Source organism: Spinacia oleracea, chromosome 3, assembly GCF_020520425.1.
Source record: "Spinacia oleracea cultivar Varoflay chromosome 3, BTI_SOV_V1, whole genome shotgun sequence".
Taxonomy (NCBI): Eukaryota; Viridiplantae; Streptophyta; class Magnoliopsida; order Caryophyllales; family Amaranthaceae; genus Spinacia; species Spinacia oleracea.
Genome location: NC_079489.1, coordinates 52,530,284 through 52,818,641, shown reverse-complemented (window position 1 = coordinate 52,818,641; position 288,358 = coordinate 52,530,284). Strand labels below are relative to the sequence as shown.

At 36.9% G+C, this 288,358-nt stretch overlaps 6 protein-coding genes, 1 long non-coding RNA gene, 1 other non-coding gene and 1 pseudogene across 18 annotated transcripts; 5 read left to right on the top strand and 4 right to left on the bottom strand.

Moving 5' to 3' along the window:
• Positions 1 to 90,611: 90,611 nt before the first annotated feature.
• Positions 90,612 to 118,266, bottom strand: LOC130459081 (uncharacterized). 10 transcript variants are annotated; one of them, XR_008930502.1, is made up of 12 exons: positions 117,941 to 118,233; positions 111,831 to 111,899; positions 111,625 to 111,749; positions 111,346 to 111,506; positions 110,944 to 111,013; positions 107,810 to 107,864; positions 107,076 to 107,159; positions 92,915 to 92,953; positions 92,317 to 92,418; positions 91,883 to 92,008; positions 91,318 to 91,364; positions 90,958 to 91,050 (listed from the first exon to the last, which is right to left on the bottom strand). XR_008930502.1 is itself a non-coding variant. In XM_056840308.1 (11 exons), the coding sequence occupies exons 1-11, from the start codon at positions 118,028 to 118,030 to the stop codon at positions 90,948 to 90,950; spliced, it is 945 nt and encodes a 314-aa protein (XP_056696286.1). In that variant the 5' UTR covers positions 118,031 to 118,229; the 3' UTR covers positions 90,612 to 90,947. The 10 variants fall into 10 exon arrangements, 7 of the variants coding, with proteins under 7 accessions (XP_056696286.1, XP_056696287.1, XP_056696288.1 ...); XR_008930503.1 differs by having other exon boundaries at positions 92,317 to 92,409; positions 117,941 to 118,232; XM_056840308.1 differs by lacking the exon at positions 91,883 to 92,008 and having other exon boundaries at positions 90,612 to 91,050; positions 117,941 to 118,229.
• Positions 108,195 to 112,510, top strand: LOC130470334 (uncharacterized). Its single transcript, XR_008930505.1, has 2 exons — positions 108,195 to 109,332; positions 111,314 to 112,510. It is a non-coding gene; the product is annotated as an uncharacterized lncRNA (long non-coding RNA).
• Positions 118,267 to 125,378: 7,112 nt separating the features above from the next.
• Positions 125,379 to 126,549, top strand: LOC130470333 (uncharacterized). Its single transcript, XM_056840307.1, has 2 exons — positions 125,379 to 126,056; positions 126,143 to 126,549. Exons 1-2 carry the CDS (start codon positions 125,929 to 125,931, stop codon positions 126,354 to 126,356), a joined length of 342 nt encoding a protein of 113 aa, XP_056696285.1. The 5' UTR covers positions 125,379 to 125,928; the 3' UTR covers positions 126,357 to 126,549.
• Positions 126,517 to 160,866, bottom strand: LOC130470332 (DNA-directed RNA polymerase III subunit 2-like). 2 transcript variants are annotated; one of them, XM_056840306.1, is made up of 7 exons: positions 160,329 to 160,866; positions 159,773 to 159,837; positions 157,539 to 157,602; positions 127,657 to 127,779; positions 127,456 to 127,531; positions 126,994 to 127,115; positions 126,517 to 126,815 (listed from the first exon to the last, which is right to left on the bottom strand). In XM_056840306.1, the coding sequence occupies exons 4-7, from the start codon at positions 127,689 to 127,691 to the stop codon at positions 126,686 to 126,688; spliced, it is 363 nt and encodes a 120-aa protein (XP_056696284.1). In that variant the 5' UTR covers positions 127,692 to 127,779; positions 157,539 to 157,602; positions 159,773 to 159,837; positions 160,329 to 160,866; the 3' UTR covers positions 126,517 to 126,685. The 2 variants fall into 2 exon arrangements, with proteins under 2 accessions (XP_056696284.1, XP_056696283.1); XM_056840305.1 differs by lacking the exon at positions 157,539 to 157,602 and having other exon boundaries at positions 160,329 to 160,864.
• A 1,752-nt stretch (positions 160,867 to 162,618) lies between these two features.
• LOC110780373 (DNA-directed RNA polymerase III subunit 2) lies at positions 162,619 to 204,640 on the bottom strand. The gene is made up of 40 exons (XM_056840304.1): positions 204,220 to 204,640; positions 203,726 to 203,790; positions 194,216 to 194,338; positions 194,015 to 194,090; positions 193,557 to 193,678; positions 192,308 to 192,400; positions 191,195 to 191,267; positions 191,015 to 191,105; positions 190,881 to 190,933; positions 189,174 to 189,238; positions 187,802 to 187,907; positions 187,595 to 187,705; positions 185,278 to 185,337; positions 184,402 to 184,440; positions 184,263 to 184,313; positions 184,025 to 184,123; positions 183,836 to 183,895; positions 183,648 to 183,740; positions 181,376 to 181,477; positions 181,154 to 181,264; positions 180,950 to 181,066; positions 177,663 to 177,779; positions 177,414 to 177,494; positions 176,681 to 176,785; positions 176,526 to 176,606; positions 176,307 to 176,438; positions 176,144 to 176,188; positions 174,605 to 174,682; positions 174,216 to 174,355; positions 174,036 to 174,126; positions 171,855 to 171,964; positions 171,390 to 171,525; positions 171,174 to 171,304; positions 168,719 to 168,844; positions 168,585 to 168,640; positions 167,359 to 167,429; positions 165,229 to 165,313; positions 165,057 to 165,160; positions 163,301 to 163,429; positions 162,619 to 163,163 (listed from the first exon to the last, which is right to left on the bottom strand). Exons 3-40 carry the CDS (start codon positions 194,248 to 194,250, stop codon positions 163,113 to 163,115), a joined length of 3,426 nt encoding a protein of 1,141 aa, XP_056696282.1. The 5' UTR covers positions 194,251 to 194,338; positions 203,726 to 203,790; positions 204,220 to 204,640; the 3' UTR covers positions 162,619 to 163,112.
• On the top strand, positions 197,854 to 200,040 carry LOC110776979 (uncharacterized). The gene is made up of 6 exons (XM_056839121.1): positions 197,854 to 197,858; positions 198,039 to 198,117; positions 198,165 to 198,303; positions 198,408 to 198,961; positions 199,047 to 199,303; positions 199,371 to 200,040. Exons 1-6 carry the CDS (start codon positions 197,854 to 197,856, stop codon positions 200,038 to 200,040), a joined length of 1,704 nt encoding a protein of 567 aa, XP_056695099.1.
• On the top strand, positions 200,456 to 236,144 carry LOC130469693 (low-temperature-induced cysteine proteinase-like; annotated as a pseudogene).
• Positions 236,145 to 240,128: 3,984 nt separating this feature from the next.
• Positions 240,129 to 240,235, bottom strand: LOC130470983 (small nucleolar RNA R71). The gene has a single exon (XR_008931691.1). It is a non-coding gene; the product is annotated as a small nucleolar RNA R71 (small nucleolar RNA).
• A 21,858-nt stretch (positions 240,236 to 262,093) lies between these two features.
• LOC130469692 (uncharacterized) lies at positions 262,094 to 276,030 on the top strand. The gene is made up of 6 exons (XM_056839120.1): positions 262,094 to 262,306; positions 263,758 to 263,850; positions 264,432 to 264,818; positions 274,249 to 274,341; positions 274,923 to 275,256; positions 275,834 to 276,030. Exons 1-6 carry the CDS (start codon positions 262,094 to 262,096, stop codon positions 276,028 to 276,030), a joined length of 1,317 nt encoding a protein of 438 aa, XP_056695098.1.
• The last annotated feature ends 12,328 nt before the right edge of the window (positions 276,031 to 288,358 follow it).

Sequence of the window (288,358 nt, the reverse complement as noted above, 5' to 3'; positions counted from 1 at the left end):
TCTTGTTCCTCCTTATCTTATTCTTAAAGCTGCTCCTTTGAAGGGCAAAAATGAAAATTATCCAGTTTGTAAGATCAGAAAGATGTATAGCTATATACTGTATACAGACACATCACCAAGTGGAAGTATAAAGTATCTTATTCTATATTCCCTTAAAAATAGGTAATAAAGGACAACTGATTAAATTGTTGAATAAAGTACCAATACCAAAAAGGGCGGTTGTGTTTTTATATGAGACTTTCACGTAACACACTAGACTGTTTTGCCTACTTGCTACTTGCATGTGGCTAAAAAATATCTTCCACATCTATTTATCCATAGGATCGTATTCTGTAATATGATTACTTGATACATACGAATATGGTGTAACATAAGATTACGAGTAAAAATAAAAAATGGTAGATACTAGATACCGAGAACATTGCTCTTTGTAAGTGAGGGAAGGATAATGAAATATTCGACTAATATCTTATTACTCCCTCCGTATTTTTTAAGAGATACACTTGCATTTTCCGGTCGTATTTATTTAAGAGATACATTTGCCATTTTTAGTAACTTATCAACCCCACCATCTAATTAAATAATACATCTAATATACCCTATCACCCACCATCCTATTAAACAAATATTTTCATAAACCCACCACACCCTCCACCCACCAAAATGACATGGTCCCCACATATTTAATTATTAAAATATCTATCCAACCCCATTTGCTTTATTATTTTATTTCATTCAATTATTCTTCTTAATACTCGTGCCCGGCCAAGTGTATCTCTTAAAAAAAATACGGAGGGAGTACTAGATTTTAGCCCGTGCGATGCATGGATTCTATTAAATTATTAAGTTAAAATAAAACTCCTAATATTAGATTAGATTATTTTTATTTTGGATTTAATTTCATTTTAGATTGATTTTTTAATTAGTAGAGTTTTTGATTTTGGATGAAATTGTACATGCATATTGCGTAATATTAAAAATTAATTAATAAAAAAATCTACGTGGCGCCTATTATTTATCTACGTGGCACTCGACATGTTTTTAATTCAAAAGTAATTTCCAAATCTTAATTTTCATTGGCCGAAACATTAGATTTCCTACGTGACGCTCTAATATTGGATTAGTGTTTGATTTTGGATTGAATTATATTTAGATTAATGTTTGATTTTGGATGAATTTTATTTAAGATTAATTTTTTAAATATTAGAGTGTTTGATTTTGAATGGAGTTGTTGAAGGAAATAATGCCCTTGGTCCAAGTATGCATTCTATGTTAAGTCTAATAAATGCGGTTCAGTATTAATTAACAAGTTAATAATTCAGTGAGATCAAGTGAGCTGAATGCCTAGCTAGAGGCCGCTTCAGTTCAAGTGGAATTAATGATATTAATCCACAGCTTACTCTTGACTGAACCCGTAGGGTCACACAAATAGTACGTAAACGGATCAAGTATTTAATGGCATTAAATACTCCATCTATGAATATTCGGAACCGACGGATCTTGGTTTCAGTGGGAGCTAAGATCGTCACAGGCAAGAAATGAATACTCCGGAAACGATGATATTGCCGGAAACGGAAATATGGATCGTATCGGAAATATGAATATTATCCAAGTCGTAGATGTTGCCGGAAACGGAAACATGGTACGTATCGGAAAATATTATTGGAAATGGAAATATTACCAGAATCGGAAATATTGCCGGAAACGGAAATATTGTCAGAATCGGAAATATTACCGGAATCGGAAAATAATTCCGGAAACGGAAATATTAAATATTTGTTCGAAACGGAAATTAATTCCGGAATCGGAAATATTAAATATTGTTCGTATCGGAAATAAATTCCGGAACTGGAAATTTAATCGGAAGCGTATCGTACGAATTAGCATCGGACGAGGCCTGCCGGACGAAGGCCCAGCACGAAGCCGGGCCATCGCCCAGCAAGCACGCACGCCACAAGCCCAGCCAAGGCAGCGCCCAGGCCTACCGCAAGGCAGGCCCAGCGCGCGCCAAGGCCACGGATGCGTGGGCCGCGCTGCGTGGGCTGCTGCTCGCACGCGCATGGGCAGCCCTTGTGGCTGCCGTGTGTGTGTGAGTTTGTGCTCATGCGTGATTCCTAAATCTACAAGAGTCAGTGTATGATTAAATTTCTATTCCTAATTGGATAAATTAATTAAATAGAATTCATGTAGGATTCTAATTTCAATTAATTCGTATCCTACTAGGATTACGATTCCTTTTCCATAACTCTATAAATAAAGGCCTAGGGGTCATTATTTATGCAACAAGTTTTAAGTATTCAAAACTAAGATTTTTAAGCAGAAAAATCAGCCAATATTCTTGCCTACCTAACCGAAAATATTAGAACCTTAAGGGCGATTCTAGTTGGTCAATCTTAAGGCGGATCCGGACGTGCTGTGGACTATCTACGGAGGGACGACACTTGGAGTCCTAAAGACTTGTTCTTGTTCGGTTCGGGCGCAGCTAGGGAAGGCACGCAACAAAGAGTATGCATCTAAACTATGCTAAATGATTATGTGTAAATAATATGTTTCCTGGCTTTATGGTTTTTCCGCATGATTTATGAACTGTCATATGAATCATAACCTAACAGTGGTATCACGAGCCCCTTATTATTTTCATAATCTAAATTGCATGAACATGGTTAAATATTACAAATTTGCAAGAATTAAAAGGGGTGATTAATTTTCGTAATTGTTAATTAATTGCAAATTGCGTTTATTTAATTATACGTACGCAGTTTTTCGGCAGTTTCTTCGTTACTCATCCGAATTGAGTGATTTTTGTGTCAATTCCGCATGTAAAAGGCATTCTAAAATTTTGACAAAAATAGTATTTTTCTGCCGAACCCAGAATTCTCAAATTCGAAGCCTAACTATGACTTTTCGAAGGTTTTAGTTTTTCGAATGCAAAATTTCGTAAATTTAAGATGTTAAATTAAATATTTGCGATTCTTGTTGATAAATCTTGAATTTTTGATTGACCTACTGCATATGTTTAACAAGTTTGAATGCCTAGTCTTGTTAATTATGCAATCTAATTTGTAATTATGATTAATTTGTTGAAAATTAGAATAATTTAGAATTAATTTGATTTTCATAATTAATTGTAATTTAATTAGAAACCTATGATTAAAAACCACCATAAAAATTGTAAATTTATGATAAATTTTAAATTTTTATGACCTAGACTTGAATCCATAACAATCGGAAATCAATTGGATAATAAATTTTCGATTTTTCGCCCTAAAATTATGAAATTAATATTATTTATTAATTTGTCATTAATTTTAAATATAAATTTTAAATTTTTATGCGATTCGTTCATAAAACTTGCACGCACGAAGCAATGGACGCTTCGTGTTACCCTTAAGGGGTGTTGTATAATGCGGGCATGCGACGACGAGCAAGGGAGCTCGTTGCCCGTGCGGCACGAATGCAATGAGCAAGGGCGTAGTGCACGAGCACAAGGCAGCAGCCCTGCCTTGTGTCGTGTGCCACGAGCAATGAACGAATGGGCATGGGCGAAGGGCGAGCCAAGGCATTCGCGTGTGGGCAGCAAGCGAGCTGCGCCACAGCGCGCGCTGCCTCGCACAAGAGCGCGCACCCTCGCGCGCAGCGAGCGCAAGCTCGCGTGCCACGAGCGCTGCGCCCAGCATTACTCGCGCGCACAGCGCGCGATGTCGCGCCCCAGCGAGCGATGGCTCGCGCCAGCGAGCGATGGCTCGCGCGCGCAGCGAGCGATGTCGCGCGCCCAGCGAGCGATGTCGCGCGCCCAGCGAGCGATGGCTCGCGCGCACAGCGCGCGATGTTGCGCGCGCGCACTGCGAGCGATAGCTCGCGTGCGATGAGCGCTGGCGCGCGCAGCGAGCACAATGTGTGCGGAGGCTTGCGATAGGGAAGCAGCAGCTATGCGACGAGCGCATGGGCTGCGCGCACATGGCCAGCAATGGCTGTGTGCGTACGGTCCATGGGCGTGCAACGCGTAGGGTGTTTGCGTTACGATTAGATCGTTTTGAATGTTTAATTTGAAAAATTTCAGTTCACGTAATTTTAATTAATTTTAAAATTAATAATTTGAATTATTTTCTTGGATTTTAATTTTGAATATTATAATTATAATAAATGTTATTTATTCTAATTATTTTACTAAAATTAAAATCATGAATTAATTTAAATACGACTGAAATTAAATTAAATTTTTGGATTCAATTATAAATTGATATGAGCTTTAAATTTTAATTAAATTTGTATGTTTCCGGTTGGACTAGAAATACATTTTTATGTTTAAAATTGGTAAAGCATATGAATTTATTGGTTTAAGTGGGAGCGCTTTTTAGTCATAAACTCTTGATTAGGTCTACAAATCCTTAAGGTTAAAACAACTTGATTAGAATTAATAAGGACTGAATAATTGGTAGATTATTGGTGCCCTTGATTAATTGCTGCAAATGTTTACGTGATGCATAATGTGTTTTACTAACCAGCTATGTGGGCCATTCATGATAATGAATGGGTGAATGGTATATATTGTATATGTACTGTTTTGCAGGTTATGAAGTGACTAGTATGGCCCAAATAGGATAGAAAATATGGTCTGCGTACCATTAATTTGAATGTAATTGGTCTAAAGTACCAAAGTTATTTTTCAATTCAAATATGGTCTGCGAACCATCAAATAGTTGTAATTAGTTATAGCTTATCCTATTTGAAGAAAATGGTGCCTCCCACGGAGATTTTCAAGACGGACTTTGAAGTCAAAGCTTCAAGATGAAGTCGGGCTATACTAGATCACAAATATCTTATGCATGTTTTAAGTTATTTATTGTTTTAAATATGTCTTAAAATGCATGAGATCAAAAGCTTGATTATGTTGCATGATTAAGGATTTTAGTTCACTTAAAATCTAACCAACATAGTAAGAGCCTTAAGTTCCAAACCTAAAAATTGAGTTAAAAGGTGCCATGCCAAAATATACACTTGCTTGGATATCCTTTACATCAATCTAGTAATAGTTTTCGCTCAGCGAGGTGTTACTTATTGGTCCTAAAGGGGCAAGGTACACAAATAATTGTGAGTACATGTTAGTTTTGGTGAAACTCAACGATATAAGTAAGGAGTCCTTTTATGTCGTGGCAAATTCGATAGGTTTACCTAATAAGTTCTTAGACGTACCTATCAACCAAGAATAGTTTCTAGACTATTAGCAAAAGGCTTTTGCTTACCTAAGATGTTCTAGGATTAAGTCGACAAACTGTGCTTAGTTCTTCAATGATTTTAGGATCTTGGAATCATTTTATTCACACCTGCCGGAACACATAATTCGAATAAAATGATAATGACTTGTTTAAATTGCATGATTGCTTTTATTTTCAAGTTATTATTCATGATAAATGTTTAGACTTTGCATGCTTCAATGTATGTTTTAATTATTGTTTATAATTAAATATCTTGCACTGCAATAAATCCTTTTAGAAAGGTAACAGTAAATTTCCTCGATTGGTAGTTAATCCAAGAACGATTCACGGAAAAGAGAGAAAGTGAGCAATTTAAAATGTACGTTTCTTATAGCGACTTTTATGGTTGTTTTCGAATATCAAAATCGAATGGCAAACCAATTGGTGCTTGTGAATTCAAAATACACTGTAGTTTTGAGATCATGAAGCATTGAGTTTAACACGCTCAGCTTTACCAATGGTTAACAACCTAATATCTTTTTCCATTTAATTCTCGAATGAGTCTAGTCCCTAGACATTCGAATAGATCGATGCTTAGAGAACTTTAGAAGCTTCTGGTAAGATCATCTAGTTGAAACAAAATATTCAACATAAATGGTAAAGAACCTTGTTGGGGTGACATTGGACATGTCTAACAAAATATAAAAGTCAACACTAAAGAATTCAATTCTTAAGACTATAAGAAAGGGTACAAGAAATAGGAAAACAAAGGAACAAATGAAAGGAATTTACGATTCCGGTTCTACCTATAAGTTTAAAGAGAAGTGACCTAGCAATCAAACTTCCTTGGTATCATATACCGCTTGAGGTTCTTACTTCGGTAATAACTCAAACAAATGAAGCTAGGATACACTAATGACCTACAAGTGGGAAATGAAGCATGGAAATGCTACATTAGTTGTAGGGTCATCTAGTTTGTTTTAAGTCCTTTCAAAGGCTGGAACTAAATGGCTATTTTATTCCATAATCAGCATACCTAAATTTCTGCTTCAAACACAGAAAGACTCACATTCAGAAGAACAAAAACAATGTTTGTTTGTTTATTTGAATAAAATGGTCAATTACAGGTTGAGTCAATATGCTTGATTAAAACAAACAACTCTTTAAAGAACTTTACTAAGGTTCAAATCAACCCCTTGATTTGAGTTCCACTAATCTTTGGCATTATTGCTTAGACCATATCAACAAGTTAACATTCAAAAACTCTATTTTAATGGACTTTTGAAAGTTGGTTGATTTCTAGATCAACTTAAGACAAGCTAGTCTTACTTGTTGAAAGTAACAAAAGATGTGAACTATTGTTAGAACGCCTAGACAATAGAGTTCAAAGCTAAAGAAAGATTTTATGACTTTATTATTTCGCATGGATTTGAGTGAATGTAGGTTTATTTACTCAAATGTGATATAAGTTGAATCTGTTTGGCTAGTTCAAAGATTCAGAAGTATAAAATCCACTTGGCAAGAAATCATAAAGATCTAGGTTAGATCATGTTGATGATTACTTGAGACCAAATATGATCATCAATGATTGTGTGTTGTAATTTCACAATCTAGGTCCATAAGATATGGCATATCTTAGTTGGAATAATCGAAGTCAATTAGTACTTGATTCGATCAATGATGGATCATAAAAACTTTTCCTATAATTTCTAAAACAAAATGCTCAACTACCACCAAACTAAACCAAATTCGTCAAAGCTATTGAAAAGTAATTTCAGGATATCTTTTCAATTATATATCTAAAGAGTTGCTAAACTCAGTGGGAGCTTAGTGTTTGTTATTCAACAAACTAAGGCCCAAGTCTAGATATATGTTTCATTGTGATTTATTCAAATGAGACACAAGGGTATTGTTTCTACCACGAATTTTTGAGAACATAATGTTTGTTTGCTCGAAATAATGTCCTTTTGGAGATTCGTTTCCAAAATGACAAGTGGGAGAAAATAGACCTCGAAAGTTTTCGAGGCGAACAACAAACATAAACGGACATTCCGGAGGCTTTTCGAAGTACTTCAGAAAATCCGAACTTATTCTTTAAGGACTTTAGAAGTGGCTTTAAAGAATAGATATCTCTTAGAAGACTTTACAAGTGCTTCAAAGAGAACAGAATATTCAAAGGACTTTCAAGTGGCTATTGATATTCTAATGTTTGATGTTCTATACCCAAGTAGGCATAGAATTCAAGTCACTGAAACTATGAGATTCTTCTATTAGATAGTAAAGAAACATAGAGATCAGGTCAATGAAACTATGAGATTCTTCTATTAAATAGTGAAGAAACCTACAACTTGCAGTCAAACTATTATCATGTAGATTAATGAGTTTGTGACTTGTAAGAAAGCTATGACGAAACCTAGATTCCCTAAAATGGTTAGAGGCCATATATAGACTCAAATGTTTTAAATGGTTAGAGGCCATAAAACATACTCAATGTTTTGATGACAAAATTGAAATTTTGTTGATTTGCAAGAATGGGTTCACACCTATTGGTTGCAAGTTTGTTTTAAGGATAAAAACCATCAAACATGGAATTGTGTTCACACACAAAGCTAGATTAGTTGCTAAAGGTTACAAGCAAATTCATGGTGTAAATTGTGTTGAAACCTCATGCATAATCGTAATGCTCAAGTCTATAATTCAAGCAATGATTGCATATTGGTACATATAGCAATTGGATGACAAAACGTATTCCTCAATCAAATGTTGGAATAAACTATGTACATGGTATGTCATAGGATTTGTGGATCCAAATAAATGCTTGAAAGAGAAAGCTAGCTTATAAAATCTAAGTACAGATTTAAGCAAGCAATTGGGAGTTGGAACTGTATTTTAGTGAAGCTAATAAGTATTTTAGTTTCATAAAATGTACATGATTCTTATAGATGTATAAGAAGTTTAGTGGGAGTACATAAAAACTTATTAGGTCCTATGTGTATCACACACATATCTCTCTATTGTGAAATAACATTCAAATGCTAATGACTTAGATTTGAAATTATTCATCAATGATGGACCATGGCGAAACTTAGTACATATTGGGTATTAAGATCTATTTACAAAGATCTTATAATATTGTTTTAGATTAAGTAATGGCATTTACTAAATCAAACACGAAAGTCTCCATTGGAGATATTCGACCCATGTGAATAAATCTAAGTAAAGAATGTTTGAACTATGTATAAGCATTTACTAAGTTAAACATCAAAGAGTCTAAATGAGATTCTTAACCTATATTATATGTCAAAGAATTTAGCTGGATTCAGTATCTACTAAAATTGAATGAGCTAAAGTTACATGAATAGAATTCAATTGGGAATTATTCTGCAAAAGAATTTATCATGTATGATATAATATGAGGATCGCCAAAAACGTATCGTATGACTTTAAGGCATGACGAACATATACCAATCTCTATTGATCTAAGTGAAGATCAACTAGATTGAGACCAATAATACTTATGGTACTTGAAAAGGTACATAGGAATAGTTCTTGATTCAAGGAAATAAAGATACGCTAAATATTGATGCTACACGCATAAACACTGGCAAAGGATCAAGCAAGACCCTTTGGAGTTAACCATTGATAAGGACGAGCTATAGAGCATCGTGTTTTGAAATGGCAACATGGATTGGAGACCATGAGTTGTTGCGTGGGAAATTAAAATATTAATTTCTATGTTCTAAGATATAGTTGGAGAGTCTTCCACATATCTATGAACTGCTTGGATAGGTAAATCCAAACAAAGCATCACTAGCAACCTATGCAGTTGAAGTAAAAGTAATTATTGCCTAAGAAGCAATAAAACAGGGTTGTTTAAAGTTCTTCACTGAACTTGGGTAGATCACCTATCTGCTGGCTTGATGGTTCTTCATTGAAAAATGCGCGGAACCACTCTTGAAGCAAGAAAAACGTCTGCTAACTTAATGGTTCTTCATTGCAAAATGCGTAGAACCACTAATGTAGTAAGAAAGACTAGATCACATAATAAACAAACTCGAAAAGATCTTATCATCATATCTCAAAGAACATTCGATGAAAAGGATGTTAAGATTGGCAAAGCATGATAACTAAACCTATGCAACAAGTGAGAAGCAACACTCACATTGTCGCACTGGAAATCAAGCATAGCTTTGAATTCCATGAATTGTTTTAGAAAATGGGTTTGAGGCCCATGGTTGTAAAACATTGGGGTTGAACATTTACCATATATGAAATGTATTTTCATATTCCATTTAATCTTGGTTTAGTATTAAATGATGAGTCCCTTCAAATTTGACGAAATATTCAAGATAGACTGTCAGGACCAGTCCTGTGACTAAGAAATGTCTATCAAGTGAACTTGAATGTCAAAGGTTGAAAATGGTCCCTAGTCGGAGTTTTCTATAAAATTGGACGCATAGAAAACGTTAGACGACTAGAATGCAAGATGACTAGTAGTTCTGTTTCTTGAACTATGTGGACATGGCAATGTCATAATCATTTGCATAGATACTTACTTTGGGAAGACTAGTATCGGACAAGACCTATGAAACTTTACTGTAAGAGATGAAAGTCTGTCATAAGTAAATTTCATTAAATTATTAGACACTAAATCCTCAATACCTGAGTGATTTGAGATTACTTGTTTGAGAACTGGTTGCTTTGACGTTGACCAACCGTCGCACCGTAAAAGGAGGCTATAAAGGCAACGCTCAGGTAATCACCTATCAAACGAAGTCTAATCTCAAGATCGCAAGATTGGGATTGTCCTCCCATAAATCGGGAAGAGATGCTTAAAAGTTGTACAAGGCCACTCGGAGAGCTAGAAACTGTGAAATGCATGGCCGTGCTCGGATGAATCATAGGCTATGATTATCTGTTTATTTGATCAGTTGAACTCTGAAACCGAGGAACACCTCTGGACATAATAAGGATGACAACTCTTACCTTATGTTCAAGAGCAAGCATCGAGCGACAAAGGAATTAGGAAATGCACACTTGTCCCTAAGGACAAGTGGGAGACTGAAGGAAATAATGCCCTTGGTCCAAGTATGCATTCTATGTTAAGTCTAATAAATGCGGTTCAGTATTAATTAACAAGTTAATAATTCAGTGAGATCAAGTGAGCTGAATGCCTAGCTAGAGGCCGCTTCAGTTCAAGTAAAATTAATGATATTAATCCACAGCTTACTCTTGACTGAACCCGTAGGGTCACACAAATAGTACGTAAACGGATCAAGTATTTAATGGCATTAAATACTCCATCTATGAATATTCGGAACCGACGGATCTTGGTTTCAGTGGGAGCTAAGATCGTCACAGGCAAGAAATGAATACTCCGGAAACGATGATATTGCCGGAAACGGAAATATGGATCGTATCGGAAATATGAATATTATCCAAGTCGTAGATGTTGCCGGAAACGGAAACATGGTACGTATCGGAAAATATTATTGGAAATGGAAATATTACCAGAATCGGAAATATTGCCGGAAACGGAAATATTGTCAGAATCGGAAATATTACCGGAATCGGAAAATAATTCCGGAAACGGAAATATTAAATATTTGTTCGAAACGGAAATTAATTCCGGAATCGGAAATATTAAATATTGTTCGTATCGGAAATAAATTCCGGAACTGGAAATTTAATCGGAAGCGTATCGTACGAATTAGCATCGGACGAGGCCTGCCGGACGAAGGCCCAGCACGAAGCCGGGCCATCGCCCAGCAAGCACGCACGCCACAAGCCCAGCCAAGGCAGCGCCCAGGCCTACCGCAAGGCAGGCCCAGCGCGCGCCAAGGCCACGGATGCGTGGGCCGCGCTGCGTGGGCTGCTGCTCGCACGCGCATGGGCAGCCCTTGTGGCTGCCGTGTGTGTGTGAGTTTGTGCTCATGCGTGATTCCTAAATCTACAAGAGTCAGTGTATGATTAAATTTCTATTCCTAATTGGATAAATTAATTAAATAGAATTCATGTAGGATTCTAATTTCAATTAATTCGTATCCTACTAGGATTACGATTCCTTTTCCATAACTCTATAAATAAAGGCCTAGGGGTCATTATTTATGCAACAAGTTTTAAGTATTCAAAACTAAGATTTTTAAGCAGAAAAATCAGCCAATATTCTTGCCTACCTAACCGAAAATATTAGAACCTTAAGGGCGATTCTAGTTGGTCAATCTTAAGGCGGATCCGGACGTGCTGTGGACTATCTACGGAGGGACGACACTTGGAGTCCTAAAGACTTGTTCTTGTTCGGTTCGGGCGCAGCTAGGGAAGGCACGCAACAAAGAGTATGCATCTAAACTATGCTAAATGATTATGTGTAAATTGAAGGAAATAATGCCCTTGGTCCAAGTATGCATTCTATGTTAAGTCTAATAAATGCGGTTCAGTATTAATTAACAAGTTAATAATTCAGTGAGATCAAGTGAGCTGGATGCCTAGCTAGAGGCCGCTTCAGTTCAAGTGGAATTAATGATATTAATCCACAGCTTACTCTTGACTGAACCCGTAGGGTCACACAAATAGTACGTAAACGGATCAAGTATTTAATGGCATTTAATACTCCATCTATGAATATTCGGAACCGACGGATCTTGGTTTCAGTGGGAGCTAAGATCGTCACAGGCAAGAAATGAATACTCCGGAAACGATGATATTGCCGGAAACGGAAATATGGATCGTATCGGAAATATGAATATTATCCAAGTCGTAGATGTTGCCGGAAACGGAAACATGGTACGTATCGGAAAATATTATTGGAAATGGAAATATTACCAGAATCGGAAATATTGCCGGAAACGGAAATATTGTCAGAATCGGAAATATTGCCGGAATCGGAAAATAATTCCGGAAACGGAAATATTAAATATTTGTTCGAAACGGAAATTAATTCCGGAATCGGAAATATTAAATATTGTTCGTATCGGAAATAGATTCCAGAAATGGAAATTTAATCGGAAGCGTATCGTACGAATTAGCATCGGACGAGGCTTGCCGGACGAAGGCCCAGCACGAAGCCGGGGCCATCGCCCAGCAAGCATGCGCGCCACAAGCCCAGCCAAGGCAGCGCCCAGGCCTACCGCAAGGCAGGCCCAGCGCGCGCCAAGGGCCACGGATGCGTGGGCCGTGCTGCGCGGGCTGCTGCTCGCACGCGCATGGGCAGCCCTTGTGGCTGCCGTGTGTGTGTGAGTTTGTGCTCATGCGTGATTCCTGAATCTACAAGAGTCAGTGTATGATTAAGTTTCTATTCCTAATTGGATAAATTAATTAAATAGAATTCATGTAGGATTCTAATTTCAATTAATTCGTATCCTACTAGGATTACGATTCCTTTTCCATAACTCTATAAATAAAGGCCTAGGGGTCATAATTTATACACAAGTTTCAAAGTATTCAAAAGTGAGTTTTTTGAGAGAAAATTAAAACACATCTTGCTCATAAAGTGCCGAAATTTTCTAGTACCTTAAGGGCGATTCTAGTTGGTCAATCTTAAGGCGGATCCGGACGTGCTGTGGACTATCTACGGAGGGACGACACTTGGAGTCCTAAAAGACTTGTTCTTGTTCGGTTCGGGCGCAGCTAGGGAGGGCACGCAACAAAGAGTATGCATCTAAATTATGCTATATGATTATGTGTAAATAATATGTTGTCCTGGGTTAATGGTTGTTTCCGCATGATCTATGTAATGTCATATGTATCATAACCTAACAGTGGTATCACGAGCCCCTTATTATTTTCATAATCTAAATTGCATGAACATGGTTAAATATTACAAATTTGCAAGAATTAAAAGGGGTGATTAATTTTCGTAATTGTTAATTAATTGCAAATTGCGTTTATTTAATTATACGTACGCAGTTTTTCGGCAGTTTCTTCATTACTCATCCGAATTGAGTGATTTTTGTGTCAATTCCGCATGTAAAAGGCATTCTAAAATTTTGACAAAAATAATATTTTTCTGCCGAACCCAGAATTCTCAAATTCGAAGCCTAACTATTACTTTTCGAAGGTTTTAGTTTTTCGAATGCAAAATTTCGTAAATTTAAGATGTTAAATTAAATATTTGCGATTCTTGTTGATAAATCTTGAATTTTTGATTGACCTACTGCATATGTTTAACAAGTTTGAATGCCTAGTCTTGTTAATTATGCAATCTAATTTGTAATTATGATTAATTTGTTGAAAATTAGAATAATTTAGAATTAATTTGATTTTCATAATTAATTGTAATTTAATTAGAAACCTATGATTAAAAACCACCATAAAAATTGTAAATTTACGATAAATTTTAAATTTTTATGACCTAGACTTGAATCCATATCAATCGGAAATCAATTGGATAATAAATTTTCGATTTTTCGCCCTAAAATTATGAAATTAATAATATTTATTAATTTGTCATTAATTTTAAATATAAATTTTAAATTTTTATGCGATTCGTTCATATAACTTGCACGCACGAAGCAATGGACGCTTCGTGTTACCCTTAAGGGGTGTTGTATAATGCGGGCATGCGACGACGAGCAAGGGAGCTCGTCGCCCGTGCGGCACGAATGCAATGAGCAAGGGCGTAGTGCACGAGCACAAGGCAGAAGCCCTGCCTTGTGTCGTGTGCCACGAGCAATGAACGAATGGGCATGGGCGAAGGGCGAGCCAAGGCAGTCGCGTGTGGGCAGCAAGCGAGCTGCGCCACAACGCGCGCTGCCTCGCACAAGTGCGCGCAGCCTCGCGCGCAGCGAGCGCAAGCTCGCGTGCCACGAGCGCTGCGCCCAGCACTACTCGCGCGCACAGCGCGCGATGTCGCTCGCCCAGCGAGCGATGTCGCGCCCCAGCGAGCGATGGCTCGCGCGCACAGCGCGCGATGTCGCTCGCCCAGCGAGCGATGTCGCGCCCCAGCGAGCGATGGCTCGCGCGCACAGCGCGCGATGTCGCCCGCCCAGCGAGCGATGTCGCGCCCCAGCGAGCGATGGCTCGCGCGCACAGCGAGCGAGCCAGCGCGCCCAGCGAGCGATGTCGCGCGCCCAGCGAGCGATCTCGCGCGCGCGCACTGCGAGCGATAGCTCGCGTGCGATGGGGCGCTGTGCGGAGGCTTGCGATAGGACAGCAGCAGCTATGCAACGAGCGCATGGGCTGCGCGCACATGGCCAGCAATGGCTGTGTGCGTACGGCCCATGGGCGTGCAACGCGTAGGGTGTTTGCGTTACGATTAGATCGTTTTGAATGTTTAATTTGAAAATTTCAGTTCACGTAATTTTAATTAATTTTAAAATTAATAATTTGAATTAATTTCTTGGATTTTAATTTTGAATATTATAATTATAATAAATGGAATTTATTCTAATTATTTTACTAAAATTAAAATCATGAATTAATTTAAATGCGACTGAAATTAAATTAAATATTTGGATTCAATTATAAATTTATATGAGCTTTAAATTTTAATTAAATTTGTATGTTTCCGGTTAAACTAGAAATACAATTTTATGTTTAAAATTGGTAAAGCATATGAATTTATTGGTTTAAGTGGGAGCGCTTTTTAGTCATAAACTCTTGATTAGGTCTACAAATCCTTAAGGTTAAAACAACTCGATTAGAATTAATAAGGACAGAATAATTGGTAGATTATTGGTGCCCTTGATTAATTGCTGCAAATGTTTACGTGATGCATAATGTGTTTTACTAACCAGCTATGTGGGCCATTCATGATAATGAATGGGTGAATGGTATATATTGTATATGTACTGTTTTGCAGGTTATGAAGTGACTAGTATGGCCCAAATAGGATAGAAAATATGGTCTGCGTACCATTAATTTGAATGTAATTGGTCTAAAGCACCAAAGTTATTTTTCAATTCAAATATGGTCTGCGTACCATCAAATAGTTGTAATTAGTTATAGCTTATCCTATTTGAAGAAAATGGTGCCTCCCACGGAGATTTTCAAGACGGACTTTGAAGTCAAAGCTTCAAGATGAAGTCGGGCCATACTAGATCACAAATATCTTATGCATGTTTTAAGTTATTTATTGTTTTAAATATGTCTTAAAATGCATGAGATCAAAAGCTTGATTATGTTGCATGATTAAGGATTTTAGTTCACTTAAAATCTAACCAACATAGTAAGAGCCTTAAGTTCCAAACTTAAAAATTGAGTTAAAAGGTGCCATGCCAAAATATACACTTGCTTGGATATCCTTTACATCAATCTAGTAATAGTTTTCGCTCAGCGAGGTGTTACTTATTGGTCCTAAAGGGGCAAGGTACACAAATAATTGTGAGTACATGTTAGTTTTGGTGAAACTCAACGATATAAGTAAGGAGTCCTTTTATGTCGTGGCAAATTCGATAGGTTTACCTAATAAGTTCTTAGACGTACCTATCAACCAAGAATAGTTTCTAGACTATTAGCAAAAGGCTTTTGCTTACCTAAGATGTTCTAGGATTAAGTCGACAAACTGTGCTTAGTTCTTCAATGATTTTAGGATCTTGGAATCATTTTATTCACACCTGCCGGAACACATAACTTGAATAAAATGCTTAATAAACATTGAATTATGCATGTATGCTAGAATTTAAGTTTATTAAGAGAAACTGTGAATGGTTATTTATTTGTTTATTCTTTTCAATTGTAGTTTTAATATGGCAAACAACAATTAAAACATCATCATGGGTTCTGAGCTTATGGTCAAGCTGAACCTGACAAATTTTCTTGAATGGGAAGCTAAGCTAGTTGAAATAGTCAAACTCAATGGACTTGAGTATGTACTGTCACATCCCATGCCAAGCTACTATGCCAGAGACATGACCCCTGAGAGATTTTACGCCTGGGATGCGGATCTCAAAAAGGTTATGAGTCTCATGCTGAACAATATCCCTGATGATTGGGCTAGAAGGTTTGTAGCCTATGAACCTTTTACGCTCATCAAGAATCTGAGGGATATCTGTCGTGGAAGTACGGAGGACAGGGACCTGAACGTCCATGAGTTGATTGAATCAATGTCTGGTCTAAAGGTTAGTTCTCCCAACAGGTGTTATAGGATGGAGGTCCAAGAAACACATGTTCAGCTCCTTCGCACTAAACAGAGGGTAGGCGTCCCACTGAGGTTCCATGTGGATCTTATGTGTTCATATTTTGATCGCCTAAGTCTACTAGGAACACCAATAAGCGAAAGGATGGCAGTCTCTGTCTTGCTCAATTCACTACACAGTGGGTTTGGTCGCTTCAAGCAACTATACCTAAGTGAACCAAGAGAAGAAACAGTTGCAGAATTTATTCACCTTGTCAGAAAGGCTGAAATAGTACTGGACTGTGAAGCCAAAGATTTACTCAAGGCTAGAAAGAGACCATTCAAGAAAGGTGGAAAGTCCAAGGGCAATGCTGAATCAAAGCAGGACAAGTCCACATCAAGCTGTCTTTATTGTGATGGAATAGGCCATTACAAAAGAGAATGTCCAAAGCTAAAGGAAGATCAGAAGAACGGAACAGTCGTTCCATCTTCAGGTATTTTCGTTATAGACTGTATACTTGCTAATTCAACTTCTTGGGTATTAGATACAGGTTGTGGCTCACACTTATGTTCCAATCCACAGGGACTAAGAAGAAGTAGAAAGTTAAGCAAGGGTGAAGTCGACCTACGAGTGGGAAATGGAGCACGGATTGCTGCATTAGCTGTAGGAACTTACTATTTGTCGTTGCCCTCCGGGCTAGTTTTGGAACTGGAAGAATGTTTCCATGTTCCAAGTCTTACTAAAAACATCATTTCAGTTTCTTGCTTAGATGCTAAGGGATTTTCCTTTATAATAAAAGACAATAGTTGTTCGTTTTATTTTAAAGAGATGTTTTATGGATCTGCTAGATTAGTCAATGGACTTTATTTATTAGATCACGACAAACAAGTATATAACATAAATACCAAAAAGGCCAAAAAGGATGATTCAGATCTCACCTATCTGTGGCATTGTCGATTAGGCCATATAAACTTGAAACGCTTAGAAAGACTTCAAAGGGAAGGAATTCTAGAACCATTTGACTTAGAGGATTATGGTAAATGCGAATCATGTTTACTTGGCAAAATGACAAAGCAACCTTTCTCTAAAGTTGGAGAAAGAGCAAATGAACTATTGGGTTTAATCCATACAGATGTATGTGGACCAATGAGTACAAATGCTAGAGGTGGTTTCAGCTACTTTATCACTTTCACTGATGACTTCAGTAGGTATGGTTATGTCTACCTAATGAAGCATAAGTCTGAATCCTTTGACAAATTCAAGGAATTTCAGAGTGAAGTAGAGAATCAATTAGGCAAGAAGATTAAGGCACTGCGGTCTGATAGAGGCGGTGAATATCTGAGCTATGAATTTGATGACCATCTGAAAGAATGTGGAATTCTATCAGAATTGACTCCTCCTGGAACACCACAATGGAACGGTGTGTCAGAACGGAGGAACAGAACCTTGCTAGACATGGTCAGGTCAATGATGGGTCAGGCCGAACTTCCATTAGAATTTTGGGGACATGCACTAAATACAGCTGCACTCACTATAAATAGAGCTCCGTCTAAAGCTGTCGAAAAGACTCCATACGAATTATGGTTTGGAAAACCTCCAAATGTGTCTTTTCTTAAGATTTGGGGATGTGAAGTTTACGTCAAACGATTAATTTCAGACAAACTTCATCCAAAATCTGACAAATGTATCCTTGTGGGCTATCCAAAGGAAACAAAGGGGTATTACTTCTACAATACATCTGAGAACAAAGTGTTTGTTGCTCGAGATGGTGTCTTTTTGGAGAAGGATCACATTTCCAAAATGACAAGTGGGAGAAAAGTAGACCTCGAAGAAATTCGAGTCGAACAACAAACTCTAGAGAATGCTCAAGATGACATTCAGGATGAAACTCAGAGATCTTTAGAAGAATCTGGTGAGAATCATGGTCAATCTAGAAATGTTACCCCGCGTAGATCGCAAAGATATAGATCTCAACCGGAAAGGTACTTAGGTATTTTGACGAACGAGAGCTATGACGTTCTATTACTTGAAAGTGATGAACCTGCGACTTACAAGCAAGCTATGACGAGCCCTAGCTCCAAGCAATGGCAAGAAGCCATGCAATCTGAATTAGACTCCATGTCTGAAAACCAAGTATGGGATTTGGTCGATTTGCCAGATGGCTACCAAGCCATTGGAAGCAAATGGGTTTTCAAACTGAAAAAGGACAAGGATGGGAAACTTGAAGTTTTCAAAGCTAGATTGGTTGCAAAAGATTACAGGCAAGTCCACGGTGTGGATTACGATGAAACCTTTTCACCAGTTGCAATGCTAAAGTCTATTCGAATAATGTTAGCAATCGCTGCATATTACGATTACGAAATATGGCAGATGGATGTCAAAACTGCTTTCTTAAACGGCGTTTTAACAGAAACTGTGTTTATGACACAGCCTGAAGGTTTTGAGGATCCAAAGAATGCTAAAAAGGTATGCAAGCTAAAGAAGTCAATCTACGGATTGAAGCAGGCATCCAGGAGCTGGAATATACGTTTTGATGAAGCAGTCAGTGACTTTGGTTTCATCAAGAACGCGGACGAATCTTGTGTATACAAGAAGGTCAGTGGGAGAAAAATTGCTTTCCTAGTATTATATGTCGACGACATATTGCTTATCGGAAATGACATTCCTATGTTGAACTCTGTCAAGATTTGGCTTGGGAAATGTTTTTCGATGAAGGATCTAGGAGAAGCACAGTACATATTGGGCATCAAGATTTACAGAGATAGATCTAAAAAGATGATTGGACTTAGTCAAAGCACTTATATCAATAAGGTGCTTGATAGGTTCAAGATGGCGGACTCCAAGCGAGGCTACCTACCCATGTCTCATGGAATGACTCTAAGCAAGACTCAGTGCCCAAAAACACTTGATGAGCGTAGACGAATGAATGGGATTCCATATGCATCATTGATTGGTTCAATAATGTATGCTATGATATGTACACGCCCGGATGTTGCGTACGCACTCAGTGCTACGAGCAGATACCAGTCAGACCCAGGAGAGGCGCATTGGACTGCTGCCAAGAACATTCTGAAGTACCTGAAAAGGCACAAAGATGACTTCCTGGTCTATGGTGGAGATGATGAATTAATTGTTAAAGGCTATACGGACGCAAGTTTCCAAACCGACAAAGATGATTTCAGATCACAGTCTGGGTTTGTCTTCTGCCTCAACGGAGGAGCAGTAAGCTGGAAAAGTGCTAAGCAAAGCACCATTGCGGATTCTACAACTGAAGCGGAGTACATTGCTGCACATGAAGCAGCAAAGGAAGCTATATGGCTAAGGAAGTTCATAGGAGAACTTGGTGTAGTCCCCTCCATTAAAGGACCAATAGCCCTGTATTGTGATAATAACGGAGCTATTGCACAGGCAAAAGAGCCTAGACACCACCAGAGAGTCAAGCATGTACTTCGTAGATTTCACCTTCTACGAGAGTTCGTTGAAAGAAAAGAAGTCGAGATAAGCAAAATTGGAACTGATGACAACATATCAGATCCATTAACTAAACCTCTGCCGCAAGCGAAGCACAACTCGCACACTGCAGCTATGGGAATCAAGCATATTGGAGAATGGCTTTGATGTCTCTGTTTAATGTTTTAAAGTTTTAGAGTTTAAATCTTTGTAAAACATTATTGGTTAATCATTCACAATAAATGAAAGGAATTCATTTTTCCATTTAATTTGTGGTTTATTAAATGATGAGTCCCTTCAATTTGACGATATATTCAAGATAGACTGTCAGGACCAGTCCTGTGACTAAGAAATGTCTATCAAGTGAACTTGAATGTCAAAGGTTGAAAATGGTCCCTAATCGGAGTTTTCTATAAAATTGGACGCATAGAAAACGTTAGACGATTAGAGTGCAAGATGACTAGTAGTTCTGTTTCTTGAACTATGTGGACATGGCAATGTCATAATCATTTGCATAGATACTTACTTTGGGAAGACTAGTATCGGACAAGACCTATGAAACTTTACTGTAAGAGATGAAAGTCTGTCATAAGTAAATTTCATTAAATTATTAGACACTAAATCCTCAATACCTGAGTGATTTGAGATTACTTGTTTGAGAACTGGTTGCTTTGACGTTGACCAACCGTCGCACCGTAAAAGGAGGCTATAAAGGCAACGCTCAGGTAATCACCTATCAAACGAAGTCTAATCTCAAGATCGCAAGATTGGGATTGTCCTCCCATAAATCGGGATGAGATGCTTAAAAGTTGTACAAGGCCACTCGGAGAGCTAGAAACTGTGAAATGCATGGCCGTGCTCGGATGAATCATAGGCTATGATTATCTGTTTATTTGATCAGTTGAACTCTGAAACCGAGGAACACCTCTGGACATAATAAGGATGACAACTCTTACCTTATGTTCAAGAGCAAGCATCGAGCGACAAAGGAATTAGGAAATGCACACTTGTCCCTAAGGACAAGTGGGAGACTGAAGGAAATAATGCCCTTGGTCCAAGTATGCATTCTATGTTAAGTCTAATAAATGCGGTTCAGTATTAATTAACAAGTTAATAATTCAGTGAGATCAAGTGAGCTGGATGCCTAGCTAGAGGCCGCTTCAGTTCAAGTGGAATTAATGATATTAATCCACAGCTTACTCTTGACTGAACCCGTAGGGTCACACAAATAGTACGTAAACGGATCAAGTATTTAATGGCATTTAATACTCCATCTATGAATATTCGGAACCGACGGATCTTGGTTTCAGTGGGAGCTAAGATCGTCACAGGCAAGAAATGAATACTCCGGAAACGATGATATTGCCGGAAACGGAAATATAGATCGTATCGGAAATATGAATATTATCCAAGTCGTAGATGTTGCCGGAAACGGAAACATGGTACGTATCGGAAAATATTATTGGAAATGGAAATATTACCAGAATCGGAAATATTGCCGGAAACGGAAATATTGTCAGAATCGGAAATATTGCCGGAATCGGAAAATAATTCCGGAAACGGAAATATTAAATATTTGTTCGAAACGGAAATTAATTCCGGAATCGGAAATATTAAATATTGTTCGTATCGGAAATAGATTCCGGAAATGGAAATTTAATCGGAAGCGTATCGTACGAATTAGCATCGGACGAGGCTTGCCGGACGAAGGCCCAGCACGAAGCCGGGGCCATCGCCCAGCAAGCATGCGCGCCACAAGCCCAGCCAAGGCAGCGCCCAGGCCTACCGCAAGGCAGGCCCAGCGCGTGCCAAGGGCCACGGATGCGTGGGCCGTGCTGCGCGGGCTGCTGCTCGCACGCGCATGGGCAGCCCTTGTGGCTGCCGTGTGTGTGTGAGTTTGTGCTCATGCGTGATTCCTGAATCTACAAGAGTCAGTGTATGATTAAGTTTCTATTCCTAATTGGATAAATTAATTAAATAGAATTCATGTAGGATTCTAATTTCAATTAATTCGTATCCTACTAGGATTACGATTCCTTTTCCATAACTCTATAAATAAAGGCCTAGGGGTCATAATTTATACACAAGTTTCAAAGTATTCAAAAGTGAGTTTTTTGAGAGAAAATTAAAACACATCTTGCTCATAAAGTGCCGAAATTTTCTAGTACCTTAAGGGCGATTCTAGTTGGTCAATCTTAAGGCGGATCCGGACGTGCTGTGGACTATCTACGGAGGGACGACACTTGGAGTCCTAAAAGACTTGTTCTTGTTCGGTTCGGGCGCAGCTAGGGAGGGCACGCAACAAAGAGTATGCATCTAAATTATGCTATATGATTATGTGTAAATAATATGTTGTCCTGGGTTAATGGTTGTTTCCGCATGATCTATGTAATGTCATATGTATCATAACCTAACATAAATAATATGTTTCCTGGCTTTATGGTTTTTCCGCATGATTTATGAACTGTCATATGAATCATAACCTAACAGTTGTATATATTAGTAATTAATTAATTAAAATATCTATGTGGCACCTAATATTATCTACGTGGAACTTGATTTTTTTAATTCAAAAATAAATTAAAAATCTTATTTTTCATTGGCCGAAACCATTAATAATCCTAGGTGGCGCTCTAATATTCGGGCAAATATGCCTCCTTTATATATATATATATATATATATATATATATATATATATATATATATATATATATATATATATATATATATATATATATATATATATATATATTAGATTTTAGCCCGTGCGATGCACAGTTTCTATTAAATTGTTAAGTTAAAATAAAACTCATATATATACCAACTGCTATATTTTATATATTAGGTAGTACTCCGTAGCTTAGATTAGTTTTTGAATTTAAATTGAATTTCATTTTAGATTTATTTTTTAATTATTATAGTGTTTGATTTTTGATGAAATTGTATATGCGTAATAGTAATAATTAATTAATAAAAATATCTACGTGGCACCTAATTATTTATCTACTTGTCACTCGTCTTTTTTAATTCAAAAATAATTTTGAAATCTTGTTTTTCTTTGGCTGAAACCAATTTTGGATTGAATTTTATTTTAGATTAGTGTTTAATTTTGGATGATTTTTATTTTAGATTTATTTTTTAACATTAGAGTGTTTGATTTTGAATGGATTTGTATATATTAGTAATTAAATAATTAAAATATCTATGTGGAAAATAATTAATTATCTACGTGGATCTTGAATTTTTTAATTCAAAATTAAATTAGAATATTATTTTTCATTGGCAGAAATCATTAGATTTCCTACGTGGCACTCTAATATTGGATTAATGTTTGATTTTGGATTGAATTTTATTTTAGATTAGTGTTTGATTTTGGATGATTTTTTTTTTTGATTTTTTTTTTTAAAATATTAGAGTTTTTGATTTTGGAAGGAGTTGTATATATTAGTAATAAGTAATTAATAATTAAAATATCTATGTGGCACATAATTAATTATCTACGTGGAACTCGAATTTTTAATTCAAAATTAAATTAAAAATCTTATTTTTCATTGGCCGAAACCAATTGTAATCATACGTGGCGCTCTGATAATTCAGCAAATATGTCTCCTTTATATATACGAAGTATATGTTAGATTGTGGGTGAATTTTATTTTTTGGATTAGTGTTTTATTTTGGATGAATTTTATTTTAGATTTATTTTTTAATTATTAAAGTGTTTGATTTTGGATGAATTTTATTTTATATGTATTTTTTAATTATTAGAGTGTTTGATTTTGGATGGAGTTGTAGTAATTAATTAATTAATATATCCACATGTCATCTAATTAATTATCTACGTGGAACTTGATTTTTTTAATTCAAAAATAAAATAGAAATCTTATTTTTCATTGGCCGGAAGCATTAGTAATCCTATGTGGCATTCTAATTTTTCAGCAAAAATGTCTCCTATATACTTCCTCCGTTCCTAAATAGTTGCACCGCTTTGACTTTCACGTTTATATTTATATATATATATTTATATATATATATATATATATATATATATATATATATATATATATATATATATATATACTTCCTCCGTTCCTAAATAGTTGCACCGTTTTGACTTTCACGTTTGCCAACGCATAACTTTGACCATCAATACTTATAATTATGTATTAGTAAAAATTATAAAAAGTTGATATATTTAAAATATATATTAAGACAAACCTAATAATACTTTGTATAATAATTTATAATTTTATTTATTAGTAGAAAAGTGAGGTCAAAGCAAGACAAGTGAATAGTGTCAAAAGTCAAAGCGGTGCAACTATTTAGGAACGGAGGAAGTATATAGGAGACATTTTTGCTGAAAAATTAGAATATATATATATATATACTTCCTCCGTTCCTAAATAGTTGCACCATTTTGACTTTTCACACTATTCACTTGTCTTGCTTTGACCTCAATTTTCTACTAATAAATAAATTTAAAAATTAGGCAAATTTGTCAAAAAGGACCTTTTATAAGTCAAATTTTGCGAGAAAGAACCTTATATGATTTTTTTAGTGAAAACACACCTTAAAGTAATTTTTTTTGCGAGAAAAGACCTAAGGGAGGTTTCCGGCATTGATTGATCTTTTCCGGCCATTGACTTGCACGTGAGCAGCACGTGTGGCTTACGTTGGCTAAATATATTGATTTTCCCGAGTCTTGAATTTTCAAACTTGATTTTATTTCGATTTTTTTTTTTGAACTTTAGGTTTTAAAGCTTGAATTTTGGAGGAAAATTGGGTGTGATTAGCAAAATAATTTCATACGTGCTTCTCACGTGCAAGTCAATGGCCGAAAAAGCTCAGTCAATGCCGGAAATTTATTTTTGGTTGTCTTTCGCAAAAAAAAATTACATTAAGGTGTGATTTCACAAAAAAAAAAATTATATAAGGTCCTTTCTCGCAAAAAAACTTACATTAAGGTGTGATTTCGCAAAAAAAAAATATAAGGTCCCTTCTCGCAAAATTTGGGTTGTAAAAGGTCATTTTTAACAAATTTCCCTAAAAATTATTATACAGAGTATTATTAGGTTTGTCTTAATATATATTTTGAATATATCAACTTTTTATAATTTTTACTAATACATAATTATAAGTATTGATAGTCAAAACGGTGCAACTATTTAGGAACGGATGAAGTATATATATATATATATATATATATATATATATATATATATATATATATATATATATATATATATATATATATATATATATATATATATTAGATTAGATCAATCCTTGCTTTGTCTTATTATAATATGTCTGTTAATCTATTATTGTGCACCAAAACCCAATATCTAATACTACCTCCGTTTCAAAAAAATCTTTACAGTTACTATTTGCACGAACTCTAATGCAATATTTGATTACTAATATATCCAATTTCGTATGTGAAAAAATTATAAAAAATTGAAATTCTGAAAATATATCCCGAGACCAATCTAACAAGATCTTACATGTAACATTTTGATGTATATAATGGTGAGAATTTACGGTCAAAGTTTTTGTACTTTGGACACATTTTCCAAAGCGTAAAGAACTTTATGAAACGGAGGTAGTATCATTTATGTTACACTTTAAAATACGTTACTTAATTAATTACATTTCAAGTTTTAGATATTATGTAGTAAAATTTATAGCATTAATATACTACCCCGTTTAAAAATAATATTTATAGTTACTATCTACATAAATATTAAGATAAAAAAGGAAAATTATGTAAAAATGTGGATGAATATAATAAAATATGGATAAATAAAAGAAAAAGTAGGAGAAATTGAGTGAAAAGTTGTAATGTTGTAGATCAATAAGAGTAAGATAGTAAATTTTCATGCTAAAAAATAGTAAAACACAATGTAAAAATCATTATGAAATCGATAGTGGAAAAATCATTTTAACATGAAGGTAGTAATTAATTACAAAAACTCCCATGATTTGGACCATTTTGGCGGTTTGACAACCCTTTTTCTTTCTTAAATCGTGTTTGTTGGTTCTCTTTCAAGGTGTATCAAGAATTATGAGTTGCAAAACCAACTCTCAAATTATTTAAGCTGCTCTAGAAATCCGTGTGTAGTATTTACTCTCAAACTATATATGTATTGGGAACACAAATAAATTGTTACCACGGATGCAAAAAATATTAAATAACGTAATAAAGAATGCAGAGATCTAACGTGGTTCACTAATAATGTGGTAGTCACGTCCACAGGCAAAGAAGGGGAAAGTTTTATTGATCTTGAGGAGTACAGATTACAGAAAACAACTAGGTTATGACCAATAGAATTTATACCCTAGTCCAGAATAACAGATACTGTTAGCGAGATCTCCGTATTGGGGTGTTGCAGTAAGGAGCTTGAACGATTCAAGGCATTATTCTAACACAAATTAAACGAGGCCAACAAAAATCCAATTGGGTATGATACAAGATATGCACATACGAATTCATGTGAGAGTTATTGTTTTTATTATGGAGTTGTAATTTTTGGTTTAACCTCGTAATTTGTGGAGTTAACTTTGTAAAATGTGTTTAATTCACATGTATATAAACATGAAAACCCTAAATTTATTTTATTTAAACAAAAATGAACTTATTTAACCACATGAAATAAGTGAAACCAATACAAACATGACAAATCTTAAAAAAAAATAAAAAATTAAGAAGTTCAAAACAACGACCTTATAAGTTATACTCCCTCCGTCTCTTTTTGTTTTTTACGTTTTTCTTTTTGAGTATCACATAAATGACTTAGTATTCTATCAAAATTTATATCCAATTATTATTTTAACCAATTAAATTCATTGGGTCATTTAATCTCTCACACTTTTTCATTGGGACATTCAATTTTTCTCATTTTTCAATATCAGAATTTTGATAAAAGTGAAAAAATTATAAATAAACGTAATTTATCTTGTTTAAATAAAAAAATTGAGGAATCTCGATCCATGGTTTGGTAGACAAATTTTGTGTTCGAAAATGAAAAAGGTTAATTGGAAAGAAATAGAGAAGAAGAAATCGGGACCTTAAAAAGTGAGAGAATTGAAATCCAAAAGAGAATTGGTGGACGGACATGGGATGGAAAAAAGATAAAATCGCCGACCAAAATGGATTTGTAAGGTTATGAAGTTGTGGAGCCAAAAATGTGGCACTTCTTATGTGTATTTGTCATTCATTTGTCACCAATCAATAATCATGCTTGCTTTTGTAAGACTATTTGTTTCCAACCAAACAAACCCTTACTTTCTACATTTATTGCTCCTACTTCTTCCTATTTATTATTGATGTTTCACTTTGTTATAGTTGTTCCTTTTTATAAATATCGCATTATCTTATTTTTTACATTGTTCATACTAGATTTCATGTTTCTTTTATGATTTATAACTAAGAAAAATTATAGTTATGTGGAATCTTGTTAGATTCGTATTGATACATATTTTCTAAATATCAATGTTTTATAATTTTTACTTATACTTCGTATATAAATTGAGATATTTAAGGGTCAAATTATGTGTTGGAAAACATAAAATCAAGTATGCTGCAATATTTAAGGGACGGACAAAGTATATACAACTAGTTTGTGGGCTCGGACAATACCCCGAGTCATTACTTGGACAACTTTAACTATGCATTTTTACAAAAACAATCATAATTAACTTTTACTCTTATTAAGTAATTGATTTTATCATCACGTTATTATATTTAATTTGCAACAATAACATGTAACATGCATGACATAGCATGCATTCTGGATAAATCATTAGCATTTGAATCAAGACGTCATTGGTTCAATCTTGTATAAAATAAACACGGGTTCCTAAATTTGTGATTATGGAATATATGTGGATGTTGAAATGACCTGTGTCAAATTGAAGTAACATGTGTCGACGATTTGGAGGCGTGATACATTGATGGGGAATGCGGCTTTTTTGCCCATACTCAGGGGCAAAATAGTATTTTTATGTGTTGGAAAGTCAAACAAAGTACTAAGTATCGGCAACAATGACAACAATTAATACAACAATGACAGTATTTTAATACAATAGTGACAGTATTTATACAAACAATGACAATATACAATCAATACTTTTATCCACTATTTAAGTGGTACCTTTACTTTTTTCTATTTCATTTCATTTCCTTCTTTTTGGGTGATTATGACAGATTTAATACAACAATGATAGTATATATACAACAATGACAATACTTATATAACCGATGACAGTATATAGCAAGTTAGCAACACTTTTACCCATTCATTTAAAGGGTGGACCATCCTTTCCCATTTCTTTTCTTTTACTTTTTTTTTTTGGGGTGGGTAGGGGGACAAAAATCCGATGTCCCCCAGTGGTGTATCACGCCTTGTCAATTTGAAGGAGAAGAGTGTCACATGACACGATAGACTTTTTTACAAACACTGACATACATCAAATTAAAGTAGCAACGTGTCACAAAACAGAAAAACAATCTCAGGGTGATTTTCCAATTGGATTAAGACTAGGACTACCTCCACCAAAGAAGAAATCTAAAGGGGTTTTGGTGAAGCATCATTCCAATGAGCAAGATTTAGTTGATAAGAAGGATCATATTGTTGCTGAAAGAGAAGTAGAGCGTGGTGTCGAAAAAAGCTTGAATAATATGGGGGTTGAACAAGACTTAGATATTATGGTAAACAAGAGATTGTCGGAATGTTGTAGTGCTAATGGGGAAGAGAGCATGCCTGCAATAGTGGAAGGGGAAAAAGATGAGATAATGGATGAAGTGAAAAGTGAAGTTGCAAGTGTTTCGAATTTTGAAATGTTGGAGCCTAATTATCGGTTTGTTAACCGAAGAAGGTCGGGTCCTTTTTTGTCCATTTCAAAGAAAGACTATCAATTATTGTTGAGAGGGAAATCTATTCAATATTTCAACTCGAGGTTAGGATCTCCTATGACTGTTAGAATAGTTGGTGGTGCACCAGAGAACATCATGAAGAAGAAATGTGGGAGTCAAGAAGAAAATCTAAATGACTCTTTTATGGTTGATATGTGCAAAAAGAGTCATATTATTGGTGGGAAAAATGAAGAGCTAGAAAAGCAAATGGATGAGATTTTGTTTACGGATGATAGGTATAATCTAGCTGAGTTAGAAGCAGGAGACTCAGAAAAGTGAAGCCTTGAGCATTGTTACAGACAACCACCATCAGATCGGAGCCAAGAGTAATCCTAGGGACGATATCAGTTTCAAGTCCTCAAATAGTCTCCAACAAGATAGGAAGGCCAGATCAGGAGCAATATCAAAAAATAAGATTTATCGTTGTTTGGTGAAGAAGACCAAGAGAAAGAAGGCGAACAAGAGGACTACCACCCCTATAATTCATACTCATCCTGATGTATACAGGTACTCAAACGTAAGGAAGAGGAAGGTTGCTGCCCCACTATCTGAAAGTATCCAGCGTCCAAGGAAGAAGTATTTAAGTGTGTCTTGTCGCAATAATGTTGAGTTCTCTTTGTCTCAATTTAGTTGTGTTGAGTCTAGCTCTAATATTGTCGAGTCTTGTATTAGTAGTGTCGAATCTGGATATTTGAGTTGTTCTGGTAGCGTTGGTTGTATTGCCCATGAATCGGCGATAGGCTGATAATAATGGGTTTTTTTCTTTCCTTTTTGTTGTATGTTTGTAATTACTGCCAAAAAAAAAAAACGTGTCACAAAACAGGGTAGACTTTCTTTCATACGGCTTTTAACATCATTTTAAAAGGATTTGATTTGGAGAACGTGTTTATGGGTAACTCAATTTCTGCAAATGTCAAAAAAAAAATGTTTTGCATGTTCTATAAACGTGTAACAACTTAGACTCCGTTTGGTAGGGCGTGAAATATTTTCCGGAAAAACAGTTTTCCTCTATTTTCAATTTTACACTGTTTGGTTTGCAAAGGAGTGTAAAACCATTTTTCCTATGAGTAAAATTGTTCTTCCAATGATGGAAAACCATTTTCCATTCAAAACAGTTTACCTTTCTTTTGCCTTACCTCTCTTGTACACTCTTCTCACTACTTGCTTAGTTTCCAGGGCCAGTTTTAAAGGTGTGCGTGGTGAGGGACGGAACAAACCCCCAAAATGTTCATAATATAATATAATTAATTTTCTTAATATAAACAAAAACAAAGTTGGAGTAGTGGTTAAGACTTTATAGTATTATACCCAAGGCCTTAGGTTCAATTCTTGTAGCCCGGACATTGTTACTTTCCTTTTTTTGTTTCTTCATTTTTCTTACATGGAACCAAACAACGGAAAACTAATTTTGAAATTGTATTTTCCATTGTAAATTATTTTTCATAAAAATCATTTTACACTGAAAATGTAAATGTTTTACACCCAACCAAACGGAGCCTTAATGTTTGCTAGTTTACTTGAAAGTTGGACCGAGACTCTCATTTAATTATGATAAACTTGGTATTACACGTACTGAGTACTCCCCCCGTCTCTTTTTGTTCTTTATGTTTGGTATTTTTCACGCGTTTTAACGATTAATTAATTTACATCGAGATTCCACAATTTTTTTATTTAAACAAGATAAATTACGTTTATTTATAATGTTTTCACTTTTATCAAAATTCTAATATTGGGAAATAAGAAAAATTAATTGTCCCAATGGAAAAGCGTGAGAGATTAAATGACCCAATAAATTTAATTGGTTAAAATAATAATTGGACACAAATTTTGATAGAATACTAAGTTATTTATGTGATAATATAAAAGGAAATGTAAAGAAGATTTTGAAATAACCAAAAACAAAAACGTAAAGAATAAAAAGAGACGGAGGGAGTAGTTTTTACGACAATCAAAAGTGGGTTTTATGGGCCACAAGCAAATTAATTTCTTTGGGGGATTTGTATGAAATTTTATTTCAGCGGAGTAACAAAAATACTTTAAAGTTTTAACTAGGATATACAAGTTCATACTAGAAACAAATCTAAACTGTAACATTAAATATTCGTCTGATGCGTGTTTTCTATATATATTTTTTCAAATTATACAAAGTAAAACTACTAGGGACATTCCTCTATATCTATCCACACAAGACGATACAAAATGTAATACTAGCACGTTAAATGCATTTTATGGCATACGGAGTAGTAATCAACTTTGTGGACACTAACTTTTTTTTTCATGGTTCATACGTAAAGAGTGTATATTAGACATTTTAAAATAGTATATTTTCCGTATTACTTTCAAATCAACTTTGTGGACACTAACTTTTTTCCTGGCTCATACGTAAAGAGTGTATATTAGACATTTTAAAATAGTATATACTCCGTATTACTTTAAACTCGAGACGAAATGAAAAGAACATGTAATCTCAATAAATATCGCAAAATGTGTGTATCAAATGTATTAGGGGATAACATTTTAACATTAATAGTTACTAAAAGGATAACATTTACATTCCTATCAAAAATTAGAACCATTGAGAGGTGATTGGTTTATGAAATGATTTGGACATGATAGAATGTAGGGTAAGATAATGTTATAATCACCGACGCATTGAATTATAGTTGGAGTAGTTATATATATATATATATTTAATAAAATTATAGGTATGTTTTTTTAAAACTAAGTTATAGTTATATCTATACTATATATAAAAAGGCGTTTTAAAGAAAGTATACGTGACACGTGGCGCTATGTTTATGGGTCGTTCACTCCATGTAATCTTCATATACATTAAAAAAAAATCAAACACTGTTTGTGTAAAGGTTTGAACCCTTGACTTTGAGTTTAAAGGATGAATCTTTTAGCACTAAGCTATTATATGTTTCATGTTATCATTGCAAAAAGAAAAAATATAAGTAATTGTGAATGTTATTAATGTAGTACCCGGGCATCGCCCGGGCCTAAAACTAGTTTAAAGTAGTATTTTCTGCGTCCTAAAATGTTCTTTACGTATTTCATTTCAGGTGTCCCAAAATATTCTTTATATTTCCTTTTATATTATCATATAATAAATGCTTTAATATTCTATCAAAATTTGTGTCAAATATTATTTTACCCAATTAAATTTATTGGGGTATTTAATTTCTCACTTTTCCATTGGGACATTAAATGTTTTCCATTTTCCCAATGTCATATTTTTATATAAGTGAAAACATTATAAATAAACGTAATTTTCTTGTTTAAACAAAAAAAATAGAGGAATCTCAATGCACATTAAATTAGTTGTTAAATCACGTAAAAAACCAAACGTAAACAACATTTTGGGACGGAGTAGTACCATTTAACAATTAAAAAAACAAAGAAAATGATGAACAATTACAAGTTTTGTTGTAAAAGTTTTCTCTCCTGACTTTCTCTCCAAGTTTTCTCTCGGCTCATGTTAAGCTAACGTGAGCCGTAGCCATGGCACTAAAACTGGTTCGAAATCTCATGGGAGCAAGCATGGAAATGGTAGAGGGAAGCTCGCAGGACCATCTTCGGATTCTCAAGCACTTCGTACACGATCAATTGATGAAATTTTGGGGGTCGAGGCACTTGATTTTGGATTGGAAAATGAGGTATTCACGTCGAAATCGGGGTTGCAGCAGCTTCAACTACGATCCGAAGTTAGGCAAGCATTCAATGAATTTATGCAGGTTATTCATGGTTCAGCTGCTCAGATGAAAGATCGATCGAACTTCGATATAGGTACGATTATTGTACCCATTTTACAGCAGTTTGAGGAGGTTGTTATGAGTGATAATGATGATGATGTGATTATTGCTGAACCTATTCCTGAATCTGTTGTGAATACTACCCCTGTTAGAATAGAACTAGATGATATACAGGAGGAAGTGGATTTTTGGAACTCATGTGTGGTATGTTCTGTTTTTGGTGCAAATCCCCCAATCCATGTGATGGAGGGTTTCATTCGAAGAATTTGGGGAAACCTGAAACTGGACAAAGTTGTGATGGTGAAGAAGGGTGTCTATTTGGTTAGATTTACTACAATGGAATCAAGGGATAAAGTGCTTGCTGGGCGTTTTTTCTTTGCTAGTAAACCATTAGTTCTGAAGCCATGGAGGGTAGACATGGATATGGAGAAGGAAGAGGTGAAAATGGTGCCTATTTGGGTTAAGTTGCAACTGCATTTTAAATACCGGGGGAGAAGTCCTTATTCCAATTGTGAATCAGTTGGTAAGCCTCTTAAGAGAGACTATGCTACCACATGTAGCGACAAAATTAAGTATGCTAGGGTAATGGTGGAGGTTCATATGGATCAGGCTCTACCTGATCAAATCCCTTTCATGGATGAACATGGGGAGATGGTTGGTGTGCTAGTACACTATGAATGGAGACCTACACTGTGTACCAGGTGCAAGTTGGTTGGTCATGTGGAAGCAGAGTGTAGACAGACTAAGACTAAGAGAGTGTAGGTTCAGAAGCAACGAGTGAGCACTCTACCTGTGCCAGCTACTGAAGTGGAACCAGTGGTAGATCAAGAAGGGTTTCAGAGGGCTCTCAGAGCTATCAGGGTTAGAACTTCTAGTGATCAACCAACTCAGGTTGATAACCCCTTCCAGTTATTGTTGTCTCAGCAAGATGGTGAGGGTGTAGTTGAGCATGTTGCAGTTGTAGGACATATTGGTGAATCAGTTGGAAGGGGGGACCCTTCTATCCCTAATGGATAGAATTTTGTGTTGGTATGTCAGGGGCATCAATTCCACTCAGAAGGAGAATGAAGTGAGGAAGTTCATTCAAAGGCATGATGTGGGATTGGTTGGACTCCTGGAGCATAAAGTACAGCTTGCTAACTTAGGTAAGCTTTACCAGAACATTTTTTTGAATTGGTGTTTTACTAGTAATGCTAGTTTTCACAATGGTGGAAGAATTGTTGTTGCCTGGAAGCCTGGTTGTTTTACAGTGAACATTGTTGCTGTAACAAGCCAGCTTATTCATTGTCATGTTACCCCAGTTAGTGGCATGACTAGTTTTTTCTGTACTTTTGTTTATGCCTTTAATGATAGTTCCCAGAGGAAAGATTTATGGAAAACTTTGATGGAATTGAATTCTCAGGATCCTTGGATATTATGTGGGGATTTTAACTATGTGACAGGGGTTGAAGAAAGAATAGGAGCCCCTGTGAGGCATGCTGAAATTACTAATATTAATGCTTGTATGCATGGATGTAGTATAGAGGATATCAAGTGTGTTGGTAATCTGTTTACTTGGAACAACAAGCAATATGGGGCAACTAGAGTTTTTTCTAAGTTGGATAGAGTTCTGTCTAATCCAGCTTGGCAAAGTGCTTATTGTTCTGCAGAAGCTTGTTTCTTGACTGAGGGTGAGTTTGATCATTCACCTGGTTTGATCATTGTGTATCCAAGACACATAGGAGGCAGAAAACCATTTAGATACTTCACTATGTGGAAGTCCTCTCCAGATTTTGCTGGAATTGTGCAACATCAATGGAATCAACATGTTCATGGAAGTAAGATGTATAGTGTTGTTACCAGATTGAAGAAAGTTAAGCTGGCTCTTAGAGAGCTCAATAAAAAGGGGTTCTCAGACATTCAGGCAAGTGATTTAAAAGCTTATCATGCTATGGTAGCTGCACAGGAAGCCATGCACTTAGATCCTGCTAATCAGGAGCTTGCTGATTTGGAGTTAGTGGCTATTCAGAATTACAAAATACAGCATCAAGCTTATGTGGATTTTTGGAAACAAAAAGCCAAGATAGACTGGATTAAAGCTGGTGATGAGAATACTGCTTTGTTTCATCAAAGTATAAGGAGTAGAAATGTTCAAAACCAGGTGTATAGTATTCATGGTATGGATGGTGTTTGGAGGGACACACCTGATTCTGTTTTTGCAGCTTTCTTAGACTATTATGTTGATTTGCTGGGGAAGAATCAGGAGCACAGGACACCAGTGATTAGGCAAGTTGTTCAAGAGGGTCCTCTGGTTTCTGAACAGCATAGAACTATTCTAAATGCCAACTACACTAAAGAAGAGGTGAAGCAAGCTCTTTTTTCTATTCTTGGTGTGAAAGCACCTGGACCTGATGGGTTTGGGTCTTTGTTTTACAAAGACACTTGGCACATTATGGAGAATGATGTGGTGAATGCAGTTTTGGATGTGCTCAATAATGGAAAACTGCTAAAGGAGCTTAATCATACTGTCATAACTCTTATTCCTAAGACTAAATTCCCTCATAATGTGAGTGATTTCAGACCAATTTCTTGCTGTAATACATTATATAAGTGTATTACAAAGGTGATTTGTGGGAGGTTGAGGCATATCTTATCTGATTTGATCTTAGAGAACCAAGGGGGGTTTGTACATGGTAGATATATTGTCCACAACATTATGGTTGTGCAGGATTTAGTTAAGCACTATGGAAGGAAGATTGTCAAACCAAGCTGTTTACTGAAGGTGGGTATGTAACTGGAGCTTTCTTCAGGAAATGTTGGAGCAGTTGGGGTTTCCTCAAAAGTTTGTTCATCTGGTAATGGAGTGTGTTACTACCCCTAAGTTTTCCTTAATGATCAATGGCTTTATGCATGGTTTTTTCAAATCCAGTAGGGGGTTGAGACAGGGTGATCCTATGTCACCTTTGCTATTTGTCATTTGCATGGAGTATTTGTCCAGAATTCTCCATAGAATGAGCAGAATGGAGCAATTCCATTTTCACCCAAGATGCAAGGAAATCAGGCTTACCCATCTGTGTTTTGCAGATGGCTTGATCTTATGTTGCAAAGGAGATTACCCCTCTATTTATCTGCTGCTGCAAGCTTTTAAATTGTTTTCTGATTCCTCTGGTTTGGTTGCCAATAAGCAGAATTCCTCAATTTTTTGTCATGGCATGCAGGATAGGGATGTAACTAGAGTGGTGGAAGCTTCTGGTTTTGCCAGGAGTTCCTTGCCATTCAAATACCTTGGTGTTTCCATTTGCTCCTAAAGGATCATAGTTGCTCAATGTGGTGTTTTAGTAGACAAGATGACAACAAGAATTAAAGTGTGGAGTACTAGGAACTTGTCCTACACAACTAGAGTTTAGTTGATCAATTCTGTTCTTCTCAGCCTGCACATGTATTGGGCTCAGATTTATATTCTTCCTAAGAATGTATTGCAGGACATTATTAGAATATGTAGAGCCTTCTTGTGGAGTGGCCAAGCTTATAGCAGTAAACCAAGTAATATAGCTTGGGAAAGAGTGTGTTGTGACAAGCAAGCTGGTGGTTTGGGCTTCAGAAATGTTATTCTGTGGAATATTGCTAACATGGGAAAGTATGTGTGGGCAGTTGCTACTAAACAAGATAATGTTTGGATCAAGTGGATCAATTCTGTCTATCTTCAGAATAGAGATTGGTGGGAGTATCAACCTAAAACTTCTGCAAGTTGGTACTGGAGGAGAATATGTGCTACTAAAGAAATTTTGAAGCAAGTTTATACTCAGGCAGAGTTGTGTAATATGAGTGTTTACTCAGTTAAGCATGTGTATCAGAAGCTTGCAGGAAGCAAGCATGCAGTGCACTGGGATAAACTTGTCTGGAATATGCTTCGTTTACCTAAACACAGGTTCATTTGTTGGTTAGCTGTGCAGAAAAGGCTCCATACTACTGCAGTTCTGGCAAGGATTGGTATTAGTTCTTCTGCTGCTTGCTTGCTGTGTGTGCAGGCTGATGAGGATCATGACCATTTGTTCTTCAAATGTCAGTATAGCAAAGCTTGTCTAGTAGAGCTTACAAGATGGTTTGGGATTCAGATTCAGGGCAATACTCTGCTGAATGTTGTTAATTAGCAGTCTCAGTCACAGAAGATGCACTAAATTCAAGAGAATGGTGTATTATGCTGGTGTTTCTGCATTGGTCTACCTGATTTGGAGAAGTAGAAATAATAGTTATTGGAACCATTCAGTGTTTACTACTCATAATGTAATAGCTAGCTTAAAGCAGATTGTAAGAAGTAGAATCTTAGTGGTTATGCCTAAGAGAGTAAGTAGGAATGACCATATGTGGTTTGTAGAGTTATGAGGGGTGTGTGCCTCTGGTGTAGCTTGTGCTAGCTCTTGTTGAGGGGGGCCAACCTAGTTGGTTCGTCTCTCTTGAGTTAGTTTGGTGTATGTTTGGTTGATGGCTTAATAATATTATTCTCGCTTGCGTACCCAAAAAAAAAACAATTAAAAAAACATTATTATTATCATCATTATTAAAATAAAAATAAAAATAAAATATTATTATTTACTCGTATTACAAGTTCTTATAAATAAAAGATTTTACTCTTTACAAATCTGTTAACATTTAGATGACATGACATGTCACCACCTTCTATTTAAGTAACCTTTTTTTTTTGGTATTACCATCCGGTTCACCCTTAGAGCTAATTCGGATTCGAGGCGAATTTAGATGGATAGGTTTCAGTCCCTTCCCAAATATTGTTACGAGAGATCGAACACGCGGGCATTTCTTCCAAGTTCAGTCTCAATCACCACATAACCAATTAACAGACAATTGATAACTATTTAAATCCACATATGACTATATGTGGTGTCCGATTTATTTCCTCTGTTCTTTTTTCAATGACACAATTATTTAGGTACGTTTGCCAATGCGTGATTTCAAACGTTAATATCTCCAATTATGGATAAGAAAAAATTATAAAAAGTTTATATTTAAAAATTATTTACTGAGACGAATCTAATAAGACCCCACACGACTATATTTGTTCTTAGGTATAAATCACAAAACGAAGTCAAATGAACTTGTGTGAATAGTGTCATAAACCTAATTGTGTCATATAAATAAGAACGGAGAAAGTATTATGGGTCATTCGCTCCATGTAATCTGCAATACATTAAAAAAAAATATCAAACATGGTTAGCATAAGGTTTGAACCTCTGACCTTGAGTTTAACCAATAGAGCTTTTACCACTAAGCTATTACATGTTTCATGTTTTCATTGCAAAAAAAAATATATTCACAAATTCTTATTTACAAGGGTTGTACAATAAATATTGTACACCAAAGTAAAAGTTAACTCAAAATGCTTAAAAGTTAAGCTTATATATGTAAAAGTTATCTAATTTTTAGTGATAAATTTTTTAATTTTAATAAAACTTATTTCTTCAAAATCACTAATAATGTATAAAATTAATAATTGAACTCTTTAAAATGTTTATCTATCAACTTTTTTACTAATATAAAAGTTAATCAAAACTAAGTTAAAGTTACAAAAAAATGGGTAAAAGTTATCTTGGTGTACAATAAATTTATTGTACACCTTGTGCACACAAGACCTTTTGATCACAAATTCTTATTTACAAAGGTTGTACAATAAATATTGTACACTAGAGTAAAAGTTAACTCAAAATGCTTAAAAGTCAAACTTATATATGTAAAAGTTATCTAATTTTTAGTGAATTTTTTTTCATTTTAATAAAACTTATTTCTTCAAAATCACTAATAATGTATAAAATTAACGGATATTTCATGAAATACCCCCGAGTTTTGCCTTAATTCACCAAATGCCCATCAAGTTCCAATAATTCACCAAATACCCCTCACAAATGACTTAATACCCCAAATACCCCTCCATGACGTCATCATCCTCATAATCAACCAATTACGATCTAATTACTCACCTAATCCCTAATTATCCTAATTAAACCACCCATTAACCCATTAACCCACCCATTAACATATTAACCCACCCATTAACCCATTAACCCACCCATTTATTTTTCTTTTCCAACTCCCCTTCCTTCTTCCATTAACCCACCACCCAACTCAAGGATTTCCATGGCATCCCCCCTTCTTCACTCTCTCTCCTCACCACCTTCTTTCTTCCCTGACCTTCCCAGATCTTTCTCTCTCCCTCCTTCCTTCTTCCATTTACAGCTAATTCACACACATCAATTGCAATCCCAACATACAACAAATCGGATGAAGAAAAATAATACCCAAAATCGAGCATTGAAGAATTGGGTGAAGAACATGGCTAATTTTGATGAAAATGAAAGGGGGTTTGTGCAAAAACAGGTGTTTTTTGTTGAGAAAATTGAGTTTGGGATTGATGGAGGAAAGAGAACCCAACTTCGTTCATGTGGGTTGTTCTCTTCAATTCTTCCGGCGTCGATTTCGGTTGTTTTTTGTGGTTCTGGGTTTGACGACGGCGGCGATTGTTCTCTTTGATTCTTCCGGCGTCGATTTTGGTGTGGTGTTGTCGGAGGAGGCTGCAGGTGGTGTTGGTGTTGTCGGAGGAGGAGATCCGGCGTCGATTTTGGTGTGGTGTTGTCGGAGGAGGCTGGTGGTGTTGGTGTTGTCGAAGGAGGAGATCCGGCGTCGATTTTGGTGTACGTGGTGTTGTCGGAGGAGGCTGTTGGTGTTGTCGGAGGAGGAGATCAGATGATGATGATGATGAGTGGCGGCGGTGGTGGTAATGTAGGGAGGGAGGACCAGAGGGAGGAGGATAAGGCGAGGGGCGATAAATGGTAAATGGGGGCGAGGTGGTGGCGGCGGTGATGGGGTCGAGGAGGGAGAAAACGGGGGCGATGTGGTGGCGGAAGAAGGGAGATGAAGAAGGGGTGGTGGCGGAAGAAGTGAGAGGAAGAAGATGGGTTAATTAGGAAAAAATGGGTTAATTAGGAATAATGGGTAAATGAGTGGGTTAATTAGATGGTAATTGAGGATGATGACGTCATGGAGGGGTATTTGGGGTATTAAGTCATTTGTGAGGGGTATTTGGTGAATTATTGGAACTTGATGGGCATTTGGTGAATTAAGGCAAAACTCGGGGGTATTTCATGAAATATCCGTAAAATTAATCATATAACCCTTTAAAATGTTTATCTATCAACTTTTTTTTTACTAATATAAAAGTTAATCAAAACTAGGTTAAAGTTACAAGAAAATGAGTAAAAGTTATATTGGTGTACAATAAATTTATTGTGCATCTTGTGCAGTTGTGCGCGCAAGACCTTTTAAAGTGTACAAAAAAAGTTGATAGATAAACATTTTAAAGGATTATATGATTAATTTTATACATTATTAGTGATTTTGAAGAAATAAATTTTATTAAAATAAAAAAAAAATCACTAAAAAATAAATAACTTTTACATATATAAGCTTGACTTTAAAACATTTTGAGTTAACTTTTACTCTAGTGTACAATATTTATCGTACAACTCTTATAAATAAGAATTTGTGATAAATAAATGTGAATGTTGTTAATATAGTAACCAGGGGCATCGCCCGGGCCCAAAAACTAATTTATTTAATTAATATGCGTAAGAAAACACAAACACGAGGACAACAATAATAGTAACAGTACATGACAAAAGACCCAAAGAGAAGAACAAAAGTGAGGAATGTGACTTTGACTTTAGAAACTCCATTATATTAAGGGTCCACTTTAACCGTTGCTATTTTATTTTGTTTCCCCACTATATTAAATCCTAATAATAAATTAAAGGTCAATTACCATGACTCTCTGACTTGACCAATTGACCGTTTTTGCCCTTGACCATATTAATGCGTCGCAAAAATTAGTACCCGTAGGCTCGTAGCTTTTGTACAAGGACATTTTTTGGTCGAAAAAAATGGTGTACGTAGAAATATTATGCATCACAAAAATTCTTTTAAAAAATTATATGAAGATTAACAATTTTTTTTTTTTGGTGTTAACGTTCCAAAATTTTAACACACTCACAATTGGAGTACTATGCTTAGAATAGTGTTATGAGTCACAAAATGATGAAATTCACTGTTACGATTTTTTTTTTTTGTCATTCCTTCCCTTTAGACAGGGCCGGTCCTGACCTTTTTGTGGCCTATGGGCGAAAATAAAATCGGGGCCCTATATATTTAAAGGTTTAGAATAAAAAAATTGTTTGTAAATAGGGTATGTTTTTTAATTTAAAAAGTGATATGATCTTACTCTCAAACAACTTCTTTTTTTCTCTTTTTCCCAATTTTAAACTCTATTAAAAACATACGTAGTATAAGGTTTGAAAATATTTGAACTTGTATTATTGAACATGAATTACAATATCTCAAGCATTAATTATCACACTAACATCGGAAAAATAACAAGTTAACAACGAAACATCAACAGATCGCAAAGTACGCTGAATAAAAGAAAATTATAAAAAAAAGAATTATGTTCGTATACTTGAGCTATACGTTAAATGAATTTGATTACATATACTATAACTGAAAATTATCACACTAACATCGGAAAAATAACAAGTTTATAACAAGTTAACAACGAAACATCAACGGATCGCAATGTACGCTGAATATAAGAAAATTATAGAAAAAAGAATTATGTTCGTATTGTACAAAATTTTTAGCAAGTATTGCAAATTTTTGAGCTATACGTTAAATGAATTTGATTACATATCCTATAACTGAAAATTCAATTCTTTTGTATAAATCTTAAAATTAGAATAGGAAGTGTAATTAATTAATAAACAAAAGGACAAAAAATTGGCATGAAAAATGAAAGAGGATGTAACTAGTAGTAGAACACGTAACCCTGCGGTGAGTAAGATTTAAGCACTTTAACCATTGAGCCACACATTGGAATTTGTTATATCATCATAAGAAAATTATATAAATAGATAACTTGTAGATTGCATGATTTCGGCCCTCTTCCCTTGGGCCCAGGGCGGTTGCCCCTTATGCCCTGCCCAAGGGCCGGCCCTGCCTTTAGATGCTCTATGTTGCTTGTGCAAACAACCTAGGTTCAAGCCTTGTTAATTACATATTTTTTCAATTTCTTTTCTTTGTTTCACTTTTTCTTTTTCTGATTTAATTTTACGGACTAACTTCAATATCTTGGGGGACCGCGCGCGTTAGTGCGCGGTCCAACAACTAGTATATTTAAAAGTACATATAATCAGATATGGAATGCCATATTAGTATATCACAAGTTCTTTTAAATCTCGTTAGCAACTACAGAGTACTATGCTAATATGGTATGTAGTATTCCATAGCCGATTAATGTTTTTTTTATGCAAATGAGCCACAAGATCAATACAAATATAAATGGTGATAAGAGGATAACAAAATATAATGTTAAATGTCTTTCTTATTAATTTAGGTATCAAACATAGCCGATTAACAAAATATAACTAGCTAGTTGTTGGCCCGAAAATAACCCAGAAATATGAATAGAGTATATTTTTTTGACATGGGAAAAATTAGGGATGGCAATTGGGCGGAGAGCTCAGGGTGCGGGTACCCCCTCCTCCTCACCCGTACCCGCCCGAAAATTTTATACCCGCCACCTACCCACCACCCAGCACCCGTGACATGTATATTTTCAAAATCCATCCCCCCCTACGCAGGTACATTCTAATATCCACATCTGCTGCACCACCTAAGTGGATATCCACTAACCGCCAATATCTTTTATGTGATATAAACGTATTGATGGAAATATGTCCTTCACCCAAGGTGCATTAAGTCTAATGCCAAGGTTCAGATTAATTGCGAACAATTAATTCAGTAAGATCAAGTGATCGGAAAAGCTAGCTGGAGCAATGCTTCCGATTAGTGAGTTCTAATCTATATTAGGCTCACAGCTTGCTCTTGACTGAACCTATAAGGTCACACCAATGACATGTAACAGATCACCGGATTAAATGAATTCGAAATTCAATTAATATCTTTTCGGGAATTAGTTTGGAAAAACGAATTATACGATATGATACGACCTTGCGTCGGAATCGTACATCGTATCGCGAATATTTGTAAGCTAGGCGAAACGAATAATCGTATCGTACGACGGTGATTCGTCGTGTACGATACGATAAATAATAGTCGTAAGGCGTTAGTCGCGAATACGAGCCGCACATCGGAGTTGCCTGCCCGTCGAGCCAAGGCGCATGCGCGCAAGGCCCAACGAGCCAGCGAGCTCGCAACGCAGCAAGCAAGCCAGCCCGCGTGGGCGTGGCAGCACACACAAAGGCGCAGCAACACAACAGCGATCAAAGCAAGCCCCACGACCCATGCTGCTCGGCTGTGATGTGGGCTTCGGCCTGCAGTGTGTGTGCTGTGCGCGGGCTGTGCACGAGTGTGTGATGTGTGGCCGGTCAAAGCCCTTGGTCTTGGCCGGTTACACCTAATATAACAATTAGGTTATATTTTTCACACACACACAAAACAATCGTTTTTCCAGTAACCCTAAACCTAATTCCTAAATTACGTAGTTCATTTTGTCTCTCTACCCAAAAACTGCTCATCCCGAAAAGCAAACTATCTTGTGCGTTGTCTAAGACGGATCTTAACGTGTCGGTGAACCAAATAAAGGAACGACAAGTGGAGTTCTTTGTTCGTGTTCGTTGATACTATACGCGGGAAAACACGCTTCAAATGTAAGTATGCTTAAACTGTGCTTTATACATGTTTCCTGCTTTGGGGATGTTCCGCACATGTTATCTATATTTAACTGTATTCCCCTACAGTGGTATCATGAGCCTTTTGTATTCAAAGAATTTTTTAGCATGAATTATTGTTTTTGCCGTTGTCAAATTTTCTTATATTTTTCGGAATTTTTTCGAATGTTTCTAGATTATTGGATTTATCGCAGGAATGAAGCAGTTCTGAATTCGAAAATTGTTGAAATTTCGATTTTTCTACCCTAATCTGATTGAAAACGATTTTCTAAGATCAACAAAGTGAACGGAATTGCAAAAACAGGCCTCGAAGTATGTGTTTTAGGGCGTTTTTGTTAATTTTTGTGTTAAAATTAATAAATTCGGAAAGTTTTTCAATTAATTGGTCGACCTAAACTACTCGGAATTGATTGAAATTTTGACACAATGCTGTTGGGTATATTATATAATTATGGTAAATATTTCGGCCATTTTTGTTAAGTATAAACCCTAATTCTGCTTTCCCCAAATTCGTAAATTTTAGATCGCTAATTGATTTTTTAAATAATTTGGATCTTGTAATTTGGTTAATTAGGAAAGGGAATATAATTTCATGTAAAGTGAAAGCTTTTAAAAATTATTGGATTAAAATTTTGATTAGATTCGTTAATTTTAATCAACACTTAAACCAAATTCGTAAAAATCTGAAATTTAAATGTTTAGAACGATTTAAAGTTTTAGATTCAATGATTTAAAAGTTCAAATTTTTGGTTGAAATTTTTCGTTCTTAAAATTTGAATAATGTTAGCCTAGATTTAATAAATTTAACGAAATTGGATTGTTGTTAAAATTAATTAAATCGTAAAGTCGTTATTTTTCGAAAATAAAAATCGTTAATTTTGTTCGTGAAATTAATTTTTTTTTAACTAGTTGGTCCGTAGGCACGAAGCAAAGGCACGAACATGAGGGGTGTGGGTGGACGTGTGGCTCGTCGAGCCATGTGGGCTACCTCACCACTGCCGAGCCACAGCGACGCGGGCAGCAGCAAGCGTGCTGCGTGCTGCGCGCGCTGGGCGAGGAGAGCGAGCAAGGCAGGCATGCCTTGGCTTGAGAGCTGCGAGCAAGCAAGGGGCAAGGATGCCTTGTCTTGCGCGCAGCGTCGAGCACAACAACAGTAGCAGCAGTGCCACGGGCAGCGACGAGCTGCGGTACGTGTGCGCACTGGCTGCGGGGGCATGGGCGCATGCTCGTGTGCCTCGTAGGCCACCCAACACGAGCATTGTTGGGCTGGGTGCAAGCCTAGCCCGCATACACTTGGGCAATTTTTTTTTTTTTTCGTTGGGCTTGAAAAAAATTATGTTTGCATTAAAAATGGCTAATGGGATAATTAATAATTATTTTATTTAACTTGGGTCGGGCCGTGAGTTTAATTTAATATTTAAATAATTAATTATCCGGAATAAATATTGGTTTGAGTGGGAGCTGCTTAATGAAATTAAAAATGCAATAATTATTTTAATTATTTTCGTAGGTCGCTTTATTTTAATAATTAAATTAAATTTTAATTAGAATAAATTTTAAGGATTAATAATTTGGAAATTGATTAATCTTTTAGGACGCGTTTATGTGAACGTGAATTTTAATTCATTCACGTTAATACTTGCATAATTAAATGGGTCATTCGTTTTAGCATACGAATGGGTGAATGCATAGAATATATATTTTATGTAATGCAAGGACTCCAAGTGACTAGTATGACCATTCTAAGATAGTTAAATATGGTATGCGAACCGTTTTATCTTTGAATGTAAAGTTTTAAATATGGTCTGCGTACCATTGAAATTTTGATGTAATTTTATTATTTCAAGTATTTCTAGTTTAGAACTTTAAGTTAGCATTGAGTGAAGATTCAAGACGATGCCAAGCTAACAAGATGGTGAAGAAGATTGGATGCTTCAAGACAAGAGTTTTGGGTCATACTAGTTCACCAATTTTATTTATGCTTTTATATATTGAATTAATGTATATTATGCATGAATGTGTTGTGTGTATGCTCGATTAGATTTAGTTCACTAAATTATCGAACCAACATAGAAACAACTAGGTCCAAAGTAATATTGAGTTCAAAATTTGCCTTCCAAATCAAGCACTTACAAAAATCTAAGGATCTAACGTAGTAGGTTTACGCCAAAGCGAGGTGCTATATTAGTTGACTTAGATGGTAAGGCGTCCCAAAGGAGCACGTTGATTGTAGTTTCAACTCAAACAACAATGGCATTATGTTGTGGCAATGGGATAAATTATGGTATTAATTTATTAACCAAGAGTAATTTGGAGATTACTAGCAATAGGTTTTGCTTACCTAGAATCTTAAAATACTTAAGACATGCCAAAGCTGCTTAAGGATTTAGGACTTTTAGGGTCTTGGAATCGTTTCATTCATTTTTGGACCATGTTTTTGCATGAATGAAATGTTTAATAGCTTTAATGATTGCATGCTAGCATTTATTTTAAAGTTATTAAGTTATGAATGGTTATTTATTGCAAATTCTTTTCAAATGCAGTAATCAAATGGCCGCAATCAAAACAACACTCAAACTAACCGAAATTCTGGATGTAGAATTGAACCTATCAAACTTTCTTGATTGGGAGAGGAAGCTTCGGCAAGTCCTCAGGTGGAACATGTAGTTGACCATCCCATTTCCAACTATTACTCAAAGGATATGACTCCAGAAAAGCACTGTGCGTGGGCGAACCACATGTCGCTAGTGATAGATATTACTCTTGGCTAAATCCCCAAGGATTGGAGTGCAAGGTTCATTGCATATGATCCATTGGCACTCCTAAGGCATCTTAGGGATATATGTCGTGGCAGATTCCAACATGGTAGTCAACATGTCGACCAACATGTCTTTGAATTGGTAAATTCATTTGGGGATCTAAAGCTTAATGCTCCACTGGGTTGTTGCTTTGATGTTGAAAGACAAAAAGCAAGGGAAAGGGTCATTAATCTTAAAGTGAAAGAAGGAACGCCAATTAGAACTCATACAAAGAAAATGGTTGGGCTTCTCAACCTCCTTGAGTTACTTGGTGAACCATTCCCAGATTCTGCAGCTGCGGGAATACTTTTGAATTCTCTTCACCTTCGTTATCAGAAATTCAAATTACTCTATTTCTCCAAGAAAAGGGAAAACACTATTAGTGAGCTAATTTATTTGCTTCATCAATATGAATTGGACTTTGTAAGTGATAAGCAAGCGTCGCTAAAAGTTAAGAGTAAGAAAATCAAGAAAAGATTTCGGGGAAGATCCAAAGCAAGGGTGCATCTCCATCTACTCCAGGAGGGCAAGTGGCGCCCTCCAAGAGGAAAATGAAGAGGGGTCGTTCTCCATCTACATCGCAATGCTTCAATTGTAATGAAATTGGTCATTACAAGCGAAATTGCCCTAAACTAAAGGAAGAGAAGAAGGACGAAAACATTGCTTCTCTTTCAGGTATGTATAATATACATTGTAATCTTGCTAATTCTACTTCTTGGGTATTAGATACTGGTTGTGGCTCACACTTATGTTCCAATTCGCAGGGACTAAGGAGAAGTAGGAGGCTTGATAAAGGCGAGATGGATCTACGCGTGGGAAATGGAGCACGGATTGCTGCATTAGCCGTAGGATCTTATTTTATTTCTTTGCCTAGTGGTTTTTTTTTGGAACTAGAAAAATGTTACTATGTTCCTAGTATCACCAGAAACATTATTTCCGTTTCAAGTTTGGATTCTAAAGGTTTTAGTTTTCAATTTAAAGACAATAGTTGTTCTTTTGCTTTGAATGGAATATTTTATGGTTCAGCATAACAAAAAATGGTCTATATGTGCTAGATACGAGCAAACATATTTATAAGATAAATACTAAAAAGGCTAAAACTAGTAATTCCAATCTCACATTTCTGTGGCATTGTCGATTAGGCGATATAAACACAAAGCGCATGGAATTACTTCAACGGAAGGGAATTCTAGAATCATTCGACTTAGAGAAGATTGATCAATGCGAATCTTGTTTACTTGGCAAAATGACAAAGCAACCTTTCTCAAAGGTAGGAGAAAGAGCAAGCGGACTACTAAGGCTAATACATACGGACGTATGTGGGCCTATGAGTATGAAAGCTAGAGGTGATTTCAGCTATTTCATAACGTTTACGGACGATTTCAGTAGATATGGCTATATTTACTCAATGAAACACAAGTCTGAATCGTTTCAGAAATTCGGAGAATTTCAAAATGAAGTAGAGAATCAACATGGCAAGAAAATCAAAGCTCTAAGATCAGATCGAGGAGGTGAATATCTTAGCCACGAGTTTGATGACCATCTAAAAGAATGCGGTATTATTTTTGAATTGATTTCTCCGAGGACACCTCAATGGAATGGAGTGTCGGAACGGAGAAACAGGACCTTACTCGATATGGTCCGGTCAATGATGGGTCAAGCCGAACTTCCTTTACAATTTTGGGGACATGCGTTGCAAACAGCAGCACTCACACTGAATCGTGCTCCGTCCAAAGCTGTTGAAAAGACTCCACACGAATTATGGATTGGGAAACTTCCAAAGTTGTCTTTTCTAAAGATTTGGGGTTGCGAAGCATATGTCAAGCGATTAATTTCGGACAAGCTCGAACCAAAATCTGACAAATTTTTCTTCATTGGGTATCCAAAAGAAACAAAGGGGTATTACTTCTACAACAAGTCAGACAAGAAAGTATTCGTTGCTCGTGACAGTGTCTTTTTGGAAAGAAATCATATTTCCAAATTGACAAGTGGGAGAATAATAGACCTCGAAGAGATTCGAGACGAACAACGAACCAAGAACTCTTTAGAAGAAGTTCAAGGTGATGACCCTCCAAGGCCTTTAGAAGAGCCAGTGGGAGTAGTTCCTCAAAACGTTGTTGCCCCTCGTAAGTCAAATAGAACTAAGGTTCAGCCGGACAGATGGACAGGCGTCCTCTTGACTGAAAACTTAGACGTTCTCATATTAGATAGTGATGAACCTATGACTTACAAGCAAGCTATGACGAGCCCAAGCTCCACTAAATGGTTAGAGGCCATGAAATTCGAGATAGACTCCATGTCTGAAAATCAAGTCTAGGATTTGGTAGATTTGCCGGATGGGTTAACACCTATCGGATGCAAATGGGTCTTCAAATTGAAGAAAGACAAAGATGGAATTGTATAAATATACAAGTCTAGATTGGTAGCAAAAGGTTACAGGCAAGTTCACGGCGTTGACTACGATGAAACCTTTTCTTTAGTCGCGATGCTTAAGTCTATTCGGATAATCCTTGCGATTGCCGCGTTTCATGACTATGAAATATGGCAAATGGATGTCAAAACTGCCTTCTTGAATGGTGTTCTTGAAGAGACTGTGTTTATGAGCAGCCGGAGGGTTTTTTCGATCAAAAGAACCAAGGAAAGGTATGCAATCTTAAGAAATCCATTTATGGATTAAAGCAGGCATCAAGGAGTTGGAATAAACGATTTGATGAAGCAGTCAATAAGTTTGGCTTCATCAAGAATCAGGACAAATCTTGTTATACAAGAAGGTCAGTGGGAGTAAAATTGTATTTCTAGTCTTGTATGTAGATGACATACTACTTATTGGAAACGACATTCCTATGTTGGAGTCTGTAAAGACTTGGCTTGAAAAGTGTTTCTCAATGAAGGACTTAGGAGAGGCACAATACATATTGGGAATCAAGATCTATAGGGATAGATCTAAGATCATTATTGGACTAAGTCAGAGCACTTACATTGACAAAGTGCTAGCTAGGTTCAATATGATGGAAGCCAAGAGAGGCCATCTACCCATGTCACATGGCACATATCTAAGCAAGACTTAGTGTCCCAAAACATCTGATGAGCGTAGAAAGATGAGTGGAATCCCATACGCTTCGGCTATTGGATCCATCATGTATGATATGATTTGTAGAAGGCCGAATATTTCGTTCGCACTCAGTGCAACGAGCAGGTACTAGTCAGAACCAGGTGAGGCGCATTGGACTATTGCGAAGAATATCCTAAAGTAGCTGAAAAGGACTAAGGATTAGTTTCTGGTCTATGGTGGTACGTATAGATGAGTTGATTGTTGAGGGCTATACGGACGCAAGATTTCAAACCGACAGAGATGATTTCAGATCACAGTCAGGGTTTGTGTTCTGCCTTAATGGCGGAGCAGTAAGCTGGAATAGTGCTAAGCAAAGCACTATTGCGGATTCTCTACAACTAAAGCCGAGTACATTGCTGACTCATAAGCAGCAAAGGAAGTTGTTTGGATTCGGAAGTTCATCGAAGAACTTGGGGTTGTCCCCTCCATTAATGGACCAATGGCCTTGTATTGCGACAGTAGCGGAGCCATTGCCCAGGCAAAGGAGCCTATGAGCCATCAGAAGTCCAAGCACGTACTGCGGCGATTTCATATACTTCGAGAAATCGTTGAAAGGAAAGAAATCGAGATTTACAAGGGTTGGAGTGACGACAATGTCGCGGATCCATTGATTAAACCGTTGCCACAAGCGAAGCACAACGCACATGTAGCAACCATGGAATCAAGCATATTGGAGAATGGCTTTGATTTTCTAAGTTTTGTTTTAGAACATCTGTTAGATCTGTGTTAAAAACAATTGGTTTAACCATTTCATAATTATGAAATTTATTATTTCATATTCATTTAATTTTGGTTTAGTATTAAATGATAAGTCCATGTGATTCAAAACATTCAAATGGGATGTCAAGATGGATTCTTCGACAAAGAAACACCCATAAGTGAACTTGATTATTGAATTCACAAAGGATCCCTAATCCAGGTCATTGAAAGGTGGACGACCAATGACTAATGAAGATTAGATTGCAAGTAGATTTGTAGTTCAGTTTCTTGAACTAGATTGACTGGATGTCAAAATCTTTTGCATAGATACTTATTGGATCTTGTATCGGATTGACCATGAGAACACTTTAAGAGATTAAAGTCATGTCATAAGTAGTTCTCATTAATGGTGATTAGAACCATTCCTTAGAACATGAGTGATTATGTCTGCTCGTTTGAGAAGTAGTTCGCTCTAATGCTAGCTAAACGTCGCACCGTAAAAGGAGGCTATAAAAGCAGTTATTGGGCGTACTATGAATCAAAGTGAGTGTTCATAGATTACAAGAATGGATTGTCCTCCTATCTCTGATAGGATATGGTGTTGTTGTGTAACAAGGCCTCTCGGAGAGTTAGAGACTGTGAAAATGCATGGCCGTGCTCAGAATGGTTAAGGCTTAACCTTTTGTAAAAGTTTAACAGTTGAGCTCGGTAATACGAGAAAAACGTCTGGACCTAATAAGGATGGCTTGGATCTTAACTTATGTTCAGCAAGTAACACTAAGCGACAAAGGAATGTGAACGCACACTTGTCTGAATGACAGGAGACTGAAGGAAATATGTCCTTCACCCAAGGTGCATTAAGTCTAATACCAAGGTTCAGATTAATTGCGAACAATTAATTCCATAAGATCAAGTGATCGGAACAGCTAGTTGGAGCAATGCTTCCGATCAGTGTGTTCTAATATATATTAGGCTCACAGCTTGCTCTTGACTGAACCTATAAGGTCACACCGATTACATGTAACATATCACTGGATTAAATGAATCGGAAATTAGTTTGGAAAAACGTATTATACGATACGACCTTGCGTCGGAATCTTATATCGTATCGCGAATATTCGTAAGCTAGGCGAAATGAATAATCGTATAGTACGACGGTGATTCGTCGTGTACGATACGATAAATAATAGCCGTAAGGCGTTAGTCGCGAATACGAGCCGCATCGAAGCTGCCGGCCTGTCGAGCCAAGCGCGCATGCGCGTAAGGCCCAACGAGCGAGCGAGCTCGCAACGTAGCAAGCAAGCCAGCCCGTGTGGGCGTGGCAGCGCACACAAAGGCACAGCAACACATCAGCGAGCAAAGCAAGGCCCAAGGCCCATGCTGCTCGGCCTGCGCTGTGGGCTTCGACCTGCAGTGTGTGTGCTGTGCACGGATGTATGATGTGTGGCCGGTCAAGGCCCTTGGTCTTGGCCGGTTACACCTAATATAACAATTAAGTTATATTTTTCACACACACACAAAACAATCGTTTTCCAGTAACCCTAAAGCTAATTCCTAAATTACGTAGTTCAGTTTTTCTCTCTACCCAAAAACTGTTCATCCCGAAAAGCAAACTATCTTGTGCGTTATCTAAGCTACAATAATCAAGACGGATCTGAACTTTTCGGTGAACCAAATAGAGGAACAACAAGTGGAGTTCTTTGTTCGTGTTCGTTGATACTATACTCGGGAAAACACGCTTCAAATGTAAGTATGCTTAAACTGTGCTTTATACATGTTTCCTGACTTTGGGGATGTTCCGCACATGTTATGTATGCTTAACTGTATTCCCCTACACGTATATCAACCTGCTAATACATAAGAATATAACAAAAAAAATAATTAAACAAAGCAATACAACATGAACTATTACGACCATGAGCATTCAATTTATAGTAGACTTAGTATTTTTACATCAGTACAAAAAGTACAAAAAAAAAAATTAAAACAAGAGATTCAAATGCCTAAAAACCTACCTTCCTAATTTACTAGGAAATAGTGAATCATATTACAAATATGTAATGACGCAGATTCATTTAAATCCCATGATTCTCCTTTGAAAATCATACACAATTACAACTGCGTTCACTTAATTTAATGGACGTTATTGAAGATAATGCGAGAGAGAGTAAGGAGATTTTGAGGGTGGTGGTTGAACTTGGGGATCGTGGTTGAACCTCGCAATTAGGTTTACAGGTGCTTTGGGAATTGGGAGAGAAAGGGAGGCGTGAGAGTAAGCAGGTGGTGAGTGAAATTACAGTTAGGGTATTGACAACTAATGATGGGTTTGGGTTTCCTGAAGTGAGATTGAGATGCCAAAATCAAGCTTAGTAAATTATAAAATAGCTTGTAACATAATGCGAGCGGGTGGGAATGAGACAAGCGGGTAGATGCGGGACGGAGCAGGCGGGTATGAAGCATATATGACTTCAAATCCACCACCTACCCGCTAGGTACCTATGGCGGGTACGACTTTTACCCATACCCGCCTACTACCCATCAAAGTCGTACCCATACCCATCTTAACTGGCGAGGGTGCAGTACAGAATCTGCAAATCTTTACCCACCCGCCATCCCTAGGAAAAACCAAGACAACAAAAACATAAAGCTAAATGAATACAATATAATATGCGATTAAATATATTTTTTTACTTAACATAATTGTTTTATGTATGTACTTTGTATTTTTTTTTGACAGCCAAAAAACAACAAAAACTAACCAATCGCCCATTTTCTCACCTTTGTGGCAAGATCGTGGGCAGCTGAAACATTAGTCTACTAACCTTAATACGCACAACATATCGTAAAACCAAAGTAGATGCTAAAAGAGATATATCATGCACTGTGTACTGGATACGAATGTTAGCTGAACGAGGATTCCTATGCGCATCGATCACCTACTGACAGTCCGTCTTCATAATGATATTGGAATCATGGTCAAAAGTAGGGGTGTTAACCAGAAATAACCGGGTATTTTTTAGAAAAAATATGAAATTTGCAGGCCGGGTACCCGACCCGTTAAAAGTTGCGGGTATAGGGGTCGAGTGCGGGTCATAATTTTTGTATAATAGGGTACCCGGAATACCCGATTAATTTGTTTTGTTAGTTAAAAAATTTGGATAGTGAGGATACTGGAAAGTGGATAGTGAGTTAGGTTTTTTTTTTCCAATTGCAACATCTTCTTTGTCTCTCCGTATCCTAGGATCTCCGTCGTTTCGGCCTCCCCTCTCCGTCTCTCTTATTCGTGAAGGAAATAATGCCCTTGGTCCAAGTATGCATTTAATTCTAAGTCTAATAAATGCGGTTCAGTATTAATTAATTATACAAGTTAATAATTCAGTAAGATCAAGTGAACTGTATGCCTAGCTAGAGGCCGCTGCAGTTCAAGTGCAATTAATAATATTAATCCACAGCTTACTCTTGACTGAACCCGTAGGGTCACACAAATAGTACATGAACGGATCAAGTATTTAAGTGAATTAAATACTCCATTTATGGATATTCGGAATCGACGGATCTCGGTTCCAGTGGGAGCTGAAATCGTCAAAAGGCAAATTATGAATACTCCGGAAAAGATGATATTGCCGGAAACGGAAATATGGATCGTATCGGAAATATAAATATTATCCAAGTCGTAGATGTTGCCGGAAACGGAAACATGGTACGCATCGGAAAATATTATCGGAAATGGAAATATTGCCGGAATCGGAAATATTGCCAGAAACGGAAATATTGTCAGAATCGGAAATATTATTGGAATCGGAAAATATTTCCGGAATCGGAAATATTAAATATTTTTTCGAAACGGAAATTAATTCCGGAATCTGAAATATTAAATATTGTTCGGAACGGAAATGAATTCCGGAATCGGAAAATTAATCGGAAGCGCGTCATACGAAATAAAGATCGGACGAGCTTGCTAGACGCAAGGCCCAGCACGAAGCCAGGCCTACGCCTAGCAAGCCGATGCGCGCAAGGCACACAACATCCCGCCAAGGCACGCAGGCCCAGCCAAGCAGCACGCAAGGCCAGGCCCAGCGAGCAAGGCAACTGGCGCGCCCAAGCAATGGGCTGCGTGCAGCGCTGTGGGCCGAGCCTGCTCCGCGCGCGTGCGCGCCCAACGCCCCTTGTGGGTTGTGCGTGCGTGTGTGCATTGAGTTCGTGCATGCATCGAATCCTTAAGCGATTAGGATTAGATTAAAGATTAATTTACCTGAAGTTACTAGAGTTAGTTGTTGAATTAAACATTAACTTATTGGTTTTAATTAATGTCTAATTCTAATAGGATTAGATTAATTGAAACCTAGTAGAATTCTAATTTAATTATTCCAACCCTATAAATAGGTGATGGCATTCACAATTTATAATCACTCCAATAAAAGTATTCATATGGTTTTAAGGTTAAAACTAAGATAATAATTTGCCACAATTATATTCGAATAAACTTAAAACCTTAGGTTGGATTCTAGTTAATTAAATCTAAGGCGGATTCGAACGTGCTGTGGACTATCTACGGAGGGACGACGCTTGGAGTCCTAAACTTGATCTTGTTCGGTTCGGGAGCAGCTAGGGAAGGCACGCTTCATAAGTATGTATCCTAAATTATGCTAATTGTTATGTGGCAATTAATTTGGATTCCTGGCTTTATGGTTTTTCCGCATGAAATATAAATGCTTTATAATTGTCATAACCTAACACTTCGTCTCTCCTCTTCGTCTCCTTAATCTTAAATGGTCGTCGAAGTCTAGCACTGTCGCCTCTCTTATATCATAAGCCCGTAACATCCTTCAAGGTGACTATTTTTCTTTGAATAATGTTAATTCTATTATGCCCGATTCCATTCCAATTGATTTGAATTGTAACACATAATTTCTCTTTCGGTGTTTGCTGTAGAACTGTATAATTGTATATACCCTTTCAACAATTACTGAAATATCATACCTAAAGTATTTTCAATGAAGCATCTTGCTAATTAAGGCATTATTGCATCTTCATCTACTTCGTATATTAACTTGATTCAAGACAACAATGGGGCAGTGGTGCTAATAACCTTTTTTTAGGGGTGTTAATATTGTCCTTATGTTCTCCATGAAACGAATTTTAACTCACTAGAAACAGGGGAGGCTATAGAGCCTTGAAGTGTTGTTGACTGTTGAGTGTTTACTTAGTGGTTTGTGTTTAAGGGTATATAAACTTGATTATTCAGGTACTTATAAACATGATTATTCGAGTTTTTGTAATATTGGCCTTGTGGTTGCTTGCTTGTTAAAATGATGTTGTTGCTGCCTCTACTTAAAATGTTGCTCCCTTGCCTTTACTTAAAATGTTGCACCTTATTGATTTGTTGATGTACTTAATGGATGTTGTCATTGCGCTTGTTAAATTTTATGGATAATTAATTAGTTATGTTACATGGGGGTCAAGATTTAAATTTAAAAATAACAAGCAAAACAAAAAGGGTACCCTGTTACGTACCTGACCCATTATAATCGGGTACCCGTTAAGCTGGGTATCCGGTTTTCGCAGGTTGAGTCACGGGGCGACATTTTGACTAAGTCGGGTACCCGCTAATGAACACCCCTAGTAAAAAGCCCCTTTCAAGGCTTCAAAAATAGCCAAACACTCAGCCTGAAGGGGGCAAGTAGCACAAACCCGCTTCCACCCTTGAATATGAGAATCTAGTTGACGTTCACCCTTCCAAGCTATCGTTGCTCCCCATTTGTTTCCCCTCGTTTTCCTAATCTTCTTATATGATGCATCAACAACCAGCAAAACAAACGAACCATGAGACGGTACTTCTGATGTCCACACAAAAGGCTTCGAGACACCATTATTCCTGCATGAATGAGAAGCCACCAATTGTAGACGCGCAACGCTCATTACCTCCAACCAACGAGTATTACCTTCCTCGACCAAGTCTAACACCCTTGCTTGGGAGCAAAGGGCGTTATTGAACGCAACTTCATTTCTATGAAGCTAGAGAGCCCACAACGTAGAGATACACTCTAATACTCTCACATCATCCTTGCCATCCTCTTTGAAAAGAAATAAGAAGTTACTTAATATCCATTTACCCGGTGCCATATAACCCCCAACCGCCATGGATCACTGTTAGGGGGGGGGGGATACCCTCCTAGTGACGTGGTGCAAGTATGCCACATGGAGCATGCGTGGAAGTCAATTAGGCGTGTGCAACGTTCCATTTACTTGCCTACACAACGACTGCAAGAGAGCCGTCAGTTACAACAACATTAAGTGGCGAGGCATGAGTTTAGGAGCCGTGTAATTAATTAGTCACTTAATCATTTTTTGTACGTTACTTATCTTTGTATTACAGTATAAAATTCATCCGTGATTGTTTGCAAAGACACACTGAAATATTGCTAATAGTATACTACTTTTCTCTAAGTTCTTGCTCTCATTTTCTCGTTATTATCTTGCTCAAAGTGGATTGTTAGCACCTCCCTAAGACGAGTTCAACTCTAAGTAGAATTTTTCCAAAATAATTTGGCGCCCACTGTGGGGATAACAATAAAAAGAAGCTCGATAATTCCATACCATCACCATGTCCAGAAATCCAAGCTCATCTAATGATGTCACCCGCCACATTGAGGCCATGGAGCAGCGCATCAGTCTCCTCCAAAAGGAAAACGAATCCCTGCAGTCGCAGATCGGGTCTGCCACCTCCATCGTCACCGGTTCTAGGTTCCAGTATCGTCGAGATACCTCCGGCCTGAACCGTCGTCTCGACCTCGACGTCACTCCTGACAACCCCCTGTACGTACCATTTGGCGCTCACGGATGCCCGATCCTCGAACAGATCCGCGAGTTCGAGCCCTTGACAAGCCAACCTTGTCAAGATTCAAGATGGCTGCCCCCTTGCCTTCAAACCCAAGCACTCTAGGTCGGCGTCGCGACGTCATCTGCAACCACAACAGCTACCCAGGCCATCCTGTCGCAGATAAGCGCCCCCCATGCAGCGGTATATGCCCATGTGTCGGCCCCCATCTCCAGCATGACATCGCGTCCGTCACCGGCTCCAATGGTGACCGTGCCGGTGCAAGCCCCTATATCGACAATGCTACTATAACATCTACTCTATTTGTGCAGCACCCATGTTCGATTCTTGACAAAAGCCAAAAAAAACACTTTTTTTAACCGTTAACACCCATTATATGGGATCATTTTATTAATAAAGGAATCAATATTGTGAATCCATTTTTTTAATTTCTTTAAGTGTAATTTTTTGGTAAGTCGTTGCTTTTATGGGGAACATCAGATAATATATTGTCATCATTATCAAAATAGATTTAAAAATAAAAATTATAAAATTGGTTTAATTTAATGCATATATATTACATATTTTTACGATTACACAAGAGTCTTAGAATAAAACATAACGATACGAAATTAGTCTTGAATATACACGTTATCATTTCACTTTTTGAAGAAATTATACTTATAGCAATCAAACTCAACTGGCATGTATGCCTAACAATTTTATACTCCGTAGTAATCTAAGTTTATATCTCTTTTAATACAAAACTACGACCCACCACCAAGTTTGGAAAAGTGAATTGAAACATAGTTTTTAAATAGATTATATAGGATCATTTCATCTTTATAGAAATCACATTTTTAAAACAATTTTTTTAACTGTTAACAACCATTATATGGGAATATTGTATTAATAAAGGAATAAAAATTGTGAATCTATTTATTTTATTGCTTTAAGTATGATTCTTTGGTAAGTCATTGCTTTTATTGGAAAAATCAGATAATTTATTGTCCTCATTATCAAAACGGATTTAAAGAAACTATAAACTTGGTTTTATTTTATGCATATATATTACATATTTTTACGATTACACAAGGATCTTAGAATAAAACATAACGATGCGAAATTAGCCTTGAATACAAATAAACAATATGATTTCACTTTTTGAAGAAATTAGACTTATAGAAAACAAACTCAACTGGCATGTATGCCTAACAATTTCATTGTAATCTAAAAATGTTTATATTTCTTTTAATACAAAACTACAACCCACCACCAAGTTTGGAAAAGTGAATTGGAACATAGTCTTTAAATATATTACAAATGATAATTTCTTCCTTAAAGAAATCACATTTTTAAAACAACTTTTTTAACTGTTAACAACCATTATGTAGGATGATTTTATTAATAAAGTAATCAAAATGGTTGATCTTTTTATTTAATTTCTTTAAGTATGACTTTTTGGTAAGTCGTTCTTTTTATGGGGAACATTAGATAATTTATTGTCCTCATTATCAAAACGGAATTAAAAAAACTGTAAGCTTGGTATTATTTTATGCATATATATTAGATATTTATACGATTACACAAAGGTCTTAGAATAAAACATAACGATACAAAATTATACTTGAATACAAATACACGGTATCATTTCACTTTTGAAGAAATTAGACTTATAACAAACAAACTCAACTGGCATGTATGCCTAATAATTTTATAGTAATCTAAAAATGTTTATATCTCTTTTAATACAAAACTATGACCTACCACCAAGTTTGAAAAAGTGAATTGGAACATAGTATTTAAATATATTATATAGGATCATTTCATCTTTAAGAAATCACATTAAAAATGTCAAATTATGTAAAAGTGCAGTTTAAAAATAATTCTTTTCCCAAATAGACGTGTTGATAGCCCCATGCTACATTGTAACTCCTATGCTACTTTAGCATCTACTCTCTTTGAGCAAAACCCATGTTCGATTCTTGACATGAGGCAACAATGTTTTTTTTTTAAATGTTAACAATCATTAATGGGATCATTTTATTAATAAAGGAATCAAAATTGTGAATCTATTTTTTTGGTTGCTTTAAGTATGATTTTTTTTTGTATGCTTTGGTGATAGTCTTTGCAATGGGTATCTGCACATAAATGTATACAACATAAAGTATACAATTGGGATTGGAATTATAGATTTTATGATAAGATTTCAATTAAACCCTACTGTTCAGATTGCAATAAAATAATCCTCTAAAAACATTATAGACTTTATTGAGCATGAACAAAGGAAATATAATTCTGCATTTCTATTGAGCATCTTTTCCATGTTTAATCTGAACTTCAACTGAAATTATAGAGTTTATGTTGCAGAATACATTGTTACTTTATTAATCTGAATTTATTAAATTTGGGATTTGTTGCAAATTCATAAATTTGTGATTTACCAATTGCAAATTAACCACCATGAATCCGCCCAAAGAACAACACCACCACAATTTTCGATTGTCTGTTAGGAGGAGGAGGAAGATGACGGTGGCGAGCATCAAAGAGAGAAATACATTTCAGATTGAAATCTATTTTTGGGTGTATTCCATCATCAGAAAATAATCGGATGAAATTAAGGGTTGAAATTCCAATACAAGACTTAAGGGAGAACCTAAAGCCGCCACCGCTAAAAGGCACCGTTCAACCGGCCGCTAAAAGGCACCGTTCATCAGCCCAAATTAATGGAGAACCCTAAAGCACAAATTAATTTATTTAAATGAAAAAAATGAAAAATCAGAAGAACCCTAAAATCCAAATTAATTTTTAACAATGAAGAACAAGAACAAGAACAAGAGAAACCAGAAGAGAGAGAGAAAGGTGAAAGGGGAGACCAAAATAATTTTTTTCTCTCTCCTAATATTTTTTTTGGAATTAATTATACATGTTGGAAAGGTAAAAGAAATTTGAAATTTAAAATAAAAAATTTAAAACAGATTTCAAATTTTAAATTCAAATTTTCATGTGAAGGGAATCTTTCACAAATGATGTGGCATTGTGTAATTGGTGGTGTGCAAGATGCTCTTGCATACCATGTGTACTCCTCTCAACTTCCATGGAGCTCGACTAGTGAAGTGATTTTAATTTGCGATGTTGGCAGTAGTTAATGAAGGAGAATATGAGTTAATAATTTCATGAAAAAGGGATTTTATTACTAAAGCAAAGGAAGAGGGGATAAGTTAGGGGAGATAGGAGGGTTTAGTGACGAGTAAATGTTATCATTGTAGAAGCTAATGAAGAGGAGAAGATAGCTTACGATCTTTACATAAGGAAAGTAATTGAAATGGAAGGAAAGCAGGCGAAAATGAGAAAGAAAAGGGAGGGAAGTGGGTCACGTGAGTCCCACTTAGGGTTGTCAAAGTTGGAATATCGAGTCAACCATCGAAATCCGGGTAAAGGTGGTCTCTCGCAAACTATTTTGTAAATCGGGTTTCTTCTTGCAAGATTATTTTAAAAGGTGGTGTCTCGCAAAATCTCTCTTTTAAAAGGTGGCTTTTGACAAAATTTCCTTAATTATATTAATAATAACTAATTTTTTTTTTTTTTTGACATAGGCTTAATCATACATTAATAAAGAGTTCAAACTACAACATAACTACTGGGTCATGTAAGACCTTCACATTAATTACACTACCAAGAGGAGCACTACTTGCTCTTACATACCAAACTTTGAAATACAAAATAAACGTAATTTCTATCCTTTTTGCATCTTGAATGTAGGAAATGCTTTGTAGGAAATGCGGCAAACCAAACGTGCCAAAGCCTACAACACATAACCTTTCCTCTTCCCCTTTTCCACGTAGGGTGAAGCTTCACACTGAGATGATCCCGATACAACCTGTGGAGCTTGAAAGATATGGCAGGAAAATAACATCACGGACAAGGACAAACACAACTTGAAGTCTCCCGGTAAAACGGAAGACTCTCAATCTCGGTAGCATGCTATAATTCCCCATAAAATGGGGAGCAACACTCATGTATGGGTTTTTGAATGCAATGAGAAAACAACTCATCACAAACCTAAAGAGGGACTGAAACACATTTAATCCCAACGACCTCCGATTTCCAAAATCGAAACTAACGTCACAAGTCCATGAAAAACTAACCTTCCCCCTGCATATTCCTACCTTTAGAGTTGCTAATGAAAGACCTATTGGAAAAAGGCCCCCAAAAACCTATAATTTCAAAGCAAAACCACTAACAAGGTTACCAACGACAATAACAACTTCAATCAGGACAACTACTTCTCCATGTTCTAAACACCAAACATTGGAGAAGGGCAGGGCATCTCTTCCCTTAGCCACCCTATTTCTAAAGTCTGGACCCATAAACACTTCCCCTTCATACTCGAAACTTGGACACATACATCCAAACATCATCCAAAAATCAACCAAGGCACCACAAGAACCAACCAAAGCGAGAGGAAAAAATCCAATCACAACGCAAATTACCAAACTAAATTCAAAAAAACCTCTAAACAGATCACCCATATTACTAAGCAACCAGAATATGAAAACTAACAACCTAAACTAATTAGCAGGAGGATTAAACAGAGAAGGAAACACCACTTACAGTCAAGAAAGTTTTAAACCAACAACCGTAAAAATGGTCGAACGGATCCCTCAAACCCGGCTATTCTAATACGGAAGCTAAACCCTAACCCAGTCTTTACCTTTATCACCAAGATTGTCGTTTTCCGAAACCACAAGACGACGGCGACGAGGCTAGGTCGTAAGCAATTTTGCATTTTGGTACTGACATATTATGTGTTGGTACTCAAGATGGTTGTATTTGGATCACTTGTGTCCATATGGACACAAGCCACTTGAGGTTTAGAAACCTTCACTGCTCCCGTTATAATCATCAACCTCCCATCATCAATCATCCTCCACCAACTCCGTCGATCAATTAATCATCACCGTTCATCTTCGTTGCTCCTCCTTAACGGCTCCTCATCAACGGCCGATCAACGCCGTCATCACCATCGGCAATATAATCGTCACCAACCATTGCTCATCATTCACAATCATCGTCGTTCATCATCATCATCATCGTATTAAAATTGTACGGAATAGATCGACGGGCTAGCAACAACCACCAAGGCAGCAACCACGTGACAGTCACGGGCTTTCATTAATTTCGTACAACCACCCGGTGAGGGCACACCATTCTTTCGCGCGGGCGCACTGCTGCGGAAACATCAATTTGTACGAGATCATAAGGTTTTTACAAAGGGGTTTACGAGAAGGTGCGGGGGCGCTCAATTAGTGCGGGCGCACTACTCTGTTTTGGGCTGTGATTTTGGTGTTGTTATTGTTGTTGAGTTGTTGTTAAATGTTGATGTTAATGTTGTGAGGATGGTGAGAGGATGTTGGTGTGGTGTAGTTTAAGAAGAAGGGTAGTGTAGGATAGGGTGTTTTGCTCTTGCAGAGTTGTAGATGCTTGATTGCAGCGAGGATAGGAAGGAGGGATTGCTGCCCCCACAAAGTGAAGTTTGACATTCTAATTGACTTCCCTTTGACCATGTTGCACAATTCATTTGGCCCTTGAAATTACTCCGAAACCTAGATCATATCAAAAGGCGGGCAGGGCCGGATTCGGGTCGGGCCAAGCGCATAAAAATCTGCCCACTATGTCGGGCCGACCGGGCCAAACTTCGGGCAATTTTTTATGCCCAAAACCCGCTATTTCGGGCCAAAAATAGCGGGCTTTTCGGGCCATTTTCGGGCAGACCCAAATTTATAACTAAAATTGTTATTTTACGTTGCACAAATCCCGCAAATTTTTTAAAAAGTTCGGGCCGGGCCGAAGTAGGCTTCCCAAAACCCGGTAATTTTCGGGTCGGGCCAGCGTTGATTTGCTCTACCGAAACCCGAGCACGTGCTTCTACATAAAAATAAAAAAGACGAGGGAGAAACAAATAAAAGTAAAACAAATATAAATATAAAATATAATAATAATACAATACTAAATAGAAAATAATAATAATAATAATAATAATAATAATAATAATAATAAATAATAATAATAAAAAGGAATAGAAAAATCATAACGAAACTATAATAATTAAGCTAAAAAAAATTATAAAACAAACAAAATAAATAAATTACGAAATTAAGGTCTAAAAACTAACAAAAATAGTTAAAATTACTAAACTAAACTATAAATAGTTAAAATGATAAATTAAGAAAAAATAAAGACAAAAAATGCTAAAAATAGAATAAAAAAATCAAGTAATGCCTAAATTACTACCCTATGAGTGACATAAATAAAATGCCCCCAAACTTGAGTTTTTGCTCGTCCACGTGCAAAACAATAAAATGCAAAGGGAAATAGGATAGAAAATTTGAGCAAAATGAATTATTAAAAAGTTAATCAACATAGAAAATAGAAATCGAAGAAGAATTCACACTAACTAACTGCCGTAGGATTCACGGTTGCATTTAAGCACATGCAACAAGCCCTTTAAACCCTAAGATTTCTCAAGAGGCCGAGTGAGATCTCGCAAGGGTTTCCCACAAGATTAGCCCATAACTCTTATTAAGCACAATTTATACAATTCGCAAAAAGTCATCTCCAAGCATGGTTCACAAAACATGATCGATTCGAACAAGCTTTCAAAGCGTAACCATCATCAAGATGCATCCACAAGTTAGTAATATGGGGGGTAGACTAATCTAATGTGCAAGAGAAACACAATCAAAGCATCGAATCATCAATTAGGTTCACTAAGGCATCCAAAAGTCATAAATAGTTATCAAATGGATAAATTTGATCACAACCACCTAAAGTGCACATTGACTCCCCCAAACTTGACTTTTGTTAAGAGAATTTTGGATTTTAAGATTAAAGAATTTGAGTAATGGGTCTAGAGTCTCGATTCTTGAGCCGCAATGACATTCATCATCACTAGGAAAAACTTTACTTAATAAATCTTCAAGCTCCCACTCAATTATCTAAACTAACCCACTTTCTCAAGGACTTGTGGTATTTACCACTTATTGACTCTTTTTTTTTTTGTAAATTTAATAGGCTTATTATGCCTTGTGGGCTCATTGGCGCCACTTATTGACTCGGACATGACTCTTAGGCTTTCGCCTTGTGGGCTCAAATGCTCCACTTATTGGACTCGAAGCATTAATCACAATCTTTTTGTTTATAATCCGATTAACTCTTCGCATTGGTCTTACCTAAGGGAAGGGAGTGTGCACCAAAGGGAATTAAGGTAGCAAAGAACTTCCAAAAGAGAATAAAATAAGCTCTTTTCAAACCAAAGTTCACTATTTAGAATTATCGATAACTTTTTCAAGTAGAGACTCAAGCAACAAGGATTAAGCTATTCCTAATAGCCCTAACTCACACATGCAAAAATCCGACGGAAATACATCTACTCATTATTCAAATGACAAGCAAGGGAATCCACATTAAAAATCATCAAGATTCTTCCTTTGGACGAGCAAATCATTTTTAGTGCTTTTATTCAATCACTTGAGACTTTTTTTGGATTTTATAAGTTTGTTGGATTTATTTTTTGATTTTTTGTGTAATTATTTAACCAAAATTTGAAAGAAAATTTTAAAAAAGAAATGGATAAAGAAAGTATTTTTGGGTTTTGAATTTTATTGAAAAAGTGAAAATAAAGAAACGAAAATAAACTCCCCCAAGCTAGCGAAAGCTATCCACCCAAGCTAGAATTAAGCATTTCCCTCAATGTTTGAAGCAAAGACTCAAGGGAAGGGAGGGGGGGGGGGAGAAAACACAAATTCAACCAATACGCATAGTTCTGCAAATCACAATACATTAGAGAAAGAGAAATGGTGACAACCAAATCAACAATTTCAACCATCCAACCCCATGCCCCATCAATTCATATGACTAATCAACCAATGGAGTAATAAAAAGAGGTAGAGGAAGCACACTACCGGATAGTAGGTGGGTGTAAATACCCGCAAATGATCCAATTTCCCCATTTAAAATCAACTTTCTCCACAACCGTGCTTTGTTTCCATATGCTATCAAGAATGAGCGTTTATTCCACTTAAGTAACTAAAACAAGATCAAGAATTGAAAAGAAAAATAAGTCAAATTTAGATGAAATATGAAAATGAAAGCAATAAAACACAGGTAACTTCCCGAGAAGGGCTTGTTTAAGGTCCCAAGCATGACCATTATATTCTAGTAAATAACAATCCAAAGATAGCAATAACTTGTCAAATGCACTAGAACATATTTCACAAGATATTAAGTATGGAATGACAAGATGTAAAATAAGAAGAAGGATGCCTAAAAGAAGAGGGATCAAAAGAAAAAACAGCAAAATAAGAAAAAGGAGAATCAAAATAAGGAAGTGAAAAAGAAATAGGCAAACTCTTCTCAAGAAACTCTTTTTGGTTGGCAAAATTACTCCCTCAATTAGAATCGATTTGAGCAATTGAAAACAAAATGGAGCAAATAGCTCTTCATCCCCATCATCGAGGCACTCATTCAAGGAGGAATATGTAGGAATATAATCCTCAATGCTCAATTCCTCAAGGTCATGCATCATAGGTGGCAATTTAGTCTCAAAATCATCTCTTTCCCATGAAGCATCTCGAATGGATTCATTTAAAAGGCCAGAGACGAGTAAATGTTATCATTGTAGAAGCTAATGAAGAGGACAAGATGGGTTACGATCTTTACATAGGGAAAGTAATTGAAATGGAAAGAAAGCAGGCGGAAATGAGAAAGAAAAGGGAGGGAATTGAAGTGGGTCACGTGAGTCCCACGTAGGGTTGTCAAAGCCGGAATATCGAGTCAACCATCGAAATCCGATTAAAGTTGATCTCTCGCAAACTATTTTGTAAATCGGGTTTCTTCTCGCAAGATTATTTTAAAAGGTGGTGTCTCACAAAATCTCTCTTTTAAAAGGTGGTTTTTGAAAAAATTTAGTTAATTATATTAATGATAAATTAATTAATAATAATTACATTAATAAATAAATAAATTAATTAAATTTTAAATAGTAAATAATGAATAATAAAAATAAATCATAAATAATAAATAATAAATATTATAATCATAAATAAATTATTATATAATAACGATAAATTGATAATGATAATAATAATAATAATAATAATAATAACAATAATAATAATAATAATTGAATTGAATTGAATTGAACTTAACTAAAATGAATTAAACTGAACTTTTCTGAAAATTTACCAAAAGGAACAGAGCCTAAGTGAATTGGGTACCTTATGTATTTTTCAAATTAAGGGGTACTATGTGCATTCTTTTAAACCATGAGGTAATTCAGGAAAAGTCCTAAGCTCAAATAAATAATTGAGGAGCCAGTTACGGTTAAGAATGGCAATATTCGGGTCGGATGTAGTAAACACCGAATCCGATCCATTTAAATTTCGGACTCCAAAATTGCATGCATATCCAAATCCGTTTAAAATACGGACTCCAAAATTGCATCCAGATCAGAATCCATATCCACATCCATATCCAAATCCATTTAAAATTCGGACTCCAAATCCGAATCCATATCCAAATCCGAATCCGAATCATGCGTTAACTTTACTTACATAGAACTTGTACTTTTTTTAAAAAAAAAAATTAATAAAAATCCTATTTCTCATTTACCAAAATCTAATGCGCTTTAATTAAATATATTAGATTAAATTGGGAACTTCCTTTTAAAAAAAAGTTATTTATGAAAAATAATACAATTTGAAATAATTTCGGGGCGTATTTGGACTCGGACTCGGATTTGGACTCAGGTCAGATTCGGATTCGGTCGGAGTCTCTGCAGACTACATATCCGATCTATATCCATTCGGATTCAGATGTTTTTAATCGGATTCGGATTCAGACTTTTTCTTTCTCGGATTGGGATCGGATTTTTTTCCTTCGAATCGGGTGGGACTCGATTCGGATTCGGATGTGATTTACATCCCTAGATAGTTACGGTGATTGAGAGTTTAAGACACTTAACATATGACAAAGGGCGAAGACTGTTTGCACAAACTTAATTTAGGATGTACAAATTTTTAAAAACGACCGTCTGACCGGTCAGACTACCTTACTCGCGGGTCAGTTCGCGGGTCGAAAGAGTTCATGGGTTTTACTTCGCGGGTCATATAAGTCTCCATTTTTCACCCTATTTCAAATCCCTAATTCATTTCTCTCTCCTCAAACTCTCTGCCTCCCCCTCTCTCTCCTAAACTCTCTTCTTCTTTCTCTCTCCTCAAACCTAGGAGAAGTAGCAACGATCTCTCGTCGATTACTCATCCACACCGCCGATCTGTACAAAACCTCCGCCTCCTTGGCATGGAAGCGCTCAAGAATCGGTTCAAAGATCAAACCCTAATCTGATCAGTTTTTGGTGATTCGTGATGGGCTACTTGTTTCGCTCCTGCGCCGACGACGAGGTTGAGAATGAAGCGGCGACGAGGTAATTCTTCTATCTCTCTCCTCCATTATCTTTGATCTCCTCCATCTTCTTCATGTTTTCAAGTTTGAATTGCAATATCTAGGGTTAGGTTTTGGTGTAATTAAGAGTACTGTACAATTTTACAGTTGATGTAAATCGTGCTCTTAAAGTGTTGTTTGACTAATTTGCTGGTGAATCGTTGATGTTGAGATTTTTTTTATGCGATTTCTTTTATGCAATTTCGTGTGATCGATGCTGGTGTTTGTGGTGTGCGACGCTGAAGAGGAGTGAGGAAGGTGATGGTTTCGGTACCTCCTAAAAGAACTCGACATTGGATGTTTTTTTTGTTAGGAAAACAATGTGAACCTCCTGCAGTCGTGCTTTTAATTTCCCTGTTGTTTCCTTATTGTTGGATGAACCTCTTGATTTCATTTCTGTTGATTTTTTTTTTGAAATGTGTGTGTTACATTTTTAATTGATTGAACGTGTTGTTATTGCGGTGTTTTTCACGTTCTAGTGCTCCAAATTCAGAGGAACTTTGGACCATCTGCACCTCCTTTTGGATCTCATGGCTATGCTACTGCTGCTGCAGAAGACTCGCAAGGTTTGTGCGGGCTTGTGTTGCTAGGCGTGCAAGGATGGCAGCTCAGTTGCGCATCTCCAGGATGCTTAATGCGCTCTAATTCCATGTTTTGCAAGCTCTAATACGATTTTCAATTTGTATTGTAAATTAAAATAATTTTTTTTATTATTTATTTTAGTAATTATTTAACTGGTTTTAGTTGAGAATTATTTGGTTTCAGTTATAATTTTGGCATATTAAGTTATGAAATAAAATAGTTTAGTTACTTTTAGTTGAGAATTATTCCGTTTTAGTTATAATTTTAGCATATTTAGTTATGAAATAAAATGGTTAGGCAATGAAACTAATTAGTTAAGCTCTGAAATTAATTAGTTAAGTACTGGAACTAATTAGTCAAGCAATAGAAACAATAAATAGTTATGAAATAAAATAGTTATTTTATTTAGTTATGAAATAAAATAGTTAGGTTTTGGAACCAATTAGTTAAGCACTGTAACTAATTAGTGAAACGTTGAAATTCAATTAGTTAAGCATTTGAACTAATTAGTTAAGCACTGGAATTAATTAACTAATCAATCGAACTAATTAGTTAAGCATTTGAACCAATTAGTTAAGCAGTGAAACCAATTAGTTAAGCACTGAAATTAATTAGTTAATCAATCAAACTAATTAGTTAAGCATTTGAACCCATTAGTTAAGCAATGAAAGCAATTAGTTAAGCACTTGAATTAATTAGTTAAGCAATCAAACTAATTAGTTAAGCAATGAAACAAATTAGTTAAGCAATCGAACTAATTAGTTAAGCAACGTAACTAATTAGTTAAGCAAATTCAATTAGTTAAACCCGAAATTAGTTAAGCAAATTCAATTAGTTAAGCCCCAAATTCAATTAGTTAAGTTTTGGAACCAATTAGTTAAGTATAAAATAAATTAGTTAAGCACTGTAACTAATTAGTGAAACGTCGGAATTCAATTAGTTAAGCATTTGAACCAATTAGTTAAGCAATCGAACTAATTAGTTAAGCATTTGAACCAATTAGTTAAGCATTGGAATTAATTAGTTATTCAATCGAACTAATTAGTTAAGCATTTGAACCAATTAGTTAATCAAGCGAACTAATTAGTTAAGCATTTGAACCAATTAGTTAACCATTTGGACCAATTAGTTAAGCAATGAAACCAATTAGTTAATCATTGGAATTAATTAGTTATTCAATCGAACTAATTAGTTAAGCAATCGAACTAATTAGTTAAGCATTGGAATTAATTAGTTAAGTTTTGGAACCAATTAGTTAAGTAATAAAATAAACTAGTTAAGCACTGTAACTAATTAGTGAATCGTCGAAATTCAATTAGTTAAGCATTTGAACCAATTAGTTAAGCAATCGAACCAATTAGTTAAGCATTTGAACCAATTAGTTAAGCAATGAAACCAATTAATTAAGCATTGGAATTAATTAGTTATTCAATCGAACTAATTAGTTAAGCATTTGAACCAATTAGTTAATCAAGCGAACTAATTAGTTAAGCATTTGAACCAATTAGTTAACCATTTGAACCAACTAGTTAAGCAATGAAACCAATTAGTTAAGCATTGGAATTAATTAGTTATTCAATCGAACTAATTAGTTAAGCAATCGAACTAATTAGTTAAGCAAAGTAACTAATTAGTTAAGAAAATTCAATTAGTTAAACCCGAAATTAGTTAAGCAAATTCAATTAGTTAAGCCCCAAAATTCAATTAGTTAAGTTTTGGAACCAATTAGTTAAGTAATAAAATAAATTAGTTAAGCACTGTAACTAATTAGTGAAACGTCGAAATTCAATTAGTTAAGCATTTGAACCAATTAGTTAAGCAATCGAACTAATTAGTTAAGCATTTGAACCAATTAGTTAAGTAATCGAACTAATTAGTTAAGCAACATAACCAATTAGTTAAGCACTGAAACCAATTAGTGAAACACTGAAATTAATTAGTTAAGCACTAGAAACAATTAGTTAAGTCTAAAATTCGATTAGTTAATCCTGAAATTAAATTAGTTAAGCAACTAAACCAATTAGTTATGCAACAGAACCAATTAATTAAGCAACGAAACCAATCCACGTCTTTCCATTGGCAGTATTAAGCGCGGTTGAAGAGTTAGAAACTTCGAGGATAAAGATGGATAAATAATTGATTTTTGTGGTTTTTTCTTTTCCGTTTTATGAAAATTGAATGAATATGGTTTTTTTTTAATGAAATTTAATCTTAACTAAACGAAAGTCACTCTTAACTAAATACAGCTAAAGTTTAACTAAAATAAAAAGCGACAAATGCCAAAAATGAGTAACTAAACCATTTCATTTAATCACTAATAATAACTAAACTATAACTAAAACAATAGATCTTATTTTTAAAACACCAACAAGCCAAATGAAAAACAATTTTCTCAGACATTAAAGCTGATGAAGCTACTGCTGTCGTGGACGCTCCCTCTCCCTCCGGATTAGCTCACGAATAGGTCGATATGCAACAATAATGCAAAGGTTCTGTTGGACACATAAAAACCAATATTATGACAAAGCTTAACTAAACAAATCAAAATCATAACTTGCTATTCAAAATTAAAATCATGTAGAGTAACTATTCAGCTCATAAGGGCAACTATTTGTATGATACTTTAACTAATATGTATAAAAACTTACCTATTCTGCTCATAAGAATAACTATTTATACTATACTTCGTAACTAATTTATATAATAGCTTAACTATTTAACTAATAAGTACTGAAACTGCCAATTGAACATACTCCTTTGCATCTTCAACTGGAACTGCCCGAAGAGAAGCTAAGTCACACTTGTTCCCAATTAGCATGATCACAATATTTTTATCAGCATGCCCCTCAATTCATCCAGCCATCTCGCAATGTGATCAAATGATTGACGCTTGGTCATGTCATATACTAGCATTGCTCCAACTGCTCCTCTGTAATATGCACTTGTAACAGCTCTATACCTGAATAGGGGAAATGATTATACACAACAGAAGAGAAATCTAACAGAAATAATTAGACAACAGAACTGAAGCCTAAGATACATTTGGTTATTCCACAAGCTTGTATTGCAACTTTGCTTTCAATTTCAACGGAATAATATATTACTTAGAATCTGCACATCAGGTTTGAATCACGGTTGATACAAAACAGAACCGTTAATGGGCCCATACAGCTGGTACGACTGACTTGAAATTCATGCCACAACAACATGATCTTTCCGCAATGAGTGATATCAACTGTGATCACTACCATAGCTGCAATTTAGAACCTTGCTATTGATTTGTTATGTACAATTAGGTTGCCTAAGTAAAACACGTTGTTAACAAACAACACAGGCACAGATGACAAAAGGTGGCTTACTGCCGAGTTCCTCCTGAAACAATTGGAACAAGTTGACTTAGTTAAGGGAAAACAACCAGTAAGATTCACCAAGCCAATAATGGCGGAACTTCAGTATGAATATGAGTGCTTTGGTCTTAGTTTTGCCGACTGGATGAACTCCCACAAATCTTAACTAAACGAAGCAAATTCTTAACTAAATATGACCATGGATTAACTAATTTAATTCATAACAGAAAACTAAACACAACAAAAAGATAACTAAATATGAGAAATCATATTAACTAATTTAATTCATAACTAAGCATGTCACATACTAAAGTACCACAAATCAAAACTAAAATTAACAAGAGATAACTAAATACAACAAAAGTTTAACTAAAGATCCCCAAATCACAACTTCAATTACAAAACTAAATAAAGAAAAATCTCAACCAAATCATTCAAATTCATTGTTTGTTACACAATTCTCCAGCAACAACACAATTAACAGATGAAAAGTTCAGAAAACGAATGAATTAACATTAAATTCAGAAAACCCTAACCTCCGATGGCGACGGCGGCAAGGAAACGTCAACCCTAACCTCCGATCATTCTCGACCTACCGAAACCCATCGCCTCCATAGCGGCGTCCATCCGCACCTCCATCACGCCTCATGTTGTCAGAAAATCGACAATCGAAGATTCAATTAGGGTTTAGATGAAACTTGAAATTGAAACTAAAAGGAGATCAAAAGAGGTGTAGAACGTTGACATCGGAACCTGGTGGACATGATTGTGGCGGTGGTTGTTGTCTCCGGCGATGATAGATGAAGGCAAGATGAACGAGAGAGAGGAGAGAGGAGAGAGGAGAGACTGAAGGATGATCAGAGGAAACAAGGAGGAGAAAGGGGAAAAAATGATTTTATATGCGCGTGACATCACGCGCGAGTGGGCGAGTGGGATAGTCGTACCACCACGCGCCTGTCAGTCCGCCTGACACAAAAGCCAATTCCACTTGCATGGACCCGGTCCACCATAAGATTACCATGGACCAGGGTAATTAGGTAATTTTAACAGTGAGTAATTATAGAAACTGTAGGTTCTGTAAAGTAACTATATCTCCAGAATAATAACTATGAACATAATAATGATAAGAATAACTATTCTATCCAAAGAGTAACTATATCATATAGAAAAGTAATTTTAACTGTAAAATAATTACTACTATATATTCATTCTTGCAGACAAAAAGAGTAAATTATAGAAACTATAGGTTCTGTAAAGTAACTATATTTTCAGAATAGTAACTATGAAATAAATAATAATAATAATAATAATAATAATAATAATAATAATAATAATAATAATAATAATAATAATAATAATAATAATATAGTAATTTCGATGAGAACAATTATTCTATCCAAATATTAACTATATTATATAGAAAAATAACTTTAGCTGTAAAACAATTACTATATTATAAAAATAAACAATATGACATAGATGGTTTAGATGTCATATAGTAATTTTTTCTATTATATATCACATAATTACTGAAATATAAAAGAGTAACTATATCAAAAGTAACAGTAATTATAACTCTTGAACAATAATAAAGAAAATATTAACTACTTGGTTAGTTGTTTTAGCTACGACATTCTAATTCTTTGCATCTATTAAATAAACCATGTTAAACTCAAATGTTTTTTGAACTAAAAAATACTAATCGACACGTCCACGTGGACCACGTCTCTTTTTTCCACCAACACATCATGTGCTTCCTCTACCACGTTCTTGGTTTCCATTGTTGTCAGGATTTTCTTCTTCTCCTCCTGCTTTTGTTTTCCTTGCAGAATTTATTCTTTGCACGATTTCAATTTTGGGTGCATCATCTTTGTATTTCTGAATCAATAATATTTAAACTAAGTTAATAATTTAACATTTAAATATGAAACAATAACATAGTAACTATGTAAAACGTGTAGTTTCTATTATGCAGCATATAGTAACTCTTACAATTAACGATGGTAAAATACTTGCAGAATTGCATATATAGTTATTGGTATTGTTATAGTCATATAGTTACTGTCAAAATAATATAGTCACTTTTATTAATAATAACATGGAGTACAAAGAAAGATCATTAAAAGAACATAATGATAAGATAATAACTATTAAAAATATATAGTTATTATTATACATGATATAGTAACTCTTAATATTAATGATAGTCATATACGAGCAAGGTTGTAGATATAGTTATTGTTATGATCATATAGTTGTTGTGATCATAACATAGTAACTCTTATTACTAATAACATAGAAGACAACAAAGAACATAAAAAGAACATTATAATATACACAAAAAACTATACCAAACATATAGTTACTATAATACAAGATATAATACCTATAAATATTATTGATGGTCATTTAGTCACAGAGTTGCAGACATAGTTGATGTGATAATAATATAGTAACTCTATCCATAATACAGTAACTATATCATTAAAAATATAGAATAACATAAAAACATGCACATAACATTATAAACTAACATAGTACTTATTTCAAAAATATAGTAACTATATAAAACGTACAATAACTATTAAAGAAAATAAACATATGGTAACAAGTCATGATAAAATAAACATGATATCTATTTCAAACATATAGTAACAATATAAATAATATAGTAACTATTGAAGAAAATAAACATATGGTAACAGATCATGATAAAATAAACATAGTACCTATTTCAAACATATAGTAACTAATATAATAATATAGTAACTATTGTACACATATAGTAACCATTATAATCACACAACAACTAGCTTAACATATAGTGACTATTATTATAATATAGTAACTCTTGTACAAATATAGTAACCATTATAATCATATAGTCACTATCTAAGTAGCAGACAAAAATATACTCGAAATAACATAGTACATAATGTAATCGTATAGTAACTATTATTTATCAAAAAGTCACTATAAACTGTTCTTAACATAGTAATTATCTTAAACACATAATTATTGTTTTAAATTTATAATAACTTTCTAAAAAATATAGTAACTATTTTAAACACATAGTTACTGTTTTAAAGTTATAGTAACTTTTAAAAAATATAGTTACTCTAAAAACTACTACTAGCATAAACACAACGAATATTCCAATGACTATTAAAAACATTATTTCGCAACATAAATTAAAGGTAACTATATCATTTATATACTAACTATATGAAACACTAACCCTAATTTCACCCAAACAACAAACACTATCTCTACCCCTTGTGCTTTGCTGCATCAATTCTTAAAGTTCACAGCCTTTGTCTCTTTTTTCTAAATTTAAGGCATTATTTCTTCTTATAAAAATGATATTGTAAAGTATTTTTGGAGATTCGTCACTAGATAGTGCAACTTTAGGACCTGGAATAACATGTGATTGATACTTCGTATTATTTTCTTATACAAATATCAAATATATAGTAACTATATAAACCATATAGTAACCATTATAATCATATAGTCACTATCTAAGAAGCGGACAAATACATACTCTAAATAACATAGTACATAATGTAATCGTATAGTAACTATTATTTATCAAAAAGTCACTATAAACTGTTCATAACATAATAACTATCTTAAACACATAGTTACTGTTTTAAACTTATAATAACTTTCTAAAAAATATAGTGACTATTTTAAACACATAGTTACTGTTTTAAAGTTATAATAACTTTTTAAAAAAATATAGTTACTATAAAAACTACTACTAACATAAACACAACGAGCATTCCAGTGACTATTAAAAACACTATTTCGCAACATAAATTAAAGGTGACTATATCATTTATATACTAACTATGTGAAACACTAACCCTAATTTCAACAAAAGAACAAACATTTCGAATCACTCAACAAAATAATAACTATTGTACACATATAATAACTGTTGTGCACATATAGTAACCATTAAAATAATATAGTAACTATTGTACACATATAGTAACCAGTAAAATTACATAGTACCTCTTTAAACCATATAGTTACTGTATTACTCATATAGTTACTATTTAAAATCGTGAAGTCACTGATCGAATTCGCGAAGTGAAAACGATACTTCGGTAAAACACAAACATTAATTTCTTCAAAACAACAAATATTTTCAATTTTAAGTAAAAATAGACTTAAAATTCTTTAAAAACAACAAACCGAGATGTGATCTCTAAAAATTCTTGCGAAGATTTGTAGGCGAGCGCAAATTCTTCGATTCGATTTCGGCAACGACGAACCTCCTCCTTGATCTACTACTTCCTCCAATTTTTCCTCATCTAATAGATCCAATCATAAGAATTATAAGATAATTACGAAGAAAGTCGAACAAAACCTAGAAATTTGGGCTAAATTTTGAAAAGCATAGAGAGAAAATGAAGAGAGAGAAAATGAAAGAGAATGAACAGATTGTAGATCTGAAATTTTGAAAAATAAAAAAGTTTAAAACGTATATAAAGTGGGCTAGACACAAATCGCATTAAAACTCTTCAAAGCACATAGTTACTCTTTAAAACACATAGTTACTGTAATACGCATATAGTTACTATTTAAAATTACAAAATAACTGTCACGTGACAGTTATATATGTTACCCATACAAATTACTCCGTTGCCCTGGTCCACGCTAAGTTAGCATGGACCAGGTTTATATTAGTGTAAATACACAAAAGCTGCTGTTTAGGATGAGATGTTTCAGATTTGAACATCTGACAGCTCATAATTTGTCAGTGGTTTGTAAATTTCAGCCATTTTACTGAACATTAAAGAAACCAACAAGTATCTCGTGAACCTATTTGTTTTACTAACGTCCTAGAAGTTGACTCTATTTAACTACTACTGTCTCACGGACATTTTTCCTTTTTTTTAATTGATTAATTAATTTGTTGTTAACCAAGCTAGGATCCAAACTAAGCTAATATCCATGGATAATAATGAGTGAAGCTAAGTCAATTTCATATAATACAAACCCACATATTTATGGACTTTTGGACAACCTTGATTATAGTTTTTGTCAATTAACAATTATTAAGGAAATTAAAGTCAAACAAAGATTGAGCTATATGTAAATTTCAGATTTTCTAAGGGCCGGTCCAGATACATGGAATAAGTCAAATTCTTGTCCCCGTTTTACATTCATCGTTACCTTTACGGTTTTTACTTCTGCGATCGAGTTACCTGTTAATTAATTTTGTAATATATCTATACAAATAGTATTAGTTATAGTTTCTAAGAGAATAAACATCTAGAATTATCACCTGGCCTCTAAAATATGTAAATTAATATAATCTATTTATTACATTATATTAAAACGGATATCAGGTATGACACATGTCATTTTCTGGTGTAAAATTATCCCTTAACCTTTTTCCTAAAACAGCATATAATATACTTTATTTATTATTATTATTTTCTCTCATTTTGTATAAATTTTTTATGTGGAAAAAAAAAGGTTAAAGAATATGACAATATTAGATGAACATTTTAGTTAAATCGACATATCAATTATAGAAAATATATTTACTCAGTATTTTGATCAAATTAACATGTTAGCATATCGAATATTTTAGTCAAATTATCATAGTTTACTTATAAAGTATATAACACGTAGTACGAAATAGGGCGAAAATTTCTACGTTTAATATTTTTGTAATTAAGTACGCATTAGATAGATAAATCTTAAGTTTAATATTTTATTAAAAAGATGGCCAAATAATAATTTTTGAAAATCCGTGTGTGAACGAGTCATAATCTAGTAAACAAATATCGTAATCACGAGTGCAATAAATAAAGAAAATTCTTGAAGGACATTTCTTTGTCTACACAATTTCATATTTAAATGTAGTATACAATAAATATTATACATCGAAATAAAAGTTAACTCAAAATACTTAAATGCCCCAGTATAATGCGAAAATTATCTATTTTTTAGTGATAAAAATTTTCATACCTTACCTCCTGGACCGACATCAAAGGGTTTTCCTAAATTCATTTTTTAGAACGAGAAAGAAGAGATTGCCCTTATGAGGTAGTGATGAGTTTCACGTGCTTTAAGTCCGGCCTGGCCCGCGCATAAAAAATATTTCTTCAAAATCACTAGTTAAGGTAGCCATTTTAACCCTTTTAAATGTTTATCCCTTAGCTATTTTTCATAATAAAAAAAGGTAATCGAAACATGTTAATAGTTACAAAAAACTAGTTATAAGTTATTTTGATGTACAACAAATTTATTGTACACTTTATGTGTGCAAAAACTTTGGTTTTAGTTATGTCTACTAATGCGTATATGTCGTCATCGAAGGGAATCAAACTATAAGTGAATTACTCATTCCGTCCCTTTTTATTTTTTACGTATTCCTTTTTGTTGTCCCCTTTTATTTTTTACGTTTACAATATTTTCTTTTATAATGGAATATAAATGCCCCTAATTTTCTTTCAAAAATCGTGTCAGATGATTATTTTAATCAATCAAATTTATTGGAGCATTAAATCTTTCACGTTTTCCATTGGAACATTAAATCTCTTTCACTTTTATAATTTCAATTTTGGATAAAAGTAAAAACATTATTATTAAACATAATTTGCATTGTTTAAGTAAAATAAAAGGAATGTTTATCCATATTAATAATTTGTTAAATTGTGTACATGGTGCCAAACATAAAAAATAAAGAATAAAAAGGGACAGGGACAGTAGCATTTTCTTGGTTCTTCGTCTCTGGGGCTGTTATAATTTTGATCAAATTCAAAAACGACCCAACTACACATGAAGTGATCCAAACTCAAATGTAATCCATATGTTGGCCCATTATAACCCAAATCTAGCAAGACTTGACCTTAAAGACCTTAACCCAATCACAGGGTCTCTCAATTACTCTAGCCCTAAACTCATATTCCGTCTTCCATCCTGGACAAAACATGTTACCTTCTCGCATCATATCTTTCGAGTATACTGCATCCGTTTCATAATGTTATTTTACGATTATTATTTGCACTAGTTTATTAAAATAAAAGGAGAAGAGTGTGTAAAAAATTGGGTGAATATAATAAAATATGGATAAAGTAAGTGAGGTAGTGTAAAAATATGGGTGGATGTAAAGGAAAATGAATAAAATAAGAGAAGTGAGTTGGAAAATGTTATGGGGTAAAAGGGGTAAGATATTAAAGTTTCATGTCCAAAAATATAATAAAACACAATGTAAACAATATTGTGAAACGGATTAAAACAAAAAACGTAAAGATCATCTTGAAACGGAGGTAGTATCATTTATTGTGAGCTTAAAACTATTTATAAGAGGCCGATGAGGTCTTCCGAGCTAATCTCGTTGATTGGGAAAATCTTCCCAATCAAATGACATTTTCCTAAATAAATTAAAGCTTTATTACAAAAACGCCATTAAAAATGGGTCTCAAGTACAATCACATTCTATTTGATGTGGGGCCCATGTGGAGTCAACATTTTGTTTCTGGAATACCAACAACCATGTAATATACAGTTAACGACTAGCATTATACAATAAACATCCTTTAATACAATATCAGCAACTATATGTAATACCCCAAAATTTTAAATTCGATTTATTAAAATTAAAAATATTTATTAACTTAATTTCGTTTTAAATAATTACGAATAATCGAAATTCGTTATTTTAATCGTTTTTACGATTTATTTTCAACGATCAATTTATAAACTGAAATTATTTATTTATTTTCGTTAACGATAATTTTTAAGAAATTATTTTAAATAAACATTTCTATTTTTAGCAATTTCTGAAAATTACAAAAAATTTCTGAATTTTTGCCAAAATTGTGAATTTATTTAAAAAAAAAAAAAGAAAAAATCATTTTCTACTTTATTTCCTTGCTCCCCACGCTCAAACCAGGAAGTCAAAAACTTCCTTCCTTCCCATAATTCAGTCCAAGTGCAGATACTTGGACCCCAAGCACAATTCCTAGCTTGTTCATCACACTTCTCATGTACATAATCAGAATTTTTGGATGGAATTTCAACAACAAACCAAGCACAATTTCAATTTCAATCTCAATTTTCTGTGATTCAAACCCACCACCGTCAATTACCGTCTGCCACCACCGCAGCCACCACCGTGCACCACCATTTTCACCACCATCCAACACCAACTAACCACCAAACACCACCACCTCACCGTATCCCCTCCCCTGCTCTCTCCTCCTCTCGCGTCCCCTGCCCCAATCCCCTGTCCCCCTCCCCTGTTTTCTTCTTTCCCTGCCACCCCGCACCACCCCTACCACACTCCGCCGACGACCAACATCACCAACCCGCACACTAACCCCGCCGCCAACTTTCACCAGCGAGCCACCCCCTCTACTCCTCCCAGAACCACCGCAAAACACCACACAAATCTCCCTTTTTTCGCACAACGAACCACCTCCTCTCACCGTTCCACAGCCGGCCAACCACCGTAACCATCAACGTCGAAATCCCCGGAGAAGCCAGCCCAGCCACCACCCTTCCTTCCTCTCCTCCCATGTGTCGTGCTTCCTCTCCTCTCTTCCTTCTCTGTTTTTCTCGTTCCTCAACCAAAACCAAAACAAATAAAAATCAGATTCTTTTTGGCCTTGTTTTTATTCTCCTCAAACCCTCATACAATTGGGCCAAATTCCATTTGGGCCTTTGGTAAGGCTAAATCTGAACTTTTAGATTTTTAATTTGTCAATACTTATGGTTTAATAATTTTTACAAAATACATAATTATTAATAAAAATTGTTTATTATTTTCAGAATTTCTATAATATTTACGTTTTAATAAATAGTTTCTATAATCTAAGTAATTACTAATAAATTATTTATTATTTTCAGATTTTATTATCAATTTTATGAGAATAAAGATTCTAGTTTTTATTTATCAAAATGGAATTTAAATATTATTTACATGAAAAATCGTTTAATAAAATATATATGTATTTCGATTGAAAATTCGATTAATAATAACATTTTCGTTAAATTTCGAAATTATAATTTTATTAAAATTCTTTATTTATAAATTTATTACTTATAAAATTTATGATTTATAAAATATTAATTTTAAATTATTTATCGATCTAGTACTAATTCAGTAATTTATTATTATGAAAGAAATTGGACTCGTAGCTCAGGACGAACGAACCAAAGAAAATCCTTAGCAAAGTCGTGGAAGTGAGGTAACGGCTATTGCTAGTACCCGCAATCCCCTTATAAATGTATTATGAAAATATGACGTTATGATTGAATTTATGAATTAAATGTTTGACGTGCTTTATGGATTGTGGGAATGAATTATGATCTGTTTGAATTATTCTTTATAATATGATTTGATTGAGTTTTCTCATAAAATGATGTTTATATGATGCGTTGAATGAAATGATGTTTTATGGATCCCAGGATCTAAATGATGATTTATGATATAAAATGAGTTATGTTATTTCAACTGAAATACAAGCCAAGGCTTGGTAAAAATACATAAAACATGATAAATGAAAGTGAAAGACCTGGTTTGGCTTGCGGTATATAAACTACCATCTTCCTATCTATCGGTCATGCATGCACCACGGACACCTGTCCACCCATGGATCACGAGCCCAGGCTCCCATGGTTTATGAGCCCAGGCTCAGGGCCCAGGCCCCATGTTACGATGATGAGCCCAGGCTCTTACGGGCCCAGGCCCAGTGGAGAATTCCTTCACGGTTCGTACTTGCCCACAACTAGCATGTTAAATTTCAAAGTTTATGATTGAATTAAATATGATGTTTTATTAAATGTTTTAACCATTCTATTCTCCCTGTGTTATTAAATAAAATGAATTGAAATGAATTTACGCTGCTAGAATAGTTCGTTACTGAGTCTTCGGCTCACCGTTTTTGTTTTCTGTTTTAGGTACCGATGGGGACGATGGACACGAGTAGTGGCGAGGAATTTCACGTTAATAATATTCACCTAGTTATGCACTTTTATTTTGATAATATAAAGGATTATTATATATATTTTGGAGTATTTAAAGGCTTATGATCGATGTTTGCCTTGTAATTTCCGAAAAGGAAGTTACGGCAGGTAATGTCCCGACCAATTAGGTTCATTCCGCTGCTAATTATGCTTTAATAATTGAATTAGAGGTCGGGGCGTTACAGTTTGGTATCAAGAGCAAAGGTTCTGGACCATAAGTGCTAAACCTTACGGGTTTTCGCACGAATAGAATTCATTAGGCTTTAAGTAAAGAATTTTAAGGAATGAGTTAAAAAATAATTTTCTAAAATCCTGCTAAGTTAAAATGAATATGAGTGTGAGTGTAGGAATGGGATCAAAGGGTTTATTTTATATTATTATTTCGCTTCAATCTGATAAGATATGTTATGCAGAATGTCGACCATTGATGCTATCAACGATGTTACCAACGGAGCTCGCAACGAGCATCATGTTCACGATGATAACGCCATTACTCACGAGGAGTATGTCCATGTTAATGGCCATGAGGAAAGGATGGAACGATTGGAAAATGTGAGTGCAATGTTGGCCGAATTAGTCCATGATTCTCGGAAAAAGAAAGATGTTAGTGGGAACGAGAGCGCAACGATGTTCAAGAACTTTTCGTCACTCAACCCACCATCCTATGATGGCAAGCCCGATCCAGTTGAGTTCGAGGATTGGATAAGTCGCATTGATCAGTTGTTTGAAACCCTGCAATGCCCTGAGAAATGGAGAGTTGATTTCGCAGTGTTTTACTTGACGGGTCAAGCAGGATTATGGTGGAAAGTTAACAAGGAATTAAAGAATGGGCCTGGATTTGGTTGGAACAAACTACAGAAGTTAATGAGAGACAAGTTTTATCCACCATCCTTGAGGAAACAAAAAGAAGATGAATTTCTACACTTGCAACAAGGAACAATGAGCGTGTTGAAATACGCAAATAAGTTCATGGAGTTGTCAAGGTTTGCACCAGACCTGGTGTCGACAGAGCAGTCCAGGATGAACCGTTTCGAGCGAGGTCTGCACCTTAAGTACCAGGATAGGTTGTCCACTCAGAGGTTTACTTCATACCAGGATATGGTTGATATTGCAGCTAATGTAGAGAGAGTGGTACTGCTTCGAGAAGCTAAGAATGTTGGGTATAAAAGGAGAAATGAAAACCAGAGTCAAGGAGGAGCAAAGAAGCATAACCAAGGCTATCAGGGAAATCAAAGCAGGAACGATGTTGGAAACAAAGGACAAGGTTATCGTGGAAACCAGAATAATAGGACACAAGAATGTGCCAAGTGTGGGAGAAGAGGCCACATCGAGAGTGAATGCCGTGTAGGATCGAACACTTGTTTTCGATGTGGGAGCCATGATCATTACATCAGAGATTGTCCGAAGCAGGTAACCCCAACCACGAGAGGACCAGTTTCAACTAACAACGATCGTGGTCGGAACAACAACAACACAGGAGGTTCAAGCCGCAACCCACCCCGACCACCGCCAGCTGGAAGAGTTTTTGTGATGAGACAGGATGAGGCAGATGAGAATGATAATGTTATCACCGGTACCTTCTCTATCCATTCTTTACTAGCCCATGTTCTTTTTGATTCTGGAGCTTCACATTCCTTTATTTCTCCATTGTTTGCAAAATATTTAAATTTGAAACCATGTTGTGACTTTCATGCTATGAGTGTTTCCCTTCCTAGTGGAGAAATTGTGAAATGTAGAACCATGTATAAGGATTGCCCTATTGTAATAGAGAAAGTTGAGTTTCGAGCAGACTTAATAGCTTTTGACCTATCTGAATTTGATGTAATCTTGGGAATGAATTGGTTGACTAAGTATGAAGCTAACCTAAATTGTTCGAGGCAAAGTGTGAACCTTATAACGCCAGATGGAGATAGAGTTTCATTCCATAAGTTAGTAAGAAAACCAACGATTCAAATTGTCCATGCTTTGAGAGCACGTAAAATGATTGAGAGTGGTTTATCTGGTTATCTGTGTAGTGTTATTGACTTAAATACCTCTGGACCTTCCATTACCGACATACCTGTTGTTTGTGAGTACCCACATGTTTTTCCAGAAGAAATACCTAGTATGCCCCCACCAAGAGAACTAGATTTCAGCATTGAATTAACTCCAGGATCCACCCCATTTCTAAGGCACCATATAGAATGGCACCAGCTGAGTTACAAGAATTAAAGAAACAATTAGATGAGTTACTTGAAAAAGGATATATTCGACCTAGTGTTTCACCTTGGGGAGCCCCTGTCTTGTTTGTGAAGAAAAAGGACGGAACTATGAGGTTATGCATAGATTATAGAGAGTTAAACAAGATTACCATTAAGAATAAGTATCCTTTACCCCGTATTGATGATTTGTTTGACCAACTTCGAGGTGCAAAAGTGTTTTCTAAGATTGATTTGAGGTCAGGTTACCATCAACTTCGAATTAAACCTGAGGATATTCCAAAGACAGCCTTTAGAACCAGATATGGTCACTATGAGTTTGTTGTGATGCCTTTTGGATTAACCAATGCGCCAGCTGTATTTATGGATTTGATGAACCGTATTTTTAAACCATACCTTGATAAGTTTGTAGTTGTTTTCATTGATGATATTTTGGTATATTCTAAGAGTAATGAGGAACATGAGGAGCATCTGAGAAAAGTGTTAGATATGTTGATTAAAAACCAGTTATATGCTAAGTTGTCGAAATGTGAATTCTGGCTTAAGGAAATATCATTTTTAGGTCATATTATCTCTGAGGAAGGTGTATCTGTTGATCCTGAGAAAATAAAAGCAATTGTGGAATGGTCTAGACCAACTAATGTACCCGAAGTACGGAGTTTTATGGGTTTAGCTGGATACTATCGAAGATTCGTTCAAGATTTTTCTAAGGTTGCCTTACCCATAACCCGATTAGTTAGAAAGAATACCAAATTTGTGTGGAATGATGATTGTGAATGTACATTTCAAGAACTTAAGAAACGTCTCACCACTGCCCCTAGTCTTACCCTTCCCTCTGGAACTGACGGATTTGTAATCTATAGTGATGCTTCCAAGAATGGGTTAGGATGTGTCTTGATGCAAAACGGAAAAGTTATAGCTTATGCTTCACGCCAACCCAAAATTCATGAACAAAATTACCCTACCCATGACCTCGAACTTGCAGCTGTTGTTTTTGCCCTCAAAATTTGGAGACATTATTTGTATGGAGTTTCGTGTCAAATTTTCACCGACCATAAGAGTCTTAAGTATATTTTCACCCAAAAAGAACTCAACATGAGGCAACGTAGGTGGTTAGAACTTCTTAAAGATTATGACCTTGATATTCAATACCATCCCGGAAAGGCTAACGTTGTTGCAGATGCATTAAGTCGGAAGTCTCACTTAAATTCTATCCTAACTTTTTCCCGGGTCAACCGAGATGATCTACAAAAGATGGAAATTGAGTTTATCAAAGGAGATGCTTGCTTGAATGTGTTGGTAATGAAGCCAACTTTGATTGATGAGATTAAGGAAGCGCAATGTAAGGACTCACAATTAGAAAGAATAAGGAGTGAAGTGGAAAATGGGAAGTCACCTGGTTTTGTCATTCAAGAGGATGGCACGTTAAGGTTTCAGGGAAGATTATGTGTGCCTAATGATGAGAAGTTGAAAAAGAGAATCGTAGAAGAAGCTCATAGTTCACCATACTCGATTCACCCTGGAAGAAATAAGATGTATAAGGATTTAAGGCAAGTGTATTGGTGGAGCAACATGAAGCAAGAAGTGGCAGAATATGTGGCTAAATGTTTGACATGTCAGAGAATCAAGATCGAGCATCAAAGACCAGCAGGTTTGTTACAACCTCTGGATGTGCCAGAGTGGAAATGGGATTCAGTTTCAATGGATTTTATCATAGGTTTACCAAGATCAACCAAGGGAATGAATGCTATTTGGGTCATTGTTGATCGATTAAAAAAGTCAGCGCATTTCTTAGCAATGAAGAGCAATTCGAGTTTAGATCAACTTGCTGAACTATATGTGAACACTATTGTGCGATTGCATGGAGTGCCTAGTTCGATTGTTTCTGATCGTGATACGAGGTATCAATCAACATATTGGAAAGAATTGCAGAGAGCTCTTGGGACGAAACTTAACTTCAGTACTGCATTTCATCCAACGACTGATGGACAAACAGAACGCACTAATCAAATTGTTGAGGATATGTTGAGAGCATGTGTTTTAGATTTCCAAGGAACCTGGGAAAAGTTTCTACCTATGGTTGAATTTTCGTACAACAACAGTTATCAGGCCACCATTGGTATGGCACCTTACGAAGCACTTTATGGAAGGAAATGTCGAACACCATTATGTTGGAGTGATATCGATGAGGCACGTGTTATAGGACCAGAATTGATTCAAGAAACTACTGACAAGATTCGTTTAATCCAATCAAGAATGATGGCAGCACAAAGTAGGTAAAAGAGTTATGCGGACCAACGAAGAAGACCACTAGAGTTTGAGGTTGGAGATCACGTGTTCTTGAAAATTTCGCCAACGAAAGGAATAATGAGATTTGGTCAAACAGGGAAGTTGAGCCCAAGATACATCGGGCCATATGAGATACTAGAAAGAGTAGGTGCAGTAGCATATCGACTAGCTTTACCAACCGACTTGGAAAAGGTGCATAATGTGTTCCACGTGTCGATGTTAAGAAAATATGTTCCTGATCCTAGCCATGTGATTACGCACGAACCCTTGTTATTGCGAAATGATTTGACTTACAAGGAGAAACCAATTGAAATTCTAGAACGAAGAGAGAAACGACTTAGAAGCAAAGTAATTCCAATGGTTAAAGTGTTGTGGGCCAATCACTTGACATCTGAAGCTACATGGGAAGTCGAAGCGCAAATGAGATCGAAATATCCCCCGTTATTCGTTTAGAAACGATAAGATGTATGAATTTTAATATGTTATTTGAATGATTACGTTATAATGTTATTCTGCCATGTTTGTATAGCTAATAGAACGAATAAGTATGAATTGTATGATTTCTACGAATGGCTAGTTCTACTGAGCTCCAGTTTCGAGGATGAAACTTTTTCTAAAGGGGTAAGGATGTAATACCCCGAAATTTTAAATTCGATTTATTAAAATTAAAAATATTTATTAACATAATTTTGTTTTAAATAATTACGAATAATCGAAATTCGTTATTTTAATCGTTTTTACGATTTATTTTCAACGATAAATTTATAAACTGAAATTATTTATTTTTTTTCGTTAACGATAATTTTTAAGAAATTATTTTAAATAAACATTTCTATTTTTAGCAATTTCTGAAAATTACAAACAATTTCTGAATTTTTGCCAAAATTGTGAATTTATTTAAAAAAAAAAAGGAAAAATCATTTTCTACTTTATTTCCTTGCTCCCCACGCTCAAACTAGGAAGTCAAAAACTTCCTTCCTTCCCATAATTCAGTCCAAGTGCAGATACTTGGACCCCAAGCACAATTCCTAGCTTGTTCATCACACTTCTCATGTACATAATCAGAATTTTTGGATGGAATTTCAACAACAAACCAAGCACAATTTCAATTTCAATCTCAATTTTCTGTGATTCAAACCCACCATCATCAATTACTGTCTGCCACCACCGCAGCCACCACCGTGCACCACCATTTTCACCACCATCCAACACCACCTAACCACCAAACACCACCACCTCACCGTATCCCCTCCCCTGCTCTCTCCTCCTCTCGCGTCCCCTGCCCCAATCCCCTGTCCCCCTCCCCTGTTTTCTTCTTTCCCTGCCGCCCCGCACCACCCCTACCACACTCCACCGACGACCAACATCACCAACCCGCACACTAACCCCGCCGCCAACTTTCACCAACGAGCCACCCCCTCTACTCCTCCCAGAACCACCGCAAAACACCACACAAATCTCCCTTTTTTCGCACAACGCACCACCTCCTCTCACCGTTCCACCGCCGGCCAACCACCGTAACCATCAACGTCGAAATCCCCGGAGAAGCCAGCCCAGCCACCACCCTTCCTTCCTCTCCTCCCCTGTGTCGTGCTTCCTCTCCTCCCTTCCTTCTCTGTTTTGCTCGTGCCTCAACCAAAACCAAAACAAATAAAAATCAGATTCTTTTTTGCCTTGTTTTTATTCTCCTCAAACCCTCATACAATTGGGCCAAATTCCATTTGGGCCTTTGGTAAGGCTAAATCTGAATTTTTAGATTTTTAATTTGTCAATACTTATGGTTTAATAATTTTTACAAAATACATAATTACTAATAAAAATTGTTTATTATTTTCAGAATTTCTATAATATTTACGTTTTAATAAATAGTTTCGATAATCTAATATAATTACTAATAAATTATTTATTATTTTCAGATTTTATTATCAATTTTATGAGAATAAAGATTCTAGTTTTTATTTATCAAAATGGAATTTAAATATTATTTACATGAAAAATCGATTAATAAAATATATATGTATTTCGATTGAAAATTCGATTAAGAATAACATTTTCGTTAAATTTCGAAATTATAATTTTATTAAAATTCTTTATTTATAAATTTATTACTTATAAAATTTATGATTTATAAAATATTGATTTTAAATTATTTATCGATCTAGTACTAATTCAGTAATTTATTATTATGAAAGAAATTGGACTCGGAGCTCAGGACGAACGAACCAACGAAAATCCTTAGCAAAGTCGTGGAAGTGAGGTAACGACTATTGCTAGTACCCGCAATCCCCTTATAAATGTATTATGAAAATATGACGTTATGATTGAATTTATGAATTAAATGTTTGACATGTTTTATGGATTGTGGGAATGAATTATGATCTGTTTGAATTATTCTTTATAATATGATTTTATTGAGTTTTCTCATAAAATGATGTTTATATGATGCGTTGAATGAAATGATGTTTTATGGATCCCAGGATCTAAATGATGATTTATGATATAAAATGAATTATGTTATTTCAACTGAAATACAAGCCAAGGCTTGGTAAAAATACATAAAACATGATAAATGAAAGTGAAAGACCTGGTTTGTCTGGCGGTATATAAACTACCATCTTCCTATCTATCGGTCATGCATGCACCACGGACACCTGTCCACCCATGGATCACGAGCCCAGGCTCCCATGGTTTATGAGCCCAGGCTCAGGGCCCAGGCCCCATGTTACGATGATGAGCCCAGGCTCTTATGGGCCCAGGCCCAGTGGAGAATTCCTTCACGGTTCGTACTTGCCCACAACTAGCATGTTAAATTGCAAAGTTTATGATTGAATTAAATATGATGTTTTATTAAATGTTTTAACCATTCTATTCTCCCTGTGTTATTAAATAAAATGAATTGAAATGAATTTACGCTGCTAGAATAGTTCGTTACTGAGTCTTCGGCTCACCGTTTTTGTTTTCTGTTTTAGGTACCGATGGGGACGATGGACACGAGTAGTGGCGAGGAATTTCACGTTAATAATATTCACCTAGTTATGCTTAAAGTTTTAATAGTTTTAATTAAAGACTTTTAGTAAGTTATGCACTTTTATTTTGATAATATAAAGGATTATTATATATATTTTGGAGTATTTAAAGGCTTATGATCGATGTTTGCCTTGTAATTTCCGAAAAGGAAGTTACGGCAGGTAATGTCCCGACCAATTAGGTTCATTCCGCTGCTAATTATGCTTTAATAATTGAATTTGAGGTCGGGGCGTTACACTATAAATATACAGTCAATCACTTATAAATGAACAATATTGCATTTTAGTAATACATCATCACTCATGGAATATACTGTCAACGACTAATACTATACCGTCAAGACCAATTAATTTACAATAAAGAACTACAATTATACGGACAACAATTAAGATTATACCTCTTATAATTTCCAGCAAAATATTTACGAATTTGCAATTAGAAGTTTTCCCAATCACTGAGATTAACTCGGAATTTCTCTGAGATTGATAATGATCTAAATAAGGAAAATATAACATAGACTTACCCTTTGAGTATATTATAAAAGAATTACCTAGCAACTTAAAATATGTAAATACTTGCATACTGAAGAAAATATTAATCATAAAAATGTCTTGCACGTACAAGGCGTACAATAAATTTAGTATACACTAGCATAACTAATTTTACCCAGTTTTACACTAATACACTAGGATTTTTTGGGTGCTATGTCACCATCGATCACAATACATAACATATATTAAGAAAAACATAAAAGTAAAGGTCGTCCAAAAGTAATAAAATATCCATTTTGCAATCAAATGCTTACAAATTTATTACGGTTGTGTTTGGGAACTGATACTTCATTTGAAATTCTGAATTTGAAAGGTTGACATTCAATTCCAAATATAATGTTAAGTTCAGATAAGTTCAGATAATATAAGTTCAGTTAAGTTCAGATAATATAAATTGTGTCAAAAGAAGTCCAATAGAGCGGAGCCTTATAGCGGGCCTTCATAGAATTTGAAGTCTGGAAAAAAAAATTCGCCGCTGAAACTCCCATGCAATTTTTGAAACAACCACCTTGAGCTTTAATTTGGCGCTTCCTTCAATGGTGAAGGAATGATGATCGTATCGAGAGATGAATAAAATGAGCAACATTAAGGTGGTGGTGGTGGAGAACTGAAAGAGAGCGGTGGTGGCTTGGTGGTTGAGGCGGCGGTGGAGGAGAACCAACTGCGAGGAGAGATAACTACTGAAGGTTGGGAGGAGAGAGGAAGAGCTACAAAGTTTTAGGGAACGCTAAGAAAGTGACCGGTTGTCCCATGAGTAATTTCAAATGACAACCTAAAATATTTCATTTCCAATTTACTTTGTGCTTTTTATTAATAGTTCCCCAATTGGGCCACTTCCATCATTTCAAATTGTATAGTTCCCAAACAACGAATCTGACAAATTACAGAATTTCAAATGAAATTTTGGTATCCAAACACATCGTACAATTATTCTCTACGAGTTTCATGTGGGTGGTAGAAAATAACTCAATTTAAGAGATAAAGTTCTCAAATAACTAGCTCTTAGGGTTTATATTTAAATTTAAAGATGTAGGTGGTCACTTATTCAAAATCCTGAGACCAGATATTTCACGAGACTGGTCTCTTAGGTTTAATAAAAAAATGTGATAGTTATCTCTGGTCTGTTGTGTGCGTATTTTATTTTTACCTAAGAGACCAGTTCTCGGGTATACTAGGTCTTTTAGCTCCCAGTTTTACCTAAGAGACCAGTTCTCGGGTATACCAGGTCTTTGAGCTCCCAGTTTTACACCGTCCCTCTTTTTGTCCAAAATTTCTTTGTCGAAAAACTATTATGCCATCGAACAGGGTTGTGTAAATTCTATTTACCAAAGCAGGTTAATGGAAGATGCTTAATTACACCCATAGCATAATATGACGAAATGTACTTTCCAACCTCCATGCAGAGACTTTTGAAATACTTATGCATAAGAATCAAGAATGTTGGTTGCAACAATTCATGTATGTACCAGTTGTAAGTTGTAACCCATAGCATCAAGATGCAACTTCCAAAACATATTACCACGTATACCCTTTTTACTTATTCGATGCGCTGCGAAAATAGAGGAGGGGGAAACAAACGATGAAACGAGAAGGGGAAAGCAATAACACAACGAATGCCCTTTCGTGGCCACACTTACAACAATGACAATCTGCTGTTTCTAACACCAATAATATACATAAAAGTTGTATCTAGAGACGATTTAATTTGAGAGGTACAAAAGTCGATCTTTGAGTTCTAAGTATTCACAAGAAATAAAAATGAATAAAATTGATTGGAATCATAGACCTATCACATTCTTTTGTCCATGACTATGTACATTAAGTTCAAAATGATCAACTGTAAGATTATTTATCTCATCCTTGAAAAATGATAACTATTTACGATAATTCAAAGCATGTATCAAAGGAAATACTTACAGCTTTAATCCTAACAGGATGTTATGATCCATTCTGGGACAACTTCATCTTAAGGTCCTTCAAAGCATCTACAACCTCTGTGTCCAGGTTGTGTTTTAGCAATTTCCCTTGCATGGAAGTCGATCTGAGAAATAACTTAGGAATGAGATTGTACGTCGATAATGTGGAAAAACAAGTATCTAACACACATTTTTTATTTTGCCCAACATTACTACATGTATCAAGCCTAAATCCGCAGATAAGGTCATAAGCACATACACCTAGGCACCTTGATCACCTACAAGATAAGGTGCTATTGCATTGTTGTTAGCATCAACACTATGCACAACTAACGCTGAGAGGACCACGAATACTTCTAGTCACTAAAAAGGTTAAAATACACTGCTTTTACCTTTGCTCTTGAAGCATTTTCTCCATCTCCTTCTTTGAAGCCTTAATCTGTAAATCATAACAATTTCTAAAGTGAGACATAATTGAAAACACATTATTAGAAGTAGATACTATTATGCATAAAAAGAAAAGTACCTTCAGTATCTTTAAAGCAAAAGGCTTTAATTTCATCTAAAAAAAAAGGCATTTGGAAGCATATATGCAGGACTGATCGCTTAGTTATTATTTACACCTCATGGAATAACCGGATCATCTAAAACACATACATTAAGATTCCCTGGTCTAATCTTACTCTTACTGTTAAACAACCTAGCTGATGCATAATGGCAACTGAATATGCAAATTAAAAGGACATTTGTTCAACAACTAGTTGAACGATATTATGAGTAACCACACACTCATGCTTTTTTTATTCTCTCTTCCTATGTCTTAAACAAGGCTTAGCTCTGAGACTATCAACTTACATCTGCCTTCTAGTTCTATAAACTGCTGCTGATTTTCATTCAGCGTATACACTAACAAATTTATGCTACAATGTTCAATAAAAATAATGTAAAAAGGATTACATTGATAGTCCACAAATGTCCTATGTACCAGTTTGCTCTTCCGGATACAGAAACATTTTTCAAAGGAAACTGTACAACATTCACAAATTTTGTGTAGGGTTTTCAATGACTTGGAATCCATGCCACCTGTTCATCCATGGAAATTTTTTTAGGCCAGCGAAATTCAAATGCCCAAAACATATATGCCATGTCCATGACTTGTTCTCTATGACATCGCAAAAGCAAATATTTTCCTCAATCCTATGCAATTTGAAATAAATCGTTCATTGTTGCCTTTAGGAAGAAGATAATTAATTTCCATGTGCAAGCTATATTCATTCTTAGGTGTTTCCCAATAACAAGTATGTTACTTTTCACACTCATTCCTAGAAAATATATTTATTTTTCCTTTCTCGAAACTTGTAGTATGGATGAATCTCCGAAACACACAATACCTTGATCTTCTTGTCAAGATCTATGGAATCTGTTTGACACGCGCTGGTTCTGGCGTTGCGCGCCAGCCGCCAGGTTCCCGTTTGTCCCACTTGCTGCCAATTCTTCTCATTTTTATCAAACCTTAAGTCAAGGTACAAAATTTATAAATTTGAACGCTAACAGCAACTCTATCCCCACAACCCTAATAATCCCCGAACCATCTACAAAAACAATGCAAATATTCTAACACTTTTCCCAGCAACGTCGGTGAAGACAATCCAATACGATGCAGTAGCCTTTTCCAACCAACGAGAGGCTGTAGTCTTTGGGGTTTTGTTGCCATCTAGGAGAATTTGAGCTTGATCTTAGTGGAAGAGGAAGAATGTAAGTCAATGTGCCAAAAGGAAGCTGGAGGAGGTGAGAGGCTTAGAAGAGTCTTTGTCAGGGATGAGGATGGCCTTGAATGAGTTGCATGGATGGGACTGCATTGATGAGAATACTAGACGGTAACAGTGTAGATGTGGCGGTTTTCATTGTTAATAGATGTGGACAAATAACATGGAGCAAACAAGAGCAAATAGCCAAATAGCATTAAGAGATGACAGTTTGATAGCTAACCTCAGTAACCAGTGCTTTGCTGCTCCAAACAAATGCTCCCTGAAAATGAGCGAAATCAACATCAATTATTATAGAAGCAAGAAAATGTAATTCTTCTTCAAATGCATGCATGCACATACTGAAGGAAATAATGCCCTTGGTCCAAGTATGCATTCAATGTTAAGTCTAATAAATGCGGTTCAGTATTAATTAACAAGTTAATAATTCAGCGAGATCAAGTGAGCTGAATGCCTAGCTAGAGGCCGCTTCAGTTCAAGTGGAATTAATGATATTAATCCACAGCTTCCTCTTGACTGAACCCGTAGGGTCACACAAATAGTACGTAAACGGATCAAGTATTTAATGGCATTAAATACTCCATCTATGGATATTCGGAATCGACGGATCTTGGTTTCAGTGGGAGCTGAGATCGTCACAGGCAAGAAAAGAATACTCCGGAAACGATGATATTGCCGGAAACGGAAATATGGATCGTATCGGAAATATAAATATTATCCAAGTCGTAGATGTTGCCGGAAACGGAAACATGGTACGTATCGGAAAATATTATCGGAAATGGAAATATTGCCGGAATCGGAAATATTGCCGGAAACGGAAATATTGTCAGAATCGGAAATATTATCGGAATCGGAAAATAATTCCGGAAACGGAAATATTAAATATTTGTTCGAAACGGAAATCAATTCCGGAATCGGAAATATTAAATATTGTTCGTATCGGAAATGAATTCCGGAATCGAGAATTTAATCGGAAGCGTATCGTACGAATTAGCATCGGACGAGGCCTGCCAGACGAAGGCCCAGCACAAAGCCGGGGCCATCGCCCAGCAAGCCAAGCGCAACAACCACACGCCAAGCATGCGACCAGGCCCAGCGCAACAGCCAGGCCCAGCCGAAGCTTGGGCGCGCGCGCGGGGCTGCGACGAGTGGGCTGGCGCTGTGCGTGGGCCGTAAGGCCTGCGTGCGGTGCTAGCGTATTACTCGAAGTGTGTTACTCGAATCCTAAAGCGTATAGAATTCGTTTAATGATTAAATTCCTAATCCTAAAAGATAAATTAATTAAATAAGAGTTCCACTAGGATTCTAATTTAATTAATTCGTATCCTAGTAGGATTCCAATTCTCTTTCCATACCCCTATAAATATGTGGCCTGGGTTCACAATTTATAACGAGTGTTTTCAAGTATTCAAAGTGAGTTTTTGAGAGAAAAATTCAGTCACATACCTTGCCTAAAAGTGCAGAAATTATTAGTACCTTAAGGGCGATTCTAGTTGGTCAATCTTAAGGCGGATCCGGACGTGCTGTGGACTATCTACGGAGGGACGACACTTGGAGTCCTAAAGACTTGTTCTTGTTCGGTTCGGGCGCAACTAGGGAAGGCACGCAACAAAGAGTATGCTTCTAAACTATGCTATATGATTATGTGTAAATAATATGTATTCCTGGCTTAATGGTTGTTTCCGCATGATATATGAATTGTCATATGTATCATAACCTAACAGTGGTATCACGAGCCTCTTATTATTTTCATAATCTAAATTGCATGAACATGGTTAAATATTACAAATTTGCAAGAATTAAAAGGGGTGATTAATTTTCGTAATTGTTAATTAATTGCAAATTGCGTTTATTTAATTATACGTACGCAGTTTTTCGGCAGTTTCTTCGTTACTCATCCAAATCGAGTGATTTTTGTGTCAATTCCGCATGTAAAAGGCATTCTAAAATTTTGACAAAAATAATAGTTTTCTGCCGAACCCAGAATTCTCAAATTCGAAGCCTAACTATGACTTTTCGAAGGTTTTAGTTTTTCGAATGCAAAATTTCGTAAATTTAAGATGTTAAATTAAATATTTGCGATTCTTGTTGATAAATCTTGAATTTTTGATTGACCTACTGTATATGTTTAACAAGTTTGAATGCCTAGCCTTGTTAATTATGCAATCTAATTTGTAATTATGATTAATTTGTTGAAAATTAGAATAATTTAGAATTAATTTGATTTTCATAATTAATTATAATTTAATTAGATACCTATGATTAAAAACCACCATAAAAATTGTAAATTTATGATAAATTTTAAATTTTTATGACCTAGGCTTGAATCCATGTTAATCGGAAATCAATTGAATAATAAATTTTCGATTTTTCGCCCTAAAATTATGAAATTAATATTATTTATTAATTTGTCATTAATTTTAAATATAAATTTTTTAAATTTTATGCGATTCGTTCATATAACTTGCACGCACAAAGCAATGGACGCTACGTGTTACCCTTAAGGGGTGTTGTATAGTGCGGGCATGTGACGACGAGCAAGGGAGCTCGTCGCCCATGCGGCACGAATGCAATGAGCAAGGGCATGGTGCACGAGCACAAGGCAGCAGCCCTGCCATGTGTCGTGGGCTATGAGCAATGGACGAATGGGCATGGGCGAAGGCAAGGCACGGCAGTCGCGTGTGGGCAGCAAGCGAGCTGCACCACAACGCGCACTGCCTCGCGCAAGCGCGCGCAGCCTCGCGCGCAGCGAGCGCAAGCTCGCGTGCCACGAGTGCTGCGCCCAGCGTCGATGCCGCGCGCAGCGAGCACTGGCTCGCACCAAGCGAGCGCTAGCGAGCGCGCACAGCATGCGCTGGCGAGTGCACGAAGCGAGCGCTGGCCCGCGTGCAGCGAGTGCTAGCGAGCGAACGCAGCGAGCGATGGCTCGCGTGCATCGAGCGCTGGCGCGCGCGCAACGAGCACATGCTCGCGTGCATCGAGCGCGCGCCAGCGCGCGCAGCGAGCACCAGCTCGCACGATGGCTTGCGAAGGGTTAAAGCAGCAGCTATGCGACGCAGCGCATGGGCTGCGCGCACATGGCCAGCGATGGCTGTGTGCGTGTGGCCCATGGGCGTGTGATGCGTGAGGTGTTTGCGTTGCGATTAGATCGTTTTGAAATTTTCAGTTTACGTAATTTTAATTAATTTTAAAATTAATAATTTAAATTATTTTCTTGGATTTTAATTTTGAATATTATAATTATAATAAATTTTATTTATTCTAATTATTTTACTAAAATTAAAATCATGAATTAATTTAAATACGACTGAAATTAAATTAAATTTTTTTGGATTCAATTATAAATTTATATAAGTTTTAAATTTTAATTAAATTTGTATGTTTCCGGTTAGACTAGAAATACATTTTTATGTTTAAAATTAGTAAAGCATATGAATTTATTGGTTTAAGTGGGAGCGCTTTTAGTCATAAAACTCTTGATTAGGTCTACAAATCCTTAAGGTTAAAACAACTTGATTAGAATTAATAAGGACTGAATAATTGGTAGATTATTGGTGCCCTTGATTAATTGCTGCAAATGTTTACGTGATGCATAATGTGTTTTACTAACCAACTATGTGGGCCATTCATGATAATGAATGGGTGAATGGTATATATTGTATATGTACTGTTTTGCAGGTTATGAAGTGACTAGTATGGCCCAAATAGGATAGAAAATATGGTCTGCGTACCATTAATTTGAATGTAATTGGTCTAAAGTACCAAAGTCGTTTTTCAATTCAAATATGGTCTGCGTACCATCAAATAGTTGAAATTAGTTTTAATTATAGCTTATCCTATTTGAAGAAAATGGTGCCTCCCACGGAGATTTTCGAGACGGACTTTGAAGTTGAAGCTTCAAGATGAAGTCGGGCCATACTAGATCACATTTATCTTATGCATGTTTTAAGTTATTTATTGCTTTTAAATATGTCTTAAAATGCATGAGATCAAAAGCTTGATTATGTTGCATGATTAAGGATTTTAGTTCACTTAAAATCTAACCAACATAGTAAGAGCCTTAAGTTCCAAACTTAAAAATTGAGTTATAAGGTGCCATGCCAAAATATACACTTGCTTGGATATCCTTTACATCAATCTAGTAATAGTTTTCGCTCAGCGAGGTGTTACTTATTGGTCCTAAAGGGGCAAAGTACACAAATAATTGTGAGTACATGTTAGTTTTGGTGAAACTCAACGATATAAGTAAGGCGTCCTTTTATGTCGTGGCAAAATCGATAGGTTTACCTAATAAGTTCTTAGACGTACCTATCAACCAAGAATAGTTTCTAGACTATTAGCAAAAGGCTTTTGCTTACCTAAGATGTTTTAGGATTAAGTCGACAAACTGTGCTTAGTTCTTCAATGATTTTAGGATCTTGGAATCATTTTATTCACACCTGCCGGAACACATAACTTGAATAAAATGCTTAATAAACATTGAATTATGCATGTATGCTAGAATTTAAGTTTATTAAGAGAAACTGTGAATGGTTATTTATTTGTTTATTCTTTTCAATTGTAGTTTTAATATGGCAAACAACAATTCATTCAACATTCGATCAATTCTCGGAAAGGAGAAGTTGAACGGGAAAAACTTCCTTGACTGGCAAAGGAACTTGCAAATAGTTCTTATGCAGGAAGAAAAGGAGTATGTCCTAGAAGAGGCGATGCCCGAAGCCGCAGGCGACGGGGTCACTCAGGCAGCCCTCAATCGTTGGATTGATGCCAACAAGGATGTGAAATGTCTAATGCTCGCCACCATGAGTGCGGATCTGCAGAAAACGTTCATCAACTCAGATGCTTTCACAATCATCAGTGAGTTGAAGAACATGTTCCAAGATCTGGCTCGAGTCGAAAGATTCGAGACTCATAGGCAAATTCTTGAGACCAAGCTTAAGAAAGGCGAGCCCGTAAGTCCACATGTTCTCAAAATGATTGGACTCATTGAGAATATGAGTCGGCTGGATCAGCAATTTTCTCAGGAAATGGCTATAGACACCATCCTCCATTCTCTTCATAGCGGGTATGATCAGTTCAAACTGAACTACAGTATGAATAGTCTGGACAAAACGCTCACTGAGCTTCACGATATGCTGAAGACCGCTGAAAAGACGCTCAAAAGTGATAAGCAGGATGTGCTTATGGTGCGTGGGGGCAAGTTCAAGAAATCTGGAAAGAAGAGGAATGCTAAGAAAGGTGGCAACAAGGCCAGCCCAACTAAGCAAACTGGCGCCAAATCTGTAAAGAGGAAGGTCAGTCAACCCACTTCTGAATCCGAATGCTTCTACTGCAAGAAGAAGGGGCATTGGAAGAGAGATTGCTTGAAGCTAAAGGAAGATCAGAAGAACGGAACAGTCGTTCCATCTTCAGGTATTTTCTTTATAGACTGTATACTTGCTAATTCAACTTCTTGGGTATTAGATACAGGTTGTGGCTCACACTTATGTTCCAATCCACAGGGACTAAGAAGAAGTAGAAAGTTAAGCAAGGGTGAAGTCGACCTACGAGTGGGAAATGGAGCACGGATTGCTGCATTAGCTGTAGGAACTTATTATTTGTCGTTGCCCTCCGGGCTAGTTTTGGAACTGGAAGAGTGTTTCCATGTTCCAAGTCTTACTAAAAACATCATTTCAGTTTCTTGCTTAGATGCTAAGGGATTTTCCTTTTTAATAAAAGACAATAGTTATTCGTTTGTTTTAAAGAGATGTTTTATGGATCTGCTAGATTAGTCAATGGACTTTATTTATTAGATCACGACAAACAAGTTTATAGCATAAATACCAAAAATGCCAAAAAGGATGATTCAGATCTCACCTATCTGTGGCATTGTCGATTAGGCCATATAAACTTGAAACGCTTAGAAAGACTTCAAAAGGAAGGAATTCTAGAACCATTTGACTTAGAGGATTATGGTAAATGCGAATCATGTTTACTTGGCAAAATGACAAAGCAGCCTTTCTCTAAAGTTGGAGAAAGAGCAAATGAACTATTGGGTTTAATCCATATAGATGTATATGGACCAATGAGTACAAATGCTAGAGGTGGTTTCAGCTACTTTATCACTTTCACTGATGACTTCAGTAGATATGGTTATGTCTACCTAATGAAGCATAAGTCTGAATCCTTTGACAAATTCAAGGAATTTCAGAGTGAAGTAGAGAATCAATTAGGCAAGAAGATTAAGGCAATGCGGTCTGATAGAGGCGGTGAATATCTGAGCTATGAATTTGATGACCATCTGAAAGAATGTGGAATTCTATCAGAATTGACTCCTCCTGGAACACCACAATGGAACGGTGTGTCGGAACGGAAGAACAGAACCTTGCTAGACATGGTCAGGTCAATGATGGGTCAGGCCAAACTTCCATTAGAATTTTGGGGACATGCACTAAATACAGCTGCACTCACTATAAATAGAGCTCCGTCTAAAGCTGTCGAAAAGACTCCATACGAATTATGGTTTGGAAAGCCTCCAAATGTGTCTTTTCTTAAGATTTGGGGATGTGAAGTATACGTCAAACGATTAATTTCAGACAAACTTCATCCAAAATCTGACAAATGTATCCTTGTGGGCTATCCAAAGGAAACAAAGGGGTATTACTTCTACAATACATCTGAGAACAAGGTGTTTGTTGCTCGAGATGGTGTCTTTTTGGAGAAAGATCACATTTCCAAAATGACAAGTGGGAGAAAAGTAGACCTCGAAGAAATTCGAGTCGAACAACAAACTCTAGAGAATGCTCAAGATGACATTCAGGATGAAACTCAGAGATGTTTAGAAGAATCTGGTGAGAATCATGGTCAAACTAGAAATGTTACCCCGCGTAGATCGCAAAGATATAGATCTCAACCGGAAAGGTACTTAGGTATTTTGACGAACGAGAACTATGACGTTCTATTACTTGAAAGTGATGAACCTGCGACTTACAAACAAGCTATGACGAGCCCTAGCTCCAAGCAATGGCAAGAAGCCATGCAATCTGAATTAGACTCCATGTCTGAAAACCAAGTATGGGATTTGGTCGATTTGCCAGATGGCTACCAAGCCATTGGAAGCAAATGGGTTTTCAAACTGAAAAAGGACAAGGATGGGAAACTTGAAGTTTTCAAAGCTAGATTGGTTGCAAAAGGTTACAGGCAAGTCCACGGTGTGGATTACGATGAAACCTTTTCACCAGTTGCAATGCTAAAGTCTATTCGGATAATGTTAGCAATCGCTGCATATTACGATTACGAAATATGGCAGATGGATGTCAAAACTGCTTTCTTAAACGGCGTTTTAACAGAAACTGTGTTTATGACACAGCCTAAAGGTTTTGAGGATCCAGAGAATGCTAAAAAGGTATGCAAGCTAAAGAAGTCAATCTACGGATTGAAGCAGGCATCCAGGAGCTGGAATATACGTTTTGATGAAGCAGTCAGTGACTTTGGTTTCATCAAGAACGCAGACGAATCTTGTGTACACAAGAAGGTCAGTGGGAGCAAAATTGCTTTCCTAGTATTATATGTCGACGACATATTACTTATCGGAAATGACATTCCTATGTTGAACTCTGTCAAGATTTGGCTTGGGAAATGTTTTTCGATGAAAGATCTAGGAGAAGCACAGTACATATTGGGCATCAAGATTTACAGAGATAGATCTAAAAGGATGATTGGACTTAGTCAAAGCACTTATATCAATAAGGTGCTTGATAGGTTCAAGATGGCGGACTCCAAGCGAGGCTACCTACCCATGTCTCATGGAATGACTCTAAGCAAAAACACTTGATGAGCGTAGACGAATGAATGGGATTCCATATGCATCATTGATTGGTTCAATAATGTATGCTATGATATGTACACGCCCGGATGTTGCGTACGCACTCAGTGCTACGAGCAGATACCAGTCAGACCCAGAAGAGGCGCATTGGACTGCTGCCAAGAATATTCTGAAGTACCTTAAAAGGCACAAAGATGACTTCCTGGTCTATGGTGGAGATGATGAATTAATTGTTAAAGGCTATACGGACGCAAGTTTCCAAACCGACAAAGATGATTTCAGATCACAGTCTGGGTTTGTCTTCTGCCTCAACGGAGGAGCAGTAAGCTTGAAAAGTGCTAAGCAAAGCACCATTGCGGATTCTATAACTGAAGCGGAGTACATTGCTGCACATGAAGCAGCAAAGGAAGCTATATGGCTAAGGAAGTTCATAGGTGAACTTGGTGTAGTCCCCTCCATTAAAGGACCAATAGTCCTGTATTGTGATAATAACGGAGCTATTGCACAGGCAAAGGAGCCTAGACACCACCAGAGAGTCAAGCATGTACTTCGTAGATTTCACCTTCTACGAGAGTTCGTTGAAAGAAAAGAAGTCGAGATAAACAAGATTGGAACTGATGACAACATATCAGATCCATTGACTAAACCTCTGCCGCAGGCGAAGCACAACTCGCACACTGCAGCTATGGGAATCAAGCATATTGGAGAATGGCTTTGATGACCCTGTTTAATGTTTTAAAGTTTTAGAGTTTAAATCTTTGTAAAACATTATTGGTTAATCATTCACAATAAATGAAAAGAATTCATTTTTCCATTTAATTTGTGGTTTATTAAATGATGAGTCCCTTCAATTTAACGATATATTCAAGATAGACTGTCAGGACCAGTCCTGTGACTAAGAAATGTCTATCAAGTGAACTTGAATGTCAAAGGTTGAAAATGGTCCCTAGTCGGAGTTTTCTATAAAATTGGACGCATAGAAAACGTTAGACGACTAGAATGCAAGATGACTAGTAGTTCTGTTTCTTGAACTATGTGGACATGGCAATGTCATAATCATTTGCATAGATACTTACTTTGGGAAGACTAGTATCGGACAAGACCTATGAAACTTTACTGTAAGAGATGAAAATCTGTCATAAGTAAATTTCATTAAAATTATTAGACACTAAATCCTCAATACCTGAGTGATTTGAGATTACTTGTTTGAGAACTGGTTGCTTTGACGTTGACCAACCGTCGCACCGTAAAAGGAGGCTATAAAGGCAACTCTCAGGTAATCACCTATCAAACGAAGTCTAATCTCAAGATCGCAAGATTGGGATTGTCCTCCCATAAATCGGGATGAGATGCTTAAAAGTTGTACAAGGCCACTCGGAGAGCTAGAAACTGTGAAATGCATGGCCGTGCTCGGATGAATCATAGGCTATGATTATCTGTTTATTTGATCAGTTGAACTCTGAAACCGAGAAACACCTCTGGACATAATAAGGATGACAACTCTTACCTTATGTTCAAGAGCAAGCATCGAGCGACAAAGGAATTAGGAAATGCACACTTGTCCCTAAGGACAAGTGGGAGACTGAAGGAAATAATGTCCTTGGTCCAAGTATGCATTCAATGTTAAGTCTAATAAATGCGGTTCAGTATTAATTAACAAGTTAATAATTCAGTGAGATCAAGTGAGCTGAATGCCTAGCTAGAGGCCGCTTCAGTTCAAGTGGAATTAATGATATTAATCCACAGCTTACTCTTGACTGAACCCGTAGGGTCACACAAATAGTACGTAAACGGATCAAGTATTTAATGGCATTAAATACTCCATCTATGGATATTCGGAATCGACGGATCTTGGTTTCAGTGGGAGCTGAGATCGTCACAGGCAAGAAAAGAATACTCCGGAAACGATGATATTGTCGGAAACGGAAATATGGATCGTATCGGAAATATAAATATTATCCAAGTCGTAGATGTTGCCGGAAACGGAAACATGGTACGTATCGGAAAATATTATCGGAAATGGAAATATTGCCGGAAACGGAAATATTGTCAGAATCGGAAATATTATCGGAATCGGAAAATAATTCCGGAAACGGAAATATTAAATTTTTTTCGAAACGGAAATCAATTCCGGAATCGGAAATATTAAATATTGTTCGTATCGGAAATGAATTCCGGAATCGAGAATTTAATCGGAAGCGTATCGTACGAATTAGCATCGGACGAGGCTTGCCAGACGAAGGCCCAGCACAAAGCCGGGGCCATCGCCCAGCAAGCCAAGCGCAACAACCACACGCCAAGCATGCGACCAGGCCCAGCGCAAAAGCCAGGCCCAGCCAAAGCTTGGGCGCGCGCGCGGGGCTGCGACGAGTGGGCTGGCGCTGTGCGTGGGCCGCAAGGCCTGCTTGCGGTGCTAGCGTATTACTCGAAGTATGTTACTCGAATCCTAAAGCGTATAGAATTCGTTTAATGATTAAATTCCTAATCCTAAAAGATAAATTAATTAAATAAGAGTTCCACTAGGATTCTAATTTAATTAATTCGTATCCTAGTAGGATTCCAATTCTCTTTCCATACCCCTATAAATATGTGGCCTGGGTTCACAATTTATAACGAGTGTTTTCAAGTATTCAAAGTGAGTTTTTGAGAGAAAAATTCAGTCACATACCTTGCCTAAAAGTGCCGAAATTATTAGTACCTTAAGGGCGATTCTAGTTGGTCAATCTTAAGGCGGATCCGGACGTGCTGTGGACTATCTACGGAGGGACGACACTTGGAGTCCTAAAGACTTGTTCTTGTTCGGTTCGGGCGCAACTAGGGAAGGCACGCAACAAAGAGTATGCTTCTAAACTATGCTATATGATTATGTGTAAATAATATGTATTCCTGGCTTAATGGTTGTTTCCGCATGATATATGAATTGTCATATGTATCATAACCTAACACATACAAGTTTGTGTTATTCCTTAAAGGATACGTTGCCTTGTAACACCTTAAAAAAACCCACTTTTGTTTTTTAACACCTTTGTTAAATTTTATTATATATTACCACCTTAAAAATTTAAAAGAATTGGTTTTTGACGCTGGTTGACGGATGCCGTCCAAGAATCTGTCAGTTGGCAACCTATTCTTTTACCCTCCTTTTTCCCATGATTTTCCTTTTTTTTTGTCTACTTCCATTTTTTCCTACTACCTTCATTCCTCTTTCACAACAATGGTGTCACGTATATCTCCTCTATTTTGAGCATTTTACTGAGTAATCTGTAAAATTATTAACTTTAGCTTATTTAATGATATGATATGGATATCCAAATCATCCGACTAGTGCGAGATGTCTTCATGAAATTTGACCTCAACAACACCCACTCAAGCATGGCCGTCGACTCTATTTGGTGAGCCCTGATCACCGCCGAATTCCAGTCAGTCTCTGTCGCCGACCTTGTGAGCTCATCAGCTCCAAATCCCCCAAAATCGTACCCTCTCCAGTCTCCACCACCCTTACCCCCTCCAAATTCAACCACACCATCACAAAACACGCCATCGCTTAAATCCTCCGATCGACTGGCTTCAAAAATCCGGTAAATCCTCCGCCCTCAAAGCCCTTACTCTAGTTCTCACCCTCGTCATCCAACCTCTCACCACCGCCACCGCCTCTCACGCTTCCTTAATTGTTTTTAGCACAGTTGTTTCTGGGCAGATGGGTATGAAGAAGATGATAAATGGAGCTAGGAGAAAAATGGAGTAGAGAAAAAATGGCAATCGTGGGAAAAAAGAGGGTAAAAGAATAGTCTGGCCAACTAATGGATCATTAGACGGAAACTGTTAACCGGATTAAATTTTTTAATTTTTAAGGTGGTAAATTAAAATAAAATTAACTAAGGTGTAAAAAGAAAGTGGGTTTTTTTTTATGTTTAATGTTAAAAAATACTAGCTTTAAACTAAAATAGTAATAAAAGCTCAAAGTTTTTTAGCTAAGGATACAAACATGCATATCTGATCTCGAACTAGCTCATCCTTTAACAGCAAAAGCTTAACGTAGCTTCTGCATAAGGTTCAATTTTCTCTAAGACTCAACTGAGAACTGATTTTGGCCTTGGTCTTCAGCTCACATATTTGTATGGACAACTGAACACTGCTTGGGTCAAAGAAATTACATGAAAACTCTGAACGCAGAAATCTCAAGAAGAGAAAGGATTAATCCTAACCCAGGGTAGGAAAATTATCTACGAATAAACCTAATTGGTCATGAACGAGATACCAAAGACCACTTTGTCTCGCGATTAAAATCAGCAGTCACGTCATTCAATCTGAAATTCACTCTGGTTCACATTTTTCTCACCAGATCTTTCTAGTCCTTCATACCATATTTCAGCATGCATATATTGTGAACCCCAAAAAAATGCTACCTGAGACAAACCACATTTTCCCTTTCTTTTAATAAATCAGGTCAGTTTTCATACATGACTCAAAGAACCTCGACAGTTTTTGCCCCACGTGAAAGTCATGAATTGCCCATCCCTTTTCAGTTCAGAGGGGAAATTTAATCAGCTGACATGCACCCAGCCTCTTGACAGGATCAGAATATACTAAAATATTTTGTGAAAAGGACAATGACCATCTGCTATTGATCTCTAAAAATGTGGAACTTTCTCCTACTTGTCGTCCTAATTTTCTCCTCTAATCTCCATATAGACAAGAGAGATAATTCAGCATCATGAGATATGTACAAACCACTCAGAGCATTAAATGTTAACTTTTCCCAAAGAATAAGAATGATGTTGAAATTGGGTTGCATGTATAGTCTATTTCAACACAAATTTTCATCAGAGGTCGTGCTACACGCTTCTACATTGACTCGGTTCAGAGGGGAAAAACATATTATGGAAGTTAACTGCTGGGATAAGAGAAAAGAAGGTAAAAATGGTAAAGATTATAACCTGTCCCCTGCTGCGAATCAATTTAGAAAGGAAAAACAAATTAGGAAAAATTGATTTTAATAATCCAACATTTGAGCGGTTCGCTTTTAATAATCCAACTTATCTATTATTATCTAGTAATCCAACCTATCTATTATTATCTGATAATCCAACCTTTACACCCCATTCGCTTATAATGCACCGAACCGGTAAAATACTTGGTGCAACATGTAACCTGACTACGTGGCACTCTACCATTATAAGTTTTGTTTTTTTAATTTTCCTTATTATGTTGAAGCTAATGAGAGATCAAAATTACGAGTATAAACCCAAAAAAAAGGCTTCATCTCCCGCACCTAAAGATACTCTATATTTTTGTGTCGTTTTATTTTATGTTGGAAATATACCTAGTTTCATATTTTAATTATTCAGAAATAATGTTACGTTTTAAACAAAGGTATAAATATTATAAAAGTTATTTTGGTCTCAAAGAGAACGAAGTGTTTTATTTCAAGAAAAACAAGGAAACAAACCGTTTACAAGTATTAAGAAGGAAAACCGAAAACAATTTGAAAAAAGATTTTAAGTTAATATTTCTTAGTTATTTAAATTAAGAAAATAATCTTGACTTTATCAAACAAAACAAAAACCTTATTCTTTTCTTCCTCCTCGTGCTCCATCGTACTAGTATTGCCGATGCTATTTGCGTTGCTCGTGCTTACCCTGCTTTGTGGTCAATCGCCGCTACCACCACCGTGTGTATCTCCTCTCCTCTCCTCTCCTCGTCTTTCTTCTCTTCCCTCTCCCACACGTTTTTTATCCATGATGATGGTAGTGTTGGATATAAGGGTAGATGGTGTGTATCCCATAAATGTGAAGAGATAAAAAAGAAGATCATGGAAGAAGCCCATAGTATGCCGTACTTGGTACATCCTGGAGGAGATAAGCTTTGTATAGACTTAAAGAACATGTTTTGGTGCCCAAAATGAAAAAGGAAGTAGCATAAGTTGTTTCTCGTTGTTTGACATGTTGTGTCAAGCATGAGAACAAAAGGCCTCAAGGAAAGATTCAACCTTTAGATGTCCCATTATGGAAGTAGGATTCGATAGCAATGGACTTGTTATTGCTTTACCAAAACCCCGAACCGGCTTAGACACAATTTGGGTAGTGATCGATTGATTAATTAAGTCTGCGGTTTTCATTCCTATATAGGAAAGTTGAGAAGTTAGCAAAGGTTGAAGTTGAAGTCTGACAATTGTAGTTTATTTTTTCTTCAGTTGGTGTCCATTATTAATCCTGATGTGTGAGGGTTTGGGGAGATAGTTTGTTAGTTATTAAGATAACATAAAATGATATGATGTCAACAAAAATGTTCTTGACAAGAAATAACAAGTCAGATTCCCTTCAGTAGATATTGGTCAAAATTAAGTAAAAGGAACTGCCAGTGTGCTTTAGAAAATAAAACACCCGGCCTTAGATATCATCTATTTTATTTCCTACATACAGTTTAAGCCTTACGGTTCTACCAGGGACAGGTATGATTGGAGGACGTTATAGAATATGATAAACCTTTTCTTAATACTATAGCCTCGTTTTTCTATCATTCTTTTTCTACACATTTCACACCCTTATTGCTTAGAATTTAGACAGAGAAGAATGCATACCGCTCCATGAGCTGCATGTTGTTGGGCATGATCAGATGTCACTACCCAAACCTTTGGACAGCCATCTTCCCTCAACGCAACAACCTGTTTTCACGAATAAGGAATACACAACATGGAAAATTATGCTAAGCACAGGGAACTGAGAAGTAACAATTCCAGGTAGTGCATATGGTCAATTGAATTTAGCCTCGGAGTACAACGAAAAATAAGTACGGGTTTAAATACTTTGCTAATTCTTCCTCGCTTAAAAACACTAAATAACACTTATAAAGGAAGCTAGAATTATGATGTAGCATGGACGATAGATATCATTTGGGAAAGGTAGATTTGTTTAAAACGATAATTCATAGAATGAAAGTACAAGCTCAGATCCACATATGATAGGACCCTGTAGCTTTAAAAAGAAAATTACAATTTTACTCAGATTGACATGTAAGACTCATATATTTATGTGAATGGGATTGGGGCTTTAGTACATCTTTTCTGATCATGGAAGTAGTTATCTAACGTGTAGCACACTGACGATTCTGACTTGACTTCTCTTCTAAACACAGGTTATTTGGTTGTATACAGAACAGGAACGGTGATCAAAGGAAGAGCTTAACCAAAATATCCAAATACAACATAAAAGGAAAACACAAAAAGAAAGAGGAAGAGGGGAAACTCGGCCAGGATGGTTAATCGTTAAAATTTTCGAAAGGCTGAGGCAAAGAGTATGCAAACAATCTATGTACCTCTTTTTCTATCCATGAATCAGCACACGAATCCCCAGAGAAAACTATGTCCACCCTGCAAAATGAAAAATTAACAATTGTAGGAAAGGCAAACTGAACATAGGAGACACAAACAAAATAGAGTCAAAGTCTCTAGGTAGCACGGATACGGGTACGGAAACGGATACGGGTACGGGGACAGAAAACGGCAAAACCAAAATTTCCAAAAACGGGTACGGCTTAGATTCGGCAAAAAAAATTAAATAATATATATTACTTTAAATTTTTAATAGATATAATCTCCATCTAATTTTTGTAGAAAATATACAATGATGTGTTACACACTTACACTGTATAAGTGGACAAATAAAAGAAGTCCTAAAAATATCATGGAGAATAGTAAAGATCCCTCCAAACAGTAAAAGAATATTATAAAGCTAAAAGGTAAAACAATAATTTCTAATTAAAATTCAATTATTAGAAAAAGTAAAAAAAAACAAACCAGCCAACTGTTTTCTTGTAAAAGACAAAAGGCTGGAAAATAATAAGAAAAGAAATTGAAGAAATAACAAAACACGTAAACCCTAAAATAATTAAGAGAACAAGATAATCACCGCGAGGCGGCGACCGGAGAGGGGCGAGGAGCGAGGAGCGGCAAGGTGCTGATACGCCGGCGGCGCTGGAGATCCGACAAGGAGTCTCCCCTTTCTCCGCTTCCTCGCTTCAGCGCTGCACTCAAGTACTAAGTTGTTGGTTCACCGGTTGCTACGAGTCGTCGAGCCAACGGTGGGCCGGTGGCGATGGAGAAGGCCGGCGGTCCGACAGCGAGGGTGAGGACCGACGGCTAGGGACGGTTCGAAGACTAAGAGAGGCGAGAGAGAAAGTGGTGAATTTGAACAGGTAAACCCTAAAATGTGAGTTTGGGCTGGGTGGGTACGTACCTTATTTTCAAAATCCGAATCCAAGCCGTCCCCGGTTTCATCTGAACCGTACCCAAATATGAACCCCGTACCCGCCCGATTGGATTCGCCCTGGGTACGTATCCTGGGCGTACCCGTACCGTACCCGTACCGTACCCGTACCCGGTACGGGAAACGGCACCTCCCAGGCGTACCCGGGCTTCATAGAAGAAGGATACATCCTCAAGATGCCTTCAAAACAGAAAATATATGATGACAAAGAGAGAGATACAGCTGGAGGACAAGGTGTCCTCACAGTGAATGACAAAATATTTACAAGTTAGCCCAATTACTTTCTAATTCCTTTGAAAGTTCCAGGTGCCTTAGCCATAAGGGACGCAAACAAAGTTATTTTATTCCATAATAAATAAGAAGGGAAAGCAAACTGTAGAAAAGATAAGAGCGTCCCATCCCATTCCAGCATTTCCAGCCAAGTGCAACTTTGACAGAACCTTCTCCTTCCCCAAAACAAATTTGCAACCACTCTTTTGTATGCATAGGACGAACCCAAACTTGCTAACTCGTAATGAAGTAAAACATATGAACAAGACTCCCCACTAGCTCGGAAAAGCAAGCAAATGTCTGGTGAGACAGTCATTCTCAGCATTTATTTTTGGAACATATAATTCGTGTTGATCCTTACCAATAACCTCCAATTCTTCGCACGAATGCTCTCACCTTAAAAATTAAGAGAGACCTCCACCTACCATATAAAATTGACTAACGGATAGGCTAAATATTTCGGGGGTCTATTCAAACAACCTAAGAAAGGGTTTGCAAAAAAACTCACCTAAAGAACCCCCATCCACACCCTGGAGTCCTCTACATCCTTTATCTGAAAACTCAAGTGATCACACATAGAAGCAAGCTCCTTAACTCTGGGTCTGGGATGGTCTTCTGAAATGCAAGTCCCACTCATTCCCACGACAAAAATCTTCTCCATTTCCCTTACTAATAACTGTAGTTTTTATTTAACTAGCCACCCCCCTATGTCATATGAATCTATTCCCAGTATAGGACCACTCCCGATGGTTATACCGGGGCTTTTTTTTTTTTAAACAATTTAACAATAATATTTTTGAAAAGATAAAGTGCAGAATATCAATGCAGGGGTAGCCCAGAGGTGATATGAGGCTGGGAGCAATATCACAGTGGCCATGACCTTCCCCACGAATCCATTAACGTTTCAGTTTTCACGATATGATACTGATAATTGAGCCAGCTCGGTTGATTTTAATGCAGCAACTATATTTCCTTGATTCTGTGTTCGATACCAATGACAAGACTCTTGTCATAATGTTTTTAGTTTTTAGCCTTCACTTTTTCTTCCCTTTCTTGCATTTGTTAAGTTAATAAAATAAATGAAGTACAGTTTGCATAAGCATTTGCCAATTTGCCAATTTGCCCATTTTTCATCATTTGCATTAGCACTGTAATTAATTTTCTGGCTCCAGTTTTGGCCTTTTCATGTTTTTCTATCTCCTTCCTTCCTTTTTGAAAATCTAATTCTATCCGATTTGTCTTTGTTTGGCTTTTTGGAGAACTAAAATTATATCAACTTATCGTTCTGTTAATACATATATGCACGCCACCTTATCATACAGGACTTATTCTATTATTGCATTTTCTTAAGTCGTTTAGTTAAGTAGAAAAAACAATTGAACAAAGATTACGGAGTATATATTAGTTACAGCCTACTCAATGAAAAGAACTTGGATCCGCCATTGACAGTGGCTACATGCTGTTAGAAAAAAAAGTGGAGGAAAAATCTATCTTTATTGTGCTGGGAGCAATATCACAGCTGATACAGTGGCTAAATCGTAATAACATAGGATCTAACTCTATAACCTCTATAGGATCTAACAGAGACTCAGCAGTGCATTCATGACAAACACCACAGGCAACACTACTGGTTGCTTTCTAGCTCTACTGTTTTCCTTCAAGTAACAGAGCTATCATTCACACACTTGAATTATTCTGATATAATACTTGTAACCTATTTCAGATTAAAGGGGTATCAATATACAAAAGAGCAGCTTCAAGCCTAGATGTTCAAGCTTATTACAACTATTTATCCATAATAATAATAATAACGATGCTTGAGAATGCCCAATATCTTGAATTTTACCAATGATTAGAAAAACTACAACAAACTAATAAAAAGAGCAAAACCAATTGAGCTTTAGAAGAACGTACCCAGCAAAAGTTTCCTTGTGGGTAGGTAGTCCAGACAGCATAGCATCAAATACAGCCACCACCTTTACTTCTGTTAAGTTTTCAAAATTACGAAATAAATGGTGGCTATGAAGAATTAATTGAAAAGTTGCAACCAAAGCAAGCCATTCCATTCGAAACTACTATGCATAAGTTGATACATTACACAAATACATGCAAACTAGAGATAACATATACAGCAGACAGCTAAAGGTAGGTATTTGTTCTTTAGAAACCAAAATTCGATGTACAACATCAAGGAACAATTTTGGAACTTTTTGCATTAAGCTTGTTGATTTCGAAATTAAAACACCCTTAATAATGTGACTAATAAATTATTATTGATATGCAGCAAATAACAAATCTGAGAAGCAAAGCACAAACCTCTTACCAAGCTGAACTGGACAAGTTCATCAACTAGCTTTTGCCGAGCTACATCAAGTCGTCCACCCATGAAATACTTCTTTAGTTTCACCCAGTAGCCACAAACATTATAACCATCAACAAGCAAGACAGGTACAACACTATCAACAACCTGACTTGTACTGCATTGAATTTTAGAACCGAAGTATCTTCATCAGATGAGAAGCAAAAGCTAAATAACTATAGGTTATATCCACGGGGGCTAAAATAACTCTAGGTTATATCCACGGGGAAACTTACTAATAGAGTGACAAGGTTGGATCCTTATAAAGCTCTGCATCTGGGGGAAGGTCCTCCTTCTCCACCTTCTTCCGACGATAGCTAGTAGCTGGCTTAGGTGTGCAGGATTTGCTTTTCTGGAATTCCTACAAAAATAATTACCTGGAGATTGGAGATCTGATCGTCATAACAAACCAGATCTGTTCATACGCTGGAAACATAAGTACCTTCCACAACTTCAAAAATTGCCAATTCTGCTTAACATTTGTTGTGATCCTTGGAGGTGGGTCAGAGTCCTACATAAGGGCAAATTAGGTCAACTTCAACTCAATATTCCTCAAGAAAGGTGCATTCACATTAGTGATCAGTCGAAGCAAAGTTGCAAACTATCTGACAATAGAAAACTTGAATACAGTCTTGGATATTATTCCCAAAAATAGAAAGTGAAACTACAATGAACAGACTAATGGAAGGGCACTGCAGGGATTCGAGGAATGACTATATAAATACGGCTATGGGTAGCTTCAGGGAATAAGTAGAGAAGTGGTTAGGTGTAATGGACAGTACCTCCAAGCCAGCTATACACTTGGTCTACAACACAAGACACATGAAAAGACAAGAAGAATCAGCAACAGCACTGCAGGGAACCAACAACAACAATATGTAGGAGCAGGGGTAGAAGCCATTAGCAGCATGAGGACAAACAACCTAATTAATGTAATGTACTTGCCTAAATGCCTTGAGAATATAAGTAGAATGAAAGGGATAGAGAAGGGTATTGTGTATTGAGAAGTAAAGTGAGATTTGTAACCTAAAGTTACTGCTATGGATAGTAGTAGCCTCAAGCTACTGTTTTGTAACCAACTTTACCTTTCTGGGAATTCAGTAATCAAAGCTTCCATCTTTCTATCTCTTGTTGTGTTGTTTGCTTGGTATTTTCAGGTGTAGGCAGCAAGGGTATTGCACTTGGTATCAGAGCGGTACGAACCCAGAGAGAGATAAATATGTCACCATGGTTTCATCAATGGTTTCATCAAACACACAGAGGGTCGAAGCCCTAGAGACGGGTATGGCCGAGGTGACACAACGGATAGGGAGTTTAGAGAGTAATCTCCAAAAGGCTCGGGCAGACTTCCAGAAGGCCGTGGCCGAAAAAATTTCGGCCAAGAGAGCCAAAGACACGCAACAGGTGGAAGCAGCAGTCGTTCGTTTACAAGGAAGATCAAAGTGCACAAATGGAGTTGACGAAAATGAACCAAGAAAAGTTCATTGGCCAACAGACTCGTCGTGGAATAGGAAGCATGGAATAGGAAGCAGATTCTTCTGGGTACCATCTAGTGCCCATCTACACCGCGGGAATGGGAAGGACGATGATGGCGGTGGGAAAGGGGGCCATTAGAAGTATAGGAAACTAGACATGCCATTCTTCGAAGAACTCGACCTCGACGGGTGGATATTGAGGGAAGAGAAATATTTTGCCTTTTTATAAGTTGCCGGAGGAGGAGAAGCTCGACGTGGCGGTTGTATCAATGGAAGGGGAGGCGCCTTTCTCTTTTGAGAGACGGAGGAACTCGATCAGGTCTTGGGCGGAGCTAAAGGTACGAGTCTTGTTGAAATTTTGACCCACCAATGCTGGCACCTTGCACGAACAATGGTTGGCCACCACCCAAACCACCACTATGGCCGACTATACTCGTCGGTTCATCGATTTGGTGTCGCGCTTGAAGACGTGTCGTAGAGCATTGTGATGGAACAGTATGTGAATGGCCTAAAGGAGGAGATGAACCCGTACACCTTATACCAAGCCATGGACTTAGCTCCTAGGGTAGAAGAGAGGAACCAGGTAAAGAAGGGGGATTTGGATTCAACCGAAACGGACCCTTTTCATATTTTAACAAATGCCCAATCAACTCAGCCCAAAACACAAACCAACCCTCAACCCAAACCCACAATCTAGCCTCCAACCACTATACTCTAACAACCCACTCCCTCAAACAAACTCTAAACTGACCTCGACAACAAGATCTCAAGGATCCAACACCAACCACCCACCACCCAGATCAACTGCATCAAATTCCCGGTTCTACGGCGAGGTACAACGACTGTCCGAGCGAAACTTCAGGATAAGAAGGAGAGAGGCCTATGTTTTCGGTGCAATGAGAGATGGGGAATTGGTCACATCTGCAAAAATAGGGAGGCGAGCGTGTTGTTAGTAGAAGAGGAGGAAGATGATGGAGGGGTTGATACCACCGAGTTCCAGTTGCTGGAGGCGCCGGAAGGTACAAAATTTCCAGCCACACTATCGATTAATTCAATTGTGGGGCTGACTAATCCCAAGACCCTCAAAATGATAGGGGGAGTAGGAGGGGGTGAAGTGGTGGTCATGGTTGATCCTGGAGCAACACATAATTTCATTTCACTCCGGGTTGTGAAAGAATTACAGGTGCCAGTTACAAAGTCGGTTGGGTTCGGGGTATCTTTGGGGAACGAGGAGGTAGTAAAGGGGAAGGGGATATGCAAGGGAGTGAAGCTGAAATTAAACAATGAAGTGGAGGTGTAGGAGGACTTTTTGCCCCTGGAGTTAGGGAATTATTATGTAATACTGGCATTCAATAGGATTACCCCACCTTTTTGTGCCATATTTTGGCTAATTTCCAGCAAGTGTTCGAGCTTCCTGCCAATTTACCTCCTCGCGCGGTCATGAACATTCCATTTTTTTGAGGGAGGGCGGCACCCCGTGGGAGTGAGACAGTATAGGTACCCTGAGAAACTGAATCGTAAGATGTTAGAGGCAGGAATTATAAGGCCCTCAACTAGTGCGTTCTCTAGTTCGGTGTTGTTGGTGAAGAAGAAAGATGGGTCGTGGAGGTTTTGCATGAATTAACGTGCCCTTAACAAGGAAACAGGGCCGGATAAATATCTCATCCCGGTAATTGACGAGTTACTTGATGAGCTCCATGGGGCACGTGTGTTTTCAAAGTTGGACCTTCGCGCGGGCTACCATCAAATTCTGGTCAAACTAGAATACGTACATAAGACGACATTCTGAACTCATGAGGGTCATTATGAATTATTGGTGATGTCATTCGGACTCACGAACACACTCGCAACTTTTCAATCTCTCATGAATGAGGTATTTCACTTTTATTTACGAAAGTTTGTTCTTGTTTTCTTTGACGACATTTTGGTTTACAGTACATGTGAGACCGAACATGTTGAGCAAATGAGTCTAGTCTTATCACTGCTGGAGAAGCACCCGTTATTTGCTAATGAAACAAAATGTGAATTCGGGAAAACAGAGGTGGCGTACTTTGGCCACGTTCGTCTACAGAAGCGAAATACCGAGCTACGGCAGCAGTTACATGTGAGCTCTAAAGGAGTTGTTTATGAGCTTGGGTGTGCACCAACCAAAGGCAATAAAGCTCTTTTGTGATAGTTAATCAGCCCTTCATATGGCCAAAAATCCAGTGTTTCATGAACGCACCAAACATATTGAGGTTCATTGTCAGTTTGTTCGGGATGCGATAACAGATAGTTTGATTGCTCCATCATATGTTCCTACTGTTACACAATTGGCGGATATTTTTACAAAAGCTCTTGGAAAGAAACAATTTGATTATCTTCTTGCCAAGTTGGGCATTTTTTAACCTCGTGCTCCAACTTGAGGGAGGGTGTTGAGATGTAATAATATGTTTTAGGAAAATAGTTGTTATTGTTTAGGATTGTTTCCTATACTTAGAGTTTAGGATTAAGGATGATATGTTTTAAGAACGTAATTGCTATTGTTTAGGATTGTTTCCTAAACATAGAGTTACCTTAATTAGGATAGTTTGATGTACTATATTGTCTATATATATATGCATGCATGAATATCAATCAAGGTCAGGCTTTGACCCTTTAATCACTTTTCACAGTATTCAACAACAAGCAAGCTTAACATTCCTCCATTGAAGATAACAAGAAGACTGAAATTTGTGACATAAATCTCAAACGTTGTGGATCTTGTACAAGAAACATTTAAACTGTTGCAATACAAATCATTTCAATCTACAGACAAAGAAATCGTGTTGGTTGTACTTTTCCATCTTAGAAACATTGTTCCAATTAGTTTTTGTTTTGACGGAAAATACTTTCCCGGAAAACGATTTTCCCATTTTCCTTTGTTAGAGGTGGAAAATAATTTTTCTAAGGTGAAAAACAACTTTCCTTTAAAAAAAATGGAATGTCATGTTTTCCTCTTTATCCCCTTACATTTATTTTCTCCCCTCCTATCCATCTCTCCATTTCATTTCTATTTTCTTTATAACTTTTATCATATTGAAACAACCAAAAGATACCTACTTTCCCCATGATGTTTTCCCGTGAAAATTGTTTATGTTGAAACAAACTGAGTATCAGTATTCATACAAGTATACAAATATCAAAAAAAATTAAAAAAATACCAACCAACATAGAATTCACCACATAGTTACTCCCTCCGGTTCCAAAATTATACTTGTAATTACGTAAATGAATCAATATTACTCAAAAATTATACTTTGTATACAATAATTTGACCTTACTAACAGAAAACATTTTGAGTTACAATATGTGACATTTTTTCCGGACACCTTAAAAGCGTACATGTGACTTTTTTTTCCGGAAGCAAAGGGGTGTTCACCCAATATGTGGTATATGCACCCGGGTGCATAGTGCTCACCGTGCACCCTATTTTTAAATGAAAGAACATAAGGGATAATTACAAAGAACATAAACAATAGTAAGAACATAAAGGCAAAATACAAACAAATCTTCAAACTTATCATCAACTTAGTGAATAAAAACAAAGAATTCGTAAACAAGTGTAAGAGCATTCCAGACTAAAGTAGAAAGAACTTAGTTCAAACTCATAGAACATATACACCCATAGAACATGTAGTTCAAACCCAAAAAACATATAATTCAATCCCAAAGAACTTATAACACAAACTCAAATAAAACATACTAACAAAATTACCTACATTATAATCTAATAAACGTCATCGCTTTAAGCTCATACAAAACACAAAATTAGAAAAGTAAATACCATAACACATGAAAAAAATTAAGAAAAAATAAATACCAAAACACTTGAAAAAATAAGAAATATGTTTTCTTTCAACAACAAACATGGAATGATAAAGACGTTTAAATGTATAGAAAATCAAATCCTCTAATTTAGAATAGATAATGATTATAAATGCCTTTTATTTTTAACTTCCAACTAAAATATTTTGAAAAGATTCTATTCAACTTCCTTACCCAAAAAAAGGATATCTAAAAATCTAATTTTTTTAATTATTTGAAAGGTAAATACTACCCCCGTTTCGAAATAATTGGAACACTTACGCATTTCACAATAACCAAGATAAATTATCGAAATGTAAGAAATAAATGTGGGAAAAGTGAAATGTTTGTAAGAAAATAATAATAAAAAAATTAGGTTGAATGGAGTGGGGTAAAAAAAGAAGATTAAAAAAATAGGTTGGGTGGAAAGTTATGAGTAAAAAGATAATATAAAAGTAGATTGAGTGGAAAATTGTAAGTGAAGTGGAAAAGAGTAGTGTGAATTCATTAAAAATGACGAGTCATATACCAAAATTAGAATAAAGCACATTGTCCCTATTATTTCGAAACACCCGCTTAAGGAAACCGTCCCATTATTTCGAAACGGATAGAGTAATGCTTAAAACTAGGTCGTTTTGCGCAGGATGCACGGTACACCCGGGTATATAATCAAACTAGATTAGATCCCGTGCACGCACGGATTTTGATATATTTTTTCACAAAATATTTTAACATACTGCATAGTTATAACATTTTTAACATACTCGTTTAAATTTATTCATCTAATGCATATTTAAAATGTTAATATAACAATTAGACCAAAATATTGAGTGATATATTTTTCATTAATAATATAGTGATTTGACTAAAATAATACTAATTTAAAATAAGTATTATTACACATCTATTATTTCCATAATTTATAAACTAAAAGTTGTTTCCATACATAAATAGTTTATAATAAAAGGTAGAGAATAAAAACAAAATAAAACAAATGCACTTTTTTTTTGGTAAAATGGTTTTGGCGGGAAAAAATCGTACCAGGAATTGACACGTGTCAATTCCTGGTGTCTTTTTTAGTATATAGTAAAAGTAAAGTAATAGATAATAGATTTGAGGGTGTTAACCAACAAATGTTATCGACATTCCGCATACATATGCATATAACCTACTAAACCTCTAAAATTAAGCGGATAGTCAATATAATTAACATAATAAAAAGAAAAAACCACCCATAAACAAAAACATGTACCTTAGAAGATTGAGATTGAGATTTCTTGAAATTCCCAGCCACGATAATGATGCCAGAGGGAAAAGCATTCAGTCGTGACGCTGATTTCATAGTTTTTTTATGGTTTCAAAGAATTTGAATTTGCAGTGAGAATCATTGGTGTTCTACATAAGTTTTGAATTTTTTTTTTTTTTTTTGAATGTCTATGTGTTTGCCCTGATTGTTGGGAGAAAAGAATATGATTTTAGAATTTTGGGTGAATTTGTAGTTGTGTTCAAATTCTGAAATTGCAGCAACAGCTTAACAGAGATAGAGAAAACGAAAGTGGGGAATAATTCTATTGAGGATTGTAAGGTTGCGAGCAAGCCACACCAAATCAATCAATCAGTGCCCGTTTGGGGTAAGCAAAAGTGTTGGGTACTACTTGGCTCCAAACCCGGAACCAGTAAGAAACGCGGTTCAGTACCGGAAGTTCGGAACTACTTACTGCCGGAACCGATATGGGTTTCTACTTTTATGTAACCCTTATCTATCGGTATCATCTATCTATCTATATATTATACTAAAAGAGAGGAAATCAATGTGGTGATGATAAATGTCACTCATTGATTCGCCTCTCTTTTAACTAAAAAATAATAATTAAAACACTTAAATTTAGGAAAAATATTATTGATTTTCATTATAAATCTAAAGATTCTGTTGATAATAACCATACTAAAAATATTTTCCTGCTCTTTTCCCCTTCCTAATTAAACAAATAAATTATACGGAGGATTTACTTCAGTTCAACACCTTATTACGAAGTATATTTTTAAAAGATATTGTTGCTAAACTAAAAAATATATTTATAATTTATGTATTAGTAATTAGTAAACATATGGAATTACTACGGCATACGGATTATGTGTCAACGCAACTGATATGCTTCATATTATGTCCATGCAATTGTACATGCAAAACTAGATATTACGAACACAAATTCTTATTTATAATGGGTGTACAATAAATATTGTACACCGGAGTAAAAGTTGACTCAAAATGTTTAAAAGTTACATTTATATATATGTAAAAGTTATCTATTTTTTAATGATAAATTTTTTCATTTGAATAAAAATTATTTCTTCAAAATCACTAATAATGTATAAATTAATCATTTAACCCTTTAAAATGTTTATCTATCAACTTTTTAATTTTATAATATAAAAGTTACAGAAAAATAGATTAAAGTTACAAAAAACTGCATAAAAGTTAGGATATTTTGGTATTTACTACCTTGAAAATACACCACTTTTGTATTTACTACCTTATGAAAATTTTATTTTAAATTACTACCTTAAAGTTCCAATTTATTTTTATTTATTACCACTTTACAGTTTTCTCATTTTAAAATTGAGATATCTCTTTCGTTTCTTAATCATTTTAAGTGATTCAAATCTCATTCTTCTGATTTATGTGTAAGGATTCCATTGAGATCTTGCTTTTAAAATTTTGCAAAAGGTAAAACGAATTAAATATTATACGTAAAAGTTTAAAATATATATGAATTATCAAACGAATTGTTTTGAAATGTCGTTCTCAATGAAATCCCTATAGAGCAAGGAGGATAATGAACTTTGAATCACATTAAAGGATTAAGAAACCAAAGAGATATCTTAATTTTTAAATGAGAAAATTGTAAAGTGGTAGTAAATAATAAAAAATTGGAAGTTTAAGGTAGTAATTTAAAATAAAAATTTCATAAGGTAGTAAATACAAAAGTGGTGTATTTTTAAGGTAGCAAATAACAAAATTTCCTAAAAGTTATCTTGGTGTACAATAAATTTATTGTACACCTTGTGCGCGCAAGACTTTTTGTATTACGAAAACATTAATTTGTGATATAACAAGATAAGACAATAGACATACATATAACTTAGTAAAATTTTAATTTCGTATTTTACGATTTATATTAAGTTAGATTTAAAAGTTGATGAATAAGATAAATTTTTAAATGGGTCAATTGAGTTAAGAGGGTGTAGTATGCCATTTTTAATGAATATTTTTGAGCAAGTGTGCGTTTCATTGTAGTTTTTGGTGTTAGAGAGGTGAGAAGAGGGTATTTTACGGTTTGGACGTTTGATGTTGTGCAGGTCTAAGGCTCCAAGTTCGAAAAAGTTGAATTCAAGCTGAAACGGAGTAGTTTGCGTTTCGCCCGATCCGGATCGGGCGAGGAGCGCCCGATCGGGTGCGTGTCAATTCAAGGAAAATGTTGGAAAATCGCCCGAACGGGCGACGGTTGCCCGATCGACTCAAAGGGCGAGTCAAATGCCCGATCGGGCGAAATTACGCCCGATCGGGCGGTTGGTGATGACGTCAGTTCGAGGGTTTGAGATGATTCTGGGTTGGAAATAGTCGAAGAAAATGGGCATTGCATTTCGCCCGATCCGGATCGGGCGAGGAGCGCCCGATCGGGCGCGCACAGATTCAACGAAAAGGTTCGAAATTCGCCCGATCGGGCGATCTGCTGCCCGATCGGGCGATTTGCGAATCAGCGACAAATAAGCCACGGGTTGCTCAATTTCCTCATGATACCCCTTGAGCCAATGAGGACATTGTCTGATTTAGCTTGGGGGGTGTTTCACTCACTTGTACATATTAGGTATGTTTTTCCTTTTATTTTTGCATTTACTTATTTTTGTGTGTTTATTTTGGTGTGTTAATGTTTTCTAGAGTAGTTTATTGCTTTGAAAAAAAAAAATACAAAAATACGTTCCGATGAATACAATATCATGCTTCCCTGTGCCCCTTGAACGAAAATTGTTTTGATTCTTGGTATTTGATAATGGGCAATGTAGATGTGTTAGCCATGATTTGATATTCGATTGCTTTGATGCCTTAACATGAGTCAACTCCGACTAACTATTTGTGGACTTGGTGCTTGACTAGTTGATTTGGTTAGGATGTGTGATAGATTCATGGTGTGTCATTGATTTTGAGTATTGATTTGCAATTATTAGTAGTGTTTTATGACTCATATACATGCACATTGTGGAGGACGAAGGCATTTTTCTATTTAGGTAGCCTTCAGATGAAATTAGATACATTTGTCCCCTCCTTTTCTACCCATGTTGTTGCTTGTGCCCTTTTATTCGGTGACTAGCCATATTACAAGCCCATGAAAAACCCCATTGGTTACTAGTCCCAAGCCTAGCTTGGGGGAGCTAATAGTAGTGAGGTGAGGGAGTTGTAGTGTGCTACATTTTGAGCACAAAGTGGGTATTGAAAATGGAGTTCGTCTTATCATGTCTGTTGTTGAAAATGAGTTGAAAATGAAAAGAGATGAAAGAACAAAACAAATGTGAAGGTTGCTAAAAAAGAAAGAAAAAAAAAGAGATTGAAAAAGAAAAGAAAGAAAAAATCTATTACTCTCATAAAAAGTTCAAAGTGTTGTTTCAATCAAGTTCTGCAAATTCATATCCTTATGAGTGATTGGTTACAATTGTGAAAAAAGGCAAGAAAGTATGGTGTTGGCTATTTGTTGTTTTGTCATGTGTTGAGTGGGAGATTATGGTCATTATGTTGATTGATCACGGTTGTTTTTAGGATTTATGCTCCCCAAAGCCAAGGCTTTAAAGCTCACATTATACCCAAATTTACCGCACCCTTACCTAAGCCTAACATTACAAGCTTTGAAGACCTTCTGACCTTTGTGCATAGAGTCGTACTTATGTGAAAATAGTTGTTTGTCAATGCAAGTTATGACATGACACATTTCGTGTCGACTACTAGGTTGAGTGTATGTTTTTCTAGACTCACGAGTGTTGTGAGTTTGGGAGGGCATTGTTCACTTATATGTTGGGAGGAGAGCGAGCGGGTACATCTTTTACCCGCCACATAAATGAGTGACGAGTGTGTGAGCACTAGTCTTGAATTCCATTGTGCACTTGTGGTTTGCTTTGCGTGACGATTGTTAGGGAGGATTTGTGGTTGGGTGGATTTGATTGGTTGACATTGATGCATGCTCGTTAGATTTTGCCTTGAATTATGTTTTTCATTTTGAAATATGTTGGGGGTGAAGTTGGTCTTGTATTCATCGATGATTTCCTTGCTTAGGGACAAGCAAGGATCTAGCTTGGGGGAGTTTGATATGTGTGTTTTATATAGAGTTTTTACCCCCGTTCCTTAGTACTTTTTGATCTCAAATGAGCTCTTCGGAGCGATTTTTAGTACTAATGTGCTCCTTGTAGTGTGTTTGTAGTTTCAGGTTCATCATTGTAGGAATTAGCATATTTTTGTGCATTTCCTACTCATTTGAATCAATACAAGATATTATGTACTTACGAGAGCACAAACATTAAGTTTGAAGAGTTTTGAAGCAAAGCGAATAACGAAGGAAGTACAAAAATGACTATAGTCCACTATTTTAATCATAACTCAAGTTCTACAACTCCAAATGATGTAATTCTAATTGGATTGGATTCTAGACTTCAATAGATTTCCAACAAGTGGTCACTCGCCTAACTCCGACGAATAACGAAGGAGATATGACGTTTTGAAGATAGAGGATCGTGCAGTTTCAACACGCGCCCGATCTGGCGGGCTTCGCCCGATCCGGATCGGGCGGTCATTCTGGGAGCTGTTCTGGGCATTTTACAACCGCCCGATCGGGCGGAATTTCCCCCGATCGGGCCGACTATCGAGCACATCGCCCGATCGGGCGAAGCGTCGCCCGATCGGGCGACGCCAACCTCCAGCGTATTTCGCGAGTTTTTATTTCCGAATTAGGCTCTATTTTGGGCAAACTATAAATACTAGCCCCTTATATTTTTAGTGACATCTTTTATTCTAGTTTCTAATTACTTAGTTTTTATTTTTAGTTCTCTCTATTTTCTCTAAACACTTAGTTTTAATTTTAATCAAAGATTCAAGCTTTATTATTCCATTGTCCTTTAATTCGGTATTATTTCTTGCTCTAATTTAATTCATTGCTTTAATCATGTTTTCCATTATGTTAATTGCGTTGTTATTTATTATCATGAGTGAGTAGTTCAATTTCTAGGGTTTAGGGGATCCATGAATGCATGATTGGGATTATATGTGGACTTGATTATTGATTGATTGATTATAATTTCTATAGCTTATTATTATTGCTCGTCAATTCTGTTCGGCCGGACTATTTTGATTTGAGTTTGATTAACTTTAGATTATGCGCCGAGAGGTATAAATCTGATGTTTTTGGTCTGTGGCTATTAGATAGGAATTATTCCTAGTACGTAGCGAGAGCCCGCTAGTTGTTCTATCCTAAGGAATTCATAAGATTCGAGAGATGCATGTTTTCCTAGTTATGATTGTTAATTGATTGTTATTGTCCGTTGTCCAATCCCGGTCTGCATTTATGGTGAACCGCTGCCCTAGATTCCTTTAATATTGTTATTTTCCGATTTGATTATTTGCTTTAGTTTAATACACAAACCAATCCAAACTCTTGTTACCAGTAGTCTAGATTAGTAATTTAATAGTAGAAAGAACGCCTGTTTCCCTGTGGATACGAACCCTGCTTCCCTTGCTATATTTTTAGTTGGTGAACGTTAGGTTTATCTTTGATAGGAGTGCGATTTAGCCTGTCAGCCATATCCTTTGCATCAATAATTAGGAAGGAAATAGATCATAGGCTTTATGAGGGAAAAGCTTCTTCCCTTTCAAGGATTTAAGTTTCCCTTTTGCAGTTGTGGACTTTTCTTGGTTTAATGGATAACATTATGACATTATCCATTGAACTCATGTATCCTATTTTGCTACGTTATAATTTGTTTTCTTTTAAAAATAAAAAAATCTGTTATCTCACCATATTGTCATTGGTCTTTTGTTGTCCAGTTTATAACATGTTAGTTGCAAGTATGTGTATGTGCTTAAAGAAGCTTTTTATGTAGCGTAAATAACATACATTTGGTAAGCACTAAGCAGTTTGTAAACCTAAACCTTTTAGCTTTTGACGGTTTTACCATTGGTAATGCTACTCTTTTATTTTGTACTCCGTACTTTCATGCAATAAAATTAAAAAACTCTATCCTCTCTACATCTTGAGAAAATTACAGTTAGATGATAAGATCAGTTTTTTTTTTTTTTTTTTTTTGTGATTATGTAGTTGCAAAACAAATGAAATAGGGTTTCGATTGTGATATTGTAGGGAAAAATACTGAACAGAGTCCGGAAAATAAGCAGTATATATAGTACTAGATTTTTCATGTAATCGTCTGTGGCATTCTATACATTTAGTGAAAGCAAATAGAAATTAGGAAACTGTAAAATCATTATTCTGGGAGTAAGCTTACAAGGGATTTTCTCGGAGAAGCTTAAAATAGTGGGAAAGCTTATTACATATATTTTACAATTTTTCTCATCTCTATATTGAACGCTGTCATGGCTTAGAAAGAACAGAAACGAACTGAAAGATTAGGAAAGTGAAATAAACTGACAAATTTTCGTGTTAATGGAAAAGTCTTGTTTACTTTTGTGTGTATTATGCTGTTTTGTATATGTAGTATGTAACCGCTCTTCCTCAAAAACTCTCTTTTATTTAAATTTAGCATTTGAGGTTTGTTAATTGAGCTTTTAATTGAACTGCTACGAAATGCCAGGTTTACTGAAGAAACCCAACCAGGTCTGGTGGCCTGTAGAGATGCAGCCAAGAGATTGATCGATCTAGGCCTAATTTTTACACCACTAGAAGAAGCAATACATGAGACAATAGTGAGTCTGAAAGCCAAAGGTTTCTTGGAGGAACAAAGGCCAAAATCGTAGTTGCTTTCATTGATTCTATGTGTGTAGTCTCATTGCTTTCAGAAGCAGGCTACTATAGTAATTAACTTGTATGAGAGTCTTAGCCTGTCCGCCTTTTCTATTTTAACTATAATAAGTCTTTAGTGCGTAATCATCAGTTCCATTTTCTTTCATTATGATTCTTAATCATCCTGTATTGGCAACTTGTTTATGGCAAGTTACTAACATTATTTAATAATAATCTCGATGTTTCTTTATGAATTCCTTATTACTGTACTAATGATGGTTTCTTGTGCAAATTTTATGTCCAGTTTCATTGATATCTAGGGCTTCCGACATGATATTCCTGTAAGGGCATGCCAATAATCAGCAGATACTCCAAACCTCGGTTTCCTGTCAGTCGTGCAATTATTAATAACTCTTATCAACATCTGTATAAGACACATGATATTCAATCATGACCAGGAAATAATAAGGTTAAGAATGATATTTGGAAATTACATGTGACTGGTTAGTTGTTACTCCAATATTGAGCTTTCCAAAGGGCTAGATCATACAGATTGCCTGCTTTTGCTGTCAATTTTGTTTGCAGAATTTGGCTGTTTCTCTGGCACGTGATTTTTTGATGGTTTTGTTTGGTATGGTCTTTTGTCACCCATAAACAGGCAAGATTAAGAGTTTACTTATGCAGACTATGAGTTCCAACCCTTTTTCTTATTGTTCTAGCTTTAGCATTTATACTTCTTTCTCTCTCCTATTTTTTCTGTGTTCTGATACTAAGCAGCATTCCATGTGCTCTCTTTCTATCTGCTTCTCAAATTTTATGCTGCTCTTTTACAAAGAAGGAATCTTTCCTTTTTTCTGTTAACAGAAACTCAGTGTGAGACTTGAGTTTCATCTGTTCCTTAATAAAACATTTTGATTTTCAGTGGCAATATATTAGTAAAAATTATGAAAAGTTGATATTTTGAAAATAAACTTTGACATGAATCAAACTAGATTTATTTATGACTCTGCTTTTCCTTTCCTTATACATTAGTCATTAGTGAGTTGAGTAAGGTGAGGTTTCTAATCATGCATTATTATTATTTTTCTTATAAATAAAAATTATTTGAAGTGTCTGGCATTTGCATGTGCATCAAATGATTTTGGCCCACATCAACAAAATTAATATTCTATAATCTTGATACCACTCAAAAATTGATCTTCAACCCCACCACTATTACCTTCTCCATCCCATTCTTTTTCTGATGGTATTTATGCTTCTCCCTTTGCTGAAGTTTGTGATATGCAAAAAAAAAAGTGATGATATTTTTGTAACACTGTTCTTTTTACACTTTGATGCTATGAGTAGCCCAACACCTTGCAGCAGCACCTGGTAAGTTTCTTTGTTTCTTATTCATTAACTTTTGTTTCGTTACCTCGAGTATGATCATTGAACATAACATTTGTTTGTTTTTCAAGGTCAATTAGTGAAGATTCGCTAAAGAGATATGTACAATATGCAAGCGAGAACTGTATACAAGAGCTGCTGTCAGCGTCAGACTCGAGTAGGAATGGGAATGGGAATGACGGGTGGAAGATTGTTTCGTTAGATAGTGGTATGGAAATATCAAAGCGGCGTCCAGGATCATTCCACATCTTTCGTAGGCGTTGGCTCCTCAAATCAGGATCATAGGGTTGTATGGTTCATCTTACTGTTGCTCTCTAATAACAAACTTCCAAGACTGATAGAGAGTCAAAGACCCCCCACCACCACCATTACACAAAGCACGGATAAGGAAATGGAAATGGAAATGTAGGTAACATGCAAAAAATTGTACCCAAATGATTCAAGATAGTTCCGGAACTCCGTCATATGAGTTGATAACTTGATAAAATATAAAAATGGATCATACGCGTATAACCAGTGTAAGGTAAGCCAACAAAGAATGTTATGTATAGTATAATTGCAGCAAGTAAAGTAAAAAGCAATGGCAACTACGCTACCCTAAGGATGAACATGATCTAAAACCAATAAGGTAGAAAGGGTACAGTTACGAGCGTCATAGATGATAGTCTGCACGACTGAGGGTTGATCTTCCCAGCGACACCGTCCAACATAACAGATGGTTCACCAACTTTTATATCAATAAACCTGTAAAGATAAAATCCAAACCACAGACCAAAGAACAGCACACGTTTCATTAAAGTGATCAAACAAATACATGAAAGAAATAATACTTGGTCTACTCCAAAATAGTATAGATTTTAGTAGTTACATAATATGTAAAAATACATAGCATAATAAAAAACCAAGAAGTTGAGATAAGTACTTGAGATAGATACCACGGTCAACAGATGACCGAATTTCATTGTTAACTCGAACCATCTTCTTCATTACGGTATTCAAAAAGTAATTGTAAGAATCCAAATGTTCCTTCACTAACCCTCTCATCTATACAGTACAAAAATACCAACAAAAGAAGAAGAAAAAAAATACTCATCAAGCTCTAAAAACAGAAAACTCAAAAACCACATTCATTCAAATCAACTAAAATGTCGAATTAATCATCAAAAACTCAAAAACCAAAAACACCACATTCATTTATCAACAACTCAACAAAAATGTCGAATTAATCATCAAAAACCCAAAACAGCACATTCATTTATCAACAACTCAAAAAATATGTCGAATTAATGTCGATGTAATCATCCAAAATTCAAAAACCCAAAACACCACATTCAATTCAACAAAAATGTCTAATTAATCATCAAAATAAAAATTAAAAGTATACCTTCAAAAACTCAGAAATGAGTTGAAATTTATCAACAGTTGATTTTATTGGGCTTGCCATAAATTCCTTGTCTATCCTGAATTGCATAATATACCAATCATAGAAAATTGCAACAAAATCAAAACTCTTCCTTGAACAATGATAAAATTTGAGGGAAAAACAACATGGTTAATCAAAAATTAATCAAAGAAAAATGATTACTTATGGTCTTGTTTAGAATCACGAGTTAACCCCATGATTGTACGGAAAACTTGCGTGAATCAAAAACCTTCGGAACTGCGAAAGTGAGAATCTCCTCTGGTATTTCTGGGCGGGTGTGCGCAACTGCAAAAACCTCTGTTAAACCTCTCTTATACGAATTTATTTCTTTTTACTCCGTATAATCAAGAATAATTACCCTAATTTGCATTAAAGAGTTTTCAGTTCAGTTGGATTTACGAGTTGTTTATTTTTGTCATTTTATGGAATGCATGACATTATAGGTTCTGATCCCGGACTCACGGTCTTCATGCAGTACTCCCTTAGTACTCGCACCGTTTTGTCGTTTTGCACTATTTACATAATTCACTTTAACCCTATTTTATTTCTAGTATATGAAGACAAATATTAGTATATAACATATTGATGGCTTCATCTTAATATATATTTTCAAAATATTAATATTTTATAAGTTTTTATAATATGTAGTTAAAGATATTGGTGGTCAAAGTTGTGCATTGACAAGCATGTCCAGTCAAAACGGTGCGAGTATTAAGGGACGGAGGGAGTAAAAATTTGAGAAAATATTCATTACTGTTGACTTTAATTCTTTTCAAAGATATTTTTTACAAAATAACAATTGGATCATTATTTTTTGAGGGCTAAACTTTGTGAATCTATTCGAAGTTAATTGTAACCGTTTGACTTTTACACTATTCATTTATTATTATTGATTAGATGTCAGTGGCTATTGTGAGGCCCCTAAAACTCCAATCCAACAACCTCATGCACTCCCGCCAAATCCAATCAAATCACCCTAATATCCAAAAATTCAAATGGATTTTTATACAGGATCAAAAAACTTAATGAAACACACGTAAAATAAACTACCCTGTAAAAGAAACAACTTCTCCTACTTTCATGGAGAACAACAATGTTATCACAACAACCAACTCCCCCTGTAACACCCCGACAATTCTCTCTTTTCTAAAATAACTTTTTAATATAAATATAGATAATTATCAAAGCATTATCGCCTGTGTGAAAACGTATCGGCTTATTCAGAATTTTGCAGCGCAAAATATAATAAATAAGCTTATAGAATAAATAGTCCATCACAATTTAACTTTCAAAACCAACCAATAAAATCTAAAGTCAACTTAACAAATGAAGGTCAACTTAGAACAAACCAAAGTCAACTTAAATAAATCAAAACCAATGTCAACTTAGAAAATGATCAAAACCAAGGTCAACTTAGAAAATTATAAATAACTACACAAACTCTCCAATCCCGAACCCAATGATGCATCATCTTCAAACTTGTAAATGGACAATGCTTATTGATCCCTAGAGACTGCTCACCGAAATGGGTCATCACATGATCAATAAGGCATAGCCATGATCAACCCACACAAACAAAAGCACGTAATCAGCAAAGGTGAGTACTACATACTAAATAATGATCCTAACATGATACTAATAAATGAACAAACCTAACATGATACTAATAAATAATAAACCATAATAATCAACAAACAAAGACTCACATCTAACTTTTACTAGACAAGATTTGAATAACAGTTCACTTTAAAGGATTATTCAATGGACTGAGATGTCTAACTAAAATAACCTCGCTTTTGGAAGACAGAATACGGGCGTGACTCTGTATTCGTATGACCTACGATATCGAGGAAATTACTTTTAATTAAAATAGAACACCGTGATCAATCTGGTCCCAGAAAAAGCTATGGGCTACCACCATGAACTTCAACTCCTAATTTCCCGTTACTTCAGACGTGCACAGTCTAAAGCTATTGCTATCCGATTTTACTTTACATGATTTACCCATTATTACTATGTTATGACACGCCAACAACATAAGTAACAACATCAACAAATAATCGCAACCTTTTTTATCTTAGGATTAAATAAATGATCACGCAACATTCAATCGAAGACTAATTTCAACTTTAGTTTAGCCTTTCCTTAACCAATTGTCAAACTACCTTTCATAGGCATAAAATATTAACTTACCAAATAAGGCCCACGGTCCTCATAAAGTAGTAGTGAAATACTAAAATGGCAACAATGATCAATCACGATCCATACTAACATATATATAAAATATCCCGTGCATTAAAAAACTCTCCTGACTTTCTCTCTACGTTTTATCTCGGGTGTATGGTAACTTACTGTAGACACCTACTTTTGTCCCCATTCCCGAAAGGGAAGGTTCGATGATGAAAGCATAAATCTCCACTTGACAGCGCATCTCCTAAAAAATAACGAATCTCGATCACCCCTTTTCATTTCACCCGAAACCTGCTATTTATGGAAACCTGCTAAAAATAGTAACTGCCGTAATGGGTAGTTGTTAAAAGTGGCAAGTCATAAAAGACAGAAACCTGTCAGAATTAGGTGTTGCACTCCAACATAAATCCTAAATGAGATAGAGATTACGAGAGAATCCTATTCCTAATATGATTCGAAAATAAGAGTCACGTATTAATTAAAATCCTAACGAGCCTAGAGTTCGTAACGGCCCAGACGCATTCCGTCACAAGGTTAATACGCACTAAAAGACTCGATTAAGTCTCAAACACTCCAGATTCTAGGAATCCGAATCTGACTAAGAAAACAGCCCAGATCCTATTTTCAACGCCTGGCTCTGGGCGCCGAAATCTTCGACGCCCAGGCCTGGGCGCTGAAATTACCTGGGACGTGTTCTTTCCTAATTCCTCGTGGATTAGAGCTCTACAATTTTATCTTTCCACAAACTCTTTTCTATAAATATAGCCCAAGTTCGACGTGAAAAAAGGAACAACACACAATTATTATTCTGAGTATTGACTGTAAACCCCTAAGCCTAAGCCTCACGCTGCAAAACTGATCACGCGTTCTGTCACAATCGATCCATAAATCGAACAGAACGTATCCTGTCCCATAATTTGAGATTCGTTAAATAAAAGGAGAAATAGCAAAGTCAAATTGGTTAGTTTTCTGAGAACTGTGACGCACCTCTCAAGGGTGCGTCGTAATGTGTCCCTTTTCTATGATTTAATTGCTTTCCTTGCCCTTTTATGAACTGTTAAACTAACTAAATCTGATTGTTCGATCACGCCTAACAAATATGATATTTTTGGGAAATTGGATTATCATGCTAGGTCCCTTAAAACAATCTAAATCAGATAATCGCGCTCGATCTAGTAGTATATGTTGCATATTGTTAAAATCAACTCAGATTAGTTTAATAGTTAACACATGTCCCTTCAATTATTTATGTTGAGCTAGTAAGGATATCCTACCTCTGGAGTTATCGAAGAGCGAGTACTCCTCTCGGTAGTTACAGTCCCCCGAACCCTCAATCTCTACCTTGCGGGTGTATGTTGAGAGATCCCCACACCAGGGATCACAAGGGAACCTACGGCCGTCGTGGTCAAACATAATTCACTCCCTTTATGTCACGATAACCGGGTTTTGTCAGTTTTTCTCATTGTCGTTAAAAACTGAATGGCGACTCCTATATTACTCGTCAATTGGGTGTAAACTCACAGGAAATCCAATTACACTTGATTTGACAAAAAGAAACGTCACACCCACGAGGGACAAGGTCACGCATTAGCCTCGTACTTTTTCGACCCCCTCACAGTGGCGACTCCACTGGGGATAGTGAAGGAAATACTCGTGCTTGTAGGTAATCAAAATAGCCGAAGGGTGAAACGATCCTACCCCGCGTTTATTTCCCCATCAAGTTGGGACGACCTGAAAATCAGCATATTAATGTGAACGGACAGAACCGCATAACGAATCTTGGCTCCCTTGGTGTTTCATTTCGGGAGTTGGGACTAAGGATACCCATCGCCAACCGGGGGGTGCATACGCTTCGAATGTTGTCCACTCGGCACGTTCGCTAGTAGTACACCCGTCCCAAACCCAATCGCTCGCCCATTAGGTCCCTCTCATTGGTGCATGCCCCCTTGGCTTACATCGTGATTGGCCTCTTGGGCGAAATTCGTCTGTTGAAGGCACTACCTCGACCGGGGCATGTGTTGGATCTGCGATAGAAGCGGTACCAAGCCAGGCGCAAAAACTACCCATAGAAGCCTATCATAAACTACATGACATATTACTATTGCTTCATGATGTAATGTTAGTAATGTGTAGCAAAGTATGTGATTGTGTGAAAAACAATGTTAGCAAACCAACGACCTAAAAAATAATTGCCCAAACATTCATAAACCAATTTGCCAAAGAGTTATACCGAAATACGTGTTCCGCAAACCCGAACGATCGCCACAAAAATAAGCGACGCTCGGGACGGCCTGTAACGAATCCCACAAACGCTGCATGACGCGTAAAGGACGTTATTAGGCAAGCACGCGAAATCGAAGTCGCATAAACAAAAGTAGACGCAAACAGAAAACGAGAACCAGCCAGGGACGCATTTTCAACGCCCCTGGCTGGGCGCCAGAATTTCTCACGCCCTACGCTGGGCGCTGAAGTTGCTGCTTGGCCTTCTGGTCAGGCGCAGCAGCCTCGGTGCCCGCGCAAAAGGAAAATACGTAGCACAAAAAAAAACGTTCGTAAATTTTTTTTGCTACGAGAGCGTAAGAAAAGGCACTCGATTCTAAAAAGCGACTTGTAAAAAATAAAATAACTCTTTGTGTCGTTGTTAGGCCTCCTATGACGACAATGTTCGGCTCCAAAACCGAGCACGCTAATTGAAATAACCTTGAATGTCACATGGGCAAAGTATTCAAAAAATGATGTTCGAATAAAGTCTTCAAGAAAAAATAATGTTCGAATAAAAAATAAATAAATCCGAGTCTAGACTAGGCTATGCCTAAGTACAATCTAAATCCTAAGTCTTAGTTGTCTTATCCATAGAATCGGTCCTAATGCTTGGTGTCGTTCTGCAAGTAAAAAGGTTAAACCATATTGGGTCTCCCTTCCTAACATTTAAATCAATAAGCACCCATATGTAATTGTCATCCCTTGCTAAGAATCTACGGCATCAATACTCTCTCTCACCAATAAAAAGAATATATTATAGTATTTGCAAAATGGAAATAGTCACATTCTGAAAATCATTCCCCCATAGTCGCACAACCCCCAAAGTGAACCTAAGGTGTCAATACCATGGGCAAGAAAAATTAATGGCCTCAAGGCTTATGATCACATTGGGTCACGACTATCATAGTCCTCTTGAGCCACTCGCTCCTTGAAATACTCCTAAGTACTGACTAAAAGATTTTCCATGAATGCAACATGACGAACCATGAAAATACCCAAATCGGCATGCCATAAGGCTACCATCGGGATAAAGCAATACACACTAAGAGGGAAACCGCACTAATGATTCTAGTCTTGCAAAAAAAGAAAATTCGATCTCCCCAACTAACTACTTTGCCAACCTTAAGCAAAATGGCGCATGACAAATGAACACCCAAGGGTTAAAAACTAAAGTGTCAACCAACGAAAGTTATGGTCCAATTAGCCTAAGTCTTAGAGTTGCTTGGTCAAATATTATAGGCTTACGCCACGTCATTATTTTGAGTCTAGGCCACCTCCTTGTATTCCTACACGGGTTATAATCAGAAAAATTAATAAAAGTTTGAGTCTAAATCACAACTTCCAATTAAATCCCAGAAACCGGAGTCTGAAAAGAAACAAAAAAAATTATTTTCGATGTAATTCTTTCGTTAAATTTCAATAAGGTAAAAACAACATTTTGAATCTACGCTATTTGCACATTTTAAGAAACGACTAAATACGCTTGCAAAGTAAGACAATTTAAAGGTCCACCCTAGGCCTGCTAAAATTAAAGGTCCACCCTAGGCCCGCTAAAATTAAAGGTCCACTATAGGCCTACCAAACGAGGCTCTCAGTCTCGCCTCGTGACTCAAAGACCACAACCATCTACCTCTTAGCCCAAATAAAAAAAATTTGAAGGATTTATGTTGGGGAGAAATCCCAAGCAAAAGAAAAAAATAGAAAGAGAAAAGGGAGAGCGAAAAGAGCGAGCCATGAAATACTTAGCCCGTACCTCCCAAAGTGCGAAATTTACCCAAGTAAACGAAGGAAAAGAATTGAGTCAACCAATCCAAATCATAAAATTCTACGATGACCACCCTTTCCAATCATTATGTTCTTAGACGCCTTCGCTCTGGGGCCCCTGTTCAGCTCGTTTAACCCATCCATGTTCTCATTGCTATAACCCAAGAAACCATTACCTCGACTCTTGTTCTTGAACTTGTTATCAACTGCAAACCACGTACATCCATTGACACGTGCGTCATACCCATTATTACACCACCATTAGCATAATGACCATATAACTTGTTTGGATACACCCTGTTGATATATCCTTGAGCCGTCCCCATGCTATTCATTGGCCTTGGTTGATGTAATCCTCGTGCCTGACTAATACCTATACAACTCATTCAACCCATCTTTCAAACCGTCTTGAGTCACGAATAAAAAAGAAGACAAATGAAAAGTACAAAAAAATTTTAATAAATAATAAAAAAGCAAACTTTGCAAAGCGCCTTTAAAGTTCGTCTAAAAAAGGGAAAAGAAGCATTTAGCGCACCAAAAAAGATCCGCCCAGAAATAATTTTCAGCGCCCACAGATGGGCGCCGAAATCTTTAGCGCCCCAGCCTGGGCGCTGAATATCTCTGCTTGCCAAATTTTGCCTAGAAGTGCTCGTCATTTTATCCGCACATGCACGGAAAAATAACGAACACTTGGAGGGGTACAACACGTATTCAGATATACGTACCACCAAAAAAAAAAAAATACATGTACTCAAAAAAAAATATATATAACAATTTTTTGGCTTACGGCAAAGCAACAGATTAAAATAATAATAAACTTCACTTATTCTACCGTTTCAAATAATATGTTTCCACCTCAGAACGTACTTGTTTAAAATCGGCATTCTAAGAAATCATTTTTCTAGGCTAAGAACTACGCAAGACCTGATTCCAAATTAAGTCTATTTAAGGCGGATACGTAGGCAATCCATGATTCGGTCCAACCAATTTGCAAAAATATTAAAGCCTATAGAAAAACAAGAATAAAAAATAGAGTCCTTTATTGAAATTTAATTACTTGCAATCCAAGTCGAAAGAAAAATTTAAGTCAAAGGAAGAATCCAAATCATCAAGATGCCAAAATTAATGAGCACACATCGAAAAATAATAAGGGCACGTACCCTTGCTAGAAGGAGCACTCACACTCCTAGGCACTTAGCCAAGACGCAAAAGATCGCTTTGCGTCAATTGAATGGGGGCTAGCGCAAGCGTCCATGACCTCTAAAGTACTCGACTTGACCCTCCCTAAAGCGAACTAACTCACTTAAAACAAAAAAAAACTTCTTTCACCACTAGACATAGTCGTTCGCTTAAAGACCTTCTTTCACCACTAGACACAGTCATAATCGCCAACAAGTAGTAAAGGCAGTAAGCTTGCAATAAAGATGATTGTTCTACGGCATCGCCCCATAGTTCCTTCGAACTCAGGGTATCCGTTCGTGGTAATTCAAATGCTTGCGAATCTCCTTTGAAAAAAATCAGACATTGTCAATAGGACTTGGCACTTAACCAAGGCTCACCCTACTCGGACATATGACACGGGCATCTGAAATCGAAATCTAAAAGCATCATTAATGGGAAGACATAAAGCAACTGGGGGCTAAAAAATTGAAATGGAAAGCTAGGGAAAGAACTAAGTATACCTTGTCCTTTTGTGCAGACATACACCAAGTAAATCTAAGTCAATTTGAAAACGGTTTATATTCCCGCAATTCTGGAAAAGATGGCCCTAAAAGCCTAAAGCATATGCCAAACGGGCACAAGTAATACCTTGACGCCTGCACCCTGGCTTCCAGCAAATCCTTAGACAGCATTCCAAAAATCGTAACAGTATTTTGATTCACTCATATAATCCTGTACGAACCCTTCAATAAGTCAACTTACTTAGGACACCTCGGATTGTACACAGTAGGATTCGGATTTTAAATTTCAAATAATTTTCAAAGACTTTTTTCGAACATAATAAAGTGTCGTTGGTTTAAGCTAAGTATGCGTTTATCTCAATGTTGCAAGTGAGTCAAAAGATTTCCAAATATGATTATGGGTAAAGAAAGGCACCTAACTTTTGGCCAAGGCGCACTTTAACATGTGACTACCTTGACCATAGCAATGTCGCACAATACGACATTTGCAAGAGAAGTAGCAAATCACTACTCGAACATACTTCGCACTAAACGAGTCTGGTTCAAACTATTCATGATCCGTGTCACCATGAATGCATAAAAACGTATGCCAAGCATTATAGCACCAAGCCAATCCCGTAGCTACAATTGGGGGCTTGAGAAAAACACTCTAAATATGGTCGAAATGACGATTTCATCGCAAATTCTCGACGCTAATGCTATACACACGTCATAAGGGCACAATCCTAAGGTCAATCGTGTAAAACGAACCTTAGAATGGCTACAACCCCTCCCAAATTCTAAAGCACCACTTAGACTATATAAAGTCACCCCACTAACAAGGGTAACTGAAAATCGCGAGTCACCGAAACTCCGATCCAACTACTGCACATAACGCTCGCCCTACAAGCGCCCGTTACACAGTCTACCTCGTTCCAAAGCAAAAGCGAAAGAAAAAATCAAGGATAAGAACTGTCAAAATATACCCATAAATCATTTTCAACGCCCAGGGCTGGGCGCCGATATCTTTAACGCCCCAGCCTGGGCGCTGAATCTTTCTGCTAGCCAAGTTTTGCCCAGATATAAAAATAAGAAAGAAACATCTATGAATCCTCGCATCGAACGAAGTAATAAGCCGTGTACACCCACGCAGAAAGGTGTTACACTTGTTCGAACACCTGAACGAGGCATGACAAATTACTCCAACGCAAAAAATAATAATGATATCCCAACACCTGGAGAAATGTTCTAATACATGCGGTTAGGCCACACAAGCCTACGTCGCACCATAAGTTCAACCATCCCACGGTACAAGTCTAAAAAAAAAGAGTGAGGCATATTGTACTAATGCGGGCACGACCAAAGAGCATGTGTAAAAGAGGCAAAGACTACTTATCGCCCAAATTCAAAATGCAAGCCCCACGACTCCTACATTAAGGATTGAAGGTAGCGAAATATTACCTACCACGAAAGGGATAGCTCGCACCTACACGAGCGGAACCCCAAGGCATCTTTCTCGAAAGAACCTACAAAAATCGTACGCCAAAAGGAAGCATCCCAACATGCATACTTGGGGGCTCCAAGCTACGAAACAACCATAGCAAAATAAAAAAATCTCGAAGCAAATGTTTGAACAATCGAAAGGGTACGATGTTTGAGCCCACCTCGTGAATGGGCCTGAACCCTATCAAGCTTCTAAGCAAACTATTCAAAATCAGTCATTGCTCAAAAAAAAATGATTCAAGCAAACTGATTAATGGACCGCACGCGACGACCATTCTATGAACGCTCGTTCGCACATACATATCATCATCGAGCATTCACTAACGCGTTCAAAAGGAAAAATATACAACAACAAGAGCGGTCAAAGTCTTACGCCTCAAGGTATGTTCCTCGGGCCAGATAGACTCGCCCAACTATTGCAATAACTATATGCCTTAAGAGCAACAGTTCCTTAAAATAATCGCCCCAAAGCGACAAGCACCGTAGTCCACCAATCGGCTACGGCTTCTCGAGAAAATCATCACGTTCTAAAAATAAAGGAAAACAAAAGAGAAGAGAATACATAGAACTTCCAAGTGAAATAAACGAATGAACAAGAGGCCAACTGTGTCATCAAAAGACCAGCCCAAACAACACTTTTAACGCCCCACCTGGGCGTGAATTATTTCAACGCCCAGGCCTGGGCGCCGAAAATGAACCCAGGCTCAAAAAAGGCCCTAACTTCTAATGGGCCCTGCCGCATCCATTCGACTCGAAAATTGTCGATTTCCTTACTGAAAGTTGCACCTCACGACCTTGTCAAGAGTAGCACACCACTACGAAGATCGCTCGCACTTACGAGCACGATCCCAAACACAATCAAGGACATTACAAAATGCGTATCCCCAAAGAACCTCTTTGACAAGAACTGACCGCCAAGCACGAGTGTTTGGTGGCTCGAAAGAAAAAAAATATATCTTAAAAGAAAGTATGCAAAGTTAAAACAATATTCCCAGACTACGCTATACGAAGTCCCGTGTTTGGATGTCTCAAAAAATAAAACCGGTTTACGACCTCAAGACAAAGGTCGCCGTTGATACTTATACATAGTCCCCTGATCAAGGACCCAAGTAGTGGAAAAATTGAGCCGTAAAAACTAGCTCAAAACCATGAAAGATGATGACCACGAGACAATGGTCCATCTAAGCACGTTGTCAACCCACATTCAGGTTGCAACTAAATCCGAGCATCCCTCGAAAGAAAATAAATTCTTCAAAAAACAAAAACAGGCTCGCCCGCTGAATGGGCGGGGTCCGCGTCACTAACCGCGCAGGTCCTTAGTCGCTGCAGCAATAACTTTTTCTGGTTTTCCGTTTTTTCCAAAAAAGAACGATGTGAGTAGTTTTACGTTTTTTCAAAAATTAAAGGATTGGTTTTCCGTTTTTTCCAAAAAAAAGCGATGTGAGTAGCTTTCCCTTTTTAAAGGATTGGTTTTCCGTTTTTTTCCAAAAAAGCGATGTGAGTAGCTTTCCCTTTTTTTAAGGATTGGTTTTCCGTTTTTACCAAAAAAAAGCGATGTGAGTAGCTTTCCCTTTTTTTTAAAGGATTGGTTTTCCGTTTTTCCAAAAAGAACAATGTGAGTAGTTTTCCTTTTTTCCAAAAGCTAAAGGATTGGTTTTCCGTTTTCCCAAAAAAGAACGATGTGAGTAGTTTTCCTTTTTTCCAAAAATTAAAGGATTGGTTTTCCGTTTTTTCAAAAAAGAACGATGTGCTGGATTTTCCTTCGTTTTACGTCCCATAAAAACAAGGGCGTTTTCTCGTTTAGCTAACCCTAAAAATGAGAATCTTTAAAAACATTTTTACCTCGTGATTGGGCTTGGCCAGGCCCAATTACACTTTATAGCTTTGATTTCGAAAACATCTGTAGCTACTCCCAATGACAAAGTGAGGGAGTTCCTACGCCTCTTTAGATACTTCCAATGACAAAGTGAGGGAGTATTCTATACTATCCGTTGACAAATCCCAATGACACGTGAGGGATATGTCGACACTTCAAGTGATGACCCTTAAGTCAAATGTTATCACCCGGGGGCTCGTGAGACCCTCGCAAAAACAGGTCACCATGGCTTGTGCGACGCACTCCGTCTAATACTTTGACCATCGTCTTTCTCCAAGACTCAGTCAAAGTGGGGGCTAACTGTGGACACCTACTTTTGTCCCCATTCCCGAAAGGGAAGGTTCGATGATGAAAGCATAAATCTTCACTTGACAACGCATCTCCTATAAAATAACGAATCTCGATCACCCCTTTTCATTTCACCTGAAACCTGCTATTTATAGAAACCTGCTAAAAATAGTAACTGCCGTATGTAGACACCTACTTTTGTCCCCATTCCCGCAAGGGAAAGGTTCGATGATGAAAGCATAAAAACTCCACTTGACAACGCATCTCCTATGAAATAAACGAATCTCGATTCCCCATTTCATTTCACCCGAAACCTGCTATTTATGGAAACCTACTAAAAATAGTAACTACCGTAAAAGGTAGCTTCTAAAAGTGGCAAATCATAAAAGATAGAAACCTGTCAGAATTAGGTGTTGCACTCCAACATAAATCCTAAATGAGATAGAAAACTGCGAGAATCCTATTCCTAATAGGGTTCGGAAATAAGAGTTACGTATTAATTAAAATCCTAACGAACCTAGAGTTCGTAACGGGCCCAGACGCATTCCGTCATGAAATTGATACGCGCTAAAAGACTCGAATTAATCTCAAACTCTACGGATTTTAGGAATCCGAATCTGACTAAACAAAACTGCCCGGATCCTATTTTCAACGCCTGGCTCTGGGCGCCGAAATCTTCGGCGCCCAGGCCTGGGCGCTGAAAGTACCTGGGTACGTGTTTTTTCCTAACTCTTTGCGGATTAGAACTCTGCAATTCTATCTTTCCACGAACTCTTCCCTATAAATAGGCCCCTAGTTTCGACGTGAAACAAAACACAACAACACATAATATATTTTGAGTATTGACTCTAAACCCCTTAGCCTAAGCCTCTCGCTGCGAAACTGTTCACGCGTTTTGTCGCAATCGATCCATAAATCGAACAGAACGTATCCTGTCCCATAATTGAGATTCGTTAAATAAAAAGGAGAAATAGCAAAGTCAAAGTGGTTAGTTTTCTGAGAACCGTGACGCACCTCTCAAGGGTGCGTCGTAATGTGTCCCTTTTCGATGATTTAACTGCTTTCCTCGCCCTTTTTATGAACTGTTAAACTAACCTAATATGATTGTTCTATCACGCCTAACAAATATAATATTTTTGGGAAATCGGATTATCATGCTAGGTCCCTTAATGTTATTTAAATCAGATAATCATGATCGGATTAGTATTATATGTTGCATATTGCTAAAATCAATTCAGATTAATTTAATAGTTAACGCATGTCCCTTCAATTATTTATGCTGAGCTAGTAAGGATATCCTGCCTCTGGAGTTATCGACGAGCGAAGTACTCCTCTCGGTAGTTACAGTCCCCCGAACCCTCAATCTCTACCTTGCGGGTGTATATTGAGAGATCCCCACACCAGGGATCACAAGGGAACCTACGGCTGTCGTGGTCAAACATAATTGCACTCCCTTTATGTCACGATAACCGGGTTTTGTCAGTTTTTCTCATTGTCGTTAAAAACTGAATGGCGACTCCTATATTACTAGTCAATTGAGTGTATACTCACAGGAAATCCAATTACACTTGATTGAATAAAAAGAATCGTCACACCCACGAGGGACGAGGTCACGCATTAGCCTCGCGCTTTTTCGACCCCCTCACAGTGGCGACTCCGCTGGGGATAGTGAAGGAAATACTCGTGCTTGTAGGTAATCAAAATAGCCGAAGGGTGAAACGATCCTACCCCGCGTTTATTTCCCCATCAAGTTGGGACGACCTGAAGAATCAGCATATTAATGTGAACGGGCAGAACATCATAACGAATCTCGGCTCCCTCGGGAGTTGGGACTAAGGATACCTTTTTTTCGTCAATAGGGGGGTGCATACGCCGCGCATGTTTCCCACTCGGTACTTGTGCAGGTAGTACACCTATCCCGAACCCAATCGCTCGCCCATTAGGTCCCTCTCGCATGCATGCCCCCTTGGCTTGCACTTGCGGGTTGGCCTCTTGGGCGAAATTCGTCTGTTGAAGACACTACCTCGACCGGGGCATGTGTTGGATCTACGATAGAAGCGGTACCAAGCCAGGCGCAAATAAACTACCCATAGAAGCCTATCATAAACTACGTGGCATATTTAATTTTCAAATCCATGTTTGTAATATAGTTATGTGTAGCGAAATGTGTGATTGTGTGTGACAAACTATCCTAGAAAACGAACGACCTCAAAAAAACTGCCCAAACATTCATAGACTAATTTGCCAAAGAGTTATACCAAAACACGTGTTCCGCAAACCCGAATGATCGCCACAAAAATAGCGACGCTCGGGATGGCCTGTAACAAATCCCACAAACGATGTTACGCGTAAAGGACGTTATTAGGCAAGCACGCAAGTCGAAGTCGCATAAACAGAAGACAGAAAACGAGAACCAGCCAGGGACGCATTTTCAACGCCCCTGGCTGGGCGCCAAAATTTCTCACGCCCACAGCTGGGCGCTGAAGTTGCTGCCTGGCCTTTTGGTCAGGCACAGCAGCCTCGGTGCCCGCTCATAAAAAAATGTACGTAGCAAAAAAAAAACTTTTCGAAAAAATTTGCTGCGAGGGCGTATGAAAAGGCACTCGACTCTAAAAGCGACTAAAAAATAAAAAAATAAATAACTCTTTGTGTCGTTGTTAGGCCTCCTACGACGACGATGTTCGGCACCAAAACCGAGCATGCTAATTAAACGACCTTGAATGTCACATGGGCGAAGTATTCAAAAAAATAAATGTTCGAATAAAGTCTTCAAGGAAAAATAATGTTCAAATAAATCCGAGTCTAGACTAGGCTATGCCAAAATACAATCCAAATCCTAAGTCTTAGTTGTCTTATCCATAGAATCGGCCCTAATGCTTGGTGTCGTTCTGCAAGTTAAAAGGTTAAACCATATTGAGTCTCCCTTCCTAACATTAAAATCAATAAGCACCCATATGTAATTGTCATCCCTTGCTAAGAATCCACGGCCTCAATACTCTCTCACCAATAAAAAGAATATACTATAGTATTTGCAAAATGGAAACAGTCACATTCTGGAAATCATCCCCCATAGTCGCACAACCCCAAAGTGAACCTAAGGTGTCAATACCATTGGCAAGAAAAATTAATGGCCTCAAGGCTTATAATCACATTGGGTCACGACTATCATAGTACTCTCGAGTCACTCGCTCCTTGAAATACTACTAAGTACGGACTAAAAGATTTTCCATGAATGCAACATGACCAACCATGAAAATACCCAAATCGGCATACCATAAGGCTACCATTGGGGTAAAGAAATACACACTAAGAGGGAAGCCGCACTAATTATTCTAGTCTTGCAAAAATAAAGATTCGATCTCCCCAACTAACTACCTTGCCAACATTAAGCAAAATGGCGCATGACAAATGAACACCCAAGGGTTAAAATCTGAAGTGTCAACCAACAAAAGTTATGGTCCAATTAGCCAAAGTCTGAGAGTCGCTTGGTCAAGTATTATAGGCATACGCCACGTCATTATTTTGAGTCTAGGCCACCTCCTTGTATTCATACACGGGTTATAATCAGAAAGATTAATAAAAGTTCGAGTCTAAATCACAACTTCCAATTAAATCCCAGAAACTGAAGTCTGAAAAGAAAAAAAAAATCATTTTCGATGTAATTCTTTCGTTAAATTTCAATAAGGTGAAAATAACATTTTGAATCTACGCTATTTGCACATTTTAAGAAACGACTAAATACGCTTGCAAAGTAAGACAATTTAAAAGGTCTACTATAGGCCTACCAAAACGAGGCTCACTCAGTCTCGCCTCGTGACTTAAAGACCACAACCATATACCTTTTAGCCAAAAAAAATTATGTTGGGGAGAAATCCCATGCAAAAGGAAAAAAGAGAGAGAGAAAAGGAAGAGCGAAAAGAGCGATCCATGAAATACTTAGCCCGTGCCTCCCAAAGTGCGGAGTTTACCCAAGTAAACAAAGGAAAAGAATTGAGTCAACCAATCCAAATTATATCACAAAAAATATACATAAAGTTCTACGATTTCTACCCTTTCCAATCCTTATGTTCTTAGACGCCTTCGCTCTGGGGCCCCTGTTCAGCTCATTTAACCCATCCATGTTCTCATTGCCATAACCCAAGAAACCCTTACCCCGACTCTTGTTCTTGAACTTGTTGTCAACTGCAAACCACGTACGGTCATTGACACGTGCGTCATGCCCATTATTTCCAAAGCCCAAAACCTGTTCTTACACCACCAATAGCATAATGACCATATAACTTGTGTGGATACATCCTGTTGATATACCCTTGAGCCGTCCCCATGCTGCTCATTGGCCTTGATTGATGTAAACTCGTGACACTAGCTTGAGGCTGCAAATTGTGAGTCCTAGAAGATGTAATCCTTATGCTTGACCAATACCTATACAAATTCTCCTATCTCATTCAACCCGTCTTTCAAGCCGTCTTGAGTCACAAACAAAAAAAAGGAAACAAATGAAAAGTACAAAAAGTAATAAAAAATAAAAAGGGAACTTTGCAAAGCGCCTCTAAAGTTAGTCTAAAAAGAAAAAAGGAGCATTTAGCGCACCAAAAAAGATCCTCCCAGAAGTCATTTTCAGCGCCCAGAGCTGGGCGCTGAAATCTTTAGCGCCCTTGCCTGGGCGCCGAATCTCTCTGCTTGCTAAAATTTGTCCAGAAGTGCTCGTCATTTTATCCGCACATGCACGGAAAAATAACGAACACTTGGAGGGGTACAACACGTATTCAGGTATATGTACCAAAAAAAAAACACATGAAAAGAAAATACATGTACTTAAAAAATAAAACAAAATTTTGGCTTACGGCAAAGCAGCAGATTAAAATAATAATGAACTTCACTTATCTCATCCTATTTCAAACATTACGGTTCCACCTCAGAACGTACTTGTTTAAAATCAGCATTCTAAGAAACCATTTTCTAGGCTAAGAACTACGCAAGACCTGATTCCAAATTAAATCTATTTAAGGCGGATACGTAGGCAATCCATGATTCGGTCCAACCAATTTGCAAAAATATTAAAACCTATAGAAAAACAAGAATAAAGAATGGAAGTCCCTTATTGAAATTTAATTACTTGCAATCCAAGCCGAAAGGAAAATTTAAGTCAAAGGAAGAATCCAATTCATCAAGATGCCAAAATTAATGAGCATACATCGAAAAATAAGGGCACGTACCCTTGCCAGAAGGAGCTCTCACACTCCTAGGCACTTAGCCAAGACTCAAAAGATCGCTTTGCCTCAATTGAATGGGGGCTAGCGCAAGCGTCCATGACCCTTAAAATACTCGACTTGACCCTCCCTAAAGCGAACTAACTCACTTAAAGCCCTTTTTTCACCACTAAGACACAGTCATAATCGCCAACAAGTAATAAGGGCAGTAAGCTTGCAATAAAGAGGATTGTTCTACGGCGTCGCCCCATCGTTCCTTCGAGCTCAGGGCACCCGTTCATGGTAACTCAAATGCTCGCAAATCCCCTTTGAAAAAAATCAGACATTGTCAATAGGACTTGGCACTTAACCAAGGCTCACCCTACTCAGACATATGACACGGGCATCTAAAATCGAAATCTGAAAGCATCATTAATGGGAAAACATAATAACAACTGGGGGCTAAAAATTGAAATGAAAGAGCTAGGGAAAGAACTAAGTATACCTTGACCTTTTGTGCAGACATACACCAAGTAAATCTAAGTCAATTTGAAAACGGTTTATATTCCCGCAATTCTGGAAAAGATGGCCCTAAAAGCCTAAAGCACATGCCAAACGGGCATGAGTATATCTTGACGCCTGCACCCTGGCTTCCAGCAAATCCTTAGACAGCATTCCAAAAATCGTAACAGTATTCATGTAATCCTGTACGAACCCTTCTATAAGTCAACTTACTTAGGACACCTCGGACTGTACACAGTCAGACTCGGATTTTAAATAATTTTCAAATGATTTTCAAAGACTTCTTCGAACATAATAAAGTGTCGTCGGTTTAAGCTAAGTATGCGTCTATCTCAACGTTGCAAGTGAGTCAAAAAGATTTTTAAATATGATTATGGGTAAAGAAAGGCACCTTTCTTTTGGTCAAGGCACACTACGACATGCGACTACCTTGACCATGGCAATGTCGCACAATACGACATTTACAAGAGAAGTAGCAAAAATCACTACTCGAACGTACCTCGCACTAAACGAGTCTGGTTCAAACTATTCATGATCCGTGTCACCATGAATGCATAAAAACGTATGCAAAACATTATAGCACCAAGCCAATCCCGTAGCAACAAATGGGGGCTTGAGAAGAACACTCTAAAAATGCTCGAAAAAATGCTCGAAATGACGATTTTATCGCAAATTCTCGACGCTAATGCTATACATATGTCATAGGGGCTCAATCCTAAGCTTTAATCGTGCAAAACGAACCTTAGAATGGCTACAACCCCTCCCAAATTCTAAAGAACTACTTAGAATATATAAAGTCACCCCACTATCAAGGGTAACTGAAAATCGCGAGTCACCAAAACTCCGATCACACTACTGCACATAACGCTCGCCCTACAAGCGCCCGTTACACAGTCTACGTCGTTCCAAAGCCAAAGCGAAAGAAAAATCAAGGATAAGAACTGTCAAAATATACCCAGAGATAATTTTCAACGCCCAGAGCTGGGCGCCGATATCTTTAACGCCCCAGCCTGGGCGCTGAATATCTCTGCTTGCTAAATCTTGCCCTGATATAAAAACAAGAAAGAAACACCTATGAATCCTCGCATCGAACGAAGTAATAAGCCGTGCAAACCCACGCAGAAGGTGCTACACTTATTCGAGCACCTGAACAAGGCATGATGAAATACTCCAATGCAAATGATATCCCAACACCTGGAAGAATGTTCTAAGACACGCCGTTAGGTCACACAAGCCTACGTCGCACCATAAGTTCAACCGTCCCACGGTACAAGTCTAAAAGAAGAGTAAGGCATGTTGCACTAATGTAGACACGACCAAGAGCACGTGTAAAAGAGGCAAAGACTACTTGTCGCCCAAATTCAAAATGCAAGCCACACGACTTCTACATTAAGGATTAAAGGTAGCAAAATATTACCTACCACGGAAGGGATAGCTCGCACCTACACGAGCGGCATCTTTCTCGAAAGAACCTACAAAAATCGTTTGCCAAAAGGAAGCATCCCAACATGCATACTTGGGAGCTCCAAGCTACGAAACAACCATAGCAAAATAAAAAAAATCTCGAAGCAAATGTTTGAACAATCGAAAGGGCACGATGTTTGAGCCCACTTCATGAATGGGCCTGAACCCTATCAAGCTTCTAAGCAAACTATTCAAAATCAGTCTTTGCTCAAAAAAAAAAAAATTAAAAAAAATATAAAAAAAAAATTAAAAAAAATGAAACAATTCAAGCAATCTGATTAATGGACCGCACACAACGACCATTCTATGAACGCTCGTTCGCACATACATATCATCATTCACGAACACGTTCAAAAAAATATAAGAGCGATCAAAGTCTTACACCTCAAGGTATGTTCCTCGTGCCATATAGACTCGCCCAACTATCGCAATAACTGTACGCCTTAAGAGCAACAGTTCCTTAAAATAAATCGCCCCAAAGCAACAAGCACCGTAGTCCATCAATCGGCTACGGCTTCTCAAGAAAATCATCACGTTCTAAAAACAAAGAAAAAAACAAAAGAAGAGAGAATACATAGAACTTCCAAGTGAAATAAGCGAATGAACAAGAGGCCAACTATGTCATCAAGAAACCTCGCCAGAAATTATTTTCAGCGCCCAGCGCTGGGCGCCGAAATCTTTAACGCCCAGGCTTGGGCGCCGAAAATGATCACAGACCCAACAGCTATGACTTCTATAGGGCCCTGCCATATTCATTTGACTTGAAAGTTGCCGATTTCTTTACTAAAGTCGCACTCCACGGCTTCGCTAAAATAGCACACTACTATAGGAGGTCGCTCGCACATACGAGCGTGACCCCAAACATGATTACAAGATGCAAAAAACAACCGACGAGCCCCAACGCTTGGCGGCTCGCGAAAAATTAAACTCCAACGAGGAGCGCGCGATCAAAATCACATTCCCAGACTGCGCCATACACCATATCATGTTTGGATATCTCAAAAAAAAAAATATTGTTAAACAAAAATATACACAGTGTGGACCCACTTATAGGACACATCTAATCAGGAAATATTACGACCCACCAACAGGTTGTAATCGCCAAAAGCTCTTCTACATAGGCAAAATAAGAAATTCAAAATGGGCTCGCCCACCCTCAGCGGGCGGGGTCTGCGTCACTAGCCGCGCAGGTCTTCAGTTTTCGAAAAATAAAGTCTTCAAATTTAAAATAGGCTCGCCATCTTCAGCCGGCGGGGTCTACGGCGCAAACCACGTAGGTCCTTATTTTCAAAAAAAACAAAATAAAATTTCAAAACAGATTCGTCCACTTCTATCGGACGGGGCGTCCACCCTCAGCGGACAGGTTCGCCATCTTCAGCCGGCGGGGTCTACGTCACAAACCGCGTAGGTCCTTATTTTCAAAAACATCAAAACAGATTCGTCCACTTCTATCGGACGGGGGGTCCACCCTCAGCGGACAGGCTCGCCCACCTTCAGCGGGCAGGGTCTGCGTCACTAACAGCGCAGGTCCTTAGTCGCTGCAGCGATAACTTTTATCGGTTTTCCCTTTTTCCGAAAATTAAAGGATCGATTTTCCCTTTTTCCGAAAATTAAAGAATCGGTTTTCCCTTTTTCCGAAAATTAAAGGATCGATTTTCCCTTTTTCCGAAAATTAAAGGATCGATTTTCCCTTTTTCCGAAAATTAAAGGATCGGTTTTCCCTTTTTCCGAAAATTAAAGGATCGGTTTTCCCTTTTTCCAAAAATTAAAGGATTGGTTTTCCCTTTTTCCAAAAATTAAAGGATTGGTTTTTCGTTTTTCCAAAAAAGAACGATGTGCTGGGTTTTCCTTCGTTTTACGTCCTATAAAAACAAGGGGGTTTTCTCGTTTAGCTAGCCCTGAAAATGAGAATCTTTAAAAACGTTTTACCTCGTGATTGGGCTTGGCCAGGCCCAATTACACTTTACAGCTTTAATTTCGAAAACATATGTAGTTACTCCCAATGACAAAGTGAGGGAATTTCTACGCATCTTTAGATCCTTCCAATGACAAAGTGAGGAAGTTTCTATACTATCAGTTGACAAATCCCAATGACACGTGAGGGATATGTCGACACTTCAAGTGATGACCCTTAAGTCAAATGTTATCACTCGGGGGCTCGTGAGACCCTCGCAAAATAGGTCACAATACACCGTGGCTTGTGTGACGCACTCCGTCTAATACTTTGACCATCGTCTTACTCCAAGACTCAGTCAAAGTGGGGGCTAACTGTAGACACCTACTTTTGTCCCCATTCCCGCAAGGGAAAGGTTCGATGATGAAAGCATAAAAACTCCACTTGACAACGCATCTCCTATGAAATAAACGAATCTCGATTCCCCATTTCATTTCACCCGAAACCTGCTATTTATGGAAACCTGCTAAAAATAGTAACTACCGCAAAAGGTAGCTTTTAAAAGTGGAAAATCATAAATGATAGAAACCTGTCAGAATTAGGTGTTGCACTCCAACATAAATCATAAATGAGATAGAAAACTGCGAGAATCCTATTCCTAATAGGATTCGGAAATAAGAGTTACGTATTAATTAAAATCCTAACGAACCTAGAGTTCGTAACGGGCCCAGACGCATTCCGTCATGAAATTGATACGCGCTAAAAGACTCGAATTAATCTCAAACTCTACGGATTTTAGGAATCCGAATCTGACTAAACAAAACTGCCCGGATCCTATTTTCAACGCCTAGCTCTGGGCGCCGAAATCTTCGGCGCCCAGGCCTGGGCGCTGAAAGTACCTGGGTACGTGTTTTTTCCTAACTCTTTGCGGATTAGAACTCTGCAATTCTATCTTTCCACGAACTCTTCCCTATAAATAGGCCCCTAGTTTCGACGTGAAACAAGACACAACAACACATAATATATTTTGAGTATTGACTCTAAACCCCTTAGCCTAAGCCTCTCGCTGCGAAACTGTTCACGCGTTCTGTCGCAATCGATCCATAAATCGAACAGAACGTATCCTGTCCCATAATTGAGATTCGTTAAATAAAAAGGAGAAATAGCAAAGTCAAAGTGGTTAGTTTTCTGAGAACCGTGACGCACCTCTCAAGGGTGCGTCGTAATGTGTCCCTTTTCGATGATTTAACTGCTTTCCTCGCCCTTTTTATGAACTGTTAAACTAACCTAATATGATTGTTCTATCACGCCTAACAAATATAATATTTTTGGGAAATCGGATTATCATGCTAGGTCCCTTAATGTTATTTAAATCAGATAATCATGATCGAATTAGTATTATATGTTGCATATTGCTAAAATCAATTCAGATTAGTTTAATAGTTAACGCATGTCCCTTCAATTATTTATGCTGAGCTAGTAAGGATATCCTGCCTCTAGAGTTATCGACAAGCGAAGTACTCCTCTCGGTAGTTACAGTCCCCCGAACCCTCAATCTCTACCTTGCGGGTGTATATTGAGAGATCCCCACACCAGGGATCACAAGGGAACCTACGGCCGTCGTGGTCAAACATAATTGCACTCCCTTTATGTCACGACAACCGGGTTTTGTCAGTTTTTCTCATTGTCGTTAAAAACTGAATGGCGACTCCTATATTACTAGTCAATTGAGTGTATACTCACAGGAAATCCAATTACACTTGATTGAATAAAAAGAATCGTCACACCCACGAGGGACGAGGTCACGCATTAGCCTCGCGCTTTTTCGACCCCCTCACACCGTAATGGGTAGTTGTTAAAAGTGGCAAGTCATAAAAGACAGAAACCTGTCAGAATTAGGTGTTGCACTCCAACATAAATCCTAAATGAGATAGAGATTACGAGAGAATCCTATTCCTAATATGATTCGAAAATAAGAGTCACGTATTAATTAAAATCCTAACGAGCCTAGAGTTCGTAACGGGCCCAGACGCATTCCGTCACAAGGTTAATACGCACTAAAAGACTCGATTAAGTCTCAAACACTCCAGATTCTAGGAATCCGAATCTGACTAAGAAAACAGCCCAGATCCTATTTTCAACGCCTGGCTCTGGGCGCCGAAATCTTCGGCGCCCAGGCCTGGGCGCTGAAATTACCTGGGACGTGTCTTTCCTAATTCCTCGTGGATTAGAGCTCTACAATTCTATCTTTCCACAAACTCTTTTCTATAAATATAGCCCAAGTTCGACGTGAAAAAAGGAACAACACACAATTATTATTCTGAGTATTGACTCTAAACCCCTAAGCCTAAGCCTCACGCTGCAAAACTGATCACGCGTTCTGTCGCAATCGATCCATAAATCGAACACAACGTATCCTGTCCCATAATTTGAGATTCGTTAAATAAAAGGAGAAATAGCAAAGTCAAAGTGGTTAGTTTTCTGAGAACCGTGACGCGCCTCTCAAGGGTGCGTCGTAATGTGTCCCTTTTCTTTGATTTAATTGCTTTCCTCGCCCTTTTATGAACTGTTAAACTAACTAAATCTGATTGTTCGATCACGCCTAATAAATATGATATTTTTGGGAAATTGGATTATCATGCTAGGTCCCTTAAAACAATCTAAATCAGATAATCGCGCTCGATCTAGTACTATATGTTGCATATTGTTAAAATCAACTCAGATTAGTTTAATACTTAACACATGTCCCTTCAATTATTTATGCTGAGCTAGTAAGGATATCCTACCTCTGGAGTTATCGAAGAGCGAGTACTCCTCTCGGTAGTTACAGTCCCCCGAACCCTCAATCTCTACCTTGCGGGTGTATGTTGAGAGATCCCCACACCAGGGATCACAAGGGAACCTACGGCCGTCATGGTCAAACATAATTGCACTCCCTTTATGTCACGATAACCGGGTTTTGTCAGTTTTTCTCATTGTCGTTAAAAACTGAATGGCGACTCCTATATTACTAGTCAATTGGGTGTAAACTCACAGGAAATCCAATTACACTTGATTTGACAAAAAGAAACGTCACACCCACGAGGGACAAGGTCACGCATTAGCCTTGTGCTTTTTCGACCCCCTCACACTTATCGTGCACCTTCGCCATGGCAAGGAAGTCTAGGTCGAAAACTCAGGAAGTAAGCATGGAAATGGAGCATCGAAACCTCGGGGACCTTCAACGGATTCGCAAGCGCTTAAAACGCGATCGATTGATGAAGTTCTTGGCGTGGAGGCATTAGATTTTGGGATTGAGAATGAGATTCTCACTCCAAAATCGGGTTTGCAACATCTTCAAGTTCGATCCGAAATGAGGCATTCGTTCAATGAATTTACGCAGCATATTTACAAATTAATAGGAAATGCAGGTAGAACTCAAACCTGAAATAATTTGGAAGTGGGTACAATTCCTATTTTGCATCAGATGAATGACGAAGATGATAATGTAACTGATAATGAATCTGATGATGAGTCTAATCATATTGTGGATACTAATGATTTGATTGAACATGAATTAGAACCGATAATGGAGTCGACTGAATTGCCTGATAACTCTGTTTTTCCTATTGAAATTGATTTTGATGATATTCAAGAGGAGGTTGATTTCTGGAATTCTGTTGTTGTATGCTATGTTGTGGGAGCTAACCCCCCTATTAATGTCATGGAAGGATTCATTAGGAGGATATGGAAGCAATTGAACGTAGATAACGTAGTCATGGTGAAAAACGGTATTTTCCTAGTTCGATTTAAGACTATGGATACAAGGGATAAAGTTTTAGCAGGACACTACTTCTTTGATAGCAAGCCCTTGATTCTTAAGCCCTGGATTGTTGATATGGACATGGAGAGAGAAGATGTGAAACTTGTGCCTATATGGGTGCAATTGAAGCTCAATTTTAAATATTGGGGAGAGAAATCCCTCTTTAAAATTGTGAGCCAGATAGGTAAGCCTATCAAGAGGGATTTTGCCACAGCATGAAGAGATCAATTACAATATGCAAGGGTCATGGTGGATGTTCCAATGTCACGGAAGTTTCCTAAGGAAATATCTTTCAGAAATGAGAATGGAGAAATGATTAGGGTCATGGTGCTCTATGAATGGAGGCGAACTGTGTGTGCAAACTGCAGAATGGTTGGTCATATGTCTACTGAGTGTAGGTTGGGGAACACTAAGAGGGTATGGGTCAGGAAACAACCAAGTGTGGCACACACTGAGAGTGCTGCAACTAAGTTTGTACTTGTTGAGAATGACTCAAACTTGGATACAGAAGGATTTCAAATATCACTTAGGCCAATTAGAGTAAGGCCTTCATTAGTGATCCCAACTCAAACTATCAATGCTTTCCAGATATTGGGGATTGAAGGTCAGACTGAGGGTAAGCTTCCCAACTTAGGTAAGCTTTATCAAAAGGTGTTTACAAAATGATGTTTTACTAGTAACTCTAGTTATCATTCTGGGGGGAGGATTGTTGTTGCTTGGAAATCTGGTTGTTTTACAGTGAATGTTGTTGTTGCATCTGGTCAGTTTCTTCATTGTCATATCACTCCTATTAGTGATATGCCTAGTTTTCATTGCACTTTCATTAATGCCTTCAATGATCATGGTATGAGAAAGGAGTTATGGAGAGATTTGGGTGTTCTTAATACTCAGGGCCCTTGGATTCTATGTGGGGATTTCAATTGTGTTATGGCTGTGGATAAAAGGATAGGGTCTCCTGTTAGGCATGCAGATATTGTTGACATCAACAACTGTATGCATTTGTGTGGAATGGAGGATGTTAAGTGTGTGGGTAATCTGTACACTTGGAATAATAAACAACAGGGGTCTGATAGGGTCTTCTCGAAGCTATATATAGTTCTAGATAATCAAGCTTGGAAGGGGTGTTATCCAACAACAGAAGCTTGCTTTATGCCTGAAGGTCAGTTTGATCACTCCCCTGGTTTGCTGACTGTGTACCCTTGAACTAGTGGAGGAAGGAAGCCTTTTAAGTACTTTACAATGTGCAAGAGTTCTCCTACTTTCAATGATACTGTCCAGGAAGCTTGGAATGCTCAAATAAGTGGGAATAAAATGTTTGTGATGGTTAGTAAACTGAAGAAAGTTAAGGTTGCTCTTAAGGACCTTAATAAAAATGGCTTTTCTGATGTTCAAGTTGCTGACCTGTGTGCCTATCATGCTATGATTGTTTCTCAAGAGGTCATGCATTCTAACCCTAATGATCAGGGCCTTGCTGATAAGGAGTTAGAAGCTATTATGGATTATATGATTAAACATAAGGCATATTTGGATTTTTTGAGTCAGAAGGCCAAGCTGGCATGGATTAAAGCTGGTGATGAGAATATAGCTCATTCCCATCAAAGTATTAAAAGCAGGAATATTCAAAATCAGGTGTATATCATTCATGATATGGGGAAGAGATGGAGAGACAAGCCCACTGATGTTTCAGAGGCATTTATTGAATATTATAAGCTATTGTTGGGAAGTGTTCAAGAGTCTAGAACTCCAGTTATTAAACAGGTTGTTCAAACTGGACCTGTCTGTCAGGAGAATCACAAGGAAATTCTTACTGCACCATATACTGTAGATGAGGTGAAGGCATCTCTCTTTTCTATTCCAGGTGTTAAGGCACCAGGACCTGATGGGTTTGGTTCTTACTTTACAAGGATGCTTGGCATATTGTTGGTGAGGAAATTATTGTTGTTGTCTTAGATGTCTTAAAACATGGTAAGCTGCTAAAGGAAGTGAATCACACAGTTGTCACTCTAATTCCTAAGACCAAGCTAGTGTCCAAGGAATGTCAGTAATTTCAGGCCAATATCTTGTTGTAACACTCTATATAAGTGTATTACTAAAGTTCTATGTGGCAGATTGAGACAGGTGCTTCCTGATCTTATTCTGGAGAACCAAGGAGGTTTTGTTCATGGTAGATATATTGTTGACAATATAATGGTGGTACAAGATCTAGTGAGGCATTATGGGAGGACGGGAGTGAAGCCTAGCTTCCCGATGAAAATAGATTTGCAGAAAGCCTATGATACTGTATATTGGAAGTTTCTGAGAGAAACGATGGAGTATCTGGAATTCCCAGTGAGTTTGTGAGTATAGTTATGGAATGTGTCACTACACCAATGTTTTATTTGATGATCAATGGCTCAATGCATGGATTTTTTAAATCTCAGAGAGGTTTGAGACAGGGTGACCCCATTTCTCCTCTTGTTTTTGTTATATGCATGGAGTATTTGTCAAGGATTCTGCATAAGATGAGTGATTTGTCACAGTTTCAGTTCCATCCAAGATGCAAAGATATTAGGCTCACTCATTTATGTTTTGCTGATGACTTGATTCTCTGCTGTAAAGGTGAATATCCCTCAATTTATCTCTTACTGCAAGCCTTCAATTTGTTCTCTAACTCTTCATGATTGAAAGCCAATCACCAGAAATCTTCCATTTATTGTCATGGAATGTCTGATGGTGATGTTCAAAGGTGGTGGATGCTTCTGGTTTTATCAGAAGTACTTTACCATTTAGATATCTAGGAGTTCCCATTTGTTCCAAAAAGATCTCTACAGCTCAATGTGCGGTGTTGGTAGATAAGATGACTGATATGATTAAAGTGTGGAGTTCTAGGAATCTCTCTTACATAGCTAGAATGCAATTAGTTAACTTTGTCTTGCTTAGATTACATATGTACTGGGCTCATATTTATGTGCTTCCAAAGAGTGTTCTTCAGGATATTGCGAAGATTTGTAGGGCCTTTCTTTGTAGTGGGCATGCTTATAGTAATAGGCCAAGTAGCATTTCATGGGAGAGGACTTGTTGTGATAAGCAGGCTGGTGGTTTGGGATTTAGAGATGTCCTGTTATGGAATATTGCCAATATAGGCAAATATGTGTGGGCCTTGGTCAATAAGCAAGACAATGTTTGGATCAAATGGGTTACTTCTGTGTATCTAAAGGATGGGGTCAGGTGGGATTATTAGCCTAGTACTACAGCTAGTTGGTATTGGAAGCAGGTCTGTAGTACTAACTAAAGAGAAGCTGAAAATGGTGTATACTGAAGCAGAATTAAGAGCAATGCCTAAGTATTCTGTGAAGCAAGTCTATAACAAACTGGCTGGTAGCTGATATGTGCGTTTTATATAGTGTTTCACCCCCGTCCCTTAGTACTTTTTATGTGTCAAATGAGCTCTTAGGAGCCATTTTTAGTACTAATATGCGTTATTGAGTGTGCCTTGAGTTTCGGGTTTGATTATGAGAAATCGGTCTTTTTAGACCCGTTTCATGGTGATTTAGGCCACTACGCGAGCCCGAGGAAGTTGGGACCTTTTTCGTCGACTTTCGGGAGCCTTGGATGCTTATGGTCGAGCCCCGAGAGTTAGACTCGGTGATATGGGCGAAGGATATTGAAGATTGCAAATCGCCCTATGAGCTGAGGGCGAAATGCAACCATCGGGCGGAAAGAAGAGGAAATTAAAGTCATCTACGCGCGCCCGATCGGGCGCACTTCGCCCGGTCCGGATCGGGCGGCCAAATAAGAGCAGCTGTGAAGAATTCACAAACCGCCCGATCGGGCCGACTGTCGAGCACTTCGCCCGATCGGGCGACGCCAACCTCCAGCAGTTTTCGCGCATTTACTTTTCCGTTTTTTAGGCTTTATTTTGGCAAACTATATAAACAAGCCTTAGTTAATTTGAGAGCCATCTTATTTTCTAGTATTAGACCCTTAGTTTATTTGCTCTTAATCTAGTTTTCTCTCAAATTTGTTCCAAGCACTTATTTTTGGTTTCAATCAAAGCTACAATTTTTAGTTCATCCTTTTGTTCTACATTTAGGTATTGCTTTCTATTTTGCTTTATTAATTACTTTTGATCATGTTTTCCATTATGTTGATTACTTTGTTAATTGTTACTATACTTGAGTAATTTATTTTCTAGGGTTTGGGGATCCTTGAACAATATGAAGGGACATTGAATAATTGTGATTGTTGACATTATAATTAATTCCTATTGATTGGTTTATTTCACTATACAATTAGATTTGCGCAGGTTTAATTGTGGTAGTTATGCAATATCAAGTTAAGATTCGAGAGATACAATTTGATGTTTAGGCTTGTGTCAATAGGTGAAATTAGGATTAATACGTAGCGAGATCCCGTTAATTCTAAGTCTATGATTAGTATCGATTCGAGAGAGCATGCTAGTCTAATTAATTACCTTGTTGATTATCGCGATTGTTTATTGTCCTGGATTGTTATTTGTTGGTGAACCTACACCCTAGATTCCTTAGTTTATTGATTCTTATTCGTTTAATTATCGTAGTAGTTTTAGCAAACCATCAAACCAACTCTTGTTCCCAATAGTCTAGTCTGATTGATTAATAGTAGAAAGAACATTGTTTCCCTGTGGATTCGATCCTAACTTCCCTTGCTGCCTAGCTAGTGGACTTAGGTTATTTTTGATTAGGTGATACGACTTTAGCCTGTCAGTAGCAGACCTAAGGTTCATTGGGATAAATTAGTGTGGAATAGGCTTAACACCCCCAAAGCATAGGTTTATCTCTTATCCTTGCAATTCAATCCATATTGCAAACTACAGCCAAGCTGGCTAAAATTGGCATCAGTACATAACTCTGCAAGTTTCTTAATTTGTGGTCAGGGTGATGAGAATCATCATCATCTCTTCTTTGAGTGCTATTACAGCAGGCTATTCCTGGTGGAAATGAAGGCATGGTTGGGGATCAACACTACTGCTGATGATTTGCACCATCTATACAAAAGTATCAAGCATGGCAGACTCACTAAATTCAGGAAGCGGGTGTATTATGCAGCAATAGTGGCAATGGTGTATCTGATATGGAGATGTAGGAATACAAGTTTGTGGGAGTATTCCATTCCTGCTGTTAAGACTACAATTGGTACTCTGAAGCAAAATGTGAAGAGTAGAATACAGGCAGATTTGCCTAAATATGTAAACAGAAGTGATAGTAGTTGGTTTGTGAATTTGTAAGCTTTGTAAGCCTAGTTGGTGTGATGTGTTTGCTAGCTTCTTGTTGAAATGGTCCAACCTAGTTGGTTTATTTCTCTTGAAGTTGTTCTAGATTGTAATTGTTTGAGCTTTAATATTATTCTCACTTGCTTAGCAAAAAAAATACTAACATATATATATATAATAATTTCCCCATGTGAATTAATAATATAAAGTTCCCAACCAACATGCTTGCACCAATCCTCCATATAAACATAATATAATTCTCAATAATATAAATTCCATACTTAACAAATTTGCAATCCACATCCATCATGCAATATCCAACATAATAGTAAACATAGAGGTTTAACATAGTTTCTATACATGATACTAATTCCATCAATCACATAGGTATGTACGTACCTTGCGTAAACAAATAGCGAGGCCACTATAACAACTCAAAAGTCGCCTACGGAGAATTCCCCACCTAAAAACAACCAATACAAATTCATATCAATTCTCCTTGAATTTACAACAACATTAGAGTAATTCAAAACCCTTCCTAAACATATTTAGAACATTCCCCAATATCAAAACTTAATCACTAAACCTCCTAGCATAGTGATTACTACACTAATGGTCACAAATCATCATAAACTCCAATAAACATTGCCTTTATAAATTTCCAGCAATATAAGATAATTTAAAACTACTCCAAAATATATTCAACACTAGTTTAGGGCCCGTGCAACGCACGACTACTACTAAAACAATTTATTATTTTAATAGTAACTAAAAGACTTGTGATATTAGGAAAACATGAGAGTAAAAAGGATATATGAAAAAGTATAAATTCAAAGTTGTGTAAAAAAAATTCAAATGAACTAAATTTCCATATTACTATGCAAAGTTAAAAATTATAGTCGTTTACTTGTATGTAGAACGATCTAACAACGTTAACCAAACCCAAATGACTCAAGACTAATTTTCGAAAAGATCTGAGCATAAGCGAGTTAGTCAAATACAACATATTTTGAATTGAGTAAAATCTTGATAAATAAACTTATATGTTAGTCTACTTACCATGTATTATTATTTTAATTAACATTCTTACTTAACAGTTACCATGTATTATATAATTAATAGTAGATTAACATTAGAAGTTCATTTATCAATATTTTTTATATTTCTTATCAGATTAAAAAGTAATAAAAATACATGAATAAAATTATATCATAAAGAAAAAAATAATATTGATTTCGCTTTCCTCCAATAATATATTATGCAGTACACATCTATGGTAGTTAAAAAATATTTTTATCTTAGTTTCCTAAAAAGACGTAATGTAATTTATTTATTTTAAAGCAAAAAAATAAAAAAAATATTTTGGCGAGAAAAAATCGCACCAGGAAATGGCACGTGTCATTCCTGGTGTCTCTTTTAGTATATAGTAATAGATGCTTAAAATCATAAAAACAATAACTTTAATAATCTATAATCATCCTACCATGATTTAAAACTATTAAAACCTTAAAAATTCATGCTTTAATAATTTAAAACCCTTATTTCAATCAACTCGTAGAATCTGAAAATTAATAATTTAGTTATACAAAACATGTAATCTGAAATTCATAATTTAATCATAAAAATTATAAATTTAATTCAAGAAAATATGAATTGGATTAATAAAACGTAATTAAAATATTAATTAGTTTAGGGTTTAAGAATTAACCAAAAACAAGAGAGGAGGGAGGTTGGCCGGTGGATAGGCGTGGCACGGCAGCGTGCAGGTGGTTGTGGGGCTGGGCGACGCGGCTGGAGGCGGCAGGTGGTCGTGCGGCTGGGCGGCGCGAGCGAGCAGGAAAGAAACGAAGAGGAAAGGGTTCCACGGGCGAGGGAAATAGATGAAGAAGGGCACCGACTTGTGCTGGTTGGTCGGCGGCGGCGATGCAGTAAGGGTGGTGGCTGGTCGACGGTGGCTACAGCAAGAAGAGGGAGTAGCAAAGTGTCGTGAAAGAGGGAGGAGAAGAACAGAAAGTAGGAGGGAGGTTTTCACGTGAACTTGAGAGGAGTGAGGAGAGAGAATTTGTTGTGTGGGTAAACTTTGGGGTTTAGGGGGTTTATTTACTTTGTGGGATTTAATAATTGGGTTAGGATTAGGATTCCCTTTCCAATTTGAGAGTGTTTGAGTTCAAACCCGATTAGAAATACTTTTCCAAAACTGAAATGTCTCTATGTTTCAAATCTTTTTGAATTATGATTCTAAAAATGTTTGATTTCAAATCATTTAAATATTTAAAATACATTTAAATAAAATTAATATACGTTAAATATGTATTACTAAAATTCACCAATTTCATTTAAATATAATTAACTATATGTTAAAATATAATAATAAACTTTTAAATTTACGGGGGATCACAACAACGATCAATCATGATCCATGCCAATATATAAATAATATAAGTTCCCAACCAACATTCTTGCATAAATCAATCACGCCAACATAATATAAATCTCATAATATAATTCTCATGCTCAACATGTTTATTCAAAGGCATCAACATGCAATTTTCCACATAGTCAAGTTCATGAATAAATTCAACATGGTTTCTACTCATAGTACCACATCCACAAACACATAGGTATGTACGTACCTTGTGTAAACAAATTGGGAGGCCACTTTCACAATCTCAAAAGTCGCCTATAGCTAATTCTCCACCTAAAAACAATCAATATAAATTCCTATCAAATCTCCATGAATTTACAGCAACATTACGGTACTTCAAACCCTTCTAAACATATTTAGACCATTCTCCAATGTCCAAACTTAATTACTAAGCCTCCCAGCATAGTGATTACTACACTAATGATCACAAATCACCATAAACTCCAATAAAATATGCCATTTACAATTTTCAGCAATATAAAATAACTTCAAACTACTCCAAAATATATCCAACATGCTTAAAATCATAAAAATAATAAGTTTAATAACTTATAGTCATCCTACCATGATTTTAAAACTATTAAAACCTTAAAAATGCATGCTTTAATAATTAAAGCCTTATTTCAATCAAATTATAGAATCTAGAAATTAATAACTTAATTATGCACAACATGTAATCTGAAATTCACAATTAAATCATAAAAACTATAAAACACGAATTATATAATTAAAAAATTAATTAGTTTAAGGGTTTAAGAAATAACCAAAAAAAGAGGGGGAGAAGTACTGGCCGGCGGGCAGGGAGGCGCAGCAGCAGGGCGGTCGACGGCTGGTGGCACGGTGCGGCGGGTGGCGCAGAGGTGGTGGCGTGCGCTGGTGGTGGTGGTGGCTGACTTGCACAGGGAGTAAAGAGGAGGAAAAAGAGATGGAAAGAACGAGGGGGAGGAAGAAGGGTGCCGACCTGACTGGGAAACAACGACGGCTAGTGCGGGCGGTGGACAGCGGTGGCGCGGCAAGGGGGTGGCGCATCAACAACGTGGATTAGGTGGTGGTGGCTGGTGTTCGAGAGAAAAGAAAAGAGGAGGAAAGGGATGCACGTGAAAGAGAAAGAAGAGAAGAAGGAATTACGTGAAAGAGGAAGAGAAAGAAAAAAAATGTTGTGGGTCTTGAGTGAAGAAGGAGAGAGAATTAATTGTATGGGTTATCTTTGGGGTTTATGTACTTTGTGGGATTTAATAATTGGGCTAGGATTAGAATTCTTTTTTCAATTTTGGAGTGTTTTAGTCCAAACCCGATTAGAAGTATTTTTCAAATCCAAAAGTGTTTCCATATTTCAAATCATTTTCAAAGTATGTTTATATATATATATATATATATATATATATATATATGTATATATATATGTATATATACATATATATGTATATATATATGTATATAGGACCAGGTTCTGGTGAGAACCTTCCTTAAGATGAGAACCTCTACTATAATGAGAACCTCTAACAACCGTTAGATTGAGATGAAACGAACGGCTGAGATTCAATCTAATCTAAATCCTCCAAAACATGCTGACTTCTTTCTCTCCCCAAAAAAACTACTGTTATGACTGTTTCTCTCTCTAAAAATATGAGATTTCTACGCGCTCCAGTTTTCTTCGAATTTCCGAAACATTTGTCTCAAATTTAGTTATAATCTGTCAACTAAAAGCTGCAATTACAGTTGATTTCTTCGCAAATTCAAAATTTCTAACGTTTTACATGTATTTCCATCTTCAATTTAGGGGTTCGTCAACGTTTTGGGGCGAAATCAAAGACTAACTGTTTAAGTTGGGGAAACTAATTCAGATTTTTGTGCGACACTGTAAAATCGAGATCAAAATCAGCTATTTTTGAACAAGTTAAATTAGGTTTTCTAATCTTATTCGTTTGTTGATGTTGTGTTTACTTTTGCTAATTTTTTGTTTACTTTTTGTCAATGTTGTGTTTACTTTCGATGATATTGTGTTTACTTTTGCTGATAGTCTTAATCTGTGTTCTAAAATGAATGAGGGTGATGGAGATTAATCTAAAATAAAATAAATAAAATTCAATTTAAAATCAAACATTAATCCAATGGGCATATTTGCTGAATTATTAGAGCACCACGTAGAATTATTAATGGTTTCGGCCAATGAAAAATAAGATTTCTGATTTATTTTGAATTAAAAAATTGATTGCCATGTAGATAATTAATTAGTGCCACGTAGATATTTTAATTAATTACTTACTAATATATACAACTCCATCTAAAATCAAAAACTCTGATAATTAAAAAATAAATCTAAAATAAAATTTATCAAAAATCAAACACTAATCTAAAATAAAAGAAATAAAATTCAATTCAAAATAAAATATTAATCCAATATTAGAGCGCCACATAGGAAATCTAATGGTTTCTGCCAATGAAAAATAAGATTTCAAAATTAATTTGAATTAAAAAGTCGGGTGCCACGTAGATAAATAATTAAGTGGCACGTAGATATTTATATTAATTAATTATTAATATTACGCATACATAATTTCATCCATAAACAAACACTCTCATAATTAAAAAAGAAAAAAAAAATCTAAAATGAAAAACTAGCTTAATCTAATACTAAGTACTCCCTCCGTATTTATTTAAGAGATACACTTGGCTGGGCACGGGTATTAAGAAAAATAATTGAATGAAATAAAATAATAAAGCAAGTGGGGCCGGATAGATATTTTAATAATTAAACAAATGGAGACAATGTCATTTTGGTGGGTGAGCAGTGGGGTGAGTTAATGAAATTATTTGTTTAATAGGATGGTGGGTCATAGAGTAAATTAGATTTATTATTTAATTAGATGGTGGGGTTGATAAGTTTACCAAAAATGGAAAATGTATCTCTTAAATAAATACGGCCGGAAAAGACAAGTGTATCCCTTAAATAAATACGGAGGAAATATAAAAATTGGTATATACATAGGAGTTTTATTTTAACATAACAATTTAATAGAAACCATGCATCGCACGGGCTAAAATCTAGTAATATGATAAAGAAGAAACTAAAATTACTGCTTTTTTTTATTAGCTTTTTAATTTTATAAATATCCGTGCATTAGCAATGGGCACAAACTAGTATACATGTACAATTACTTCAAAATCCGTTTCCACAAACTATCATACGGTCATTGGTAAAAAAAAAAATAGTCTACTCAACCCTGTCCAACACGAACGCACCAACCCCCAAGTAACACGTAGTAGCAAACAGGAGCCGTTGTGTTACTTGAGTCCTTGCTCTCTTTACTCTCATGAGCAGGCATCATTTGATCTTCAAAAATGGCTCCCCAATTCCCAAGATTGATGACCTAGGTCAACATTCAAACACCATTCCATAATATCCACCATTTTCCTGCACTTTGTTACGTTTCTTTTGTCCATTAAAACCCGCACAATTATCTGGTGGAAATATGCCTAAATGCCTTGTCAATATCATCACGATGTTGCATCTCAAACAACAAGCCTTTTCATAAACACTAAATGAATCAAACATCAGCCAACTTCAAACGAGGAACAATGTTCATTGACTGGAGTTCCTGCGAAGGAGAGGAGCATATAATTTGTCAAACATAAACTAGTAGAAGAAAGCATAGTTACAAATATCAAGACGACTCAGGATTTCTTTTTAATTTATTATTTTTGGGGCACGAGGGAATGGAAGAGTGAAATATACCTGAAACAAGAGCTTGCAAGCATACGGCAATTTCATGGTAGATATATTATCCCCATTTTTACAAGAACTACAAATACCAGCCTTCAGTTTATGGTTGTAGTACCCCAACAATCCGCATAATCTACAAACCTGCAGAGAATAAGGTACATGAGAGTCAGTAGAAATGTATCAATGAAATCCTGGTAACAACCGACTTTGGAATTATTCCAATTTATATAAAGTAAAATCAAAATAAAATTTTAACTATCTATTTCTGTGGGGCTTTCTTTTTTTTGAGAACAATCGCAATTTACTGAGTACTTCAAGAAGCAAACTATACAAAATAAAAGACAGCTGATTTCTACATTGCACGTGGATACCGTGTTCTCATTGATTAAGACTAAAAACAAAGGACTCTCCTAGTCACAATTTCAGAACAACCCTCTTTCAAAAATTTTAGCTAAATACATTTTCTGAATAGCAGCCTTTTCCAGACAGCTGATTTCTACATTGCACGTGGATACCGTGTTCTCATTGATTAAGACTAAAAACAAAGGACTCTCCTAGTCACAATTTCAGAACAACCCTCTTTCAAAAATTTTAGCTAAATACATTTTCTGAATAGCAGCCTTTTCCAGGACAGGCAACATTGTTGTGACCAAATCGTTCCCAACAAGGACTTTGGCAACCATGATCCATGAGGGAGAGGGAAAAACACTAAGTATTGCAATTGCAAAGAAGTTGCACCTTGTTACCATTGATATAAAAGAGTAAAAGACATCATGGAAGAGTTATTGGATGGAAAGGGAGGAGCTTAAGCTGTTAGCCAGCTTAATCTTGCCAGATGATTGCAACATAATCTTCTGTTGATAGCAAAAAGCTGTGCCAAACTTCATTTTCTATTTAAGGTATAGATATTGGTATTCTGATTTTCCCCACATACCTAAAAGGCTAAAACTGATAGATTGAGGTTTTTGGTGTTCAGTGTAACATAGGTATGTGGAAGGGTACTCAACAAAGCAGATGAGTCATTTTAACACTTGTATAGATGTAGCAAAAAAATCCGACGGGAGATTTACATTTGGTCTGGTTCAGTAATTCAAAAGGCTCATGATGCACCTAAGCAAGGAGAGTTCAGGAGCCTAGGCATGAGTGGCAATATATCACAAGACAAGTTAGCAAACTGAAAAGCAGATAAGACAATAAATTGTGGTCACATTAACAGACTTAACTTACAATATTTTATTACTCTTGTTCTAAGAAGGATCGTTCCTTGAATTTTCAAGTCCCAATTTCTGGGCATAGTGCCTGCAAGAGTATCACCAATTTCTCCATGCATGTGCTATCAGTCCCAAAAAAATTCTAAGAAGGATCATTCCTTGAAACAAGGCAGACAAATATGTGCCCCACAAAGACATCGATGCTACACAAATATGTCATGCCTTCCGAAGTCCTAAAAGTACTTGTTTAAGCTTTTCAATCACACAATGTTGTTTTGATATTACAGTCAATATATGGAAGCCACTAAGTCTCAAAACTTAGAGTATATTTAGGAACATGCAAGAGGAGAGCTATGCTTTGTCCATGCACGAAGCAAGAATTTGGAACTAAGATAGTTCCCTCACAATATTACTACACCATAGGCTAACAAGATAGCATCCAACTGTAACTAGGAGAGAGAAGAACATGAAAAAGAACGTAAGATAGAATCCAACTGTTACTAGGAGAGAGAGGAACATGAAAAAGATACGGTATACAAAGTAAAACATGCACTTGCCTGAACTTGAAAGGGGTCACTTGAGATCATCAAGCGTTCATAAATCAAATTGCTAGCACCATAAGCTATCAAACAATCACGCTCCATTTCACCAACCCTTAATCCTGAACAAAAATGTAGTGTCAAGGAAAATAAACTTTTTGCAGTTTATACAGATCAGTCAGATTAGTACCTCCATTTCTAGCCTTCCCCTCAGTTGGCTGCCTAGTTAAGATAGCACGAGGACCGAAGCCTCGTGCATGCATTTTATCCAAGACCTGTGTATCAAGAAAGATGGAACAGTTAGAAGAAGAGAAATACAAGGATTTTTGTTATACCACGAGAAAACGCCACAAGCAACTGGAATTGATCTTGAGAACCAACTTCACTTCTGGAAAATAGTATCCAACAAAGATCTATGAAGGAAGAAAACATCCTGAATAGAATACACCTAGATGTATGGTCAAGCAAATAAAACAATAAACAATACTCTATTCTATTTTTTCCAAGGGGGGTGGGGGGTATGGGTTAGAACGGAGAACGCAAATTGTTAGGTACTCTCGGGAGTCTCCTGGTACTCCCCATACAAACGATGTGCTTTGGGCTTTTGATAAAAAAAAAAATAACATTAGCTTTATAAAAAATAACATGAAGGAGAAAATAACATATATTTATAGGAAAACAACATAAGTCTAGAAAAATAACATAGGTTTTAAAAGTGTTTTGTCTCTAAATTTTAAACAGCTTATGTAGCAAATTCGTAGCAATTCTGAATTAATGGAATAAAATGTAGTTTTGAGAATAATTTCAATTGTTGTAATGTACTCCCTCCGTCCCATTTTTATAGTCTTGTTTCTATTCGGGGATCCCAAAATTATAGTCCAGTTTCAATTTTTGGCAATTAAATTTCCCACTTTTTCATGTACTATATTAATTAAAAATGCATTGAAAACACAACAAAACAAAACATGTACTATATTACAATTCCCTATATACTATATTCCACTTTTCAATGTACTATATTCCCCTTTCCCATACATATCAATTACCAATGTCCTATATTTCACTTTTCAATGTACTATATTCAACTTTTTTTTAAAACCCATGAAAATGGTCAAACGGGACTATAAAATGGGACGGAGAGAGTACTATTTTTTGTTTTTCTTACATGTTCTCTTGTTTGGTAATTTTTTTAATAAGTAAAATAGGAGTTAAATAAAATAACATTGCATGAGTAAAAAAATAACACGTTTACTAATAAAAAAACACGAGTGTAGTGAAAACTAACATGATTTGAATGGAAAATAATAAAATAGTAAACAATTTTAGTATATAAAAAAAATGTACTTTTAATTAATCTAACATGTTAAATCCATGAATGTGTTTATTAAATATATGATAAAGCAACATAATATAATCTTTACGTTTAATTTTGTTGCGTATTTTTGTTTTTTTTTCTTCCTTCCATTTGGAATCATTGAAACAAGAATTATAACTTTAATAGAATCAATTGAATTTTTGCAACAAGTGGAGAAGAGAGAGAAAGCAGATATGAGAGAAAAATGGAGAGATTACGAAAAATAAAAATGGTGATTCTCACAGAGAAAGTGAAACCGGGAGAGAAAATGGAGAGGAGAGAGAAAGTAAAGAAATGGCGTGATTATGATTTTAATTTTATTTCAGATCTGTTTATACGTTCTAAGTTCTAACCGGATTTCATGTTATTTTTTATGCTTACGTTATTTATTTTTATGCTTATCACATTTATTTGACGCGGGAGTATCATTAGGTACATACTACTAGGAGTAATATTCAGTAATTGAACTTAGAGTAATTGAACTTAGAACAGATAAGAAAACTGCAATGAGGGGAACCAGAGTGGCAGAGTCCCTCAAACTCAAGTAAGAAAGAAAAACTGCATCATGCATTTAAGTAAGAGAGGGACACCAGGTTAAACCACAAGAGTGTGAGCCCAAAGATAAGCCAAAGAACCAACCAGCAACAATAAACTCTATCATTCCGCTCAAACCAAAGCAACGATGTAATAGCACAAAACCGACCTGCATCTAATATTAATACCCCAAACAATCTTATTTACTGCAACCAACTATTTCACAACCCTACTCCGTATTTTATCCCCTTCATTAAGAAAGCTCAATGTAAGTAACCCTGATGCCAGGCATCATAATTAGACTTTAAGCCTCCATTTCATGGAGAACATCGAAATAAAGTGTATCAAAGGGGTTGGGGCAGCAGACAGTTTAAGCTGTGAATTAGATTGCATTCACAGTAAATAGTTGTCAAAATGTTCACATAATCTCACCATGTGTTTTAATTTCTGGTAGTAAATTGGCCCCATGAATATATATGCTTGAAGTGGTTCTCCAGTTATGCCTGAAGGAAAAGCAGTATAATTAAAAATTTGCAGACATGTTACTCATGGACCGGAGGCAGCAGAGTCCTCGTTGGATGTAAGTGAAAACTCAATATTGAGAGATTACAATTGTGTTAGACATAATATTTACCTATTTAGTCCAGTTCTTGGAGAACATCAAAGATATTTTCCAAAACAGATGTAAGAGAGGTAATGAAAATTTATCTCAACACTTGGACTAAATAAAGAAGGGAAATTCTCTATGGTAGCATCATATTTTTGCAAATTCTCATTGGTATTTGCAACTTTCCCTATAATAGCATTAGTAATGTAAGTTCTCTCTAATCTAACATTATTTCACTAATTTCGCCTAATTAATCTAATAAAAGTTAACCATGGTAACTCATTTGAGTCATTTTCCTCCAAAACATTAATCACCAATTCCGCCTCCAAAGGCTCTTATAATCAAAATCATAACAGCCCCTCATTTTCCCCCTTTGTCTTCTTGGTTATTTTTTATTCTCACCCCCTTCATCTGTTCTTTTTTTTTTTTTGGGCCGGTGAACAATGGTGGATAAGTGGGTAAAGTTCAAGGTATGCAACTGCCATTACTAGTATGATGATGTTTGAGTTTCTGACACTCGAAGCAACTTATTTCTGTAATTTTATGATGATATATAAAAATGTCAGTTACAGAGACTGTTTTCCATTGAAATCGTACGCACTTGTTACAAAAAACTCTAAGATAGGATAAATCCTAACTAATTATCCTCGTCCCAAAATCCAATCACGAAAGGGAACAAAAATGATGAAACAGTAATTACAATCAGATTAAACAAACGCCTAAAACATAAACTAACTAAATCATATTAGAAATTTGATAATTAACCATACTTGGTAGTAGATTGGTTAATTAAGCCAAATGTAGTGAAATAATGTTAGATTAGAGAAAACTTAGATTAATAATGCTACTTTAGAGAAAGTGGCAAACATTTTGTTACCAATGAGAATTTGCAAAAGTATGATGCTATCCATAGAGAATTTCCCAATAAAGAAGACGATCATAGAATTGGCTAAAAGAAAATACTTGACAAAATATAAGCACATTGTTGACAACGAGGAAGAATCAGAAATGCATATCTCAAAGTGAAAATGGTTTAAAGGGCAATGAAAACCTGAATAAAGGAAATCTTTGCCATTGTAGCTGAATCCATGCTTCACCAAGGTCTCACTGTGAAAAAGCAAGAACTGCATTCAGAAGACATCTTGGGAAAACAGAAACAATTATCATTTAACGAGTTTTCAAAACCTTATATCTTCAACTTTGTCGGCATGGCCACTTGGTTCTCCAAAGGCACTTCCATAATGGAATCTGCCACATGAAACTCCAGCTTTACCTCCCAGAAGCTCGATCATCTTCCCCACAGTCATTCGACTGAATAAAACAAAATCATATCGGCATATTACATTCAATATATAATACATCCAATATGCATAAGATGCCCGTCTATACATGTATAGTAAGAGACTTGGAACATCTGTCACCCTAATATAGCATGACATGAAAGACAATAGAAAAACTAAAATTTGTACCATAGAACATTTATGTCCATGCTCTCCAACAAAGATGTTAATGCATTATTTTCCCAAGTGCACCATATACATTCAAGATATGCATAAATACAAAAATAGATTTGTAGCTCCCTTATCTCCTAATCAAAAGGTATTCTGAGGACTTGGGAACTCTAGCAAGTTCTTGACAAAGGAAATGCTACAGATTAAGTGAAGAAAATATAAACATTTGTTGTTCCTCATCTCCTGATCAAAAGGATTCCTCTTACAATGACAATCACGGAAAAGAATAAAAATGTCGACATTTATAAAATGGGGTAATGTATAAAGAAGAGACATGATAGAAAAAAGAACTAATACTGATAAAAAATAAGAAAAGATAGTTAGTGAAAGCACGTACTCCTGAAGTTGCATACAAATGATCCCTCCACGGCCATATCAGAAAAGTTAGGTGCTCAACAACTATGTTACTCAGACTTGGGTACATTTCCTAGTGTGACTAGTGTCCGACTCTGCTATTTTGTGAAAACTTTCATGATTTTACTATAGTCATGGACGAATTTGACAAGGTCAATTCAAGATGGTATACCCTGGCGCATGATGTTTGGAGATGATATTGTATTGATTGATGAAACAAAAGGAGTGGAGTAAGTTGGAGTTACGGAGAAAAACTTTGGAATCTCGGGGTTTTAGGCTGAGTAGAAGCAAGACGGAATATATGGAGTGTAAGTTTGATGGAGTCCAAGACAGAGAGACAGGGGCGATTACCTTAGATGGGAAAATTGTCCAAGGCTCTGAAATGTTCCGTTATTTAGGATTTATTATCGAGAAGGATGGGAATCGGATGGTGATGTGGCTCATAGAATCAAAGCAGGTTGGTTGAAGTGGAAAAGTATCATGGGGTTCCTATGTGATCCAGGAATGACCCAAAGATTGAAGGAAAAATTTTACCGCAAGGCAATTCGACCGTCGTCTTTATACGTCACGGAATGCTGGGCAGTGAAACATTGTCATGCTCATAAGATGAATGTGGCGGAGATGCGCATGTTACGTAAGATGTGTGGGCATACAAGAAAGGATCGTTTGAGGAATGAGATTATTAGGAAGAAAGTAGGGGTTGCACCGATTGAGTTTAAGATGATGGAAAATCGTTTAAGATGGATTGGGCATGTAAGCAGAAGATCAAGTGATGCCCTGTTAGGAGGCTAGAAGGGTGGCAAAGTGAAAAGCAAAATTAGGTATGGGAGGTGGAATCCCATCTACATCATTCATCATTATCATTACCCCATTGCCTCAAATAGGCTCCCGCAAGAAGCGGGGTAAGGGGGGGTCTGGTGTACGCAATCTTACCCCTTCAATTGCAGAGAGGTTGTTTCCAATTGACCCAAAGCGATAACGGGACTACGGGAAGACCATCTTCTACTTCATGGAAAGGAAGCGAAGAGGTTTTAAAAGCCATTTTGATTTAGTCAATTACATCCCACAACCAAAAGAACAAATGAATGTTTGGCTCCATCGGAAATGGACATGGAATCTTATCTACATCAGTGAATAAAATGGCACACTAGGTTTATTGCCCAAGCGAGGCCACTTCAAAGAGGCGCACCTAACGCGATTTTTTAGATTTTTATATTGTGCACCTCACTTAATTGAGGTGCACCAAAGGCGTGTCCAGGTGCAGCAGAACCCCTGTCGCCTCGGCGCACCTTAACCTTTTATACATTGGTCTACATCACTACCCCTTGTGGCTCTTTCTACACAAAAATAGGGCAAAGTGAGACAGAAGCATTATTCACACTTCTGCAAGTCCTCTATCGCACTAAGCCAGATGATTGCAATGAACTGATATAAGGGCAGGGGCACTCTAGGTGATATCTTAATTATTGGTAGCTTGGGGAATAAGTTAGGCAGTTTATCACTACATATAGAGCATATTAGAGAGGGAACGTTATGTTCAATATCAGTATTTAGTGAGCTTTTAAGAGTTCATTGGGAGACAATCAAGCCTCTTGAAATTTTGAGTACCTTTAAATTGTGCTGTAAACCAGTTTATTAATCAAATCATCCTCTTCTTCCCTATTTTCTGCTATTAATGGTGATCAAGCTATGTTAATTAGTATCAATTATTAACAGCATCCAACTGATCTAAGAGGTGATTATAAAATAAAAAGTTAAAAAGCACATAAGAAGACCTTGGAAACCCATGAGGATTCATAATCAGATCTGGACAAATGCCACGCTCAGAGAAAACGAAATCCTCCTGCTGAACAATGGTACCACATACACCTTTCTGCCCATGTCTGCTGCTAAACTTGTCGCCAACCTGCAACACATAATGAGTCAATTGTTTAAATTGACCAATTAATGTGGACTCATGGTATTGAAAAGATGAGCATAATTGCAATTACCTCTGGACGACGAGTTTGGCGAATTATGAAATTTATACACAGATTACTATTCTTGTCAGAGAAGAGTGCCACTCGATCTATCACTGAATTATCTCCAGCAAGACCACTTAGTTTGAAAGGCGTAGGCCTATATTGACTGGAGGATCAATACGAAGTTACTTCAGAATGTTACCATAACCAGACTCCAGAGACTACTTACACATTTTAGGTGTCCCATAATGATGCTCCACTTAGTTAACATAGGACAAATTTTGGCATAAGAAGATTTAAGAGTGGGTAAAGAGAAAGAAGAGCAAGTGATAAATTAAAACCAAGCGCTTGCTCACCACTCTATACCTAAACCATCCAAAACTTATTTCCAGGAGATAGTTTCTCTGAAAAAATGAACCATTAACCAAGTCGCACATCATTTTGGGACAGAGACAGAAAGTGAAACTAGAGGCCATACAAGAAAGTTTAAACAACCTCTCTGATGGGATTGGTCCCCTCGTAACCGTTGGTGTGTGCTTGTTAACTAAGAAGTCATCTTGTCGAATAATTTGCCCTGGAGCAGCGATACCATCGTCATCCAATGCCTAAACAAGTCACACAAATAGCTTAGCGTAAAATACTATACAAGCTGTATCAGTTATTTTGAGAAAGAAACTTTTACATATACTAGCAATCAGAAAATACAAACAGAGGAAAAGTTGTCCACATAGAAGCAGAAACAGATTATAAATTAGCCTAGTTAAGTGGTTTCTTAGCCCACAAATATAGTAAATAAGTTATTCTATTCCACAGTAGATCACTAGTTAAAACGTCCCAGGAAGATTTGTGCAATCCATTCTAGACACAGGCACCAAATAATTGACACAAAAGCATTACGCCACAATATCTTCTGCTTTGTCCTTCCAAAGCCCACGAAACAAACTTGCAAAAGTTCGAAAACAGTACGAGGAAAAACCTAGGACTCTCCATACACAGCAAACAGCTGCCTCAAAATATTACTAGCCATCTCACAATGAAGGAACACATGCGAGCAAGATGCGCTGTTGGCAATTGACAGCATGATATCAAACAAATTATTTGTCAACAAGGAAGAGGGGGTACCTTGGAAGTTAAAAAAAAAAAACAAAAAAATAACTTGCAAGTAAAGTTCCCCGATGAATTTCCCAACCACCTCCTAGAATCCTCTACGAGTCTACGGACAACAATTGGGGAAACATAACCTTGAAAATCAAGGTGAACTCATCTATATCCCTGTCATGGGGATGCCTCCATAAACGAAGGTCCCAAACAGTGCAAGCTGGAATGAAAAAATGGGAGTGTCAAGAACAGTGGAAAACGTATATAACGGAGGGAAATGGACAAAAAAAGGTTGCTCCCGAATCCAAACATATAACCAAAATCTCATGCAATGGCGGTTCCCGATCTATTGTGTTGCACTAATAATGAGATCAAGAAATAAAATATAGAATTAATTAATACTGATCACATATGAAGAATACAACAAGAAATGGATATATCACACTCCCGCTTAATTTGCGAATTCCGCAAACTTTCCCATTCTCACCAATATAGGGACCTAAAAATAGTATACCCACTCTAAACAAAAACAGTGAAATAGAAGGACCGCAGAAGTAGCTATTCTCCGTTACTTTCAACTGAGGGTGAGAAACGATGCTACTATTTATCCCAATTTATAATCAGGTTTCTGCCAAAAAGTCTCGCATTGAAAGGAATTTGACATATAGCACATAGCCACACCATGTTGACATTTTTCACAATCGACAAAAGCAAATCCAACAATTGAAGTATTGAACATGCCCTTCCTGCCCAATTGTGTCCCTTGCTTTCAGCAAATTACATTGTTGGACAATAAAAAAGAGTTGTTGCACACTTGTTGCCTTCATTTTCGAGGGAAGAGGACCCACGCCAACAATACGGGATACTCTAATCTTACAATTTCGTGACCACATTAGTAAAAGAGGACAAAAATAATCAGAAACACAAACATCATCCCTTAACATATGTTACTCCATCAGTCAATCCTATAACATATGTTAGTTATTCGTTATACCAGTTCTTGTGATTCCCTGAAACGTTAATCGCTCTACATTTATACCATCAAATAATTTGTTTTCACATAGTGCCTGTCATAATCATACCATATCTCCGTAAAACATAAACTGAATTCACGTTTAGTGTAATGTAAAACAAACAAAATAATTCGTATATACATTTCCAATGCTATTAAAATTAAGGGTATGCAGAAATGGTTTTAAGTTATCGCAAATCTTTAATTACCTCAAAAGTTTGAAGGTTACTACTATTTTTTTTTTATAAGGTAAGAAGAAAAGCTTAGGAACCCTCCGCACGAGGGGAACCGACCACTACTATTGATAGGCATTTTTTGTTTACCTACGCAAACCATGGGGATATAGTTGCATTTTGTAGAACAGATAAGTGGGAAAAAATAACTTTAAGACACAGAATACTGGTTCATCCATTGCCTATGAAATTATTCCTTCCCTAACCCCACATCGCCCCTGTCAACAGCACACAAGCATGCACACACCCTTAAACATATAGACAAAATGCAATACTAGGTATCACGAACAATAGGCCTTCCACAATGTGGCACATGGAACAAAAAGATACTACCTGCATTCTTTCTGCAGAAAATCCTTCTCTTATTGGTGGAACTATTCTTTCAGATGCATTATTCTCATACCTCTGCATGATTGCATTCTTCCTATCAAGTTGCAGACAGAAGCCAAGATATCAGCAATAGTACAAAGATGAGGAAAATAAATTAGTCACGTCCTAAGAATTGAAAAATACTTCTTCATCACTATACAACGTCCAAAACCACGGTCTAATGATGATTTATTCATGACTATAGCATCCTCTATATCGTATCCACTATAGCTCATTACAGCAACCGTTGCATTCTGCCCAGCACCAAGCTTGTCGTACTTCACCTGTAAAAGAAGTACAAAGACCCATGCTCAGAAAAAGGCTATAGTTTTAACAAACAAGGTTGCGTCTATTTAGCTTTTCCAATTATCAATCACCATTTGGTGAATTATCATCTTATTCATGTTCAAAGGCAAATAAAAGGTTAGAAAGTGGATTCTTTCTCATTCATAGCTCACACTATGATGAACCCTCCTCTCAGGAATAAGGAACAGAAAAAGGGCAACAGGAAAACAAAAAAAACAGTAGCGTACCAATTCGATTGTTTTTGTCGTCAGCAGAGGCCTTTGAGGATATACTAAGAGATACAGTAATGTGTCCATGCGGAAAAGCTAAAGCATTGACAACAAATTAACATAATGTACAATTAGCTTATAATAAACCAATAAAAGCAAAAGAATTTAATTGAGAAACTCCAGATTGTAGAAAAGTCAAAAATAAAATAAGAAAGAGCCAAAAAGTAAGGTTGTATCTTAAAATAAAGATTACAACTTTATGTAAACAAGGAAACATGGCTACATAGAAGATCACTCATGGAAACGTTGAAACCAGGGCTTCAGTAATCGACTTGAAAATAATTTTTATTAAATGTTTTGTTTACAAACTTTATATATTTTAATTTATATAGACATAAATCAAAATGGCTCTTAAAACCTCTTCACTTCCTTTCCATGAAGTAGAAGATGGTCGTCCCCTTGTCGTCCAGTTATCGCTTTTGGGTCAATTGGAAACAACCTCTCTGCAATTGCAAGGGTAAGGTTGCGTACACCGGACCCCCCCTTACCCCGCTTCTTGCGGGAGCCTCTTTGAGGCAATGGGGTAATGATAATGATGATGAATGATAAATGAAAAGTTGATCAACCATGTAAAAGCAGCATGGTGCAAATATTCAGCATCCAGTATCTTACCAATTTGTCCCAGACCGTCTTTGACAGTTACAAGAGAAATTAATGCAATTAAAAAAAATCGGGTCTATCACAATATCAGTTTATTATAGACAGTAAAAATGTAGGATATAGAATTTCTTAAAAAAGAGAGTACAACACAGCACTTAAATTACTCTTTTCAAAAAAGTAAACCAAATTAAAATCGGGTATCCAAAGAGGAGTAACATTACTCTCAAATACTTAGTGCACTTCCTAAAACCGACTACTAGTAATTCAGTTAAGTTCCATATCACCCTTCAAATACAAGTTATAGTATGACTATCATCACACATGATTCAATCAGTACCACATTCAAACAAATGTTGCCGTAATACACTTAAAATGACAACTCAATGGATATCTTGTTGATGGAGTAGGGAATACTCATCACAACAATCACACTCGTACATAAAAGTCTCAAGGTTGCCACGCATTTGGTCAGTCTTGACAATAAATTATTGCATGCCAACTGGCTAACATAAGATTAGCGTACCAGCTCAGAGATAAAACAATATAAACAATTATTGACCACAGAAGAGTAGAAGAAGAATCTGTATCACAAAATAATGATTTAACAATGGACTAGACCTGATCAAAAGGCAGGCAGGGCCGGGTTCAGGTCGAATCATAAAAATCGGTTCGTGTGTCGGGCCGGGTTGGGCCAAGATTTGGGTCGGTTTCTTTGTGCCCAACCCTGCTATTTCGGGCCACTTTCGGTTCGGGCCAAATTTATAACTAAAAGTGTAGTTTTTATGTTGCCAAAACCCGTTAAATTTTCAAAAAATTTCGGGCTTAAAAGTTTCTGCCCAGCCGTACTCATGTTGATCAGGTCTGCAATGGACAGAACATGATGAGATGAACACTTGCCTGATTATAAGCAATATTCCCCATGGCTTGCTTTCCCATCGCACACTAGAGAGCAAAAATAAAGTACATATTTCAGCAAAAGAAGAGAAAAGGAAGTGAGCAGGTACTACTCAAATTTCCAGGAAAAAATACGAGCTACAGTAAGAAAAGAAGATATCAATGCCTGATAAGTATTTCGAGGTGACTGGTTGTGATGGGGAAAAGGGATTAAGCCAGAAATAACACCCAAGATTGTAAAAGGCTCAATTTCGATGTGAGTTGTCTGCAGTTGGGCTTGGTCTTCGTACAATGCGATCTAACAAGCATCCACAAGCATATCAGTTCTGCATTGCATGGAAAAGCCAAACAGGCACATAATGCAACTAAGTAAAAAGAGACTAACCAGGGCATTGTTTTCCTCATTAACATCAAGATACTCAATCAAACCCTCACGCAAAAAGTCATCAAAGGTGCGCACTCCATCCTACAGAAACATGATCAATTGGTTATCATAAAACTGATTCCTTCAGTGCCATGTTAACATTGCAACTTACTTACTTGTAACTCCTTCATATGATGTTGTTTGATCCTTGATACACCTTTATCAGCGATTACAAGAGGGCGGCAGACACGACCTCCATCAGATGCAATATACACACAACGCTGCAAAAATGATAAAGAATACTAGGTTTACAAAGCACAAGGTACAGGATTAAAGCAAATAACAACACACCAGAACGAACAAACTACATAAAATGTAAATATTTCAAGAATAATTTGTCCATAAAATAACTGTAACAATGAAGAACCCTCTATTGCCTATGATAGATTCAAGTAATGAAGTAAAGTTTCTCTTTCGTAATTTATAATACAATTCAATTCACAAGGAGTTGAGTCATTTGCAGCCGAAATGCTAATATCTTCAAGATGTCTAGTTATCTACAAACGGTAAGCATATGGCTGCTGCATTTAGTTTACGGGGTCTATTTCGCATATAGATGCTTAGCACATCTGACAAGAAGCCATATGCAGTAATTGATAGTTCACCTAGATGCTTTTAAATGATAAGCATACAGAGTTGATTTTTTAGACACAAGCTGAAGGCAAACACTACATCATATAAAGAGGAATACTGTAGTAATTAGTTGATTACTTTATGGAATAGTGATTACTTAGTGTTATATTACTAACCCAAGCCAACCTTATATGACGTGAACCGAATAATAATAAGTTCAATGGTCAAAAGAGGCTGATCATAGTGTAAATATTATCTGTCTAGAAACAGAAGTACCTGCTTCTCATTCACGAACACACTGACAAACTCGCCAATCTTTCCAGATCTCCGCAATCTTCTCAGCGAAGTGGCAAAATGCTGATCCCAAAAAGAGAAAAAAAAGAGTCAATTCTAGCTACACATTAATAGCAGCTGAAATACTACAGAAGTGATGTTCACTAATCATAGTTCCACATATGCTCAGCCTCTCGCACATTAACAGTGTTTAGTGTCTTATCATTCTATCATATTAGTACTCATAGTTACCTGTGGCATTCTGTGCTTGCCAAGAATGAGCCCGTTAAAAATCACAAGGAATGAATTTGGCGAGTGCAGTTCTTCTCCAGAGAGTAGTTCCAGATCCTCAACACCCAGACAGTAACACTGAACACAAAATTTCAGATAAGCAACAGAAAAATATAGGCAATCATATAACAAAAAAGGGGAAAAATAAATGGAGCTTGAATATGATTTATACAAAGAGAAAAAATTAAGAATAATGTCAAGTTTATTCTAGGAAAAAGAACCACAAAAGTGAGTAAAGGACTTAATAGTTAACACCTAAAATATAATGAGCGGGAAAGTACACGGCAACATTTTTTCTATAGGATATGATTTTTAAAATCTAGTAGATTGTTAAATCATGCCTTCTGCTTTGTACTCTATATTTCTTTTCTTGCCCACAATTAATTTGTTTTGTCGGGGTCAAAAAGGGAAAAAATTAAAAAAAAGGTAAGAGAAAAACTTAGCAAAAGAGACTTGTAGTTGTTCCATGCATATACTTCTGTTCTTTGTTTTGGAATGCCAATTTGAATGGAAATTGCGTCGATAGTAGTTACTAGTTAGACATGGAAAAAGTCTTAAACATAACCTAGTAAAGGTGAACCTCATCTGCTCTACCTATTGGGTAGAGGCCTTCAATATTGGCATATATTCATTAGAATAGTTGGTTGACAAAATCCTTGAACCTGTCATTTTTCTTCTTGGAAATTTTTCAAAGAGTTGTCTTGAAGTTTTCCCTATTTAAGGTGGCCTCAGTTTCTAATAACAAAGAAATTAGCTTATCTTATCTCGTAATCAACTAAAACTATGCAACCAATTTGTTTACTCTCCTAATTTGGGGTGAATAAGAACATATCTTACTATAATTCTAATGATTCATGAACATGCGTCCCACAAGCTCACGCAAGTTCTTACAAAAACTCAAAACTCAATTTACTCAACTTTTCATTAAAATTAAAGTACCAACTAGCCCCTTGTAGGCATTATTAAACTCTATTATATACTTAAAATATAATTACCCTAATTTACATGTTAAATATCTTCTCAGTAAACCGAATAGATATCCTAACAAATTTTTTTAAAGTAAAAATATCATAACACACAATCTAGTTAATCTCAGTTAATGCATATGACAACATTCTATATATTAATTAATGTCCCAAAAAATTGCAAATATAATTCTAGCTTTGAACTTTATAATAAACAGATGAAATAACCCATTGTTTTATTTATTTGAAATTAAAACTCAAATATTATAAATAAAGAATGATTTGGAAACTAATCTTCAGTAGACACTTTAAACCCGCATCAAGTTACAATGAGATTGCTTATCCTACAGCTTCACTAGACATTAACACTTGTCAGAGGGCACCTCAGTGAATTAGGAAAAACTTCAAGAACCTCAGATTTTTTTCCCCTTTTTCCTTATATACTCCCTCTACCGTTTTATTTATTTGAAATTAAAACTCAAATATTATAAATAAAGAATGATTTGGAAACTAATCTTCAGTAGACACTTTAAACCCGCATCAAGTTACAATGAGATTGCTTATCCTACAGCTTCACTAGACATTAACACTTGTCAGAGGGCACCTCAGTGAATTAGGAAAAACTTCAAGAACCTCAGATTTTTTTCCCCTTTTTCCTTATATACTCCCTCTACCGTCTTGTACTCTTTCTCTTGTTGCAGTCTTTTGGTTGAGATTTTTCTCTCCTTTCAATTAGATAAACCTATTACTTCCTCCGTTCCAAATTAGTCTTCACACTTATCATGACACAGTTTTAGGTTAGAAGTTGTTGTTTGGTTATTAAATATTAATTTATTGGAAAAGTAGATGTGAAATGAGATATTGGGGTATTTTTATTGGAAAATAGATGTGATAGAATATAATGGGGTATTTTTTTTTAATTGAATGTGAGAGGGTGTGGGACCCTTACTTTTTGGTAGCAGTGGCGGACCCAGGATTTTCAGTCAGGGGGGTCACCAATCATTAAACAACGTTAAAGCACACAACATTCTTTGAAAAAAAAAAGCTACGGTTGTTTTTCAGATCATCAAGACACCTACAACCACTTATATACTTTAATTTAAGCTAAATATTGTTTACAAAGGAAATAATTTATTAAAAAATGAAGCAAAGTTATCCAAAATTTGGTACTACCCCATGTAATGAATAAAAGAAATACAATAAATATTTTGTAATTTAATTTGTAATGGTGTTTTAATATTATCGTTGAAAAATTAAAAAGAAAAGACTACGGAAGCAAAATTGCACCTAGACAGGCTCGAACCTGTGACCATTAGGTCTGAAGAAGTAAATCTCAAGGCAAGCATTGACCACTAGAGCACACATTTATTTGTGATGTCTGGTGTATGGTAATATACTTATACCTAATAACAGCGGGATTTTTTAAAAAAAGCAGAACAATTTTTTTTTTTTTTGGGGGGGGGGGGGGGGGGGGGCACGTGCAACCCCTGGTAATACACTGGGTCCGCCAGTGTTTGGTAGTGGAAAGAGAGAGGTATTAAAATAATTGAGGGGGTATTTCCTAAAATAGAAATGTAAAAACTAATCTGGGACGAATGAAAATGGAAAATGTAAAAACAAATCTGGGACGGAGGGAGTACTTATTGTTGCCTCTTCCATAAAATGTAATCCCATTTGAAACAAAAATAAAACATGACCTTACGGTGCTTCTAAAACTGATTTTTATTAATTGTAATACCATAATACTCCATGTCTCCCTCTGTTCTTTTTGTTCTACCCACTTTCCATTTTCATCTGTTCTTCTAAGTTCTACCCACTTTGACTTGATATTTTTATATAGTAAACTAATATCCCTTGTGTTCCCTCCTTTAGCCCACTACATGAGACCCATTTATACCTTTTAAGAATACTTGGCTCTTCAAAAAGTAGAAATACCCCAAATGGATGGTCCCTGCCTCTTATATTCCTTAGTCTTTGAATCTACATTAATTGGCTAGAACAAAAAAGAACGAAGGGTATAATAAAGGATTAAAACAAATTATTGTATGTATTTGTAATATAAGTAAAAAGATGCTCTTAGCATGTTCGGTCAACCTGAAACAAATGAGCTAGGGTCAAAAACAACCATTTCCTTACCTGAACAAAAATGTCAACGCCCGTAAATAACCCAAACTGAAAGTTATCTGAACTCAACCTGACCAACTTGTGTGTTTGACATTGAGAGAGTGGTCTAGACTACAGTATCAGTGAAAGGTTATGGATTTCCACAGAATAAATACATACCAAAGATATTAATGGGCCTTCCTCCTCATCGGTAGTAACATGAGTCATCAGTGCCAAGTTCTTTACCAATCCACAAGATTCACCTTCTGGTGTATCACATGGGCAAAGCATTCCCCACTGCAACAGGAAAATACTTTTTCAAATCAAGATCTGGAACATGAAAAGGCTTGCAGAACTAAAAACCTCAAAGAAACAGTGCATGACCTGGCTAGGTTGCAAAGCTCTGGGTCCACTAACTTTCCTCGATTTCTCAAACTGGGGTTGAATTTTTGTAAGAAAGCCCAATGCTTGAATGTAAGAAAGCCTGCCAAGTACCTGCCATATCCAATGGTTAAATCACTAAAAGCTAGCTTCAACATATGCAAAGAGTAGAAAGGACTGTAATATTAAAAAATAAATGAAGAAGTTGAGAAAGAGAATGTAAACCTGTGTTACACCTTTCCTGTCCACCTTGAAACGTTTGATTAACCAGTTGCCAGTTGAAAGAGCTCTTTCTAAACCAAAGCTAATAGTATCGGCAATTATGTGCTGAAAAGATGAACAGGAACTCAAGCAGGGGGACATACCAACATAGTCACTCAAATAAGACAAAATATTAGGTATTAATCGAGCAACATCAGAAAAAAAAAAAAAAAAAGAACTATTTGCTATGAAGATGTGTTCTTTTATCAAATGTTATGAAGATGCTTAAGAAAGACATAAATATAAAAGTGATGCACACTGAACTTTACATCACAAAAATACAGAAGATTAGATCCATAAAAGAGTCTGCATCAAACAAAGTTGAATGCATAATATAATAGCATGTCCTCCATTCACACCAGAAAGTGGTTGATCAACATACAGCTAAATTTTCATTAGATCTGCAATAAGAGCCATGCCGCCAAAAAGATGTAAAAGGACATTAACCAAAAATGCAGTCACCACTGAGTGCATGAAAAGTTTAGAGAAATGTGGTCTTCTGTGGATGCACGTAGTTTCCAATAACACAAATAACAACCTTTGAAGATAGATGTAAAGACATGGTGAATCCCCTCAAATTTTAAATTCCTAAACATGTATAAGGCACTGAAAAAACGGAGGAAATCCTTGGCTTTCAGAAACCCTGAACAATAAACATGCGTTGCTCAATGTCTAGGAGTTCTATGCTTCTCTGATTATGCAATTGTAGGATTACTAGAAACCTGAAGGCCCAAGCGAAAGACTGGTCAAACCCCTGTTGGACCTGAAAATTCTACGGCCCAGCACTTGATAGGTTGGAAGAATAGTTGTAGGCTGGGAAAAAAGTTGTCTGGGTCATGCAAATCGGGTCAAAAACATGCCATAATGGGGAAATGGTTGTGTCAATTGCCATTATAAGCAGGGGTGATGATAGAGGTCGAAAGTTGTGACAACATTTAGTTGTCGCAATTTCACGTGTCGGAGTTTAATTGGTACATATAGGCGCCACGTAAGCTATGAGTCATCATAATATTTTTACTATCAATGCAAAATTTTTACTATGAAAACATGTAAATAAGGTAATCGATATAAAGAAAGAAACAAATTAGAATATTAAGATTTTCCTACCTTTATTTTAAACATGTATAATAGGATATATAAGTTAAATATTTTAGATTCCAATTTAAATCATGACACATAAGCATGACATGTCATCATTGTGACACGGCTTAAAGGTCGCATGTTGCGACCTTTATCATTTTCGTATAAGCAGATACCCTTAAGCACCTTACTTATCAAACATGAGGGCATCCCAATGGGTGGGATACTACACCAGGAATTAATGCCTTTGAAACAGGTCCCTACAACATAGGGAGCTCTAATGTCAAGTGGATCTATGGATAAAAATTGTAAAATACAAAATGGGCATCCAAACAAAGAGCTATTTTGAAAAATCGCTTTCCAAAAGAATTGTATTCTCACAAGCTTTTCCTCACTCGCACAGCTTAAATTACCTTCACGATATGTGATATTCGAAAGTTCTTCCCTATAATGACATCACTACCTCTAGATCTACATCTCGTGAGACGAATTGGTGAAAGTCTGAAAGAATAAGTTTAAAGTTAAAGCATGCCCTTGATCCTATTGATCTCACACCCTGCCGAATGGCGCAGATACTGCAAACACCACTAATCTAAAATTAGTTTTCATCACACCTACTTGAAGAGCTAATCCCCCTTGGAAGAAACTCTTTTTCCACGATGACGCCCTGCTGTCTCAACAGTGGTCCAATTTAAATCTACACTAACATATTAAAAAGCGTTCATGACAATGTATATGCGCCATGCGTGGAACTCTCGTACAAAAACTTCGCATAGTAAGACTCGAACACGAGACCAACAAGATGTAAGGTAGAAGTTTTGCCATCTTAGTCAACTACTTAATATGATCTTTACTCCACATAAATATATTATTAACTTGGAACAACGAATGCTTATTGTGTACTAACTTTTTCAATTATTCATATATTTTTACTAAGGTATTGATGACAAGACATTATAATTTTGGTACCAAAAAACGTTTAAGGAGAGTAAATAGTTCAAAGTAATCATTGTTCAAGCCAAACTCATTATATTATTCAAAGTAAAGACCCGAGGATGCCCCGGGTCTACACACTAGTTATCACAGTCCATACTTAACAGTCCATGAGAAAAAATAGTTAAGAAAAGGTCGAGCTTAACTGTCCATGAGCTTTTACCTGAGAAAAATCGAATCTGCTAGATCGACTTTTTTTAATTAATATAGCATCCACCTTTCTTTTGACTTCAGTGATCATCGTCTTGAACAAGTCCTAAATTTATCATCACATTGTAATTTGAAACAGAAAAAAGATAGAAACTTTATAAAGTTCATAAGAAAGACTGTAAAATGCATATTAAACAGTACCTCAAAAAGGAGTGAGAGTAACTGTCCAGAGAGTTCAAACCGCTTGTTTCCCACATAATCCTAGCACATATCACAACAATATGGTATGTCAATTAGACTTAATACATCAGACTCGATATTCTTACAACAAACAAGAAAGAAGTTCACACTTCAGTAGTAACAAATGTATGTTAAAGTAAATTAGTAAACCTTGTCATCTACTGCAGCTTTATTTAAGAATGCCTCCAACAAGCGCCTCAACATCACAGCAGCATATATACACTTGGCACGAAAGTTGTTCTCACGCACCTGCAAAGCCAGGACTAGAGGTTAATATATGAAGTTTTGAAATTTTCCTTTAAACCTCTCAACAGAAAAATCATCCTGGAGGTGAAGGTGAAGCTGAGAAGAAATGCATATCTTGAACATAAAAATAAGCTTAACTAACCGGAACATGCGCAAGAAATACATCACGCAGTATTGGCAAAGCTCTATCTTCCTGAAAAAATATTTACTCTTTGTCAGGAATAGTGCAGAAGGATGTCATAATTCAAACAGTTAACTGGTTAAGAGAGACAGAACAGCACCTTTTCAGGTTGAGCACTTGCAAATTGTGATTTTTTTACCTGAAACAAGCAATTAGCTAAATTAAGATCCAAGATAATGGGGTCATACCGTCATGGCATCATAGATGCTTGGGTCAGAATAGTATACTCAAGAGGCTTAATAAAGATATATTTAACCAACTCGCACAACGCCCAATTGCTCAAATCTCAATCAGATAATATAATTGCACTCTGTGGTTAAAAAATAAAGCATGCGTTGCAATGCAACAATAACATTCTTTTCGAGTTTTCGTATAAGGTCCGATCCTGGTGCAGTCAACCACATGACTCAAGCAGTCAAGCTGATATAGCAAAGTTCAAAACCATGTTACAAACATGGCGACAATGGGGAAACTTGTTGGCAAAAGGTAAAACAAAAAAATATGCAACAGAGGGTAGTTAAGTACACTGAACAAATTTAGGCGTTGACGACGTGACGTAGACGTGTTTATAGTCATATCAATTAGTAGCCTAGATCTCAGAATAAATAATTAAGAAAGCAACTGAATACAATATTTAACTTCTTCAAAATATAACTTTTTAAATCTGAAATCATCCTTTTTCATTTCCTATGGCTATACAAAGCCCTGCACAAATGCTGTGCGTAACAAGCACTCTGCAAAAGGATAAACAAACAAGCTCAACTAAAACCAATAACTAAACTAATAAAAACACACAAGATGAGTGCTAATCAGCATCATCGACTCCTCACACATTCACTGTAGTGTCAGTCACAAGATAGTGTAAGAAAATGAACCATTCAACGCAAGATTTTGTAACTTCTAAGGGAAACTCCCAGAATATAAAAAAAATGCAAGAAAAAGAATCATGTTATTCAAGTACAAACATGTTGCATACCTTGTTATCTAGAAATTCAAGCGCCTGTTGTTTTGAGTGCACACCAAGAGTTGCACATTCCTAAAAACACAAATTTAAACTATTCAAAATTGAATTATCAAACAGTAAAAAACACAAACAAACAGGAGCTAGAGGAGTTTAAAACAATCTGCAACTTCAAATAATATTTGATGAGAACAATTGTCATTACAAAGAACTCGTGATTAAAAAACTTGTGTGCTCCAGACTTCTAGTAAAGAGGAGTGGACTTCAAGCGCTCCTCATTTCTAACTTCTAAGCAAGTTTCCTGAGAGAGGTTGAAGGGGACATACATGTAACTATGTAAGAATGAAAAAATCGGTTTGCCTATTTATTTGGGGATGGAGGGGGGCAAACATTGTGAGTACTATGAGCTATAAGTCTATAAATATTCAGTATGATAACACATCCAGCTAGGAACTACCATCACGCCATCTCAAGACCTACAAATCATCAGCTAGCCAGCTTAAGAAGACAACAGAACATCCATAAGATATGTACAAGAGTCAAGGAGGAACTGGTCATCATCGATCATCCCTAGGCTGAACACCTATCATGAGAAATTCCCTTTTGTAACAAATGACTAGCCAGATATCAATTTAATACAAGAGTCAAGGAGGAACTGGTCATCATCAATCATCCCTAGGCTGAACACCTATCATGAGAAATTCCCTTTTGTAACAAATGACTAGCCAGATATCAATTTAACATCAAAAACAATAAACAATTTGAAACCAGTCTCTAACCCATAAGCAACTACCAAATAGGCATCAAAATCTAACCATTCACCAGCCAAAGAGTGAACATATATAAGATGAAAAAGGTACTAAAGAATAGAAATTGGACTTCCAAAAGGTCTTGCATGCGCTAGGTGCACAATAAATTTATTGTACATCGAGGTACCCAGTTTTTGGTATCTTTTAACATGTTTTGATTAACTTTTATATTATCAATTAATTTTTGATGGATAAACATTTTAAAGGGTTATATAGTTACTTTTCTACATTATTAGTGATTTTGAAGGATAAATTTTATTAAAGAGAAAAAATTTATTACTAAAAAATAAATAAGTTTTCAACATTTTGACTTAACTTTTACTCCGATGTACAATATTTGTTTTACACCACCTTTAAATAAGAATTTAAACTTAACTTTTACTCCGATGTACAATATTTGTTTTACACCACCTTTAAATAAGAATTTGTGTTGGACTTCTCATCCTTGAAATTGGGTATAAATTGATACATGACAAGCTAAAGGAAGAGAAAATTTTATACAATTTTTTTAATATAAAGATGACATCCCTTTCATGCCTAAAAAGTGTAATGACTTATTACCTATCGAAAGAAAAAGAGTTCCTTACCCATAGTTTACAACTTTACATGACTATTCAATACTCAATATTATTTTCCCACTCCAAAAAAATCCGTAGCTTCATTTGATAGTATTGATAGTAATTGGTGTCGTTGGACAAAGTAATCATTGTTCCTAACTAAAATGAGAAACAAACCTGGTCTCCCTTGGCCCAGCGAACATATAATCTACATTGATATTGTGCTATGGCAGTAAGGCTATGTGTGTGTGTGTGGTTGTGAATGTGTACCCTCGTGTGCTTGTGCGTGGGTGCATGTGGGCTACGTGTGTAGGATTTTAAGACTAACACATAACCAAAGTTTACTCCACAGATCCACTTCTTATTTAATCAAGTAGACTATTGGATGAATCTGGGTTATTTTTATGGAGTTAAGGATGCTTTCATCCCTCGGATCAAACATTATGTCGGTATGTTATTTTATACTCCCTCTGTATTTAATTTGTCTACTACATACCCCTTTGGTATATGGCATAAGAACTAAGAAAAGGAAAGAGTAAGAGAAGAATAGATTAACACAAGAGGGTGATTTGTTGGCCAACAACTCAACAAGAGAGAGAATCTGGATTTGAAAAGGTGGATGTGGGTCCAATAAATTGGATGGGTAGATTTGTCTAAAAGCAGTAGTGGCGCCAATGAGGTGAATGGGTGCCCACCGACACCCCCAAAGAAAAACAATCCTTAAAAATATCCTCTTTGCAGCATGTAATTATAATGTCAATAACCAGATAAAAATTCTTCCTGCGCCAATGATTAAAAGATGGGCACACCTAGGCAAAGTAGAGTAACAGTGGGATAAAATTATGTCCAAATAAGTGTGTTTCAGTACTCCGTAGATAAGATATAAAATACTTCGCATCTTGATAAGGAAAACAGGTAAAAAGAAATAAAAAGAAATAATACAGAAGGGAGTACTATGTAAGTTACCTCAATAGAAGGCAAGAGTAAAGAACTGTAGCGTGGATCTCGTCCAATCATTTGCACAACTTCTTGGTCACTCTGCATACCCATTGCCTTCATCACCACCATAATGGGAACCTGAAAGTAGAAGGCAAAAGCTACTTCCAATTAACATCAAATAATGAGAAAACAATAACTATTAAATGTCAGACTCGTGTAACATGAAAACAATACCTTAGTCTGAAATGAATTGAGTTGTAGATATATTTTCTCTTTTTCCATCACTATGATACTTTTGGTCCTTAATGTTGCAGCACTGCATGTGACAGATGCAACCAAACTGAAACACAAAATTGAAATTAGAAAGGCTGCTCAACCTAATAGGCCAATAATCTTTAGTTATTAGGCAATGTCAGAATAATGAAATAATCAGCAGATCAGAGAAATGCGGTGAGAAGGTAAACCACATCTTTCTAATTATATTCAAAACTTGGGGGAGATTGAAAAGTAACGATGGATGTCCAGATTTTACCAAAGTATCAGCAAAGATTGATGACGTATGATTGGCAGTCCAACTTCACAGCGTCATTCTACATTTGATCTACAAGTTACTTATTGTTATAACTCATACAGGTCGAATTGAGATATGTTAGACACGGCATCCTTCACTCAAGGCTCTTCCCTTTTTCTGCTTTGGTAATTTAATAATATGCAGAGTGCTTGATAAACACTATTACAATTTACTCAACCAGTCAAACAAATCCCCAAACAAAATCGAAGGCCTGATTTTCAAAAGCAAGCAATCTTTATGTTCAGGAGAATGGCTTAATCATTTACATTTAAAAAAAAAGCTTTCATTAGTTAGAGCATGTAAAGCACCTATACTTGATACTATGTTAAACAAAGAGTTCACTTAGGAATGAAATTAGTGGATGTTTGTCTACTAATAGCATCTGTAATACTGATTCAAACAGTAACATAATAAAAATGCATCAAGAATACTGTGGTTGATATGTTCAACCTGCGTCCTCAAACGATGGTTCCTAAGATCCTAACATCACACAAAATGTTCGAGCTATTGACATCGAAATTTATTGACGGGAACCGGAGGTGTATGATTTTCATACAATCATTTTCCTTTATCACAATCCACATGCTATATAGGTACCATTGCAAGGATTATCCACTTTTTTGCTTGTTTCTTGTCGTTCGCCCAAGTATTCTCTACCTACCTCCCTGCATTGATATATGATGCATGGTGTACACTATAGTTCCTCAAAATGTTATAAATACTTTTAGTGATTTTGTTGATGATTATATTATAAATTATTTATTTTATTATTTATATTTTAAGTTAGATAGTTGAATTAATTCTTGGGTGTTGCAATTAGTCCAGTCTGCTATTGTGGGAGGGACATGATGAAGCACCCACTTCAGCGGTTCAGCCTCTTTCATTTTTTCTTCTGTCTGAAAAAACAGTTGGAGGTGCATGTACAGCTAAGGGGCTCCAAATTCCTAATGCAGTAATGTATATCCATTAAGGTCAAATTGGGAGCCGAAAAAGCTTAGAAAATGATAAAGAAACAAAGTCAAGTACTAAACTCACTTTCCCTTCTTATCAACTTCTATGATTATTCTGTTATTCAACAGTTGCTCTTGAATCTGAATCACCTGCAAATAAAAAGTAAGGCAAAAGAAAAATTTTAGCTTATTGGATTAGCATTCTATGATCAACATTTTGATACAGAAACTTTTCATTAACCTAGAATAGTATTAAACAAGACAGAAATGAAGTGTCAACCCTGTGCACAAAGGAGGGCAAAGTGGTAAGGTTTTCCCCATAAAAATTCTGCTGATTCTTTTCCTTTAAAGTACAAAATCAAAAAGCCAACAAAACTAGCATGCACAAATCCGAAATAAAATTTTCCTCCGACCTCCTCTTCCAACTTATAAGAACGCCTTTCCATTTTTGGATCCAATGAAATTCAAACTGCGACTAACTACACGTTGTGTACCAGTGGAAATTCCAGATGCTTGGAAGACTGAAAATCCTCCATTTGAGCACATTTTCTCAGTAAGATCTTTCCAGTGAATTGAGACATGCTTTTAGAGGAGCCTTGGACCTCAGACAGCCTCAGAAATTTAATTATCAGCTCCTTAAGCATATTGCAGAAATTTATAAGAAAACACTTCTAAAATCCTACACCACGCAGACAAATCATAAAATATGCTCCACTAGGTTCAATATGCTCCACTAGATAGCTAATTCAGGACTCGAGAAACTGCAGATAGCATCTTCTAGTCATTACGTATGGAGAAGGACAAGTCCCAAGACATTTAAGAGCCATTCCATGACACTACGTCATTCACCGTAGCGGCGTAGCATCTTTCGTGGATGTCTGCCACCCTTTAAAGATCTGGAAACTAGTGTGTGGCCCGGGCGTTGCTCCGGGTTTTACTTTTAGTGGGGTTTACTTTTTGTAAAAATGTGCCCATTTTTAAAGATTGTATTTTACATTTATATGGGAAAATATAACATAAATTGTAGCTAGTTAAGATGGTAGGAAGTGAAACTTTAATCCATGAGGTTTGATGTTCGATCCATGCTACATGATTTTTTTGGTTGTCAATAACATGCCATGATGCATATTAGTGATGACGTGGCGTAGTAAGGATGAGGCATACGTGACACATATACGTTTTCATAAACACCTTTTAATATATTAGTATAGATTTAGTATTCAAGGGTCATTCATCTGACCAAACCTCATTCCGAAAGAATACTCTTAAGCCACTCTTTACCCTAAAACCCACCACTGAGTCATGCACTTAAACATCTAAACCTGGTGAAATTCATAAAATACCTTTCCATACACCAACGCCATGAGGCTAAGAGTTTTTTTTTTGCTGCACGAACCCAATCTCTTTTCTCCAAATTAAGCAGCCTCTCTCTTATCATAGGGATAAAAGCTAGGTACATACAACCTCCCTTGCCTCGTTTGGGACGGGAATCTCTCTAGATTCATTGGGATAGTGTTGACAGCAGTAAGGGGGTTTCTTCTATGTAAAGAAGGGCCCTTGGCTAATGAAGCGTAATGTTGTTAACAAAATCAAGAGAAACTTCCACTCAAATATAAATTTCATCACTGGACTCTAGCTATGCAACACCCTCTAAAAGAAAAGAAACCAACTATATAGCTATCACACCATGCATAAGATGGACAAAGAAGAAGCAGCAGAAAAAAGAAAGACTAAGTTTACTAAGTATGTATTAACTGAATGAATGCTGCAGATAAAGCAGCCTAAAAAGCACCTTTTCATTTCCTTTCACGACAAAATACCCTCCAGGATCAAGGGGGCATTCACCTGATGAAAAAAAAATCAGTATTACAAGAGTCACTGAGGTAGAAATTGAAAGAATATGCTTCAGGTAGGGCAGTGACAAACCAAGTTTGGCTAGCTCTGTCTCATCCTTCCCATATAACACACAGCGATCACTTCGTAACATGATAGGCATTTTTCCTATAATTACATCTTTCTGCCAATTATGGAATATATAGACGTGAGAGGCGATGTAATAATTTTTATTTGCTTATGTAACACTCATGCCCAATAACACATACATACCTTAGTACGTAATTCCTTTTGACCAGCACTTTCAGTGACATACTCTATATGAGCTTCTATAGGTGCTGCATACCTGCCATATTATGGAGACAACAATTCAGATAATATCTCAGGGAAGGATCTTCTCCTCCTTATCCCATTCCCAATGTGAAGTTTGGGCTTTTTTGTCAAGTAACCTTCTAATACAACCACCATATAGATCCCACCTTTACACGTCAAGACACTCAAGAGAATAGATGGATGTTGAAATGCTAACCTGCTTTTAATAAATAAATAAAACACACATACACACACGCGCAAAAAAAGGAAAATTTGTAGAAATGGCCATTTATAAGGTCGACTTTGTGAAAAATGATCTTTGAGAAAGGACCTTTTATAAGCAAACTGACAACTTCTTTTTACTGGGACCTTTTGTCGGAAAACGGGCATTGACCACAATTTTCAAGTGCAAATTACTCCAAGATGAAACATTGGATAATGTACTGCATCAACAATACAATGCAAATATTTCCATCAAAAGAGTTCTGGAATATAAACATCTTTTGTTGTAGGCTTGTAGCCTCACGGCCCTCACCCCTAGCATTCAAGAATCTATCCAAAAATCTTACCTAAAAGCGACAGCCAAGAATGAGGAGGTGGAATGCCATGAAGACTCCTAAAAGATATGGCAAAGATACCACTTATGCACTTGCATAGGCATTAGTTAAAAGGGAATCAAACATAATCTACAAAGAGGGTTGTATGGTTCATCTTACTGTTGCTCTCTAATAACAAACTTCCAAGACTGATAGAGAGTCAAAGACCCCCCACCACCACCATCACACAAAGCACGGATAAGGAAATGGAAATGGAAATGGAAATGTAGGTAACATGCAAAAAATTGTAGCCAAATGATTCAAGATAGTTCCGGAACTCCGTCATATGAGTTGATAACTTGATAAAATATAAAAATGGATCATACGCGCATAACCAGTGTAAGGTAAGCCAACAAAGAATGTTATGTATGTACATAGTATAATTGCAGCAAGTAAAGTAAAAAGCAATGGCAACTACGCTACCCTAAGGATGAACATGATCTAAAACCAATAAGGTAGAAAGGGTACAGTTACAAACGTCATAGATGATAGTCTGCACGACTGAGGGTTGATCTTCTCAGCGACACCGTCCAACACAACAGATGGTTCACCAACTTTTATATCAATAAACCTGTAAAGATAAAATAAACCAAAGAACAGCAAACGTTTCATTAAAGTGATCAAACCTATGTTACTCAGATACGGGTGTCGGTGTCGTGTCCGACACGGGTGTCGGAGTATCCGACACTCCGATTCAAATAATTGCAGACACTCCGACACGGTCAAAGGAGTGTCTTGACTTAATTTTTAGACACGGCTCCTATACAAAGTGTCGGATAAAAAAGCGACACTTTTTATAAAATAACAAAATTAGTTGTCAAATAAAAAAAATATGAAGATAGTGAGGTACAAAGAATAGTTATGTTTTTTTGAGGGAAAGGTACAAAGAATAGTTCTTTAAAAGTGTTACTACAAATTACAAAGAAATTAAAAAAATGAAAAAGTTGACTAATGGTTGTCTGCAAACTACAGTAATGGAAAGATTCCCTTAAAAAAGTATTCCGTATGACAGATAGCACGTGGGTTTGTTTCCCACCTGGCACACCTCCCAGGCTCCCACACGGGCCACACTTACCCTTGTTTATTTTATTTTTTTTAAAGGTTAAAAAAAAAATTGTGCAATGAGTCAATGACCAGCAGTTTTACCATTTGACCAACAACCACAAAACAACCGACGGGAAAGAGAAACCTCTTCAGCCATGACTATGGCTGATTCTCAAGAAAATAATCAATGAAAACGAAAATTGAAGAGTTCATTATGCTTGTTTTTCCTTCTACAGCAAAAGCCCCAACATATTTTTTCTTCTCTCGCCTTCCCCGACCATCAATTGTTAGATCTAGGGTTTCGAATTCTTCAAGATCCATTGTTTTTTGGTCCGGGTAAGACTAATTTTATCATCTACTACGTATATCTTCATCTCGAATGCATTTTATTTTTATTTTTTTAGTTCTTTTCTTTTCTCCTCCCGATTTCGACACTGCAATTCGGACCCTTTTCCGACACCGGTGTCGACACCTCCCCGGACACGTGTCGAGTGTCGTGTCGCGGGTCGGGTCGTGTCGACACCGACACACACCTTCCACCGGAGTGTCGGAGTAACATAGGATCAAACAAATACATGAAAGAAATAATACTTGGTCTACTCCAAAATAGTATAGATTTTAGCAGTTACATAATATGTAAAAATACATAGCATAATAAAAAACCAAGAAGTTGAGATAAGTACTTGAGATAGATACCACGGTCAACAGATGACCGAATTTCATTGTTAACTCGAACCATCTTCTTCATCCCGATATTCAAAAAGTAATTGTAAGAATCCAAATGTTCCTTCACTAACCCTCTCATCTATACAGTACAAAAATACCAACAAAAGAAGAAGAAAAAAAATACTCATCAAGCTCTAAAAACAGAAAACTCAAAAACCACATTCATTCAAATCAACAGAAATGTCGAATTAATCATCAAAAACTCAAAAACCAAAAACACCACATTCATTTATCAACAACTCAACAAAAATGTCGAATTAATCATCAAAAACCCAAAACAGCACATTCATTTATCAACAACTCAAAAAAAATGTCGAATTAATGTCGATGTAATCATCCAAAATTCAAAAACCCAAAACACCACATTCAACAAAAATGTCTAATTAATCATCAAAACAAAAATTAAAAAGTATACCTTCAAAAACTCAGGAATGAGTTGAAATTTATCAACCGTTGATTTTATTGGGCTTGCCAGAAATTCCTTGTCCATCCTGAATTGCATAATATACCAATCACAGAAAATTGCAACAAAATCAAAACTCTTCCTTGAACAATGATAAAATTTGAGGGAAAAACAACATGGTTAATCAAAAATTAATCAAAGAAAAATGATTACTTATGGTCTTGTTTAGAATCACGAGTTAACCCCATGATTGTACGGAAAACTTGCGTGAATCAAAAACCTTCGGAACTGCGAAAGTGAGAATCTCCTCTGGTATTTCTGGGCGGGTGTGCGCAACTGCAAAAACCTCTGTTAAACCTCTCTTATACGAATTTATTTCTTTATACTCCGTATAATCAAGAATAATTACCCTAATTTGCATTAAAGCGTTTTCAAAAATTCGGTTGGATTTACGAGTTGTTTATTTTTGTCATTTTATGGAATGCATGACATTATAGGTTCTGATTCCGGACTCGCGGTCTTCATGCAGTAATCCCTTAGTACTCGCACCGTTTTGTCTTTTTACACTATTTACATAATTCACTTTAACCCTATTTTATTTCTAGTATATGAAGACAAATATTAGTATACAACATATTGATGGCTTCATCATAATATATATTTTCAAAATATTAATATTTTTATAAGTTTTTATAATATGTAGTTAAAGATATTGGTGGTCAAAGTTGTGCATTGACAAGCGTGTCCAGTCAAAACGGTGCGAGTATTAAGGGACGGAGGGAGTAAAAATTTGAGAAAACATTCATTACTGTTGACTTTAATTCTTTTCGAAGATAATCTTTACAAAATAACAATTGGATCATTATTTTTTGAGGGCTAAACTTTGTGAATCTATTCGAAGTTAATTGTAACTGTTTGACTTTTACACTAATCATTTATTATTATTGATTAGATGTCAGTGGCTATTGTGAGGCCCCTAAAACTCCAATCCAACAACCTCATGCACTCCCGCCAAATCCAATCAAATCACCCTAATATCCAAAAATTCAAATGGATTTTTATACAGGATCAAAAAACTTAATGAAACACACGTAAAAGAAACTACCATGTAAAATAAACAACTTCTCCTACTTTCATGGAGAACAACAATGTTATCACAGCAATCAACTCCCCCTGTAACACCCCGACAATTCTCTCTTTTCTAAAATAACTTTTTAATATAAATATAGATAATTATCAAAGCATTATCTCCTGTATGAAAACGTATCGGCTTATTCAGAATTTTGCAGCGCAAAATATAATAAATAAGCTTATAGAATAAATAGTCCATCATAATTTAACTTTCAAAACCAACCAATAAAATCTAAAGTCAACTTAACAAACGAAGGTCAACTTAGAACAAACCAAAGTCAACTTAAATAAATCAAAACCAATGTCAACTTAGAAAATCAAAACCAAGGTCAACTTAGAAAATTATAAATAACTACACAAACTCTCCAATCCCGAACCCAATGATGCATCATCTTCAAACTTGTAAATGGACAATGCTTATTGATCCCTAGAGACTGCTCACCGAAATTGGTCATCACATGATCAATAAGGCATAGCCATGATCAACCCACACAAACAAAAGCACGTAATCAGCAAAGCTGAGTACTACATACTAAATAATGATCCTAACATGATACTAACAAATGAACAAACCTAACATGATACTAATAAATAATAAACCATAATAATTAACAAATAAAGACTCACATCTAACTTTTACTAGACAAGATTTAACAGTTCACTTTAAAGGATTAGTCAATGGACTGAGATGTCTAACTAAAATAACCTCGCTTTTGGAAGACAGAATACGGGCGCGACTCTGTATTCGTATGACCTACGATATCGAGGAAACTTTTAATTAAAATAGAACACTGTGATCAATCTGGTCCCAGAAAAAGCTATGGGCTACCACCATGAACTTCAACTCCTAATTGCCCGTTACTTCAGACGTGCACAGTCTAAAGCTATTGCTATCCGGTTTTACTTTACATGATTTACCCATTATTACTATGTTATGACACACCAACAACATAAGTAACAACATCAACAAATAATCGCAACCTTTTTTATCTTAGGATTAAATAAATGATCACGCAACATTCAATCGAAGATTAATTTCAACTTTAGTTTAGCCTTTCCTTAACCAATTGTCAAACTACCTTTCATAGGCATAAAATATCAACTTACCAAATAAGGCCCACGGTCCTCATAAAGTAGTAGTGAAATACTAAAATGGCAACAATGATCAATCACGATCCATACTAACATATATATAAAATATTCCGTGCATTAAAAAACTCTCCAGACTTTCTCTCTACGTTTTATCTCGGGTGTATGGTAACTTACCGTGCACCTTCGCCATGGCAAGGAAGTCTAGGTCGAAAACTCAGGGAAGTAAGCATGGAAATGGAGCATCGAAACCTCGGGGACCTTCATCGGATTCGCAAGCGCTTAAAACTCGATCGATTGATGAAGTTCTTGGCGTGGAGGCATTAGATTTTGGGATTGAGAATGAGATTCTCACTCCAAAATCGGGTTTGCAACATCTTCAAGTTCGATCCGAAATGAGGCATTCGTTCAATGAATTTACGCAGCATATTCACAAATTAATAGGAAATGCACGTAGAACTCAAACCCGAAATAATTTGGAAGTGGGTACAATTCCTATTTTGCATCAGATGAATGACGAAGATGATAATGTAACTGATAATGAATCTGATGATGAGTCTAATCATATTGTGGATACTAATGATTTGATTGAACATGAATTAGAACCGATAATGGAGTCGACTGAATTGCCTGATAACTCTGTTTTTCCTATTAAAATTGATTTTGATGATATTCAAGAGGAGGTTGATTTCTGGAATTTTGTTGTTGTATGCTATGTTGTGGGAGCTAACCCCCCTATTAATGTCATGGAAGGATTTATTAGGAGGATATGGAAGCAATTGAACGTAGATAAGGTAGTCATGGTGAAAAAACGGTATTTTCCTAGTTCGATTTAAGACTATGGATTCAAGGGATAAAGTTTTAGCAGGACCCTACTTCTTTGATAGCAAGCCCTTGATTCTTAAGCCCTGGATTGTTGATATGGACATGGAGAGAGAAGATGTGAAACTTGTGCCTATATGGGTGCAATTGAAGCTCAATTTTAAATATTGGGGAGAGAAATCCCTGTTTAAAATTGTTGAGAGCCAGATAGGTAAGCCTATCAAGAGGGATTTTGCCACATCATGAAGAGATCAATTACAATATGCAAGGGTCATGGTGGATGTTCCAAAGTCACGGAAGTTTCCTAAGGAAATATCTTTCAGAAATGAGAATGGAGAAATGACTAGGGTCATGGTGCACTATGAATGGAGGCGAACTGTGTGTGCAAACTGCAGAATGGTTGGTCATATGTCTACTGAGTGTAGGTTGGGGAACACTAAGAGGGTATGGGTCAGGAAACAACCAAGTGTGGCACACACTGAGAGTGCTGCAACTGAGTTTGTACTTGTTGAGAATGACTCAAACTTGGATACAGAAGGATTTCAAATATCACTTAGGCCAATTAGAGTAAGGCCTTCATTAGTGATCCCAACTCGAACTATCAATGCTTTCCAGATATTGGGGATTGAAGGTCAGACTGAAAGAAGAGGTGAAATTGGAGCTAATGGAGATATTGATAGAGATCATGGGAGAAATGCAGCTGGAAGGGAGGACTCTTCCCACCCTAATAGATAGGATCTTGGCATGGAATTTCAGGGGTCTCAACTCACTTCAAAAGCAGAATGAAGTCAAGCATTTCATTCATAAGTATGAGGTGGGCCTGGTGGGACTTCTAGAACATAAGGTAAAGCTTCCCAACTTAGGTAAGCGTTATCAAAAGGTGTTTACAAAATGATGTTTTACTAGTAACTCTAGTTATCATTCTGGGGGGAGGATTGTTGTTGCTTGGAAATCTGGTTGTTTTACAGTGAATGTTGTTGTTACATCTGGTCAGTTTCTTCATTGTCATATCACTCCTATTAGTGATATGCCTAGTTTTCATTGCACTTTCATTTATGCCTTCAATGATCATGGTATGAGAAAGGAGTTATGAAGAGATTTGGGTGTTCTTAATACTCAGGGCCCTTGGATTCTATGTGGGGATTTCAATTGTGGTATGGCTGTGGATAAAAGGATAGGGTCTCCTGTTAGGCATGCAGATATTGTTGACATCAACAACTGTATGCATTTGTGTGGAATGGAGGATGTTAAGTGTGTGGGTAATCTGTACACTTGGAATAATAAACAACAGGGGTCTGATAGGGTCTTCTCAAAGCTATATATAGTTCTAGATAATCAAGCTTGGAAGGGGTGTTATCAACAGCAGAAGCTTGCTTTATGCCTGAAGGTCAGTTTGATCACTCCCCTGGTTTGCTGACTGTGTACCCTGGAACTAGTGGAGGAAGGAAGCCTTTTAAGTACTTTACAATGTGCAAGAGTTCTCCTGCTTTCAATGATACTATCCAGGAAGCTTGGAATGCTCAAATAAGTGGGAATAAAATGTTTCTGATAGTTAGTAAACTGAAGAAAGTTAAGGTTGCTCTTAAGGACCTTAATAAAAATGGATTTTCTGATGTTCAAGCTGCTGACCTGTGTGCCTATCATGCTATGATTGTTTCTCAAGAGGTCATGCATTCTAACCCTAATGATCAGGGCCTTGCTGATAAGGAGTTAGAAGCTATTCTGGATTATAAGATCAAACATAAGGCATATTTGGATTTTTTGAGTCAGAAGGCCAAGCTGGCATGGATTAAAGCTGGTGATGAGAATACAGCTCATTCCCATCAAAGTATTAAAAGCAGGAATATTCAAAATCAGGTGTATATCATTCATGATATGGGGAGGAGATGGAGAGACAAGCCCACTGATGTTTCAGAGGCATTTATTGAATATTATAAGCTATTGTTGGGAAGTGTTCAAGAGTCTAGAACTCCAGTTTGTTCAAACTGGACCTGTCTGTCAGGAGAATCACAAGGAAATTCTTACTGCACCATATACTGTAGATGAGGTGAAGGCAGCTCTCTTTTCTATTCCAGGTGTTAAGGCACCAGGACCTGATGGGTTTGGTTCTTACTTTTACAAGGATGCTTGGCATATTGTTGGTGAGGAAATTATTGTTGTTGTCTTAGATGTCTTAAAACATGGTAAGCTGCTAAAGGAAGTGAATCACACAGTTGTCACTCTAATTCCTAAGACCAAGCTAGTGTCCAAGGAATGTCAGTAATTTCAGGCCAATATCTTGCTGTAACACTCTATATAAGTGTATTACTAAAGTTCTATGTGGCAGATTGAGACAGGTGCTTCCTGATCTTATTCTGGAGAACCAAGGAGGTTTTGTTCATGGTAGATATATTGTTGACAATATAATGGTGGTACAAGATCTAGTGAGGCATTATGGGAGGACGGGAGTGAAGCCTAGCTGCCCGATGAAAATAGATTTGCAGAAAGCCTATGATACTGTGGATTGGCAGTTTCTGAGAGAAACGATGGAGTATCTGGAATTCCCGGTGCAGTTTGTGAGTATAGTTATGGAATGTGTCACTACACCAATGTTTTATTTGATGATCAATGGCTCAATGCATGGATTTTTTAAATCTCATAGAGGTTTGAGGCAGGGTGACCCCATTTCTCCTCTTCTTTTAGTCATATGCATGGAGTATTTGTCAAGGACTCTGCATAAGATGAGTGATTTGTCACAGTTTCAGTTCCATCCAAGATACAAAGATATTAGGCTCACTCATTTATGTTTTGTTGATGACTTGATTCTCTGCTGTAAAGGTGAATATCCCTCAATTTATCTCTTACTGCAAGCCTTCAATTTGTTCTCTAACTCTTCAGGTTTGAAAGCCAATCACCAGAAATCTTACATTTATTGTCATGGAATGTCTGATAGTGATGTTCAAAGGTGGTGGATGCTTCTGGTTTTATCAGAAGTACTTTACCATTTAGATATCTAGGAGTTCCCATTTGTTCCAAAAAGATCTCTACAGCTCAATGTGCGGTGTTGGTAGATAAGATGACTGATATGATTAAAGTGTAGAGTTCTAGGAATCTCTCTTACATAGCTAGAATGCAATTAGTTAACTTTGTCTTGCTTAGCTTACATATGTACTGGGCTCATATTTATGTGCTTCCAAAGAGTGTTCTTCAGGATATTGTGAAGATTTGTAGGGCCTTTCTTTGTAGTGGGCATGCTTATAGTAATAGGCCAAGTAGCATTTCATGGGAGAGGACTTGTTGTGATAAGTGGTGGATTGGGATTTAGAGATGTCCTGTAATGGAATATTGCCAATATAGGCAAATATGTGTGGGCCTTGGTCAATAAGCAAGACAATGTTTGGATCAAATGGGTTACTTCTGTGTATCTAAAGGATGGGGTCAGGTGGGATTATTAGCCTAGTATTACAGCTAGCTGGTATTGGAAGCAGGTCTGTAGTACTAACTAAAGAGAAGCTGAAAATGGTGTATACTGAAGCAGAATTAAGAGCAATGCCTAAGTATTCTGTGAAGCAAGTCTATAACAAACTGGCTGAGCAGACCTAAGGTTCATTGGGATAAATTAGTGTGGAATAGGCTTAACACCCCCAAAGCATAGGTTTATCTCTTGGCTTGCAATTCAATCCAGATTGCAAACTACAGCCAAGCTGGCTAAAATTGGCATCAGTACGTAACTCTGCAAGTTTCTTAATTTGTGGTCAGGGTGATGAAAATCATCATCATCTCTTCTTTGAGTGCTATTATGGTTGGGGATCAACACTACTGTTGTTGATTTGCACCATCTATACAGAAGTATCAAGCATGGCAGACTCACTAAATTCAGGAAGCGGGTGTATTATGCAGCAATAGTGGCAATGGTGTATCTGATCTGGAGATGAAGGAATACAAGTTTGTGGGAGTATTCCATTCCTGCTGTTAAGACTACAATTGGTACTGTGAAGCAAAATGTGAAGTGTAGAAGACAGGCAGATTTGCCTAAATATGTAAACAGAAGTGATAGTAGTTGGTTTGTGAATTTGTAAGCTTTGTAAGCCTAGTTGGTGTGATGTGTTTGCTAGCTTCTTGTTGAAATGGTCCAACCTATAGTTGGTTTATTTCTCTTGAAGTTGTTCTAGATTGTAATTGTTTGAGCTTTAATATTATTTTCACTTGCTTAGCAAAAAAATACTAACACATATATAATAATTTCCCCATGTGAATTAATAATATAAAGTTCCCAACCAACATGCTTGCACCAATCCTCCATATAACATAATATAATTCTCAATAATATAAATTCCATACTTAACAAATTTGCAATCCACATCCATCATGCAATATCCAACATAATAGTAAACATAGAGGTTTAACATATTTTCTATACATGATACTAATTCCATCAATCACATAGGTATGTACGTACTTTGTGTAAACAAATTGCGAGGCCACTATAACAACTCAAAAGTCGCCTACGGAGAATTCTCCACCTAAAAACAACCAATACAAATTCATATCAATTCTCCTTGAATTTACAACAACATTAGAGTAATTCAAAACCCTTCCTAAACATATTTAGAACATTCCCCAATATCAAAACTTAATCACTAAACCTCCTAGCATAGTGATTACTACACTAATGGTCACAAATCATCATAAACTCCAATAAACATTGCCTTTACAAATTTCCAGCAATATAAGATAATTTAAAACTACTCCAAAATATATTCAACACTAGTTTAGGGCCCGTGCAACGCACGGCTACTACTAAAACAATTTATTATTTTAATAGTAACTAAAAGACTTGTGATATTAGGAAAACATGAGAGTAAAAAGGATATATGAAAAAGTATAAATTCAAAGTTGTGTAAGAAAAATATTCAAATGAACTAAATTTGCATATTACTATGCAAAGTTAAAAATTATAGTCGTTTACTTGTATGTAGAACGATCTAACAACGTTAACCAAACCCAAATGACTCAAGACTAATTTTCGAAAAGATCTGAGCATAAGCGAGTTAGTCAAATACAACATATTTTGAATTGAGTAAAATCTTGATAAACAAACTTATATGTTAGTCTACTTACCATGTATTATTATTTTAATTAACATTCTTACTTACCAGTTAGTCAGTTAACATGTATTATATAATTAATAGTAGATTAACATTAGAAGTTCATTTATCAATATTTTTTATATTTCTTATCAGATTAAAAAGTAATAAAAATACATGAATAAAATTATATCATAAAGGAAAAAATAATATTGATTTAGCTTTCCTCCAATAATATATTATGCAGTACACATCTATGGTAGTTAAAAAATATTTTTATCTTAGTTTCCTAAAAAAACGTAATGTAATTTATTTATTTTAAAGCAAAAAAATAAAAAAACATTTTGGCGAGAAAAAATCGCACCAGGAAATGGCACGTGTCATTCCTGGTGTCTCTTTTAGTATATAGTAATAGATGCTTAAAATCATAAAAACAATAACTTTAATAATCTATAATCATCCTACCATGATTTGAAACTATTAAAACCTTAAAAATTCATGCTTTAATAATTTAAAACCCTTATTTCAATCAACTCGTAGAATCTGAAAATTAGTAATTTAGTTATGCAAAACATGTAATTTGAAATTCATAATTTAATCATAAAAATTATAAATTTAATTCAAGAAAATATGAATTAGATTAATAAAACGTAATTAAAATATTAATTAGTTTAGGGTTTAAGAATTAACCAAAAACAAGAGAGGAGGGAGGTTGGCCGGTGGATAGGGGTGGCACGGCAGCGTGCAGGTGGTTGTGGGGATGGGCGACGCGGCTGGAGGCGACAGGTGGTCGTGCGGCTGTGCGGCGCGAGCGAGCAGGAAAGAAACGAAGAGGAAAGGGTTCCACGGGCGAGGGAAATAGAGGAAGAAGGGCACCGACTTGTGCTGGTTGGTCGGCGGCAGAGATGCAGTAAGGGTGGTGGCTGGTCGACGGTGGCTGCAGCAAGAAGAGGGAGTAGCAAAGTGTCGTGAAAGAGGGAGGAGAAGAACAGAAAGTAGGAGGGAGGTTTTCACATGAACTTGAGAGGAGTGAGGAGAGAGAATTTGTTGTGTGGGTAAACTTTGGGGTTTAGGGGGTTTATTTACTTTGTGGGATTTAACAATTAGGTTAGGATTAGGATTCCCTTTCCAATTTGAGAGTGTTTGAGTTCAAACCCGATTAGAAATACTTTTCCAAAACTGAAATGTCTCTATGTTTCAAATCTTTTTGAATTATGATTCTAAAAATGTTTGATTTCAAATCATTTAAATATTTAAAATACATTTAAATAAAATTAATATAGGTTAAATATGTATTACTAAAATTCACCAATTTCATTTAAATATAATTAACTATATGTTAAAATATAATAATAAACTTTTAAATTTACGGGGGATCACAACAACGATCAATCATGATCCATGCCAATATATAAATAATATAAGTTCCCAACCAACATTCTTGCATAAATCAATCACGCCAACATAATATAAATCTCATAATATAATTCTCATGCTCAACATGTTTATTCAAAGGCATCAACATGCAATTTTCTAAATAGTCAAGTTCATGAATAAATTCAACATGGTTTCTACTCATAGTACCACATCCACAAACACATAGGTATGTACGTACCTTGTGTAAACAAATTGGGAGGCCACTTTCACAATCTCAAAAGTCGCCTATAGCTAATTCTCCACCTAAAAACAATCAATATAAATTCCTATCAAATCTCCATAAATTTACAGCAACATTAGGGTACTTTAAACCCTTCTAAACATATTTAGACCATTCCCCAATGTCCAAACTTAATTACTAAGCCTCCTAGCATAGTGATTAATATACTAATGATCACAAATCACCATAAACTCCAATAAAATATGCCATTTACATTCAATAACTTATAGTCATCCACCTACCATGATTTAAAACTATTAAAACCTTAAAAATTCATGCTTTCATAATTAAAGCCTTATTTCAATCAAATTATAGAATCTAGAAATTAATAACTTAATTATGCACAACATGTAATCTGAAATTCACAATTAAATCATAAAAACTATAAAACATGAATTATATAATTAAAACATAATTAAAAAATTAATTAGTTTAAGGGTTTAAGAAATAACCAAAAAAAAGAGGGGGAGAAGTGCTGGCCGGCGGGCAGGGAGGCGCAGCAGCAGGGCGGTCGACGGCTGGTGGCACGGTGCGGCGGGTGGCGCAGAGGTGGTGGCGTGCGCTGGTGGTGGTGGTGGCTGACTTGCGCAGGGAGTAAAGAGGAGGAAAAAGAGATGGAAAGAACGAGAGGGAGGAAGAAGGGTGCCGACCTGACTGGGAAACAACGACGGCTAGTGCGGGCGGTGGACGGCGGTGGCGCGGCAAGGAGGTGGCGCATCAACAACGTGGATTAGGTGGTGGTGGCTGGTGTTTGAGAGAAAAGAAAAGAGGAGGAAAGGGATGCACGTGAAAGAGAAAGAACAGAAGAAGGAATTACGTGAAAGAAAGAAGAAAAATGTTGTGGGTCTTTGAAGAAGGAGAGAGAATTAATTGTGTGGGTTATTTTTGGGGTTTATGGGGTTTATGTACTTTGTGGGATTTAATATTTGGGTTAGAATTAGAATATTTTTTTTTCTAATTTTGGAGTGTTTTAGTCCAAACTCGATTAGAAGTATTTTTCAAATCCAAAAGTGTTTCCATATTTCAAATCATTTTTAAAGTATGATTTTAAAAAGGATTTTTTGTCATTAAACACCTTAAAAAAACAACTTTTGTAATTAAACACCTTACTTATTTTAAATTATATATAAACACCTTAAAAAATACAAAATTTAGAATTCAACACCGGTTAACGGTTTCCGTTAGAGAAAAACGGAGGTGGGGCCCACACTTCATATACCCAATCCAACTTTAGTTTCCTTCCACGATTCTTATTTTATTTTCGTCCTCTTTTTCTAATTTCTTCTCTTGCGCTTCTTTATGCTCCTTCACTCTCCTGTTTCAACATCTCCATAAAATAGTTGCCTTCAAGTTCCTGAAATTGAAAGAGGGGATTACGTTTCAAATCAATCAAGGGAAGAAAGAGAATAATCAAGCTACAGTCAGGTATGAATTAAGAGTATTTAGTTATCAATTGCTTATAAATATTGATAATTTGGAAATTGAAAATGAAATTGAGGTGTTATTCAGTGAAAATTAAACGGCTTTTTCTGTATAATTCTTCCGAATTTATGATTTATAATGCTTGAGTTGCTGAAATTCTATTGTAATTGGTGAAATAACCCCTAATTTGAATTAGTGAAAAATTAGGGTTCATATGAAAATCGAATTGGGGATTTTTTGAATGTTAGTTGGTTTGTCAAATTAAGCTTATTGAGTGGTAATTACCTTGATTATCACCTAATACATACCGTTTTATTTGACAATTGTAGGGAATATGCAATTCATAAGTTCATCTCAAAGAGAAAAAATGCCGCTACTCACGGTTTAATCACAGGAGTCAGTTCCCCTTTAACTCAACTCTTTGAGTTTCTGTGTAAATTATCATTATTGTATATTACTTTACTTGCACAATTATATTCTATTATGTTTTTGGATCCATGTTTTTCTTTTGCACTTCAGTGTTCGTGACAGGACATGATTGTGCTCACAACTCCTTTCAAAGAATAAGCTAGTTGAAGACATTGTTGGGACTCTTACCTTTATGCCATTTACATATCCTTATGAACCATAGTCAATGATTATGATTTTGTCTGGTTGTTACTCAAAAACAAAAACAATACTACTATAATAGTTTTTGGAAGCCTATTAGCTCAATGGTTGAGCAATGTGCGATTGCACATAGATGTAGGTTCGAATCCTACATAGGTTGTAAAAGAAAAACCTATTGTGTCTCCACAACATAACTAACAAAGTCAACATGAGTAAGAAATAGTTAGTAGTTTTGGCTTTTGTTACTTAGCAGGTCTTCTTGTGTTCAGCTACAAACTCCTGTGACAGCTGATATTAATAGTCACTGGTTCGTGATCGCCTGTAAAGAATCAGCAGAGGCTCTTCCGTATGACGACAATCTCCCATTGCTTGGACTCTAGAAGCTGCATCAGAAAGTACATTCTATCTACTTCACTCCTACTACATCTTACAGAATAATTGAACGCAGTAACTAATGTATACTGATGATGCAGTCATGCAGCAGACCAGAATTACAGGGAACAACACAAATAGAAATATGCCCCAAATAAAGACTTCCATAATTGGATTAATTAATATAAAATGCCTCTTAAATAGGCACTTACATCGTAGTTCAAATATCGTAAGTTGTGTTAAATAGACACTTACAACCGGACACCAAAATAAGTTTTTCACAAAAAATCCTAAGTTTTTGCAAACAAGTCTTACAAAAGTGCAACTTGTTGAATCATAACGATTCCAATGTACACAAATTAGAACCTAATCACTGAGTCAGGTTGTTTTTCCTAGAAACTGACAACTTTTTGCGGGGAGGTGCATTGCTTGTGGAAGCTTGGCTCCATGAAGGTGTTGTTTCTTCTGTTGGTTGGGTTTGATTCCTTTCTTGAGGAAATGTCCTATTCCCAATGCTATTAGGGCCTGCCCTTGCTGAAGCCTTTCATAAATGAAAGCAAGTTATCGGTTAAGGTGTAAAACAAAACAACAGTGCACACAAAATATAATAGAATTGCACTAACCTTTCTCGCATTCCTCTCTTCCTTTTTCTTCCTCTGCGTACAAACCCATGGTGTTTGTAGTGGAGGTCTGCCTGCAGATTTTGTGGTTGCTTCCCCCTTCATTGTTGTTGGTTGGAGCCCACAAGTTTTGGCATAATGCCAAAGCCAGCACAATTTTTGCATTGATTCTTCCTTTTTTGTTTCTTGGGTTGCTGATCACCTCCATGTGAAGTACCCTCTCCCTTTTCAAGCTTCCTCTTCGTGGATTTGGGTCTTCCAGGTTGTACTTTGTAGGCTGGTGGGTGTGGCTCTCTCAAATTCATCTTTTCCCAATGTTTAGGTCCAGGCATAGGCTTAATATGAGCTTCATAAGCTAACCGATAGGTGGAGGTGAAGTAATAAGGGTGAACAAACAACTCGGGGTCAACTCTTTTGTCTAGAATACATGCAAAGGCATGTACACAAGGTATTCCAGTTAGCTCCCATTGATAACAACTACAAGTCTTTTCTGAAGGAAATAATGCCCTTGGTCCAAGTATGCATTCTATGTTAAGTCTAATAAATGCGGTTCAGTATTAATTAACAAGTTAATAATTCAGTGAGATCAAGTGAGCTGAATGCCTAGCTAGAGGCCGCTTCAGTTCAAGTGGAATTAATGATATTAATCCACAGCTTACTCTTGACTGAACCCGTAGGGTCACACAAATAGTACGTAAACGGATCAAGTATTTAATGGCATTAAACACTCCATCTATGAATATTCGGAACCGACGGATCTTGGTTTCAGTGGGAGCTAAGATCGTCACAGGCAAGAAATGAATACTCCGGAAACGATGATATTGCCGGAAACGGAAATATGGATCGTATCGGAAATATGAATATTATCCAAGTCGTAGATGTTGCCGGAAACGGAAACATGGTACGTATCGGAAAATATTATTGGAAATGGAAATATTACCAGAATCGGAAATATTGCCGGAAACGGAAATATTGTCAGAATTGGAAATATTACCGGAATCCGAAAATAATTCCGGAAACGGAAATATTAAATATTTGTTCGAAACGGAAATTAATTCCGGAATCGGAAATATTAAATATTGTTCGTATCGGAAATAAATTCCGGAACTGGAAATTTAATCGGAAGCGTATCGTACGAATTAGCATCGGACGAGGCCTGCCGGACGAAGGCCCAGCACGAAGCCGGGCCATCGCCCAGCAAGCACGCGCGCCACAAGCCCAGCCAAGGCAGCGCCCAGGCCTACCGCAAGGCAGGCCCAGCGCGCGCCAAGGCCACGGATGCGTGGGCCGCGCTGCGTGGGCTGCTGCTCGCACGCGCATGGGCAGCCCTTGTGGCTGCCGTGTGTGTGTGAGTTTGTGCTCATGCGTGATTCCTAAATCTACAAGAGTTAGTGTATGATTAAATTTCTATTCCTAATTGGATAAATTAATTAAATAGAATTCATGTAGGATTCTAATTTCAATTAATTCGTATCCTACTAGGATTACGATTCCTTTTCCATAACTCTATAAATAAAGGCCTAGGGGTCATTATTTATACACAAGTTTTAAGTATTCAAAACTAAGATTTTTAAGCAAAAAATCACCCAATATTCTTGCCTACCTAACCGAAAATATTAGAACCTTAAGGGCGATTCTAGTTGGTCAATCTTAAGGCGGATCCGGACGTGCTGTGGACTATCTACGGAGGGACGACACTTGGAGTCCTAAAGACTTGTTCTTGTTCGGTTCGGGCGCAGCTAGGGAAGGCACGCAACAAAGAGTATGCATCTAAACTATGCTAAATGATTATGTGTAAATAATATGTTTCCTGGCTTTATGGTTTTTCCGCATGATTTATGAACTGTCATATGAATCATAACCTAACAGTGGTATCACGAGCCCCTTATTATTTTCATAATCTAAATTGCATGAACATGGTTAAATATTACAAATTTGCAAGAATTAAAAGGGGTGATTAATTTTCGTAATTGTTAATTAATTGCAAATTGCGTTTATTTAATTATACGTACGCAGTTTTTCGGCAGTTTCTTCGTTACTCATCCGAATTGAGTGATTTTTGTGTCAATTCCGCATGTAAAAGGCATTCTAAAATTTTGACAAAAATAGTATTTTTCTGCCGAACCCAGAATTCTCAAATTCGAAGCCTAACTATGACTTTTCGAAGGTTTTAGTTTTTCGAATGCAAAATTTCGTAAATTTAAGATGTTAAATTAAATATTTGCGATTCTTGTTGATAAATCTTGAATTTTTGATTGACCTATTGCATATGTTTAACAAGTTTGAATGCCTAGTCTTGTTAATTATGCAATCTAATTTGTAATTATGATTAATTTGTTGAAAATTAGAATAATTTAGAATTAATTTGATTTTCATAATTAATTGTAATTTAATTAGAAACCTATGATTAAAAACCACCATAAAAATTGTAAATTTACGATAAATTTTAAATTTTTATGACCTAGACTTGAATCCATAACAATCGGAAATCAATTGGATAATAAATTTTCGATTTTTTCGCCCTAAAATTATGAAATTAATATTATTTATTAATTTGTCATTAATTTTAAATATAAATTTTAAATTTTTATGCGATTCGTTCATAAAACTTGCACGCACGAAGCAATGGACGCTTCGTGTTACCCTTAAGGGGTGTTGTATAATGCGGGCATGCGACGACGAGCAAGGGAGCTCGTCGCCCGTGCGGCACGAATGCAATGAGCAAGGGCGTAGTGCACGAGCACAAGGCAGCAGCCCTGCCTTGTGTCGTGTGCCACGAGCAATGAACGAATGGGCATGGGCGAAGGGCGAGCCAAGGCAGTCGCGTGTGGGCAGCAAGCGAGCTGCGCCACAACGCGCGCTGCCTCGCACAAGAGCGCGCAGCGAGCGCAAGCTCGCGTGCCACGAGCGCTGCGCCCAGCATTACTCGCGCGCACAGCGCGCGATGTCGCCCGCCCAGCGAGCGATGTCGCGCCCCAGCGAGCGATGGCTCGCGCGCACAGCGAGCGATGTCGCGCGCCCAGCGAGCGATGTCGCGCGCCCAGCGAGCGATGTCGCGCGCCCAGCGAGCGATGGCTCGCGCGCCCAGCGAGCGATGTCGCGCGCCCAGCGAGCGATGTCGCGCGCGCGCACTGCGAGCGATAGCTCGCGTGCGATGAGCGCTGGCGCGCGCAGCGAGCATCAGTGCGTGCGGAGGCTTGCGATAGGGAAGCAGCAACTATGCGACGAGCGCATGGGCTGCGCGCACATGGCCAGCAATGGCTGTGTGCGTACGGTCCATGGGCGTGCAACGCGTAGGGTGTTTGCGTTACGATTAGATCGTTTTGAATGTTTAATTTGAAAATTTCAGTTCACGTAATTTTAATTAATTTTAAAATTAATAATTTGAATTATTTTCTTGGATTTTAATTTTGAATATTATAATTATAATAAATGTTATTTATTCTAATTATTTTACTAAAATTAAAATCATGAATTAATTTAAATACGACTGAAATTAAATTAAATTTTTGGATTCAATTATAAATTGATATGAGCTTTAAATTTTAATTAAATTTGTATGTTTCCGGTTAGACTAGAAATACATTTTTATGTTTAAAATTGGTAAAGCATATGAATTTATTGGTTTAAGTGGGAGCGCTTTTTAGTCATAAACTCTTGATTAGGTCTACAAATCCTTAAGGTTAAAACAACTTGATTAGAATTAATAAGGACTGAATAATTGGTAGATTATTGGTGCCCTTGATTAATTGCTGCAAATGTTTACGTGATGCATAATGTGTTTTACTAACCAGCTATGTGGGCCATTCATGATAATGAATGGGTGAATGGTATATATTGTATATGTACTGTTTTGCAGGTTATGAAGTGACTAGTATGGCCCAAATAGGATAGAAAATATGGTCTGCGTACCATTAATTTGAATGTAATTGGTCTAAAGTACCAAAGTTATTTTTCAATTCAAATATGGTCTGCGTACCATCAAATAGTTGTAATTAGTTATAGCTTATCCTATTTGAAGAAAATGGTGCCTCCCACGGAGATTTTCAAGACGGACTTTGAAGTTAAAGCTTCAAGATGAAGTCGGGCCATACTAGATCACAAATATCTTATGCATGTTTTAAGTTATTTATTGTTTTAAATATGTCTTAAAATGCATGAGATCAAAAGCTTGATTATGTTGCATGATTAAGGATTTTAGTTCACTTAAAATCTAACCAACATAGTAAGAGCCTTAAGTTCCAAACTTAAAAATTGAGTTAAAAGGTGCCATGCCAAAATATACACTTGCTTGGATATCCTTTACATCAATCTAGTAATAGTTTTCGCTCAGCGAGGTGTTACTTATTGGTCCTAAAGGGGCAAGGTACACAAATAATTGTGAGTACATGTTAGTTTTGGTGAAACTCAACGATATAAGTAAGGAGTCCTTTTATGTCGTGGCAAATTCGATAGGTTTACCTAATAAGTTCTTAGACGTACCTATCAACCAAGAATAGTTTCTAGACTATTAGCAAAAGGCTTTTGCTTACCTAAGATGTTCTAGGATTAAGTCGACAAACTGTGCTTAGTTCTTCAATGATTTTAGGATCTTGGAATCATTTTATTCACACCTGCCGGAACACATAATTTGAATAAAATGCTTAATAAACATTGAATTATGCATGTATGCTAGAATTTAAGTTTATTAAGAGAAACTGTGAATGGTTATTTATTTGTTTATTCTTTTCAATTGTAGTTTTTAATATGGCAAACAACAATTCATTCAACATTCGATCAATTCTCGAAAAGGAGAAGTTGAACGGGAAAAACTTCCTTGACTGGCAAAGGAACTTGCAAATAGTTCTTATGCAGGAAGAAAAGGAGTATGTCCTAGATGAGGCGATGCCCGAAGCTCCAGGCGACGGGGTCACTCAGGCAGCCCTCAATCGTTGGATTGATGCCAACAAGGATGTGAAATGTCTAATGCTCGCCACCATGAGTGCGGATCTGCAGAAAACGTTCATCAACTCAGATGCTTTCACAATCATCAGTGAGTTGAAGAACATGTTCCAAGATCTGGCTCGAGTCGAAAGATTCGAGACTCATAGGCAAATTCTTGAGACCAAGCTTAAGAAAGGCGAGCCCGTAAGTCCACATGTTCTCAAAATGATTGGACTCATTGAGAATATGAGTCGGCTGGATCAGCAATTTTCTCAGGAAATGGCTATAGACACCATCCTCCATTCTCTTCATAGCGGGTATGATCAGTTCAAACTGAACTACAGTATGAATAGTCTGGACAAAACGCTCACTAAGCTTCACGGTATGCTGAAGACCGCTGAAAAGACGCTCAAAAGTGATAAGCAGGATGTTCTTATGGTGCGTGGGGGCAAGTTCAAGAAATCTGGAAAGAAGAGGAATGCTAAGAAAGGTGGCAACAAGGCCAGCCCAACTAAGCAAACTGTTATTCGGATGGAACACGTACAAGAGGGGGGGGTGAATTGTAATTTGGAACTTGCTTCTAACTTTTTGCGGAATTATAAAAGAAACTTAAAAGCAAGTATAGAAAATAATGCAAGAGAGAATTTAGCGTGGAAATCTTCTTGAAAATTATCAAGAAGACAAAACCACGACCACGGGGGATTTTAACGACGAGCTCTCATTCATCAAGCGAACGACCCTGTTACTAACTTAATTGGAAACTCTATCAACCCAAGTTCCCCGTGAACTTAGGATCCCATACAAAGAGTATAACATTCACGCTTAGTTGTGTTTAACTCTCTCAAGACTTCAATCAAAGCCTTTCCAAATACAATAGGAACTCACTCAAGTTCCTAACCCAAACCTGTTACAATATATGAGAAGCGTAGAAGAACTGTAAAGGAACAAGAACTTTAGTGTAGGAACTGAAGGAACTTAGAACTCAGGAACTGACTCATAAACGTGGAACAAATATATTTTCTTTAATTACCTTCCACGTAAACCAGACTCTGTGGAATGACTGAGAAGTCAGACACCTTGGAATGAATGCTAAGATCCTCTTTTATAGTGTTGGAACTCCTAACTGCTTTCCCCATAATCTCTTCAACTATCAGCCATATTCCCATGTTCCTAGGCATGTACCCATGACCTCTATAGTTGATGAGAACGTGGTATATGAACGTGGATATAATGTACTTGGGGAACAAGCTAATACCAAGTAATGCATCCTAGTTTCTAGGCGTGATCCTAACATCAATAACTAATATGTCAGTTATATTTAACGTGTTATATTAAACGTGATTTAATAACTGATTTCATAGGATTCCTAAGTTAATAGGAACCTACCTAATTAATCTACTGATAAACGTATATTAATATTTGACTAACCTAGGATACCCAAATTAGTAGGACTCTAATTAATTAATTAGTTAATTCCAAGATACCCAACTTAACAAGACTCTAATTAATTAACTAATTAATTCCAAAATATAAAACATATTTATCTTATTAAGAATCCTAGACTTAGTCAATTACCTATTTATTTAAGGACTTTTAATCAAATTAAAACTCTTAAATAAACTATCCTAAATCACGTTTATATTCTAAACTTACTGACAATTAGATTAATGCATATTGACATTATACTTGGGATGCATACCAAGTTCCTAGACACGAGTTCCACGAGTTCCTTTTAATACCTTGTTCCATTACCTTTCACGTTTCCACATACTCACATGAATCCTAGAAAATAAACTCTTGTTTCTTGTCTTCATGTTTCATGCTGCTCCGCATGTTGGTTGTTCCTCGGGAACAAGTGCTCCGCATGTTGGTTGTTCCTCGGGAACAAGTGCTCCTCGGGAACAATGGTTGATCCTCAGGAACAAGCATCTTTAGGAACAGCCATCTTTAGGAACAGCCATCTCTAGGAACATCCATCTTTAGGAACAGCCGTCTTTAGGAACAACCGTCTTTGGGAACAGCCGTCTTTGGGAACAACCGTCTTTGGGAACAGACGTCTTTGGGAACAGCCGTCTTCGGGAACAACCTTCTTTGGGAACAGCCATCTCTATCGGGATTCCTCTAGCTCATCTGGAGTTCTAGTTCTTCCGCATGAACTTTAAAACTCCCAGCTTCTCTAGAGTTTATCCTTAGGAACTGCTCTGCAATTCCAGCTCTGGATTTTATGCTTCTTTGTTATAAGCATCTCACAATCATCAACTTCCAGTAAGCTTTATTATTGATGACTTGGGCACAACTATTCATTAATGATCCTTGCACACATACAACTTGAAAACCACGTTAGTTGATTACGTTAGTTTGTCATCATCAAAACCATATTGGCTCAACAATTTCCCCCTTTTTGGTGATGACAAACCAAGGCAAAGTAATAATAAAACTAACAGAAACTTAGTAGCAAGATCATTATTTAGTAGAGAATAAAACATAAATAACTATTAATCATCTTATAAAAGTAGGAAATAAGTATCTTTGCCTTTTCTCTTCCCCCTTTGACATCATCAAAAAGTGTACTTCGTTTCAAGGATTTATAAACAATCTTCTAGATGTACATTGACACCACACCACCAAGAACATATAGTTAATGGTCAAACATGAGGCAAAAGAAAGTATTAATTTGCTCAAACGTCAATCTAGTAATATTAGCCATCCTCACGCATACATCAATAAATCAGTCAAAGAAGCTAAAGTGTAGTTGTCAACAGTATAATCTCATTTTCACCAAAGTGCAACACATTAATAAGAATAAGTCAAATGTCCAATGAGTTCCAAAGAAAATAGATAATTGATGGAAAAATTTATGAAGAGATAAGCAGGCTAGTGGGATGAATAGATTTATTCCTTTGTCACTTGTTTCTCAAGCATGCCTCCCTTTTTCTCACAATTTCAACTGAAGTTCCTCCTCATAAAATACATTGTTGTTCCTTCTCTTTCTTTTTCTATTCTTCTTTAGCAGTACATAGTGTCCTTTTCTTCTTCATATAGTTTATTTGAAGCTTTTTGATAGTTCCTTCATTCGATAATTTTTGTAGGAACTTACGTTTATGGTGTAAGTTCCCTTGTGAATCATTAAAGAACTTGATATTTTTTAAAGATAATTCTTTGAGATACTGAAACCTTCATTTGTTTTTCAACTTGGAAACTTAACTGCTTGTAGGAACTTCTTATCCCTTCTATTTCTTCCTTCACATAGCTCTCCTTTTGTTCCCCTCTTTTTCTTTTTCTTTTTTCTTTTTTTTTTCATTTTTCTTCTGCCTTCCTTTTTTTTTCATCTCCTTTAATTTTACCTTTCAAAATTACATCTCTATTAATCACCTTCCTCATTAGTTCCCCCTCAACAATTGCTACATCATGTAAGTGACAAAGGAGGAATATTTAGTATAGAATTTTTATACAGTGATGAATTTTTTAAAATGTTTATGAAAAGAAAATAAATCAATGTGTGATATTAATTGATTTGGATCTCTAATATGTTGTAGAGATACGGTAGGAAAAGTGTAGGAAATATTTTTGTGAGGAACAAGAGTTTAATTGGTGGATATCATGGAAGAAAGAAATTATCACACATTACAGGATTTGGACATTCTTAATAGTGCACATGGATCGAATGAAAAAGCCTTATTTTGTTCCATAAGGAAATGGAACTTCACTTTTTGCTTCTTTTTCCTTTTTATTAACGCATAAGCAGTTTGGAAACTAAGGGTAATATTACAAAGACATCAGTGAGTCCTTAATTCAATTCTAGCTCATGACTACGTACAAGACATAGAAAAATTGTAGTGTCAATTTTATAAGGAAGACTATTCACATAAACTCTACACCTATAATACACAATTCAATGAGTCTTAAGGGAAATTCAAAGAAAATTCAACGAATTTCAAACTTATATAAGATTTTCCTACATTATTAAGAAGCCTTTTAGTGAGAGAATAAAATATATTGCTAATGAATCACTAGGAACAACTAGTGCCATGCGTTGTTCCCCCTCACTTAAGCATTCATATAGTCTAGTTATTAAATCAAGGAACACTACTTTTCTTGGGTTCCGTATTGAAACAAATAACAGACTGTTGAAATAAACATACCTCAGATTCGACTTAAAGTCAAAATTTTTCATTAAACATAGTTGTGAATCTTGAAGTGTTCCTTTGTCCGAAAGTTCCTCTTCGGATTTTGATCTATATTCCCATTTAAGGTGCTGATGTAATATGCCATCTAAAATGCCGCACCATCATGAGTTCCTAAGCATAAGTCACGGGTCATCAATGAACCAGCGAGTTCCTCAATGTTGAACTTGAACTTGCAGGAACAAGGAAGAAACTGGTGCGTCAAGTTTCTGACAGATTAGTGTGCACCTTTGTTTGTTCCTGTACCAATTCCTTAGGCAAGGGAACCCAACATGATTTGGGTCCCTTCTTGTTAGTAATGACTGTTAAAAATATAATTAAAACAACTACTACTACCAAGATACAATATGCATTCATATAAATGATATTCAATATATTCATGAAGCATATAAAATAATAATTCTTAGGCAAAAAAAAAAAAAAAAAATTAGCAGTGTATATCGTTGCCGAAAAATTAAAAATTTCAAGTTCCACAGATTCTTGTGTGCATTTTCTCAAAAGTCGTTTCCTTGAACTAATTTAAATATACTGGAGTTTTAAAAATAAATTGAAAAATCGGCTATTAAAAATAGATTTTAGATTTTTCAAATTCGATTTTAAATCAAAATAAAACAGTAGTTCCATTAGAAACAATGCAAGGAACAAGCAATAAATTAATGTATGCACATAAATAAAGTCTAAAGGAAGATATATTTACCTTAGAAGATTGTCTGTTACACCTTGACTGGCCTTTATTTGACAATGAAATTCAGATCTCCCTTGTTCCTTTGAATATGTAGGACCGAGTTCCTTTCGTCAAGTTTCTTGTAATTGTTCCTCCTTCCAGGAACTTAACTCAGCAGGGTTGCCTGCTTATCAGCGAGTTCCGGCTCTGATACCAACTGTTATTCGGATGGAACACGTACAAGAGGGGGGGGTGAATTGTAATTTGGAACTTGCTTCTAACTTTTTGCGGAATTATAAAAGAAACTTAAAAGCAAGTATAGAAAATAATGCAAGAGAGAATTTAGCGTGGAAATCTTCTTGAAAATTATCAAGAAGACAAAACCACGACCACGGGGGATTTTAACGACGAGCTCTCATTCATCAAGCGAACGACCCTGTTACTAACTTAATTGGAAACTCTATCAACCCAAGTTCCCCGTGAACTTAGGATCCCATACAAAGAGTATAACATTCACGCTTAGTTGTGTTTAACTCTCTCAAGACTTCAATCAAAGCCTTTCCAAATACAATAGGAACTCACTCAAGTTCCTAACCCAAACCTGTTACAATATATGAGAAGCGTAGAAGAACTGTAAAGGAACAAGAACTTTAGTGTAGGAACTGAAGGAACTTAGAACTCAGGAACTGACTCATAAACGTGGAACAAATATATTTTCTTTAATTACCTTCCACGTAAACCAGACTCTGTGGAATGACTGAGAAGTCAGACACCTTGGAATGAATGCTAAGATCCTCTTTTATAGTGTTGGAACTCCTAACTGCTTTCCCCATAATCTCTTCAACTATCAGCCATATTCCCATGTTCCTAGGCATGTACCCATGACCTCTATAGTTGATGAGAACGTGGTATATGAACGTGGATATAATGTACTTGGGGAACAAGCTAATACCAAGTAATGCATCCTAGTTTCTAGGCGTGATCCTAACATCAATAACTAATATGTCAGTTATATTTAACGTGTTATATTAAACGTGATTTAATAACTGATTTCATAGGATTCCTAAGTTAATAGGAACCTACCTAATTAATCTACTGATAAACGTATATTAATATTTGACTAACCTAGGATACCCAAATTAGTAGGACTCTAATTAATTAATTAGTTAATTCCAAGATACCCAACTTAACAAGACTCTAATTAATTAACTAATTAATTCCAAAATATAAAACATATTTATCTTATTAAGAATCCTAGACTTAGTCAATTACCTATTTATTTAAGGACTTTTAATCAAATTAAAACTCTTAAATAAACTATCCTAAATCACGTTTATATTCTAAACTTACTGACAATTAGATTAATGCATATTGACATTATACTTGGGATGCATACCAAGTTCCTAGACACGAGTTCCACGAGTTCCTTTTAATACCTTGTTCCATTACCTTTCACGTTTCCACATACTCACATGAATCCTAGAAAATAAACTCTTGTTTCTTGTCTTCATGTTTCATGCTGCTCCGCATGTTGGTTGTTCCTCGGGAACAAGTGCTCCGCATGTTGGTTGTTCCTCGGGAACAAGTGCTCCTCGGGAACAATGGTTGATCCTCAGGAACAAGCATCTTTAGGAACAGCCATCTTTAGGAACAGCCATCTCTAGGAACATCCATCTTTAGGAACAGCCGTCTTTAGGAACAACCGTCTTTGGGAACAGCCGTCTTTGGGAACAACCGTCTTTGGGAACAGACGTCTTTGGGAACAGCCGTCTTCGGGAACAACCTTCTTTGGGAACAGCCATCTCTATCGGGATTCCTCTAGCTCATCTGGAGTTCTAGTTCTTCCGCATGAACTTTAAAACTCCCAGCTTCTCTAGAGTTTATCCTTAGGAACTGCTCTGCAATTCCAGCTCTGGATTTTATGCTTCTTTGTTATAAGCATCTCACAATCATCAACTTCCAGTAAGCTTTATTATTGATGACTTGGGCACAACTATTCATTAATGATCCTTGCACACATACAACTTGAAAACCACGTTAGTTGATTACGTTAGTTTGTCATCATCAAAACCATATTGGCTCAACACAAACTGACGCCAAATCTGCAAAGAGAAAGGTCAGTCAACCCACTTCTGAATCCGAATGCTTCTACTGCAAGAAGAAGGGGCATTGGAAGAGAGATTGCTTGAAGCTAAAGGAAGATCAGAAGAACGGAACAGTCGTTCCATCTTCAGGTATTTTCGTTATAGACTGTATACTTGCTAATTCAACTTCTTGGGTATTAGATACAGGTTGTGGCTCACACTTATGTTCCAATCCACAGGGACTAAGAAGAAGTAGAAAGTTAAGCAAGGGTGAAGTCGACCTACGAGTGGGAAATGGAGCACGGATTGCTGCATTAGCTGTAGGAACTTACTATTTGTCGTTGCCCTCCGGGCTAGTTTTGGAACTGGAAGAATGTTTCCATGTTCCAAGTCTTACTAAAAACATCATTTCAGTTTCTTGCTTAGATGCTAAGGGATTTTTCTTTATAATAAAAGACAATAGTTGTTCGTTTTATTTTAAAGAGATGTTTTATGGATCTGCTAGATTAGTCAATGGACTTTATTTATTAGATCACGACAAACAAGTATATAACATAAATACCGAAAAGGCCAAAAAGGATGATTCAGATCTCACCTATCTGTGGCATTGTCGATTAGGCCATATAAACTTGAAACGCTTAGAAAGACTTCAAAGGGAAGGAATTCTAGAACCATTTGACTTAGAGGATTATGGTAAATGCGAATTATGTTTACTTGGCAAAATGACAAAGCAACCTTTCTCTAAAGTTGGAGAAAGAGCAAATGAACTATTGGGTTTAATCCATACAGATGTATGTGGACCAATGAGTACAAATGCTAGAGGTGGTTTCAGCTACTTTATCACTTTCACTGATGACTTCAGTAGGTATAGTTATGTCTACCTAATGAAGCATAAGTCTGAATCCTTTGACAAATTCAAGGAATTTCAGAGTGAAGTAGAGAATCAATTAGGCAAGAAGATCAAGGCACTGCGGTCTGATAGAGGCGGTGAATATCTGAGCTATGAATTTGATGACCATCTGAAAGAATGTGGAATTCTATCAGAATTGACTCCTCCTGGAACACCACAATGGAACGGTGTGTCAGAACGGAGGAACAGAACCTTGCTAGACATGGTCAGGTCAATGATGGGTCAGGCCGAACTTCCATTAGAATTTTGGGGACATGCACTAAATACAGCTGCACTCACTATAAATAGAGCTCCGTCTAAAGCTGTCGAAAAGACTCCATACGAATTATGGTTTGGAAAGCCTCCAAATGTGTCTTTTCTTAAGATTTGGGGATGTGAAGTATACGTCAAACGATTAATTTCAGACAAACTTCATCCAAAATCTGACAAATGTATCCTTGTGGGCTATCCAAAGGAAACAAAGGGGTATTACTTCTACAATACATCTGAGAACAAAGTGTTTGTTGCTCGAGATGGTGTCTTTTTGGAGAAGGATCACATTTCCAAAATGACAAGTGGGAGAAAAGTAGACCTCGAAGAAATTCGAGGCGAACAACAAACTCTAGAGAATGCTCAAGATGACATTCAGGATGAAACTCAGAGATCTTTAGAAGAATCTGGTGAGAATCATGGTCAATCTAGAAATGTTACCCCGCGTAGATCGCAAAGATATAGATCTCAACCGGAAAGGTACTTAGGTATTTTGACGAACGAGAGCTATGACGTTCTATTACTTGAAAGTGATGAACCTGCGACTTACAAGCAAGCTATGACGAGCCCTAGCTCCAAGCAATGGCAAGAAGCCATGCAATCTGAATTAGACTCCATGTCTGAAAACCAAGTATGGGATTTGGTCGATTTGCCAGATGGCTACCAAGCCATTGGAAGCAAATGGGTTTTCAAACTGAAAAAGGACAAGGATGGGAAACTTGAAGTTTTCAAAGCTAGATTGGTTGCAAAAGGTTACAGGCAAGTCCACGGTGTGGATTACGATGAAACCTTTTCACCAGTTGCAATGCTAAAGTCTATTCGAATAATGTTAGCAATCGCTGCATATTACGATTACGAAATATGGCAGATGGATGTCAAAACTGCTTTCTTAAACGGCGTTTTAACAGAAACTGTGTTTATGACACAGCCTGAAGGTTTTGAGGATCCAAAGAATGCTAAAAAGGTATGCAAGCTAAAGAAGTCAATCTACGGATTAAAGCAGGCATCCAGGAGCTGGAATATACGTTTTGATGAAGCAGTCAGTGACTTTGGTTTCATCAAGAACGCGGACGAATCTTGTGTATACAAGAAGGTCAGTGGGAGCAAAATTGCTTTCCTAGTATTATATGTCGACGACATATTGCTTATCGGAAATGACATTCCTATGTTGAACTCTGTCAAGATTTGGCTTGGGAAATGTTTTTCGATGAAGGATCTAGGAGAAGCACAGTACATATTGGGCATCAAGATTTACAGAGATAGATCTAAAAAGATGATTGGACTTAGTCAAAGCACTTATATCAATAAGGTGCTTGATAGGTTCAAGATGGCGGACTCCAAGCGAGGCTACCTACCCATGTCTCATGGAATGACTCTAAGCAAGACTCAGTGCCCAAAAACACTTGATGAGCGTAGACGAATGAATGGGATTCTATATGCATCATTGATTGGTTCAATAATGTATGCTATGATATGTACACGCCCGGATGTTGCGTACGCACTCAGTGCTACGAGCAGATACCAGTCAGACCCAGGAGAGGCGCATTGGACTGCTGCCAAGAATATTCTGAAGTACCTGAAAAGGCACAAAGATGACTTCCTGGTCTATGGTGGAGATGATGAATTAATTGTTAAAGGCTATACGGACGCAAGTTTCCAAACCGACAAAGATGATTTCAGATCACAGTCTGGGTTTGTCTTCTGCCTCAACGGAGGAGCAGTAAGCTGGAAAAGTGCTAAGCAAAGCACCATTGCGGATTCTACAACTGAAGCGGAGTACATTGCTGCACATGAAGCAGCAAAGGAAGCTATATGGCTAAGGAAGTTCATAGGAGAACTTGGTGTAGTCCCCTCCATTAAAGGACCAATAGCCCTGTATTGTGATAATAACGGAGCTATTGCACAGGCAAAAGAGCCTAGACACCACCAGAGAGTCAAGCATGTACTTCGTAGATTTCACCTTCTACGAGAGTTCGTTGAAAGAAAGGAAGTCGAGATAAGCAAAATTGGAACTGATGACAACATATCAGATCCATTAACTAAACCTCTGCCGCAAGCGAAGCACAACTCGCACACTGCAGCTATGGGAATCAAGCATATTGGAGAATGGCTTTGATGTCTCTGTTTAATGTTTTAAAGTTTTAGAGTTTAAATCTTTGTAAAACATTATTGGTTAATCATTCACAATAAATGAAAGGAATTCATTTTTCCATTTAATTTGTGGTTTATTAAATGATGAGTCCCTTCAATTTGACGATATATTCAAGATAGACTGTCAGGACCAGTCCTGTGACTAAGAAATGTCTATCAAGTGAACTTGAATGTCAAAGGTTGAAAATGGTCCCTAATCGGAGTTTTCTATAAAATTGGACGCATAGAAAACGTTAGACGATTAGAATGCAAGATGACTAGTAGTTCTGTTTCTTGAACTATGTGGACATGGCAATGTCATAATCATTTGCATAGATACTTACTTTGGGAAGACTAGTATCGGACAAGACCTATGAAACTTTACTGTAAGAGATGAAAGTCTGTCATAAGTAAATTTCATTAAATTATTAGACACTAAATCCTCAATACCTGAGTGATTTGAGATTACTTGTTTGAGAACTGGTTGCTTTGACGTTGACCAACCGTCGCACCGTAAAAGGAGGCTATAAAGGCAACGCTCAGGTAATCACCTATCAAACGAAGTCTAATCTCAAGATCGCAAGATTGGGATTGTCCTCCCATAAATCGGGAAGAGATGCTTAAAAGTTGTACAAGGCCACTCGGAGAGCTAGAAACTGTGAAATGCATGGCCGTGCTCGGATGAATCATAGGCTATGATTATCTGTTTATTTGATCAGTTGAACTCTGAAACCGAGGAACACCTCTGGACATAATAAGGATGACAACTCTTACCTTATGTTCAAGAGCAAGCATCGAGCGACAAAGGAATTAGGAAATGCACACTTGTCCCTAAGGACAAGTGGGAGACTGAAGGAAATAATGCCCTTGGTCCAAGTATGCATTCTATGTTAAGTCTAATAAATGCGGTTCAGTATTAATTAACAAGTTAATAATTCAGTGAGATCAAGTGAGCTGAATGCCTAGCTAGAGGCCGCTTCAGTTCAAGTGGAATTAATGATATTAATCCACAGCTTACTCTTGACTGAACCCGTAGGGTCACACAAATAGTACGTAAACGGATCAAGTATTTAATGGCATTAAATACTCCATCTATGAATATTCGGAACCGACGGATCTTGGTTTCAGTGGGAGCTAAGATCGTCACAGGCAAGAAATGAATACTCCGGAAACGATGATATTGCCGGAAACGGAAATATGGATCGTATCGGAAATATGAATATTATCCAAGTCGTAGATGTTGCCGGAAACGGAAACATGGTACGTATCGGAAAATATTATTGGAAATGGAAATATTACCAGAATCGGAAATATTGCCGGAAACGGAAATATTGTCAGAATTGGAAATATTACCGGAATCCGAAAATAATTCCGGAAACGGAAATATTAAATATTTGTTCGAAACAGAAATTAATTCCGGAATCGGAAATATTAAATATTGTTCGTATCGGAAATAAATTCCGGAACTGGAAATTTAATCGGAAGCGTATCGTACGAATTAGCATCGGACGAGGCCTGCCGGACGAAGGCCCAGCACGAAGCCGGGCCATCGCCCAGCAAGCACGCGCGCCACAAGCCCAGCCAAGGCAGCGCCCAGGCCTACCGCAAGGCAGGCCCAGCGCGCGCCAAGGCCACGGATGCGTGGGCCGCGCTGCGTGGGCTGCTGCTCGCACGCGCATGGGCAGCCCTTGTGGCTGCCGTGTGTGTGTGAGTTTGTGCTCATGCGTGATTCCTAAATCTACAAGAGTTAGTGTATGATTAAATTTCTATTCCTAATTGGATAAATTAATTAAATAGAATTCATGTAGGATTCTAATTTCAATTAATTCGTATCCTACTAGGATTACGATTCCTTTTCCATAACTCTATAAATAAAGGCCTAGGGGTCATTATTTATACACAAGTTTTAAGTATTCAAAACTAAGATTTTTAAGCAAAAAATCACCCAATATTCTTGCCTACCTAACCGAAAATATTAGAACCTTAAGGGCGATTCTAGTTGGTCAATCTTAAGGCGGATCCGGACGTGCTGTGGACTATCTACGGAGGGACGACACTTGGAGTCCTAAAGACTTGTTCTTGTTCGGTTCGGGCGCAGCTAGGGAAGGCACGCAACAAAGAGTATGCATCTAAACTATGCTAAATGATTATGTGTAAATAATATGTTTCCTGGCTTTATGGTTTTTCCGCATGATTTATGAACTGTCATATGAATCATAACCTAACATTTTCATCCAAGTCGACAACAACCTGATCATCCTTCAACTGCACCTCATAAGTGTCCCCTCTTGATGCAACTACTTTACAAGACCTAGCCGTTTTTTCCAATCCATCGAACACTGTGCTCACAAAAGGGACTAACTTTCCTTGCATTTTCTGGCCAGATTCCCATTTCTCCTGGTTTCTTTTCATCATGTATCTTCTCATCCACTCCATTTTGGTAATAATAGGTTTATCCCTAGCTTCTTTAATAACAACGTTGAAAGTCTCGCACACATTGTTCAACAACATGTTGGACTTGCAATTAGGGGTAAAAGCATGTTTAGACCAATGTTTCGGGGGGATATCATCAAGGTAATAATATGCATCTTCTGATAAGAATTTGATGCACTCCATTGCTACCTCAAAGTCAAGCTGATCATACAACGTATATACTAAGTTAGACACGACAACAAGAACAAAACTAAGGTATTTGAAAGCAGTTGTGGATGTTACTAAAAATAAACTCCAGTTGGTGGTCAAAACAGAAGAAAAACAGTAGACGAAAAACAGTAGAATAAAAATAGCAGTAGAATCACACAAAAGAAACAGTAGAATAAAAACAGAAGAATGTCAAAAGAAGTAGAATCACACACAAAAAAACAGTAGAATAAAAACAGAAGAAAAACAAAAAAAACAAGAAAACTAACCAAAGTAGTAGCCCTAGCTGCACTCCAAAATAACTCCTTGAAAGTTGACCCACAATATTGAAGCTTAAAGTTAGCCCAAATATGCCTCACACAATATCTTGTCTCGGCCTTCGGAACCACTTCTTTGAAAGCTTCCAACAAACCCTGACACATTTACACAAAAATTACAGATTCATCAACAAATTTGTAACATAACACACACATAACAGCAGCATACAAAGTAAAAAAAATACCTTTTGCCGGTCAGACATAAATGTGAATCCAGCACCTTTATCAGTTCCTAAGTCCATCATTAGAATGTCCAAGAACCAAACCCAAGTCTCCTTGTTCTCAATCTCAACTGTGGCCCATGCAAATGGAAACAAGTTGTTATTTCCGTCCTTGCCAACTGCCACAAGGATTTGACCCGGGTGTGCCCCTTTAAGGTGGCATCCATCCACACCTATGAGAGGCCTACAACCTCTTACAAACCCATCTCTAAGAGGACCAAGGCTGACGAACATCCTCATAAATAATGGTGGTTCTGGTTGCTCAACACCATCAACTAAAACGATACAACGACTATCAGGGTTGTATTTCCAAACTGCCTTCCCATAATCCCATACCCTAGCATATTGCTCGGTTGCACTACCATAAATTGTGAGCTTTGCCCTTCCTCTAGCTAGCCATGCTAGAGTGTAGCTAATCTGAATCCCGGTATCTTTCAAAACCTTCTCCTGGAAGTCAGAGATTTTCATTCCAGGTTGGCTTCTCCAATCCTCCAAATACCTTTCAGATAGGTATTCTGCCGTCACCATTGAATTAATCTTGGACCTCATACAACGATGTTGTAGAATAAGAGACTTAATCTGCCATGTTTGTTGATTCCGCAACCTCTTAGCATGAACCTTAAATTTGCACTTCATATATCCCTCGTCACAAGTACACTTAGGCATTTTACTTCTCTTATGATCCCACACACACCCGCATCTATTCTTGCAAAAAGTGGTTATCCTATCACCGTCATTGTGTAAAAAATAAGACTCGTACCTATTCTCTATTGCATGATTTCTTAGAGCCTTCCTAAGAACACTAACAGATGTGAATTTCAGTTTTTCAGCTAACTTCACGGGCTTCGTAAAATCAGCAACTGGATTAAACCATGGACTCTTGTCCTCATCTTCGTCAGATCCATCCAAACTCTTAAGCTCATCAGAATCTCCTTCGATTTCTTCTTGAATCTGTACTTCCTTGCAGCCTAGGTCTTCATCGAGTTCCTGATTTTTTTCTGGTTTTTGTTACCCTCGTCATCAATAACAAAGCTATCTTTCACCTCATTCAGAATGTCTTGCTTCGACTGCATAAACCATTGTTCTTCATCATCATAATAGCCCTCTTCTTCACCTACTTCCCAATCTATTTCAAGATCGCTGAACTCCGTACTTGAGGAACCAAATTCACTTTCCTCATCCCTAAATAACACCTTTTTGGCTTTACTTTTCCCTTCTCCCTCACCCACCTCCTTCACCTTTTCTTTCCGCTTCCCCTTTGAACTTCCTTTTCTGGCAACTGATTTCACCCTAGGAGTTTTCAGTGGTGTAGCAAAGTTGTCATTCAACCTAGGGCTCCTTCTATGTGGTGGACTAATGGATTGACTCAATCTAGGGCACGTTCTATGTTCTGGGTGCTGTTTTCGATTATTTTGGGTACGGTTTTTCTGTTTTGTTCGGGTATGTGGTGGTAGTACTTTTAATGGTGAAGGGTCTGTCTCACTAGTGCAATACAATTCAAGATATCCCTCTTTATTTTTTGTCTCTAAAAACCCCTGCACTTCATCCTCATTTACTACCTCCCTCTTACCAGTAGTAAAAGTCAGACCCTTTTTCTTATACCAAATGTTAAACTTCCTAGGCACCGACACATTATACTTCACAAACCCGTGAATAACTGCTTCCCTAAGATATTGAACACACATTTATGAACTTTTAGCTTTCTTTTTCCAATAATACCACCCACCATCATACACAATTAACTCCTTGTTCTTGAATTTTTTAGGTTTAAACCCACCCCCTAACCTAATCAGAATATCAATATAACCATGTTCTTCACTCTCCATCCTGTTGAAAAACGTAAACAAAACAAGAAAAGGTTCAATAATCAAAGTAAAAACACTCAAATAAATCATATTCAAGAACTAACCCTATATCAGACAGTGTAAAACAACCCCAGTTAAACAATAAGCATGAATAATCAAAAATAAATTAAGAGATTAATTAATCAATTATTGATTATCCCAATTACTGCTAACCTAATTTATTATTAATTGCACAATCACAGACACATTCCCCCAATTATCAGAATATAGGGTTTAAAGATTCTCCATAAAACTGACAAAATTAACATTATAACAGGGCAACTACTTTTAACAATTATGGACCAAAAAGATGCAAAAGTTCATTAAAGTACCTTATCTAGTCAGAAAATACAAAATTTATGGTCCCCTCATTGATGGAGATGATGATGCCTCCCATACCTTGTTGGTCTACCAGCTTCAATGATTTTGAAGTTGAATTTCCACAATAGAAAAAGGCAATCTTTGAATTTTGCTTTGAATTAGATCGAAAATAAAAAATAATTGTGGGTGAGAATTGATTGAGAAGCATGAGCAGTACACACAACTGGGAGCAGGGGAAGGGAAGAAATAAGAATCGGGAAACTAAATCATGAAATATAGGTTAAATTTGGATGGGTATATGAAGTGTGGGCCCCACCTCCGTTTTTTTCTAACGGAAACCGTCAACTGGTGTTGAATTCTAAATTTTGTATTTTTTAAGGTGTTTATATATAATTTAAAATAAATAAGGTGTTTAATTACAAAAGTTGTTTTTTTAAGGTGTTTAATGACATTAAAATACTTAGAATATATATGTATATATACACATATATATATATATATATATATATATATATATATATATATATATATATATATATATATATATATATATATATATATATAGGGTCCCCCTCTAATGAGAAGATCCTTATAATAAGAAGAATGAGAAACGATCTCGACCGTGCAATTAAGTTGATCCAACGACCCATATTTCGCGCGTGAAAACACTACAAAACATAATACCTGTGTACACAGTACAAACAATCAAACCGACTGAAAAAGCCAATAATCATACCCCCCACCTCCTTTCTCTCTCCTCCATATTTAATGTCTCAGTGCTCCTTACTCCTTAATACTAGTATTCAACAGCAAACAAAAATAATACTTCAATTCTTTAAATAGGAGACCTCATCAATTTTAGATTCAACAACAAAATATACCGATCTTAGCTTCATCAATGATATCTCTTTTCTCAGTCTAATGAATTTTCTCTTTCCTCTTCTTTTCTCTGTTTCTCTGCACTTTCTGGATTTTCTCGCTCTAACGCTGTCATTTTCTCTGCATTTTCATTGTAATGTTGTTATTTTATTTGAGCAATGGTATTATTATTGTTGTTGGGTTGATGTTAAATGGGTGAAATTTTTGTATAAAATTAGGAAAGGGAGAGGAAGGAGGAAGGAGGAAGGAGAAAAGATAGGAAACAATGTGCTCATTTCGTGTAAATGAACCAAAAAAATTGCTCATTTTGGTTAATTTATGATATTGTGTAACTAAATAGTCATTTTGTGTATGATCTTGTGTAGCTGAATCCTCTCACTATTTTCATTATTTTTTTTGGTTGTGGTGGATTCATTTTCCCTGGTGGGTTGTAGTCTTGTAGAAAAAAGGGACATGGTGGTAGTGTTGATATACTGATCCAGCGACCAACATTTCTCCTATTTTTTTCTCAAACGAACAAAATCCTTTTGCTCATTTTAAGCAAATTTGTGACAAATGAGCAATTATTTTTTGCTCATTTGTTAAAATAAGCAAATTTGTGACAAATGATCAATTTTTTTTTGCTCATTTGTTGAAATGAGCAAATTTGTTTTGCTCATTTTAACAAATGAGCAAAATTTTTTTTGCTCATTTTAACAAATGAGCAAAATTTTTTTTGCTCATTTGTTGAAATTAGCAAATTAAATCGCCTAAACACATCTTCTTCATCCTTTCCTCGCTCAGTAACAACATAAGTAAAATGATTGTATAATCCAATTAAAATCTTTCAAGTCTAACCCATTACTAACACTTATAATCGTAGAGGCCTATTATTAAAAAAAATAAAAATTGAAAGGCTTTCTTAAAATAAGATGGACAAATGTAAAATTTTAATACTTATTTGGACTTACAACTCAAACTGAGGGAGATAATTAAACTTTAGATACTTAGGAAAAGAAAACCAAAACTTGATCTTGGATATCTCACACCAAATTAAATCAACGAATATAAAGCTAGACAAGCAGCTCAATGTCAACACACCAATAACGCACAACAGCAACAAGGGCTCCAACTAACTACGTACGTAGAAGGCCAACACAGCGGGGCAGATGACGAAATCGTTGGTGGCGCACAACCAGATACCGGTGGTGGCGCATAAAGAGCTAGCTAAGTGTGGATAGGCAGAGGAGAGAGAAAGTAGCTAGGAGCTCAATGGAAATTTGTAAGTTCACGAAATTGCGGTGATGGTGGCGGCGGTGCGGTGGTTGGTTGAGTGGAGGGGAGGAGAGAGAAAAATGAAAGAGGTTGGGGTTGTTGGTTCCATGGTTGAATAATTAAGAGAGAGAAAATTGATGTTACCGAAGTTGGGAGCTGGGAGGAAAAGATCGAAAATCATAAATAAAAATTAAAGAAATCTCAGATTATCTTGACCATTGATTTGGGTGGTTCAGATTTCTTCTCAATCTTCCCATTATAAGTTGTCTTCTCATTTGAGTGTATATATATATATATATATATATATATATATATATATATATATGAGAAGATCACTAAAATGAGAAGAATGAGAAGGAATTGTGACCCTCCAACCCATTTAATCTGACGGTTGATGTTTAACGCAAAACTACAACTACATACCGAGTAATGTTTAAAACCATTTGAACCACATAATAATTGACACCAGTCCACCACCCAACTATTTCTCTCTCCTCCATCTTTCATCCCACTCCCTCAATGCTCAACTACTCTTTCTCTCTCCTCATCTCTCTCATCCCTCTTCTCTGTAACTATTTCGGGTTGGGATGATACAGGCAAATACCGCCGCGAGCGGGGAGGAATTGGTGGCGGATAGTCAATGATTCCGGCAGTGGCGGTTGGGATGAAGCCTGAAGGTCGGTGATGTGGTCAGGGAGTGTGTGATGAGTTCCGGTAAGAAAGCCACCGCCGTGTTGAGTTGTTGTGGGACTGTATATATTGAATGTAAGGTCGTCGCCGGTGGTGGCGGCGTTTGGCTCTCGTGGGCCAAACTGAGGTTGATTCGCAGGTTTGGTGGAGGAGAACGAAAATGGCGACGACGGCGAAGCAGTGCATATGGTGGAGGAAGATGGTGAGAGTGTGAAGGTAGCATCAATGGCAGAAACAAGCTGAATATTGTGAAGAAGATGCCCATTATTTCTATTCAATTCAATTGGGGTTTTTATGGGGGCTCCTTTGAAACATTATATTCAAGCAAGCAATACCATTAGATTATTATTGTTGCCTTTGCAATCAATTAGTTATTTAGTTAGCAAGTGCGCATAAATGGAGTATAAGTCAATCTAGCTTTGAAGGTTAATCAAATGTTCATGACCATGGCTGAACTACATTACTACACTCAAAATATAATAAATTTTTTCATATTTAAATGAGAAAAAAATTTAATGGGTAAAATAAGTTTTAATGAGCAAAAAAATTATAAAGGTTAGGAAAATTTTGCTCATTTTGTGCAAATCAGGGGAAAAAAAGTACAAAAAAGGAGCCAAAAAAAACTTAAATGAGCAAAAAAAACAATTAAAAAATTATTTGCTCATTTGTGTTAATTATAAAAATGAGCAAATTTTTTGAATGTTGAGTAATGTGAGATTTTAAAATATTTGCTCATTGAGCAAAGTTTTGAATATTAACAAAATATTATAGTTTCATTTTTAAATTTTTGCTCATTGTGTCTAAATTAGTAAATATTAAAGTTCGGATAGTTTTGGTCATTGTGTCTAAATGAGTAAATATTAAAATCCGAACTTTAAACTATTGCTCATTGTGTATAAATGAGCAAATATTATAGTTTCGATTTTAAATTTTTGCTCACTGTGTCTAAATGAGTAAATATTAAAGTTCGGATTTTAAAATTTTGCTCATTGTTTTTAAATGAGCAAATATTAAAGTTCGATTTTAAACTTTTGCTCATTGTCTCTAAATGAGCAAATATTATATTTTCGATTTTAAAATTTCTAAATGAACAAATATTAAAGTTTAGATTTTAAATTTTTGCTTAATGTGTCTAAATGGGCAAATATTAAAGTTCGATTTTAAACTTTTGCTCATTTTTTTTAAATGAGCAAATATTAATGTTCGATTTTAAATTTGTGCTCATTGTGTCTAAATGAGCAAATATTATAGTTTCGATTTTAAATTTTTGCTCATTGTGTCTAAATGAGTAAATATTAAAGTTCGGATTTTTAAGTTTTGCTCATTGTGTCTAAATGAGTAAATATTAAAATTCGAACTTTCAACTTTTTCTCATTATTTCTAAATGAGCAAATATTAAAGTTCAGATTTTAAATTTTTTCTCATTGTGTCTAAAAGAGCAAATATTAAATTTCGGATTTTAAATATTTGCTCATTGTTTTTAAAGGAGAAAATATTATAGATTCGATTTTAAATTTTTGCTCATTGTGTCTAAATGAGCAAATATTAAAGTTCGGATTTTAATTTTTTGCTCATTGTTTCTAAATGAGCAAATATTAAAGTTCAGATTTTAATTTTTTTGCTCATTGTGTCTAAATGAGTAAATATGAAAGTTCGGATTTTAAACATTTGCTCATTGTTTTTAAATGAGCAAATATTATAGTTTTGATTTTAAATTTTTGCTCATTGTGTCTAAATGAGCAAATATTAAAGTTCGGATTTTAAACTTTTGTTCATTGTATCTAAATGAGCAAATAATAAATTCAGAACTTTAAACGTTTGCTTATTGTATCTAAATGAGCAAATATTATAGTTTCGATTTGAAATTTTTGCTCATTGTGTCTAAATGAGCAAATATTAAAGTTCGGATTTAAATGAGCAAATATTATTGTTTCGGATTTAATGAGCAAAATTTTTGCATATTAACAAACTTGAACTCTAAAATTTCAAAAATGAGCAAAAATATTTGCTCATTTATGTAAACTATAAAAAATGAGCAAAAATATTTGCTCATTTGTGTAAACTATAAAATGAGCAAAAATATTTGCTCATTTGTGTAAACTATACAAAATGAGTAAATTTATTTGCTCATTTAGACACGATGAGCAAAAGTTTTCTATATTAGCAAATCTGAACTTTAAGATTTAAAAAATGAGCAAAAGTATTTTTTCTCATTTGTGTAAACTATAAATAATGAGCAAAAATATTTGCTCATTTGAGTAAAATATAAAAAATGAGAATTTTTTTTGAATGTTAAGTAATATGAGATTTTTAAATATTTGCTCATTTAGACACAATGAGCAAAAGTTTTCAATATTAACAAATCCGAACTTTAAAATTCTAAAAATGAGCAAAAGTATTCGCTCTTTTGTGTGAACTTAAGAAATGAGCAAAAACATTTGCTCATTTATGTAAACTATAAAAAATGAGCAAATATTTGGATGTTAAGTAATCTGAAATTTTAAAATATTTTCTCATTTAGACAAAATGAGCAAAAGTTTTAAATATTAACAAACCCGAACTTTAAAATTTTAAAAATGAGCAAAAATATTTGCTCATTTGTGTAAACTATAAAAAATGAGCAAAAACATTTGCTCATTTGTGTAAACTATAAAAAATGAGCAAATTTTTTGAATGTTAATTAATCTGAGATTTTAAAATATTTGCTTATTTAGACACAATGAGAAAAAATTTTGAACATTAACAAACACAAACTTTAAAATTTAAAAATGAGCAAAAATATTTGCTCATTTGGGTAAACTATAAGAAATGAGCAAATTTATTTGCTCATTTAGAAACGATGAGCAAAAGTTTTCAATATTGACCAATTCGAACTTTCAATGCATCCTTTTTCACCGAAAAAATAATTGGGGGATGTATGTAAGAAAGTTAAGCTAATATTTAAAGTTGGACTAAAACTGGCCTACCTTGAAAGTTTTTGGTGTAGAGAGATTCACAAAATGATAAAAGAGGTCATTAAATATTACAATTTACAAATAAATAAGTACGAAGTATATGAATGTTGATCTGTATAATTCCAATACCAAAGATGTAAAATAATGAACCTATCTAGTTTACCATAACTAATCACAAAAAGAAAACTAATGTGAAATCGATCTTATGCATGGTTTCAGTCATTTGACAGCAGATTTTGTGCAGTTTGAACCAATGACTGCATTGATGTCTTGAACCTGTTTAATCCCACTGTTCCTGAAAATATGTTGAAGCTTTCTAGCTCTGAGGTTGTATCTAAAACATTCTCCAGCTCCTTTTCGAGTCCCAGATTTCTGAAAACTTGAACATTTGATTCGTTGTCTTTCAATTGTAAACCTGTGTATCCTAGGAAATCTGGCAGGTGGGTATGTGTATTTCTTCAGAATCTGTACTAGCACGTTTGCTATTTCAGTTCCTATGGTTCCAGCTTGTTCAAACATGATGTTTGATTCGGAGTAAGTCGTGAACTTGAAAGCTCGTGCTGCTAATCCAACCATCACTTCACGTAGCTTGTCCTCTGTCGAAAGGATTTCCTTAAGAACTTGCAAATCCTAATAGAGAACCCATCAGTCTTTGTTCTTGTGTGTTCTGGTTTCTTCTTTAGGCTTAAAAATTAAGTTTCATGAAAAATTTGAGATGAAGTTTTAATAAATTCATATCGCTTGATTAAGTTCTGATAAGCTCAAATAAGTTCAGTTTGGTGCTTCATAACTTAATAGAAACTCTGACGGCTAGATTAATAAAACTTACTGAGGGTACTGCTGCAGAAACTCCCAGTGATCGAATTTCTAGTTCTTTGACAGCTTCTGTAGTGCGCATAGTTTCAAGATATAGTTACAGTTTTGCTTGTTCTCCAATGCGAGCATGACTAATGCTTCAACAGCCGCAGTTCTAACATGTACTTGAGCTATAGGCATCCCATCTTTGAAGAATATATTGAGCAACTCCTTAAGAATTCCTCCTGTGCCTCCGATCCTTTCTATCGCGTCATCTTCCATTGCTAAACTTGTCAGTATTTTAATCCCGAGGTTTTGCAGATCAGGATACTTCTCTCTATGCCTTAGTATGCCTCTGATGTTGTTGAATGTGAAAACAATCTCTGAAATTTCTTTACGAAGCTGTTTCCCTGTGCTACCTGTTGTACTTGCTAGCATTTTTATAACTTGCAGGGACCTCTTTATTGTTTGAATTTGAGATGCTGCGACATGATCATCCTTCAATAACCTCTCTTTAGCACATGTAAAGTCTATGAACATTAACAAAAGTTTTGAACATTAACAAACACAAACTTTATAATTTTAAAAATGAGCAAAAATATTTGCTCATTTGGGTACACTATAAAAAATGAGCAAATTTATTTTCTCATTCTTACACGACGAGCAAAAGTCTTCAATATTAAAACGACGAGCAAAAGTCTTCAATATTAATAAATCCGGACTTTAAAATTTTAAAAATGAGCAAAAATATTTGCTCATTTGTTAAAACTATAAAAAATGAGCAAAAAGTAAAGATTAACCTACGTGGGATTCGAACCCACATCTTTTGTGCATTTGCACAATGCTCTACCTATTGAGCTAGTAGGCTAGTGTTTTTAAATAGAATCAACAAAAGTAAAACAAAAACCAAAAAAAGTAAATCAAAATAATTCGAAAACTTACAACAACAACAACATAAGAACCAACAAGGCCAGAAGTCAACGCTGGTCCAAGTTGACAACAAACAAAAGTGATGAGAGGAAGAAGCTATTTTTGTTTACGTTTCTTACCTAAAGAGTTGTTCAGCTTGACAACTTCGTCTTTGGGTTAAAAGAGAAAAATGTTGCTACACATTTTGTCTAAGAAAAAATCTACAGAATCTAAAATGTTCTGCATGTGTGGATTAATCTAATGGTAAAGGGCATGACGGAATCTCTATATTTGTTCTAATGCTTCCTGTTTCAACTTCTGTCTTTTATAAATGAAGTTGCTGATTTTGGAGTTATTAACACAAAAGAATCTGTTTCTTGACTATTGCAGCTTGCAAGACATGTGGTAACCATTGATGGTTATGCTGATGTCCCTCCTAATAACGAAAAAGAACTCCTAAAAGCTGTCGCAACTCAACCAGTAAGTGTAGGCATATGCGGCAGTGAGAGATCATTCCAATTATACTCTAAGGTTGATTTCTATACTCTTGGCTTTTCCAATTACAAAGCTTTGTTTTTTGACATGAAAGTTTTACTAGTGTAGTGTTAATTCTTGCAGGGAATCTTTACTGGCCCATGTTCCACCTCTGTAGATCATGTTGTTCTAATTGTTGGTTATGGTTCAGAAAATGGAGTTGATTACTGGATAGTTAAGAATTCATGGGGAACTTCATGGGGTATGAAGGGGTTTGTACACATGCAGCGTAACAGTGGAGTTAGTGGAATCTGTGGCATCAACGTGATGCCGTCATATCCAACTAAAACTAGCCCTAATCCACCACCCCCGGCCCACCACCTCCAGGACCTACTAGATGTAGTCTCTTCTCATCTTGTCCTGCAGGTGAAACTTGCTGCTGTGCACGAAGCTTTCTTGGTATATGCACAGCATGGAACTACTACTACCTAATAACAAATTTTGGCTAAGATTGAACTGATATGACTTACAGTCAGACGCTAATAAGTTTGATCAAAAGTATCTGTATCCATGACAACTTGATGGTTACTGCAATTGTCTCCAATCAAATGATGCAAAAGAACACCATCTGCAACACTGACGTTCAGACTCTCAACAGCCATAAAAGGACCGAAACTCTTCACCAGACAACTTATTCTACATGTCAGCTTCAACATCATCCTCAACTCCTGTCAACGATAGTACGATGTAGTTAGTGAGTTCAAAAATGTTTGGATCAGTTATGTCAATTCTCTAAATGAGCAACTGAACTTTAAAGTTATTTGCTCATTTGATTCAACAGTCCGAAATGAGCAAGAGGAAATAAAATGATGTTTGTAGTTTAATTATCAATTAAACTAAACAACACTGAGGCACACCTTGATTCAAAATGAGCAAAAATTGAACAAAATAAAAAAAATATAAATCTTTATAATCATATAAATCTAAAACAACTTTGAATTTACTATCCAATTCGAGTTAAACATAATTATTCAAATATACTACAAATATCAATCACAACACCTACTCAATTGCAGCAAAAAATTCGACGGAAAATGCAATTTGACCTAAGTTAACTTAGTATCTAAAATTCGAAGAAAACAATTAGAGGGAGAAAGATCAATTGAACGAACAACAATAAATCATGAAACGAACCATTAATCTCAACAAAGTTGCAACAAAACTCAAATTATAACCCTACAATTTACATAAATCAGCAAAGATTCACTCACCAATTACAACAAGGAGGCGACGCGCAGATGATGGCAGCGTATAAATGGTGGCGGCGCGGTGGTCGCAGGCTCGCAGCAGGCGAGGAGACGGAGCGACGAGGGCGCAGAGAGAATGAGGAGGGTGATGGTGCTCCAATGGATGAGTGCTTGACAGGAGAGAGAAAATGGAGTAATTAGTTTCTGGAAGTCATGCGAAAGAAAAATAGAAGTGCCAGATTTTTTATTGCAATATTACGATTTTGCCATTACTGAGATGTGATAGGTGAACTCTCAAGAGCTGTTAGATCTAATATGAGCGAACGCATGTGATCTCTTCTCATTCTTCTCATTTTAAGCTCCCTTCTCATTTGAGTGTAAATCTATATATATATATATATATATATATATATATATATATATATATAGGTTTAGGCTCACGTGAGAAGTATGTATAAGGTGAGAAGCGTGAGAAGTATTCTTGAACCTTGGATTAACTAAATCTGACGGGCGATAATACACTTGTCTCGTTAATGGCAGTGTTTGTATATTTGGAAACATTAATTATCGGCCCATCAACTAGTCTCACTCTCACTGTCTCACGTGGCCATGTTGGCCCATATACTGTCAACTACTCTACAAACTACTCGCATCAATTTTCTATCTCCTTCCCCTGTATTCCTTGTAAACTTCATGTTGCTATAATGCAAAATTGGTAATGTGGAGCACGATTCTAAACAAGCCATAAATCCGTCACTACGGTGTAGCAGCACAAATATGGTTGTTCATTAGTTTTTACAACTCTAATTTCTGATCTTCCATTGTTGTTATTTATTTCTCTTTCTCTCACCTCTACAATATACCCAAAAATAAGATATACATTAAGTTTATGTTAGAGATACATTCAGTTTCCATTCGAGATACATTGATTGACAAGTACAGATACATCAATAGTCTACACTAGATACTTCCTTTACATGACCTCTACATGACATCCATGGATGATAGCTTGAGGACAACAAAGAACATGGAGAGAAAAATACTAGAGCTCACAACAAAATTGTCAATGAAATTTAAATTAAACGAGCCTATTGAAATCGATTTTTCAATCAAATTGAAAATTGTAGAGCTCGATCGAACTGGCGATGAACACAAAGACCACAACCTATAAATTTCAATAAAAAAAATTATGGAATTGACAGAGATGACACGATTGTAATATACCGGTTTGTCTTCATTTTATTAGAATTTGAAGTCGTTGCTGGTTTTTGTGGACCAATGATGAGCGACATTTATGTCGCTCTAAACCTTTATTTTCTTATAATTTCCGTTCTTATTTTCCCTTTTTTTTCATGATTTCGCTTACTTTTTAGTTTTAATTGAATTTGTAGTGTATATTAGTTTAGTTCACTTTTCTTTGGTTTTATTTCGTTTTTGTTTGATTTTTCTAGGATTTGATGGAGTTGAGAATGGAAAAAAGCAAGTTGAGCACGAATGCAGAAAGGTGCGCCCGCGCCAAATGAAGACGCGCCCGCACAGAGTGGTGCGCCCGCGCAAAAACAGTCGCGCCCGCACCTGAAGGGAAGCTTTATTTCAGCAGATTTTCAAGACATTCTGCCTAAGGTGTGAAATGACGTTTCTGTGAAGGTGCGCCCGCACCAGAAAGGGCTGCGCCCGCACCTTCACCAAATTTGCACAACCAACTTCATGTTGAGCCTCCCTTCGCCTCAAACGCCTCAGAGGCGCGCGCCCGCACAAAATTTGGTGCGCCCGCACCCAAGTCAGATCTGGTTTTGTGCCCATTTTCTCTCACTCATCGGTGCGTCCACACCCAATGAGGGTGCGCCCTTGAAGACCCTCGTTTGTGCGCCCGCACCTTTTTGGCGCGCCCGCACCCCTGTCCGGATTCGAAGTATTTACTTTTCTTTTGTTCTTTTTCGGGAAAGGGTATAAATACCCCCTCTTCCCCACCTTTAGAGAATTCAATTTATTGATCTTAGTTTTTTAGTTTTTCAGTTTTTAGGGTTTTAGAGAGAGAAACACTTAGATAATCTTATTGCTTTGGTATCCAACTTCAATTTGTAGAATTCTTTGAAGCTTCAAGTAATTTCTTTCCTCTTTACTCTTGTCCTTTGAATTTCGTTCTTCAACTTGTTTCTCTTTGTTATTTTTATTGATGTTTTCTTTTTCATACCCATAATTCCCACTTCATGCTTGTTTGATTTTGGTAATTTCTTTGAATTTTTCTCAATTGTGATGGTTCTTAGTTTGAATTTCAAATTTAGCTTGTTGACCCTTTTTATGGCTTGTGAGTAGTTACTTGCTAGGGTTAGGGGGTAAGCTTGGGAATGAATTAGGGGACTTTAGAAGAGAATTCATGTTGATGTTGTGATTAAATTGTGATTTGATGATAAGGATTTCCATGTCTAGTTAGATTAGTAGTCGCGAATGCTATTTCTAGTTGGTTGATTGGAATGCTTCATGTTAGTTTGGCAAGAAATTGTGAATTAGTGTGAGCATGTGGATGAACTAGTTCTAATTGGTAGTCACCTAGTCTAAGGGTCATGCGAAAGCTCTCACTCGGATTAGGCAACTCAACGCTTTCTATCCGAGAGGTGGTGAATGCAACATTTTCAGTTTTTCCCCTAATTATCATGTCTTTGCAACATCTTAGTGATTGAATCTTTGTCCTCCCCTAATGAACCCAAGCGGACCCCAATTCCCCTAGCTCTTTCCCTATTGATCAACTTGTTAATTAGCGTAGGATTGCTAGATAGTATAATCCAATTTACTCTCCTTTTCTAAGCTAGCTTGGTTTTGTTAAACTCGCTCTCACCGTTCTCTTGGGACGATCCCGAACTTACCGCTATAATCAATATAGTTGGTTAGTTAGGTGTTTCTATAAATTTTGTTTGATTAGGTGATATTCGTATAACGACGCGAAAATCGCTTGTCAAAATGGCGCCGTTGCCGGGGAGCGGTTGTTGTTTTTGAGTTTAGCTTTATTATCAAGTCTAGTTTTACCATTTTACATTCCTGCTTTAGTTGGGATTGTCATTGCTAATGTTTTCATTTGAGTTGTTGCACGCCAACCCGGGGCCGTACTCGCCATCGACCTCTCCTTCCTTTGGACAACGAGTTAGAAAGAGCATTGAGGGGCTTGCGGAGAACTCGAACTCGTTCCTTGGGTGACATTAGATACACCACTAGTGGGGTGAATTCACCCGAGCAAACCCTTTCAAGTCCCTCGTGTTCTACTAGCCCCACTCGTGAAGACATGGCGCAACCGGTCAAGAACTTTGGTATTCCGGGAGCCTTTGAAGCCACTAGTGGTATCGACCCTCCAAGAACGGATGCCAACAACTTCGAAATCCGGCCGGCATTGATCACTCTTGTTCAAAGCCACCCCTTTTGTGGCAAAGCGAGTGAGTCACCTCATGAACACCTTAAGCAATTCGAAAACTATTGCGACACGGTTAAGCACCAAGGTGTTAGCTCCGAATATGTTCGCCTTAAGTTGTTCCGATTCTCTTTGCTTGGGAGAGAAAGTGATTGGCTCGACAAGGAAGTCAAACCCAACTCTCTTAAGACGTGGAATGAGGTTACAAGCGCTTTTCTAAGCAAATTTTACTCCCATGGAAAAACGGCCGAGTACAGAAACAAGATCCAATCATTCGAGCAAAAGAGAGATGAGTCTTTGTTTGAGGCATGGGACCGATTTAAAGAATATCAAAGGGAATGCCCACATCGCGGCATCTAAAAGTGGCTCCTTCTTTAAACATTCTATTTGGGACTTAGCCCGGCTTCCAAGACTAGTCTTGATGCGGGAGCGGGGGGTCCGATTATGAACAAGACGGAGGACCAAATAGAGGAGATAATAGAAGATGTGGTACAAAATTACCAAGCTTGGCATGTGGGGACAAGGAACAACGAAGGTAGAGGTCGTCAAGATGACGGAAGGGGGTCGGCTTATGCATTGGAGCAAGCTCATATCATAGAAAGGCTTGCCTCTCGACTTGAAAAACTCGAAAATGCTCCCCCTCCACCGCCATCTCCATCAACAATGCCTCCACAATCGGCCACCCTTCTAACCAAAGGGAAGGGCAAGGTAAGTTCCTACAACACTATGCCTCCTAATAACTCTTTTTGTGATGTTTGTGGTGGGCATGATCATCTCCCCAATATGTGTCATTTGTTGCAAAATGTGTCCTATGTCGAACATGACCCTTCTTGTGAGAATGAATTTGATGTTGAGTATGCTAATGCCTTGAATGAAAGGTCTAGGTATGATGGACCCCAAAATCCTAATTTCAATAGACAACAAGGTCCTAGAGGTCCCTCTACTAATGCTTATCAAGGTCCTACCTTCCAAGGGGGTGGGTTTGATCACCAAAACCGGGGTAACTATAGGGGACAAGGCTATCAAGGCCAAGCTTCCTATGGTCAACCCTATGGTTATGGTCATCAATCGCAATACAACCAAGGTAGTTATGGGTCAAACCACCAAGGTGGTGGGGGCTATAACTACGGATATGGGCATAATAGAGGAACCTCTAGTGGGGGGTATCAAATGAATCCGGGAAACCAATATGGCAATTCCCAATATCCTCCTCCCGGATTTAATGGACCTAGGCCACATGGCACTCAACTCCCACTCAATTCTTCCCTTGGCAATGCTCCCTCACCGCTCCTACCTCCCAAGTCTAATCTTGAGACTCTCATGGAGTCGTTTGTGGGGGCGCAAGCTAAGAAGAATGTGGAGTTTGAGGATGGAATCAAGCAATCTAACACCCATTTAAAAATGATTGAGACTCAATTGGCTCAACTAGCTAGCTCCATTAATCAAAATCAAACATACCCAAATCTTCCATCTCAAGGTCATGACTCTAAAAAGCAAATGAATGCAATTGTGACAAGAAGTGGGAAGGGTATGAATGATGGTGCTACGTCTAGCGAAATCCCTAAGTCTAATGTGGGTGATAAAAGGGTAGTTGAGGACCTAGGTGAAAATGAGGAAGAACATGTTATGTCCCCAAGGGAGGTTGAGACGGGTGATTTGAGGCCAAGGGAGGCCACCCCTCTCCAACCTATTATTCCTAAGCTCCCCTTTCCTCAAAGATTTTCTAGACAAAGAATGGATGCTCATTTTGCTAAGTTCCTAGAAATGATAAGCAAGTTGCATGTCACCATCCCCTTTACGGACGCAATCAAGCAAATGCCTACCTACTCTCGATTTCTTAAGGAAATCTTAAGTGGAAAAAGGGATTGTGACGTAAAGGAGACGGTGAACCTCACCAAGAATTGTAGTGCTATTATTCTCAACCAAATGCCACCCAAACTCAAGGACCCGGGTAGTTTCTCTATCCCTTGTGCTATTAAAAAGCTTGAAATAAGCAATGCCTTATATGATTTGGGTGCTAGTGTTAGTTTAATGCCTTATTCGGTGTTCACCAAGCTCGAAGTTGGTGATCTTGTCCCAACCAACATTGCATTGCAACTTGCCGACCGTTCGGTCAAATATCCTATTGGCAAGATTGAGGATGTACCCTTGAGAGTTGGTAAATTTGTGATCCCCGTCGATTTTGTGGTGCTAGATATAGATGAGGACGTGCATGTCCCTATTATTCTTGGTCGGCCTTTCTTGGCCACGGCGGGGGCCATTATTGATGTTAAACAAGGGAAAATCACTTTGAAAGTTGGGAAGGATAGTTTGGTTTTTGACTTGAATAAAACCATGAGTTATCCTAGTTCTACTAATGAGAAATGTTTCTTGGTTGACTCTTTTGATCCCCTAGTGCGTGATATGCATGAGCACTTGCTCACTACTAATGATCCGCTTGAGCTTGCTATTTTGAATAGAGAAGGCTTAGGAGATGTAGGGGTTGAAACGGCCAACTACAAGGAGCTTTTGGATTCCACCCCACTTTTTGCTCAATCGGAGAAATTTTTCATCGTGCTCGATCGGGAAGAAGCTTCGGATGACCATGAACGCCGAACTGGTAAGGAAGCTCGCAAGGTAGAGCTCAAACCTCTACCTTCGAGCTTGAGGTATGTTTTTCTTGGTCCGAATTCTTCTTATCCCGTTATTATTAACTCTTGTTTGGATGATGAGCAAGTCCTCAAGCTCACTAATGTTTTGAAACGTCATCAAAGTGCTTTGGGCTACACCATTGGTGATTTGAAAGGTGTTAGCCCAACACTTTGTATGCATCATATTGAGCTTGAGGACAATGCCGTCCCCCATCGTGAAAGGCAACGAAAACTTAATCCACCTATGGGTGAGGTGGTTAAGAAGGAAATTGTGAAACTTTTGGCGACCGGAATCATCTATCCTATTTCTAATAGTAGGTGGGTGTCTCCGGTCCATGTTGTCCCAAAGAAGGGTGGGATGACGGTAGTAACTAATCCTCGTGGAGAGCTTACCTCTACCCGGACGGTGACCGGGTGGAGAATGTGTATTGACTACCGTCAACTCAACTCCTCTACCAAAAAGGACCATTTTCCATTGCCTTTCATTGACCAAATGCTTGAACGACTTACTAAGCATAAGTACTTTAGTTTTCTTGATGGTTATTCCGGGTTTTTCCAAATCCCCATAAACCCGGAAGACCAAGAGAAAACCACTTTCACTTGTCCATATGAAACTTATGCTTATAGGAGGATGCCGTTTGGGCTATGCAATGCTCCGGGGACGTTTCAACGATGCATGATGAGTATTTTCGGAGATATGCTTGAAGAAGAAATGGAGGTTTTCATGGATGACTTCTCGGTCGGTGGTGGCTCATATGATGAGTGCCTTCTCAACTTGGAGAAATGTCTTGAGCGGTGTGAGAAGGTTCACTTGGTCTTAAATTGGGAGAAGTGTCACTTCATGGTACAAGAGGGTATTGTTCTTGGGCACAAGGTTTCGAATCTCGGGATTGAGGTTGACAAGGCAAAGATTGAGGTGATTGAGAAGCTACCTCCTCCGGTCAATGTGAAGGGAGTTCGTTCTTTTCTTGGGCATGCGGGATTCTATAGGAGGTTTATCAAGGACTTTTCCTTGATTACTCGGCCTCTTACTAACCTCCTTCAAAAGGAGTGTGACTTCCACTTTGATGATGCTTGCCATGATGCTTTCAACAATCTCAAATCGGCCTTGATCTCCACTTCTATTGTGCAAGCTCCGGATTGGTCCCTCCCTTTTGAACTCATGTGTGATGCAAGCGACTATTCCGTTGGGGGAGTTTTGGGTCAAAGGAAAGACAAGAAGCTTCATGTCATTTATTACATGTCCAAGACCCTAAATCAAGCTCAATCTAACTACACCACTACGGAAAAGGAGTTTCTTGCCATAGTTCATGCATTTGAGAAGTTCCGTCCCTACTTGGTTGGTTCGAAAACCATCGTCTACACCGATCATGCGGCCATCCGCTATCTCATGGCCAAGAAGGAGGCCAAGCCAAGACTTATCCGATGGGTCCTCCTACTTCAAGAATTTGATATTGAGATTCGGGACAAGAAGGGTGCCGAAAATGTTGTAGCCGATCACCTTTCCCGAATTGAGGGTTGTGACATGGAGGTGGATGATGTGCCCATTGAGGATGCCTTACGTGATGATATTTTGTACGCGATTGCAAGTACTTCCTTGCCTTGGTTTGCCGACCTTGTGAACTATTTAGCTTGTGGGGAAATTCCCAATGATTTATCCACACAACAAAAGAGAAAATTGAAGCATGATGCAAAGAAGTATGTGTGGGATGAGCCACTCTTGTATAGGAGAGGAGCCGATGGACTATTACGGAAATGCGTTCCAAATGATGAGGTCGGTAGTGTCCTTCATATGTGCCACTCATCTCCTTGTGGAGGGCACATGGGAGGAGATAAGACCGCCTCAAAGGTGTTGCAAAGTTTACTTTGGTGGCCTACTCTTTTCCGTGATGCTTGGGCATTCGTCAAGTCTTGTGATTGTTGTCAAAGGACGGGGAATATTTCTAAGAGGCACGAGATGCCCCAAACTCCTATCTTGGAGTTAGAGGTGTTTGATGTGTGGGGTATCGACTTCATGGGACCGTTCCCTTCTTCTTATGGCAATCTCTATATTCTTGTGGCGGTTGATTATGTTTCAAAGTGGGCGGAAGCTATTGCCTCGCCCACTAATGATCACAAGGTGGTTATCAATCTCTTCAAGAAGATCATTTTTCCGCGTTTTGGGGTTCCTAGAGCCGTTATAAGTGATGGGGGATCCCACTTTGCTCATGGGAAGTTCGAGGCCCTCTTGCGGAAATATGGAGTGCATCACAAAGTCGGGTTGGCTTATCACCCTCAAACTAGTGGCCAAGTGGAGGTCACCAATAGGGAGATTAAGTCAATTCTTGAAAAGACGGTTGCTAAGAACCGGAAAGATTGGGCAATCAAGCTTGACGATGCCTTGTGGGCGTATAGGACGGCCTTCAAAACGCCTATCGGAATGACTCCTTACAAGCTAGTCTATGGTAAGAATTGTCACTTGCCGGTTGAGCTTGAACACAAGGCCATGTGGGCTATCAAAACTTTGAATTTTGAGCTCACTAGTGCGGGTGAGCAACGCCTACTTGACCTTCACGAGCTTGAGGAGCTCCGCATGAATGCCTATGACTCCGCTAGCATCTACAAGGCACGGTCCAAAAAGTATCATGACGCCCGACTTGAGAAACGAGACTTCAAAGAAGAGGACAAGGTGCTCCTCTATAATTCTAGGCTCAAGTTATTTCCGGGTAAGCTCAAGTCAAGATGGAGTGGCCCATTTGTTGTGTTGAAGGTTTTTCCTCATGGTGCCATTGAGATTTGGAGTGAGGAAACCGGGAACTTCAAAGTGAACGGGCACAAGTTGAAACAATATTTCGAGGGTGACTCTCGCGGCACGTTTGCCGTCTTGGGATTAGTTGACCCCCCATGAATTTGGGGAGACCCGTCAAGCTAGTGACGTTAAAGAAGCGCTCCCGGGAGTTTGATGAGCGACATTTATGTCGCTCTAAACCTTTATTTTCTTATAATTTCCGTTCTTATTTTCCCTTTTTTTTCATGATTTCGCTTACTTTTTAGTTTTAATTGAATTTGCAGTGTATATTAGTTTAGTTCACTTTTCTTTGGTTTTATTTCGTTTTTGTTTGATTTTTCTAGGATTTGATGGAGTTGAGAATGGAAAAAAAGCAAGTTGAGCACGAATGCAGAAAGGTGCGCCCACGCCAAATGAAGACGCGCCCGCACAGAGTGGTGCGCCCGCGCAAAAACAGCCGCGCCCGCACCTGAAGGGAAGCTCTATTTCAACAGATTTTCAAGACATTCTGCCTAAGGTGTGAAATGACGTTTCTGTGAAGGTGCGCCCGCACCAGAAAGGGCTGCGCCCGCACCTTCACCAAATTTGCACAACCAACTTCATGTTGAGCCTCCCTTCGCCTCAAACGCCTCAGAGGCGCGCGCCCGCGCAAAATGTGGTGCGCCCGCACCCAAGTCAGATCTGGTTTTGTGCCCATTTTCTCTCACTCATCGGTGCGTCCACACCCAATGAGGGTGCGCCCTTGAAGACCCTCGTTTGTGCGCCCGCACCTTTTTGGCGCGCCCGCACCCCTGTCCGGATTCGAAGTATTTACTTTTCTTTTGTTCTTTTTCGGGAAAGGGTATAAATACCCCCTCTTCCCCACCTTTAGAGAATTCAATTTATTGCTCTTAGTTTTTCAGTTTTTAGGGTTTTTAGAGAGAGAAACACTTAGATAATCTTATTGCTTTGGTATCCAACTTCAATTTGTAGAATTCTTTGAAGCTTCAAGTAATTTCTTTCCTCTTTACTCTTGTCCTTTGAATTTCGTTCTTCAACTTGTTTCTCTTTGTTATTTTATTGATGTTTTCTTTTTCATACCCATAATTCCCACTTCATGCTTGTTTGATTTTGGTAATTTCTTTGAATTTTTCTCAATTGTGATGGTTCTTAGTTTGAATTTCAAATTTAGCTTGTTGACCCTTTTTATGGCTTGTGAGTAGTTACTTGCTAGGGTTAGGGGGGAAGCTTGGGAATGAATTAGGGGACTTTAGAAGAGAATTCATGTTGATGTTGTGATTAAATTGTGATTTGATGATAAGGATTTCCATGTCTAGTTAGATTAGTAGTCGCGAATGCTATTTCTAGTTGGTTGATTGGAATGCTTCATGTTAGTTTGGCAAGAAATTGTGAATTAGTGTGAGCATGTGGATGAACTAGTTCTAATTGGTAGTCACCTAGTCTAAGGGTCATGCGAAAGCTCTCCCTCGGATTAGGCAACTCAACGCTTTCTATCCGAGAGGTGGTGAATGCAACATTTTCAGTTTTTCCCCTAATTATCATGTCTTTGCAACATCTTAGTGATTGAATATTTGTCCTCCCCTAATGAACCCAAGAGGAACCCCAATTCCCCTAGCTCTTTCCCTATTGATCAACTTGTTAATTAGCGTAGGATTGCTAGATAATCCAATTTACTCTCCTTTTCTAAGCTAGCTTGGTTTTGTTAAACTCGCTCTCACCGTTCTCTTGGGACGATCCCGAACTTACCGCTATAATCAATATAGTTGGTTAGTTAGGTGTTTCTATAAATTTTGTTTGATTAGGTGATATTCGTATAACGACGCGAAAATCGCTTGTCAACCAACGGTAACAATTTCTGGGAACAATTAAGCGTGCTACATTACCTCCATGGAAGGTCACCAATGAACCTCTAATACATTATTGATGTATCTATAGGAAAAATCAAATGTATCTGTATTACAATTCTAAAGTATGTATTAATGGATGAGAGAAGGGGGAAGAAGAAGAAGATGCTGATGCGTGCATCAGGAGGTGGCGTGGGAGGTGAAAAGAATTTGCTTAAATTTGGTACTTAATCTTGACCGTAAGTTTATCAATCCAACGGCCCATAATGCTTCTCACCTTTCTCATCTTAAGAGTACTTCACCGGATCCTAACCCTATATATATATATATATATATATATATATATATATATATATATATATATATATATATATATATATATATATATATATATATATATATATATATATATATATATATATATATATATATATATATATATATATATATATAGATGAGAACCTCTAACAACCGTTAGATTGAGATGAAACGAACGGCTGAGATTCAATCTAATCTAAATCCTCCAAAACATGCTGACTTCTTTCTCTCCCCAAAAAAACTACTGTTATGACTGTTTCTCTCTCTAAAAATATGAGATTTCTACGCGCTCCAATTTTCTTCGAATTTCCGAAACATTTGTCTCAAATTTAGTTATAATCTATCAACTAAAAGATGCAATTACACTTGATTTCTTCGCAAATTCAAAATGTCTAACGTTTTACATGTATTTCCATCTTCAATTTAGGGGTTCGTCAACGTTTTGGGGCGAAATCAAAGACTAAAAGTTGGGGAAACTACTTCAGATTTTTGTGCGACACTGTAAAATCGAGATCAAAATCCGGTACTCAGCTATTTTCGAACAAGTTAATTTAGGTTTTCTAACCTTATTCGTTTGTTGATGTTGTGTTTACTTTTGCTGATTTTTTGTTTACTTTTTGTCGATGTTGTGTTTACTTTCGATGATATTGTGTTTACTTTTGCTGATAGTCTTAATCTGTATTCTAAAATGAATGAGGGTGATGGAGATTTACCTACAAGTTGATTCTTTTTATAGGCTTGAACTTCCCTAGTCTTCTTTTCTTTTGAGTCTATGGATCGAGGGGGTATGGTCAGCTGACCAAGGTTGACTTTGTGATGTTGGTTTCACTACATGCTAATTGTTGCCTTAGTTGACTAGGGGGGTGGTGCACAATCTTATAGTTGTCTGAAATGGCTAGAGCTGTCGTGGCTTGTTGTTTTTGTAGGGTTGAGTTTGGCTGGTAGTCTGTTGCTGGTCAGGCCAGGGTGGTTTGCTGCCATTGTTGACCTACCTTTCCTGCTAGGAAGTTAATCTAATATGTGTGGCCACTGTCAGTAGTATCATGTGTGTGTGTTTATGTTTGAGGGGGAAAATTGGGAGTTGCTTCTTGCTGGTGTGGCAATTGTCAATAGTGTCTGTTCAAAGCTTGCTTGCTGTGCTTGATTGTGCTATAGTTTCTGTTTTTCCCTCTGTTTAATTTACCATTGGTGGACCTTTAGGTTTTACTCTCGTGTTGTTGTTGGGGTAGTTGATTGGCGGTGTTCCTTCAATCTTCAAAACTGCTCAAAAGTAAACTAAATCTCAATAAAAGTAAACTAAATCTCTCTAAAGGTAAACCTAGATCTCTAGAAAATCAAATTACTTAAATGGTTTTTGCTGCTTTTAGGCTTGCTCGAGCTCCTTCTTAAGCTGTTAATTGAGGGTGATGTTGTTGTTGTCTGCATTCTGTTCAAACTACAGGGTTCAGGTGCTAAGTTTGCAGTCTTGCTTAGGTTTATTTTACAATTTTTCATATCATTATCTAGTAATTATGTTGTTTTCTTCAAAAATCAGTGGTTCAAAGGGTTTGATGAAAGTATACTTAATCCGAAGTGTTTTTTTCCTCTTAGTTTTAAAAGTAGATAGAAATGTAGAAAAGGTAAATTAATTCAATTCAAAAGTAAATGTTTATGTGGTCGGGTTATGGACATGAGTCACGAGATGATTAGGTGATAGAAAAGGCAGGAGTTGGAAGATGGTTAGGTGATAGAAAATGTCAGGGCAGGAACTTCTCCAGCAGATGATCTAGGAAGACGATTGAAAAAGTTATGATGCCATGAATATGTCCCATTCTAATGTTAGGGATGATAACATTGATGATTCTTAGATAGTTGACGAGTTTGATAATGGAAGTGAAGGGCAAGGCATTAAGGAGCTTGGGAAATCTGGTCTGAAGAATGGGTAGCACAAACCTGGGAGGAGACGTGGAAAAATAGGTTGACTTCTTTAGCTTGCATACCTTTTTAGCATTCTTTGGATCCTCAAAACCTTCAGGCTGTGTCATAAACACAGTTTCTGTTAAAACGCCGTTTAAGAAAGCAGTTTTGACATCCATCTGCCATATTTCGTAATCGTAATATGCAGCGATTGCTAACATTATTCGAATAGACTTTAGCATTGCAACTGGTGAAAAGGTTTCATCGTAATCCACACCGTGGACTTGCCTGTAACCTTTTGCAACCAATCTAGCTTTGAAAACTTCAAGTTTCCCATCCTTGTCCTTTTTCAGTTTGAAAACCCATTTGCTTCCAATGGCTTGGTAGCCATCTGGCAAATCGACCAAATCCCATACTTGGTTTTCAGACATGGAGTCTAATTCAGATTGCATGGCTTCTTGCCATTGCTTGGAGCTAGGGCTCGTCATAGCTTGCTTGTAAGTCGCAGGTTCATCACTTTCAAGTAATAGAACGTCATAGCTCTCGTTCGTCAAAATACCCAAGTATCTTTCCGGTTGAGATCTATATCTTTGCGATCTACGCGGGGTAACATTTCTAGATTGACCATGATTCTCACCAGATTCTTCTAAAGATCTCTGAGTTTCATCTTGAATGTCATCTTGAGCATTCTCTAGAGTTTGTTGTTCGACTCGAATTTCTTCGAGGTCTACTTTTCTCCCACTTGTCATTTTGGAAATGTGATCCTTCTCCAAAAAGACACCATCTCGAGCAACAAACACTTTGTTCTCAGATGTATTGTAGAAGTAATACCCCTTTGTTTCCTTTGGATAGCCCACAAGGATACATTTGTCAGATTTTGGATGAAGTTTGTCTGAAATTAATCGTTTGACGTATACTTCACATCCCCAAATCTTAAGAAAAGACACATTTGGAGGCTTTCCAAACCATAATTCGTATGGAGTCTTTTCGACAGCTTTAGACGGAGCTCTATTTATAGTGAGTGCAGCTGTATTTAGTGCATGTCCCCAAAATTCTAATGGAAGTTCGGCCTGACCCATCATTGACCTGACCATGTCTAGCAAGGTTCTGTTCCTCCGTTCTGACACACCGTTCCATTGTGGTGTTCCAGGAGGGGTCAATTCTGATAGAATTCCACATTCTTTCAGATGGTCATCAAATTCATAGCTCAGATATTCACCGCCTCTATCAGACCGCAGTGCCTTGATCTTCTTGCCTAATTGATTCTCTACTTCACTCTGAAATTCCTTGAATTTGTCAAAGGATTCAGACTTATGCTTCATTAGGTAGACATAACCATACCTACTGAAGTCATCAGTGAAAGTGATAAAGTAGCTGAAACCACCTCTAGCATTTGTACTCATTGGTCCACATACATCTGTATGGATTAAACCCAATAGTTCATTTGCTCTTTCTCCAACTTTAGAGAAAGGTTGCTTTGTCATTTTGCCAAGTAAACATGATTCGCATTTACCATAATCCTCTAAGTTAAATGGTTCTAGAATTCCTTCCCTTTGAAGTCTTTCTAAGCGTTTCAAGTTTATATGGCCTAATCGACAATGCCACAGATAGGTGAGATCTGAATCATTCTTTTTGGCCTTTTTGGTATTTATGTTATATACTTGTTTGTCGTGATCTAATAAATAAAGTCCATTGACTAATCTAGCAGATCCATAAAACATCTCTTTAAAATAAAACGAACAACTATTGTCTTTTATTATAAAGGAAAATCCCTTAGCATCTAAGCAAGAAACTGAAATGATGTTTTTAGTAAGACTTGGAACATGGAAACATTCTTCCAGTTCCAAAACTAGCCCGGAGGGCAACGACAAATAGTAAGTTCCTACAGCTAATGCAGCAATCCGTGCTCCATTTCCCACTCGTAGGTCGACTTCACCCTTGCTTAACTTTCTACTTCTTCTTAGTCCCTGTGGATTGGAACATAAGTGTGAGCCACAACCTGTATCTAATACCCAAGAAGTTGAATTAGCAAGTATACAGTCTATAACGAAAATACCTGAAGATGGAACGACTGTTCCGTTCTTCTGATCTTCCTTTAGCTTCAAGCAATCTCTCTTCCAATGCCCCTTCTTCTTGCAGTAGAAGCATTCGGATTCAGAAGTGGGTTGACTGACCTTCCTCTTTGCAGATTTGGCGCCAGTTTGCTTAGTTGGGCTGGCCTTGTTGCCACCTTTCTTAGCATTCCTCTTCTTTCCAGATTTCTTGAACTTGCCCCCACGCACCATAAGCATATCCTGCTTATCACTTTTGAGCGTCTTTTCAGCGGTCTTCAGCATACCGTGAAGCTCAGTGAGCGTTTTGTCCAGACTATTCATACTGTAGTTCAGTTTGAACTGATCATACCCGCTATGAAGAGAATGGAGGATGGTGTCTATAGCCATTTCCTGAGAAAATTGCTGATCCAGCCGACTCATATTCTCAATGAGTCCAATCATTTTGAGAACATGTGGACTTACGGGCTCGCCTTTCTTAAGCTTGGTCTCAAGAATTTGCCTATGAGTCTCGAATCTTTCGACTCGAGCCAGATCTTGGAACATGTTCTTCAACTCACTGATGATCGTGAAAGCATCTGAGTTGATGAACGTTTTCTGCAGATCCGCACTCATGGTGGCGAGCATTAGACATTTCACATCTTTGTTGGCATCAATCCAACGATTGAGGGCTGCCTGAGTGACCCCGTCGCCTGCAGCTTCGGGCATCACCTCATCTAGGACATACTCCTTTTCTTCCTGCATAAGAACTATTTGCAAGTTCCTTTGCCAGTCAAGGAAGTTTTTCCCGTTCAACTTCTCCTTTTCGAGAATTGATCGAATGTTGAATGAATTGTTGTTTGCCATATTAATACTACAATTGAAAAGAATAAACAAATAAATAACCATTCACAGTTTCTCTTAATAAACTTAAATTCTAGCATACATGCATAATTCAATGTTTATTAAGCATTTTATTCAAGTTATGTGTTCCGGCAGGTGTGAATAAAATGATTCCAAGATCCTAAAATCATTGAAGAACTAAGCACAGTTTGTCGACTTAATTCTAGAACATCTTAGGTAAGCAAAAGCCTTTTGCTAATAGTCTAGAAACTATTCTTGGTTGATAGGTACGTCTAAGAACTTATTAGGTAAACCTATCGAATTTGCCACGACATAAAAGGACTCCTTACTTATATCGTTGAGTTTCACCAAAACTAACATGTACTCACAATTATTTGTGTACCTTGCCCCTTTAGGACCAATAAGTAACACCTCGCTGAGCGAAAACTATTACTAGATTGATGTAAAGGATATCCAAGCAAGTGTATATTTTGGCATGGCACCTTTTAACTCAATTTTTAAGTTTGGAACTTAAGGCTCTTACTATGTTGGTTAGATTTTAAGTGAACTAAAATCCTTAATCATGCAACATAATCAAGCTTTTGATCTCATGCATTTTAAGACATATTTAAAACAATAAATAACTTAAAACATGCATAAGATATTTGTGATCTAGTATGGCCCGACTTCATCTTGAAGCTTTGACTTCAAAGTCCGTCTTGAAAATCTCCGTGGGAGGCACCATTTTCTTCAAATAGGATAAGCTATAACTAATTACAACTATTTGATGGTTCGCAGACCATATTTGAATTGAAAAATAACTTTGGTACTTTAGACCAATTACATTCAAATTAATGGTACGCAGACCATATTTTCTATCCTATTTGGGCCATACTAGTCACTTCATAACCTGCAAAACAGTACATATACAATATATACCATTCACCCATTCATTATCATGAATGGCCCACATAGCTGGTTAGTAAAACACATTATGCATCACGTAAACATTTGCAGCAATTAATCAAGGGCACCAATAATCTACCAATTATTCAGTCCTTATTAATTCTAATCAAGTTGTTTTAACCTTAAGGATTTGTAGACCTAATCAAGAGTTTATGACTAAAAAGCGCTCCCACTTAAACCAATAAATTCATATGCTTTACCAATTTTAAACATAAAAATGTATTTCTAGTCCAACCGGAAACATACAAATTTAATTAAAATTTAAAGCTCATATCAATTTATAATTGAATCCAAAAATTTAATTTAATTTCAGTCATATTTAAATTAATTCATGATTTTAATTTTAGTAAAATAATTAGAATAAATAAAATTTATTATAATTATAATATTCAAAATTAAAATCCAAGAAAATAATTCAAATTATTAATTTTAAAATTAATTAAAATTACGTGAACTGAAATTTTCAAATTAAACATTCAAAACGATCTAATCGTAACGCAAACACCCTACGCGTTGCACGCCCATGGGCCGTACGCACACAGCCATTGCTGGCCATGTGCGCGCAGCCCATGCGCTCGTCGCATAGCTGCTGCTTCCCTATCGCAAGCCTCCGCACGCATTGGTGCTCGCTGCGCGCGCCAGCGCTCATCGCACGCGAGCTATCGCTCGCAGTGCGCGCGCGCGACATCGCTCGCTGGGCGCGCGACATCGCTCGCTGGGCGCGCGAGCCATCACTCGCTGGGCGCGCGACATCGCTCGCTGGGCGCGCGAGCCATCGCTCGCTGTGCGCGCGAGTAATGCTGGGCGCAGCGCTCGTGGCACGCGAGCTTGCGCTCGCTGCGCGCGAGGCTGCGCGCTCTTGTGCGAGGCAGCGCGCGTTGTGGCGCAGCTCGCTTGCTGCCCACACGCGACTGCCTTGGCTCGCTCTTCGCCCATGCCCATTCGTTCATAGCTCATGGCACACGACACAAGGCAGGGCTGCTGCCTTGTGCTCGTGCACTACGCCCTTGCTCATTGCATTCGTGCCGCACGGGCGACGAGCTCCCTTGCTCGTCGTCGCATGCCCGCATTATACAACACCCCTTAAGGGTAACACGAAGCGTCCATTGCTTCGTGCGTGCAAGTTTTATGAACGAATCGCATAAAATTTAAAATTTATATTTAAAATTAATGACAAATTAATAAATAATATTAATTTCATAATTTTAGGGCGAAAAATCGAAAATTTATTATCCAATTGATTTCCGATTGATATGGATTCAAGTCTAGGTCATAAAAATTTAAAATTTATCGTAAATTTACAATTTTTATGGTGGTTTTTAATCATAGGTTTCTAATTAAATTACAATTAATTATGAAAATCAAATTAATTCTAAATTATTCTAATTTTCAACAAATTAATCATAATTACAAATTAGATTGCATAATTAACAAGACTAGGCATTCAAACTTGTTAAACATATGCAGTAGGTCAATCAAAAATTCAAGATTTATCAACAAGAATCGCAAATATTTAATTTAACATCTTAAATTTACGAAATTTTGCATTCGAAAAACTAAAACCTTCGAAAAGTCATAGTTAGGCTTCGAATTTGAGAATTCTGGGTTCGGCAGAAAAGTACTTTTTTTGTCAAAATTTTAGAATGCCTTTTACATGCGGAATTGACACAAAAATCACTCGATTTGGATGAGTAACGAAGAAACTGCCGAAAAACTGCGTACGTATAATTAAATAAACGCAATTTGCAATTAATTAACAATTACGAAAATTAATCACCCCTTTTTAATTCTTGCAAATTTGTAATATTTAACCATGTTCATGCAATTTAGATTATGAAAATAATAAGGGGCTCGTGATACCACTGTTAGGTTATGATTCATATGACAGTTCATAAATCATGCGGAAAAAACCATAAAGCCAGGAAACATATTATTTACACATAATCATTTAGCATAGTTTAGATGCATACTCTTTGTTGCGTGCCTTCCCTAGCTGCGCCCGAACCGAACAAGAACAAGTCTTTAGGACTCCAAGTGTCGTCCCTCCGTAGATAGTCCACAGCACGTCCGGATCCGCCTTAAGATTGACCAACTAGAATCGCCCTTAAGGTTCTAATATTTTCGGTTAGGTAGGCAAGAATATTGGCTGATTTTTCTGCTTAAAAATCTTAGTTTTGAATACTTAAAACTTGTGTATAAATAATGACCCCTAGGCCTTTATTTATAGAGTTATGGAAAAGGAATCGTAATCCTAGTAGGATACGAATTAATTGAAATTAGAATCCTACATGAATTCTATTTAATTAATTTATCCAATTAGGAATAGGAATTTAATCATACACTAACTCTTGTAGATTTAGGAATCACGCATGAGCACAAACTCACACACACACGGCAGCCACAAGGGCTGCCCATGCGCGTGCGAGCAGCAGCCCACGCAGCGCGGCCCACGCATCCGTGGCCTTGGCGCGCGCTGGGCCTGCCTTGCGGTAGGCCTGGGCGCTGCCTTGGCTGGGCTTGTGGCGCGCGTGCTTGCTGGGCGATGGCCCGGCTTCGTGCTGGGCCTTCGTCCGGCAGGCCTCGTCCGATGCTAATTCGTACGATACGCTTCCGATTAAATTTCCAGTTCCGGAATTTATTTCCGATACGAACAATATTTAATATTTCCGATTCCGGAATTAATTTCCGTTTCGAACAAATATTTAATATTTCCGTTTCCAGAATTATTTTCCGATTCCGGTAATATTTCCGATTCTGACAATATTTCCGTTTCCGGCAATATTTCCGATTCTGGTAATATTTCCATTTCCAATAATATTTTCCGATACGTACCATGTTTCCGTTTCCGGCAACATCTACGACTTGGATAATATTCATATTTCCGATACGATCCATATTTCCGTTTCCGGCAATATCATCGTTTCCGGAGTATTCATTTCTTGCCTGTGACGATCTTAGCTCCCACTGAAACCAAGATCCGTCGGTTCCGAATATTCATAGATGGAGTATTTAATGCCATTAAATACTTGATCCGTTTACGTACTATTTGTGTGACCCTACGGGTTCAGTCAAGAGTAAGCTGTGGATTAATATCATTAATTCCACTTGAACTGAAGCGGCCTCTAGCTAGGCATTCAGCTCACTTGATCTCACTGAATTATTAACTTGTTAATTAATACTGAACCGCATTTATTAGACTTAACATAGAATGCATACTTGGACCAAGGGCATTATTTCCTTCAATAACTATATGTTAAAATATATTAATAAAATTTATAATTTTACGGAGGATTACAATCTACCCCTCTTAAAAGAAGTTTCGTTCCAAAATTTGACACGAGAACTCGCACATTTTTCAAAAGTCTTTTAACTCATTCTTACTGGAGAAGTACTTGTGCCACTCATGTGCAACATTTTCCCAACTTAAAGTTGTTTATGTTACTCATGAACACATTTTCTTATGCGGAAAATCTATTTACTTTGTATCAACATGTATAATTTTCCAAAATAAGCATAAAATTACCATAAAAATAAGTAAAAAACGCGAAATTGTATCACATTCTACCCCCTTAGAGAAAACAAGGTACACCCTTGTAACTCATCTCAGGGAATAACTATGAATATTTATCATTCAACGAATTATGTCCCCAATACTATATTTTCACTAAAATCATTTCATCAAGTGGGACTTCTACACTTCTTTCCATACAATGCCTCAAAAGGTATCATCTTAATGCTCGCATGGTAAATATTGTTGTAAGAAAATTCAATCAAATCTAGGTGGTCTTCCCAACTACCCTTAAGGTCAATAGCACATGCTCTCAACATATCTTCCATTGTTTGGTTATTCCTCTTAGGTTGACCATCTGTTGTAGGGTGGGTGGCAATACTCATTTTCAATGTTATCCCCAAGATTCAACTAGACCTTTTGCCAAAATTCAGACTTTTATGGTCGGTAAGGATCTTACATTTTGCCCCATAAAAGCAATGTCTACAAATCTTCAGAACGAACACAATAGCAGCTAGCTCCAGGTCATGGGTAGGGTAATTAGTCTCATAAGATTTCAACTGACGCGACAACAGGTGCGGAGGTCAAGTGCTCTTTTAAAATCTGGAAAGCTTTCTCACATTTCTCGCTCCACTCGAATTTTGATTTCATTTTCATCAGGTTGGTCATTGGTCTTGCTATCTTCGAAAAGTCTCTCACAAACCTCCTATAATAGCCAGCTAGGCCTAGGAAACTTCAGATATCAGACATATTCTTTGGAGTAGGCCACTCACTCACAGCTTGGATCTTAGCAAGATCTACAAAGACTCCTTCCTTTGACACATAGTGACCCAAAAATACTACTTTCTCCAAACGAAACCTACACTTAGAGAACTTGGCATACCATTGATTATTCCTAAGCGTGTCCAAAATAATCCTCAAGTGTTCTCATACTTTTTCTCATTCTCTGAATAAATCAGGATCCATCAATGAATACAACAACAAACTTATCTAGGAATTTGTGGAGAATTCTATTCGTCCAATCAATAAATATGGCAGGTGCATTGGTTAACCAAAAAGGCATTATTGTAAACTTATAATGACCATAACGAGCCCTAAATGAGGTCTTAGTTATATCCTTATCATCTACCCTCAATTGGTGATACCCCAAACGCCAATCGATCTTCGAGAATACACTTGCCCTATTCAATTGATCAAATAACATCTATCCTAGGCGAAGGATACTTGTTCTTGATAGTTACACTGTTTAGCTCCCTATAACCGATACACAATATCATACTCCCATCTCTCTTCTTAACAAACAACACAAGAGCTCCCCACGATGATGCACTAGGCATAATATAACCCTTGTCGAATAACTCTTGCAATTGTGGTTGTGGCTTCAATTTGCTCATTTCAGGAGGTGCCATTCTATAAGGTGCTTTAGGAATAAGTGTCGTTCCATAATTTAATTCTATAGTGAACTAAACGGCTCTAGCAGGTGGCATAACCGCAATCTCACTAGGAAACACATCCATGAATTCATTCACAATTGGGACATCCTCGATCTTCACTACGACTTCTTTACTCACATCTAGCACATTACAGAAAAATAGTTCCTTCTTCATCAATTTCCTCACTTGCATTGTAGAAATAACCCCAAAGTTCTAGGACTTCTCAAACGTCTATATAAGGTCAAATTTCCAATAGGGTTCCTTAAACTTACTTTCTGAATTTCACAGTCTAACTTAGCCTTGTACACACTTATACAGTTCATCCCCAGAATTACATCTAGGTTCTCAAATTAAACTCTATCAAATCAGAAGGAAAATTTTAGTCTTTTATCTTCAAAGGCAGGTTCTTAAACAATTTGATACACCTTATGGTTACACCAGTAGGCATACTAACAGGAAAATCTATCACTTGAAAATATACTAACTTCAGAGTTTTAACAACAGATGACGAAACAAAGGAAACAAGTCGCCCTCGAATCAAATAACCTTTTAACTAGCACTAAGTTAATAGAAAAAGTACCCGAAACTATGCCTGCAAATCGTCCAGCTTCATTTCAATTCATCACGAACAGTCTACCCGGAGCTTTGTTGTGGTTGTTATTCTCATTAGCAGACTTATTGTGGTTTCTCTGGTTGTTCTGCGCCCCTACAGGCTTAGAACCCTGATTCCCAGAATGCTTAAATCCCGACTTTCCCTGGTTACCACTCCCATTGACATCCTGCTCCTCCTTTTTCTTAGTGAAGCACTCATACTCTACATGGCCCTTCTTTTGGAAGTAGTTACATTTCACTAAGTCTCCCTTGCATTTCTTACTAGGATGGTTATTTTTGCACCTCTTGCAATGGTACACCCTCTCATACTGGTTCTTATTGTTGTAGTTGTTGCCCTGATTGTTTCTCCCTTGGAAATTCCCATTCCCATTCCGGTTTCTCTTAAAATTTTCCTGATTTCCCCTAACATTAAACTATTTCCTTTTCTCACCCACTAAACATTCTTCTTATCACGCCTAGTCTGAAGGCCATAAATGTGGGCGGTTCTCCCAGAAACGATATCTAATGATGAAAAAGTTTCACCACCTAACCCCAGTTGGATTTCATCAATCAACCCTTGTTCAAACCTTTGGGCCTTTAACTCCACAGTGGCTACTACCTCGGGTGCAAACCTAGATAGTGTTATGAATTTGCTGTTATATTATGAGATGGTCATACCCTTTATCCTAAGGTTTATAAATTCCTGGGCTTTCTGTTTCCTCATAAAGGCAGGGTAAAATTTCCCCCTTAAAGAAGTAACAAAAGAATCCCAATTGAATCCCTCAGCAGCGCTAAGTCTAGCCCCATTTTCCCTCCATCATAAATCAACTTCATCTTTCAAGTACAATACAACTTAGCCCACTCTCATGTTCTCAGGACAATTTATAGCCCCAAACAGTTTCTCTAACTCTATAACATAGTTTTGTAGGAAAGTATGATCTACTTGCCCCTTAGAGTATGGTGGCTTGACTTTATCTAGCCTTTCAAATATGTGCCCAACAGAATCGGGATGCTCAGTTCTCTCCTGAGTCAGTCTTTCAGCCAAAAGGCGAATAGCAGCAGCTAACTCATTGTTGTTGTTTTCCATTCTATTGCGCGACCTGAAATTAATGATTCTACCTTAGGTTCGATACATAACTTATATGACATTCTCTACTAAGGAAATATTTAATTTGACCATAGAGATCACATCAACAAACACTTATTCAAGAAAGTACAACAATAATATTAGAGTTATCATTGTCACTCATCCATGAAGAATATCCACATACTGCACATAAGGCATAACATTTTGAATCATATTGGTCATCAGGGTCTAGATTGCCCTCATTTCCTTTATGCACTCAACTCACTTACTATTTTTGTGGCAATTAAATTGATCCACAATTCACATTGAGTATGAAAATAATAAAAGAAATAATCCCTTGCGTACTACTTAGAGTTTGGAATATTATGAAACTCTCAAAATGGAAAAGAATACTTTAACTTTTATTGCTAACTGGTATGTGCATTTTATATAGAGCTTTACCCCCGTCTCTAGTACTTTTCTGCGTTAAATGAGCTCTTAGGATCTATTTGAGTACTAATATGTGTTATGTAGCTTGTCTTGAGATTTCAGGTTGTTTGAAGAGAAATTGGCCTTTTTAGTCTTGTTTTGTGATATTACGGACCACTACACGATCCCGAGTAGGTTTGGGACGATCATTGTCGACTCATGGCATCCTAGGATGTCCATGTTTGATCCCCAAGAGTTATACTTGGTGTTATTATTGAAGAATCATGCGTTGAGCCGGTCGGCCTACGACTGGTGGGCGAAGGGAGACCAATCGGGCGAGCAAAAAGAGAAAAATCCCCTTTCAGCACGCGCCCGATCGGGCGCCCGTCGCCCGATATCCATTAGGCGCCCACACCACAAAACTTCTGAAGGATGAAAATCCACCGGATGGATGCCCGCCAGGCGGGTTACGAGCTGCACGCCCGTCGGGCGGCCTAGCGCCCGATCAGGGGCATAGCGCCCGATCGGGCGAGGACTGATTACATCATTTTTCAGTAAGTTTATTTCCGGTTTTCGTTTTGTTTTGGGCAAGACTATATAAGCCCTTAGATTTTGACATCTTATTATCTTATTATTGAGCACTTTAGTTTTACTTAGTTATATTCTTACTCTCAAACTTGTTCCAAATACAATTTATTATTTCAATTAAAGTTCAAAGCTTTTGTTCAATTCGTCGTTCATATTTCCGGTATTGATTCATTCTTTGTCTAATTATTCTAGATTGATTATGCTTTCATTAATATTATTTGTTCCATTTATGTTTAGCATGTGTGAGTAGTTTTAATCTGTGTTTTGGGAATCCATGAACTAATATGAAGGGATGAACTATTATTGCTATTTGTTGGTATTGTTGGTTGGTTACCTGTTGATTGATTTCATTTACTATGCGATTAGATGTGCACAGGTTTGATTGTATTAGTCTAGAAATATCAAGTTAAGATTCGAGAAATGCAATTTGATGTTTAGGCTTGTGCCAATAGGTAGAATTGGGGTTAATACATAGCAAGTCTGATTAACTGTTTTATTGACTATTATTTATTGTTTATCATCCCGGATTATTGTTCATCGGTGAACCTATACCCAGGACTTTTTTTAATTGATTTATTCCTATTTAATTACTGTCGTAGTTTAGTTATTCAAACCAAACCACTTTTCCTGTTTCCCAATGGTCTAGACCTTTGTTTTAATAGTAGAAAGAACGTCAGTTTCCCTGAGGATACGATCCCTACTTCCCTTACTATATTTTAGTTGGTGAACTTTGGGTTTATCTTTGATTAAAGTGCGATTTAGCCTGTTAAATTTTTGCGCCGTTGCTGGGGAAACAATTTTATTTTCTGTTATTACTTGTTTGTTCTAGATTATTGTTGCTTCTCAAGGGACTTCCATTCCTTGAGTTCGGATCTCACAACTATTTGTTAGTTTTGTTTGTCTATGCTCAGGATCGTAGATACTAGTGATCTTACTCCGTTAGATCCTGAACCTGAACGGACCTTCCGTAGACGGTGTAGATTTATTGAACAGTTGGGAGACTATTCTGACTCTGACTCTGATCATCTTGTTGGTGACCTATTTCATACAGAATTAGAGATGGGTGAGGAAGTAGTAGAACCGAGGCTTACAGACTATTCCAAGCCAAGTCTGTCTTTGCTACCTAAGGCGATTATGCCTTCTATTGCAGCTGAAAGCTTCAAAATTGAGCATGCTTTGATAAATATGATTGAGAGGCACCAATTCGGTGGGGAGAAGGGTGAGGACCCTAATCTTCATATTTAGTCCTTCATTCAATATTGCTTTACTATTAAGCAGAAGAATGTACCAGAGCAGACCATAGAGATGTTTTTCCCATTTTCTCTAAGTGGAAAAGCAAAGTTGTGGATCAATGGGCTCAATCGAGAGGCTATGAAAATCACTGATTGGGAATCTCTGGCTCTTGCATTCTATGTAAAATATTTTTCAACTGAGAAAACTGCTCGTCTGAGGAGCCAGATTATTGCTATCACACAACTGGTAGATGAGAGCTTGTTTGAGGCCTGGGAAAGGTTCAAGGTGTTAGGTTATGATACATATGACAAAACATAAATCATGCGGAAAACCTTAATGCCAGGAAACATATTATTTACACATAATCATTTAGCATAATTTAGGAGCATACACTTTGTAGCGTGCCCTCCCTAGCTGCGCCCGAACCGAACAAGAACAAGTCTTTAGGACTCCAAATGTCGTCCCTCCGTAGATAGTCCACAGTACGTCCGGATCCGCCTCAAGTTAGACCAACTAGAATCGCCCTTAAGGTTACTAGGAATTTCGGCTATTGTGTTTGCAAGTGTATGGCTGATTTTTCTTTTAAAAACTTACCCTTTGAATACTTCAATCGTATCTATAAATTATGACCCTAGGCACTTATTTATAGAGGTATGGAAAAGGAATTATAATCCTATTAGGATATTAATTAGTTTAATTAGAATCCTGCTAGGACTCTATTAAATAATCATTATCTAATAGTTTTAGGATTTAATCATATTTCGAATCCCTATTGCTTTAGGATTCCCGCACGAGCATTGCACGACCACCGTACACCCGCGCAAGCCTTGCGGCCCACGCTAGGCGCACAGCGCTCGGCCCATTGCTGCTGTGCTTCTCGCGCGCGCGCCCCCAGGCCTTGGATGGGCCTGGCTGTGCGCTGGGCCTGGTCGAGGCTTGGCGTGCGATGGTGCGTGTGGCTTGCTGGGCGATGGCCTGGCTTCGTGCTGGGCCTTCGTCTAGCGGGCCTCGTCCGATGCTAATTCGTACGATACGCTTCCGATTAAAATCCCGATTCCGGAATTCATTTCCGATACGAACAATATTTAATATTTCCGATTCCGGAATTAATTTCCGTTTCTCCGGAATTATTTTCCGATTCCGATAATATTTCCGATTCTGACAATATTTTCGTTTCCGGCAATATTTCCGATTCCGGCAATATTTCCATTTCCGATTCCGGCAATATTTCCATTTTCGATAATATTTTCCGATACGTACCATGTTTCCGTTTCCGGCAACATCTGCGACTTGGATAATATTTATATTTCCGATACGATCCATATTTCCGTTTTCGGAAATATCATCGTTTCCGGAGTATCCACTTGCTTGTGACGATCTCAGCTCCCACTGAAACCAAGATCCGTCGATTCCGAATATCCATAGATAGAGTATTTAATGCCATTAAATACTTGATCCGTTTACGTACTATTTGTGTGACCATACGGGTTCAGTCAAGAGTAAGCTTTGGATTAATATCATTAATTCCACTTGAACTGAAGCGGCCTCTAGCTAGGCATTCAGCTCACTTGATCTCACTGAATTATTAACTTGTCAATTAATACTGAACCGCATTTATTAGACTTATCATTGAATGCATACTTGGACCAAGGGCATTATTTCCTTCACAAGGATCTTCAGAGATAGTGTCCACAGTTCCACACCATTGTCTGCAACCGTGGTTCTTGATCCAACAGTTTTATAATGGTTTGGGTGACGAGTCTAGGCTCATTCTGGATTCTGCTGCTAGTGGGAGGTTTATGCAACTTCATGTATCCAGGGCTATGGAAGTAATTGAGGAGATGACCATTCATAATGCCTAGTAGGGGAATCCCAGAGGTCTATCTAATAAGGGTGGTAAGCATGAGTTAAATTCCATTGAACAACTAATTGCCCAATTGACTGCTTTACATTACAAATTTGATAATATGCAAGCAGCAACATCTCAATCTGCCCAACCTGCTAGTGTAGCTACAATGAGTGCCCAATCTGTGAATGTTTGTGATAGTTGTGGGATGCTTGGCCATTATGCACAGGAATGTAGAAGCTCCATTGAGCAATGTAACGCATTTCAGTCCTACAAGCAGAATAATCCATAGTCCAATTCCTACAATGAGGGGTACAAAAATAATCCCCTACTATCTTACAAGAGTATGAATATTCACAACCCACATCAGGTTCAACATCCCCCACCACCACAACAATAATACCAACCATGGAGTAACTATAATCAACATTCTGGTTGAGCACCTGGGTTCTCTAGCCAACAGACACAACCTCAACAATCACAGCCCCAGGTCACACAGTCTGATCTTATGTTGGTGGATATGCGTAATATATGCTCCAGATGCAAAAGTCTCTAAATTAAAAGGATGTTAAAATTGATGCTCTTGCCGCTCATAACAAGATCATTGATAACCAGTTGGCCCAGATGGCCACTAGTCTTGCAAAGAGAACCCAAGGGCAACTTCCTTCACTGTCCGAGAATAGAGAAACTGCAAATGCTATCACCTTGCGCAGTGGGCATGGGTATGAAGGCCCTTCTATGTCTGTAGATGTTGATTCTAGGGTGTCTACCAGTGGTCCAATGGAGAAAGTAGTTAAGAAGGTAGTCTGTGAGAAAGAGGCTACACCTGAGGTTAAGAAGGGAACTAGTATTCAAGTACCACCTATTGCACTTCCCTTCCCCAACTGGCAACTCAAGAGTAAGCTAGCCAAACAGTTTGGAAAATTCTTGGATGTGGTAAAAAACTTGCAGGTAACGGTTCCTTTTACTGAATTGATTTTACAGGTTCCTGCATATGCTAAGTTTATGAAAGATATTTTGACTAGGAAATGTGGTTTTTGTGAGGTATAGGTTTTACTGAGGAATGTAGTGCTTTATTGCAAAACAAGTCTCCAACTAAACTTAAAGACCCCGGGAGTTTTTCCATCCCATGTAACATTGGCACCGTTTTTATTGATAAAGTTTTGTGTGATCTAGGTGCTAGTGTGTCTGTTATGCCCTTGTCAGTCTGCACTAAATTAAACATGTGCCTCAAACCCATCTTTAAAACATTTCATGGAATTCAAAGCTATGCTTGATTTCCAGTGCTACAACGTGAGTGTTGCTTCTCACTTGTTGCATAGGTTTAGTTATCACACTTTGCCAATCTTAACATCCTTTTCATCGAATGTTCTTCGAGATATGATGATAAGATCTTTTGAGTATGTTTATTTTGTGATCTAGTCTTTCTTGCTACATTAGTGGTTCTACGCATTTTGCATTGAAGAACCATTAAGTCCACAGACATGTGACCTTCCCAAGTTCAATGAAGAACTTATATAAACAACTCTGTTTTATTGCTTCTTAGGCAATAAGTACTTTTACTTCAACTGTTTAGGTTGCTAGTGATGCTTTGTTTGGATTTACTTATCCAAGCAGTTCACAGATATGTGGAAGACTTTCCATATGTATCTTAGAACATAGAAATTAATATTTAATTTCCCACGCAACAACTCATGGTCTCCAATCCATGTTGCCATTTCAAAACACGATGCTCTATAGCTCGTCCTTATCAATGGATAACTCCAAAGGGATCTTGCTTGATCCTTTGCCAGTGTTTATGCGTGTAGCATCAATATTTAGCATATCTTTATTTCCTTGAGTCAAGAACTGTTCCTATGTGCCTTTTCAAGTACCATAAGTTTTTCTTGATCTCAATCTAGTTGATCTTCACTTAGATCAATAGAGATTGGTATATGTTCGTCATGCCTAAAGTCATACGATACATTTTTGGCGATCCTTATATTATATCATACATGATAAATTCTTTTGCAGAATAATTCCCAATTGAATTCTATTCATGTAACTTTAGCTCATCTAGTTTCAGTAGATACTAATTCCAGCTAAATTCTTTGACATATAATATAGGTTAAGAATCTCACTTAGATCCTTTGATGTTTAACTTAGTAAATGCTTATACATAGTTCAAACATTCATTACTTAGATTTATTCATATGGATCGAATATCTCCAATGGAGTCTTTCGTGTTTGATTTAGTAAATGCCATTACTTAATCTAAAACAATATCATAAGATCTTTGTAAATAGATCTTAATACCCAGTATGTACTAAGTTTCGCCATGGTCCATCATTGATGAATAATCTCAAATATAAGTCATTAGCATTTGAATGTTATTTCACAATAGAGAGATATGTGTGTGATACACATAGGACCAATTAAGTTTTTATGTACTCCCACTAAACTTCTTATATATCTATAAGAATCATGTACATTTTATGAAACTAAAATATTTATTAGCTTCACTAAAATACAATTCCAATTCCCAATTGCTTGCTTAAATCTGTACTTAGATTTTATAAGCTAGCTTCCTTTTCAAGCATTACTTGGATCCACAAATCCTATGACATACCATGTACATAGTTTCTTCCAACATTTGATTGAGGAATACGTTTTGTCATCCAATTGCCATATGCAATCATTGCTTGATTTATAGACTTGAGCATTACGATTATGCATGAGGTTTCAACACAATCCATGCCATGAATTTGCTTGTAACCTTTAGCAACTAATCTAGCTTTGTGTGTGAACACAATTCCATGTTTGATGGTTTTATCCTTAAAACAAACTTGCAACCAATAGGTGTGAAACTATTCTTGCAAATCAACAAAATTTCAATTTTGTCATCAAAACATTGAGTATATTTTATGGCCTCTAACCATTTAAACATTTGAGTCTATGTATTGCCTCTAACCATTTTAGGGAATCTATATTTCGTCATAGCTTTCTTACAAGTCACAAACTCATTAATCTACATGATAATAGTTTGACTGCAAGTTGTAGGTTTCTTCACTATCTAATAGAAGAATCGCATAGCTTCAGTGACCTGAACTCCATGATTCTTCACTATTTTAATAGAAGAATCTCATAGTTTCAGTGACTTGAACTCTATGCCTACTTGGGTATAAAACATCGATCAAACAATAGAATATCAACTGCCACTTGAAAGTCCTTTGAATATTCTGTTCTCCTTGAAGCACTTGTAAAGTCTTCTAAGAGATGTCTATTCTTTAAAGCCACTTCTAAAGTCCTTAAGAATAAGTGTTCGGATTTTCTGAAGAACTTCGAAAAGCTTCCGGAATGTCCGTTTATGTTTGTTGTTCGCCTCGAAGACTTTCGAGGTCTATTTTCTCCCACTTGTCATTTTGGAAACGAATCTCCAAAAGGACATTATTTCGAGCAAACAAACATTATGTTCTAAAAAATTCGTGGTAGAAACAATACCCTTGTGTCTCATTTGAATAAATCACAATGAAACATATATCTATACTTGGGCCTTAGTTTGTTGAATAACAAACGCTAAGCTCCCACTGAGTTTGGCAACTCTCTAGATATATATTATGAAAAGATATTCTGAAATTACTTTTCAATAGCTTTGACGAATTTGGTTTAGTTTGGTGGTAGTTGAGCATTTTGTTTAGAAATTATAGGAAAAGTCTTTATGATCCATCATTGATCGAATCAAGTACTAATCGACTTCGATCATTCCAACTTAGATATACCATATCTTATGGAGCTAGATCGTGAAATTACAACACACAATCATTGATGATCATTCTTGGTATAAGTAATCAACAACATGATCTAACCTAGATCTTTATGATTTCTTGCCAAGTGGATTTTATACTTCTGAATCTTTAAACTAGCCAAACAGATTCAACTTATATCACATTTGAGTAAATAAACCTATATTCAATCCATGTGAAATAATAAAGTCATAAAAACTTTCTTTAGCTTTGAACTCTATTGTCTAGGCGTTCTAACAATAGTTCATATCTTTTGTTACTTTCAACAAGTAAGACTAGTTGTCTTAAATTGATCTAGAAATCAATCAACTTTCAATAGTCCATCAAAATAGAGCTTTTGAATGTTAACTTGTTGATATGGTCTAAGCAACAATGCTAAAAGTTAATGGAACTCAAATCAAGAGATTGATTTGAACCTAGTAAAGTTTTATTGTTAAAGATTTGTTTGTTTTAATCAAGCATATTGACTCAACCCGTAAATGACCATTTCATTCAAATAAACAAACAAACATTTTTTTTGTTCTTCTGAATGTGAGTCTTTCTGTGTTTGAAAACAGAAATTAGGTATGCTGATTGTGGAACAAAATAGCCATTAAGTTCTAGCCTATGAAAGGACTTAAAACAAACTAGATGACCCTACAGCTAATGTAGCATTGCCATGCTTCATATCCCACTTGTAGGCCTTTAGTGTATCCTAGCTTCCATAGTTTGAGTTATTACCGAAGTAAGAACCTCAAGCGGTATATGATACCAAGGAAGTTTGATTGCTAGGTCACTTCTCTTTAAACATAAACTTATAGGTAGAAACGGAATCTTAAATTCCTTTTATTTGTTCCTTGTTTTCCTATTTCTTGTACCCTTTCTTATAGTCTTAAGAATTGAATTCTTTAGTGTTGACTTTTATACTTTGTTAGACATGTCCAATGTCACTCCAAAAAGGTTCTTAATTACCATTTTAATTTATGTTGAATATTTTGTTTCAACTAGATGATCTTACCAGAAGCTTCTAAAGTTCTCTAAGCATCGATCTATTCGAATGTCTAGGGACTAGACTCATTCGAGAATTAAATGGACAAAGATGTTAGGTTCCTAACCATTGGTAAAGATGAGCGTTTAAGCTCAATGCTTTATGATCTCAAAACTACAGTGTATTTTGAATTCACAAGCACCAATTGGTTTGCCATTCGATTTTGATACTCGAAAACAACCATAAAAGTCGCTATAAGAAACGTACATTTTAAATTGCTCATTTTCTCTCATTTCCGTGAATCGTTCTTGGATTCACTACCAATCAAGGAAATTTACTGTTACCTTTCTAAAAGGGTTTACTGCAGTGCAAGATATTTAATTATAAACAATAATTAAAACATACATTGAAGCATGCAAAGTCTAATCATTTATCATGAGTAATAACTTGAAAATTAAAGCAATCATGCAATTCAAACAAGTTATTAGCATTTTATTCGAATTTATTGTTCCGGCAGGTGTGAATAAAATGATTCCAAGATCCTAAAACCATTGAAGAATTAAGCACAGTTTGTCGACTCAATCCTGAAACATTTTAGGTAAGCAAAAACCTTTTGCTAATAGTCTAGAAACTATTCTTGGTTGATAGGTACGTCTAAGAACTTATTAGGTAAACCTATCGATTTTGCCACGACATAAAAAGACTCCTTACTTATATCGTTGAGTTTCACCAAAACTAACATGTACTCACAATTATTTGTGTACCTTGCCCCTTTAGGACCAATAAGTAACACCTCGCTGAGCGAAAACTATTACTAGATTGATGTAAAGGATATCCAAGCAAGTGTATATTTTGGCATGGCACCTTTTAACTCAATTTTTAAGTTTGGAACTTAAGGCTCTTACTATGTTGATTAGATTTTAAGTGAACTAAAATCCTTAATCATGCAACATAATCAAGCCACAATCTCATGCATAATTAAGACATATTTAAAGCAATAAATAACTTAAAGCATGCATAAGATAAATGTGATCTAGTATGGCCCGACTTCATCTTGAAGCTTCAACTTCAAAGTCCGTCTCGAAAATCTCCGTGGGAGGCACCATTTTCTTCAAATAGGATAAGCTATAATTAAACTAATTACAACTATTTGATGGTACGCAGACCATATTTGAATTGAAAAACAATTTTGGTACTTTAGACCAATTACATTCAAATTAATGGTACGCAGACCATATTTTCTATCCTATTTGGGCCATACTAGTCACTTCATAACCTACAAAACAGTACATATACAATATATACCATTCACCCATTCATTATCATGAATGGCCCACATAGCTGGTTAGTAAAACACGTTATGCATCACATAAATATTTGCAGCAATTAATCAAGGGCACCAATAATCTACAAATTATTCAGTCCTTATTAATTCTAATCAAGTTGTTTTAACCTTAAGGATTTGTAGACCTAATCAAGAGTTTATGACTAAAAGGGCTCCCACTTAAACCAATAAATTCATATGCTTTACTAATTTTTAAACATAAAAATGTATTTCTAGTCTAACCGAAAACATAAAAATTTAATTAAAATTTAAAGCTCATATAAATTTATAATTGAATCCACATATTTAATTTATTTTCAGTCATATTTAAATTAATTCATGATTTTAATTTTAGTAAAATAATTAGAATAAATGAAATTTATTATAATTATAATATTCAAAATTAAAATCCAAGAAAACAATTAAAATTATTAATTTTAAAATTAATTAAAATTACATAAACTGAAAATTTCAAATTAAAATTTTAAAACGATCTAATCGTAACTCAAGGTACGCAACATCACCACGCAACGCACAGCCATAGGCCACACGCACGCAGCCATCGCTGGCCATGTGCGCGCAGCCTATGTGCTGCGTCGCATCTGCTGCTGCTCACCATCGCAAGGCATCATCGAAGCACGCTCGCTGCTCACCATCGCTGGGCGCGCGCCAGCGCTCGTCGCACGCGAGCCAGCGCTTGCTGCGCGCGAGGCTTCGATCGCTGCGCGAGGCAGTGCGCGTTTCACGCGACTGCTCGCTGCCTTGCTCTCGCCCTTGCCCACTCGCTCATCGCACACAGCACACGACACAAGGCAGGGCTGCTGCCTTGTGCTCGTGCACCATAGCCTTGCTCATTGCATTCGTACCGCATGGGCGACGAGCCCCCTTGCTCGTCGTCGCATGCCCGCACTATACAACACCCCTTAAGGGTAACACGTAGCGTCCATTGCTTTGTGCGTGCAAGTTATATGAGCGAATCGCATAAAAATTAAAAATTTTATTTTCAAAATTAATGACAAATTAATAAATCATATTAATTTCATAATTTTATGGCGAAAAATCGAAAATTTATTAATTAATTGATTTCCGATTAACATGGATTCAAGTCTAGGTCATAAAAATTTAAAATTTAGGAAAAATTACTTTAAATAATCCAACCTTTCGACGATTTTCCGTTAATAATCCAACTTTTGGATTATTATCTAATAATCCAACCTTTGCACCCCATTAACTTTTATTAAACCCGAGTGACCGGAAACCGGTAAAAAAGGTCAACTTTTTTTTTCCAGTTTTTTTCCCTTACCTCCTTCCTCCTAACTCCTCTACCTTCATAGTTGTTTGCTGATATATCTTCTTCTTCCCTCCCAGCTACTGCCATAATACCAGCCCACCAAAAAATCAACCCCACTCAATAAATCATATACCCGTCTCCCTGAAACACCAACCCACCCTCGAAATCCGACCTCTCTCCCCCGCCTTCATCTCATATGCGACCACCATCAACACCTTAATTAATACCATTCATGGACATCCTAACTCCACCTCCAACCAATCTCCCATCAAAACTGACTAAAAATATCGTCTCTGCCACCGCAACAAGCTGGAGAAGGCGGAGAGAGAAAATCGAAACTCCTCACACCTAAACTACCACCGACGTTTCGACTCCCTACGCACCAATCCTTTGTGCATCCCATGCAAATTAATTAATTATACGAGTATAAAATAATTTTGGCCTTTTTTTATGTTTGTTTATACTTTTATACATGTAATATATGGTGCATGATTCGAATTCCACTTGAAATTTCATCTTTGTTGACTGTTAATTTGTAATGCTGAATTTGTAGATATTTTTTTCTTACTTTTGTTTTTTGGATTGATTTTGTGTGGTTGGTTTTGGCTTTTTTTTCTTTTCAATTCAAAATTTGAAATGAAGTGGAATTAATTCGCGTAGATGAAAGAGAAAACATTGAAGATGATGTAGATACAAAGTGTTGTTTCCTTTGTTGGTGAGGAGGAAGTCAAGAGGAAGGAAATAAAAAAAAAACCAGAAAGAAGACAGAAGGAAAACAAAAGAGAAAAAAAAATTAAAGAAATTATACATTTTCAAAATAAAAATAAATTATGACGAATAGTCGCATGACACGTGTACAAGTTACCTGTTGAATCCGGTTGGTGACCTGTTGGGTGCAATAAAAGTTAATGGGGTGCAAAGGTTGGATTATTAGATAATAATCCAAAGGTTGGATTATTAACGGAAAATCGTAGAAAGGTTGGATTATTTAAAATAATTTTTCCTAAAATTTAACACAAATATTCAATTTTTATGGTGGTTTTTAATCATAGGTATCTAATTAAATTATTAACTAATTATGAAAATCAAATTAATTCTAAATTATTCCAATTTTCAACAAATTAATCATAATTACAAATTAGATTCCATATTTAACAAGGCTAGGCATTCCAACTTGTTAAACATATACAGTAGGTCAATCAAAAATTCAAGATTTAACAACAAGAATCGCAAATATTTAATTTAACATCTTAAATTTTCAAACTTTTGCGTTCGAAAAACTAAAACCTCCGAAAAGTCATAGTTAGGCTTCGAATTTTAGAATTCTGGGTTCGGCCGAAAAATACTAATTTTGTCAAAATTTTAGAATGCCTTTTACATGCGAAATTGACACAAAAATCACTCGATTTGGATGAGTAACGAAAAAACTGCCGAAAAACTGCGTACATATAATTAAATAAACTCAATTTGCAATTAATTAACAATTACGAAAATTAATCACCCCTTTTAATTCTTGCAAATTTGTAATTTTAACCATGTTTATGCAATTTAGATTATGAAAATAATAAGAGGCTCGTGATACCACTGTTAGGTTATGATACATATGACAAAACATAAATCATGCGGAAAACCTTAATGCCAGGAAACATATTATTTACACATAATCATTTAGCATAATTTAGGAGCATACACTTTGTAACGTGCCTTCCCTAGCTGCGCCCGAACCGAACAAGAACAAGTCTTTAGGACTCCAAATGTCGTCCCTCCGTAGATAGTCCACAGTACGTCCGGATCCGCCTCAAGTTAGACCAACTAGAATCGCCCTTAAGGTTACTAGGAATTTCGGCTATTGTGTTTGCAAGTGTATGGCTGATTTTTCTTTCAAAAACTTACCCTTTGAATACTTCAATCGTATCTATAAATTATGACCCTAGGCACTTATTTATAGAGGTATGGAAAAGGAATTATAATCCTATTAGGATATTAATTAGTTTAATTAGAATCCTGCTAGGATTCTATTAAATAATCATTATCTAATAGTTTTAGGATTTAATCATATTTCGAATCCCGATTGCTTTAGGATTCACGCACGAGCATTGCACGACCACCGTACACCCGCGCAAGCCTTGCCGCCCACGCTAGGCGCACAACGCTCGGCCCATTGCTGCTGTGCTTCTCGCGCGCGCGCCCCCAGGCCTTGGCTGGGCCTGGCTGTGCGCTGGGCCTGGTCGAGGCTTGGCGTGCGATGGTGCGTGTGGCTCGCTGGGCGATGGCCTGGCTTCGTGCTGGGCCTTCGTCTAGCGGGCCTCGTCCGAAGCTAATTCGTACGATACGCTTCCGATTAAATTCCCGATTCCGGAATTCATTTCCGATACGAACAATATTTAATATTTCCGATTCCGGAATTAATTTCCGTTTCGAACAAATATTTAATATTTCCGTTTCCGGAATTATTTTCCGGTTCCGATAATATTTCCGATTCTGACAATATTTTCGTTTCCGACAATATTTCCGATTCCGATAATATTTTCCGATACGTACCATGTTTCCGTTTCCGGCAACATCTGCGACTTGGATAATATTTATATTTCCGATACGATCCATATTTCCGTTTTCGGAAATATCATCGTTTCCGGAGTATCCACTTGCTTGTGACGATCTCAGCTCCCACTGAAACCAAGATCCGTCGATTCCGAATATCCATAGATAGAGTATTTAATGCCATTAAATACTTGATCCGTTTACGTACTATTTGTGTGACCATACGGGTTCAGTCAAGAGTAAGCTTTGGATTAATATCATTAATTCCACTTGAACTGAAGCGGCCTCTAGCTAGGCATTCAGCTCACTTGATCTCACTGAATTATTAACTTGTCAATTAATACTGAACCGCATTTATTAGACTTATCATTGAATGCATACTTGGACCAAGGGCATTATTTCCTTCACAAGGATCTTCAGAGATAGTGTCCACAGTTCCACACCATTGTCTGCAACCGTGGTTCTTGATCCAACAGTTTTATAATGGTTTGGGTGACGAGTCTAGGCTCATTCTGGATTCTGCTGCTAGTGGGAGGTTTATGCAACTTCATGTTTCCAGGGCTATGGAAGTAATTGAGGAGATGACCATTCATAATGCCTAGTAGGGGAATCCCAGAGGTCTATCTAATAAGGGTGGTAAGCATGAGTTAAATTCTATTGAACAACTAACTGCCCAATTGACTGCTTTACATTACAAATTTGATAATATGCAAGCAGCAACATCTCAATCTGCCCAACCTGCTAGTGTAGCTACAATGAGTGCCCAATCTGTGAATGTTTGTGATAGTTGTGGGATGCTTGGCCATTATGCACAGGAATGTAGAAGCTCCATTGAGCAATGTAACGCATTTCAGTCCTACAAGCAGAATAATCCATAGTCCAATTCCTACAATGAGGGGTACAAAAATAATCCCCTACTATCTTACAAGAGTATGAATATTCATAACCCACATCAGGTTCAACATCCCCCACCACCACAACAATAATACCAACCATGGAGTAACTATAATCAACATTCTGGTTGAGCACCTGGGTTCTCTAGACAACAGACACAACCTCAACAATCACAGCCTCAGGTCACTCAGTCTGATCTTATGTTGGTGGATATGCGTAATATATGCTCCAGATGCAAAAGTCTCTAAATTAAAAGGATGTTAAAATTGATGCTCTTGCCGCTCATAACAAGATCATTGATAACCAGTTGGCCCAGATGGCCACTAGTCTTGCAAAGAGAACCCAAGGGCAACTTCCTTCACTTCCCGAGAATAGAGAAACCGCAAATGCTATCACCTTGCGCAGTGGGCATGGGTATGAAGGCCCTTCTATGTCTGTAGATGTTGATTCTAGGGTGTCTACCAGTGGTCCAATGGAGAAAGTAGTTAAGAAGGTAGTCTGTGAGAAAGAGGCTACACCTGAGGTTAAGAAGGGAACTAGTATTCAAGTACCACCTATTGCACTTCCCTTCCCAAACTGGCAACTCAAGAGTAAGCTAGACAAACAGTTTGGAAAATTCTTGGATGTGGTAAAAAACTTGCAGGTAACGGTTCCTTTTACTGAATTGATTTTACAGGTTCCTGCATATGCTAAGTTTATGAAAGATATTTTGACTAGGAAATGTGGTTTTTGTGAGGTATAGGTTTTACTGAGGAATGTAGTGCTTTATTGCAAAACAAGTCTCCAACTAAACTTAAAGACCCCGGGAGTTTTTCCATCCCATGTAACATTGGCACCGTTTTTATTGATAAAGTTTTGTGTGATCTAGGTGCTAGTGTGTCTGTTATGCCCTTGTCAGTCTGCACTAAATTAAACATGGGTGAGCTTAAGGTTACCAACATTACACTACAAATGGCCGACCCCGTTATGTGAAATACCCCTTAGATATTTTAGAGGATGTTCCCGTTAGAGTAGGTAAATTTTACATACCTGTGGATTTTGTGGTGCTAGACACGCAAGAGGACTCTCAAATTCTCATTATCTTAGGTAGACCTTTCCTTCATACGATGGGGGGGGGGGGGGGGGCGGTTATTGATGTTAAAAGTGGGAAATTGACTTTGTTTGTAGGGGGTGATAAGGTTACTTTTAATCTGAATAGTGCCTTAAAGAGTCTCATGCTAGAGGAAGAACAATGTTGTCGAATTGATGTGGTTGATTTTATTAGGCGAGATAACGTCTCCCAAGTCATCGAAAGGGATCCTTTGGAGGCAGTGTTTTGTTGTGAATCTTCTGCAGGTGATAGCAGTTCTTGGAGCGTTGAATAAGATGCTCTAGAGTTGGCTCTTGATGGTGGAGAGCTTGAACTCGAGGAGAGCACCAAGGTAAGGAGGTTATTTAAGCCCATTTGTTAGTGAAAGAGGTAAAGAAACTCGAGCTTAAACCTCTACCCGCTAATCTTAAATATGCATATTTGAATAATGAGGAGCTTTGCACTGTGATCGTTAGTACTGCACTTGATGCAGACCAGTTATCCCAACTTCTTACTATGCTAAGAAAGAACAAAAAGACCATTGGGTACAGTATTGACGATCTAAAGGTTATTATCCCGGATTTTTGCATGCATAGGATACATCTAGATGATAATCAAAAGCCATGCATTCAACCTCAACGTCGTCTGAACCCCATCATGCAAGATGTTGTGAAAGATGAAGTTATGAAATTGCTTGATGCGGGTATTGTTTATGCTATCTCTAATTCTAAGTGGATGAGTCCTATCCAAGTAGTCCCAAAGAAAGGGGGGACGACTGTAGTTAGAAATGAAAAGAACGAGTTGATCCCAGCTAGGGTAGTTATAGGGTGGCGCATGTGTATTGACTATATGTGTCTAAATGTTGCTACTAAAAAGGACCAGTTTTCCCTTCCCTTTATTGATCAAATGTTGGAAAGTCTAGCCTGTCATAAGTTTTTCTGTTACCTGGATGGTTATTCTGGCTTCTTCCAAATCCCCATACATCCAGACGATCAGGAAAAGACCACCTTCACCTGTCCCTATGGTACTTTTGCATATCGTAGGATGCCCTTTGGTCTGTGTAATGCACCTGCTACTTTTCACTAACTATATAAAGGTTGATTACATCCTTGAAAAGAATAAAGAACAACTCAAACTTATATTTCTTTAACTTTAAACTGATGTAGCTTTGCTGCTTAGTATTTAAAACATAAAAGAACTAACTAACTATTACAACTTCAAATACTTGTGGCATCTTGCCTATCCGTTATTTCCCTGGAAGCTTAAGTCTAGATCTACAGGATCATCGAAGTCTTCCTCCGGATCAGAGTCTTCTCTATGTTTTCATCTTGATGAGGCTCACTTGCCACCTCACCATTACCTTCAGGCTCCACATATGAATTACTAGAGATCTCAATGGTAGGATCATGGGCCACTAGTTTAGGGTTCTCTACCTCAACCATTACATCCTCATCCTCCACATCATCATCTCCCTCTAGGTCATTATCTACACCAACTCCCATAGGTTCCTCTACAATTGCATCCCAAGCATGACTCCATATGTTTCTATCCTCCTTGAACCCACTTTCTGCTAGCTCAACCTGAAGGAAATAATGCCCCTGGTCCAAGTATGCATTTAATTTTAAGTCTAATAAATGCAGTTCAGTATTAATTATACAAGTTAATAATTCAGTGAGATCAAGTGGACTGTATGCCTAGCTAGAGGCCGCTTCAGTTCAAGTGGATTAATGATATTAATCCACAACTTACTCTTGACTGAACCCGTAGGGTCACACAAATAGTACGTAAACGAATCAAGTATTTAATGGTATTAAATACTCCATCTATGGATATTCGGAATCGACGGATCTTGGTTTCAGTGGGAGCTGAGATCGTCAAAGGCAAATAATGAATACTCCGGAAACGATGATATTGCCGGAAACGGAAATATGGATCGTATCGGAAATATAAATATTATCCAAGTCGTAGATGTTGCCGGAAATGGAAACATGGTACGTATCGGAAAATATTATCGGAAATGGAAATATTGCCGGAATCGGAAATATTGCCGGAAACGGAAATATTGTCAGAATCGGAAATATTATCGGAATCGAAAAATAATTCCGGAAACGCAAATATTAAATATTTGTCCGAAACGGAAATTAATTCCGGAATCGGAAATGTTAAATATTGTTCGTATCGGAAATGAATTCCGCAATCGGGAAATTAATCGGAAGCGCGTCGTACGAATAAGCATCGGACGAGCTTGCTAGACGAAGGCCCAGCGCGAAGCCAAGCCCACGTCCAGCAAGCCTAGCGCGCCTTGCAGTAGCCCAAGGCCACGCCAGGCCCAGCGCAAGGCCAGGCCCAGCGCGCCAAGGCTGCGAGCACAAAAGCGCGAGCAAGGCCAGCAGGCGCGCGCCCCTCGTGGGCTGCGAGCAATTGCTGGGCCTGGGCTCAGCGCGCGCAAGCATGACGCCCCTCGTGGGCTGCTGTGCGTGCGTGTGTGTTTGTGCATGCGTACGAAACCTTGATTGTTTAGGATTCGTATAAGATTGATTTCCTAAATCTACTGGATAATTAATTAATAGAATTTGAATTAAATTCGGATTAATTAATTCGTTTCCTAGTAGGATTCTATACCCGATTCCATACCATATAAATATGTGATTATAGTTCACAATTTACAACGAGTTTTCCAAGTATTCATAATTTTTTTAGGCAAATATTCAGTCACTTATTTTGCCTCATATTAGCCGAAAAACATAGTACCTTAAGGGCGATTCTAGTTAGTCAAACCTAAGGCGGATCCGGACGTGCTGTGGACTTTCTACGGAGGGACGACACTTGGAGTCCTAAAGACTTGTTCTTGTTCGGTTCGGGCGCAGCAAGGGAGGGCACGCTACAAAGAGTATGCATCCTAAATTATGCTAATTGTTATGTGGCAATTAATTTGGCATCCTGGCTTTTATGGTTTTTCCGCATGATTTATATTCATTTATATGTATCATAACCTAACAGTGGTATCACGAGCCTCTAATTAGTTAACATGGTTAAATTTTATAAATTTGCAAGGAATTAAAATGGGTGATTAACTTTCGTAATTGTATTTAATTGCAAATTTGCGTTTATTTAATTATATGTGCGCAGTTTTTCGGCAGTTTCTTCGTTACTCAACGAAATCGAGTGATTTTTGTGTCAAATCTGTATGTAAAAGGCATTCCAAAATTTTGACAAAAGATTAATTTTCGGCCGAACCCAGAATTCCCAAATTTGAAGCCTAACTATGACTTTTCGGAGGTTTTAGTTTTTCGAACGCGAAATTTGTAATTTTTAAGATGTTAAATCAAATATTTGCGCTTCTTGTTGTTAAATCTTGAATATTTGATTGACCTACTGTATATGTTTAACAAATTTGAATGCCTAAGCTTGTTAATTATACAACCTAATTTGTAATTGTAATTAATTTGTTGAAATTCGAATAATTTAGAATTTGATTTGATTTTCATAATTAATTGACGATTTAATTAGGTATCCATAATTAAAAACCACCATAAAAATTGTAAATTTATAATAAATTTTAAATTTTTATGACCTAGATTTGAATCCATAATAATCGGAAATTAATTGATTAATAAATTTTGATTTTTCGCCCTTTGACAAGTCTTTCCTCAAAAGTTAAACTTTGGTCTAATTTTATGGTCTCCGGTTGCAACACATGCGACTTATCCGGAACATATTTCCTTAACTGAGATATGCGGAACACATTATGCACTTTATGCAAGTCCATAGGCAAGGCTAGTCTATAAGCTACCTTTTCAATTCTTTCTAAGATTTCATATGGGCCTATGTACTTAGGGCTTAACTTCCCTTTCTTTCCAAATCTCATGACACCTTTCATTGGTGACACTTTGAGAAACACCTTCTCTCCTATGTTGAACTCTTCATCCCTACGTTTCAAGTCTGCATAACTCTTTTGGCGATCCTGCGCCGCTTGGATCTTTGATTGGATGGTTCGAATTTGGTTCATGGTGTCCTCTATCATTTGAGGTCCCAACACTACGGTTTCACTGATGTCACTCTAACAAAGGGGACTTCTACACTTTCGTCCATACAGGGCCTCAAATGGTGCCATTCCAATACTGGCATGATAGCTATTGTTATAAGAAAATTCAATCAAATACAGGCTATCTTCCCAACCTCCTTGGAAATCAATGACGCATGCCCGAAGCATGTCCTCAAGGGTTTGGATGGTTCTCTCAGTTTGTCCATCTGTGGCTGGGTGGAAGGCTGTACTCATTTTCAATGTCGTACCAAAGATCTTCTGCACACTTTTCCAGAAATTCAAAAGAAACCTTGAATTCCTATCCGATACGATATCCTTAGGAACTCCATATAACCTCACAACATTCTTAATGTAAGCTTTAGCAAGTTGTTCCATTTTCCAGGTTTCCTTCATTGGTATAAACACTGTTGACTTGGTCAACCTATCTACCACAACCCAAATTGTATCATTTCCGGTTTTCGACTTAGGCAAACAAGTGACGAAGTCCATAGAAATACAGTCCCATTTCCAGCTTGGAATCTCTAAAGGTTGGACCTTTCCTTGAGGTTGGACTTCGTTCTTCATTCTTGGCCACCAATAGATCTTTTTCAAGTCCTTATACAACTTGTCACCACCTGGGTGCACAGAATATGGCGTATTATGCCCTTCCTTCATCAACTTTTCTTTCAATTTTCCACACTTTTGAGGCACGCACCACCTGCCTTTGTACCTCAAACTTCCATCATTATGGATTCGAAAATCTAACTCCTTGCCTTGCGAAATCTTTTCCTTGATTCGCTCCAACTTTACATCACCAGCTTGATTCTCCCTAATCACATCAAATATTGACGGCTGGATGGTTAAGGCATTCATCATTCCCTCAAGGCTTTCACCACTTACTATTTCAAGGTTCAAACGCTGCATGTCCTTACACAGCTCGTTAGCAACTACTAACGCATTAACACTATGACTTGATTTCCTACTCAAGGCATCCTCAACTACATTGGCTTTTCCTTCATGGTACTGAATATCCAAATCATAGTCCTTGATTAACTCCAACCACCTTCGTTGGCGCATATTCAGATCCTTCTGTGTGAAGATGTACTTTAAACTCTTATGATCCGTAAATATCTTACACTTCACACCATACAGATAGTGTATCCATATCTTCAATGCAAACACTATAGCGGCTAGCTCTAAATCATGGGTAGGGTAATTGGATTTATATGGCTTCAACTGCCTCGACGCATATGCAATAACCTTCTCGTTCTGCATCAACACACACCCTAAACCATTTTTAGAGGCATGTGATACACATCATAGGTACCACTCTCATCTGGCAAGGTTAACACTCAACACAGATCTCAAGTGTTCAGCGTGATCCTCTTCACTCTTTTAATACACTAGGATGTCATCTATGAGAACCACTACAAACTTGTCCAAATAGGCATGGAATACACGGTTCATTAAGTCCATAAATATTGCAGGTGCATTGGTTAACCCAAAAGGCATAACAGTGAACTCATAATGTCCGTATCTAGTCTTGAATGCGGTCTTTGGTATGTCGTGATCAGCGATTCTCAATTGATGATAACCCGAACGCAAATCGATCTTTGAAAAGATTGCCACTCCTTTCAGTTGGTCAAATAGGTCCTCTATCCTAGGTAAAGGATACTTATTCTTGATCGTGACCTTATTGAGCTCCCTGTAGTCTATACAGAGCCTCATACTTCCATCCTTTTTCTTCACAAACAACACTGGTGCTCCCCAACGCGATGCACTTGGCCTAATGTAACCTTTCTCCAATAGATCCTCCAACTGGCCTTTTAACTCATTCATTTCTGCTGGAGCCATTCGATATGGTGCTTTTGAAATAGGCGCGGTTCCAGGCACTAAATCTATGGTAAAGTCAATAGGTCGATTGGGAGGCATCCCCGGGATCTCTTCCGGAAACACATCGAGGAATTCATTAACTACTGCAATATCCTCAGGTTGATATTTGATCACATGCTCTAGGTTTCTCACATTGCACAAGAAGACTGGGTTTCCTTTACCGACTAGCTTCACGAGTTCCATTGCCGTGATAATCCCTATGTTCTTAGGCTTACGAAAATGACGATAGGACACTACTTTGCCTAAGCTAGACCTCAAGTGAACCTTCTGCTTCTCACAATCTATTTTGGCTTTGAACATGGCCAACCAGTCCATTCCTAGAATTACATCTAGCTCTCCTAACTCAAACTCGATTAGATTAGAGAAGAACACGGTCTTGGCTATGGTCAAAGGCACATTTCTATGGATTTTGGTACACTTCACTATGCTACCAGTAGGTATGACTATAGGTAGTTCAACAGTTTCAGGCTCTCTCAACCCTAATTTCCCCAAAGAATCTACTGATATAAAAGAATATGTCACACCAGAATCAAATAGAACTTTAACTAAAACGGAATTAATAGAAAAAGTACCCGCTATGACGTCAGAGGAAGTTTCCGCTTCTTGCCTAGATATCACATTCAGCTTCCCTTGGGCAACTCCTTTGTTATAGCCACCTCCATTGGTGTTTCCATTGTTGTTTCGGTTCCCATTCTACTGTTGGTTTCCTCCAGGCTTTCCATGGTTCTGGTGATTGCCATTGCTATTGCCATTGTTACCACCTTGGTAATTCCTTTGGTTTCCACCTCCATTTCCCCCATTTCGGTTCTGATTATTCCAATTATTGTTCTGGTGGTTACCTTGGTTAGGATTTCCTTTCTTAGAATAGAATTCATACTCCATGTGGCCTAACTTCTGACAGAATCTACAAGTCACTAAGTTTCCGTCACAATCCTTTCCAGGGTGATTCATGTTACAGCGCCTACAGTCGTAGGTCCTTACTCCATTCCTTCCAGACTGATTTCCACCACCTTGGTTGTTGCGATTGCCACCATTGTTAGCTCTAAACTGGAAGTTCCCATTCCCTTTGTGCTTCTTAAAATTCCCCTGATTCTGATGGTTATTCCCTTGATTCAAGCTTCCACCATCCTTTCTCTTTTCAGTACTCCTATTCTTCCTTTGTTGTAACCCATACAGTTGAGCAGCTTTTCCGTACAGGGTGTCTAATGAGGTAAAGGTCTCTCCAGACAATAACAATTCCAAGTACATGGTCAATCCATTCTCAAATCTTTGAGCCTTGAGCTCTTCCGTTGCCACCAGTTCAGGTGCAAACCTAGACAGCTCTATAAACTTAGAGTAATATTCCGTTACAGACAAACCCTCTATTTTGAGTTCGATGAACTCCTGCGCCTTTTGCTTCTTCAGATAAGGTGGGTAAAACTTGTTCCTTAGCGCAGTTTTGAATGCTTCCCACCCAAAGTTAGGTGTGTCTCTAAGGGTATTCTCACATCGTTGCCACCATAAATCAGCTTCACCTCTCAGGTAGTACACAACACTGTTCACCCTAAGGTTTTCGGGGTAATTCACAGCTACAATAAGCTTATCAAATTCTCTCAACCAGTTTTCAAGCACACTTGGTTCAATCTCTCCGCTATACAGTGGAGGCTTGCTTTGAGCTATTTTCTTAAACATTTCCCTAGCCGGATCATGCACTGGGTTGGATCTAGATTGAGCTAGGTCTCAAACTACCTCAGCTAGTTGTCTAACCACTTCAGAAATCTCTTGGTTAGCCATATCCCTTCTCCTGAATAAAATAAAAGGCTAAAATTAATATTGGTTGGACATGACATTACTAAGGCACTAGTTCGACATCGAACCCACTCACAACAAGAACACAATCACACGTGTCCTAGGGGAAGTTGGCGCCATATTTGGGCCTTCTCACCCCACTATTCGATGCATGTAATTTAGATGATTTCTACTTGACCACCTTGCACATAAAATTTCATTGAAGAAATAACAATTAATCCCCTTGCGATACCCACAAAACTTAGAATTGAAAATTGAACTTAAGAGATAACGAAAGGAAATTCTATGCTTTTATTAATGCTTCAATGAATAGGTCTTACATCCACTAATGACATAACATTTATTCCTCCAACTATGATAGAACTAACAACCATAAGTAGTAGCTTTGCCACTTTATTATTCAACAAAAAATAAAAAACTACGGATTACATTTCTCTAAAGACTAACGTCATCACGACGGTCATTTCTTTCCCTGTATTTCTCTAGAGTAAAGTCTTGATCATTAGGATCATCCAAGTCTTCTTCCGGATCAGAGTCTTCATCGATAGCCTCATCATCCTGTTGTGGCTCACTATCAACCACATTATTCTCTTCAAGCTCATCCTCAGATCCACTAGATATCTCAATTGTTGGTTCAGGAACTACATGATTAGGATTCCCAATCTCTACTACATCATCATCATCATCGTCCTCCTCAACATCACTAGCTTGCTCATCATGAATCATGCCGTCCTAACCCTCACTTTCTATTCCTCCATAGCCTATACCTAGACCCGCAGAGTACTTCCCATCCTCATAGCTATTCTCCGCAACCTCTAAGATAGTAGTAAGAACTTTAGTATCATACTTCCACCTACCATCTCCAGTCCCATATTTGTACCAATTAGGGGTACCATCATTAAAATGCATGTCACTGAACTTGTTCTTAAGGTCTATGTAAGGGTTCTTATGGGGAAAACAATGTATAACCATACTAGCCATCATATCCTTGTGCCTAAGGTGGGGCATATCCTTGGTCGAAGCAAAATAGTTGCAAGCAAACACGATCTTCTGGACATACATGTGAGGAGTCTCGTTATCCATCTTCTCTAAGTATTCTAGACTGGTGAACTTAGAAGGTAGCATCCTTAATTCCTGAAAATTCACAACTAGAAAGTCTTACTAACGCGTTCCCATAAAAATTCCAACCCAAAAAGGATACAATAAGTAGTTCGTGGAGCCATACAATTTCAATGCACAAGAATATGCTCAACATGAATTATGATGCAAATAATCATACAATGGCAAGATAAAACATGGTTAAAACACATACATGGAAATTATTATCTCACATAATCACATAAAATGCATACTTAAACTAATATGCCCTTCTAAAACCTAATTAATTATGCTTAATTATTTTTACTTAGCTTAAAATCGTTTTAAATCCTAATTTCGAACTTTATTTTAATTAACGAAGTTTTATTTCGCTTGAATTTTTTTATATTATTACACGATTTTAATTTCAAATTTATGAGCTTAACGACCTTTTTAAATCTTAATATTTTTCGGATTTTGATAATTTCAAAACGTTCTTATCTTTATTCGAAAACTAAATTTATTTTTCGTTAACGATATTTTATTTAAGAATTATTTCAAAAATTGGTTTTAATTAAGCATTCTCCTAAAATATAAACCAATTTTCAGAAATCTTTCCTAACTATGTGAAATGACCAAAATGGCCCTAAGGAACAAATTGGCATCTTTCTTTCTCCCTCGCTATTCACGTACAAACAACAACAAGAATGAAGGAATTCCTTCATTCCTCTCTACCCACAATTCAGTCTACATTCACTTGCTTAATCCCCAAGTATTTCAGCTTCTTCTTCACTCTACTTTTCACTATAGTCAGCCATATATGTTTCATTTTTCTCAACCAAAAATCAGTTACCAAAAACCGAAAATCAACTCCTTTGTTTTCTTTGATTCCAACGACCACCGTCAACCAACATCCACCACCACCACCGTCAATCACTACCCACCACTGTCCACCACCTCGACCAAACACTCCGCACTACCCCGACCACCCATCACCACCGCAACCACCCCCTTGCTTTCTCTCCTCTCCTCGCAACTTCACACTCCCTTGCCCCCATCTTTCTTGCCTCCGCCGCACCACCTAGCCACACAACCGCCACTACCCAGCCGCCTCACCACCCTGTAAACCAACCCCTGCCCCCAAATACACCGACGAGTCACCGCTACCACCGCCTAGAAACACCCCCGAACTCCCCTTATTTCCCCTCCTCGGTTCGAATCTCTCTCCCCTTCCTTGCTGTTTCGCCGCCGCCAAACCACACCACCACCGTCGCCTTACCGGTGCGGTTCCGCGCCTTTGCGCCGCCCAAGCCCAGGTCGTGGCCACCTCCCTTCCCTCTCCTTCCCCTTCGTCCGTTTTCCCCTGTTCTTCGCCCCTACTTCGTGCCCAACTTAAAAGAAAAGAAAAAAAGAAAAGAAACCCAATTGGTTTTACTGCAAACTTCTAAACCCATTATCCAAGTCAAGCCCAGTATTCTTACCTTGACCCAATACCTCAAAGTGAGTATTATTTCTTTAATTAAGTATTAATGTTTTATGAACATAAATTATTACATAGTTTAATATTGTGATAATATAGGTTTTAAATGATGATTTTAAAAATATATTTTGGCTGAAATTTGATTTAAATAATAGTTTTGTTAATTTATGAAATTAAATATTTTTTCATGTAAATCTATATATGAAATATATGTATTTTGATTAAAATGTCGTTTAATAATATTTTGAAGATTTTATAAAAATTATATTTTTATTAAATTCATTATTTTAAAATTCACTATCTATAAATTCATTATTTATAAAATATCGGTTTAAAAGTATTTATCGTTTTAAGAACTAATTCGATCATTTAATATTTTAAAAGAAATTGGACTCGGGGCTCAGGAAGGACGATCCATCAGACAGGAAGTATAAAAACTACTGTTGAGGTAACGGTTATTGCTAGTACCCGCAATCCCTTCAAAATGTGTTTATGCATGATGTTATAAACGATTGATATTTTATAATGATGTTTTATGATTTGCGGGATTACAAGTATGATTTGATTGAATTGTTTTACGATATTGCAGCTTTATGCCAAGTATTGATTTAATGAATTATTATTCCTGAAAGCCATGATTTTATGAAATAACAAGATTTAATGGTTTTATTGAATCACCCTGAATGAATGAGATTTTCCTGATTAATGTCCGATTAAAAGAAATGTAACCATGATAAATGAAAGTGTAAGAACTGGTCAAGTTCCCCTGTTATGGAGCCTAGGCTCCCCCTAAGAAGAAGCACTGGCTTCCCCTGATATGGACAAAAGTTCCCCCTGATATGAAGCACTGGCTTCCCCTGATATGGAACCAAGGTTCCCCCTGATAAGAAGCACTGGCTTCCCCTGTTATGGAGCACTGGCTCCCCCTATTATGAAGCACTGGCTTCCCCTGTTCGTAGGAGACGTCCTACCATGTTTTCCTGTAAAGTCCTGACGACCAGAATAATATTGATAAAAGGAAAAAGATTAATGAAATTAAATGATGTTCCTGAAATGACGTTCCTAAAATGATATTACTGAAACGATGTTTCCAAAATGATGCTTCTGAAATGATGATTTATTAAACGTTTTACTATATTCTATTCTCCCTGTTTATTAAATAAAATGAATTGAAATGATGTTACGATGCTAGGGTAAGTCGTTACTGAGTCTTCGGCTCACCGTTTTGTTTTCTGTTTTAGGTACTGCTGGGGACCACATAAGCGAGTAGTGGCGAGGATTTCACTATTACCATGTTCACCTAAGTTAATGTTAAGTTGTAACAAGTTTAAGTAAAGATTCTTGAATAAGTTACGTACTTTTATTAAGGAATTTAAGAGGATTATTATGTTAATTTTGGAGTTTAATAACTTATGAATGATAGTTGCCTTGTAATTCCCAAAAGGGAGTTACGGTAGGTAATGTCCCGACCGAATTAGGTTAATTCCGCTGCTAAGTCTTCCTTATTAAGTGAATTAGAGGTCGGGGCGTTACATGTTGCCTTGGCCGGCTAGGTTACTTCCTTGTGAAGTTATCTTGTTTTCCTAATTCTACTCAAATTAGATAATTTGTTAAATCTGAAATACTTAGGTGTTTGATTAAACATTAAATTATAGTGATAGAATTTAACTAGAATCCTAATGGATTTAGTTGTTGGAAATCTAGTAGAGTTCTAATTCCGTTATTTCCACCCTATAAATATGTGGTTCATGATCACAATTTATAATGCAATTCATAAGTATTCTAATACTTTAAGTTCAAGAGAGAATTTAATATTTGCCTAACTTTATTGTGAGTTTCCCAAGTGCACATAATACCTTAGAGAATATTCTAGTTGGTTGAATCTAAAGCGGATCCGAACGTGCTGTGGACTATCTACGGATGGGCGACATTTGGAGTCCTAAACTTGTTCTTGTTCGGTTCGGGAGCAGCTAGGGAAGACACGCATCACATGTATGTATCCTAATTTTGCTAATTGACTATGTGGCAATTAATTTGGATTCCTGGCTTTATGGTTTTTCCGCATGAAATATATTGTTTATATTTGTCATAACCTAACAGTGGTATCACGAGCCTCTAATTAGTTCCATAATCAATTATAGTTAACATGGTTAAATTTTATAAATTTTCAATGAATTAAAGGGGTGATTAATTCCGTGTATGTAATTAATTGCAAATTCGTGCGATTATTTGATTATATGTGTAGGCACTGAAAATTTGTTAGTGTATTACAGTTAAATTAAATTAATTAATTTGGACCGAAATCATATTCTAATCCATATTAATTATTTAAGCCCACCTAAATTAAATACACGAATCAAT

Bases quoted from the DNA above. Each gene is read 5' to 3' on its own strand.
- LOC130470333 (XM_056840307.1), top strand. From the start codon at position 125,929: ATGGTATTTATGCTTCTCCCTTTGCTGAAGTTTGTGATATGCAAAAAA. The intron at 126,057-126,142 runs GTAAGTTTCTTT...TTGTTTTTCAAG, and splicing joins ACACCTTGCAGCAGCACCTG to GTCAATTAGTGAAGATTCGC.
- LOC130470332 (XM_056840306.1), bottom strand. From the start codon at position 127,691: ATGGGGTTAACTCGTGATTCTAAACAAGACCATAA. The intron at 127,116-127,455 runs GTATACTTTTAA...TGTACTGTATAG, and splicing joins TCATTTCTGAGTTTTTGAAG to ATGAGAGGGTTAGTGAAGGA. The intron at 126,816-126,993 runs GTACTTATCTCA...TTATCTTTACAG, and splicing joins GACCGTGGTATCTATCTCAA to GTTTATTGATATAAAAGTTG.
- LOC110776979 (XM_056839121.1), top strand. The intron at 198,118-198,164 runs GTATGAGAAAGG...CTTAATACTCAG, and splicing joins TTATGCCTTCAATGATCATG to GGCCCTTGGATTCTATGTGG. The intron at 199,304-199,370 runs GTAATTTCAGGC...TCTATGTGGCAG, and splicing joins CTAGTGTCCAAGGAATGTCA to ATTGAGACAGGTGCTTCCTG.
- LOC130469692 (XM_056839120.1), top strand. From the start codon at position 262,094: ATGTTTTTCCCATTTTCTCTAAGTGGAAAAGCAAAGTTGTGGATCAAT. The intron at 263,851-264,431 runs GTAATTGAGGAG...CTAAATTAAAAG, and splicing joins ATGTATCCAGGGCTATGGAA to GATGTTAAAATTGATGCTCT. The intron at 275,257-275,833 runs GTAAGCTAGACA...CTTTGTTTGTAG, and splicing joins CCCAAACTGGCAACTCAAGA to GGGGTGATAAGGTTACTTTT.
- LOC130459081 (XM_056840308.1), bottom strand. From the start codon at position 118,030: ATGAAATCAGCGTCACGACTGAATGCTTTTCCCTCTGGCATCATTATC. The intron at 92,954-107,075 runs GTATGCATTCTT...GCTCATTTTCAG, and splicing joins AACATGCAGCTCATGGAGCG to GGAGCATTTGTTTGGAGCAG. The intron at 91,365-92,316 runs GTATTGTGTGTT...TATGATTTACAG, and splicing joins ATCTTGACAAGAAGATCAAG to ATTAAGGCTTCAAAGAAGGA.
- LOC110780373 (XM_056840304.1), bottom strand. From the start codon at position 194,250: ATGGGGTTAACTCGTGATTCTAAACAAGACCATAA. The intron at 190,934-191,014 runs GTTTGTCACTGC...TTTTTTCATCAG, and splicing joins GACAGAGCTAGCCAAACTTG to GTGAATGCCCCCTTGATCCT. The intron at 168,845-171,173 runs GTCTTCTTATGT...TGTTTTATTCAG, and splicing joins AATCCTCATGGGTTTCCAAG to TCGAATGACTGTGGGGAAGA.